Consider the following 282,821-nt stretch of genomic DNA (forward strand, 5'->3'; position numbering starts at 1 on the left):
AGTAGTGCAACTGCTGGGTCATGGGGTGGTTCTATTTTTGATTTTTTGAGGAACCTCCATCTGTTTTCCAGAGTGGCTACACCAGCTGATTCCCACACCCCTCTCTTTTCATATGAAAATGTTACCACCTCTGGAGACTCAGAGGAGGCTCTGTGGTCTTTTAAAAAAATTATTTATTTAAAAACATTATAGGGGCGCCTGGGTGGCGCAGTCGGTTAAGCGTCCGACTTCAGCCAGGTCACGATCTCGCGGTCCGGGAGTTCGAGCCCCGCGTCGGGCTCTGGGCTGATGGCTCAGAGCCTGGAGCCTGTTGCCGATTCTGTGTCTCCCTCTCTCTCTGCCCCTCCCCCGTTCATGCTCTGTCTCTCTCTGTCCCAAAAATAAATAAACGTTGAAAAAAAATTAAAAAAAAAACATTATAAAAGTGATACATATTCGCTAAAGAAAATAGAAAGGATAAACAAAAGTTATAAGATTCGCCTGGATGTACCCCACTAATGCAAGATGTTAATAATGTGGAAACTGCTGAGTTTGGGGTTGGGAGGGGTGGATATGGGATGGGTATAGGAAGCTCTTTCTGCTATCTGCTCCAATTTTCTGTAAATCTCAAACTACTAAATACATAGTGTATAAATTAAGTTACATTTTATTTTTTATTTTATTTTTTAAAATTTTTAGTTGTTTTTATTTTTTTATGTTTTTTTCAATATATGAAATTTATTGTCAAATTGGTTTCCAATATTTTTTTTAAAGATTATTATTATTATTATTATTTTTTTTTTTTGAGAGAAGGAGAGAGCACAAGCCGCGGAGGAAAAGAAAGAGAGTGGGAGAAGTCATGGCAGGTGCCACACTGTCAGTGCAGAGCCCAACGCAGGGGCTCGAACTCACGAACCATGAGATCATGGCCTGAGCCAAAATCAAGAGCTGGAGGTTTAACCGACTGAGCCACACAGGCACCCCTACACTATATTTTAAATATCTACCTAGGATCTTTTTTGTCCAGAGACGACTGGATGATCCCACTTTGCTCACTCTTTAATTAGGGGAAAATAAAAATATCCCTGGCAGTAGGGGGTGGAAGGATTGGAATGGCTGACCTTCTAGGAGTGTTAACCACGTGCTCGCATTGTGCTCTGTGCTTTATGCTCCCGTGACGCACTGAACTTTTCCAGCTCTGTAACAAGCCTCACAGAGCGCTTCCTCTGGGTAGCCGCTCTTCCGACTGTCTTGTACTCAGGACGAACTCATTTAATCCTTCCAACAATCCTATGAGGCTGGTACTTATCCCCGTTTTGCAGGAGGAAACTGAGGTCTGGCAGTTCGTAAGTGGTCTCAGCCTCTGCAGTGGGGAGGCGGTGAAAGTTATACAGGATCTCTGACGACGGTCACTCGGATGTTACTCGAGATTTTAGAAAGTGAGGGCACGGTCCGGTGATGGCGGCCACGCAAAGGTTCCACAAGAACCAGAGGAAGCTTGGAGAACGTTCGGAATCGGGGTAAATACCTACTAACTGGAAGGGTCATAACTGTGATTCAGCTGATCACAGGAGGCCCTTTGTCCGGCCTGCCAGAGCATGAAAAAGCAAGGCCCTGGAACCCAGCCTCGTTCCTTCCCTAACCGTGTTGCTCTGTGCGGGCCACTCTGAGCTTCAGTTTCCTCACCTGCAAAATGGGTTTGATTTAGGCCTAGCTGGCAGAACCGTGGGAGGATTAAATATGGAACTCCGTGCATGTTTTAGGCACAGGATGAAAACCAAAGCTCACGTGTATTGACCCCCCAGCTGTGTGTGGGGGGGACACCGGACTACAGGTGGTCACAATCCCTGGCCTTTTCTCTTAGTCTGTGTGGTAGTGGAGTGGAGAAGGGGGTCTGGGTGTGAACTGGGTGGGACTTGAGGCAGACTTCCCTTCCGGGGAGCATGCGGGAGGGGGTGGGGCCTACATTTCCTCCACTCAACAAGCGTTCGTTGATGGGGCGCCTGGGTGGCTTGGTGAAGCACCTGGCTTGATTTCGGCTCAGGTCGTGATCTCGCTGTTCCTGAGATGGAACCCCAAGTTGGGACAGCACAGGGCACGTTTGGGATTCTTTCCCTCTCTCTCTCTCTCTGCCCCTCCCACACTTGCACATTTGTGTGTGCGTGCCCTGTCTCTCTCTCTCTTTCTCTCAAAATAAACAAATAAGCTCAAAAACCCAAAAACCCCCAAGCGTTTGCTGACTGTTGATCGTGCTCTGTGTCACGTGCCCAGCACCGTTGTGGACGCAGGAGAAAGCAGGAAGCAAGGGAGACCAGGTCTGTTTGCCAAACCGTGCTATTCTCCCCGAGAAAGGTGCAATGCCGCAATTCTAAAGGCATGTTTCTTTTCATGAGGAGCTTCATGTGGCCCGAGGTAAGTCACACTTCTTAGTTGGGGATCTGCCCTTCCTCAGCCAGGGTCCCAGAAACACATATTTGGTGGCTCCACCCTTACAGCAGACATATGAAAAGGCACCCGTACTCCGCGTGAAATAGATTAGGTGTCACTACTTTAAACTTTGCTTTGGCTGCAGCAGGTTAGTTTATAGGGTTTTACGTTTTGAGGCTCTTCAATCACACACGGATTAAAAAAATTTTGTGCATTTATTTTTGAGAGAGAGAGAGCGCAAGCTGAGGAGGGGCAGAGAGAGAGAGGGAGACACAGAATCCGAAGCAGGCTCCAGGCTCTGAGCTGTCAGCACAGAGACCGACCCGGGGCCCCAACTTGAGAATCGTGAGATCATGACCTGAGCCGAAGTCGGACGCTTAACCGACTGAGCCACCGAGACGCCGCATTACCTACAGATTCTTAACCTACCCCAGCCTTCCCTCCTGTCCTTCCTCCCATCACCCCTACTCGTTTTCTTTCTGTTCCCAAAATTTAACAGGTCCTTGAAAGCTAATGGATCCTCGACACTGTGGGAGAGGGTATAAGTAAGTGTGGCCGTAGGTCTGGGTGGGAGGATTCGTGTGTGTGTGTGTGTGTGTGTGTGTGTGTGATTCTCAGCACGCTTGAATGTGTTGGAGCGACTGAGAGGACAAGTGTAAGCCCCAGAGGTAGTTGAGGGAATGTGAGAATGAGTGTGTGCACGTGTGTGTGATTGTGAATCCCAGGGATCCAGGGGGGCGGGTGAGGGTGGGTGGTGGTAAGGGATGGTGGGGGAGGGAGTCTGGAAGTGGAGTGAGGTGGGGGTGTATGTCCCTATGCCATTGTGATTCTGGGGCACAAACGTGTGAGGCCTAAGATTCAGGATTGGCCGACGAGGGGGAATAACGGGCGTTGAGTGTGGTAGGGTGTGCAGGTGTGCGATTGCGAATGTCGGATGCTGGGGAGTGAGGTGGCAGGGTGTGTGTGCAAGGCGTGCCCGTGTGATGGTGAATGTCAGGCAGTGAGGCGGGGGGTGTGCATTCGTGCGGTTGGGAATGGGCATGTTGCCGGGGAGCGAGCGGGTGAGAGTGCGCGCGTGTGTGTGCGGGGCTCGTGTGTGCAAGTGCATGCCAGTGCCGGCGTGAGCACGCGAGGAAGTGCCTGCGGTGGGGCGGGGGGAGCGCGGCCGGGGGTGCGCGTTTGCGGGTGAGGCGCGGCTGGCTGCTGGGGGGGGGCGGGGGGACGACGGGCGCGCGCGCGCACGGCGGGGCGTGGGCGGGGGGCGCGTGGCCGGGTGGGCGCGCGGCCGGGTGGGCGCGCGTGGGGGGCGCGCGGCGCGGGCGGGGGGCGGGGACACTGCGGCGGCGGCGGCGCGGACACAGCCGGCCGCCCCCCGTGGCAGGCGCGGGGCGAGCGGGCGCAGCGCGGAGCTCGGGCCCATGGTGCGCCCGTGTCCGTCGGTCGGGCCGCGCGGGCGGCTCCGCGCGTGGCCCGGCGCTCGCGAGCTCGCCCCCTCGCTGCGGGCCCGGCCCGCCCGCTGCCGCCGCCTCCTCCCCCGGGGCGGCGCGGCGCCGGCGGGCGGCGGCGCGGAGGCCGGACCGGGCGGCGGCCCAGGCGGCGCGGGGGGCGCGGCGGCCAAGGCGGGCGGCGCGGGCGACATGACGGACAACATCCCGCTGCAGCCGGTGCGCCAGAAGAAGCGGATGGACAGCAGGCCCCGCGCCGGGTGAGCGGGGCCCGGGGACGCCGGCCGCCTTTGTCCGCGCGGGCCGGGGCGGCCTGGCCGGGCCTGACAGCTTGGCCGCGCCCGGCGCCATGAGCTCGCGGCCGGCGGGGGAGGCGGGCGGGTCGTCGCGGCTGCAGCTCCGGCCCGGGCCCCCCCTGCGCGACCGCGTCCCCCTGGGGCCCGAGCGCGCGGCTGCCTCCGCCCCGGCCCAGCTCTCCTTGGAAGCCCCGGGAAGCCCGGCCCGCCCCAGCGCCGTGCCCCGCGCGCGGAACTGGGACCAGCCATGGCTTTCCACCGTTTTATTGTTTCCTGATTATCCTTGTTGTGATTACGCTTCGGTCCCCAGCAAACCCTGCTCCGCGCCTGGAACAGCCCTCGGGAGCCCGGATGTGCTGGGCTTACTGGGGCGGGGGAGACGCGGCCTTCGCCGCAGACCCGCGCCACGGGGGTCCCGCATCAGCGCCTCGGGGTCCCGGCCCCTGGTCGGCCGCCTTCCCCTCCCGGCCCCGGGTGGGTCAGAAACCGGCGGCCGCAGGAGGCCGGGCGGGGCTCCTCCTGGCCGACCGGAGAACCTCCGGCTCCCCACAGTTGGAGGGAAGGCGTCCCCTGGCCCGGGTGGGGGTTCCACCTGCTGTGGCCTTTCCCGCCCCGGCCGACCCCAAGGCCGCCTAGGCGTGGGTTTCCCTCCTGGAGAGCGAGCGGACGGGTTGCCGATTTCCGCCCAGCCGTCCTGTCTTGCTGAGGTTGTAAGGGACTCTGTGGCATCGCCCGCGACAGTTACCTGGGGGTAAGGGTTGGGGGGGGGGGGGCTGGTTAAATTGCACATTCTCTGGCCCCTCCCAGGCCCTCCGATCGGAGTTTGGGGGCGGGGGTGGGTGGGAGCTGGAAAGGTGCTTTTTCCCAGGCTGCCCAGGTGAGGCTGACGTCCCCTGAAGGCTGAGCCCGGCAGCTGGGCGGGGCTGCGGCCTTGGACCCGCCCTGCCCCCTAACATCCTGTCGGCTCTGGGCATTTCCTTGTGGCGGCGGCTTACTGCGGAGTCGGTTGCTTCGTGCCGGAGGTGGAGAGGGGGAACCCTTAGGGCTGCTTGCTTCCATCAGGTGTCCATGGAATTAAAAAAAAAAAAAAAAGTCATGATGCTAGCTGCCATTTTGTGCGGTCTTTGTCCCTGTCTTCCTTGAATGTTCCGGAGGCCCGGTTGATGTAAGACAGGAGGACCCGAGCGCAGTGAGGTTAAGGACTGCCGGGAAGACGCTGCAAAATGGAGATTGAAGTCGGGATCATTGGGCTCCCAGACAGTGCTCCCTCCCTTCCTTCCCTGTTCTCCCTCGTTATATTCCTGACTACTCAAGGCGCAAGAATGATCCTTGAGCTCTATGCCTGGATAGCGTATGCGTGCAGTATCCAGCCTCAGTAAATCATGAATTTGTGTATTCAGTGGACTCGAGTCCTCTAGATGTTCGCGTTTCAAGCAATTATGAGATGATTACAGTGTGCAGGGGCGGTGCCAGGCGACTGGGATACAAAGATGAATTAAATTAAACAAGCCATGTCTGACCCGTGCAGGCCTCCTGACCCTGGCTGTGTGCAGTCGCTCAGGGAGCTTAACAAACCACTGCCCCTGCCCTGTTTTAGACCTTTGAAATAATCTGGAGTGGGACCGGGGTATCTATTCTATTTTTTTTTTTTTTTAAGCTCCCAGATGATTTTGTCTGGGATGCTGTCATAGTTGAGAACTCCTGATGCAGTGCATGAGAGGAAAATGTAGATAATTCTTTAAAAGTGATAATTAACCATGATAGAAATATGCACTGTTAACGTGGGGGCTGACAGGGAGTGGTGCAGACAGTTAAAAATTTTTCTGTTTGGTATTTGAATGGAAGATCACACCCCCTTTTAGAATTTGCCACTTTGGAACTAATTTATTTCCTAAACAGTGACACAGATTCATATTCAAAGCATGTATCAGGAGAGCCAGGCAATTGTGTATATATATGTTCCTGTGTTTAATTTGCAGTTTTAGGAGTAGCTACCTCAAGGTGGGAAGCCGGGGTTTTGGAAACACTTTTGGAAGCAAAGTGATGGAGAGTCTCCCCGAAATATAATGGGGGAGAGGAGTTAAAGAAAGAAGAAACTAATATAGATGTTTCTTTACTTTCCAAGGGATTACATCCCGATAAACCTATTGTAAGTTGAAAATACCTTAAGGTGAAAATGTATTTACTACACCTAACCTACTCAACATCGTAGCATCGCTTAGCCTGCCGTAAACATACTCAGAACATTTACATTAGCCTACAGTTGGGCAAAATCATGTAGCATAAATAGCCTATTTGATAGTAAAGTGTTGATTATCTTATGTAATGTACTGACTACTGGACTGAAAGTAGAAGACAGAGTGGCTGTATGGGTGTGGGATGGTTGTCAGTGTATCAGTATTTACCCTCCTGATTTCCTGGCCGGCTGGGGCTCCTTGCTGGCCAGCATCACAGCAGAGGGTTGCACCTCCCGGAAGAGATTACAATTCAAACTACAGTTCACATGAAACGCATATTGATTTTGTACCATTGTAACAGTGAAAAATCTGAAGTGGAACATCAGAAGTCAGGAATTGTATGTGAATGGTCAGGCTCTCTGCTTGGGTACTTGACATAAATAGCCCTGTTTTATTTTTTTTAACTTTTTTTTTTTAATGTTTATTTATTTTGAGAGACAGAGAAAGGGAGAGCAAGCAGGGGAGGGGCAGAGAGAGAGAGAGAGAGAGAGAGAGAATTCCAAGCAGGGTCCCATGCAGGGCTCAAACTCACGAACTGTGAGATTGTGACCCCAGCCGAAATCAAGAGTCCATCGCTCAGCCGACTGAGCCACCCAGGTGCCCCTATTTATTAAAATTTTTTTAAAAAATTCTGTTTATTGATAGTGCAAGTGTGTGAGTGGGGGAGGGGCAGAGAGAGGGAGACACAGAATGTGAAGCAGGCTCCAGGCTCTGAGCTGTCAGCACAGAGCCCGATGCAGGCCTTGAAACCCACGAACCATGAGATCGTGACCTGAGCCGAAGTCAGACGCTTAACCGACTGAGCCAGCCAGGCGCCCCAAATGGTTGGTGATTTTTATGGTTAAACCCCAAAACGGGCACCAAGGTGGCACAGCCAGCTGAGTGTCAGACTCTTGATTTCTGCTCAGGTCAACATCTCAGGATTCAGGAGTTCAAGCCCTGCAGCAGGCTCTGTGTGGATGGCAAGGAGCCTGCTTGGGATTCTGTCTCTCCTTTTCTCTACACCCCCCCCCCCCCATAAAAAAAATTAAAAAAGAAAACAAAACCCCAAAACATAGATGCCATGAGCCCCAGGAGACAGTTTAATTAACGCTGGGGTTACTCAGGGTATGTTTCCAAGACATGCACTTTATTTGCTGAGGGCATCTTGTGGCCCCAGTGCTGTTTTCTCTCTCCCAAGAAAGTTACCGCATCCCGATGCTGAGAAAACCCTTGCGGGGGTTAGGAAACGCGGCCTGTGCGGCGCATTGCTGGAAGCCATAGTCTGACTTCACGCGCTTTGCTGCCAGCTGAACGTCCCCTTCTTGGTGAAACACCAGAGGTTGGTTGGTAGAAGCGTGGGTCCCAGAGGGGAAGAGCTTGGTTTGAGCTCAGGCTCCATCACAACTCGCGTTCGACTTTGGGAAAATTATCTTACCTCTCTGGGTCTCAGTGTTTTCATCTGTAAAGTGGGAGTGACAAGAATTATGGAGACCTCAGAGGGTTGTTTTAGAGATTTCATCCATGTAAAGTTTAGAACAGTAAGCACTTAGTACACCCTAGTATTTGCTGGGGCTGATGGTGATAAACAGGTCTTTGTAGGAGGTTTGCTACCGGGGGCTCTTGAGAATGCTCCTTTGATGGGGGGACATTTAAAAATACTATGAGGGCACCTGAGTGGCTCAGTTGCTTGAGTATCCGACTTCGGCTCAGGTCATGATCTCGCAGTCTGTGAGTTCAAGGCCCACGTCGGGCTCTGTGCTGACAGCTCGGAGTCTGGAGCCCGCTTCGGATTCTGTGTCTCCCTCTCTCTGCCCCTCCCCCACTCATGCTGTGTCTCTCTGTCTCTCTCAAATATAAATAAACATTAAACTTTTAACAAGTATTACGGATTTCATGACTCTGTTCTGATCAAATCTGGGGAAATGATTCTGCATAAACGTCCAACCAGGTATGTAAAGTCTCTGTTGTGCTGTGTAGGGCAGGGAGCAGGTGCTGTGGCTAAACTAAGACTTTGCCTTCAGGTTTTGTGACCAGACTGGAGGCGAATGCTTTCATTTTTGATGTATTTGGACTAGGAAGTTTTAGATGTGAACTGGGCTTAGAAAGAGCTGACTAGGTTCATATTCTGCCACATTTTTTTTAAAAACAACTTTGAGGCATACTTTACATAGCATAAAATATTTATATAGGAAATATACGGTTCATCGATTTTTTTCTTAAAGTTGCAGAGTTTGTGCAGCCCTCACCACAGTCCAGTTTTCAAACATTTCCATCCCCCCAAAGTCCCTCATGCCCATTTACGCTCAGTCCCACTGATCTTTCTGTTTCCGTAGGCTTGCATTTTTTGGAAATTTCATCTAAAAGGAATCATGCAGTATGTTGTCTTTGTGATTGGTTTCTTTCAGCACAACAGTTTTGAAGTTACTTTTTTATTGCTTAGTCAAATTCGTCTGTCTGGATATGCCACTTTTTGTTTATTTACCGAGGTGGACATTTGAGTTATTTCCAGTTTTTGCATATTATAAACAATACTGCAGTGAATATAAACGTGTCTGTGTGGACATATGCTTTCATTCCCCCTGTCTATCCTGAGACTGATTGATTGATTGATTGATTCTTGTTTTTTAAGTTTATTTATTTGAGAGAGAGAGAGAGATAGTGGGTGGGGGGTGGGAGAGAGAGAGAGAGAGAGAGAGAGAGAGAGAGAGAATATGAATGAATCCCAAGCAGGCTCCAAACTGTTAGCCTTATGTGGGGATCGATCCCATGAACTGTGAGATCATGACCTGAGCTAAAATCAAGAGTCAGACGCTTAACCGACTGAGCTACCCAGGCAGCCCTATTTATTTACTTACTTGTATTTTTTTAAATTTTTTTTAACATTTATTTTTGAGACAGAGAGAGACAGAGCATGAATGGGGGAGGGGCAGAGAGAGAGGGAGACACAGAATCGGAAGCAGGCTCCAGGCTCTGGGCCATCAGCCCAGAGCCCGACGAAGGGCTCGAACTCACGGACTGTGAGATTGTGACCTGAGCTGAAGTCGGATGCCTAACCGACTGAGCCACCCAGACGCCCCTACTTCTATTTTTAAAACTGTATTCAGGGACGCCTGGGTGGCGCAGTCGGTTGAGCATCCGACTTCAGCCAGGTCACGATCTCGCGGTCCGTGAGTTCGAGCCCCGCGTCGGGCTCTGGGCTGATGGCTCAGAGCCTGGAGCCTGTTTCCGATTCTGTGTCTCCCTCTCTCTCTGCCCCTCGCCCGTTCATGCTCTGTCTCTGTCCCAAAAATTAAAAAAAAAATTTTTTTTTAAATTAAAAAAAAAAAACTGTATTCAAAAACTGCCAACTTTTTTCCAAAGCAATTCTATTTTAGAATTAGGAATTGTAGGTACTCCATATTCTTGCCAGCAGTTGGTATAGTTTTTTTTTTTTCTTTTCAAATTTTTAATTTAAATTCTAGTTAGTTAGCACACAGTGCAATATTGCTTTCAGGAGTAGAGTAGAATTCAGTGATTGATCACTTACGCACGACACCGAGTGCTCATCACAAGTGCCCTCCTTGAGACCCATCACCATCTAGCCCCACCCACCTCTCTCCACCAACCTCGGTTTGTTCTCTGTCTTTGAGAGTCTCTTGGGTGGCTCAGTCAGTTAAGCATCTGACCTGATCAGCTCAGGTCGTGATCTCAGGGTCATGAGTTCAAGCCCCATGTTGGGCTCTGTGCTAGGGATGGAGCCTACTTAAAAGAGAAGAGTCTCTTATGGTTTGTTTCCCTCTCTTTTTTTCCCCTTCCCGTGTGCTCATCTGTTTTGTTTCTTAAATTCCACAGGAGTGAAATCATACGGTATTTGTCTTTATCCGACTGACTTAATTTGCTTAGCATAATACACGCTAGCTCCATCCACGTCATTGCAAATGGCAAGTTTTCATTCTTTTTGGTGGCTAATATTCCATTGTACATATATATATATACACCACGTCTTCTTTATCCATTCATCAGTTGGTGGACAGTTGGCCCTTCTCCATAGTTTGGCTACGGTACCCTGAGTTTTAGAGACACAGGTTGTCGGTGTTTCCTATATCCTCTGTGAGAGTCGGGTTCTCCTGCCCATCTTTGACCATTAAACGTTGCAGTTGCTCAAGATTTGGTCTTGGACCTCCTTGCCCTTAGAAGTTGGGTTGAGCTCAGTTGACACAGGACCTTTGCACCTCCTGTTCTCTGCCTGGAATGTCCCCTCCTCTCTTCATCTAGTCAAAGCTCAGTCTTCCATTAAGCCTTACTGGACGTCCTCAGGGGAGCCTTTCCTGATGTTCCTGACTAGAGATCAGATCCCACTTGGAGCGTCTCTGAGCACTGGCTCCTTTTCTTTCTCTCACAGTTGCCGCGTGACATGTGCTCATGTGATCATTCAGCTGGGAACACCCTGGGCCCCAGTTGGGGACAACTTAATCACCATCACCCAGAGCCTGGCACAGAGTAGGTGCCCAGTGAATCCTTTCTGAGAGAAGGGAATGCCTGAAGCTGATCTCCAATTTATGCTGTCCTGGGGGCGAGGAGAGGATGCCTTTTCTAGAAGGTCCAGGCAGGGAGAGGTCTATTGGACATTCCCAGATGGCTGCCTACTCATTCTTCTGATCTTCGTGGCTCAGAGATCTTCACTTGGTGGCACCAAGTCTTCAGCACGTGATTTGAGCGCGAGGGTGGGGAGTTTGGGGTGTGAGTAGCAGAAGGGAGCCGCAGGCAAAGAGAAGGCCTCCTGGGGCCCCTCTGCCTTGGTGTCGTTCCCTCCACTGAAGGGCAGCAGCTTAGGAGGTGCTCGGGCTTGGGAGGTGAGGTAGTTTTCATCTTTAAACACAAGGCGCATGATCGTGTGAAGAGTTTTTTTGGTGGATGATTTATGGGAAAACCTTGATATGCTATTAATGCAAGAAGTCAAGCATTTAATGGAAAAGAATAAAAGCATAGGAAATCTGGATTGTTCCAGAGGTTATGGCATGTAAGGTGTGGTGGGCAGAATAGTGGCCCCCCGGGACCTGTGAGCGTGTGACCTTTCATGGCAAAAGGAGCTTTGCCATTGGGATTCAGTTAATGATTTCGAGATGGGGAGACTGTCCTGGGTTAGCCAGGTGGCCCCGGTGTCATCATCACAAGGGTCCTTGAAAGAGAGGAGACTGAATCTGAGAGATGGCAAGGGAGGGTTTCCCAGAGCAGCGAGACAGGTGGCTGCAGGTGTTGGTCGGGTCAGCTCTGCCCCCTCGATGCGGTTTTCCCCAGTTATTTTTCCCTCTAGTAACACTGAATGATTTTTGTTTTTGCTTTTGCTTTTTGTTTTTTGCCACTGGCCGAGAATTGGGGAGAAATCAGAGAGAAATGTATATCACATTTTGAAAAGTGCCAGAAGAATAAAGATAATATTGTGGGCTGTACTTCAAATATTTTTTTATTTTTTACCTTTTCAATGTTTATTCGTTTTTGAGAAAGAGAATGCGAGCGGGGGGAGGGGCAGAGAGAGGGGGACAGAGGGTCTGAAGCATGATCGGAGCTGACAGCACAGAGCCCGATGTGGGGCTTGAACTCACGAACCGTGAGATCATGACCTGAGCCAGAAGTTGGACGCTCAACCGACTGAGTGTCAGTCAGGCACCCCTGTAGACGGACAGGCTGCTGGCCTTGTCGATTTGCAGTTAAGAGTCTGGATTCCAGGGTCACACAGACCAGTTTTGCCATTTTATTGCTTGTATTATTCCGGGCGACTGTCTTCTCCCCTCTGCGCTTCAGCTTCCTGTTTTGTAAGTTGGGGACCCAGGAAGGGCGCCTGGATGATGAGGCATCATGCGCACAGAGTAGCATCATGAGCATCAGAAAGTGTTCTTCTCCCAGAGCCTCATGGGGACGCTTGTACTGGCTGACATCACCTCCTCTTCCTTCTGGGTCTTGGTAGAAGGTCTTCTTGAGTGAGAACTCCAGCTGGAAAATGCCCGCAGGCCAGAGACTGGCCGCCGCTGGAAGCCATCTCAGACCTCGCATTACTTAGCCTAAAGACAGGGCTGTGGCTGGCCGAGTGCGTCTTTGCGGCGGTCCTCGGCATCGTGCCAGGACCAGATCCGTCAGTAACGTGGGTTTTTCACTGTTTATGTGAATGAAAACAATTAATGCCAATGTAGGGAGTTCTTGTTTTTTTTTTTAATTTTTTAAACGTTTATTCATTTTTGAGAGACGGAGACAGAGCGTGAGCGGTGGAGGGGCAGAGAGAGAGGGAGGGAGACACGGAATCCGAAGCAGGCTCCAGGCTCTGAGCTGTGAGCATAGAGCCCAACGCAGGGCTTGAACCCATGAAATGTGACATCATGACCTGAGCCGAAGTCAGATGCTTAGCCACCTTAGCCATCCAGGTGCCCCAGGAGGTCTTCTTATAGATACATTCACTGAGCTGGAAGGTCTGAAGCTGCCCCTTCTAATCTAATTTGCGGGGTTCCAGTGCCCTTTCTCTTTTGACATAATGGAGGGGGTATTAGGTTTATAGCTTAGTTGATTCTTGTTATTCACGGTGATTGTGTTTCAGAAAGTCATTCAGGGTTTCTGCCAACCCCGAATTAACGGGTACCGAATCATTGCTCCTAGGGGAGGTACAGGGTCAGTTTCCCGCAAGCCTCTGGTCACGGTTTACCTTGTGGTAAAGGGATATTTTGGTTTCCAGCCACTATTTAACATGCATTGTTGATTCATTAACGTTGAACTCCTGACCAACAGCACTGCAGCTCACAAGCTTCCTGTTGTCAGGGGACTGGACAGCAGGCCAGCCTTATGCTTGGGGGCCGTAGTGATGTCATGAACAAAAGGCTCCAGTACAGAAAGGAAAGCACTAAATAGGCCGTGAACAGGACACGTGCTTACAGTAGGAGAGCTGAGACAGGAAGGCAGCGGCGTTGCCTTGTTTGACCTCAGCTGGGGAAGCCGCGTGAGGTGATACAGGTGTTTTTACCACTCCGCACCTGTCCGTGAGTGACCACAGCGATGCTGCGAGTATTGACTTTGAGGTTATGACTTTCAGGCAGTAGGTGAATTTGCAAATACAGAAAGCACACATAACGAGGATCGAATGTACGTAGGCGCGTGTACGTGTTCAGGGTCCTTCTGACACGGCGGAGGTGGTGTTAGGTACACAGCGTATGGGGGTGTGTCAGGGGCAGGATGAGGACGAGGCTGTGCTGATCGGTGACATCCGCAGAGCTCCGCCCCTCCCCTCTCCATGGCGGAGTGGAGAGTTGCGTAAACAGCTCTTGGCCCCCTTGGATGCGAACAGTCAGAACAGGCCTTGGCAGCGGCCCATTGGAAAGCGCCCTCCGTGTCCTCCGCCAGCCAGCCCAGCTGCCCTAGTGCCATCCACTTCCTGTTACGGAGTCCCTGCCCGGGACCCGGTCAGGTGCCACCGCAGGCAGTAACACCAGGGGATGTGGAATCACGTACCCAGGCACGGATGCTGAAGGGTACGGGTGGATACCGGAGCCATGCTTTGGGCTGGGGTGGGGCGGTGGGGGGGCTTTCCTGAGACAGGCCGGCGACTGGAGGCCCTGCGTGCCAGCCAGTCCCAAGGAAGGAGCATGGCCATTTGACCTTGACCTAAGGCACCCATGCAACAAGTTGGAAGGGGGAGGTGAGGCACCGACCCATCTGTCGTTGGACTTGGGGTGGTTACTCCTCAGGATAGAACTTTCTTTTAGGATCGTAACCCAGATGCAAACGATGAAGGTTCTGACTTCGCTCTGGCCATATTTTGGGGCCACCTTTGGGAATGGACATGGCGTGTTGTCTCCAGCTTCACTTATGACAGCGAGTGGAATTTGGTTTAGTTTCCAAAGAAAAAGACTATTCGTCATGTTCTTATCGAGGCCTCTCACCTACAGAACTAGAACAGTGCTGATTTCTCAACGCTAATGTCTGTTTTCTTTCATTTGTGTGACTTGGAAAGATTGATGGAGAAACGTCGCCAAAGATCACTTTGGGTGGCTCGTGGCCAGAGACTCAAAGGCTAGCAATTATTTTCACGGTTCTTTCTCTTTGTGCCAAGTGATACTTGCTTTGTTTTTGCAGTTGGGATAGGGAGTTTCCTTTTGGAGTACGTTTACAAGAAAAAAGCAGAGAATTGGCTTTAAGAAAAGTATGAACTCAAAGTTCATGAGGTTTGTAGATGCGCCCCCCTCCCAGCCACGTCTGACCTTTAGGAATTGGCCGCCTATGCTAAAATCTTGCTTTTAGTCTAAAAATATATCGCTGTAAGGGGGAGGAGGTGGGATAATCTGATTTTGTTAAGAGATTGAGCTTTTTTTTTTTTTGCCATGTTACCCGTGAAAAACATGATTTCTTTCTTTAAAAACGTGATTTTTAAACCGCGGTTACTTTACCACATCGATTGGGGATCCCGTTGTTGCTTCTCTCATTGTACAAACAGTTTGAGGGGGTTATGGGAGAGGCAGTTGGAAGGGGTCCTGGGGAAGGAGAGGCTCCCTGTGGGAAGTGGAAGGGTGGCCGGGTGCTGTTGTCACCACAGCGAGATCTCTGTGGCATTTGCTGAAAGCCAGGAGGGGGAGGCTGCTGGCTGGCCGCCCTGAGGAGGGAGCAGTGTGGACGGGGACTGCGCTGTCCCCATACGACAGGGCCCGGCAGGGTCTCCCCCCCCCTCCACCGGGCCATCTGCTGTGACACAGGGTGAAGTCAGACCTGGCCAGGTTGGCCCTCAGGGGTTCTCAGCTCAGCACTACTGACGGTTGGGGTTGGCTAATTCTCTGCTGCGGGGGCTGTCCTGCTCCTCGTAAGAGTGTGACAGCAGTCCTGGCCTCGCCCGCTGGATGCCCGCAGCACCATCCACCCGGTTGTGACAACTGAAGATGTCTCCAGACGTTACCAAGTGTCCCTGTGTGCTGCGGGGGGCGGGGCGTGAGTGGGCAGAACCACACCTGTTAGGAGCCACTGGACTAATGGAATGAATATTCCCCGTGCATGGCCAGGTCCCTATTGTCCTTCAAAGGCTGCCTCCCTCTCTCTCTCTCTCTCTCTCTCTCTCTCTCTCTCAAGAAAAACCTGTTAGGCAAGAAGTTCGTGTTTGGACTGTCCTACTCCACTAGGAGTTCAGCTTTCTGATAGTGACTATGAAGCCTTGGGCGGTCGGAAGAGACTGGGAGGTGTTAGGGGCTGCGGTGCATCCCTTCACACAGTCCTATGCTGAGCCCTTAACCCCCAGTACCTCAGATCATGACCCCTCTCTTTGCAGATGGAGCCTTTAAAAAGACATCATGAAGTTAAGGCGAGAGGCCTTTAGGGTGGGCCCTATTCCGGTATGACTGGGTCCTTATGAGAAGCGGAGATCAGGACGCACAGAGAGAGGCCAGGGGGTGAGAGGAAGAGACGACTCGAGGACACAGGAGCAGGGCGGCCGTCGTCAAGCCGCGGGGAGAGGCCCCAGCAGAAACCAGAGCTGCCCACACCTTGACCTTGGACTTGTAGCCTCCAGAACCGTGAGAAAATAAATTTCTGCTTAAGCCACCCTGCCTGTGGTATTTTGTGATGGCCGCCCAAGCAGATTCATACAGGGAGCACCTCATTTATGGCCATCTTGGCAAGTGTGGTGTCAAGTACCTTGCTGTTAGTAATAAGCCTTCGTTCTAAATTGATGATGAGTTCGTGAGGAATTTCCTTTATAGAGTCCGGTCTCAAGAGCTCTGTATAAGCACATTGCAAAGTCACGTGGACCTGAGCTGACCTGACCCCCCCCCCCCCCCCCCCCGCCTCTTCCTTTTGCTTAAAAGAGTTCCCAGGAGCCTGTCACACACCCATGTTGTGCTTTGCGTGGTTTGTTGTTAGCTCATGTTGCATAGATTGTGCGAGATTAATTTGATGAGAGTTATAATAGTTGCTCACCACTACTCCGTGCTTATCAGGTGCCCGGCACTGTTCTAGAGCTTTAAGTGGATCATCCTCTTTCTCCGGACAACCCTACTTTACAGATGGGGAGACTGAGGAACGGAGGGTTTTTTCCTTTTAGAATGGTACCGGCTTAGAATGACAAAGACTTCCTTTCCGTGATTTTAAAAGGCTCATTTTAATTTGAACGTAGGCAGCAAATTGCAGCTTGTGACCCGTCTTGATGACTTCTGCTCTTTGACTTTTTCTGTAATACCTATTCTGAGCAGGTGATTATCGTTGAGGGGGAAAGGATTGCAGGTTTGTGAGACTTCAGTAATTTGGAGATGAGCGTGTGTGAATTCCACTGTTACTTGTGAAGGCTGGTTGCAGAGGAAAATTCTAGAAACTTCAAATTACCCCAATAGCTATGAATTCTTGAGAAACATAGTATCTGTTTCCAGAGTTACATGTTGATTCTTATTTTGTTTTTCTTTTTAATGTTTATGTATTTATTTGGGCGGGGGAAGGGGCAGAGGGAGATCGAGAATCCCAAGCAGGCTGGTAGCCCTGGGTATTGTCAGTGCAGAGTCCGACGTGGGGCTCGATCCCATGAACTGGGAGATCATGACCTGAGCCGGAATCAAGAGTCAGACGCCCAACCGATGGAGCCCCCCAGGCGCCCCTCTTATTTTCTTTCTTGCCCTCTCTGTATGAGACATGTTCGTGCTAATGGGGGGGGGGGGGAGAGTGCAGAATATCCATTTCTAAAATATCTACACTCACCCCGCAAAAGGAAATAATCCGATTCTGGATGCTTTTTAAAGCTTTTATATAGTCAGTCCCCATAAAAGTGCAACTGTAAAACGGGAGAACTCCCTCCTCCCTGCCACTATCCTCCCTCTCGTTCTTCTCCCCGAACTAGAGGCACCTGGGGGCTCTCATACAAGGAATGACACCCTCGTGTCCTGATAAATCACACAACCAGGTAGTAAACACGTAAGACGGCTTGTACTACCTGGCAGGGTTCTTTCCCCCCTAACTAAGCTGATTATGCATACTACATGCATAAAAATTATGCATAAATATGCATACATACATGCACATTAACACACAGAAAAGTGTGCAAATCATGCACAGCTCCGTGAATTTTCATAAAGTGAACACCCTCCTGTAGCCAGCCGGAGAACAGGCTGTCGCCACGGGAGCCCTCTCATGCTGCCTCCTCCCGCACCTTACCCTGTGTCCTGACTTCGTCGTGTAGGGATGGGTTTTCCCTGGCTTTGAACTTTCCGTAGATGCAGTCATGTGGCACATGCCCCCTCGTGCCTGGCTTCTCCTGCCCCATGCTCCATCATTCAACCACGTCGCACGCGTATTGTAATTTGTTCATCCCTGTTGCTCTGTATGTAGTCATTTGTGTGACTGTATCATGATCTCTCTATCCACCTCTTTTTATTTTTTTATTATTATTTAAAAAAAAATTTTTTTTTCAACATTTATTTATTTTTGGGACAGAGAGAGACAGAGCATGAACGGGGGAGGGGCAGAGAGAGAGGGAGACACAGAATCGAAAACAGGCTCCAGGCTCCGAGCCATCAGCCCAGAGCCTGACGCGGGGCTCGAACTCACGGGCCGCGAGATCGTGACCTGGCTGAAGTCGGACGCTTAACCGACTGCACCACCCAGGCGCCCCTATCCACCTCTTTTTAAAAAAAAAAATTATATTTATTTTTTGAGAGGGAGAGGGAATGCAAGTGGGGCGGGGGCAGAGAGAGAGGGGACGGAGGATCCAAAGCGGGCTCCGTGCTGACAGCAGCGAGCCAGCCAGTGTGGGGCTCGAGCCCTGGAACCACAAGATCGTGACCTGAGCCAAAGTCGGAGGCTCAACAGACTGAGCCACCCCGGCACCCGCTTCATCTCTTGATGACGTTTGGGTCATTTCCAGTTTTGCCTGTCGGGAATAGCGCTCAAACATACCTGTCGGTACATGTATTATGTGGCTTTGCTGGGCCCTAGGGTGTATTTGCGTGTAGTTTTCCAAAGTGTTTGTATTAATTTGGGCTTCTCCGGCCGGGAGAGTTCTGGGCGCTGGCACTGGTCCCGTCTGTCTCCTTCATTTCAGCCATCCTCGTGAGAGTAGTGCTGTCGCAAGAAGTGTGTCTTCTATGGTTCATCTGAGACGGGCCGCCTTTTCTCGATCCGAGGGTAAGCTGTAAACTTAGAGGTTAGCCAAGCCATGGTAACCCTGAGCCCAAACTTGGCAAAATGGTCCCCTCGTGGTGGCTTTCCTCTCCGACCAAACACCTTCTTAAGTGGTTTTAACGTTACAAGAGAAGGGTAAAAAATATATAAAATTTATTTTCTTTTAGAACAATTACAGGGGCGCTCGGGTGGCGCGGTCGGTTGGGCGTCCGACTTCGGCCGGGTCACGATCTCGCGGTCCGTGAGTTCGAGCCCCGCGTCGGGCTCTGGGCTGATGGCTCGGAGCCTGGAGCCTGTTTCCGATTCTGTGTCTCCCTCTCTCTCTGCCCCTTGCCTGTTCATGCTCTGTCTCTCTCTGTCCCAAAAATAAATAAACGTTGAAAAAAAATTTTTTTAAAGAACAATTACAGAGCAGAGAGGGGTAGAACACGGGTGTTGGCTTTCCCTTCAAAGACAACTGCCCATAACACCAACACCTACGATGCGCTGTTTTCTCCCTGCCTTGTTTCTGTGTGTACAGTGTTCTACGAATGATAACCCATGTTTTTGCTTCCTACTGTTTTTTTCTGTCTCAGGAGGTACTTTGTAAGTTACCTTTTTAATGGCAACATGCTGTTTCTTTGAGTAGCTGTGGCTAATTTGCTTTAACCAGCACCCTTTATTTTCACAAGTTGTTTCTTATTTTAGTTTCACTTTTTTAAAATACATTTTTAAAATTTTTTTGGGGGAGGGCGGCGGGAAGAAAGAGAATCTTAAGCAGGCTCCAAACTCAGCACAGAGCCAGAGGCAGGGCTGGATCCCATGACCCCGGGATCATGACCTGAGCTGAAATCAACAGACACTCCACCAACTGAACCACCCAGGCTCCCCTGGTGTTACTTTTTAAATGTTTTCATTCTGAATGCTGGCCCTTGAACCAGAGGCTCCCCAAAGACACATAAAGGGAAAGCTGTGGGAGGCACAGACCCCTGGGCTTGAGAAGTGACTTGTCTGGGTCGGGATGAGCTCAGTCTGCAAGGTGACTCTCAAAACAGCAGTGCTTACTGCCCCGGAGGAAAACCGGAAACTCAGCAGTGAGTTTTGCACATTTCAGAGGATTGCTGTTTGTTCACTGGGTATTTGTGAGCAGCTACTCTGCCCCAGGCACAGTTTCTGTTGTTGTTGTTCTTTTAATGTTTATTTATTTATTTGAGAGAGAGAGAAGCAGAGAGAGAGGGAGACAGAGAATCCCAAGTGGACTCTCACTGCAAAAGCCCAGTGCAGGCCTCGAACTCATGAACCAAGAGATCATGACCTGAGCTGAAATCAAGAGCTGGACCCTTAACGACTGAGCCACCCAGGTGCCCCTTAAAATAAATCAACTGAAAGAAAGAAAGAAAGAAAGAAAGAAAGAAAGAAAGAAAAAGAAAGAAGAAAGGAAGGAAGGAAGGAAGGAAGGAAGGAAGGAAGGAAGGAAGGAAGGAACAGAACATTTTAATAGGCTAGACTCTCCAGGTCACTGGGTTAAATGGAACATATGACCACATGTCCAGGGGCTGTAACTGTGTTTTACTAAGGGGTTTTCTGGAAGGGCTCTGCCATGTTGTGCCCTGTGAGAGCCAGAGTTGCCCTGTGTTCCAGGGTCGGGATCAGGTGATGGCCTTCTTCACCCACCACCGTTTTCATTTTGCCTTTTGTCCAGTGGGTGCCAGTGAGATTGGGAAGGTTTAAAAAAAGAAAGACAGGAGCTCGCGGCTTGCCCAGTTGGTTAAGTGTCTGGCTCTTGATTTCAGCTCAGGTCACGATCTCACGGGTCATGGGTTTGGGCCCCCCTTCCCGCTCTGTGCTGACAGCGTGAAGCCTGAATCGGATTCTCTCTCTGTCCCTCGCTCTGCACCTCCTTCACTCGTGTGTGCATGCACACTCTCTCTCAAAAAAAAAAAAAAAAAAGTGTCAAAAACTTTGAAAAAGTAATGAAAAAAATGAAACCACAGATTTACTGTTTATGTTTCTTGATGTGTGGGACGGGTGGGGGGCAGAAGCAGCCCCTGGGTGGTTGAGACGCTCCTCACACGCCAAGCCTCAGTTTGCTACCTTTGGGAGCACCGGGCACATTTTTGTTGAATACGAGAAACTCTTCCCGTGCGTACAGTGGCTCCGGGCAAAGCTGTGCGGAGACCCCGGGGCCAAGGGCAGGGACGTCTGGCTTCCCTGCAAAGAGCGGAGGGAGGTGTGCGGCACAGGCCTCTGGGGGCCCGGGCTGGCATCCCCCTGCCGCAGTAACGGAAAAGGCGTGGCCGCGCGCGCCACCGGGCGGGCGGGTGCCCTTCCCCACCTGGGCCGTCACTGTGCCCGACCCTCCGCCGCTCCGCCGCCTGCGGCCAGAGGCGACCTCCGGGTAGGGGGCCGGAGTGGTGCGCTCCGGCGGTTCGCGAGCCCGCGCCCTTGGCCGCCTCCCCCTGGCCTTCCCGGGGCTGCGGCAGCGCCAGAGCCACGCCCCAGGCGCGGCGGTGCCGTGGCTGCTCACGTCCCGCGGGAGCCGGGGCGGGGCCGGGAGCCAGAGTCCGGGAAGGAAAGGGGCCCCGGCCGAGGCGACAGCGGCCCGCGGGTTGGTTGCGCGGCATCCTGAGGGGTTGCGAGCGCGGATTCGAGCCGGGCTGTCCCGGTGCGGGTTCGGGCTCCCTCCCTGGCCCCATGGCCTTGGGCAAGTGAGTTCCCCTCCCGAAAGCGAGCGTGTGGGTAGGGCCGCGCGGTTTGGGGGTGGGGAGGGAGCCCGCGTCCCAAAGGGCGAGACCCCCCCCCTCCCCCTCCCGAGCGCCTGGCAGGTGGAAGGGCGAGGGGCGGGGCAGTGGCGGCCGCGGCGCAGGCTGAGCGAGCTCGGAGGGAGGAGCCAGGCGGCCGGGGCAGGCGCGGGGACCCTCGCAGGCTGAGCGAGCTCGGAGGGAGGAGCCAGGCGGCCGGGGCAGGCGCGGGGACCCTCGATGCGTGCTCCTGCTGTGTCCCCATCACGGGGCTCCTCCCCAGGGCGCTGTCGTCCCCCCGCTCCCCCCTCCTCCCCGTTCAGAGGCGGCGCTCAGATCCTACCGTGGGGCGAGATCCCCGGACGCCGGGGGGCTAGAGTGCTGGCTCGGAGGGCAGCTGCACCGGCGGCTGGGCCTGCCCTCATGGACTGCAGGGCTTGGGGCTGCGTTTCCTCCTCTCCCGCCCGGAGCCACCCTGGCGAGGCTCGAGGGACCGGGGCTGTGCTGGCGCCCCAGCCCCGTGGTAGAACCTGCGAGCAAATAGCCCGACAAAGTGCAGACGCAGGAGGTTAAGGCGGAAGGTCTCTGGGTGCTGAGGCCCAGGGGCCACCCCTCCCTGCATCCACGCAGAGGCCCTGAGCGCCTTCTGTGTACCAGGTCTGGGGTGTGAGAGGAGCACTGTCACCAGGGCTCTGGTGTCCGACCCCCGGGCTGCGGCCCAGATCCGAAGCTGCGGAGGGAGAGCTGCGTGCTGCGTGGGCCGCAGGGTGGGGTTTTTTGTACTGTTTGCAAATTAACTTCACCGTTTAAAAGGTACGGAAGTGTGTCCATTGCTGACTCAGTCTCCCTCCACCTTCCCCCGCCACTTTAGCCACCCTGTACCCCTCCTGAGGCACCCACTGTCCAATTTCTTCTGTGTCCTTCTAGAGAATCTTCAACCATTTCTCCCAAAAAGGCCCATGTGTTTTGCATTTATCTATTTACACACACACACACACACACACACACACACACACAGAGTTTTACCTTCTTTATGCAGCTGTTCGCATATGTTGCACAGTACGATGTATTTCTTCTACTTAACAGTACACACTGGGCCTGTTCCGTAGCAGGTGCATAAAAAGCTTTTTCCTTCCCTTTTTAAAGAAATGGCTCTAAAGGATTTCATTGAGCAGACTTACCACACTTTTTTTTTTTTTAACCAGTCTATCACTGGTGGACGTCTAGGTTATTTCTAATGGTTTGTTATTGCTAGAGCGTTATGGTGAATGGCGTTGAACATAAGGCTTTGTGGCCATGGTAGGACGTCTGGAATATCTCAAAGGAGAATCACTGAGTCAAAGAGAATGTAAATTTGTAATTTTGAGAGCTGTTGCTAGGTTACCCTCCCTCAAGGTTCTACTGATTTGGACCCACCCCCCTCCCCCAGCAGTAGAAGTGTCCATTTGCCCATCCTGACCAACACAGGTGTTATTAAGCTTTTTGATTTTAGTTATGCTAAGTAAAAACTGATACCTCTGTGTGGTTTTAGTTTTGCATAATATTTAAACATTGCATCAGTTACCAACGTTTAAAAACCGAGGGTTTGGGCTTCAAAATCTGTGCTTTTTGTCTTGGTTGTGAAGAATCTTACAGTCTGTCGTGTTAGGCTTGTGTGAGGGTGTATCTTGGTCAAGGTAGGATGGCCACTCCCTTCCCACACCTCATGGCTCTGCAGTGTGCCCTGTCCCACTGGACCCCGTGTTTATTTTTCTTCATTTATTACTGTATGTTGCCCGCTGGGCGTCTGTAGGTTTGAGTTTTCCAGGCAGGTGAAGCGTAAGGGAGAACAGAGCTGCTTTCTCTTCTCTCTGTGAAGAGCGCGGAGTTGGGTTTTGAAGGATACGTAGGAGGGGGAGAACGGGTTGCCCAAGGACATCTGATGTGAATGAGTCTTGCAGAGGGGTTGGAAGTTGGAGAGAAGTACAGCAGAGTTCTGAGCTCACTTGCTTTGGCTGTAGTCAGTGGCTTGATAACCGAGGACCTGGGATGAAAGGTGACAGGCTTGGACTTGAGTCCACGATGATTGACTCATGGTGGGGGCAGGATGCAGCATGAGTCACACTTTTGTGAGAGGTGTCCTGCACTCCTGAGCAGGAGGGCACCAGCAGGGAAAGACTTCCAGGGTCGGCGAACTAGGGACGGCGACAGATGCCCCCACCCGTGACTGCCCCCTTCTCCCAAGAGAGCCGGAGTCAGCAGGCTGGTGTGTGTGTGTGTGTGTGTGTGTGTGTGTGTGTGTGTGTATTTGTTTCTCAGTATTCTTTCCCCATTATATATTACTATGCTATTTTGATCAAAGTAAGGCATAATAAATTGCGTATCTTTTGCTGTAGGTTTTTTCCCCTCCCCTTCATCACTTGGGTCTTCCCTGGTCAGTGTGTGCATCAGCCTCACTCTTTGATTGTTGCCGGTCCATCGCACGGTGGTTCCTCTCTGATGGGCATTTGTTCATTTCCAGGGTTTTGCTTTCTTGCGGCTGTGAGCATCCTTGTGTCTTTCCTGATGTTCACCCATGCTAGAACCCCTATATGATACACCCCTCCAGGTGGGCTTGCTAGATCAGAGGATCTGTTTCTGTTTAGAGAGAAATTGCCACATTGACTTGGCCTTTTCCTTTGATACGACCCAATTTTTCCTCCAGCCGGTTTTCCTTCCTTTGATACGGCCATTGCTATGGTCAGAGATACAGTCAGGCTTCAGGGAACTAGCTTCCTTTTATGCATTCTTTCTGATTTAAGATTTTATTTTTATTTTTAGTTTTTAAAGATTTAATTTATTTAAAAATGTTTAACATTTATTTATTTTTGAGAGAGAGAGAGCGTGTGTGCGTGAGCGTGAGCGGGGGAGGGGCAGAGAGCGAGGGAGACACAGAATCCGGAGCAGGCTCCAGGCTCCCAGCTGTCGGCACAGGACTCAGTGTGGGGCTTGAACCCACAAGCTGTGAGATCATGACCCGAGCCGAAGTCGGATGCTCAACCGACTGAGCCACCCAGGCGCCCCAAGATTTTATTTTTTTTTAAGTAATCTCTACACCCAACATGGGGCTCAGACTCATCACACCGGATCAAGAGTCACATGCTTTACCAACTGAGCCAGCCAGGTATCCCTGACTTCAGAGTTTATATTGTCCTAGTTAAAAAAAAAAAAAAAAGCCTCCTAGATGTTTTTAGAACACAGAGCAAAAATTTCCCTCGTACCTTCCTTTCCATGCCTTCTAGCACCCACTCCCCAGGCATCTGTGCTTATTAACAGCTTGAGTTCCGTTCTTCCAGTCCTGTTGTCCAGCATGCTATGCACAGACCTATGTGGCTGTTTAAATTAATTAATGGAATAAACTGTAAACGTCACATTGTGAGCTCTCAACAGCCACATGTGGCTCGAGAGAACATTTCCACCATTGCAGAAATGTACCAGGCAGTGCTGCTCCAGGCCAGGGTTCTCAGACTCAGGACTATTGGCATTTGGGGCTGGGCGGTCCTCTGTGTGGGGCTGTCCTGTGCATTGTACCCGCTAGATGCCAGGAGTACCTCCCTGCACCTGCAGTTGTGACCAAACGGGTCTCCAGACATGGCCACGTGTCCCCCGGGCACGGGGCAAATCCCCACTCCTCCCACCCTGTGGAGAACCATCGCTGTAGACTGTTTTTTCCATACGGCTTTTATTTATTTATCTATTTTTAATGTAATTATTGTCAAGTTAGCCAACTCCGTATTGCTTTTAATCTTCTTTACATTCTTTTTTAAAAATCTTTTTAAAAATTTTATATAATTTTGAGAGAGAGCGAGCGAGCGAGACAGCGTGAACGGGGGACGGGCAGAGAGAGAGGGAGACACAGAATCCGAAACAGGCTCCAGGCTCTGAGCTGTCAGCACAGAGCCCGACGCGGGGCTCGAACCCACTAACTCGCAACATCGTGACCTGAGCTGGAGTCGGACGCCCAACTAACTGAGCTACCCAGGCGCCCCCTTCTTTACATTTTTCCGGGATCTTCCTGGTGTCAACACAGAGACTACAACTTCCCAGACTCTGGCTTTAGGAAAGTTCAGCAACACCGTGCAGGCAATTCAGCAAATATTTACTGAGTGCCCACGGATTGCGGTTACACCCAGAGCTGAGATGTTCATTTCTTCGGGTCGCAGCTCCTTGTTACAGTAGTTACTTTTCCAGAAACATTGTTCCCTTGGCGCTTCCCTCTGTGATCTTGGCTTTTCCCTTGCCTTTCGGCCAGATTGTGTGAAACCACCTGACGTCTGGTCAGCGGGCTGTCCTCCAGCAAGACCTCCGTCTGTTTTAGTCAGATCGTAAGAAAAATTTACTTTAGGTTTCCTTTGTTTAAATGGTCTAAGCTAAAAGCAGTGTGAACTAAACCATTTGTAGCCTTACATCTTAACCTAGTCGAATAGCTGTTGCTGCCAACAGGTAAAAACACTGTTTCACGTTTTCTTTTCTTTCTTTCTTTTTTAATCTGGAAAGGTAACTTAAGAGAAATAACATATATGTACCGTTAATGGAATGCCTGTCATGTGCTGGGTATTGTCCTATCCCTTTCATATATAAAGTCCTGAATCCTAGTAATTCAGCAAGGCAAGTCTTACTGTCATTTCATAGAGAGAAAGAGTGGGGATCACAGAAAATGAGGAGACCCAAGCCACACAGCCAGCGTGGAGCTGGGCTGGGCTGGGCTTTGCACCCAAGTCCGTCTGACTTCAAAGCTGCCGTTTCCTACTCTACCCCTTATGGGCCTGCTGTTTCCAAGCTGTGGCTCTCACCCGTTACTTCTTCTGTAGTCTCTCCAGTAATTTCTCATTCTTAATGAATCCTGTCTTGTAACCCCTCGCCCTAGGGACGTAGGAGTTACTTCGTCATGGCAAGTGACAGACAGCCTGGTTTGGTGTTAGGAAACAGTAGCAGCAATCCAGGACGCCAGGGTGGTGGCGGCCACAACCAGCACCAGGCAGCTGCCCCTCTGGGGCCTCCAGGGGACTGTGGTCCGTGCTCTAGACCGATGGGGTGTGGTGGCAGCCTCCAGGGGTAGTGAGAGTCACAGGTATAAACGCAGATGTTGAGAAGGAGCCTGGCTGCCATCTCTTCTGTTTGGAATGGGGTGGGGGTTGGGGGGCGGTGGGGATGTGGTGGCTTATAAATTTGCCACCAAGCCCAAAGCTTCTACCGTGGGACAGTAGTTCCCCAAATAAGGGCAGGCAGATACGTAGGTACAGCAGTGAAAAGGTCCACGCAATTCATGGACAGGAACTAAATCACGTTGAGACATGCAGTAGGGTACTTCCTTCCTTTTTCAGTTTTCCTTCAATGTTTCTAAGCCCGTGGGGGCCCACTTTTTAGGAGCCGGCACTTGCTTGTCTCTGCGTTATAACTGGGAGAAGTGGCTGGAGGCTCAGAGCCCCTGCATCCAGTTTGAATTTAGTAACATTGTTTGCTTTTCATTGTGTTGATATTTGATGTTTACCTTGTGTTTATGGGGAGTGATACTGGTTTTCCATTTATGATAATACTACAAAGTTATCTTTTACAGTTTACGTAGGGGCGCCTGGGTGGCTCTGTCTGGTAAGCCCAAGGGTCTTGATTTGGGCTCAGGTCATGGTCTCATGGTTCATGGGTTTGAGCCCCTGCGTCAGGCTCCACAGCTAGTGGTGCAGAGCCTGCTTGGGGTTCTCTCTGTCGCCCCCCTCGGTGCCCCTCCCCTGCTCACCGTGTCTCCGTCTGTCTCAAAACAAATGAACTGGGGCGCCTGGGTGGCGCAGTCGGTTAAGCGTCCGACTTCAGCCAGGTCACGATCTCCCGGTCCGTGAGTTCGAGCCCCGCGTCGGGCTCTGGGCTGATGGCTCGGAGCCTGGAGCCTGTTTCCGATTCTGTGTCTCCCTCTCTCTCTGCCCCTCCCCCGTTCATGCTCTGTCTCTCTCTGTCCCAAAAATAAAATAAAACGTTGAAAAAAAATTTTTTTTATAAAAAAAACAAATGAACTTATATACATAAAAAAAAAAAAGAAAATTCCCTTTAAAATTTATGTAAATAAAATCTAGAGCAGGAGTTCTCAACCCCTGGTGCTGCTGGCATTTGGGGTCAGACCATTCTCTGCTGGGGGGCTGCCCCGTGCACTGTAGGACGTTTAGCAGGACCCCCGACCCCCACCCCCACTGGACACCCCTTTCCCCAGTTGTGACGACCAAAAACGTCTCGACATCATCAAGTACTCCTGGGGTGGGACCAAAATTGACCCTAGTTTAAGGTAAGCAAGTTTAGCCTGTACCATGACGGTAGGAGGTAGGGATGGTTGGATATTGTAGGAAATACCACGTGTGTATGAAAATCTCTTAGCCTGATTTCTGTCAGTTGTGAGGTCCGCTGACCGATATTCCTGTGTGTGTCCTGGGCGCTGATACCGCATAAAGATGAGGCGGAAGGAGATGTCTAGAAAGGGATGCTCTAAGCAGCGCTGTCCAGTGTAACTTCCTGCCATGCCTGGAACGTTCTGAATCTGCACAGCCCAGTCCCTGGCTGTGGGCCACATGTGGCCATAGAGCACTCAGAATGTGGCTAGCGGGAATAGGGAATTGAATTCTTCGATTTTAATTAACTAATTTAAATTAAAAAAAATTTTTTTTAAGTAGGCTCCATGCCCAACGTGGGACTTGAACTCACGCCAGCCATGCAGCCCTCTTCCATTTTAATTAAATTTACACATAAATAGCCACATGCAGGAGAAGCTACCACATGGGACAGCGCTGCTGGAGAAGTCAGAGCAGTGAGGTCAGGGTAATAGGATGCAGGCTGGAAGGTGTTGACTGTACCCTTTAAAAGCTTAGAATTGGATGGAGCGCCTGGGTGGCTCAGTCGGTTGGGCGTCCGACTTCGGCTCAGGTCACGATCTCGCGGTCCGTGAGTTCGAGCCCCGCCTCCGGCTCTGGGCGGACGGCTCAGAGCCTGGAGCCTGCTTCCCATTCTGTGTCTCCCTCTCTCGCTGACCTTCCCCCATTCATGTTCTGTCTCTCTCTGTCTCAAAAATGAATAAATGTTAAAAGAAAAAAAAAAGCTTAGGATTGGAGGCACACAGAACCCATAGGATTGTGTCTGCAAGGACAGTGCAGCTCTGTGGTAGACAGGAGGTTTGAGGCAGTGGTTAACACAGACCCAGCTAAAACTGCCTTGAGCGAAACTAAAATGAAACCGACGAACTGCTTCCTAAGACGGAAAAGCCCAGGGCGTGGACAGACGGACCGACCTATGCCCGAAGGTGTCAGGAACCTGTTGTGGTCTTTGCCTTCCTCCTCGTGACTCTGTTCTCAGGCCGACTGTCCCCTAAAGAAGGACAAGGTGGCCACCTGCAGCCCCACACTTGTTTTCTGCCAACTCAGCAATGTCGCGGTGAAGGGCACTTCTTTCCTAGTATTTCCGGTGAGACTCTCAGCCGGGGTCTTGCTGCCCTTTGTTGAGTCCCTCGCCACGTCGGGGGCTCTGCTCGGCCACGCCTGGGTCCGTGTGCTCACCACACCTGGGGCTAGGGGGTGGGTCTGGCCCAGCTAACCCGGATGGAGAGATGGAGGGAATTGGCTTAATAAGTGATGATAAAGGATAATTGTAGAAGAAAACCCTGGGGTAGTGTAGGCTAAGGGAGTGGACCCAAGAAGGATGCATTTGGAAGGGGGCCCTTCCCCAAGGCTGGGGCCCAGATGTAGGTGGAGACGGGCGAGTGCAGGCTGCTGGAAGGCAGGGCAGGAGCTGCTCTGCAGGCACGGGGCAAGCAGAAAGCGACCCCCAGGGTGCACGTGGGGCGGCCGGCACAGCTGGTGGTTGACACGTTGGCTGGGCCGGGGGAATGGGACACTGGGGCTACAGTGACAGGAGGACCTCGGAAGACAAGCCTGGGGTGAAGGGATCAGGGTGCTGGTGCAGAGGAGACAGGATGTCCCTACTGTGAGGGCCCCGGGGAGGTCTCCACAAGGCCACGGCAGGGCCTGGAGGACTCCAAGGGACAGCACATCCTGGGCGCGGGGCTGGGCAGAGCGCCATTGGGTGGCCTCACGCCCGTGCCACTGATGCCCTGGGCCGCTGCCTGGGCAGCACAGGAGAGCCTGTCCTCCAGCGGTGTCCCTCCGGGGCCCTCTACGCGAAAGCTCAGCACTGTGCTCACTGTACGGGAGAGGCAGAAGGGACCTACGTCCGTCATCCCAGAGCAGGTATTGAAGGGTGGCTGTGCGTGGAGCCGAGAGGCGGAAAGTTCACAACAGGTGTGAAGGTGAGTGGCCGTGGGGCAGGCACGGCCCCGAGGAGCGCGCAGGCAGGCGGCCACGGCTCTCAGCCCCTACGGTGTCTTCCAACCTCAGGAGATGAAAGCCTAGGAAAACGCTGTGAAATAATTGTGCTGATCAGGCCATTAATGGCGGTGCAGGGGGCTCTCAGGCGCCGAGGATCTGGATCCCACAGGCCTGGGCTTAAGGCCAGCTTCCCCTGCTCAGGCGGAGCCAGCGAAGTGTAGATGTTGGGGAAATCACTGAGTCCCCTCGGGCTCAGTGTCTCCACTGTGAAAATGGAGGCAGGGGCGCCTGGGTGGTTCCGTCGGTTGGGCGTCCAGCTCTTGGTTTTTGCTCGGGTCGTGCTCTCGCAGTCCGTGGGTCTGAGCCCGGCATCGGGCTCTGTGCTGACAGTGTTGAGCCTGCTTGGGATTCTCTCTCTCTTTGCCCCTGCCCCACTTTCACTTTCTGCCCCTCCCCCGCTCGCTCGCTCGCTCGCTCTCTCTCTCAAGAATAGAAAAACTTAAAAAAAAAGAAAAAGAAAAAAATGGGGGCAATGCTCTTACACACCATGTAGGATTGCTGTGAACGGTACATGAAATAATGCATTTTTTTTTATGTCTGTTTAAAGAGGGTGCATTTCTACATCCGCGACATTTTGGAACTCTGTACCCGCTTGCGCCACTCGAGTCTGGGCGGCTGTCTCTGCTTGCCTGGATGACGGCAGTAGCTTGCTAAACAGTCCCCGTTTCCCCTTTTTGGGGGGTAAACACACAGCCTTATTAAGATACGGTTCACGTACCCTGCAGTTCACCTATGGAAAGTGTGCAATTAGCAGATTTAAGTATATTCACAGAGTTGCGTGACCGTCACCCCAATCAATATTCAAACACATCATGACCCCAAAAAGCAACCTCACAGCTATTACCTGTTCTTACTCTTGCCCACTGCAGGGTCTTCTCTGCTCAGCAGGCAGACAAGACCGTTCAATAATGTCAGTCGGATCAGGCCAGCCCCTGCCGGTGACCCTCAGTGATCCCCGCTGTGCATGGCGTAGACTCCAGACTCCCTGCCCCAGACAAGGCCCCGTGTCTTCTGGCTGCCCCTTCCTCCTCTGCCCTGCTCCCCTGGGGTTGGAGTATTCCAGCCACGCCAGTCTTTCCATGAGCGCGTGCACCAGGCTGCCTCCCACCTCTGGATCTTGGCTTTCCGTTCCAGTTTGTCCAGATTGTGCTTCCTTTGTACGGTTGCATGCAGCCGCTGCTTGTCCCCCGGCTCAGCCGTCACACCAGCCTCCCTGACCATCCAGTCTCCCTGAGCCACACGCCTCCACCCCCCCCCCCCCCGCCCTGCTTGCCCAGGCCTTATTTAATTTGGGTGGTTGTACCCTGTCTCCCTCCCTCCACTAGAGAATAAGCTCCAGAGGGGGAAGAGCCGTCTGTTTTGTTCAGTCCTGAATGCCCAGTGTCCAGGTGAGGGCCCGGCACGCCGAACACACAAGACGGAGTAAGTAGGTGAAGGAACAGGGGACCAAAGAGAAGCAGTGATTGCTGGTCTTATGTTATTGTTGCTGGTACGTGTCCAGTAAATGCTATTGACCTGAAAGTCGGGTTGATCATGTATTGAATGTGTGCGGGTTAGGTCCAGTGCAGGTGAAAGTGAATAAATGAGGTCAAGTTGGCTAAATGACATGGCCTCGGGGCTAACTGTGCTTGGCTCAGGTGACACAAAGTTTTTTGTTTTGTTTTTGGTTTTGCTTTTATTTATTTGTTTATTAAATTTACATCCAGGGGCGCCTGGGTGGCGCAGTCGGTTAAGCGTCCGACTTCAGCCAGGTCACGATCTCGCGGTCCGGGAGTTCGAGCCCCGCGTCAGGCTCTGGGCTGATGGCTCGGAGCCTGGAGCCTGTTTCCGGTTCTGTGTCTCCCTCTCTCTCTGCCCCTCCCCCGTTCATGCTCTGTCTCTCTCTGTCCCAAAAATAAATAAACGTTGAAAAAAAAAAATAAATAAATTTACATCCAAATTAGTTAGCATATAGTGCAACAGTGATTTCAGGAGTAGATTCCCCAGTGCCCCTTCCCCATTTAGCCCATCCCCCCCTCCCACCACCCCTCCAGCAACCCTCAGTTTGTTCTCCATATTTAGGAGTCTCTTCTGTTTTGTCCCCCTCCCTGTTTTTATGTTATTTTGTTTCCCTTCCCTTCTGTTCATCTGTTTTGTCTCTTAAAGTCCTCATATGAGTGAAGTCATATGACTTTTGTCTCTCTGACTAATTTCACTTAGCATAATACCCTCCAGTTCCATCCACATAGTTGCACATGGCAAGATTGCATTCTTTTTGATTGCTTAGTAATACTCCATTGTGTGTGTATGGATAGATAGACATAGATATATAGATATAGATATAGATATAGATATAGATATAGATATAGATATAGATATACATCACATCTTCTTTATCCATTCATCCATTGGTGGACATTTGGGCTCTTTCCATACTTTGGCCATTGTTGATGGTGCTGCTATAAACATGGGGGTGCGTGTGTCCCTTTCGAAACAACACACCTGTATCCCGTGGAGAAATGCCTAGTTGTGCGATTGGTGGGTCTAGGGTAGTTCTGTTTTTAGTTTTTTGAGGAACCTCCATACTGCTTTCCAGAGTGACTGCACCAGCTTGCACTCCCACAAAGTTTTTTATTTTAGCCTGTGCCGAACGCTCACCCCTGTTTTGTCGTGGGGCTGTGAGAAAGGAGCAAAGATGCTGCTCCAACATGCGGTTCCCGGACCAAATGGTCCTTCGTTCCAGCGGGACGCTCGATGAATGCTTACTGTTCTGAATTTCGCAGAGAATGAACCACACCGAGCCCCTCTCCCATCTTTTGCCACCACAGCGCATCCTGCGACGACCCTCCTGCTACTTTGTGCACATGCACACGTCTGTGGCTTACGTGACGAGCGGCCCGACCTTGCAGCTTGCTGTGCAGAACCTTCTGCTAAAACAAAACAGACAAAACTCATGTGAACAGCCGACCTGATGGTTTTGTTAAGGTCATTCTCTAGCTTTCGCTTAGAAACCCTCAACTGCGGGAGCCATCGTTACAGGATTATTACAGGATGGGGAGAGGGGTGCTGGTTCACACCACGGAGGGGTCAGTCATGACCGCGGTCTCCACTAACCCCGTCAAGTGATTCCCCCTCTTTCCTTCCTGCTTCCTGCCTTCAGTGTGCACTTAGCGAGTGTCCACCGATGGCCAGCACGGGTGCTGCTTATACACAGACAGCGGCGGTTTGGGTCCCTCTGGTCCAGGCCTGCGTGTGTCTCTGGCCTTCGGACAACCGAGAACAGGGCCAACGCAGATGAGTTACTAGGAGTAAAACCTGTCCTGATCACATATGCCCCACTCGAGCACCGATTTACTGGAATGAAGATGCTAGTTGTATTTCTTTGATTTTTTGTTAACTGTTTATTTCTGAGAGAGAGAGAGAGAGAGAGAGAGAGAGAGAGAGAGAGAGACAGACAGAGTGCGAGTAAGGTAGGGGGCAGAGAGAGAGCGAGACACAGAAGCAGAAGCAGGCTCCAGGCTCCGAGCTGTCAGCACAGAGTCTGATGCCGGGCTTGAACTCACGAACTGGGAAATCATGACCTGAGCCAGAGTCAGATGCTTAACCGACTGGGCCACCCAGGTGCCCCCAAAGATCCTATTTTTAAGGAAGAGCATTGTGTTTCGTCATGGGAATTTTGAGCATCTGGATAGGCAGCTTGCTGATGACCAGGGCGCTGAGTCTGCTCCGCTCTGTACCCCAGCACCCCACCAGGGCCTGCCTGGCACGTAGGAGGATGGGAAGAAGGGAGGACCGTGGTGGACCTGTAATTACATAAGTCACCATTTCCCTGTCTGCTTGGTTTCACTTCACTTGGCAACGTGGTGGGGGGGCCGGCCGGGCTGGGGTTTCTGCCTTGTGTTTGGGCTCTCCGGAAGGACAGGTGTCCTCAAGAGTGGCTTCATTCCCCCGGACATGGATGCCCTGCCTTGTGCGGGCCACCTGGGAGCAGGTGCACGAATGCGCCGACCTCGCAGGGCAGCCCGGGCAGCTGGGGGCTCAGTCGGCCCACAGTGGGCACGCCGGCCTGGCTCTGGGTGACACTGGGCCCCGAGCCCGGTGCTTGGAGGAGGCTGCTCGGAGGTGCTCGGAGGCTGGCTCCTCTGGGCTGTGGCTCAAAGGAGATCCGGGTGTGGAGAGATTCTTCCCCTTCTTTACCTGGTCATCTTGGTGCAGCCGGGCAGCGTGCTGGAAAGACACCAGGTTTTCTAGCAAGACGGAAGTCATTCAAGGACGGACTCTGTGGTTTCTCACATCTTGGCGCACTTGGTTGCTTTACTTTTTATTTTGTTTATTTTTAAGCAAATGGACATTTTTGGGGGTGATTAGAATTGCGATTTGAGAGACACAGATTGAGGTAGAAATCTGAATGGGATTCTCCGTGGGTGCTGTATTATAACTGCTGTGGGCTCTCCTCTCTCCTCAGCAAAATGTAAAGTAGAGGTAATGTGTTGCTCTGTATTTACTTTTTAACTTAAATCTCCTTTTAAAAATGAATCTTACACTTTGATGACGTAAGTAATCTGGGCTTGCGGACAAAGCATATTTTGGACCACAGCTTCTTAGAAGCCTTGGCTCTGTTTTCCCCTCTCATGATGATGAAGGCCCATTTGTGGCCGTTGTCCTGACCCAGTAAAGTTGCTCTAGAGGAACACGTTCGGAGAGAAGTGGACAGGTGTGGGCGTGGCCTTGACGGTGTGGCTGTGTCTTTCCCACAGGTGCTGTGAGTGGCTGAGATGCTGCGGCGGAGGGGAGCCCAGGCCCCGCACTGTGTGGTTGGGGCACCCCGAGAAGAGGGACCAGAGGTACCCTCGGAATGTCATCAACAATCAGAAGTACAACGTCTTCACCTTTCTTCCTGGGGTGCGTACGGGCAGAGGCCACAGCCTTTATTGTCTTCTCACACCGGATGTGGGTGGTGGTACCGGGTTTTAGAAGACCGAGGTCCCCGGGGTACCTGGGTGGCTCAGTCGGGTAGGCGGCCGACTCTTGGTTTTGGCTCAGGCCATGATCTCACGGTTGGTGAGTTCGAGACCCGAGTCTGCCAGCAGGGAGTCTGCTTGGGATTCTTTCTCTCTCTCTCTCTTGCCCCTTCCCCGCTCACACTCTTCCTGTCTCGCAAAAATAAGTAAATATTTTTTAAAAAGAGAAAAAAGACAAACGTCCCTGTGGCCGGATAACCTGGGTCTTTTCCAGGCTGCCTTCGCTGCTGCCTGTCCATCTCCCGTGTCCTGAGTACCTAGCGGTGGGGGGGGGGGGGGCTGCCTTCTGAGATTTCTGCTTTGAGACGCCACCTGATCCATTAGAATAACTTCACATTTAGTTGGTGTGTTAGGGGCAGGAGTGAACAAGATATTTTGGGGACCCAGCATTGTAACCAAAATACCAAAAAAAAATCTACAAAAACCAAAACCCCATCATTGCCTAAAGTATCCCTTCTGTCATCATGAAACGCGTATTCAGTGTAGGAAAGTCAGGAGATACAAGTATGGAGATGTTGTTTTTTTTTTTAAAGGTAAGTTTTAATCCTACCATCCAGAAGGAATTGCTGTTGGCATTTTTGCTAATGAATATTTTGGTTGTGCTTACTTGTTATTTTGTGCTCTGGAGTCCTGGTCCTAGCATTTCCACATTAGCTTAGGCCAATCTGTGGATTTCAGCTCTACAGACCTTCCCCCGCCTCCCAACATGTGCTTGAATTGAATGCCTATTTTTACCCGACACACACTGGCTGACTTTAGAAGCAGCAGCAGTGATCAGTTCCAGTGCTAGAAGGGGAAAGAAAAAAAAAAAATGAGTTTGATTTATTGAGAGAGGTTCCAGAAACACAAACGTGTAATGCTGTAGCTTACGGTCAATTTGAATGTTTTTTTAAGGGCAACTCTGACTGCCTTCACTGCTGCGTTCGACCCACATCTCCCCCCTCCCACCCCTCCCACCCCCCCCCAAATGTCAGCATCTTAAATCAAGAAAAATTTTATTTCTCCTTCATGGAAATTCTGGTGCCGAGCGGCCACACTCTCTTCCGTGTTGCGGCTACACCGTCTGGAACACGAGGCCTCCAGTATCTCCATGACTGAGCAAGAGTGAGTTGGCTGAAAAATGGCTCTTTACTGCCTCAGCCTCCAAGAGACACATCATTCCCGCTCAGCGCCCCAGGCAAGGCGTGTGGTGCCAGACCCCCCCCCCCCACCTCCCAGGGCACGTGGGAGCCACCGAGGCTCCCCCACAACCCGCCTCCACACAGGACAGGATTCCGCTCTATTTTATGGTGTTGAGATCGTATTGTGGAGATGAGAGGTTACCTCGTTTTCTTGATCAGCCTCACAGTAGAGACATTTCCCACTAAAACCTCTTCTGAGCATTTTGAGCGGCCTCCCTGTACTTACAAAACAGTTTTTAAGAAACAACTTGTCACAGATAAAGTCGAAGCCCCCGGCATGCCCTCCCCGGCCCCAGAGGCACCCACTCTCTTGAATTTGGTGTTAATAATTTCCATGTGTGTCATTGTTTGTTTCTTCATTTTTTTTTTTTTTTTGACTTTTACGAATTCTGTTTTGATTACCCACATGTGTTTTCCTAAACGATACGCAGGAGCGTTGAACCTCTACGTAAAAGGCATCATGGGAGTTGTGCTCGTCTGCAGGGCCGCTCTCAACTGTTAATCACCTCGGACTCGACCCCCCGCAGGTGCATCACTCGAGCTGTGACTGTCTCTCTCCTCTCTCTCCTCTCTCTTGTCATTCCAGGTGTTGTTCAACCAGTTCAAGTATTTTTTCAACCTCTATTTCTTGCTTCTTGCCTGCTCTCAGTTTGTTCCTGAAATGAGACTCGGTGCACTCTACACCTACTGGGTCCCGCTGGTGAGTAAGGGGCGTGGTTTGTTTGCTGACCGTGGGGTTTGGGAACAGACGCTTCTTTGTCTCTCTCACCCGGGCATCTGCAGCCTTTTACGCGACAGGACAGCCTCAAGCCTCCCCCCTTTCCCCCCCCCCCCCCAGGATTAAAAAAAATTTTTTAATGTTTATTTATTTTTGAAGGAGAGAGAGACAGAGCATGAGCGAGGGAGCGACAGGGAGAGAGGGAGACACAGAATCCCAAGCAAGCTCCAGGCTCTGAGCTGTCAGCACAGAGCCTGATGTGGGGCTCAAACCCACAAACCACGAGATCATGACTTGAGCTGAAGTCGGACACTTAACCGACTGAGCCGCCCAGGCGCCCCTATATTTTTTAATTAAAAAAAAATTTTTAATGTGTATTTATTTTTGAGAGAGAGAGAGCGCGCGCACAAGTGGGGGAGAGGCAGAGAGAGAGGGAGACACAGAATCCGAAGCAGGCTCCAGGCTCTGAGCTGTCAGCACAGAGCCTGACATGGGGCTTGAACCCATAAACTGTGAGATCATGACCTGAGCCAAAGTCGGACACCCAACTGACTGAGCCACCCAGGCGCCCCTAAAAAAATTTTTTTTTAATGTTTATTTTTGAGAGAGAGAGAGAGACAGAGAGACACAGCATAGGGCGGGAGGGGCAGAGAGAGAGGGAGGCACAGAATCTGAAACAGGCTCCAGGCTCCAAGCTGTCAGCCCAGAGCCCCATGCGGGGCTCAAACTCACAGACCGCGAGATCATGAGCTGAGCCGAAGTCGGACGCTCCACCGACTGAGCCCCCCAGGCGCCCCAAGCCCCCCCAGGATTTTAATGGTGAGGCTGCATTTTGTACACCACTGGGGCCGGACTGGTGAAGTGGTAAAGGCCGGGCCCTTCATTCGTTCTGTCCTTCAGCCAGTCAGTCAGTTTTTTCAGCAACTGTGCATTTCATGCTTACGGCCTGTCTCGCCTGTTTCTAGACTCTGGGGATGCAGTGTCAGGCCAGAAGGACAAGACTTCCATCTTTGTGGGTTGTGCTATTTGAATTGTTTTCTGAGATCCTGTTTTCTGTCCCTGTAGAGTCTGCCAGCAGGAGGGTTTGAAAAGTACCAGGTTTTGCGCTTTGTGTCTGAAGTGAGACAGAACTGACCAGAAGGCCCCTCCATTCCCTCCCTTGCCGCCTTTGGGCAAATGGTTATCGAGTAGCGACTGTGTGCCGGGTGGGGGGGAGGGGGCCTCTGCTATGTGCTGGGCGCACAGCGGTGAATGAAACATAAAAATTCCTGCCCCTGTCCAGTTGGTTTTCAGAGGAGACAGACAGTAAACATTTCAAATTGTGAAAAGTCCTGCAGAGGTTCTAAGAATAAGGCACGGGCCAGATAGGGTATCCCAGGCCCATTTAATATTTGTTGAATGGATGAGGTGGGGGTGGGGGATGTAGAGGGGCAGCCTTGGCCAGTGTGGCCATGGAAAACATCTCGAGGAGGGGATGGGCTGAATAGGAAGGCAGGAGTATCCCAGGTACAGAGAGCAGCAGTGCAAAGGCCCTGCGGTAGGCATTTGCCCAGAGCATTTGAAGAACAGAAGGAAGCCCAGTGTGACTGGGGTGTGGAGAGGGTGGAAGTGACATCTCTTTCTATCCAGGTAGAAGCTGTGTATTTCACATGAAGTGGGGCTTTATTTATGTGTTTATGTATGGTGGCAGGTGGGAGAGGATAAGGATTTGGTGCATTGACACGGATGGTGTAGGGAGCCAGTTGCTAAGAGACCCGTGAGTGGCCGGGTGGCCATAAACCTCGAGTGCCTCGTCATCAGACAGGTTAGGCCGGCAGCTCCAGCCCAGAGAAGGGAGAGGGGGGTGGGTTTTTCCACACGAACAGCAAAGGTGCTTTGGGGATGTGCAAACAGTTCTCCCCCGACCTGAGTCATTTGTGGGTGAGTTAGGACCCTGGGAGCGGGAGAAGGCTTTTGTCACGCATCCTTGCCTCGCGTAACAAACATTCCTGTCGGCGCGTTGCGTTCTCACCCACGAACGCTGCAGACTCAGAGGCCCGGCTGACACAAGCGGGCCTCGGGAGCACCGGGGAGCTCACGTCCCATGCAGAACGGAAGGGTCCGCTCCGTTCCAGCAGGTGCGAACGTGGTCCTGGAGTTGCCAGGCCCAAGAGTTAGAAGCTTTGGAGTTTTATGTGAAATACCCCAACGTCGTTGGAGGTTTTTAGTTCCACAGCTGCTAACTACATACCTATCTAGAGTCAAACCCTAGGTTACTTGTGTAAAAAAAGTTAGTCTCTAATGTATACAAAATGTAACTTATCACCTTGCCTTTTCCGGGGTGCCTTTTTAAAGTGTGGTTATTTGAAAGGTAAGACGTTCACATGATTCAAGAAACATAGGAATCGCCCCAGTGAAAATTTCCCTCTGGTCCAGTCCAGGTGGGCGGGAGCAAGTAGCCAGCACTGGGGTGCCCCTCCCACCCCCATTCCCCAGCTCCTGCCCACATCGCCTTGCTGAAATGATGCCAGGAGTTCCCAGAAGCCTGACCTTCCGTGCATGCAGTCAGAGTGGCCTCTGCCCCCCCCCCCCCGCCCCCGCTTTCCCTGGAACGGTGGCTGCAGGTGGGAAGCAGGCAGGGTGACAGCGGCCACTGGCGGTCCTGACATGTTCGACTCCGCATCTGGGTCTCTCTTACAGCCACATTTTCACTGTGAAGGTTTAGGATGTTGGTCTTACCGCCCTGCCTCTTCCCAGGGGCTACAGAGAAGAAGGTTTGGGCGTCGAAGAGAGACGAAGTGGATGGCATGTTTCTAGGGGACAAGAGCTGATGTCCCGTAGATTTTTGTGTGCAGAATCACTTTCCAGTTCTTGACCAGAATGCATTTTGAAATGTCTCCGACCACCCTGAAAGGCCTCTCGTTTCAGAGCCAGCTATGGATAAGGGCTGAGTGAGGGCTGCGGTGTGGTCCCTGGCTACACGTTGGGAAGTTGTGTAATTTGAACCTCAGTTTTCTCATCTGCAAAACAGGCGTGATCGTGTCCACTTGCTTGGCTCATTGGGAGGATTAAAAGGAAGCCCTGCAAATAAATTGCCTCCTTTTGCTCCCAATGGACAGGAAATTCTCAGGAAATACGCTCATTTGAATTTTAAATTTCTGGCACTGGTGTCATTGTTCCTTGTCTGGATTAAGGTTTAGCTTTTGATAACTTTTTTCTTGGTACTAATATGTTAGAGGGAGAAATTCCTCAATAGGTAGCTGAAATGATCCCTAAAATTGTTTGTATGAAGAGCTAGACTTTTTCGTTACTGAGATATAATCGGTGTACCATGAAATACACAGATAATACGTTGACATTTGTCAACACCGTGGAAACACCACCTCGGTCAAAATACAGAGCATTTCCACACCCTAGTCCCCGAGTGCCCCTTTCCAGTCAATCCCTCCTGAACCAGAGGGCACTGCTTTTCTGATTTCTAGCTCATAGATTGGTTTTGCTTCAGGAAATCTATTTTGATGTACAACTTTACAAAAGGAGGCTTAACACTTTCAGAATGGCCTGTCTGGGCACTGTCACTGCCTCTGAGTCCCTTTCCGAGCTCAGACAATCCCAGCCCTCTCTGTTAAAGCCTCTTTCTAAATATCCGTGGATCTTAAGGACCTCTGAAGTTGGATGGTTGGAATTTATTTCTGGACGACATTTGCATCTCTGAGCAAAAGCATTTTCTAGCCTAAGGGATGGCAGGTCCTTTGGGTTTAATGGGAACTGTGTGTTAGCGGGGCGGGGCAGGGGGAGTAGATGGGATAACTTAGGAGGCGGTATTTATTTGCAGCAGGGAGGTCACGGCTCCTGTCTTTGTATGAGTGCACACTTGCCATTAACATCAGGGGGATTTCGCTAGGCCCACGCAGCAGCAAGGGATAGGAACGGGAACATTTGCAAAAACAAACAGCAAACACCTGGGTTCTGGCCCGGAACAACGACCCGGCGGCGTGGGAGGGGCGGCCGTTCTGCAGACTGGGTCTGTGCCCTGCCACCACAGGCTTCCTCTCACCTCTGGCTCTAGAGCTCTCATTCTGGAATGTCCCAGTCTTGCTCTGGCTGCATCTTGATTGGAAACAGGAGCAATCCTTTGATTGGAAAGACAAACGAGCCCTTGGAGAAGTCCCACAAAGGAGCGCATCTCTGGCTAGATTTACATAAGAGATTTAAAGTCCTTTGAATGGAAGTTCATCTATTTCACAGGATAAACAATATAAAAATGAAATCCCCAAAGAATCACGGCTGCTAACCTTCAGGGCGATGGTGCTTTCTGTATTAAAAAAAAAGGCTTGAAAAGGAGAGATGACAAGGGTATTTTGTAAGAAAAATGAACGAATGCTCTTGCCTTTACTGACACAAGAGGAGGAATCTGGATGGAAATAGATTTCCTGTTACGGCTGACTCACACCCCAGCCCCCGCCAAATTTTGTATGAGTTGAGGTACCTGACCTGGGAAAGGTCGGGCAGTTTCAGTGTTCTTTTTATTAGCTGCTATTTATGCAATTAATACTTCGATGTGTTTTCTTTTTTTTTTTTTCAATATATGAAATTTATTATCAAATTGGTTTCCATACAACACCCAGTGCTCATCCCTCAATGTGTTGTCTTTAGAAGGATTGAAAGCGTTACAGAGAAGACTGGAGTCCCCTTCGGCCCTTCCCTCTCCCTCCCGTCTTTTCCTTGCGTAGGAATCTAGCCACTGGTTAAGGAAATTGGAAACTCTTTGCAGACTGTGGTCATTGCGGTTGGGGCTTGTATGCACGGGGTTACATTGTATGTGGTGAAGAGTTGATTTCCCTACTTGGGAGGTCAGTGCAAAAGTGATGGCTCTCACTCTTCTTAACTGGTCCGGGTGTGCTCTGTGTTGTTGGCGGATCTCCTTTCCACGTTTCTCTGGACGCAGAATGATGTGGCTGTTAAGGGCAAGGACTCCGGAGCCAGTGTCCTGCCTGTCACTTAGGAGCTTTGTGTCCTTGGCAAGATTACTCAACCTTTCTGTGCCTCAGAGCCCTCATGCCCGCAGTGGTAAGAGCAGGGTTGTTGTGGGGCCGTGACACCCCTCCAGTAACATCCGCTGGATGAGGTACAGATGTCACCAGGTACCATCGCTCGGCCACTGCCTGTGGACCGACCACCTTCTTGACTCTTAGAAACCCTGCCGTGGTGGTGGGTAGGGATGCCCCCGTCTGTGTGCGTCAGCCAGTGTTTCCCCAGGGTATGCGTGGAGGAAGGAGTCAGAGAAGTGGGCTTGCCGGGGCGGGTGCATTTGGGGCGGTTGGCAGGACCCGCCCTGCTGCTGTCCCGTGTGGCCTCTGGCCTTGTCTGTCCCCAGCGCCAGGAGAGGGAAGTCGCCTTCCGCGGGGCTCACCCTCTCTCCCCTGTCTCTGCAGGGCTTCGTGCTGGCCGTCACTGTCATCCGAGAGGCGGTGGAGGAGATCCGATGTTATGTACGCGACAGAGAAGTCAACTGCCAGATCTTCAGCCGGCTCACAGCCAGAGGTCAGCCTCCCGGCTCCCCCAGGGCCGCGGACAGTCAGGGAGCAGAGGTCAAGGCCAGGGGCCGGCGGGTGTGTGGACACCGCGTGGCGGGACAGTCACTCGGCTGCTGGCACCCGGGAGGCCAACGTGTGCCCGGGGCCTGGAGGGACTCAGGCTGCCCCCTGTAGGCTGCCACAGGTCACTCTTGCAGCCTGGCCTGTGGCTGACTTGTGCATCAGGCTGGATTTAAACCCCATTCGTTGGGCAGCCTCCTCTGGCTGACCCTGTCCCCCGGCTGGCTGGGGAGGGAGGGAGGGAGGGGCCCCTCTTGTCCTTGCTGAGGTTGCAGGTTGCGGAGGATAGGAGGCTCTCCTAAGTATTTCTGGGGAGCGCGGCTTTGAAAGATACTCTTTCAACATTACGAAACTAATGCCACGACTTTGCAACATTAGTTTTTTTAAGTGGGCGCCAGATTTATAGCTGCATCTCTGAGGATTCTGTTGAGGGGCATCTTATAAATCCTCCAACTTGGGGCACCTGGGTGGCTCAGTCGGTTGAGCCCCCAACCTCAGCCCAGGTCATGAGCTCATGGTTGGTGGGTTCAAGCCCCACGTTGGGCTCTGTGCTGACAGCCTCACAGCCTGGAGCCTGCTTTGGATTCTGTATCTCCCTCTCTCTCTGCTCTTCCCTGACTCGCTCTCTGTTTGTCTCTCACAAAAATGAATAAACATTAAAAAAATTAAAAAAAAAAATCCTACAACTTAAGGTGGAGAGTCTGACCAAAGAAGCAACTAGATAGCCCTTAAGCACTGAATCCCTTGCAAAGCACATGCGTTAAAAAAAATTTTTTTTTCTTAATGTTTATTTATTTTTGAGAGAGAGACAGAGCGTGAGCAGGGGAGGGGCAGAGAGAGAGGGAGACACAGAATCTGACACTGGATCCAGGCTCCGGGCTGTCAGCACAGGGCCAGTGGATCACCAGATCATGACCTCAGCTGAAGTCAGATGCTTAACCGACTGAGCCACCCAGGCGCCCGGAGCCACTTGCGTTTTAAATTGGCAGAATTAAAAACAAACAAACTCCTGAATATCCCCAATGAGAACCCACCTACCGATCCAGCCAGCGTTTAACTTGTGTTTCAACTACAGATTCTACAGGAGATAACCTGTAAGGCTGTGTTCAGAAATAAGAGGCTGTTGGGGCGCCTGGGTGGCACAGTCGGTTAAGCGTCCGACTTCAGCCAGGTCACGATCTCGCGGTCCGGGAGTTCGAGCCCCGCGTCAGGCTCTGGGCTGATGGCTCAGAGCCTGGAGCCTGTTTCCGATTCTGTGTCTCCCTCTCTCTCTGCCCCTCCCCCGTTCATGCTCTGTCTCTCTCTGTCCCAAAAATAAATAAACGTTGAAAAAAAAAATTAAAAAAAAAAAAAAGAAGAAGAAGAGGCTGTTACCTAAAGTCCCTGAAGATGACAGGCCATTCAGGGACTGATAATGTTTTAGGAGCAGCGGAGATAGATGAAAGCCGTGTTTAACCTTCAGGACGTCAAGAATTCTGAAAACCAGGAGGTAGATAGGTGTCTCAGGGAGGGTGAACTGCTTTTGATGCCTCAGTCTCCCCAAGGCGCTCACACACGGTTTCAGGGTTTTATTTTCTTTCTATTAATATTGATGGAGGAATATGTTTTGGGCTCAAAAAAAATTTTTTTAATCCCCTGAGGGCATGAAGGTATTTTGTTTTGGTGCATTTAAATAATTTTCAGAGTTGGTGGTCTTAACGTTTGGCAGAATGTCTCTGGGAGAAGTGGGGGGTGCAGCGTTGGCATGAAAATGCTTTATTATGGCTAAACTACTGTATTTAGGACATCTTGCTGCCTAAAGAAAGAAAACCCAGTGTCGTCTTTGCAAAGGCAGGTGGCTTGGGCTTTCCACGTGGGTAATCAGAAGACCCCTCCGCAGGGTGTTTTTTGTGGCCCGTGTATATTAAATCCTCCCTTAATAACATATTCTGACTATAACATTTAAAATGCTAGGCAACCGACAAAAGCCCCATTGGAGAGGGTGCTGTGGGTCTGTTTAGGTGGATTCCGTTCATTCATCTGTCCCAGCTCCAAACCTTCTTTGGTCCTTTCATATTGCAATTGTGTCTCCCGTGAATGATTTTTCTGCCCTCCCCTGCAGATCCCCTTCTCGCCTCCTCCTTTAGCTTCACTCACTTCTTGAAAAGATCCTTAGGAGAATTGGCAGATGGCTCCAGCATTAAACACTTGTCTTCCTTTGTCGGTCTCCTTTTGTGGCCCGTGGTTTCTGTTGTCATGCCAATGCAGCCATGGGGGAAACCGATCAGAGTTCTGAACACTGACCCAGCCCCTGCTTGGCCATTTGTTCTGAAAGCCCCCCCCCCCCCCCCAAAGCACTGAAGAAACTGTCAGCTCGGAAAGTGATGGAGGTGAGTATAGTTACTCCACAGGCTTTAGTGGGGAGGGGGGGAGCAGAGTGTGAAGGCCCAACTGGAAGATTTCAGAGAGAGGAAGAGAAAGAAAGCTTTCTTCACCTTCCTGTCTAGTTACTTACTGTTTTCTTGAGTGAGGCTTTTCACCAAGATCTTCGTTTAGTAAATTCAAAAGCAAAATGAAACAAGCGTTTGTGTGTGTGTGTGTCCATGCAGAGCTCTTTTCTTTTGTATCCCATGATCTCTTTAAAAATGTATTTTTCAACACCGTTTTTAGACTTGAGACACGGCTAGAAGCCAAAATATCAAGTCCTTGATCCCTGGATTATACGGGCCACGTCATTTACCTACATTCTGATATCACTTCCTGATTAACGATAGCAGTACTGGTGCTGATTGAGTTGAAAACATTTTTTGGGAACAATGTCTAATGAGAAACAAAGTTACAAAACTCCTGTGGTTGACGCCAATACCCTCCTCACTGCGCGTACATCAGTTGTTAACATTTTGCCATATTTGCCTTTTAATACTCTCGCTCTTAAGTCTTAGAGTTAAGTCACAGACATCATTCCCTTTACTCCTAAGTACTTCCGTGTTTAATTCCTAGCGGGGCATTTCTCTTACGTAACACAGTACAGTTGTCAAAATCAGGAAATTTAACAGTGGCGCATTACTATTAATCTACAGCCCTTACTCAAAATTTGCCATTTGTTCCTAAAATGTCCTGGTTCCCCCACCCCCCCCCGCCCCCGTCACCCCCCAGCATCTAAAATGCCCTGTTTTTAACAGCATTTTTTTTTTCTTCTGGTACAGAAACCAGTACAGAGTTGCCAGTGACATTTACTTGTCCTTGCTCCTTATCTCCTCTAGTCTGGCACGTATCCCGGGTTTTCTCTGATACAACATTCACATTTTTGAAAAGGCCCGGCCAGGGGCACCTGGGTGGTTTGGTCGGTTAAGCGTCCAACTTCCGCTCGGTCACGATCTCACTGTTCCCCTTTCCCGAGTTTGAGCCCCGCATCAGGCTCTGTGCTGACCGCTCGGAGCCTGGAGCCTGCTTCAGCTTCTGTGTCTCCCTCTCTCCCCGACCCTCTCCTCACACTCCGCCTTTCTCTCTCTCATATATAAATAGACATTAAAAAAAAATTTTTTTTTTTAAAAAGGACCGGCCTAGGGCGCCTGGGTGGCTCAGTCGGTTAAGCGGCCGACTTCGGCTCAGGTCATGATCTCGCGGTCCGTGAGTTTGAGCCCTGCGTAGGGCTCTGTGCTGACAGTGTGGAGCCTGCTTGGGATTCTCTCTCTCTCCCTCCCTCTCTCCCTCCCTCCCTCTCTCTCTCTCTATCTCTCTCAAAATAAATAAATAAACTTAAAAAATGCAACTAATAATTACACTTTAGGTGTGGGAGTGGGGTGGCCGTCAAGGAACGTCCCCTTTCTCCACCACAGCATTCCTGGTTCTGAGCACAATGTATGACAGTTGAAGAAAGTAGTGTTTCTGAGCCTGTGCTCTGCCTCGATCCAGGAGTCCTGCTTCCCCCTACACTCTGCTCCATGGGAACATCCTTAACCTGTCAGTACATCGGGGGTAATAACAGTGCCCTACCTTATCAGAGTTGCTCTAAATACAACTCCCGTACGAGAAGAATCTACCACCGTGCCCGGGATTTGGTGTGTGCTCAAGAAAGGCAGTGTTGATGGTACTGTGACAGAGGTCCGTTAAATGTTGGTGGGTGTGAATAAATAAATGGAAGTATGAGCCAGGGGCCACGGGAGGGCCCATCAGAGAGGAGGTGATAGGTGTTCTCAGAAGAGGTGACCTTCTGGGGCGCCTGGGTGGCGCAGTCGGTTAAGCGTCCGGCTTCAGCCAGGTCACGATCTCACGGTCCGGGAGTTCGAGCCCCGCGTCGGGCTCTGGGCTGATGGCTCGGAGCCTGGAGCCTGTTTCCGATTCTGTGTCTCCCTCTCTCTCTGCCCCTCCCCCGTTCATGCTCTGTCTCTCTCTGTCCCAAAAATAAATAAACGTTGAAAAAAAAAAATTTAAAAAAAAAAAAAAAAGAAGAGGTGACCTTCATCGTAAGTCTTACAGGGTGGAAGAGAGCGGGACTGGCTGCGTGATTTGTGGTGCATCGTGCAAAATGAACACATGGGGTCCTTGTTCAAAAATTTAAGAATTTAAGGGGGCGCCTGGGTAGCTCAGTTGGTTGAGCATCCAACCTTTTTTTTTTTTTTAATTTTTTTTTCAACGTTTATTTATTTATTTATTTTGGGACAGAGAGAGACAGAGCATGAACGGGGGAGGGGCAGAGAGAGGGGGAGACACAGAATCTGAAACAGGCTCCAGGCTCCGAGCCATCAGCCCAGAGCCCGACGTGGGGCTCGAACTCACGGACCGCGAGATCGTGACCTGGCTGAAGTCGGACGCTCAACCGACTGCGCCACCCAGGCGCCCCGAGCATCCAACTTTTGATTTCGTCTCAGGTCCTAATCTCACGGTTCTTGGGTTCGAGCCCTGCATCGGCCTCCGTGCTGACAGTGTAGAGCCTGCTTGGAACACTCTCTCTGTCTCTCTGTCTTTCTCAAAATAAGTAAAATAAACTTATAAAGGAAATTAAGAATTTCAAGATGGCAGCAGGTGAGCACGACACCAAGAACAGGACCCTTCTGAGCACGCGGCCCCGTGCTAGTTCCCAGATCACACAGGCACAGAGAGGCTGTGGTGAAGAGTCTTCCTTCCAAAGGCCACAGGTGAGATGTGGGTGGGATACATACCCCAGGTTCTGGCTGCATCTTGTCCATCTTGTTCTTCCCATTTAGGCTGTATTTCCTGAGTTTCCCTCCTGGGAAAACAGAGAAGATCATGTAGGCCAGTGAGGGCCTGGAAACTGTGGGAAAGCCCATCCTATGGTCTGGGAATCCACGGATAAGGCACGCTACAGGGAGAAGTTGGTGTTGGAAGTGTTTGAAAAATACTGTCCAGGGGCACCTGGGCAGGTCAGTTGGTTGAGCGTCTGACTCTTGGTTTCGGCTCAGGTCACGATCTCAGGATTGGTGGGTTCGAACCCCTGCGTCAGGCTCTGTGCTGCCGATGCGGAGCCTGCTTGGGATTCTCTCTCTCTTCCCTCACTCTCTCCCCCTCCCCAGTCTCACCCTCTCAAAAATAAACTTTAAAATTGCAACTCTTTACAAAAAAAGAAAAAAATACTGTTGACGTTGGAAAGCAGTAGAAACAAATGAGCAATGGCCCACCGAAAGCCAGCTACGTGTTAAAGCAGGTCTAGGGTGTAATTTCTTAGACAGCCAGGTGGCTTTTACAGATGGGAGCAGCAGCTAGTTAAGGGCAGGACTGTGACTTGAAGCCCGGCTTGTCTGAATGCACGTCCGTGGCCTGTGGGTCTAGGCACCTGCTGTGTGCCAGGAGCTGCGGGCAGCACCTTCACCCAGGGTATCTCAACCGTAGCTACGACATTCAGCCTTTATACATACGCTACAGAAGCGCTCTCAGATTTAAAGAATTTCAAAACACGTTTGTGAATCCAAAGGGACTTGTTACCCCAGCACCCTCATTCCAAGGTGGACGGACTCGTTAGACAAAGTTGGTGGAAACCCAGTACGGCTCACACTTTGGGATAGATAAGCATTTCTTCTCCTCCTTGAAATATGCATTTGCGGCGTGATCAGAGACTGGAGGGAGGTTCTTGTGAGTTGAGGGGGTCTCCTCTAACGGCATTCGGTGGCACTGTCATCCCAAAGCCAAAGAAGAAGGGGGCTTGAAGTGGTAGCCGACTCGGCAAAACTTCTTTCTGTTACTGGAAGGATGTGGGTTGGGTGGGGAGGGAATAATAAGTAAAGGGATTATTTCTTTTTCCTTGTGTCTTGCTCAAACCAAAAGTCGAAATCTGGGGGTGCAGTGCTTTGCCTGGATGATCCCAGGTGCTGAGGGCAGTGGATTTCTTTGCATTTTCATGAGATCTTCAACCAGGAATGTTTGCCCAGACTAACCTGTGATCAGGGGCTAAATGAGGCACACGGATAATTAGCTTTGAAAGAAAGTGCAAACAGAGGCACAATGAATACAGTTGCTGGATGCTTCTTTCCTGCTGGGGACATCTGGGCATGCCTCGAGCCAGAAGCCATAAGCTGGAAGTCTATGTGAAATGGAGAGAATCTGCCTTTCTTCAGTTCTGGGGTATACGTATGGTGTTAAAACCCAGCTGCTACCTTTCATCTTCCCCATTTCTTTCCAGATAGTTCTGGAAAGGGTCTCTTCACCCTTTCCTAGTGATAGAATAACCTCAGGGTCTCACTTCCGCTTAAGAGTGACATCTTTTTTTTTTTCCAATTTATTTCAGAATCCGCTTTGGACTGTTAGTTAGTATTGTGGTTCATGTGACTGAATTTTGAGGTCAAAGGATATACGTGTCTTTCTTTTTGGCATTTGTATTCCATTGAAGTTTATCAGGAGAAGGTACGACGATATAGGGAAGATGCATTCATTAATGGAGAGTTGTTTCGCTCGTGGGTAGTTAACTAAATGGGAACTTCGTGTTCCCAAACCCAAGTACTGTTCGTGTTTTTCATAGTATAAACTCTGTTCAGGCATGGGAGAACACTAAGCTATGTTTTATACTTTTAAAAAATTTTAATTGTATTTTCCTCAAGTTTCAGATATTGATTAATCCATGCAAACCCCAACACAATACACCAACATGCTTTCGTGCGTTTATAATGTTTATTTATTTTTGAGAGGGGGAGACAGAGTGTGAGCAGGGGAGGGGCACAGAGAGAGAGATACACACATACACAGAATCCAAGCAGGCTCCAGGCCTGAGCTGCTGGCACAGAGCCCCACATGGGGCTCGAACTCCTGAACCGTGAGATCATGACCTGAGCCGAGGTTGGACGCTTCACCGATTGATCCACCCAGGCACCCTGATTTTGTGCATTTAGAGGGGAAATATTTCCTGGGTAAGTGGAAAATTGTGTGGAGGGTTTCTGGGAGACCTCCCTTGTAAGCAGCTTTATAGCGAGACGTCTCATGTAGAAGTCTGGCCCTTCTCCAGTTTGCTGTAATGTGCAGTCACTGAGCAGAACCTTGTGTTGACCATTGGGACCCCGTTTCCCCCAGGGCTCTGGGTTACTCCTCCTATCCCTGCTGACATCTGGATTGAACAGTCCCAGGCACGAGACATACAGCACTGCCCTAATGCCTCCTGCTCCAGTAAATGCCAAGAGGGGGATCAAGTTCTGAGGCTTCTTGGCCTGACCGAGATCTGGTGGGACACAGCTGTGGCAGGGGCCAGAAGAAGAGCTCACATCCGCACGGCCTGGCGCTGAGTAGTCCCTGCACCCAGGATCAACAGACACCCGTTTTATACTTTTTTGAGAGAAGAGAATTACAGTGAATGGTCTTTTTGATAGTAACCACAGCAAAAGTACCACAAAAGTCCTTGACTGAGGATCTCAAATCCAGTTTGGGAAGCAGAGTATTCCCCTGCCCAAGCTTTCCTCATGAAGACCCAAAGCATTCGCTTTTACAAGTCTTACTTAAAACACATCTTGCCAGACACTTTTCTCACAGCATTCTCCGAGACATGCCAAGGTATTTCAGACCCGTGGGTTTCTTCGCTTTTTCAAAGCGCTCAACTTCTCTTTACTGCAAATCGTTGATGAACTCATCTGTTGTTTAATTAAAAAAGCCAATAAAAGGGGCGCCTGGGTGGCTCAGTCGGTTAAGCGTCCGACTTCAGCTCAGGTCATGATCTCACGGTTCGTGGGTTCGAGCCCCGCATCCGGCTCTGTGCTGACAGCTCAGAGCCTGGAGCCTGTTTCAGATTCTGTGTCTCCCTCTCTCTCTGCCCCTTCCCCACTCGTGCTCTGTCTCCCTCCGTCTCAAAAATAAATAAACGTTAAAAAAATTAAAAAAAAAAGCCAAACAAAATAAAACAAAACAAAAAACCTGAAAACAATCTCACATACACATTAAGGTGTTATCTTTCCCAAAAGATAATCCCCCTGATGCTGGGGTGTTGTTGTTCTGTTTCTTCATTATTGGGCACCAGAAGCAGGGAGGACCATTTATATATTTATTTTAAAAGCCTCTGTTGGGCATAAACTTGTTACATTTAAGCCTCAGCCTTTTTTTTTTTTTTTTAAGTTCCCGCTATTTTAGACGAAGGCCCTAGGAAGTGGCCATGGAATTTATAATAATGCTTTTCAACCCTTTGCCTGTTTTCAAATAACAGTCTTTTCTTAGGCTCTGGGGAATGCGGACAACTCTCTCGGATTATGAAAATTTCAGCTTTAAACCTGTGAACTCTGCCGGGTCTGCAGAGGCGTTTTAATGTCAACCCCAGGAAATTTACAACTCATCACTGTCACAGAGTGTGAGTTCAGGAGTAATACATTAACCGGGGTCGGTGTGTGGAGATGCGGCTACGAAAGCAATCCATATCCTGCATGCACAATGGAAAATCAAAGCAGGGCTGGAGGTGTTCGGGGTCAAAACATAGGCCCACACATGCTCGTGCCCCGGAATTTATTTTTAAGAAATTTCTTTTTTTTGCGGGCCGTTGTGCAGTTTGACTGAATTGTCATTTGCTTGTTTGGACTCCAGGGAAACATCTGGTTTCTCCCTGCAGTGTAGACAGACTGGTCTTATTCTGAAGCTGTCACCCATGAAAAGCACGGTTTGCGCTCAATAGCTTGGCTTATGAAAGGCTTGGGGTCCATCTCTACAGAAATAAACAGCTCTCGTAATTGGAATTTTGTTTCCTGTTATAAACTCTGGCCCAGAGGTGACTTGGGTAAAGTGTCGAAAGCTGAAAGGGATAAATTTACTTTACAGAAGGCATTTAATGATTTAGGATGTGGCCAGCAGACAGTTTCCCACTTAACCTTTGTAAAAATCTCTTACCCAACTTCTGTAAAGTTTCTGCAAATGTATCTAAAAATCCCAGAGGCTGGAGGTGGGAGGCTGGGTGTGAGGAGAACCAGAAGAGGAGAGCGGTCTGGGAAGGGGGAAGTTCTGGGCCTGCAGTTCTCAGAACGGGGCCAGGTTTTCCTGTACGCTGTGCACCAAAGAGGTTACTGGGTGTTTTTAGTTTTGTAGTTCGCTGCAGGAGTGGCTACGTTGTTTGTGGGAACCGGAGCAAAATGAAAATGCAGGACTCCTTGTTGAAAAGTTAAGAATTTTAACTTGATAACTGGTCTTTCATTCACTCAAGGGTTGGGATGGGGGCGCCTGTGTGAACACACGGGTCGCACGCCCCCGGGGCTGGCTCTCCTTCCGCCTTAGGAACCTCAGGGAAGATGAGAGAAAAAAAGGGAAGTACCTGTGTCTGCTAACTTCTCGGTGAGGTGTTGGGGAGGGTGTCTTCTTCCAGGCAGAGAAGGGGCGGTAGGAGCTGTCCTGCTGTCTTTGGAGACATGTAGTAATCCTTGGAGATGTGCCATTTGTATTTCCCATATTTATTTATTTATTTATTTATTTTTTTATTTAAAAAAAAATTTTTTTTTCCCCAGCGTTTTTATTTATTTTGGGGACAGAGAGAGACAGAGCATGAACGGGGGAGGGGCAGAGAGAGAAGGAGACACAGAATCGGAAACAGGCTCCAGGCTCCGAGCCATCAGCCCAGAGCCTGACGCGGGGCTCGAACTCACGGACCGCGAGATCGTGACCTGGCTGAAGTCGGACGCTTAACCGACTGCGCCACCCAGGCGCCCCTATTTTTATTTTTTAATGTTTATTCATTTTGGAGAGACAGAGAACATGAGTCAGGGAGGGGGAGAGAGAGGGAGACACAGAATCAGAAGCAGGCTCCAGGCTCTGAGCTGTCAGCACAGGGCCCGATGTGGGGCTCGAACTCATGATGAACCATGAGATCGTGACCTGAGCCAAAGTCAGACGCTTAACTGCATTCATCCATCCATCCTTCCTTCCTTCCTTCCTTCCTTCCTTCCTTCCTTCCTTCCTTCCTTCCTTCCTTTTCCTTCCATTTGTAGAAAACTCAAAATAGTTGTTAATGTAAGGTTAGGAATCATGTGTTTGGAGCCTTTTCCACGGTTTGAAGGTTTTTTTCATCGTGTGAGTTAATCCCAGCCCCCAGTGCCTGGCTAGTTGATCTCATTTTGTCCCCATTTCCCCCCTCATTTCCCTCCCCCGCCCCGGCCGTGGCAGCAGCAGCCGGGGCCACCTCGAGCTCCTTTTGTCCCTCCGCAGCCAGCTGTGGGGCGTGGCTGATGGAAAGCCCAGTAACCATTGGAACATACACACTGGTATCTGCTTTCCCTTCTCTTTTATTCCTGCCCCCTTTTCTCCTTTTGGTTTTATGTCTGTCCTCATTCAGAGTACACACCTGCCTAGACACACGCTAACCATGTGTCCTGCACGCAGGCCTGAACCGTGCCTTTTTGATGGCTAAAAAAAAAATGGCAGTATGGAAAGGGAAGTCCAAATTTATGGTCAAGACTGCATGATTAGCTCTAGAGAGTGGGAGGCTGAGGATAGCCCTTCGTTGAAGCTGCAAGGTTCCCCCCACCCCCCAATGCTGAAATGCTAATGAGGGAGCCACCTCGAAGGTCTCCAAGTGGCTTCCGCTGGTCCCTTCCCCAGACGGTGGATGACAGACAGAGTAGAAGAGCTTGTCTCAAGGATCTGCCGGCCGGCCTTAGGCAGAGACTCCTTGGCATGCACAGCGGATTAAAAGGGGTTTTTGTTGAGGTGGAGCAGATGGACGGGGAGAGGCAGGGTTCACATTAGCTGATCATAAATCAGGACTCCGTCATAGAAGGGAAAGATCTGGGTCTGGTCACTTAAAAGTTTGAGCTAATTGAATTTCTTCTTTTTTTTTCTTATTGGAAGAGCCCCTCCTGCTTATAAACAGACAAACAAAAAAATCACTGTGAAGAATTTAGAAAGCATACGTGCTGGAGAAAGGGATAAATTCCCTCTGTCTCCAGAAAGAATCACCATCCACCCTTCCAGCATAACCCTCCTGATTTTGTCCTCCGTCCTGCCGTCATCCACACATATACGTGTATAGTTATTATTTAATAAGACTTGAGATGCACGTTCCTCTTTGAGTTACACGCAAAAGAAGATTTGTAGCTAGGTCTCCAACTTTGGAACACGGGCTCCGTGATCGTTTGGGTCAGTCCGCCGGCTTAAATTTTAGTAATAAAACCAGAGACAATGTGTAAATTTATGTTTGGGAAAGCCGGGGCAAGCTCAGGTGAAGGAAAAGTTCATTGGCACAGAGGGCCATGTTGAATTTATGATCTTCCTTCCTTCAAGCAACGCCTTGGTAAACTCCCCAGGAAGAAAAGGGCGACTCTGCCTATTTTTTCCTGTTGCCCCCTGGTGGGACCAGAAGAAATGTTCAGGCAGGAAAAGAATTCTGCACTTTGGACTCTCTTTCCCCCCATTTCTAATGCTCTGACTCTTTGTGTGTGTTTTTAAATTCTTCTAATGTTGTGTTTATTTTTGAGAGAGAAAGAGACACACACGCACACACATACACACACACACACACACACACACACACACACACACAGTATGAGTGGGCCAGGGGCAGAGAGAGTGGGAGACCCAGAATCCGAAGCAGCCTCCAGGCTCCGAGCCGTCAGCACAGATTCCAACACGGGCAGGGCTCGACTCACAGCCTGTGAGATCATGACCTGAGCCAAAGTCAGACGCTTAACCCACTGAGCCACCCAGGCGCTCCTCTGACTCTTTGGATTTTGGTGGAAATCTTCTATTCCCTCTGCAGATGTCTCGACATAATGAATGCTTGAGGCTGTGGGTCTCTAGAGCTCCAGCGTGCTAGGGCTCAGGCCCACGAACTGAATTTAGGCCTGTGTTTTGAGAAAATGAGGCACATTAAACACTGATGTGAGATGAGTGAGATGCCCACGCTGGAAGAGTCTGGAAGGCCCTCAGAGCAACTGACGGCCCAGCTCATCGCCACTTGCTATGTTCTGTCTAGAAGTTGTTATTAGTGTTTGTATGCTTGCCTTTTTTAGTGCCGGTGCTGTTACCATGATGAAATTTAATTAAACACAAGAATTAATGAAAATGAAACCCTGTGGAACCTCCTTGAAAAAGTTGTTTCCATAGCGATAACTTGGAATGGTCTGGAAAGCCTTGATCGTGGTGGATAATTATTACAAAGACACGCTGAATTGTGTGAAAAGTAGAAAATGCTGTGAAAAACTGTAGAAGTCTCGAGTCGTACGCTTAGATGACCTCGTCAGTGTCTTTTAAGTTCTTCTCAAAACCAGCGGAGCTCAAACGAGTGAGCGAACGCGCCTCCTTCGTGAGCGCCGGGCGTTTGTTGAGTGAACAGGGAGGGAGTAACAGCCAGTGATTCCCCTTCAACTTTTGCTCTGGGTGCTGGGGAAAATGATACTTCCCTGCAGAGGACTGAGAGCCATTCCTGCCATTTCCTTTCTCGCTCGGCTGATCTGATCGTTTGTAAGTTAAATGGGCTTTTTACAAAAGGCCAAAGACTCGAAGATTTTAATGTGTGAGAATGTGCCCCGCCCCCAGAATCTAGGCCCGTCTCCTCTCCGGACTTGTTCTTAGGACCACCCGCCCCGACCAGCCCTTCAGCCTTTGTCTCTTGCCGGTCCCTGCCTCCCATGCGGCGCTTCTGGTCTCGCTGAAGGAGGTGCAGCCTGCCACTGCACGCGCGTGTGGGCAGCTGACACGCACACTCTCTCCAATCTCGTGCCTTCCGCTCCTGGGTTACTGGTCACCAGTGTCCTTCATCTGGCCATTTCCCTTCTCACCTCTCGTGCACCTCCCTGAGCCCCTCCCACCCGATTATTATTTGCCCATGCCTCCTTCCCTCCACTGGACCGTGAGTTCCGTGGATCCCCACCTGCGCATGACCTGGCATACAGCAGGCGTTCCATAAATGCTGCTGGAATGTTGAATGCATGATCAAGGGGCTTCTGTGTGCACACTGGGCTCCCCTGCATCATTTCACACACTAGTTAGCACTAACAGCATCTGTCTGACTCTCTTTCTCACCCGCTCATGGGTTTGCAAACTATAGCCCAGGGGCCAAATCCAGCCCCCCACCTTTTTTTTTTTTTTAATTTTTTTTTTAACGTTTATTTATTTTTGAGACAGAGAGCATGAACGGGGGAGGGTCAGAGAGAGGGAGACACAGAATCCGAAGCAGGCTCCAGGCTCCGAGCTGTCAGCACAGAGCCCGACGCGGGGCTCGAACCCACGAACCGCGAGATCATGACCCGAGCCGAAGTCGGACGCTTAACCGACTGAGCCACCCAGTCGCCCTTTTTTTTTTTTTTTTTTTTTTTTTTTTTTTTGTGGTATGGGCTGGGAGCTAAGAATGGTTTTTAGCCTTTGGTGGGGAACAGTCGTTGGCCCAGTGGGGAACCAAAACTGTTCACTGCCGTGGTCTCCACCAGCACATTTGTTGACTCCTGGAGACCAGGCTTTTTTTTTTTTCTAGGATAAGGGGACTGTCTTGCATCTTTGAATTCCCATAGCATAGCACTCAGTACATGTGTTTTGGGGGGGGGGGGGTTGAACTGAACTCACTTTTTTTTTTTTTGGTATTTTTTATTCACCCTCTGGAGTCAGATGGTGGTGTGAATCCTGGCTCTGACCTGTTCTCACCGTGAGACTAGGGGTTTCGGCATGGTGCGGGTCTGAGCCTTTTTTCCTCCTCTGAAAACTTCAGACAATAATCCCTGTTTCTGAGGGCTGTCGTGAGGGTCAAAGAAGCTGTCACTCTGTCAGCATCTGTACTGTGCTTAGCACAGGATTGGTGTTTAATGTGAGCTGTTACTGTTTATCCAGACATCCAGCGAAAGTTGTGTAGTCCGAACATCACATAAGCAAAATATCTAGCAATTGCAAATCTAAAAAAAACAATCGGTCATTTTCGGTTGGCCCCAAATTCTTTCTAGGGGTGTTGAAAATTAAGGGCTGACCTTCTGTCTGTGGATCCGACTCTTCATTTTCTTCCCCGTTTCTGTGCTGTTTTTTGTTTTGTTTTGGGGCCGAATGAATGTCACGGTGCCGACTTAGGAAAGCTTACATGGCACCGGTGAGGCAGAAGGCCTCAAGTGAGGGGTGAGTTATTCCGGGGCTCGAAGGGGTGGGGACTCACTCCTCGAGCAGCCCCCGCAGCAGGTGAATCTCTCCGAAGAGGGGCAGGCAGTGTTGGTGAGGTGGGCTGGGCAGGGGAGGCACATACTTCTGGGTGTATGACATTGACTTTGCAGGCTGGTGGGCACTCTGCAAAGGCGTGAGGAGTTGAAATGCATTCATACGTGATGTATCTTGGATGTCTTTCTTCGCAGGGACGGTGAAAGTGAAGAGCTCCAATATCCAGGTTGGAGACCTTATCATCGTTGAAAAGGTGGGTGGGGTCTCGCAGTTTGTGACCAGGCTCCCAGTGGGTTTGGTGGCAATGTGGGAAGTCATTGCCAGTTCACAAGCCCAACCATGTGGATTTGTGTATCTCATAGACTGACTGAATGCAGGCTTTGGGGGATTTTTCTCCTCTAGCTTTGCCTGGGGAGGAAAACGTTTTTCCCCATGAGACGTACGTATAAAATACTTTTTCAAGGTTTATGTGGTTGGTTAGCCAGAATTTCTTCTTATAAACTCAAGTACAAGTTGGTTTTTTTTTTATGTTGATCTATTTTTCAGAGAGAGAGTGTGAGTGGGGGAGGGGCAGAGAGAGAGGGAGACACAGAATCCAAAGCAGGCTCCAGGCCCTGAGCTGATGGCACAGAGCCCGACAAGGGGCTCGAACTCACGGACTACGGAGATCGTGACCTGAGCCAAAGTTGGACGCTTAACCGTCTGAGCCACCCAGGCTCCCCTAAGTTTTGATTTCCTATTTGCTGCATCTGTTTTTTTTGTTGTTGTTGTTTTTTAACTTACTACAAAATCTTTCCTAGAAGTCTGCTTGCTGAGTGAGCACGTAAAAATATTGGTCATTTACCATTTGAGCAGTTTTAGCTTGCATTTTGTGACATACGCATAGTACTTTTCTGTTGTTTTGTGGGGAGATGGGGTTAAGTGTAATATGAGAATGGTAAGGAGGCCAGAAAGCACATTTTTTAAAATAGCACCCTTAACAAATGTTTGTAACTTTGGCAAACATCTCTTTTTAAAAGCTGTCTTTTTGGAAGGGAAGGTAGCGGGTCTGGGGGTGGCCCTGGAGAGTCTTGGAATAATATTTGATCGGAATGGGATCGTACTGTAACTGGTTTCTGTAGGAAGTGAACTGTGCTCTTTTAAAAGGATTAAATCCAAGAACTCAAAGTCGATTTGAGGTAAAGTGAAGCTCTAGGGGATTAGGAAAGTAACAGCAGCGAGCGAGATTTTTCAGATTCAAAACCAAATAAATCCCCAAGTCTGTCTGGGACAAAGGCAGAAACTTCAATGAGGCTGTGGGTTTCTGGCCCCCTCCCCACCGAGAGGGGCGGGGGTGGGGGGGTGGGGGGTGGGGGGCGGAAACCCCACACGTGGGCATTCACAGTAACAGTCTTTCTTTTCATTACGCAGAACCAGCGGGTCCCTGCTGACATGATCTTCCTGAGGACATCGGAAAAAAACGGTAAGCATCTGGGATCAATTTTGAAAATAACCATTAACCTTTCAGTGGTAATTTGGCAAAATAATCATTTGAAAATGGAACAGAAGTAGATGATCGTTTTGGAGCCATGGAGGCAAATCAAAAACATCTCTTTTAATAGAGCAGTTTTTAAAAAAAAAAACAAAACAAAAAACCAAAACGTTCTTGGGGCTCACAGCTCAATAGATTTAGATCATCACAACGATACAATTAGTCGGGCCCACGCTGAGTCACAGCTGGTGAAGTCGCGCACGGTAGCCGTGATTTTCCTTTCTGGGCTGCTGTTAGGCTCAACTTCAGGGGTTGGCGGGATAAGGAAGTGTGTCCAACGTGCAGAAGCAAACAGAAATCCTCTCTCTTCGGAGGAAATGCCAGGAGAAGTGTGACGGTAGAGAAACGGGGGAGAGAGGTAGGTGGCCTTTCTGGCCCTTTGCTCATGAGTGGCGGGGCCGTGCCTCCCCTCACCCATCAGTTTATTTGTTATCACAGCCCACTTGGGCCTGAGGGAGCTGCTCCAGCCTCTTAAGGAGACCCCGCTGGGGGCAGTTCTTTCCCGGTGGGGCCGACACCACCATGGCCTGCCCACCCACCCACCCATCTGTTGACTCTAATCTCCTTCTTATTTTTTGTTATTTAAGCCATTGCGAGGAAACGTTGTGGCTGTTTTTCTCTTGCCTACAGGCACAATCAGATCTTTGAACGTCTGAAAAAAAAGGTCCCGTTATATTCCTTTGAGGTGGCTGCAGTCTATTTTATTATCAATCAAATAAAAGTATAGATGAAATTTTATACTAATAATATATTTAAAAAGCCCAGAGGTGGGGTAGAAGGCACTAGATTGAAAGTCTTTCTTTGAAATCTGCTGCTGTGTCCTCCGTTGGCTCTGACGTCCTTGTCAGTGAACATAGACCATTATGGGTTAGGGCCCCTGAAATGTATCCCCCCCCCCCACTCCCCGAAAAAGAAAAAATTAGGCGTGTTTTTTCTTTTTTCTTATTTGTCTTATTTTATTTTATTTTATTTTATTTTTTATTTTATTTTATTTCATTTCATTTCATTTCATTTTATTTTATTTTATTTTTGAGAGAGAGAGACAGGGAGAGACAGAGAGCAGGGGAGGGGCAGAGAGACACAGAGACAGATCCAAAGCAGCCTCCAGGCTCTGAGCTGTCAGCATAGAGCCCGATGTGGGGCTCAAACCCACCAACTATGAGATCATGACCTGAGCCAAGGTTAGACGCCTAACCGACTGAGCCACCCAGGTGCCCCCCCTTTTCTCTTTTTTTTAAAGTTTATTTATTTTGAGAGAGAGAGAGCATGAGTGGGGGAGGGACAGAGAAAGAGGGAAAGAGAGAGAATCCTAAGCAGGCTCTGTGCTGTCAGCGAAGAGCCTGACTTGGGGCTCGAACTCATGAACTGTAAGATCACGATCTGAGCCGAAACCAAGAGTTGGATGCTTAACCGACTGAGCCGCTCAGAGGCCCCTAGATGTGCTTCTCCTTAAGTGTCCAGAGGTGTTGGCCGCCACGTCCACGAATTCAGTGCATCCGGGGTCTGATGAATACACAGCTAACCCATTGGTGAGACTTGCACGCCAGACTGAAATAGGCGTTCACGGGCCAGTAGGAACCAGCACGGGTCCGCTCGTAGAGCCTTATGTGTTCCGAGCCATCTGGCAGGATCAGCTGTGAGTCTTCCTCATGTGAGGCTGCTGCTGCTGTGTCCATGTTCACCGTCAGGGAAACCGAGGCTTGGAGAGCCTCGGCGGCTTCCCAAGGGCATGCTGCTGGTACGTGGTGCCTCTGGTCTGGCTTCCAGGCAGCTGGCTCCTGATGAGTGTAGACGACTCTGCCTAGAGCGGCCCGAGGTGCCAGCTGTGTCATGCCAGCCACCATGCTGGGGGCGCGGTCACCCTCAGGTCTTTACAGCAACCTCCCGAGGTCTGCGTTTCTCCCCGTTTTCCAGACAGGGCCTGCCGGTGTTTATTTAGCAAGGTCAAGGAGCTGGCCCAGGTTCCTGCTTGGGGCGGATGGTGGAGTGAGGATTTGAACCCAGATCTCCGGACGCGAGAGCTTACAGGGGAAGTGGGAAACGGGGCGTTCGTCTTCCCTTTTGGTTGCTGGCCACTGGTGGGATTTTTACGAAGGCCAGAGCGGGAACTACGCAGAGCTGCCCGGGGTAGACGGCGCCCACCTTCTTCCACAGGGTCGTGCTTCCTGCGGACGGACCAGCTGGACGGCGAGACCGACTGGAAACTGCGGCTCCCCGTGGCCTGCGCGCAGAGGCTCCCCACCGCGGCCGTGAGTAGCTTTCCCGCAGAAACACAGCCTGGCAACCGTGTCCTTGCAGGGCCAGCCAGCGCGGGGGGTGGGGGGGGGGCGCACGTAGATCAGTGTGTGGGGTGTCACTTGTGAAGGAGGGGTGACAGGGTGGGGGCCGGGGGGGCCCCGAGCACCTGTTTTTTCGAGTTACGTGGCTGTGTGAAGCACAGTGGGGAGCTCTTTGGAGGGAAGCTCAGTCTTTTTTTTTTGAGTTTAGTTTCTTGAGAGAGAAAGAGAGAGTGGGGGAGGGGCAGAGAGAGAGAGGGAGGGAGGGAGGGAATCAGGGAATCCCAAGCAGGCTCCACACTGTCAGCGCAGAGCCCGACGCGGGGCTCGAGTTCGTGAACCGTGAGATCATGACCTGAGCCAAAATCAAGAGTCGGACACTTAACTGACTGAGCCGCCCAAGGGCCCCATAGCTCAGAATCTTAAGAAGCCCCGACAAGGTACTTAGCCTAAAACTAGAAGGGAAGGCAGGTGTATCATTTCTCTGCTCAGCGCCTCCAAAGGCTTCTCGTCTTATTGAGAACCCCTCCTCCAGCCCTCGCTGTTGTCCTCAGGCCCCATGTCCTCTGTCTCAGTGCCGGAGCCCCACCCTCGGCCTGGGTGCTCTGCCCGCCAGTGCCTTCTCCCTCCTGATCAGGCGTCCTCTGCCTCCGAGTGTTTGCCCTTGATGTTTCCTACACCGGGGGCAGTCAGACCCCACTGGCTGCCTGGGTGGCCATCTCCATTCTGTCTCTTGGGTTTTGTGCTCAGGTCTCCTTATCTGAGAGGCATTTTCTGACAGTTCTCTCCTTGCATTCCCACCCCACTCGCTTCAAGGCGGTATCTCCGGGAGCAGAGGTCTGCCCAGTACGTTCACTGCTGAACGTCCTGTGCGTGGAACAGTGTGAGGAACAGCACAGAGAACGGCCTGTTAGCCCCATTAGCCCCACGTCACTCATGCCACGATTTGTAAAGGGAGGGGGGACAGGGGGCCAAAGAGTAAGTTTAAACATAAGCCACATAGGTTGGATGTGGCCCAAGAATGAGGTTACAAAGTCACAAAACGTAATTGAAACACTCAGAGACCAACTGGTCCAAAAGGGTTAGGCAGAATGTGTAAGCTTTTCCCAGGCTAGCGGTCGTGTTCACTGTGTTCTGTGAGGAAGGAGCAGGCAGGATACAGTTCCGTGTTAACCTGCCAATAAACACGCCCACTGTGCTGATGATTTTTCATAGCCAGTAACGAGTAAAATAACACTGGTATTACTATTAATTTTTGAGCCAGGCATTCTAGAGTAGCGAGTTTCTAACCGTGGTTAGGAGCCCCTGGGAATCCTTAGAACGCACTCACCTGCCCCTGAGATGGTTCTGATTTTTCTGGGTGATGCATTTTAACTTCCTGCTGAGATTTCTGCAAAGAAAGCTTTCTGAGCCTCAAAATGATTTGAAGGAATCTCTTTAAGAGACAGCCTGGAAGAGCCTAAACTCATGAAGATACTTGACCGTCAGCTGCACAGAGTTGCATTTCTTGGTGTGTGCTTTGGATGTGTCAGTTTAATAAATGCTCATGTCCCCCCCACCCCCACTCCCGCCACCCCCGTCTGGCACAGGCCTGGGCTGGGATCCAGATGCTACTGGACCGAAGGGATCTGAATGGGGTGCAACAATTTAACAAAGTTGTAAGTTAGAAGAACCGTATGAAAAGATTACGTGGGCATTACGTGCCTATATTCTTGTGTAAAAAAAAATTAGGGGCGCCTGGGTGGCGCAGTCGGTTAAGCGTCCGACTTCAGCCAGGTCACGATCTCGCGGTCCGGGAGTTCGAGCCCCGCGTCAGGCTCTGGGCTGATGGCTCAGAGCCTGGAGCCTGTTTCAGATTTTGTGTCTCCCTCTCTCTCTGCCCCTCGCCCGTTCATGCTCTGTCTCTCTCTGTCCCAAAAATAAATAAACGTTGAAAAAAAAATTAAAAAAAAAAAATTAAGGGAGCCTGGGTGGCTCAGCCGGTTAAGCATCCAAGTCTTGATTTTGACTCAGGTCATGCTCTCACCATTCGTGAGTTCAAGCCCCGCATTGGGCTCCGTGTTGACAGCATGGAGCCTGCTTGGGATTCTCTGTCTCCCCTCTCTCTCTCTGCCCCTCCACTGCTCTCTCGCTCTCTGTCTGTCTCAAAATAAGTAAACATTAAAAAAATTAAAGCACGTGGAAAGCCCTGGAGGAAAAAGCAAACAGTGTCGTTCATGGCCTCTACCCCACACCTGACCCGCTTCCCCCGGGGATCACGCGAACTCCGTAGTGATCTTTGCAGACCGTGGTCAGCACCCTTTCCTACAGATGTACAGCTGCAAACTTGTTGGAAGGGGGAGCTTTTACAAAGAAGGGATCCTACTGTATTTGCAATTCCACACCTTTACCCGCGCACTTTGGGTGTGCCTCAGGGCCTTTTCTTACCGGTTCATAGGGGCCACAGAACAAACACGCCTGCATACGGGGCCTCCTAGTGAGTTAGTAGAGGGCTCAGGCCCCGCCGGAGGGGCCGGCCGGTAGCCTCCACCCCACTCCAGACCCCTGATGGCACGGGGTATTGTGGTCTGAAAACCTGTGCTATCAGGTCCTGACCACCTGATTGGAGATTTGTTTTCTAAATCTTTTACTGTAAAATACACACTAGGTTTACCATTTTATCATTTTAAAGTGTCCAGTTCGGTGGTGGTGAGCACTTTCACACTGTTGTGCAGCCGTCCCCACCATCCGTCCCCAGGTCTCTTCATCCTGCAAAACTAAGACTCCACGCCCGTGAAACAGAAATTCCCCATCGCCCAGACCCCGGCAGGCACACTTCTACTTGCTGTCTCTATGACTTTGCCCTAGGGACCTCTTGTAGGTGGAGGCCTACAGTATTTGTCCTTTTGCGACTGGCTTTGCTTCCCTTAGCGAAAGGTCCCGAAGCTCCACCCACGTGGCGGCCTGTGTCGGAACTTCCTGTTTAAGGCTGGGCAACGTTCCGTCCTGTGAACGCACCGCATTTCGTTCGTCCGCGTATCACGTATCCATTGATGGGCTCTTGGGTTTGTTGCCACCTTTTGGTAATTGTGAGTAATGATGCTATGGACGGGGCGCATGGTCTCTTCGAGACCCTGCTTTCGGTTCCCAGCAGGTGGCTTGCTATTCATGTGCTAATTCTGTGCCAGGGTTTCTGAGGACCTGCCATACTGCTTTCCACAGTGGCTGCACCATTTCACATTCCTACCAACGGTGCACAAGCTTCCAACGTCTCCGCATCCTCACCAACACTGTTTTCTGTTTGTTTGTTTTTGATGTTCGTTTATTTTTGAGAGAGCGAGAGACCGAGCAGGAGTGGAGGAGGAGTAGAGACAGAGAGCGAGAGACAGAGTCCGAAGCGGGCTCCAGGCTCCGAGCTGTCAGCACAGAGCCCGACGCGGGGCTCGAAGTCACGAGATCATGACCTGAGCCCAAATCAGACACTTAACCGGCTGAGCCACACGGGTGCCCCACTTTTTCTGTTTTTGAAGAGTAGCCCTCTTAATGGGTGTGAGGTGTTCTTTATTTGCTTTCACCCCTCCGTCTTTTCCAGGGCTTTACACAGAGCAGGTGCCCAGTAGCCCCTCGTTGACTGAGCAAGTATTTTCTTTGGTACCAACAGCTCTTGTAAAGCACAGTGTAGCAAGACCGGTGTGGGAAACCAGTTTGGGAAACACTGGGTGTCCACAGATAAACAGGCATCTTCACAGCAGACTCTGTCAGGGTGTCTTGGGATATGGCGACTCCTAAGCTTCTTTTTTTTTTTTTTTTTTAAATTTTTTTAATGTTTTATTTATTTTTGAGACAGAGAGAGACAAAGCATGAACAGGGGAGGGGCAGAGAGAGAGGGAGACACAGAATTGGAAGCAGGCTCCAGGCTCTGGGCCATCAGCCCAGAGCCCGACGCGGGGCTCGAACTCACGGACCGTGAGATCGTGACCTGAGCCGAAGTCGGCCGCCCAACCGACTGAGCCACCCAGGCGCCCCTTAAGCTTCTTGAATAGAAACATTTTCTTCCTTCTTCCACCTGCCCTGTAATTTTGAGAGCCTGTTTGCTGTCTGAGAGCAACAGCTGCTTTTGAAAACTAGTGGGTGCCTCCCGAAATCTTCTTTAATTACGAACTTTTCAAAAAAAAATTTTAATTTACATTTATTTATTTTTGAGAGACACCGAGCACAAGTGGGGGAGGGGCAGAGAGAGAAGGAGATAGACTCCGAAGTGGGCTCCAGGCTCTGAGCTGTCAGCACAGGGCCCGACGCGGGGCTCGAACTCACGGACCACGAGATCACGACCTGAGCCGAAGTCGGATGCTCAACCGACCGAGCCACCCAGGCGCCCCACGAACTTCGTTTTTAACTCCAAAATGTTACCTCTGTTGAACAGGACCTTCTTCAGATCCGATCCTATGTTTACGCAGAAGAACCCAATATCGACATTCACAACTTTGTGGGAACTTTTACCAGAGTAAGTAAGCCTCGCTCACCGAGGAATCCTGCCTTTATAGAGTTGTGCTGGTAACAGACCTGCAAAGAGGTGTTGACGGGTCTTTGTCAGGGAGCAGCTTTGCTCGGGGTGGGGGTGAAATTCCCTTAAGAAGCACCCCCCTTCCCCACCCTGGCCTTGAAAGCTGACATAGTGTTTCTCAGTGAGGTCGGCCCAGCTGGATTTTCTTCCAGCCTCTGACCAGCTAGAATTACCTGACAACTTAGAGCCGAGCATTGTTACGATTAATGTTAAAGCTCTGAAAGCACTCTTTCTGTCCCCTTCAGATGCATCCGTGACCCCTTCCACTCACACAAGCCCCGTCTGCCTCCGTTACAAGTTTTAAGCCACGTCCCAACTTTCTGTCCCCTTCAGATGCATCCGTGACCCCTTCCACTCACACAAGCCCCGTCTGCCTCCGTTACAAGTTTTAAGCCACGTCCCAACTTTTCAGAATAGAAATTAAATTTGGGCTGAAATGCTGTGAAGAATCTGGGACAGGAGATTTGTAGACTCCAAATTAAATCCATGGTCTCCTTCTGGAAGCTGTAGGGCTGGCCGGCAGAGGGCTGTTTCTGTTCGATTGGCTTCTGCATTCTATTTCGAGCCTTGTACGACATTTCTTCAGTGTTAGGAGCCTGTCCGGCTTCAGTCACAAGCCACCCTTTTCACCTATCACCGTGGGATGAAAACGCCCAGGAGGGTGGCTTGTGAGCTCGGCCCTTCTCTCCTGGCTGAGCTGCAGGCATCCGAATAGGGGTCCTCCTCACTTCCTGTCTTGGGAGGAGCCAGCTGGAAACAGCCTGTGGATTCTGCCCAAACCTTGGTAGATAAATGCGTGTCCATTGGCCTTTTCCAGGAGGACAGCGACCCTCCGATCAGCGAGAGCTTGAGCATAGAGAACACTCTCTGGGCCGGCACTGTCATCGCGTCGGGTAAGGGCGCCCTTGTTGAGGAATGTGTTAGCAATTTGAAAAGGAAAGAAAATCCTTTTGTATAATTAGAATAATCATCTGTCAGTTGGGAAAATTAGTCGTGGTCAGATGGTGTTTTCCACTTGCTCGCGCCCCTCCAGGGAATCAAACTGACGTCTAATTGGCCCTCGGACACTTGCGGACGTCTGTGAGAATCTGCCGTGCCAGCGGACTTCTCTGCAGCGTCCGCTCTGGGAATAGCCCTTAATTGCCTCCCGAGATTGACATTCTAATCTGTACCAGAAATTGGGGCAGCCTGGGCGTTCTGGCCGGAAGTTGTGTCCGTGGGGGCTGCGGGGCTGGCCCCGCCCGTCCAGGGGCCGTGGTGCCCAGGCAAAGGCCGTGGGCCTGAGTTGGAGCCTTGGTGTTGAAAACACCAAGATGCCGTGGAAATTGGTGCCTTTTAGTTTTGCGAACACTGGGATGAAACTGGGCAGAAGGGGCTCCAGGGGCCGAGGTGTCTGCGGTGGCCGCAGTTGACCTTAGTGGGGTGCCTCTGGTCTGTCGGGTACTTTGTTGAGCCCTTTATGTGCATTACACACTTCACTTAACCCTCCCAACGTTACCGTGAGGGAAGGTGCCGGTATCATTCCCATTCTGCAGATGAGGAAACCACGGCTCAGTGAGGTTAGTAATTTGCCCAAGGTCACACCGCAGGTAAAAGGCAAAGCGGAGGCTTGAACCCAGGCACTTTGCTCCAGAAGCAGAACTTACAGTGCAGCTGTCCTTAGTGTATTACGTATGTTACGTAATAGTATCCACTGTTATTAACGTATGATTATACTGCTGGCAACTTTCTGTCTTTGCTGTTTGCTGGAGTTTGGCTTTTTCCCTCTTCACGCACAAGGCCCTCCCGCCAGCCTGTTTTCTTCCCTTTGATGCTGCCTGTGGCTCTTCAGTACAGCAGATGCTTGGTCAGGGTCCTCTGCGACAAGGCCTGTGGATGACGAGCACAGACCAGCACAGAGTACACACGGGGCTGCTAGTTCACCCTCCGCAGGGGCTCCGCTTAACGCAAACGGGCAGAGTTGAGCGCTCCCTTGAGGTCCTCCGACCTTTTCCTTTTCCCCTGCCTGCCCGTATTGACGGCGTGATCCGGGATGTCTCAGATCCTCCTGGTGACTAACGAAGTGAGGAATGGGTCCCTGAGTTTCAGCGTGGCCACTGGGCACTGCCGGCCATACCTTGGCCAGGCCCGAAGCCACGCCCACACCCGAGGCCCCGCCTGCATCCCCGCCCACACCCATGGCCACGCCCACCAGGCCCTGCAGGAGCCCCTTCCCCTTCAGACTCTGCCCTCCGGCCTCTCCCCTTCCGCTTGTCCACCGCATCTCTCAGAACTGGTTTACTCTTCCTTCCCCGTTGTTCTCCACTTTGAAGTCACTTACTAACAAGTAATTATTTTTTATTTTAAAAGCTTAATTAATTTAATTAACTTTAGAGAGTGAGTGCGAGTGGGCGGGAGAGACAGAGGGGAGGGGGAGAGTGAGTCTTCAACAAGCTCCAGGCTCAGCCCAGAGCCCAACCCGGGGCTTGATCCCACGATCTGAGCTGAAATCAAGAGTTGGTCACTCAGTTGACTGAGCCACCCAGGCGCCCCTAACATTGTGGTAATAAATACACGTTCACACGTCTGTCTGGTTTTTATTCTGGTGATTTTCTTCTCTCCTTCCTGCTTTCCTTCTTTCCATGCAGGGAAAAAAAAAAAAAAAAAAAGCAAGCAGACTCCACGCTCTCCGTGTGAACCGCGAGATCATGACCTGAGCCAAAGTCAGATGCTTAATTGACTGAGCCACCCAGGCGCCCCTAAAGGATTTTTAAGATTTTATTAAAAAATTTTTTTTCCAACGTTTATTAGTTTTTTGGGGGACAGAGAGAGACAGAGCATGAACGGGGGAGGGGCAGAGAGAGAGGGAGACACAGAATCGGAAACAGGCTCTAGGCTCTGAGCCATCAGCCCAGAGCCTGACGCGGGGCTCGAACTCATGGACCGCGAGATCGTGACCTGGCTGAAGTCGGACGCTTAACCGACTGTGCCACCCAGGCGCCCCTAAGATTTTATTTTAAGTCCAGTCTCCTCCCCAACGTGGGGCTCGAACTCATGACCCCAAGATCAAGAGTCGCGTGCTCTATAACAACTGAGCCAGCCAGGCGCCCCCAAAAGGCTTTGATCACGCACCTCTATGTAATGCGGCCATGTTCTGTGCTGGTGCTGCGGTAGCATTCCAGAAGATTCTTGTCTCCACCCTTGTGGTGTTTCTAGTTTACTCTAAACTTCATACAGATTATGATTTTGAGGTGGAGGGTCTGAGGTGGAAAAGGCTTCTCAGCCTTAATCTCAGAGATGAGCAGCAATAAGTTTTACTTACCAGGCTCTTTTTATTTACAGAGTGTTTTGCTGTCATTCTCTTGTTTTGGTCTCACAGCATTAAATGAGGATTTAATGGAATGAAGAAGAATTGAGTCTCAGAGAGGCTAAGCAACTTGCCTAAGGTCACGCAGCCTAGGAGGTCATCTCCCGGAAGGCAGAGAGTGGAAAGCAAGTTGGGACCTTGAAGAGGGGAGAAAAAAATTTCAGACCGTTTGTGAGTGGTGCTGTAGGAACAGAGAGAGCAGTGATTTCAACGATCCGGTAGCAGCACCTGCCAAGCCCTTCACCGGGCGCAGGTTTTCGAGTGAGTCTGAGAAGCCGGACGTTTACCGTTTCTTTAGCTGGCCTCAGTTTCCCCTGCTTCTCAGTAGTAGTTCTCTGACTACGTTGTGGTTCTAATGCGACCGTGAGGTTACATACGAGCCACTTCCTTCCTGGTGCTCAACTCAAGAAACGGCCGTCCTTAATGACCTTGATTAGATGAGATTTTACTTCTCTGTTCTCTGTACAGTCTAACTCCTGTGTTTTGGTCACTCTGCTCTTATCACTTGAAAGTTTAAAAAAAAAGAAAACTTGCCAGGCAGCACGTAGGGTCCAGTGACATTGGTCGGCATCAATCTGTAGAGGATGCAGTTGCCACGGTAACTCGCCACCGGGCCGCTCGGCTGAGGAGTCACTGGGGTGAGACACGGAAGGGACGGCAGGGGGGAGGCCTGGGGCCTTGGCAGAGCAGGTGGCCCGGCTGTGTCATGGAGCCCGGTTCTTCCCAGACTCTCCAGTCCGTTGTGCCACTGCCTTCCCCGACCCCAGCCTGGCGGGTTGATCGTGGCCACTGTGCGACCCACATGCAGTCACGCCGCGTGCCCCTCGCCCCCAGGCTTGGCGGGACACGTCCTGTGGTCGCATGCTTGAATGTTTCAGCAGCATCTAACTGCCGTAGACGTTTCTGAAGGCTCGTGCTCAGGGGGTAGCATTTGTCCTGTCACAGATGGGGAACAAAGGGGTCACAGAGCAGCGCTGACCCCGGGACCGCGCTGTCGTGGAGAGTTAGGAAGAACTCCGAGTGAAAGCCGACCGCAGCGGTGTGACTTGGGGAAAGAAACCAGCTGGCCAAACGGGGACGCGTCTGACTCCGCAGACGGATGGCAGAGGGTGACAGTGTGGAGGGTCAGGAGAGCTGACAGCACAGGAAGTGGGGGTCGGGTTAGGGGGTGGAGGGGCTCTGGTCGGAAAGTCTTGAAGGGCTTGATTGGGCCCCGTGGGGACCAGGATGAGCCGAGGGCCTCCCTTGGCTGAAGCGAGTGCCTGTGCTTCACACCTGCTGGTAGTACAGTGGCAAACGCGGACCCAGTGTCACCGCATCTTCTGATGTTCCGCGAGAAGCCAGAATTCTTAATTTCTTTTTTTTTATGGTTTAAAAAAAAATTTTTTTTTTAACATTTATTTATTTTTGAGACAGAGAGAGACAGAGCATGAACGGGGGAGGGTCAGAGAGAGAGGGAGACACAGAATCCGAAACAGGCTCCAGGCTCCGAGCTGTCAGCACAGAGCCCGACGCGGGGCTCGAACTCATGGACCGCGAGATCATGATCTGAGCCAAAGTCGGCCGCTTAACCGACTGAGCCACCCAGGCGCCCCTCTTTTTTTTTATGTTTTTATTTATGTTTCAGAGAGAGAGAGAGAGAGAGAGGGAGAGAACGGATGGGGGAGGGGCAGAGAGAGAGGAGACAGAATCCGAAGTAGGCTCCAGGCCCCGAGCTGTCAGCACAGAGCCCGACACGGGGCTTGAACTCGTGAACCGCAAGAGCATGACCTGAGCTGAAGTCGGATGCTTAACTGACCGAGACACCCAGGCGCCCCTTAATTTTTTTTGCATGAAAACTCCTGTATTTCAAAGTTGGCAATGAATTCAGAACCTTTATTTATTTAGGTTTATTTGTTTGTTTTGAGAGAGATGGACAGGGAGGGGCAGAGAGAGAATCCCAAGCAGGCTCTGCGCTATCTGCGTGGAGCCCGAAGCAGGGCTCGAACTCCCGAACTGCAAGATCGTGACCTGAGCCGAAATCAACAGTCGGACGCTTACCCGACTGAGCCCCCAGGCGCCCCGAATCCAAAACCTTTAAAGTGCTGTACAGACCAGCAGAGGTCTGTGGTTTCTCTCTGGGTGACAGTGGCCGGCCTTTGGATCTTGTGGAGGTGGTTTTGGTCTTCAGCACAGGCGGAGGGTGGGTGGGGGGGAGGCCATTTTCAGCGGCCTTGGGAGGCACTGAGGTCGGCTGGCGCCAGCGGGGGACCTGTTCAGAGGCCCTAGTTGTGAGGACCCTCTCGGACCCTGGACGTCGGTGACTGAGACCCACCACCTCTGTGCAGGAGTGGGTGCGGTGGCTGCGTGGCCACCCCTAGTCTAATTGTCTCCGCGGCCGCAGGCCTGCGTCACTGGAGCCTGCCATCTGCCAGGGAGTCTCCAGGGAGCTCTCCCCGGCCTGCCATCTGCTGAGCCTTCCTGGAAGGGAACCGCATCGTGTGCATTAAGCTTGGAAGGGGGACTTTGGCGTCTCCTCCCAGGGCTTTGTCCGGGGGACACAGTCCCTGTGCTTCACCTGGGCTCGGGCCCTTCCACCAACTCTGTTTGAGGCTCTCTGAGGCTTTGCATGTCCCTCTGAGGGAGGAGAGTTCAGATGTTCCAGCAGAGACTAGGTTGCCTGTGCTCCTGGGAATCTTCCCTGAAGGTTTGGCAGGGCTGGCCCCTTCTCAGGGTTCGAGCTTCCGCTCAGGTGTCCTCAACTCAGAGACTGCTTTGCTGACCACCCGGCACAGACCGGCAGCCTTCTCCGGCCTTCTTTCCCGTTCTTCTGCCTGAACTTCACCATGGCACCTGCCGCTGTCCGTGACTACCTGTTCTCGTTTGCTCCCTCGCTGTCTGTCTTCCCCACCGTGTTGAGAGTTGTCACGGCATACCCTGAAAAGGGCAGACAGTGGTAAATTTTTAATCTTGCCAGTTTCACCCCAAAATAGGTTGTCCCAACGTACGCTCCAGCCAACCGCATGTGCGGCAGAACCCATTTCTCTGCCTCTCGGCTGACCCTGGATGTTCTCAAGCTGTGGAATTTCTGTTGCTGTGATAGGGATTGAAATGGCTTAGTTTGCATTTCTTTGATGATTTACAAAGTTGAGCATCTTTTCTAATGTCAGCTAGCCTTTGATATTCCTCCTATAAATTGTTGACTTCTAGAAAGCGCGGTATGGGGCGGGGTGAGAGGGAGCAGGGGAGTTCTTAGGAAGGAATTATCTTGTGGACAGACATTCCCCCCCGCCCCCCCCAGTAGTCTCCTTAAGACACAGTGTCTGAAAGGAATCGGACTCAGCGGGAAGAATATGCTCTAATAAGAAGAGTGTGTATTTGAACTTCCATAATTGTTTATGAAGATAGGAACGTTCTAGGCACCTCTGGAGACCTCTGAGGGCAGAGGCACAAAGGACAGACCTCCACTCCCCCCCAGGCTGCTGGGCCGCACAGACCAGCACTGAGCAGCGGACCTTATGGCAACGGTGCGAGTGCTCTGTATCTTTGCTGTGACTGTTGAGCACTTGAACCTGGCGAACGTGGAGTGAGAATGGGCAGCTGTATGTCACATACTACTTCCAATTGCATTTAAATCTAAATGGCTTCATGTGGCCACTGGTCACATGGCTACCATACTGGTCACTGTGGCCATAGATCATCGTCTTTGTTAACAGCCCTTTGCATTATGCTTTCCTGATTTTAGGTACCGTTGTGGGTGTTGTTCTGTACACGGGCAGAGAACTCCGGAGTGTCATGAATACCTCAAATCCTCGAAGTAAGGTGTGTATGTGGTCCTAAGATGCATCTCCTTGTCAGAACTTTTTGACTTGATGTATCTTGATGATTGGTGTTGGCTGGGTAAGGGGCTAGATTTTGGCTTTTTATGTTTATTTATTTTTGAGAGAGAGAAAGAGAGAGAGAGAGAGCGAGAGAGCGCATGAGCACGGGAGGTGGAGAGAGAGGGGGACAGAGGATCCAAAGCGGACCCCACTGTGACAGCAGAGAGCCTGATGCAGGGCTCAAACTCATGGTCTGTGAGACTGCGACCTGAGCTGAAGTCGGACGCTCAACTGACCGAGCCACCCAGGCGCCCCTGAGGAGCTAGATTTAAAGACAGTAGGGTCGCCTGGGTGGCTCGGTCAGTTGAGCGTCCGACTTCAGCTCAGGTCACGATCTCGTGGTTCGTGGGTTCGAGCCCCGCGTTGGGCTCTGTGCTGACAGCTCGGAGCCTGGAGCCCGCTTCCCATTCTGTGTCTCCCTCTCTCTCTGCTCCTCTCCTGCTCATGCTCTTTCTCTCTCAAAAATAAACAAACATTTAAAAAAATTAAAAATCAAGGTAGGAACACCTAACAGTGTTATTTCATTTATACAAACTTACCGTCTTTTCATATACGGGGGTGTGTGTGTGTGTGTGTGTGTGTGTGTGTGTTTATGTACCTACAGATGCGTTCATGTAACACATAAGCAGGTATGCGTACGTATGTATGTGAATTCATAAAAATGTTAAAGCTTGTAGGTTAAAAGTGTTGAGCACCCGTGTGCTGTGTGTTCTCCATCCTTCACCCGAATCCCACTTGACCCTCACCCCAGCCTCTGAGCCCAGGCACTTCCACGGGCTCATCTGAGCCGAGCGGTGGCCTTGAGAAGCACCGCGTTCGGCCGAGCCGCACAGCGAGGAGGGGGCAGCCTCGGGTTCCCCCACCCCGCTGACGGCCGGCTGTGGCAAACGCGGTCCACGGTGCCCTCTGCCTGGTGGCGGCCCCGTTGTCGCTTCTTTCGCACCGTGTCCTGCCCTCCCAGCCCGGCCCCTCCTCCAGTTTCGAGGAGCCAGAAAGTACAGAACGATTTCTTCTGTCGACACCATGAACGAATGCCACTCACCGTCATGACCGTCCTTACAGCCGGAAGGCCGTTTGTTTGATGTTTCAGCCTTACCCTGGGCCACGTTTCTGTGAAGTTCTGGCTTTGGTGTGCCAGTTACGTTTTTTTTTAACATACACGTTAACGTAAATACGTAATTGGTAAGATCCTCGTGTTCAGCAATACAGCCCTTAAACGTCAGGTGCTCCGGGTGTGTGTGCCCTGAACTCAGGCAGCGCTGGATCAGCGTGTGGTGCGGATCTGAGAGGTGGGGGCGGAGTCATTTTACGGCAGTGGCGGATGGCAGAGGTCATGCCACACAGAGCGCCACCAAACGCAGCGGCAACCTGCTTATATGTTTGCAAGTCCCCATCTTCCTTTTTTCTTTTTTAAGTTTATTTTTGAGAGAGAGAGAGAGAGAGAGAGAGAGAGAGAGTCTGTGCACGAGTGGGGGAGGGGCAGAGAGAGAGAGGGAGAGAGAGAATCCCAAGCAGGCTCTGAGCTGTCAGCGCAGAGCCCGACGCGGGGCTGGATCCCACAAACCGTGAGATCATGACCCAAGCCACAGTCAAGAGTCGGTTGCTTAACCGACTGAGCCACCCGGGTGCCCCAAGTCTAACTCTTCTTAATTGTTAAAAAAAAAAAAAAAATTGAAATCCAAATTCTTTGAGGTTCTTTGGATGTTTGTTAGGAAGTCCAGCCCACAGGGCCCGGTGTTCTCAACCAAAGGTTCCGGGGGCTGATGGGTCCTACCGACTCACCGGGGTGGAGGTGTTCTTGAGTGGAGGATCAGTTCTCCGGGTAGTGGACCAGCACCCACTAGCTCTCTTTTGTGCCTTGTCCTGCAGATTGGCCTGTTTGACCTGGAAGTGAATTGCCTCACCAAGATCCTCTTTGGTGCTTTGGTGGTGGTGTCGCTCGTCATGGTTGCCCTTCAGCACTTTGCCGGTCGTTGGTACCTACAGATCATCCGCTTCCTCCTCTTGTTCTCCAACATCATTCCCATCAGGTAAGCAGAGGACGAGCCATGACATTGTCTTCTCTTTCCTCGTGGTCCCTTTGAAGAACGATGACCGGGAACTGTCAGGGTCAAGGATGTGAGCCGCGCTCTGTGGCTGCAGCATCAGGAGGGAGGGCGCCTTCCTCCCTGAAGCATCCTTTCCTGAATCAGTCTCTGCTCGGAAGATCTTGCCTTGCCTGCTTTATGCCAGGGATACCGCTCAGAGTCCTATCTCCTCTGCCGGCTCAAGAGGTTGGGAGTGGCTGCTGGGAGTGCTGCGTTGAGACTGGTCCTGAGTCCGGGCTCAGAGGGGACCACAACAGGGATGAACCCTGAAGGCACTGTGCCGAGGAAAACCAGCCGCTCCCCAAAGGACAGATCTGTGCGATTCTCCTCCTGTGGGCTCCCTAGAGCAGTCAAATTCAGGGAGACGGAGAGTAGATGGGTGGGTTCCAGGGGCTGGAGGAAGGGGAGAACGGGGCGTTGTTTCATGGGTGTGGAATTACAGCTTGGGAAGATACAAAGTTCTGGAGACGGACGGTGGGTGACGGTGGTGCAACAGGCTGATCATACTTGATGCCGCTGAGCTGTGCATGGACTGGTTTCAGTAGTAAATCTGTTAACGTAGATTTTGCCACAAGTTAGAGCAGCACATTATCAAAATACGTTGGCTCAGAGGACCAGTAATTAGGAAAAAAAAAAAAAAAAAGGACTAAGACAACTACCGTTTCAGTATTTTAAAAGCATTTGAAGTTTTCAGTGTCTTATCTTAGTCCAAAATAGAAGCGCTTCACGAAAGTGAAACCTTGGGCGGTGAGTTATCTGAGAGCCGTGTTGACTCTTGTCAGATGTGGGGATTCAGCCGAAGACGCGCGTCTGTAGGCAGGGGTTCCAGATGTTGTGGCCCAGATGCGTGTTAAGAGTCCTCGCCATCTGCAGAGACCCTAGGAACCTCGCCGATGTGCTGTTATTAACCTGTTTGCTCTGGTCTTCTGACTAGTCTGCGTGTCAACCTGGACATGGGCAAGATCGTGTACAGCTGGGTGATTCGGAGGGACTCGAAAATCCCCGGGACCGTGGTTCGTTCCAGCACGATCCCCGAGCAGCTGGGGAGGATTTCCTACTTGCTCACAGACAAGACAGGTGAGCTGTTTCCTGGGCCTTCCGAGGCTTCTGGGTGAGGCGGGTGCCTGGATTCTCTTTCTGGAGGTGTTAGAGATGGTGCTCCTGGACCTTTGGATGAGGGCTGATTATTTGGTGACGGTGACCGTGATGGTCGTCACCATCGTCAAGCAGCAAAGCCTTACACGGTACTAATTACGCACGGGGCGCTCTTCTGGGTGTTCATTTATGCTTGTTTCGTTAATCCTCCGCCTAATCTTGTGGGCATTTTTAATCCCATTTTACAGACGAGGAAATGAGGCACAGGGAGGTTTCCCGCCTTGTCAGAAGCGCAGGACGACAGAGCAGGCAGTCTGGCTTCAGGCCCTCAGAACCACACCCCAAAATACTCCGCAGTTTAATATCAGAGTGACTACGAGCAAGGCCGGGGGCATGGCGATACCTGGGCTTAAGCTTCATCTCTACCATTTGGTGGCCGTGGGACAAAAGAGCGTCCGTTACAAAGGTCTGGGGTGGCTCACCAAATCAGAGAGAAATTAGGTTGCAGGAGGGAGCAGAACCAGAGAATTTCTGGGTACGTTAGCAGGAGGTCTCTGTAGGACTCCGTCACTGGGGTGAACTTGATTCTGTTCGTCTCCCGTCCAGGTATCTGTCTGCTCGAGGTTCAGACGCCTTCAGCATAGAATCTAGTGCACGTCCTGGGCCACCATCCTGGCCGATGGAATGAGTCAGACACCCCGACCAGCCCAGGGAGGGACGGTGGTCGTGTCCCCATGGAACCCCAGGATGCCGTTTCAAAAGAAAAGGAATTAGGTTCTGGGCAGGCCACATAACACAGAGGTCTGCCCGGCGGGGGCAGTGTGGAGGCCAGCGCAAACACCTAGCAGTAAACTCTCAGGAAACGGCAGCCGTGGTCACGGTGAACGACAGCCCCAGGATGTGGGCACAGTTACTCGATTTGTCTTGTGTTTCAGGAACGCTTACCCAGAATGAGATGGTTTTCAAACGGCTCCATCTGGGCACCGTGGCCTATGGCCTCGACTCCATGGACGAAGTACAGAGCCACATTTTTAGCATTTATACCCAGGTAAACCCTTCTGTTTTGACACTTGAAACGGTTCCTTTGCAGTTATTAACACTTGTGTTGAGCTATCGTTCGCAACACTGTTCAGTTCGCCCGTTTAGAGTGTGCCCTTCAGTGGTTTTCGTTTATTTATAGTTTCGTCTTCATCACCCAGGAGAGAAATCACATCCCTGTTTGCCATCATTCCCGCTCTCCCCCCCGCCCCCACCTCGTCTTCCAAACCCATGGTGACCTTCGTTCCTTTATGTTTTGGATGAAATTGCCGTTGAGGGGCACCTGGGTGGCTCAGTAGGTTGGCTGTCCGACTTCAGCTCAGGTCGTGATCTCACGGTGCGTGAGTTCGAGCCCCGTGTTGGGCTCTGTGCCGACAGCTCAGAGCCTGGATGGAGCCTGCTTCGGATTCTGTGTCTCCTTCTCTCTCTGCCCCTCCCCAGCTTCCACTCTGTCTCTCTCAAAAATAAATACATGTTAAAGAAAAATTAAAAAAAGAAAAAAAGAAATTGCAGTTGAGACTTCCCCCATCTACCTCCTTCCCCGAGTTAACCTGCTCTGTGGAAACACTTACGGCTCTTAGGAAAAACCTAAGAGAAACTTGTTTGCCCTTTACCGAGTGCCAGAAATAGCTTTGAGAGCCTCCTGGTTCGTGTCACTTCCTGTTCCTGGTCAGGAGCCAACGCAGCGGGAAGGAGCCACCTGCTCCTGAAACAGTGTCACCGATCAGCTTCCGTGTCAACCCGGCGACCGCGTGTGGGAGAGTAGCCTGTCAGAGATGGCCTTCCGCTCTGCTGCTGCTCCCACATTTTTTCCCACAGAGGTTTTCAAAATCGATCCTTTTTCACAGAAGGGTATTGCTAACATTCCTTAAAAGTCACACCAGTGGCTCTCACCTCGGCTCCTCGGAATTGCTGCTGACGTTTTAAATACAAAATGGAACAAAAGCAAGGAATACCCGAGAGATTCTGATGCGTTACGATTAGGGGAGGGCTGGGCTTCTGTGTGTGTGTGTGTGTGTGTGTGTGTGTGTGTGTGTTTAATTATTAAAAAAATTTTTTAATGTTTATTTTTGAGAGAAAGAGAGAGAGACTGAGTGGGGGAGGAGCAGAGAGAGGGAGACCCAGAATCCGAAGCAGGTTCCAGGCTCCGAGCTGTCAGCACAGAGCCCAACGCGGGCTCGAACCCACGGACCGTGAGATCATGACCTGAGCCGAAGTCAGACACCCAACCGACGGAGCCACCCGGGTGCCCCTGGGTTTCTGTGTTTTAATCTTAAAATGAGGGGGCGCCTGGCCGGCGCAGTCAGTTGAGCATCCGACTCTTGATTTTGGCTCAGGTCACGATCTCATGGTTCGTGGGTTCGAGCCCCGGGTTGGGCCCTGTGCTAACAGGGTGGATCCTGCTTGGGATTCTCTCTCTCTCTCCCCCTGTCTCTCTGCTTCTCCCCTGCTTGTGCTCACTCGCTCTCTCTCTCAAAAATAAATAAACTTAAAAAAAAAAAGATGACATACCAACAGATGCCTTGGTAATTCTGAGACACATCAGGGCTCAGTGTTTACCTGCGGGTACATGTTGTGGCTCTTGTTTGGAGAGGAGAAGAAAGAGGCCGTGTTTTACTTAAATTTGTCAAAATAGACGATGATTTTGTTGTCAGAAATCCAGTTAGAAATGTGCAGGAAGTATTTCTCTACAGGGGTTAAAGGTGGAATCCATGAGTACTGCCGGGCATTTAATTTTCCGGGACATTCGCTGGTAGGCACGCCTGGGTTTCCAGGTTATCTCCTAAAAACGGCAGAGCAGGAGACGCAGCTGGGAAGTGGGAGTGGGTTTTAAGTGGAGGACAGTTAATTGGATTTGTGTAACGTTCTCCTGTACAGTCAGTGGTGAAACTCCTGTAGTTTCTTCGAGGCTCCCCGTGTGGGCATTTGTGGCTTGTCTCCAGACAGATCCATGGACCATTTTCAAAGATGTACTTTAGGATTCCTGAAAAATCACGAGGACTCTGTTGGACAGGAAGGAAAGGCCACAGCCAACCCCCGTTCTGCCCCTCTCTGACCTGTCTTCCTCTGTGGCACCGGTGCCCCCAGGGCTCTGTCCCAGCTCCTGTACCTCCGTCCTAGGCGGTCCCTCCCCCCCCCCGGCTTCCGTTGCTCTGCAGATACTGGTGTTCCCCCTCGCTGTCTGCACCCCAGCCCTTCTCACTCGCTAGAGCGAAATTCCGCTCTCCCTTGTTCGGCTGTCTGCAGTCTCCCTCCCGACCCCCCCGCACGGTTTTCCTGCTTCTCCTCTTGCTCAGGGGTCCCCCTTGTACCGTCAGCTCCCTCTTGGGGCTGAGACTTGCACGTGGTCCAGGCGTGGCCTTCATGCCCCCCCTCCTCCCTCCCCCTCCCCCCCCCCCCCCAGGGCAGGGGAGCTGCCTCGGGAAGGACTCTTCCGTCTGAACCATCGGCCCCCAAATGCCTTCCGGGCCCCACCCGAGGGGGTCCACCGTGTGGGATCTCACGCTTACCAGCGCCTGGCCGGACACCCCTGCCTCTCCAGCCCCCTTCTCAGCACCGCTGGCCAGCTGATGATTACACTGCACAGCTTCACGGTCACGGTGCGTGTTCCCCGGCAGGAGACACAGCTTGGCGCATTTCGGTGGTGCTTTTATGAGCTTGTGGTATTTACAGAAACCATCCCTTCTCGGGAATATTTGCGTAGCTCAGCTTTTATGGTCCGTTTTCACCTTAGCACAGATAGCACTCATAGTAAAGTGTTAAAAGGCAGAAAACGACACGTCTTAACCATGAACTCTACCCCACACCCCTTCCTTAGCGGAAGCTCGTGAATTGATTTGCCCGTCCTGGCCTTGCATTTAAAATGCCTGGGTGTTATAGGGTTAGGTTGTCTGGAGACTGGAGTGAGCTCAGAATAGCAGTACCCGCCCACCTCAGCGAGGTGTGTCCTTTCTTTTCTCATGACATCTAAAAATCCTGCAGTGAGCACATAAATACTTTTGTGATGGGGTTATGGAGGCTTTCCTGGGTTTTTAAAACAGCCATAAAATTCAGCTATGTTGTGTCCCTTCAGTAACTTTGTTAGTAAGTTTACAGAGTTGTGGAACTATAACTAAATTAGATCACTACAACCCAGTTTTGGAATATACCCACCACCTGAAAAGATTCTCCTGAGCCCATTACAGTCACTCACTTAAATTTAGAGTTGGATAATGGGATTTTTGTGCCAGTGTTTCATGAAGCCCAACATTTGGAGCAACTGGGTCAGATCACTTGGGACAGAATCTCTCAACATAAAACTTGTAACAAGTGAGCCTTCCAAACAACAGCAGTGTTTGAAAATAGCTAGTATGAATCTGAAGTTTCCCCTTATTTTTCAGAACATCAGTGTCTAAATCCATGGGCTCTAAAACAGTTTGCAAGATGACCCGTGGAGTACTGGCAGAAAAATCACTCTTTATTTTCATCTTCAAAATTAAAGCGAAATTTATTTTTATTTTTATCTTTTTTTTTAAGTTTATTTTTGAGAGACAGAGACAGAGTGTGCGTGGGGGAGGGGCAGAGAGAGAGAGAGAGAGAGAGACCGACAGGCGGACAGACAGACAGAATCAGAAGCAGGCTCTAGGCTCTGAGCCGTTGGCAGAGTTCTACACAGGGCTCGAACTCATGAACGGCAAGATCATGACCTGAGCCGAAGAGTGACGCTTAACCAACTGAGCCACCCAGGCGCCCCTAGGATACATTTCGTTGCTGCAGAAGAAATAAAGAATGTAGATAGGCACGAAGAAAAAACATAGATTCACACTGCCAAACTGTTCCTCTGCTTTTGCATGTCTGGAGGGAGGTATGTTTTGTTTCTGTGTATGTTTCTTTTTCCTTCTCAACACGAAGCCGTCATACTTTCCTAATTCTTTTTAACTAGAGCGGAGCATCAGAATTGTGTGTAAGGTTTAGAAAATCTCTCTCTGTATCTGTATCTATGCTTGGGCCTTACTACTACATTCTTTAGGTATAGAAGGCCCAAACATATATATTTCTTAAAATCTTTATTGGTTATTCTGAGAAGCGTTTCCAGTTAAGAACCACTGTTAGAATACCACTATCAAACTTACTTTTCTTCACACGCACACGCACACACACGCACGCACGAGCCAACTTAACTTTTTTTTCACTCGTGTCAGTGATTATGATAATTTTAATGGTTTTCTAACAGGGCCAGGACTAGGGTAAGGAGACTGAGGTTTTCCCCCAAGGAGCAAAACTTAATGAGATGCTGGAAAAAACCCACAACAACCCCAAACACAGCGGTCAAGAGAGATCCTATGGTGATGCGATATTTAAAAAATTCAGGCAGAAGTCTGTGATGAACACAGTTCTGCAGTTTGGAATCGATGGGGTCCAGCTCTGGATTAGCGCGGTGAAGTCTCCCCTCCCGCACCCTAGTCCAGGCCCTGGCTTTGTACCCCGGTTCTCAGCCCTGGCACAGCGACGTTTCGGGCCGGATCGTTCTTCGTTGCGTGAGCTGCGCGTCGCGGGATGGTCAGCAGCGCCCTTGGCCTCTACCATCCAGGTGTCTGTAGCTGTGACAACCAAGAGTATCTCCGGACGCTGCCCCGTGACGGGGGGGGGGGGGGGGGGGAGGGGCGAAAGTGCCCACGTTGAGAACCCCGGTGTCCTGTGGGGTTCAGTTTCAACAAATTGAAAAGCGCTGCCTGTGTCATGCTGGAGGATGTCTGTTGAGCGGTAAACGTTGTGGTTATTCGGCCGCTTAATCATCCTGTGCCTCCGTGGACTCCTCTGGAAGTAGTGGGTGTGAGCCTGTCTCTGTGGGGGTGGCCCTTTGAGGTTAATGAGCTCTCAGCTTTGAGCTTTATTTGGGGAGCGAAGCAGGGCTGTCGAAACAGGAGTCCTTCCTCTTTGATGTGAGCGTATTTTTACCAGTGGCGGCCCATTCCTAGTATCCGTGAGTATGACGCATGCTCGTAAGTGGTGACGTTTTCATTGCATTTCAGAAAGAAAAGGGATGCTTGTGGTGACTCAGCATTGAGTTTTTGCATTAATCTCTCCTCCCGTACAGAGACTGGAGTTCTCGCTGGGGCGCGTCCCTGCCATGGATCGATAACGAGAAATGGAGGTCTATGGTTCATTTTCACCTCTGCGTCTCGTGTGTTGGCTGGGATATGTCGCATGACCTCGAAGCATTATGTGGTGCGAGGTTCCCACCCGAGGGCCGGGGCCAGGGGCCCTTGGACGTGGGGGTCTTGACTCCTCCTCTAGCTTCTGACCTCATGTGGAGCTGTGCTGTGCCCCTTCCACGAGAGGACCGGTGGTTTCTCCCCAGGGCGAAAAGAGCTGTAACCAGCCTCTGTGGATACCACATCTGTTTTTATTTTCCCCTGGTATTTTTTAAGTAAGGAGAAATGTGTGTGGGTTAAAGGGCCTGTGGGGAGGAGGCTGGAGATAAACACTGTACGACGTGAAACTCTTCCATATGGGCAACATGAGGGTGTTTGAAGACCGGGCCCTAATACGAATGGGGAAGCTGGCGGAGCCCCTGGGAATTCCCAGCACCTTAATGATCTACGTGGATTGCCATTCGGTGTGTGGATGAGCCTTTCCTTTGAGAATTAAAAGCCAGTTTCAGAATCGGCAATTCTAATTCCTCCTCCCTGAGACACCTTGGTTGGAAAGGGGGGTAACTGTTGGTTGGGGAGAGAGACAAACGAACGTGGGGACATTACACCAATCCCTGTGATGTTGGTTGGGGCCAATCAGCCTCGCCTTCTGACTTCTTGTCAGATGGTGCCCTGGTCTGGAAGCGAGGTCTTTGCAAAGACCTGAGCGGCCGTGTTTCTCTCTCTGCCTCGCTCTAGACTGGTTTCCCCTGGGATACAAACCCCAAAGCTCTGTGCCAGCCCACATTTGAAATACTGCTGGAAGTACGTGACGTCTGCAGATTTGACATCAGATTGCTCGTAAAATCCAGAGGTTTGCGAAGGATGCCCTTCGCTCGTCCTTTCGTTCAAACCCGCTATCCGCAAACCTTGCCGGCCAAAGCGATGGCTTGGTCAGAGGTCTTGCTGTTGCCCCTGATGTTAGATAATAATTTGGTCCAGGTGCTGAGGAATGTGGGCAAAATGAAGACACGCGTCTGTGGCTAGAACATAAATTACAGAGCTCGGAGAGAACGTTCTGGATTTGGTCTTTCCAGCGGAGAGGACCTTTCTGTAAATCTTCAGTCCTTGTTATAATTTTAGAGGTAAATTCTTTATAATTAAAAGCACTTGGCAAATAATGATTCATTTAAACTGGAGTTCTGATTCATTACCCTAATTATCGTAACCATGCAGTGCCCTTTGGCCTGGAAGTGAAACTCGTGTCCTCTTGGCACCAAAGGTTAACAGAGCAGGAAGCCGGAGCACTGTGTGTGCCTGTATGACCAGAATAATTTAGTAATTGTCTAATTACCTGAGGAGTCTAATGCCACTGCTAAAAATAGTATTAAAAAATTAAATGAAAGTCGTTTTCTTCTCATCTGTTCTCTATTTTGGGCAACCACATGTTCACGGGTAGAAGACGGGATTCATTCGAAAGGATCGGGTCCCTTCTCTTCTGCTGGATGAAATACGTTTCTAATGGACCGTGGGCTCCAGTCGCTCCCGAAACTTCTCTGACTTCCGGGGCTCAGCCGTGGAGCAAGACTATGTTGCAGGGGTTCTTTTCGTCCCAAACTGTGATGTAAAACCCAGAACTGATATCGGCCAATTTGATATTTATTTCTTCCTGGAAATAGAAAAAAAAAAAAAAAAATCCTGTCCGGGCAAGATGTGCCACCGTCGCCTTAGCAACACAAAGTTGTTCACTTGCTCCTCAAATACCGGTGCGTGCCAGGCGCTGCCGTGGGCCCTAGGATTGCGGTGACAGATAACACACACATGGACAAGTTCCGTTCTCACGGCTTAACGGGAGAGTCGTCAGGTCCACAAGTCGGTTTTAGCCGGAACACGACATCCCGCATTGCAGCGTGGAAGCATGACTTCTGGCCGGAAGATAAGCTGGGGCTCTTGCGGAGGGCCTCTCTGGGGATGCAGCATTTGAATCGAGACCTTCAGTGAGGAGATGGGGTGGGCCAGCCCTGCTGAGATCTGGGAAATGATGTGCCCGGCAGAGGGCAAGGCAGGTGCAAAGGCCCTGAGGCAGGAAGGAGCGTGGCAGTGTTCAGAGACCAGAAAGGCCAGTGTGGCTGGAGCAGAGAGGAGGACGAGGAACGTGGCAAGAAGGGAGGTTACAGAGGTGGGCAGGGGCTGACCAGGTAGGCTCCATGGACCATGGGAGGGCATCTGAGGTCTATAGAATACAGAGCACAGGACAGCCCCTGCAATAGAGAATCCTCCTCCCCACGTGTCGGTAGCGCCCAGCTTGAGAAGCCCTGGCCTCACCGGCCTTGCCTGCAGCGCAGCGGGGGCTTGGCTCTGTCAGAGGCCCTGACGCCACCGAAAGGAAGACGGATTCACTTGTTCACGGGTAGAATGACCCTCATCCCCTGAATTGTAATTTTTTCCTCCGTTTTGCTGTAAACAATTGGGCTCCTGAAAATTACTTGCCGTTGAGCGCAGTGTCACTGCAGATGTCGTCTGAGCGCTGTGCATCGAAGCCACGCAAAGAGAAGCAGTGTCTCCACGTGGTTGCTCTTCCACACATTCTAGACCCTTCTGTGTCTCCGGTCATCCTCCTTGTTCTTTTGTCTTTCCCGTAGCAATCCCAGGACCCGCCTGCTCAGAAGGGCCCCACGCTCACCACCAAGGTGCGGCGGACCATGAGTAGCCGTGTGCACGAGGCCGTGAAGGCCATCGCCCTCTGCCACAACGTGACTCCCGTGTACGAGTCCAACGGCGCGACCGACCAGGCCGAGGCTGAGAAGCGCTATGAAGACTCCTGCCGCGTGTACCAGGCCTCCAGCCCGGACGAGGTAAGCCGCCGGCAGGCGTGGCGAGGCGCCGAGAGACGCCGTGCGCCTCTGTTCCACACGCCGGGCGTGGGGTTCCCCGGGGAGCCACCCGTGAGCAGACACGAGCCAGGGTGGCGCGGCCCTGCCAGGGAAACGCACTTTCACACGCGTGCAGAACTTCCTTCCCCCTGGAGGAAACACTCTCGGACTTAAGATATGTCCCAAACGTGGGGCGCCCGGGGGCCTCGGTCGGTTGAGCGTCCGACTTCGGCTCAGGTCATGATCTCACAGTCCGTGAGTTCGAGCCCCACGACGGGCTCTGTGCTGACAGCTCAGAGCCTGGAGCCTGCTTCGGATTCTGGGTCTCCCTCTCTCTCTGCCCCTCCCCCACCCACCCCGTCTCTATCTATCTCAAAACTGAATAGACATTAAAAATTTTTTTTTAAAAATCAATGAGGATACTCAGAGTACTTCATTAAAAAAAAGAAGAAGAAGAAGAAAAAAAAAAAGATCCATTCCAAGTGCACAAATAGCAAAGAGGTGTTGTTTGTGATTCAGATGGCCAGCACATAAGGGTCCCGTTTAATCCACATCTTCCCTTTTTTAAAAACATCAGCCTTATTAAGATACAATCCACATGCCATACAATTACCCATTTAGCATTTAGTATCCTCGCGGCCTGAGGCCTCCGTTACACAATCAGGGGGAGAACGTTTTTATCACCCTTAAAGGAGGCACTCCATCCCATATCTTCTCCTGACTCCTGCCCCCCCCCCCCCGCCCCCCCAAGCTCGCTCTCTCTGGATTTGCGGAGTCTGGACGTTTCACACAAATGGAAACTTACAGTATGTGACACGTGTGTCTGGCTTCTCTCACTTAGCGTTTGTTTTCAAGACGCATCCATGCGATGGTACGTCTCAGCACTTCGTGCCTCTCTGTGCACGAATAATGTTCCATCGTGTGGATAGTACTACATTTTGTGTATCCGTTTGTCAGTCGATGGACTTTCGGGTTGCTTCTTTTTTTCTTTTCTTCTTTTGCCGCCGCGGACCTTTGTTTCACAAGCGTTTGGTGTATCTTTGGAGAATCTTCGTTTCTCTTGGCGTATCTTTAGGAGTAGGACTGCCGGGCCGTATGGTCAAGACTACAGGTTTGACCTTTTCGAAACTGCCACACTGCTCTCTCAAGTGCCTACGTTATTTTGCATCCCCACCAACCACGCGTAAGGGTTCCAGTTTCCCTCCTTCTTTGCCATCGTGTGTCCTTGTCGGGCCTTTTGATTCTGGCCATCCTAGGGAGCGTGAAGTGACATCTCCCTCGGGGTTTTCCTCTGCATTTCCTTGATGGCCGCTGAGGCTGAGCAGCCTTGCCTGTGCTTCTTGGCTACTTGTGTGTCTTCTCTCCAGTGTCCTTTGCCCCCTTTTACTTATGTGTCTTTTTGTTGTTGAGTTGAAAGAGGCTTTTTTTGTATATTCTAGACCAGAGTCTCTTATGGGATACATGATTCGCAAGCAATTTCTCCTATTACGAAGGCTGTCTTTGTACTTTCACGATGGCGTCCTTTGAAACACTAAAGCGTTCTGATGAAGTTTCGTCAGCCACGTCGTTGTTTATACGTAAGCACATTATTTTGCTAGGACCACAAGGACTCATCTGATTCCATGTTCAAGAGCAGAGAGTCTCGTAGCATGGCTGATCTTTATTTTTTGTAACCAGCCCCTAATTGCTTTTCCTCCCGGGGTCTCGTATGATGGGAGCACTCTGCATACGTGTAGCAGAGCACTTGGCCAGTATGAAAATAATCTATTCTTTGCCTTCCTGACGTGAGTATGATTCGGGCACAGGGAACATTCTGGTCTTTTTTCCTTCTCCCTCCTTCCCTTCCAGAAAACTTGTATTCTGATTACGAAAGCCATTACACTTCAGGATAGAAAATTTGGACACTTCAGACAGCTATAAGAAGAAACTGGGTCACTTGCAGTCTCGTTCTTAAAAGATGACGATAGGCAACTTTCCTTGAGCATCTGATACCCGTCAGATCACATTTGAAGTGCTTTCTGTGTATTATCTTAGTTAATCTTTCTAGCAACTAAGAGGTACTTTTATTATCTGCATTTTCAGAGGAGAAACATCCAGGACAGAGAGGTTGAACATTTAGCCTAAAGTCACGTGGATTTTTTTTTTTTTTTAACTTTTTATTCTGGAAATCATTTCAGACTTACAAAAAAAGTTGTAGTACTTAGAATTCCCCTTTTACCAAAACTTCACTCAGATTCCTCCAATGTTAGCCTTTTTCGACCTGTGCTTTATCAGTCTCTCTCACCTTCGAAGAGTCAGCTGCAGACATGATCCTTACTTGCCTTTTTTTTTAAGTTTATTTATTTTGAGAGAGAGAGCAGGGGAGGAGGGGGAGAGAGAGAGAGAGAGAGAGAGAGAGAGACTGACTCCCAAGCAGGTTCTGCACTGCAGTGTGGAGCCCAATGTGGGGCTTGAACCCACGAACCCTGAGATCATGACCTGAGCCGAAGTTAGACGCTTAACCAACTCGGCCACCCAGGCGCCCCCAATCTTTTTTGCTTTTAAGTGTTTTATTTTTTCTTGCTAAAAAACAAGGACATTCATCAGGGTCAGAAATTAACATTGCTACAGTACAATTCTCTGTCCTGCAGGGGTTATTGAAATGTCGTCAGTTGTCCCATGACTTAGCTTCTACTTACTTCACGAAAAAAAAAAAAAAAAAAAAAAGAATCCCCCTTCTCCCCCAACCCCCACCATCAGAATCCAACCCGGGAGCACAAACTGCATTCTGCTGTCACACCTCTTGTCTCCTTAAATCTGGAACAGCTCCTCGGCTTTCCTGGACTTTCATGGCCTTGACGCTTTTGAGCAATACAGGCGACTATCTTGTAGAACGTTCCTTAGTTTGGGTCTGACACTTAGTTACGGGGCAGGCTCCGTGTCTGTGTCGTTGCCGCTGTCCTCAGTGCGCGTTGTAAGGAGGCGCGTGCCGTTGGCCTGTCCTGCTCTCAGAGATGCTAACGCGGCCAAGTTTCCCTTCCCCTTGCTGATTCATCGTATTGCGGCAGCCCCGAGTGACAGGGCCAGGGTTTTCACCCAGGGGACGTCTTGTCAGAACCCGAACTCTTAGTCATTTTACTAAGTTATTTTCTACAGGCCACTAAGAAGTTTTTGATGTGTGATCTTCCAGTATCTTTTTTCTTTTCTTTTAAAAAAAAATTTTTTTTTTTCAACGTTTATTTATTTTTGGGACCGAGAGAGACAGAGCATGAACGGGGGAGGGGCAGAGAGAGAGGGAGACACAGAATCGGAAACCGGCTCCAGGCTCTGAGCCATCAGCCCAGAGCTTGATGCGGGGCTCGAACTCCCGGACCGCTAGATCGTGACCTGGCTGAAGTCGGACGCTTAACCGACTGTGCCACCCAGGCGCCCCTTTTTTCTTTTTTAATATTTTATTTCTGAGGGATCTCTGCATCCACGATGGGGCTCGAACTCACCACCCTGAGATTAAGAGTCGCATGCTTCACTGGCTGAGCCAGCTGGGCACCCCCAATATCTTTTCATATATTTTTAACTGAAAAGGGAATTTTAGCATAGAGTTTCATACCCTCTGTTTTAAACTTGATATTTCATCATCCCTCCTTCCCAAATTTTTGAATAGTCTAAAGACAGCTTTTTATAATTATGTGCATGTACCCCAGTACCTTTTTTTAAATGTTTTTATTTATTTATTTATTTTTATTAAAAAAAATTTTTTAACGTTTATTTTTGAGACAGAGAGAGACAGAGCATGAATGGGGGAGGGTCAGAGAGAGGGAGACACAGAATCGGAAACAGGCTCCAGGCTCTGAGCTGTCAGCACAGAGCCCGAGGCGGGGCTCGAACTCACGGACCGCGAGATCATGACCTGAGCTGAAGTCAGCAGCTTAACCGACTGAGCCACCCAGGCGCCCCAATGTTTTTATTTATTTTTGAGAGAGCGTGAGCCGGGGAGAGGCAGAGAGAGAGAGAGGGAGACACAGAATCAGAAGCAGGCTCCAGACTCTGAGGTGTCAGCACAGAGCCTGACGTGGGGCTCCAACTCACAAACTGCGAGATCATGACCCTAGCTGAAGTCAGATGCTTGACCGACTGAGCCACCCAAGCGTCTCCTAGAATCATTTTTAAACCATCTTACTCTTCCCTCAGCGTTACAAGGGCTTCTGGTTGTTTTTTGTTGTTCATTTTAGGGAGGGACGGGGCTTCTCTGGTAAATGAAGTGTTTCGAAGGTCCAGACTAATTGGAGAACATCGGTGAGCCTGGTGCTTGATGGCGTTTGGGCAGGGGCGGGGTTACCACAACGAGAACCTGTTCTGAACTTCAAAAATTAAAGGACTTTCGGATGTGGCTTTCCCTGTCCAGTAGCTTCTTTCTCCTTCTTGGGGGCACTGGATTGTGGCCCCTGGGGGATGACCCCTTGTCATCTGTCCTTCTTGGGGGCACTGGATTGTGGCTCCTGGAAGGCGACCCCTTGTGGTCTGCTTGGTGTTTATGGCACAGCACAACTGTGCACCCAGTTCATCCGTGACCACTGACATTTGAACCAGATTTCCAGGGGTGAAGGATGTTGCAACCCTTGGCCAGATTCTGAGCTGGGCCTTGCGTGTGAGCGAGGGACAGTGGGAGGAGGACGGATATGGATGATCCGACCCATTTCTTCAGACTTGTGCTGTAGTAGCCAAAAACTTCAGATCTGTCATCATCTCTCCAACGAATTTAGTCTATTTGATCTTGCTTTTCCATCTGGAACTGGGAGACACTATCCCTGAATAGATGTCTAAGAGGGCCAGATTCTGGGTAGTTATGGGCGGAGGACCAGTAGCTTGGAGGGGGTTTAACGGGATTGGCATTTGAACAAGTTTCGGAAATGACGATCTGATCAGTACCGCTCCCTGTGAGCTCCTAATTTTGGCTATTGATTGGCACGCATACGGGAGGCCTTCAACGCCTGTCTCAGGCTCCTGGTTCCCACCCAACTTTGATATATTTGGTTTAGGGCCAGGCAGAGTTTTTCCATGAGGGTTAATCTTTCACAGAATGCTTTGTGCTTCTCCGCTCCTGTTCATAAATTCCACTCAGATTCAGATTTCTCTTGGTTTTCTAAGATTCCGAGTAGTGATTGAAAAAAAAGAAAAAAAAGAGGTATTTTCTTTTGGTCTTTTGTGTCTCCACAGAGGTCAGTGTCCCCCCCCCCCCAGCTTTATTTATTATTGTATAGTTATTTCGCGTTTATGGCAGATTATGTGAAAATACAGATAAAGTAAAAAGCAAACTGTCATCCTACTAACTAAAGGTGTAACTGCTATTAATATTTCACTGACCTGCTTTCCAAACTATTTCAAAAGATGCAGTGTGTAGGGGCGTCTGGGTGGCGCAGTCGGTGAAGCGTCCGACTTCAGCCAGGTCACAATCTCGCGGTCCGTGAGTTCGAGCCCCGCGTCGGGCTCTGGGCTGATGGCTCGGAGCCTGGAGCCTGTTTCCGATTCTGTGTCTCCCTCTCTCTCTGCCCCTCCCCCGTTCATGCTCTGTCTCTCTCTGTCCCAAAAATAAATAAAAAACGTTGAAAAAAAAAATTAAAAAAAAAAAAAAGATGCAGTGTGCATCTTCTGAAAATACAAATCTCTGTGTATAAATACACCAGGTGGCAGAAAGGAGGCTAAATCTAGTTCCAGCAAAATCTTTCAGAAGGCTGTACTGTTTCTAAATCCCTGTAGGATTCCGCATCGACTTGGCTGCGTCTAGAATCCCACCTTTGAAATTCTATATCAATAAAACATTGCTGGTCCAGGCAAGGTCACGTGTACGGAATCCACACAGAGACCAGGACTCTTTTTACTTCGGAGGCTGCCTGAATAATTTCTACCAGTTGGGGTAGGATTCATTTCCTGTAACAGAAAGCAGGATTTCCTAGGTTTGTTTCCTGTGCGCATTCTGCTTTGGAAGGCTTGCCGTGTCTTTCTTTATTCAGCTATTGATTACAGCCCGAGGGGCGCTGCGCCCTGCCTGCCACCATGCAGTAACTCCCAGCGGAAATGAACTAGATCTAATCTGGCCAGAGAGAGGTGCTCCTGGGTGCCCGGCCCGGACAGCATTCCGTCACTTCCCAGGTGTTTGTCAGCGTCACGGGTGGGGTGCAGTGGGAGAGGGTGGAGGGGTCGTGGTCGTGATGCGGTTTTTTCTAACGAGTTCGTTTCTTGGCGTGAATGGTCAAGGAGGTGCTCTCCTAAGGCGGGTAGAATCAACCCTGCGATCCATTCGTTTGTCTTTTTCAGGAATTCTTTCATATGAAAAAACAAAATACAACTTTTTTTAGGCATGTGAAATCACAAGTACTTATGTCTTCATTACAGAAAAAGTAACAATGTAGATTCAAAAGAGAAGTTGATAAACATTAATTTTATCCACCACGTAGAGATTACACTTTACATGTTATAGATTTTCCCCAAGCACATGCGTCTCTATGTAGAAACATAATCGCATGTTTCTGTGGTACAGATTCATCCTGTAGCCCAGGGAAGGAAGGAGGGTGAAGTGAGTAAAGTCACATCCCTTACCAAATCCTACGGCTGTCACATTCCTGTTGGATTTCTGTCTGCAACAAGTGTGTGTGTGTGTGTGTGTGTGTTTATGTATCTGTGTTTGTGTTTATGTAGGGGTGCTTGTGTGTGCACACACATGTGCCCTGTGAGTACATGTGTGTGTGATGTGTGTTTTGATTGAAAGTTTCTCCATGCCTTGGCCATGCCTTGAATAGCTCACTAATTTCAGAGCGATTAATTACAAGTTCTCATCGCGTATAGGATGTTCTGCAAGCCTGCCCCATGCTCGTGTCATAGGATGAGAAGCGTGTCTCCTTCTTACCCTGAAACTTTCATCTTGCCCCCTCTACACAAGACCTCCCCCTCCTGGACATCTTTCTCTGAGACGCCCATTGTCACCAGTAACCGAGTAGTCATGCAGAGATCTTTCTTTGCATATATTAGAATTTTTTCTCGCCCCTTAATTATTGACACATTTTTAAAAATTTAAGAAGAGCACATTGGAGATTATAGATTCACTTTTGTACCTTGCTTTCAGTAGCTCTTGTTTTTAAAGCGTGTCAGTACTTGGAGCATCACTGAGGTGTAACATCAGTAGAGGCCTGAGGTTGACTAAAGCATTGGGTTGCCGTGGGTTCGTATCGTCTCTCGATGGCATTTCAAGACCCTCCTGTCTGCTGACTTTCATGGAAGGCGAGGGCATCACATTGGCCTCCTGAGACCCCCGATCGCAGCTGCTGGCTATGTTTAATTGCCACATTCTGACCTGATTACCGGGGGGATTTTATTTTTATTTTTATTTCTTTGGCGGGCGGTGGGGGGGGAAGGGGTGGAGCAGAGAGAGAGGGGGAGTGGGAGGGGGAGAGGGAGGGGGAGAGAGAATCCCAAATGGGTTCCATGTTCAGTGCAGAGCCCAGCGTGGGATTTGATCCCACAGCCTTGGGATCATGACGTGAGCCGAAACCAAGAGTCGGGTGTTTAACCGACGGAGCCACCTAGGCACCCCCATTTTACTTAGTTTTTGAATTAAAAAAAATTTTAATTTTAATTCCAGCATAGCTGACGTACAGTGTAATAGTAGTTTCAGGTGTACAATATAATGTTTCAGCAGTTTCAGACCCCACCCGGTGCTCATCCGAAGTGTACTCAATCCCCATCCCCCAACCCCCGTCCATCTGTCCTCCGGTAACCATCAGTGTGTTCTCTATAGAAGTCTGCTTCTTGGCTTGTTTCTCTCTCTTCCCACCCCCACCTTGCTCATTTGTTTTGTTTTAATTCCGCACCTAAGTGAAATCATATGATACTTCTCTTTCTCTGACTTATTTTGCTCAGCATTACACTTTCTCACTCCATCCCTGTGATTGCAAATGGCCAGATTGCATTCTTGTTTTAGGGCTGAATAATACTCCGTATTCCATACAGACACGCACACACAGTGGGATATTCTTTATAGATCATCTGTCACTTCTTTATCCATTCATCTGTCAGTGGACACTTGGACTGCTTCCATAGTTTGGCTGTTGTAAATAACAGGGGTGCGTATATTCTTTTGTTGTTTTATTTTGGGGGTAAATACCCAGTAGCGTGATTACTGGTTGTAGGCTAGTTCCGTTTAATTTTTCCGAGAGAGAGCGTGTGTGTGTGCGCGGGTGGGGGAGGGGCGAAAGGAAAGGCAGGGAGAGAATCTTGAACAGGCTTCACACCCGTCATGTGTGTGACATGACCTGACACAGGCAGGGCTCAGTCTCACGACCATGAGATCACGACCTGAGCCCAAACCAAGAGTTGACAAAAAAAAAAAAAAAAAAGAGTTGACACTTAACCGACTGAGCCACCCAGGTGCCCCGAGTAGTTCTATTTTTAACTTTTAATTTAACTTAATTTAATTTTATTTTTATTCTTTTTTAACTAATCTCTCTGCCCGATGGAGGGCTCGAACTCACGACCCCAAGACCAAGAGTTGCATGCTCTACCGACTGAGCCAGCCAGACGCCCCTACTTTTTAACTTTTCGAGGAGGCTTCATCCTGTTTTCCACAGTGGCTGCACCAGTGTGCATGCCCACCAGCAGTGCAAGAAGGTTCCTTAGTGGGGTGATTTGGGGCAAATCGTCAGTGAGCTGACGACAGAAAGACACGGCCACCTGCCGAGTTCCTGCTTGGTGTGCCAGGGGCACTGTGCTCTGGGCACCTCCTACGGCTCACGGGTACTGCGGTGGTGCCCGTTTAGCGGATGAGGCGTAGTGTGGCTGACGGGTGTCCCCAAGGCCACGTGGCTGGCGAGACGAAAACCAGGCAGCCCGCGTCCCGGGGCTGGTTCTGTGGCTGCGATACTGCTTCTCTGCCCGTGGGAGGAGGGCTCGCATGTGCTTTGTCGCTCACGAAACACTACTGAGTGCTGTGCACCTGTGTTGGGAGCTTCAGGCTGATGTTGGGTGAGCTTCCAGAGCGTCTGGTTGTTCTGGCCTGTTCTGAGCCAGCATTCGGGGTCTGTTTGCCTCCCAGGCTCCGTGAAATGTGTTTTTTTTTTGATCCCTTCCCTCTGTCTCATCTGGAGAAGCTAACACACTGGGTGCTAAGAAAACTTGTGGGAGCCCCCCGAGTGCCTTGTCTTCACCACCCATCTCTCCAGGGTCCTGTCCTTAGAAAGACAAACCAAAAGGGTATGTTTCTCCTCTCATCTCCGGTGACCTTGAAACAGCCCTCTTACAGACAGCACGAGAGATCAACAAAGAGCTGCGTGCACAGGTCCCCCCATCGATGGCAGAGTCTGCCAAGGAGGCCATTCCTGAGCCCGTGTCACCTTGCTGGGAGATAGAAAAATATGGTGAACCGGCGCCTGGCTGGCTCAGTCAGCGGAGCGGGCGACTCTTGATCTCGGGGTTGTGGGTTCAAGCCCCACATTGGGTGCAGAGATTACTTAAAAAAATAAAATCGTAAAAAAAAGTACAGTGAAGATACAGCTCAGCGAGAAGCACATTTTGTAAGTGTAACATAGGCTTGTTATAGAAAAGGTAAACAATTAGAGAAAAAAAACTATTTTGGTATTTTTCCCCTCTCTTCCATACCTATAATTTAAATGTTTAGTCATTCCACATTCTATCTTGATTTGTCCACCTGGTAATATATTGTCTTATCCCTGTCCAGTAGCCATCTGTGATAGGATTTTTATTTTATTAAAAAAATTTTTTTTAATGTTTATTGTTGAAAGAGGGAGAGAGACAGCAAGCAGGGGAGGGGCAGACAGAGAGGGAGAAACAAGAGTCTGTAGCAGGCTCCAGGCTCTGAGCCATCAGCACAGAGCCCAACATGGGGCTTGAACTCAAGGACTGTGAGATCATGACCTGAGCTAAGTCGGTTAAGACACTTAACCGACTGAGCCACCCAGGCGCCCCTGTGATAGGATTTTTAATGGCTACGCTCTTTCCTGCTGCTTAGGTACACCACAGATTATTTATTTTGTCTCCCGCTTCGTCCATCTTAAATTTTGATGTCCTGACATAGCCTGACGGGTTTAATCTCTGCACATCTCGGAGTGTGTGTGTGTGTGTGTGTGTGTGTGTGTGTGTGTAAAAGGCTCCAGGTGTCTCTTTTTGCATCTTTGTAACTGTGTTGCAGAGAGTGAGGATAAAAACCACCCCCGGGAAGGGCAAACCTGTGGCCTTGCTGGGGTCCTGCCTTCTCAGCCCTTGTGCGGACCTGAGGTTTTTCCCTCCAGGACCACATTCATCGCTCAGGGGTGCCCTTCCTTAAATGCCTCCTTGTACCTGTGCTCCGGGCTGTTGGACAATGACTGCATTCAGACGTGTGTGCAAATGAGGGAGAAAGATTTAGGAGGTGGGTGGGGCTTTGCCCTCCCGCTGGCTTGTTTTCGCCCCAGGGTGAGTTCAGAAAACAGAGGTCAGGAACTTAAGGAGAAAACACTGCGACAATGTTATTTATTAACCAGTGGGGTAAGAATCTTGAAATAGGGTGTTGGTTGCTCAGAAGAGAGGGGGTGTTGGGAATGGTTTAGGGACGCTGTAGAAAACTATCAAATGACTTATCCTTGGGATCAGCTGTGCGGTGGGCCGGTTCTGTCCCGTTTCTTGTTAGTGTTGGCCCGGAATGGACTTAAGGGCAAAGTTGTTTCTGAGTGGCTAAGATTTTATGGAGATGATGTCATTCTTTCTTTTCAAATCTAAATTTTCATCAGATTAAGTGATAGGAGCCTGAATTTCAAGTACAGGATCAAAGAAACTTGGATCAGGGAGTGGCCTTTTAACCACCATCTTGCCCAAAGATTCATAAATAAAACAGGGGCAGTGTTTTGTTTGCTCCGTGCTGTGTGTGGTAAAAAAAAAAAAAAAAATCTGCAGCAATATATATATATTTTTTAATCACTTAATGTTGTAGAAAAGTCAGCTTTTCTTGGGAAAGGTCAGATCTGGAAATGGTGGTCCCAGTTTCTCCTGGGCAGTGGCTGGCTGAACGGGGTGGCTCCTGCCTCAGTTTACCCCTGCCCCCATGGGGCCAGCCTTACTCCTGTCTGCTCCCTGTCCAGCCCCCTGGTAGTGCATTGTCCACTGAGCTTCCTAATTAAGAATACCTTCGGTCTCTGGATGCATTCATGGTCTTGAAAGGCTGGATCAGTGCGACCTGGCTAGTCTTTGCGAGTCTGGGTGTTGATCCTCTCGAAGGCCACCAGAGATACCAGATTCACGCACGCTCTGACGATGGCTGCGTATCCTACTCCTGACAAGAATTCAAGGCTTTTTAGCCTGACCTGGCGTATTTCCCAAGCACGCGTTTCCCAGGTACAAAGGGAAAATTATTAAGACTTGTCACAGGTGGTTTATTGCTGACCCACAAATGATGAAAAAGCCCTTTCATGGATCGTTCTGGCCTGAATTCTTCAGATGGGCATTTTGGGGAGGGAGCATAGCAGCCCGTCCTTTTGATTTCCTGGCCCAAACCAAAACACGCGGCCGACTCAGGAGCCCCCACTCCCCGGCCTTCCGCCCCCTTCTCCGTTTCCATTTGGTAGAGTTAATTTATTTGTTCATTCATTCACCTTAACGGGTTTCTTTTGCTGCTGCTGCTCTGACCTCTCGATATTCTGACCTGAAGTCTCAGAGCACCCCCTCCCCCCGACTTCTGGCTGTTGGGGACAATGAGACTCAAGACCCCCAAATCCTTTCTGATCGGACGATATGGAGTGATTCTCTTGAACGGAGGTTTGGATCCGTCAGGATAAGAAGTAACCTCATTTCATGTCCTCTTGTTTCGCAAAGACATGCATTGGTCTCTCCTGACCCCTGAAATGTGTGTTCCTGCTGCATTTGAGAAGGGTCGGGGACCAGTCTCTTCTCCGTAGGACCTTGGGGATTTCTGTTAGAAAGGAGCTTCAGATGAACGCTGTGGGCCAGTGGGTAGAAGGTGAGAATCAGTGACCCGCCCCCTTGGTAGGGCTCAGGTCCTGGGGGCACCAGTCCCCAGAGAGACGGGGGAGGTTTTAATGAGGAGGTTGGACCCAGGGTGGGGAGCAGCAAGCCTGGTGGTGGCTCGTTCCTTCGCTCCCCTGAGGGGTTCGCTGCAGAAGAAATCGAGGTTGGAAGATGTTTGCCTACAGGTGTATTTCACCCATCAGCGGCACTTGTCAGTGCTCACCATTTCGGAATTACAGACCGGCTGTCCCTCCAGTACAGCCCTGAGGGTCCCTGGCGAGGGGGCTGGGCTGGCCCAGGCGGGAACTGCCACGTGCTCTTGGAAGCCACTGCCAGGTTCCACATTCTTGCCATTGTAGTTAAGAGCAGGCTTTGGGGGAGTTAATGCATTTCCATGAAGCCCACTACCACTGGCCTTTCACCTCTGTTCAGAACAATGAAATGGGTTTTTGAGGGGCGGTGTAGCAGCAGCTTGAAAACTAGAATGAAAAAAACCCCTTTCACTGACAGTCACGGTTGAAGGCATCTCGAGAAGAATTTTTCTTTGTTACAGAATCGGTGTGTAAAAGAGGATGTAAACTTAGGGTTTTTTGGCTCGTGTGTACCTATGTATTTGTAATATGTTGTGTTGAGATATGTGTTTACTTAAAATTAAAAGAGGGGCACGCGGGTGGCTCAGTCGGTTCAGCGTCCAATTTTGGCTCAGGTCATGAGCTCATGGTTTCTGAGTTTGAGCCCCGCGTCGGGCTCTGTGCTCAGAGCTTGGAGCCTGGAGCCTGCTTTGGATTCTGTGTCTCCCTTTCTTTCTGCCCCTCCCCTGTTCATGCTCTGTCTCTCTCTGTCTCAAAAATAAATAAATGTTAAAAATTTTTTTTTAAAAAAAATGAAAAGAAATGCAGGTACATGAGGAAGATATCTCCGTGGTACACAGAGAGAGAGAAAGTAGGAGATAGAAGTATTGCCCATCACATGTGTCACCCTGTAAACAGTGTACGTGGAGATGCGATCATTTTGTGTGTGTCCAATCTTCACTGATCATTTTAGACTTGGAGAGATGATTGTTTGCAGGTAAGACAAGCCCTATGGAAAGAGTCATCGACTCAGACCAGTAAATGAATGGTTTTTTTCAAAGACTGATGCAGACTATTAGCAAACAAGACAAAAAACAGTCATTGCTAGACTAGCCCTTCCTTTGCAGATGGAGGTCAGTGTGACAGTATCTTCTGTCGGTCAGAGGGGAAAGCTAGTCCATGGGAATCCTGGTTGACTTGTTCTGACATAATTCGAGCAGAGTAGAGTTTCTTGAAGACAAACCTCTTGTTCCAGCATAAATCCAGTTAGTGGCCACAACAGAAAGCCAGTTAGGTATCTGAGCAGAACCCACTGAGGATGCATACACAGAATGTTTAGGGCTGGGACAGAAATGGAAAAGAAGCCACCTGGAGGGAGTGGGGACGGGGGGCAGAGCGGAGCTAGAACCCCGGTTTGATCTGTGCCCCCCCCGCCCCGCCCCTCCCCGCTCCAGGGAGTAGCAGGGCAGCCCAGGACAGCCTGGGGGTTCCCGAAACACGGAGTAGCAGGTGTCTGCCTGTGCAGAATCTCTTGGTAGAAGGAAGGGGGAGCTCCGGAAGCATCCTGGTGAGGCGGAAGCTTGGGCAACTGTGATCCCCCCGGGAAAGTGACTCTCGGTGCCCTCCACCCCTGCAGGGACACTGAAATACCGCACAGTTACTTACACAGTGATGGCCCCTTGTGACCCACCACCCAGCTGAAAGATAGTAAAGCATCTCAGAATGAGCACCTCCTGGGTACCCCGTCTCTGTCACCCTCTGTCACTCCCCAGGTCTGCTCTGTCCTAAAAGCTGCCTCCTTTTCCTTCCCTAAAAGTTACACTTTATAAGAAGAAAGGGGGAGGGCGTACCTTTTCTAGACTCCATCCTCTCGGGCTTGGTTTGGAATAAAATGGCGGCTTGTTGGGCATTAAAATTGGAAGCGTCTTGTGTGCGTTTCTTGTCGTTGGCTGTAGCAAATTGCTTCACTTCTGCTGTTTGGAAACACTACAGATTTATCACAGTGCTGTAGGTGAGAGGTCCGATCCAGGGCTCACCAGTCGGCCGGGGCGCCTCTGTTCCTCCCGGAGGCCCCAGGGGTGAATCTGTTGCCTTGCCTTTCCCAGCAGCTAGATGCTACCCTATTCCTTGGTTTATGTCCACCTCTCTCTTCAAAACCGATGCCATCTCCTCTCTCTGACTCTCCCTCTGCCCTCAACTTCCTCTCTGGCTGCGGCCAGGAAAGTGCTGCCTTTTGAGGACCCCTATGATTACATTGGGCCCACCTGCATAATCCAGGAGTGGCTCCTGATGGCCAGGTCCTTAACCTTCATCACCCCTGCCAAGGCCATTTGGGCGTGTAAGGTAACCTGTTCACAGGTCCCGGGATTAGGTTGTGGGCATCTTTGGGGGTCATTATTCTGCCTGCCTCACGTCTCAACTTTCTGCCGGTGACAGTGTGTCGGGTGGATGCCTGAGTGCGGCCAGGCACCACCGAGGATGCGCCGATGAACTTGTACCCCAGTCTAGGCCCCTGTGCTTGTAGGGCAGGCCTCCAGCTGATCTGGGGTTGGCCGTTTCCGTTAGACCCAGGATTAGACCCCATGTCAGGCTGTCGCTGCTTTCAGCCGGGAGCCTCCCACCTTGCTTGCTTCTCTGAGTCTGGTTTTTCATATCCACTCAGGTGGAGTGGGTCATTCTTAGCTCAGTGGGCTCTCTGCTGGGCATGCGGGGTGGCCCTGTCATTTAGGCTGTGTCTGTCAGGCACCCCGTGGGCTCTCCCCAGGCTCTTGTGCCTCCTTCCTGTGGCAGTGGGGGAGGGGGGAAGGGGAAGTCCGGGTGGGGACTCAACACTGTCCAGCCCCTCCCCAGCTCCCCTCTCTGTTGTTTTCCTTTTCTCCTTGTATTTCCTTCTCTTCCTGGAGGCCCCTGGCCAGGTTCACAGGCTTTTATTTTTATCACTATTTTTTAATGTTTATTTATTTGAGAAAGAGAGAGGGAGCACATGCATGAGCAGAGGAGGGGCAGAGAGAGAGGGAGAGAGAGAGAATCCCAAGCAGGCTCCGTCCGTGCTGTTCGTGTACAGCCCAGTGTGGGACTCGGTCCCATGAGCGGTGAGATCATGACGAGCCGAAATCAAGAGTCGAGGGCTTAACTGACTGAGCCACCCAGGCGCCCGCAGATTCACAGGCTTTTAAGACATGCAAAGTAATTGTTTATATTTAAAGGGAGATCTCAGGCACAGGTCCAGATTTCTGTTCTTTTCTCGAGGAACCAGAAGCTCTGGCCATCCGGGGCCGCGCCCCCTGGGGGGTAGCCTCCTCCATCAGTGCATCGTGGGGTCATGGGGTCGCTGCCCCTGTGGATGTGATGCGGGCGCGTCCCCACCCTGCCCTCTTCACTTTCTTGCATGACCAGTCCGGTCCCCGTCTTGGAGTTTGCGCGCCACCCCCCCCCCCCCCCCCCCCCCCCCCCCCCCGCTTTGACCTGAAGGGAAGCCAGTCTCGCTGAGGCTGCGAGAAGGTTCCAGGGGGCGACGGAAGCCACGCCCCCAGGAAGCGCAGTGCGCGCTGGGTGGGCTCGTGCGCCAGGCAGCTCCAGGTACCCCCCTGGCCTGGCAGCTGAATGAGTAGCTTCTTCCAGCACCTGTTTCCTCTTCCGTGTAGACCGGGGTCCTCATCCACGGGCAGGACTGTCTCCTGGGGCGGGGGTAAATCTCTGCTGTGTTGGGATGTCTAACAGCCCCTCACGGTGGAGGCCAGGAGGTGCGGGCACACGCCCCCTTCTCCAGCTGCGACCACCAGCCGTGTCCCTGGACGTGGCCGCACGTCCCCTCGGGGGCAGACCCGCCTGGCTGAGAAGGGCCGTGGACACCTACCGGGTTGCTTACTCGTGGGGCTGCCTGTTGCCGTGGGCTCCGTGCAGGTGTCGCAGACGCCGTCGCTCCCGACCCTCTGTGCGCTCCCTCTGCCACGGCCCTGGCATGCAGCCTGCCTCTGGGCCCGGAAGAGAAGGTGAGTTGTACCGCGCCGAGGGCAGCTGGGAGGTGGGCGCCCGCAGGCCCGGAGGAGCCGAGGCCGTCGCGGGCCGGCCCCGTCTCCGCTCCCAGTTCCATCCTTGTGTTCATTTGCTTGACCTGTGAGCCGGGGCCCTGGGCGGCGTGTCTGATTTCGACCCTGTGTCCCGTTTAGGTGGCCCTCGTACAGTGGACCGAAAGCGTGGGGCTGACCCTGGTGGGCCGGGACCAGTCTTCCATGCAGCTGAGGACCCCTGGCGACCAGATCCTGAACTTCACCATCTTACAGATCTTCCCTTTCACCTACGAAAGCAAGCGCATGGGCATCATCGTGCGGGTGAGTTACCCTCCTTCTGACTTCAAGTGAGTAAATAACTCAAGCGGGCTGGCTGCTTGTGCCCTGTAGCTCCGCGTCCTTTCTTAACCCTTTCCTACCCTCTTGATCGTGACGTCTGTTGTCCAGACTCAGAAGAGAATGTAATTGCCTGAGCAGAAACGATGTCAGTCCCTCAGGCGGACAAGACCTCGGAGAGCTGATCGGCTTCTGGTTAACCTCGTTCTAGAGGGAAAGGTCTGACGTTCTAGAGGGAAAGGTCTAATGTATGCAGATGGGGCGTTTCTTGGTAATAATACATTTCTCATTGTGTACGCTTTTGTTGAACCCAGCATACCTCTCTCGAGGTGAGGTTGACATCAGCGAACCATTTTGAAGTGAGTAACTCAGCGGCATTTAGGACTGCCGTCAAGTTTCAAAACATCTTCGTAAACCCTAAAAGGAACCCTCCTACCCATGAAGTAGCGGCCCCGCATTCTTCTAGTCCCGGAACCACCGCTCTGCTCTCCGTCTCTAGGGATTTACCTACGCCGGATGGTTCGTGTAACTGCATTCCTGTGACACATGACCCATTCGGCATAATGTTGTCCAGGTTCATTCACTTTGTAGTAGGCATCAGAACTCCATTCCTTTTTTTTTTTAATGTTTATTTATTTCTGAGACAGAGAGAGACAGCATGAGTGGGGGAGGGGCAGAGAAAGAGGGTCGAGATGCAGAATCTGAAGCAGGCTCCAGGCTCTGAGCTGTCAGCACAGAGCCCTGTGCGGGGCTCAAACCCACGAACTGCGAGATCATGACCTGAGCCGAAGTCGGACTCTCAACCGACTCAGCCACCCAGGCGCCCTGAACGCCATTCCTTTTTATGGCTGCATCTGTTGAAAGACACTTGGGTTGTTTTCACCTTTTGACTGTTGGGAATGGTGCTACTTTGAGCATTCGTGTACAAGGATTTGAAGATCTGTTTTCAGCATTTTGGGGTATATACTTAGGAGTGGAGTTCCTGGGTCCTGCTGGGTCCAATACCCACTTGCTGGATAATTCCATCTTTTAGCTTTATGAAGAACCTCCAAATGGCTTTCTGTCATCTTGCACCATTTTGCGTTCCGCCACCAATGTAGGAAGGTTCCGGTTTCTCCACATCCTCGTCAACGCTTTTTATTTTCCTTCTTCACTATTTTGATTAGAGCCATTTTTGTGGCAGCAAAGTGGTATCTCGCTGAGGTTGTGATTTGCATTAACTTTATGACTAACGATGTTGAGCATATTTTCATGTGCTTATTGGCCTATTTTATATCTTCTGTGGAGAAATGCGTATTCAAATCCTTTGCCCCCCTTTTAATTTGGTTTTCTTCATTGTTGAGTTGTAAGTGTTCTTTATATAGTGTGGCTATTAGACCCTTATCAGAGAGATGCTTTGCAAATATTTTCTCTCTCTCTAGGTTGTCTTTTTACTTTCTTTTTTTTTCATCTTTTCATTTTCTTTGATAAAATTTTTTTGATTCACAGAAGTTACTAATTTTGGTGAAGCCTAATTTATCTATTTTTTTCTTTTATTGCTCTTAGGTGTCATATCCAAGACTTTATTGTTAAATCCAAGCTCATGAAAATTTACTCCTATGTATCTTTTTAAGAGTTTTGTAGTTTTGGCTCTTTCAGTCATTGATCCCTTTTGGGTTAATTTTTGTATATGGTGTGAGGTAGGGGTTCAGCTTCATCCTCTCGCACGTGTGCAAACGTTGTTCCAGCACCATTTGGTGAAGGGACCGTTGTTTATCCACTGAGTGGCCTTGGCATCCTCGTTGTAATTCAGTATTTTCAATGGTTTTTCATTCGTACAGTCACTGAAGTTATCGGGAAAATACAGCGATCGTTCAGCAGCGTCATTTTGTCATATTTATTTCAAATTGTGTTGTTATACATTTTGAAACTTGCATTGCAGTACAACCTACACAGAGAACCGTGCAAACATCATAAGCGTGCAGCTCAGGTGTCTACAAAGTTAGCACACCCACGTCACCAGCATCCAGAGCAAAGATCAGAATCCCACCCATTGTTACCCCAGCAACTCCGTTGTGCCCCTTCCTGGTCACCTACATCCCTCTCTCTCCCCACAGGGATATGACCACTCTGTTGATTTCTACCACTGATTAATCTCTTTTTTGAGATTTTTTCTTTATAGAAATCATGCAGTAGTTTCCTTTTCATGTTTGAGTACATTTGCTCAAATTTATATTTGTAAGATTCATCCATGTTTTTGTGGGTATTGTAGTTTTAGAACGTTTTTATTTTTATTTATTTAAATTGTTTTAAATGTTTGTTTATTTTGAGAGAGAGAGAGAGACAGAGAGAGTGAGAGGGGAGGGGCAGAGAGAGAGGGAGACACAGAATCTGAAACAGGCTCCAGGCTCTGAGCTGTCAGCACAGAGCCTGACGCGGGGCTCGAACTCTCGGACTGTGGGATCGTGACCTGAGCTGAAGTCGGATGCTTAACCGACTGAGCCACCCAGGCGCTCCAAGGGAGCTTTAAAAGTGCAGATCACTTTCGTCCCATCTGGATCTGTTTTGGTCTTGGAATGGCTCCTTGGTATTTGTAAAGGTTTTTCACATTATTCGGCTTGATTGGGGTAAACCCTGCTCAATCCTGGGCAACTTCGGAATGTGACTCCTCTTTTTGGTTTGGTCTTTAAAAGAAAGGAGACTCCCCTCTACCTTGATGTACCCGAGTGTGTTATGCCTGAAAGATCAAAGAGCTGTAGGTTCTATTATAGTAAGTTGGTAACAGTAGTGTGAGTACTTAGCGATCAGGGTAATTAGGAGCAGAGGTGCCAGCGACAGTAGGGATGGTAACGGCTGTAGGAACAGCAATAACGTGACGACAGGTAGCGTTTAATGATGCTCGTTGTGTGCCAGCGGCTGTTCTAAAGGATTTCCAGAAACTCACTCATTAAGCCTTAGCATAAGCCAACAAGGTAGGTACCATTTTGATTGGCATTTGGCAAAGGAGAAAATGGAAGGGTAGGGGGGCTCAGGATTCTCCCCACGTTCACACAGCTGGATAATGGCGGAGCTGGGGCTGGACCCCAGGCGATATGGCCCCCAAGTCCAGGCTCTTTAACCACGACGACCTGGGAGTTTGGGTGTGGTGAGCGGGGCATCGAAAAGCTTGTGGAGTACCCCTAGTAATGCTGGAGTACTGTGTCGTGTGTTCTGCCTGGCAGATTTCCCCACACTTAGCGGTATAAAACGGTAGAAGGTAGTATCTCACGGGGTCTGTGGGCCAGGAATCTGGGTGCAGCTTCGCTGGGTCCTCTGGCCTGTGGTTTCTCACAGGCCGCTGTCGTCCGGGGTTCAGCCGGGGCAGGATCCAGCTGAAAACCAGATAAAATCAGTGCTGTGGGTGGGATTCGGCTCCTTGCGGTTGTTGGACGGAAGGCTTTAGTTCTCCGCTCTTTTGGTAGGAGGCCACCCTCGTTCACTGTTCCACCGGCCTCCCCGTAGGTCAGCTCCCTTGTCGGCGGGCTTCATCAGAGTGAGCAAGATGGAGGGCAGAGTCTTTGCAACCTGATGTCAGAACTGGCCTCCCATCGCTTCTGCCTTGCTTACTAGAAGCTGGTTACAGGGTCCAACCCCCACTCAGTGGGAGTGGGTCTCACCAGGGCATGGAGTATGAGGGAGTAGGGGTCATTGGAGGGGGTAGGGATCATTGGAGGGAGTAGGGGTCGTTAGAGGGAGTAGGGGTCATTGGAGAGGGTAGGGGTCATTGGAGGGAGTAGGGGTCATTGGAGGGAGTAGGGGTCACTGGAGGGGGCAGGAGTCACTGGAGGGGGTAGGGATCATTGGAGAGGACAGGGGTCTTTTGAGGGGGCAGGGGTCATTGGGGGGGGCAGGGGTCATTGGATGGGGTAGGGGCCATTGGAGGGGGTAGGGGTCTTTGGAGGGGGTAGGGGTCATTGGAGGGGGTGGGGGTCATTGGGGCGGGGGTCATTGGAGAGAGTAGGAGTCTTGGAGGGGGCAGGGGTCATTGGAGGGGGCAGGGGTCATTGGAGGGGGTAGGGGTCATTGGAGGGGGTGGGGGTCTTTGGAGGGGGTGGGGTTCATTGGAGAGGGTAGGGGTCTTTGGAGGAAGTAGGGGTCATGGGAGGGACTAGGGGTCATTGGGAGGAAGTAGGGGGTCATTGGGAGGAAGTAGGGGTCATTGGGAGCCACAGAAGAAACAGCTCCATGAGCTGCTGTTCTGATGACCCAGTGACATAGCCTGAATGTGCTTTGAATTTTTGTTAACATTTATTTACTTATTTTTTGAGAGAGAGAGAGAGACAGAGAGACAGAGCATGAGTGGGGGAGGGGCAGAGAGAAGAAGACACAGAATCCAAAGCAGGCTCCAAGTTCTGAGCTGTCAACACAGAGCCCGATGTGGGGCTCGAACCCATGGACTGTGAGATCATGACCTGAGCCAAAGTCGGACACCCAACCGACTGAGCCACCTAGGGGCCCCGAATGTGCTTTGAAAATGACACATTTTAAGGGATTTTTGTGTCCCTGATTCCAATTTTTGGGTGGGAGGGGAGCTTTTTCTCCCATGCTGCTGCTGCTTTTCTCACTGGCCCATACCTGGTCTGACCCATGGCTTCTAGACTGTATCTTGAGCACACATCTGATGTCAAGAACGTGGCCTGGCAGCTGCAGCACGGATCGTGCGTGTGGGTGTTTCCTGGGGAATCGGAGTCATTAATCGCCTCCGGAATCGCTTTTGTTCCAGCCTTTATTTTTTCAAGTTCTAGGACCGGGGTCTCCGCTGAAGTCATTCGAGGGTTGAATCATCATCAGATAGTACCCAGTATCAGCCGTTCTAGGATAAGTGAGCAATATATCCGCCCTTCCTTTAGCTGTGAAGGGCTTTCATTCCCAGATACACGTCCTATTTTATGACATGTGGGTCCACATCTTCTCACAGCAAGAACAGGGCCCTGTACCTTGAAGTAGGGGATACTTACTGGATGGGAAAAATCTATCATTAAACTTTTTTTTAAATGTTTACTTTTGAGAGAGAAAGAGACAGACAAAGCATGATTGGGGGAGGGGCAGAGAAACAGGGAGACCCAGAATCCGAAGCAGGCTCCAGGCTCCGAGCTGTCAGCACAGAACCCCATTCGGGACTCGGACTCATGACCCGTGAGATCATGACCTGAGCTGAAGTCGGATGCTTAACCGACTGAGCCACCCAGGCGCCCCTATATCTATCATTATTTTAAAATAGCACCACCCCCCTTCCAAGGTTATGGAAAACAAACCAACTCAACATTGAATTAAAGCATTCAGAACAGATACATACATCAAGAGCTCAAATTGTTCTTTGTTTTCACCACCAAAGACCAACCATTCATCCCTCTTCAGAGACTTTCCCTTTTAGTTTTTTTCTACGCGTATACGAGTGTAAATACCCACACGCATTTGTATGAACTTGGCATTGAGCGTCACATGAGGCTTTCTAAACTCTTCCCCCTGTTGAACAATATGGATGGTGGAAATTTTCTCATATTAGTAAAGTGTGATTTTTTATGATTTTAATGCATGCGTGGTGTTTTGTTGAAGAAATATACCATTATTTGATTAAATATTCTCAGATACTGCACATTTTTCATTTCTCACTACTAAAAGTCAGTCTGTGAGCATCTGTCTTTGTTAGGCTGGCTTTAATGACATGCGTATTTTTGCTAAGTTTTGTTTTCTGACCTGTCTCCCTCCTTATTCTTGCCTTTGACCCGTGGAAATCAGCCTTCGGGGCAAGTGGACAGGTTCTCCATTCTCCAGAAACCTCCCTAAACTCTTCTAATGCAGCCGTTCTCGCCCTGGGGCCATTTTGCCCCCAAGGGGACATTCGAAAAAGTTGGGAGACATTTTGGTCGTCCCAAGTCAGGGTTGACCTCCTCTCCTAGGTAGAGGCCAAGACGCCTCCTCACGAAGAATAACCCACCCCAAACGTTAATCGTGCCGGGGCCAGCAGCTTAGTTCTCATGCACCCAGATATCCTGTCTGGTTATTTGGAAATACCCGCCCAGTCACCTGAGGTGAGGGAATGTCAGCTCCGCTGTGACACATCTTGGTTTGGTGACCGTTGGCAGTTACGGGCTCACTCACCTCGCTCACCAGCCCTCCCGACGCGTGTGAGCGCTTGGATGGCACTTGGCAGGGACTTGCAGGCAAAGTCCTTCCCTGGCGTGCATCTCTGCCTTCTGGGGTTTCCTTGGGGGCTCGTGCGCTTGTGTCTCTGAAAGGAAGGCTGCCGTCGCCCGCCTTATTTCTGTTGCGTGTAGATGTTCCACTGCCCTCCCCCGGCCCGTCCCACGCGGAACGATGGAGGCCGATCGGTGCTGTAGATCAGACCCTTGTCATTGTTTGCATAGAAGAGGCCTTTGAACAGGGGCCAGGATGAGACCACAGTGGAAAAAGATGAGGCCCCAAAACAATGCCGCGCAACTGGCAGCTCTCAAACGTACAGCGTGATCTCGCCATCGTATGGGAGCGAGGTAACCTTGTGATGAACCGAGTGGGAGGAAGTGAGTAACGGGAGGAGACAGTCGGTGCAGTGTTTGAATTGGACGAGCCGTCCGCGCCCTCCAGAGCGCCCTTCGCAGTAGAGGAAACTGGGGAGGGGACGCTATTTCCTACGGCTCTGTTGTCAGGCACCGTTCGGGTTGAGGCAAGAGGGAAAAAAGCCCCGGGATGCTTCCGTGCTCAGACCCCACGGCTCTCTCTGGCCCGAGTCACAAGCAGGCGTGGGTGTGTGGGATCCGTCAGAGGTGAAGCATGGGCTGCTGCTGGCTTTAGAGACGCAGGTGCCTGTTCGTGGCCGGTGGGCGCTTTTGTGAGCAAGCATGTAGTTCTCAAAGATTATCAGCGATGAGAGGGCCCTGGAAAGCTGTTCTGAAGAAGGAGACGTGCACCACTAATTTGGCCCTGGGTATTTATTTCGTGTTTAGTTAACGCGTTCACAGGTGGGCTTTCGGGGCTTTCCCGGGGGAGGAAAATTGAGGGATGAGGTGGTAATGGCCATGCTCTGTTCCCTCACCCCTCTTCCCCCCCAGGCCCCCCACCCCCGTGGTGGGAGTTCCCGAGGAAGGAGTCACAGAGTAAGAACCAGGGCTCAGAGCCATTGTTCCTTGAAGCCAGGGCTCCTCAGCCTCCGTGCTGTTGACACTGGGGCCAGATGGTTCTTGGTTGTGGCTGTCCCGTGCACCCTGGGACTCTCAGCAGCATCCTTGGCCTCTATCCGCTGGATGCCAGGAGTAGTCACCCCCTCGTTATGACAACCAAAAAGGTCTCCAGATACTGCCCCATGCAAAATCCCCTCCATTGAGAACCACTGGGCGAGGCCTTGGTCCCCACACACAGTGCGGTTGAGGGACGCACAGAGTTACCGTCACCCTAGCGGGCTGATTACGCTGAGTGGGCGTTTTCTGGGTGTCTGGCCCTTGGCTGCGTGCTCTGTGTAGGTGACTTCGTTTAAGCCCCAACAGCCTGCGTGGTAAGAGTTGTTCCTGTTTTACAGATGAGAGAACTGAGGCTTAGAGAAAAGAAGCAGCATGTCCCGAGTGCACACAGCTGGAAGCTGGTGTCGGGTCTAAGCCTTCAACGCCTGGGCCATGGTGTTATCTACCCCCCCCCCCCCCTGAAAAGCTGGTCAGTGTGAACAAAAATCTGGGTCATTTGATGGCTTGCAAGTCCTCAAGTAGGGGGGTCTGGAATGATCGGGATTAGCAGTTCTCAGTGAAGGCAGTTTGCTCCCCAGGGGACATTTGTTTATGTCTGGAGATATTTGGGCTGTCCCCATGGGGGTGTGGCCGACCTCTAGTGGGGACAGGCCAGGGACACTGTAGAAGGTCCTGGAATGCACAGGCCAGCCCCCACGGCAAGGAATTCCCCAGCCCATATGTGAACAATGCCAAAACTGAGAACCCCGCTCTGGGATAAGTACCTTACTTCCCCATCTTTTTGGGTAGACCACAATTGGGTGATCCTAGCAGTCCTGTGTGTAAATTAAAGATGATCTTACGGGGGCGCCTGGGGGGCTCAGTCGGTTAAGCATCCGACTTCAGCTCAGGTCATGATCTCACGCTCCGTGAGTTCGAGTCCCGCGTCGGGCTGTGTGCCAACAGCTCGGAGCCCGGAGCCTGCTTCGGATTCTGTGTCTCCTCCTCTCTCTGCCCCTCCCCCGCTCACGCTCTGTCTCTGTCTCTCAAAACTGAATAAACATTTAAAAAAAAAAAAGATCTTACAGCGTGCGAGTCTGTTTCTGCTGAGATAGTAATAACTTTAAAAACAAACTTCTGAAATCCTTTTGATCTTTCTTTCCTCATTTAATGCTTTTCCAAACGCTTTGAGTTTTCTTCTATTTTCTGTGGCCTTTGCCCCCAAGTGAGCGCCACGCCCCCCTCCGCCCCCTTCTGGCTTTTTATCTTTGGCCAAGTGACAAAACATCAGCGTCCCCTGAGTTTGTACGCCATCTGTCATGGGAGGTGGGCACTGGAGCAGAAAGCGGGTGTTCCTTTTGGGTATTCATTCCACTGCCCCCCCCCCCCCCCCCCAGGACGAGTCAACGGGAGAGATCACGTTTTACATGAAGGGAGCGGATGTTGTCATGGCTGGGATCGTGCAGTACAATGACTGGCTGGAGGAAGAGGTACGTGGGGTGTGGGGAGCGAGAACCGCAGAGGCATGTCTTGGAGGCCTTGCGTGGTGTGGTAACACGGGTCTCTGTGCTCGTTGTCTGTGGCTATGTAACACATCACCCCCAAACGTAGCAGCTTAGAATGACGCAGTTTTATTTCTCATGGATTCTGTGGGCCAGGCATCTGTCCACAGCTTGGCCGGCCGTCCTTTGCAGGGTCTCTCAAGCAGTTGCTTGGGACTGAGGTCTCATCTGAAGGTTCAAGCGGGGCAAGGCCCACGTCCAGGCTCAAGAGTCCGCCCCTCACTGGTTTTTGGCTGGAGGCAGGTAGCAGGAGGGTGGGGATCCTTGAGGGTCCGCGTCACGGGCTGCCTATCTTGATTGGTTATGTGGAGAATTGGCCACAGCAAGGAGAGAAGAAACTCTTGGGTTTGTCGGGTCATTTTTCTTTTGTCTCTCAGCTCCAGGTCGGGGGGCGAGGGGGGGGAGGCACAGTTTCCATTCAGTAATGTTATATTTTCAGGTAGAGGGTTTGCAAACTCAAAGGAGGGGCTGGGCAGGTAAGTCAGATAAAACAGGCCGGGGGGGGGGGGAGTCTTTCCAACAGGGTCGCACTTTGTGTGTTAAGCCTATCAGAATATTCTTCACCTGACAGCTGTTTTCTGGGAATACGTAGAAGCAGCTGCTTTTCATCCATCATTGAATGGATGTGGTCTTTTGGGAGAGCATGCATGGTTGTGTCAGAGGTTTGGTTTTTTCCCAACAAGCCAGACATCCAGGTTTGTCTGTGAAGTCTTACAGTGTTGACTTAGCTTTTGAAACATGTACTGTGCCCGTCAAAGAAAACCTATGCGTAGACCATGGTTGGCCTGCAGGCTGCCATGTTGCAATCTCCCTTTCGAAGGTCTGCTTCAGGGAAGGTTGCTTTAGGGGAAAGCGATGTTTGGATTGGCCGGTTTGTCTCTGCCCCTGGTAGGGGCCTGTCCACATTAGCGTCCAGCCTTCCTCCACGAGAGTCAGGGGCTCGGAGGCAAGGCCCTGAGTGTGGCTCTCCACCGACTGCGGTCTGCTTTTCAGTGTGGAAACATGGCCCGAGAAGGACTGCGGGTTCTCGTGGTGGCGAAGAAGTCTCTAGCAGAGGAGCAATATCAAGACTTTGAGGTAAGTGGTCCTGTGATCTTTCCATTGTGTTTTGCAGTTTCCGTACGTCTTCCCCTCTCTGGCTCTATCTCCTCTTCGTCTGCCCCTCGCTCAGTCTGCTCTAGCCATGCCGATGTCCTTTCTGAGCACCCCAGGCTCACTTCTGTCCCAGGGCCTTTGCACTTGCTGTTCTCTCTGCCTGGAACTCCCTTCCTTCACAGACCTCCCTGGCCTGCTCCCTCGCTTCCTTTGGGTCTCTGCTCAAATGCCGCCTCCTCTGAGAAGTCTTCCCGGACTCCCCATCTAAGGCAGCCCCACCTCACCACTCGCCGTCCACCACCCCGCTTAGCTTTCTTCACTGCACTAATCACCATCTAGAATGGACTCGTTTATATGTTTACATCTAACATTCTTCTTAATACCTCCTTTCGGGAATAAAATCTTTTCTAGAGCAGAGGCGGTCAGTCGGGTTTGCTGTCACATCCTAACATTTAGGGTGGTCACTGGCGCATAGTTCACCCTCTGGAAAATTTGAAATGAATCACCCCCTTGGAGCCCTCAGTTTTTTGAGCTGTAAAAAGAGTTTAACTAGATCGTTGACTTTCACGGCTTAGGGGCTCCAGCATAAATATGCCTGGTTTATTGTCCTCTTGTCCCGCGGATTGCATGTTCCTTGAGGGGAAGGGCCCTTGTATCCCCAGGCCTGGCACAAAGCGAAGTGCATGCATGTGCGTAGGACCGAAAGGGAGAGACAGGTGTTTGGGGACAGGCTTCTGGGGTCCTTGTCATGCTTCACCCAGAGAAGCTGTGCTTGATGGTGTCTCTTCCATGTGCTTGAGTTCTTTGTAAAGTTTTCTTTAGCAAGAGTTCCGGCCCTGATAAATTCTACTGTCTTTTCATGTTTAAAGGCACGTGTTTGAATCAGCTCCTTAGGGGATTCTTGATTTTCTTCCATGTCTTTACCACCCTGGAAAGTGGCTAAACGGAAGGGTTGGGTCGGTGGTCTTTGGAGGTGGGACTTCGTCTTCAGAAAACCCAGTGATCAGGGATTCTTGGTCACAAAGTGCACGTTGTGTGTGGGAGATCTTGAGGGTACCAGTCCTTGTAACAACCCAGCGAGGTGGGGGCTGTTACTGCCGCTTTCTGGGTGAAAACAGCTAAGGCTCAGATAAGTCGAGCAACTTGCTGGAAGTTGCACAGCCAGGTAAGTGTCGAGGAAAGGGTGGAGTCAGGGCCCGTCCGAGGTCTGGGCTGATCAACTTGGAAGGAGGCTGGGAGCCTCGGTTCATCCCTTTGAGGTCCAGCCACGCGCCGGGGTCCCCCCTTGGTGTCCTACTCCTGACGGCGGTCAGCCCGGCCCCCTCCCCACCGCCAGCAGTGACCGTGTGTCCCCTGCCGTGTCCCAGGCCCGCTACGTCCAGGCCAAGCTGAGCGTGCACGACCGCTCCCTCAAAGTGGCCACGGTGATCGAGAGCCTGGAGATGGAAATGGGGTTGCTCTGTCTCACGGGGGTGGAGGACCAGCTGCAGGCGGACGTGAGGCCCACCCTGGAGACCCTGAGGAACGCGGGCATCAAGGTAGGGAGCACCTGCCCGGGACCCGGCCGCTGAAACGGCCGCCGCCTTGTGGGAGCGAGCTTCAGAATCATCCTGCCGCGGGTGTAGAGACGAGGAGGAGAGGGGGACGCGGGGAGCGAGGGAGGAACGAGGAGCAGAGTGCGTGGGCAGCGACCCAGAGCCCTGTCTCACCTGGACCGCTGCGTCCCTCCCGCTCCTCCAGCCCTGCCCTGAAGGCCACACCGGGCCCCCCGAAGGCGCGGCTGCGTGCAGCCCCGTATCCCTCAGGGCCAGGCTGTGTGTCCAGATGCTCGGGGTGTTCAGTACCTTCTCGCTGAGTGACCGGACGGCCAGCCGTCTGCTGCTGTTCTGGGTGAATGAGTGACCGCCCGCACCTCAAACTGCCCTATTTATTACGCTGTTTGGGGTCCAAAAGAGAAAGAAAAAAAAAAACCGACCCGACAATCCGGTAGTTTCATCCGGAGAGGCCAGTAGAGGGCGTCGGAGGAGCAGGCTACACCTCAGAGGACCCCAGCCGAGCAGCCTGACTGGCTGGAAGCTCCTGGAAACGTGTCATGTTTGCCCAGAAGCAGCTCTCCCTTGCGTCCCCCACCAGTACGCGGCACAGGCTCCTGTGAGCGGGGCCGCAGTAGGGGCCGAGCTCCGGCCACATGAGCGGGGAGGGCGCACGTTTCACCGTGAACCGGGTTCTGTCACGTGTCCTTGGCCCCCAGACCTGGTCCCTGGCGAGGGAGTTGTCAGCCACGTCCCAGTTTCGGAAGAGCCGTCCGAAGTCAGAAGGGCTGGTGCTTAATTAACTTTGTCACTGGCAACTTCTGAGGCCACTTCTCTCCGGGTCGTGGAATATTCTGGTTCCTGCTTCTGGCTTCATCCTCAGCTGCTCCTCCCCGAGGCCGCTGTCTCCAGAAGGAGGGGTGTTTTGTTCCCACTGTGGACTGGACTTCTCTTCCTGCTTTCCCTGGTCAGACGGGAGGGGGAAGGGAGCACAGGGGCGAGGCGTCCAGGGACTCTGTAGGTGCGGTCTAGCGGAAAGCTCTTTCACGGGCCGGAACGTGTCGGAACTTGGACAATGGCTACTTCAGCCCCTTCCCAGAGGCAGCAGGCGGGGCCAGGCGAGGCAGGAAGGTCCTAGGGCTCAGGCCTGGGCACTTACCCACACGTGCCCCCCTGTCGTCCCCACATGGGACATCAGTCATGTGGTGCACCAATGACTTTCCATGCGTTTCTAGAACTTGGGCCTCCCAGCTCCGTCCCCGGTGTTTGCTTTCGTACAGCAGACCCTGAAAACTGGCACCAAGCTGGGGTCGCTTAAAAGGATATTATCTTTATGGGCAGATGGGACGTTGAGAGGAGGGGCTGACAGCCACCAGGGGCCGGGCCAGGGGCAAGGGCCCCCAGAAGGGCCCGCCTGTCTCACTGCCTGGGTTGGAATCTGATTTCTCCGCCGACTGCCTCGGCGATCCTTGGCAAGTGGCTTCTCGGCGCTCCGTGTCCTGCCTTATAAAGTTACCGTGAAGGCCCCGTGTGCTAAACGTGGACAGTGTTTGATGGGTACCTAGCACGGTGAACTGCCAGCATGCGCTTTGTCCAGTGACTCTGGGAGAACACACGGCTGATGTGTGGACTTAGAGCAGGAAGCGCATTCCGCTTGCACTTGGAAGACCTGGATTCTGGGCCTGGTCGGGACCGGAACTAGCTGTGTGGCTTTGGGGCAAGCCGCTCCCCTCTCTGGGCTCACGGCGGCAAACTGCAGAACGACGTCTCAGGAGGTGTGGAGGAGCCTGGCGCATTGACCGTTGGCTTAACCGGCCGCGTAGAAAGACCGGATGCGACGTGAGAAATCAGTGTTTCCTGTAGGACCCGGAAGTGACCCCTCCCCCATACCGCCTTCCCCTTCTTTGAGATTATTTATTGCCTTAAGAGAGATTTCCGGAAGGGGGATTATGAGGTCAGAGGCCAAGCTTCGTGGTGTCTGTTGAAGCACGTGGCCAAGTGCTTCTCTGCAAGTATCGTACCAGCCTTTGCTGCCACCAGCAGTGGTCACTTGGGGGTCCTCGAGCCCCCCAAGTGGGGTATCCCCGTGGTTTGTGCTGGGGACACCGGGAGCCTCGAGGTACATGGAATGAATCAAGTTTAGCTCGGTGTTCTTGGGGACCGGGGCTGACACGGGCTCCGGGCTGGCCTTGACCACTTACCAAGAGGAGGCCCCCCTGTGCTGCGATTCCAGGTTTGGATGCTGACGGGGGACAAGCTGGAGACGGCCACATGCACAGCCAAGAATGCACATCTGGTGACCAGAAACCAAGACATCCACGTTTTCCGGCTGGTACGGTGCTCTCTGTGTTGGGGCCTCGTGGGGGTGACGCTGCAGTTTTGCCCTGTGACCTCATGACCTTGAGTGGGCCCCTAAAGTATAGAGGGGAAAACTTACAGCACTGGTTTGGGTGGGATTACTGAATGACCCAGGTGGGGCTACAGGATTCCTCCTGGGGGTGGCTCAGCAGCACCTCGTTACTGCTGTGTTCTTAACCTGGCGGGGGTCATGGTCCCTTTGAGAAGCTGTCAAAAAGCACAGTCAGGCCTGACCGGGTGGGGAGGTGAGCGCCACTCTGTAGGCGGGACACAGCAGTCCTGCTCCTGAGGTCGGAGCCCCCATACCCAGTGAGTGGAGAGGCTCCACGTGCGGTGGGAATGTCCCCTTGCCCCCCGCCTTTGGTCCCTGCCACGCAGAGCCTTCAGGAGACGCAGCCATTCTGGCAACAGCACAAACAGCATCGTGTGGAGGCACATATGGTCAGTCTCCATTATACGCGGACTCCATATTTGCAAATTCACCTACTTACTAAAATATATTGGTAACCCCAAAACCAGTGCTCAGGGTGCTTTCAGAGTCCTCTGTGGGCATGTGCAGAGCAGCGAGAAATTGTGGCTGCCAAATGTGCGCATCATTCCCAGCTGAGGTCAAACAAGGCGATCCCCTGCCTTCTCCGCTCTCGTGCTGCACAGAAGCCCAGTTCCCGATCGACTTAGTGCCGCCTTTTTTTTTTTTTTTTTTTTTGCATTTTTGTGTTAGTGACTTCATTGTTTAAGATGCCCCCCTCCCCATCACAGTGCTGGAGTGCCATCTAGCATTGCTGAGCTCGGGAAGGCTATGATGTGCCTTGTGGAGAGAGTATGTGTGTTGGATCACCTTCCTTTGGGCATGAGTTACGGTGCTGTTGGTTGTGAATTCAGTGTTAATGAATCAAAAAAAAAAAGTCTATTTTAAAAGATGTCTTTCAACGGAAACACATATAAAACAAGGTTATGTGTTGATTGACAAAAATACTGTGGCCAGAGGCTCACAGGAACCTGGCCCCGTATTCCCCCTACAGGAGCAACGAACAGATAGTTACTTGTTAAGTCGGTGTTCACAGCGACCTCATAGAGTGTAGCTACTGGAAATAACAAGGACAGACCGTGTGTTCTTTATATTCTGTATTCTATGCATTCTGTATAGTTAGGGGTTACAGGTGCCAACCCGTGTGACCGTCTGCTTTTGTAAATAAAGTTTTATTTACACACAGATATGCCCCTTTGTTTTCACCTATTGCCTCTGGCCGCTGTGATGCCATGGCAGCAGAGTTGAGTAGTTTGTTTTTTTTTTTTAATTTTTTTTTTTGACGTTTATTTATTTTTGAGACAGAGAGAGACAGAGCATGAACGGGGGAGGGTCAGAGAGAGAGGGAGACACAGAATCCGAAACAGGCTCCAGGCTCCGAGCCATCAGCCCAGAGCCCGATGCGGGGCTCGAACTCAGGGACCGCGAGATCGTGACCTGAGCCGAAGTCGGACGCTCAACCGACTGAGCCACCCAGGTGCCCCAAGAGTTGAGTAGTTTTGACAAACACGGTAGGGTCCACAGAGCCTGTCTGACATCTGGTCTAGTACAGAAAAGTTGGCCACCCTGCCAGATGCCTGGCTGCTGACGCCTGCCCCACGGCCCCCTGGGTGTGTGGCTTTAGAGGGGCTCACACAGCTCGCCACGCTTTCATTTCCTTACATGTGGAGTCCAGCCGTGGCCGTCGCGCACCTTGTAGGGTTGCTGGGCGAGGTCAGTGGGGACGATCCACGAAAAGTGCTTAGCGCGGTGCCTGGCACTCAATGAAAGTACGGTCATTTTTAGCTCCTGTTTTTATGCTGTGGGTCACAGCTGTCCTGGGGGAAATGCAAGGTGATCGTTGGTGCACAGGCCCTCCCGATTCCCCCAGAATCATAACAAACAGGATTGAATTTGGCTCTGGGTCTGCCGGCAGGGGAGGGGCAGGGGTCCTTGGCTGGGGTGGCCATTGTCTCCGGACCGGCTTCAGGAAGCCGCTGTTTGTTGTTCTTCCATCTCCGGAGAGCGGGGGCCCCCTCCACGCCTGTGTTCCCTTCCAGGTGACCAACCGGAGTGAGGCCCACCTCGAGCTGAACGCTTTCCGCAGGAAGCATGACTGCGCCCTGGTCATCTCGGGGGACTCCCTGGAGGTGGGTGCGGGGGCCCCGCCGGCCGGGCTCTCCCTGGGAGTGCGCGCCCCTCCCTGCTCTGGTGGGGGCCGCGGCCTTGGTTGATGCCCCCCCCCCCGCCTTCCCCTCCCAGATTTGCCTCAAGTACTACGAGTACGAGTTTATGGAGCTGGCCTGCCAGTGCCCGGCTGTCGTCTGCTGCCGCTGCACCCCCACCCAGAAGGCCCAGATCGTGCGCCTGCTGCAGGAACGCACGGGGAAGCTCACCTGTGCGGTAGGTAGGTGCCGCCCCCGCCCCCCACCGGCCCCGGCCCGCTGGCACGTGCATTCGCTTTGCAAGGGTAACGGGGACCCTGCTGCAACTCAGATCCCCCGGGCCATGTTCCTCGGGTCGTGATCCTTTCCCCCAGCCGACGCGGGCTCCGGAATTCATATGATTATGATTATGATTTTTTTTAGTATTTCCCTTTGGGTTGGAGTCGATAAGCGTGTTCTAGGGCTTTCCTCCATGGCTTGCTCCTCCTTTGCTAGTGATGCAGGAGGCAGCACAGCTGAGGGCTGGAGGCCACACGCCGTGGAGGGGACCCGGGTTCCCAGTCCCAGCTGGTTTTACTCGCTGGGCGTCCGTCCGAGCCTCGGTCTGCCCGTTGGTAGGATGGGGTAATAAGCACTCATCCAGTGGTGAGGGTGGAAAGGGGTGGATTCAGAAAGCGCTTACGACAGGGCACGGTGTGCGTTGAGCAAGTGCAGCGTGGGTCACTGCTGCTGATGTGATGTGGGGCCCACGCGCCCCACAGGCAGGGGTGTGGTGGTCGTAGACAGCGGTGAGGCGTGGACACGGCCCCCCCCCCCCCGCCACTGCCGCTCGGCGGCCGGACTCTGGCCAGTCACCCGCTGTCCCTCTGATGCTCAGCTCCTCCGCCCGTGAGACTGGGGGGCGTCGGAGCAATTATGTGGAGCCGTGCAGAAGGGACACTTAGCGAGCCCTTGGCGAAAGGCGAGACACGCGCGAGTCTTCAAAGTAAGAATGACGTGTCGGGGTCCCGCTTCTCACTTCCGCCCGATTTCCCGTCTTTTCTCTCCGGCCCGTGTGGCCGACAGGTGACGGAGGCAATGACGTCAGTATGATTCAGGAATCCGACTGCGGTGTGGGGGTCGAGGGGAAGGTGAGTGCGGGCTGTGGGGGGTGGGGTGCTGCTGGCCGTGGAGGGGTGGGTGCTGGGGGTGGGGCTGCCGTGCCGAGGGCTGCTCTGCCTCCCTCGCGGGAGTTTCTTTTTCCCTCGAGACACAGCTCTGACGCTTCTGAAAACTCGACATTAGAACGACGAAGCGTAAGGACCCACGTCACAGAATTGCCTGGCGTTATTACCTGGGGGTCGGAGGTCCGTTGTCACCGTATCTTACGGACGACGATGCTGGTTTTCCGCGTGTCAAAACTTGAATTAAAAACAAAAAAAAAGAGTGTTTTGCTGTGTTGTTAGGGCACAGTGAATGCACTTCAGGCTTTTGCGTGGTGGCTGCAGCGTCCGTAAAAGCATCGGTCGCCACGCCCCGTGCTAACGTCTGGGGGGTCATGGAGGGAGGTGACACAGTGTGTGGCTCAGAGGCCTCGGCAGCTGCAGTGTCTCACGGAGCTCGTGTGCTGTGACGCAGCTGTTGTTTCCTGCCCTTGTCACGCGTGTGCTTGTCCCGCAGAGTTGGCTCTGTCCTGAGTTGTGACCTCTAAATGGCTACGGGCAACATTGGTTACCAGGCTTGTTGGAACTGTGTGTGAAGTAAGAGTCCAGAGGCCCCGAGGGAGGGCCGGAGGCGCTGTCCTGTGCGTTCGGTCCCACAGCTTCACGGATTGGGCTGATGCACACGCTTTAAAATTTTTCTTCTCTCCACCCTTTCTGGTTTTGTGGTGCTCATCCAGTTGACAGTTATTCGAAGTTGCAGGATTCGGTGATCTTTGAGATGTTCCTGGAACGGGCCCTTTTAACGCAGGTGTGGCCCCTTAGTGGCATCCATCACGGGTCCTTTCCAATTAGAGAATTCCATTCCACGGTGGCACTTCTATGAATGTGCAAAGTTGTACGCTCAGGAATATTCCGTTTGGGATCGTTAGTAGCCTCAGCCCCCCACCCACCCCAGGCTTCCATTTCACTTCGAGGGTCTGAGTGCCTGTCTCTGAGGATTCTTTGCTTCTGATACACATTATGGGGTGGGCCTACCCCCCGGCCCCCAGAGGCTTAATACCAGATCCATTTGACCTCCGAATTATCACGATCTGTGATTCAGAATGTTTTTTATTTAAATACATTCCTCTTTTTAAATCAAATTTAGTCTTGGACCACCAACCGAGTGCAGCGTGAAACCAAAGAAGCTCTTTATCGAAGTTTTCCAAAGATCTCCTTACAACGTCTTGCTTTTTTCAATTAAAAGAGAAAAAAATGTGTTTGCCTTGACCTCTGGTGCTCCTGACGGTGCCCAATTTTATTGGATTTTAGGAAGGAAAACAGGCTTCCCTGGCTGCAGACTTCTCCATCACCCAGTTCAAGCACCTTGGCCGGTTGCTCATGGTGCACGGCCGGAACAGCTACAAGCGGTCAGCTGCCCTCAGCCAGTTCGTGATTCACAGAAGCCTCTGCATCAGCACCATGCAGGTGGGTGGGCGGTGGGACCTCCGCACGGGCCACGTGGCCGTCCTGGAGAAAGCCCGGGAACGAGGCTGTGCTTTGGAGCCGTTACCCCACCTGGCCGGTTTCTTTCTTTCTTGACTTAATTATTTTTCCCACCCGGCGAGTTTAAATCCCAAACCGGGTTGACCTTGGATTGTCACAGATCCTTCCCTTGATAGACAGTGCGGGCCATCCTTGCTGCGGGGGAGCGGATGCAGGCATTTAACACCAGTGCCTGCCCAGCGCTTGGCATAAAGGAGATGCGGTGTAAATGCCCAGAGGTGTTATGATCGGTTTGCCAGAGAGAAAAATGCAGAGAGGTCAGCGCTGGTCCCGGCTTTTCCAAATGCAAAAACAAGGGCCAGCAGAGAAGAACCACCGAAGAATAACTTGCTTTTCTTGAGCACTTCCTGTACCCTGGGCATCAGACTCAGTGTTCACCATGCAAGTGGCTCACGTGGTCCTCACAGTCGCCTGTGCCCATTTTACAGGTGGGGAGTCTGAGGCTAAGTGAGAGGGAGAAACGTGCTGCAGGGTCCCTCGGGGGTTTAGACTGCATTGGCGCAGGGATTCCAGAGCCCGTGTTCTTCATCACGGTGTCTCCTTGGGTGCCCTCGATACGGGGAGGCCGGTGCTGCCTCCGCTTGCAGGGGCTCCCAGGTGGGGCGGCGTGGCCCATGGCCCTGGGGGGTGTCTGATATCACAGTTCTGCCTCCCGCCATCCCAGGTGGGAGTGGAGCTTCGTTACCGCGATTGTTCATCTTCTTGGGAATAACGTCTCACGCCCATCTTTTTCTCACAAAAAGATTCTAGAGTATTTTCCCACCTCCTGTCTCCCCAGCTCCTTTAAACATCCGTCATCAGGCTGCAGCGATTAAGTGCATACTGAGAGGAAGGCCAAAGGGTGGGAAAGAAACTATTCTGGGTGTTGAAACACTATTGACTGATTCTCCTCCGTGGACACTTAGGTGGAAACACCCCCGTTAAGTGGAGAGAACATAGGGGCGATGTGTCTTGACACCTACCTCCCTTTCTGACCCCCCCACTGTGTGTCTCTGAGACTTTGAGCAAGTCACTTTCCCCCTCTGGGCCTCAGTCTTCCGTTTGTGACATGGGGATGGTAAGATGTGTCTTGCCTCTCGGCCAAGGCCACTTTGAGAAGCAGAGTTTTCTAAGGCATCGAGTGCCGAAGGCATCCTTACCGCTGTTAATCAAAACAAAACAGGGAGATGTGTACCGTAAGGGGACATTTTAAAATCTGTGGGAAAGGAGCTTAATCACAACATAAAAGGCATCCTGCCTTTCCAAGTAAGTGCACATGAGGCCTCCCCTCCCTCCTCTTTCTTTTTAAAAAACTTTTTGAATTTTTTAAATGTTTATTTTTGAGAGAGAGAGAGAGAGTGCATGAGCAGGGGAGGGGCAGAGAGAGAATCTGAATCGGGCTTTAGGCTCTGAGCCATCAGCACAGAGCCCGGTGTAGGGCTCGGACTCATGAACTGCGAGATGTGACCTGAGCCGAAGTCGGACACTGAACCAGCTGAGCCACCCAGGTGCCCCTGATTTTATGTTTTCAGTATCTGTTGCATTTGAGAGCATAGAAGCCTTCAAGTGATTTTTATCAACATGATCAAAATAGCTGTTATGATTCATCAGACCACATCTGTACTGTATTTTTTTTTTAAGTGTATTTATTTCTTTATTGAGAGAAAGAGTGCACGCACAGCCTGCAAACCAGGGAGGGGAGGAGAGAAAGGGAGAGAGAGAATCCCAAGCAGGTTCTGCACTGACAGCACGGAGCCCTGATGCGGGGCTCGAACCCATGAACCGTGAGATCATGACCTGAGCGCAAATCAAGAGTCGGACGCTTAGCTGCCGGACCCACCCAGGCGCCCCAGACCACATCTGTGCTTTTAATTTAGGTTAGCTCATGAATCACACTGGATATTACTATGATTTAATCACCGGAAGATTAACCAGCTTGTCCGTGGCCATGCACACAAGAGCTGGCCTGGATGAGCTGACTTCAGTAATGTCTGTATGTTACTATGAGCCTCAGTTTAGAAAAAAATTCCAGGATGAGAAATTGTTCTTTGTGCTGTGGGAAAATGCGTTCACCCCTGTCCACTGTGCTGAAAGTGATTGGCTAAGAGCAAGTCCCTGTTAGGACTGCACTTTGACGTCGTTCTCTTTGATAGATGTGGCCACAGTGGTTTATTTTCCCTAAAGTGTTCTCTCCAAGATGAAGAAGGCTTTTGGCCAGCCAGGCCCTTTTAGGGGAAGGAGGCTCTTGACCTTGATTTGCAAAACTACGCACCAGATTCTTGACTTTTTTACAAACATCCTTTCTGTGCCACGGCCCCGCCTGGGTGAGAAGTCATTTGAAAGGTGGCTTTCACCTTTCAGTTCTGAAATATGACCAGGGGGTGCAGCTGGGGCTGCCCAGGACCGCGGTCCCGGGTGGCACCTGCATTTGGAGCTCCGTGCCAGGTCAGCACCCAGAGCGGGTGCTGACGGGGAGATGCCTCCAGTGAGACACCCTTGCTGATGGCCAGCCTGCCTCCGCCTCTTGTACTTAGTCTTTGAAAAGCCTTCAGTTGTTGCCGGCCTCTTTTTGGTTTTCCGCTCACAGGAATTCGCTTTGAGGCCACTTTCCTTCTGTTAGCCTGTAGGTGTCCAGAGAAGGACCTAACAGAGCATCAAGTCAGATTTTATCTCCCCAGCCTGTTTTTCACTGCCAGTAGCTAATATTTTCCAAACCAGGAAGTAGACATTTCAGTAAAGGTTTGGAAATGCTGCTCTTGTCTAATTGCAAAGGTGTTCCTGGTTGTGGGCTCTTCATAAAAGTTTCCCAAAATTGTAAAAGGTGTCATGTGAGAAGGGAAGCCTTGTCTGTAACCCTGCCCTCCGGGGTAATGGGTGCCCATCCTCATGGCACAGGTGTCTCTGTCTGTTTCCATACCTCTGCTAACTTGTTTCTTGGGCGCATGCCCAGAGAGGCGGTGCTTCTGAGCTGTCAGGAGCGCAGGCTCTGGAGACAGAGCTGGGTTTAACCCTGCAGTGAAGTTTACCTGCTCAGATTCCCCGTCTGTGAAAGGCAGGCGATATTAGGACTTGATCTCATGGGTGGTTCTGGAGATTCACAGAGGTCACGGAGAGAGCGCCCCTGGGTGTAGCCTGTGTAACTCAGTCAGTGCTCACAAGGGGGCTGAGCGTGGTCTCTGGAGCTAAACTACCTGGGAACGACTCCTGGCTCTATCCCTCGTGAGCTGTGTGATTGTAGGTGAGTCACTTAACCTCTCTGTGCCTTACTCTTCTCCTCTGTAAATAGGGGTTGATGACAACAGTACCTGTCTCATGAGGTGCTTGTAATTGTTAAATGAGCTGATTTACTCAAAGCACTCACAACTGTGTCAGTAAAGCTTGCGGTACGTTAAGGGTGGGGTGTTGTCATTATATAAAGGTAGGGCCTTTGTCAGTGATTTTTGGTAACGTCTTCCTTTCCTTTCTCGTTGGCACAGGCTGTCTTTTCCTCTGTGTTTTACTTTGCATCGGTTCCTCTCTACCAAGGATTCCTCATCATTGGGTAAGGAAAGCTAGGCAGGGTTATTAACTTCTTATGAAACCTCCCTAAACATACCACAGAGGAGAGAAGAAACATTGTGTCTCGACTGTTCAGCCCCCGAGTTGCCCGGGATGCACTTGAGAACCTAACTTGGATTTTTATTTGTAATGTTTTTGGTTTTTTTTTTTTTTAATTTATTTTTGAGACAGAGAGAGACAGAGCATGAGCAGGGGAGGGGCAGAGAGAGAGGGAGACACAGAATCCGAAGCGGGCTCCAGGCTCCGAGCCGTCAGCACAGAGCCCCACACGGGGCTCAAACCCCCAAATGTGAGATCATGACCCGAGCCAAAGTTGGACGCCCAACCGACTGAGCCCCCCAGGTGCCCTGGATTTTTATTTTTGAATGGCTTAGCCTATACCCAGACTGAGAAAGTGGAGCTCGGTGAGCTTGTGGTTCACAGCGCTTGGCGGTTTGGACCTGGAGGGGGGAGAATGCTTGCCCATGAACGTCCGAGCTTATTGGTGATGGCGACCAAAGCAAGATCGAAGGTTCCCAGACTCAGTGATTTCATTGGGGTCTTAGAAAAAGGGGAAAGACGGGTCTGGAAAGTGCCCTCCCTGACGTGGACCCGGTAGAATGTCATGCTGCTGGGTCTCTCGGGCGGGCCAGAGCCTTGCTGTCCCGGGAGATGTCCCTAGCAGAGCCTGACTGCTGTGTGCCAGTGACCTGTCAGACAGGGGTCACGTGGACATTTGCTGCCATCGGCTCCGCCCCCATTCCTGACTTGGAACTCATGACGTTCCTTTTGATCCTTCAGAGAATGTTCTCAGTGTCTGAGTCACCCAGGTAGGTGGATTGGGTGACACGTGTCCTAGATAGAGACGTGTGTAGGGCACACGCCTGGTTGTGAGGAGGCAGGAAGCACAGAAAGGCTGGCTGGTCCCAGGGGAGAGTCTCACAAAGAATTCTGCCTGCTTCTTTTTTTTTTTTTTAATTTTAATTTAATTTTATTTTTTATTGAAAAAATTTTTTTAATGTCTATTTATTTTTGAGACAGAGAGAGACAGGGCATGAACGGGGGAGGGTCAGAGAGAGGGAGACACAGAATCCGAAACAGGCTCCAGGCTCTGAGCTGTCAGCACAGCTCGAACCCACGGACTCTGAGATCATGACCTGAGCCGAAGTCGGCCGCTTAACCAACTGAGCCACCCAGGCGCCCCATGCCTGCCTCTAACTGGAAAAGTGGACTGTCCTTTGTCAGGTCCCAGAAGAATGAAAGAACCTGCCAGAACGCAGGGGCTCCCCGAAATGTGTTCTGTGTGGCCTGCCACGGACCCCTCGCCCCCGTCAGTTCCCATCTCCTCTCTCCCCCTCACTCACTCAACTCCAGCTGTACTGGCTGCCTTGCTGTCCTTCAAACAGGTCCTCACCTCAGGACCTTAGCACGTGCTGTTCTCTCTGCCTGGGATGCTCTTCCCTTCATTTGGGCATGGCTGCCTCTCACCTTTTATGGGTGTTTACTCAGCTGTCACGTCCTTTGGGCACCCACTCTAAAAAATCATACCACCCCCATGGCTCTTTCCCTCTCCTCCCATTACAGTGGCCTTCCCAGCACTTACCTGCAACACACAGTGTAGTTTACCGACTTTGTTGGCTCACAGATGAGCAGGATAGCTCTCCGAGGGCAGGTGTTCTGTTTCTCATCTGTATCCCCAGTCCTTAAAACCAGCCCTGGCACGTAATGGGCACTTAGTGAGTAGTGCCTGAATAAATGCATGGGAATGGGGCTCCAGAGGCTGGAGAAGCAGACTGTTCCTTTTCCATCGGCTGGTCTGACTTGCGGTGACTTTTCTCCCCCAGGTACTCCACCATTTACACCATGTTTCCCGTATTTTCTCTGGTCCTGGACAAAGACGTCAAGTCAGAAGTTGCCATGCTGTATCCCGAGCTCTACAAGGATCTTCTCAAGGTTCAGTGAACTCCTCCTTCCCTTCCTCCTCCTTCCCCTTCTTCCTCCCTCTCTTCCTACTTCATTTCACACAGACCCTCCATTTCCGGTTTGAACACACGGATTTCAACGATTTGAACTGGTGGCGGCTTTCTTGAGAGGAAGGAGTGTGGTTTTACGTTATTTTTCCTTAAAAAAGCCATATGTGTGCTCCTAGAGAATATTAAACTGTACAGTAATATGTAAACTGAAAACTTAAACTAACCAACCAAAAACTTAAAAAAAAAAAAAAAAGAGCCCCTGACAGTTCCATTCTGCCACTGAGGCTCGTGTCTGCTCCTGGAAGCACTTTTGTGTATGCTTCTAAAAAGTGTGTGTGTGTGTGTGTGTGTGTGTGTGTGTGTGTGTGTGTATGATTTCGTTTATTTGTCTTCAAGGAGTTTTACTGAAGGGCAGATTTATTCCCACCGAATATCAATTGTCTTTTAAACGTGTAATTTCTCAAACATGTCCAGACATGTGCGAGACGCTTTTTTTTTTTTTTTTTTTTTGATGAAAACAGGCAGGTTGCCTTGCTGGTGGCAGGGAAGCGTGGGGCAGCTGACACCCTGGGTGAGCCACACACCATAACCTGCTCTTTCTTGTTCTCTCGTTTAGGGAAGACCGTTGTCCTACAAGACCTTCTTAATATGGGTTTTGATTAGCATCTATCAAGGTGAGAAAAGTCACACCAGCTGTGGGGTTACGCTGGGGGTTCTGTTGTCTGTAGAACACGAAGGAGCTGGAACCCTGAAACTGGGTTAAGGGGCGGGACGGTGCGCCCCAAGGGGGGCCCTACCCGGCATTTTGTAAGGACCAGAACATTCAGCACAGTGATAGATCTGTGAGGAGGTGCTGTCTGCTTCAGGAGACAGACTCAGAGAAAAATACAACGAACACCAATCACAACCTGCTGGGCTGTGCAAGCCACTGTAACAAAAAGCGGTTGCTTTCTGGAATGTTCTGATACTTTTTCTGAGGTCCTTATAGTTTTTGAGAAATGTGTCTGCTTCACTGGCCTCCAGGGAGGGTCTCTCAGACTGCAGAGAGACTTTGTAGGATGACTTTTAGGTGTAGGAGGAGAAAATACCAAAACCGCTGTTGGTGTTTATTTCTATTTTTATGCGTGTTTTATAATATATGTAATTGTGCAGTGGTCTTAATATCCATCTACATCTGCCCAGGTACAGACGTCTACTTTACAAATATACATTGTGTGTTGTGGGGGGTGGTCTTACGGATGGCATGTGCAACCAATAGGTGTAGATACTGTTAAAATTGTTGGCAGGAAGTTAAATTATCGGTAAAAAAAAAAGCGGGGGGAGGATTTTTAAGAAGTACGTCAAAGTATAATATACGCATTGATTTTTGCAGCCACCTTTTGTATGTAAAAGCTCATAAATCAGGAGCACTGAAGCCCCATTTCACCCCTTCATCCTGAACCCCTGGCACGATGGGCAGTCAGTCGCTTGAGTTTTGGGGTTGAGCATCTCCTGGCCCTGCCTCTGTGTAATATTCTTGTGCTGTCGGATATTTGAGCTGTGTGTGAGCACCATCCGTCTGCTTTTCTGCTGTACTAGAGAGACACGTATCTGTTCCCTCTCCCGCTTTCCTTTCTTGCCTCCTTATAGGTACAGGATGCTCTGAGTGTCTCTGGGTTACCTCTGGCATTGTGTGTGTGTGTGTGTGTGTGTGTGTGTGTGTGTGTGTGTGTGTGTGTGTGTTGTGGGCGTTAGGGCGTTTAAACTTACATCCAAGTTAGTTAGCATCTAGTGCAATGATGATTTCAGGAGTAGATTCCAGTGGTCCATCCTCTATGTATAACACCCGGTGCTCATCCCAAGTGTCTTTCTTAGTGCCCCTCACCCATTTAGCCCATCCCCCACCCACAACCCCTCCAGCAACCCTCGGTTTGTTCTCTGTGTTTAAGAATCTCTTATGGTTTGTCCCCCTCCCTGTTTTTATCTTATTTTTGCTTCCCTTCCCTTATGTTCATCTGTTTTGTATCTTAAATTCCACATATGAGTGAAATCATACGGTTTTTGTCTTTCTGTATTTCGCTTAGCACGATACCCTCCGGTTCCATCCACGTTGTTGCAAATGGCAAGATCGCCTCCTTTTTGATGGCCGAGTAATACTCCCCTGTATCCATATACCACATCCTCTTCATCCATTCATCTGCCAATACCGTCTTTTTAAGGGTACACTTTGCGAGTGCTCAGTATGTGCACGCGTGTGAATTACATTGCACATCTCTAGTATTATACTGTTGTAAGGAAAGATCTCCAGAACTTTTTCATCTTGCAAAACAGAAACTCTGTCCCCATTCCCCCTTCCCCACCACAACCCCTGGGAACCAGCATTATCCTTTCTGTCTCCATGAAAGGGACTAGTTTAGGTACCTCCTGGAAGCGGACTATGCCTTTTTGTGACTGCTTACCTCTGTTATTTTAAAGAGTGTATTTAAATTTAAATTTGTTTCTTGTCTCACCCACTCCAGATACTCTCTCCTGCCTCTCTTTTGTTTTTTTCCGCTTTCCATTTCTCCCCTTCCCTCCTTCCCTCTGTCTCTCCCTCTGTCTCTCTCTCTTTCTTCTCCCCTGCAATTATAGACTCCTTATGACGTAAGGTCCAAAGAGAAAATAGGAAATCAGAACGAGACACCTCTTTAAAGCCTCCATAGAGCACCACTCATCAACCTCATTTAGCAAGTGCCATCTTTCATGTCTAAACGGAAAATAAAGGAAAAGGAGCCCAGGCCGAGGGGGCTCTGGAGGGCAGCGGGAGGGGCGGCAGCTGCGGGCAGGCAGGGCTGTGCGGGGACACCGGCTCCGTCTGCCTTCGCAGGGAGCACCATCATGTACGGGGCCCTGCTGCTGTTCGAGTCCGAGTTCGTGCACATCGTGGCCATTTCCTTCACGTCGCTGATCCTCACGGAGCTGCTCATGGTGGCCCTCACCATCCAGACGTGGCACTGGCTCATGACCGTGGCCGAGCTGCTCAGTCTGGCCTGCTACATCGCCTCCCTGGTGTTCCTCCACGAGTTCATCGGTAAGACCCGCTCTGTGGCTGAAGCCCGGCAGTGAGGTCCAGGGGCCCCCTCCCCAGCGCTCATCCTGGGGTCTTTGTCCAGCTGGCCTTGGCACTCAGCTGCCCCCATTTTCTTACTGGTGTCCCCGTGGGACAGATAGCACCTGTGGATCAGCTTCCCGGAACAGAGGCTGGTGGGCACAATGTCAATGGAGTGTTTCCTTTTAAAAACACACTGCACTAAGTGACTTAGAAGGGGTTTCTGTTGAATTAGACAGAGACATGGTAGGTTTCTCGAGGGAGCCGGGCACAGTGCCGGGCTCTGGGGGGGGCGAATGCGATGTCGGACATCCAGGTTTTGTTCATGAATAAATGGTAAGTCCCGCAGGACTTGTCCTTATTGGTAGGTTAAGAAACTCCACCTTCCCCTGAAGGCGTCTCTGATCAGGTCTCGTGTTCATCAGCAAACGCTCCATAAGGTTTTGGTCAAGGTGAAAGGAACGTCCGGTTACTGAAGTCTTAGTTTCACACTTGTCCTGAGAGTCTCTCAGAATGCGTTTTTGTGAATACCTACTGTGTGCTCAGTGGCTTGGGGGTGGCGAGCTCTGCCCTCAGGAAGCTGTCACGGGCTGGCTGGACAGACGCACGGGTGGGACCGTGGCCCGTGCCAGCCACACGCTCCCCATCTGTGCCCCAGAAGTGGTGTCCACTCCACTACTGAGGAAGGCTGCGGGCTGTGCTCTGCTCTCTCAAAACCCTCCAGACCGCGGGCTCTCTGTCCTGCAGCGGAAGGGGGCGTCCGTCCCTCAGTGGAAGCCCCCTAGGCCACCCGGTTCCCGCTCTGCACCGCCCTCAGACCCGACCCGTCCTGGGCTTTGGTGACCATCCCGGAGGCGAGGGGAAAACACGTCTGGTGTCAGAGTGCCTTTCTGCTCTCGGGCGGCGGGGTTTGCAAAGAAAAGTGCCAGCTGTCAGATTCCAGATCAGAAACACCTGTAAGAATTGTTTCTGCCTGTAGTTTTCCTGGTGTTGGAAGTAGCATTTCAGTGACTGTCAGTGAAGGCACAGGTCAGAGAGAGGAGGGAGTGGGGAGAATCCCAGCCCTGGAGACGGAGCCCAGGAAAGGGGCCGGTGCCAGGAGGCCATGTGTCAGTGAGGAGAGGCAGCGCCCCCCCTCCCCCCGCCCAATAGCTATGCTGGCAGTTCCTGAGCTGCACAGGCCTTCTGGAACATTCCGTCCGCTCACCGCCGTCTTCCCTTTTGCTTGCATTGCAGATGTGTACTTCATCGCCACTTTGTCATTCTTGTGGAAGGTGTCCGTTATCACTCTGGTCAGCTGTCTCCCCCTGTACGTTCTCAAGTATCTGCGGAGACGGTTCTCCCCGCCCAGCTACTCGAAGCTCACCTCGTAGGCGTGCGCGGGCCGAGGGCACCGCGGCCTCTGCGCCCTCCCGGTGGACAGAGTTCAAGTTGCGTCTTTTTTAAGTGCCACCTGTGGATCTCGCGGCAATGGCTACCATGTGCCGTTTGGACGCGAAGCGGCTGAATGTGCAGAGTCCCGAGGCTGGTTCAACGGGGCAGGCTCCTGGGACGTGCCCGCGGGGGCCTGCTCGAGCCCCGGATGACTCGGCCTCAAGTGAATGTATATATGTGAAAGCTGGTGGCTCGGCTAACACATTTATACGTGGGTCACCGTGTGAGCTTCCGAGGACTGGGATTCTGGTGTCGTGTGATAGAAGTTTCTGTCCGGCTGCGGATTGTAGAAGGGTTTGTTTGTGTTTTTGTTTTAAACAGTCCTAATGTGTGTGTGCTCCCCGCGTCTTCCTCGCTCTGAAAAAACTGGCTGCGGAGAAGCGTCAAGCTCGCGGTCTACAGGTTTGCGGGAAAAGGCCATGACTCTGGTCAAAAGTGACCCAGACGGTAATCGCACGGCCGAAGTGCTACCCACCCCGCCCGAGGCCGCTCTGCTTGCCGAAGCCACGCTGCCTTCCCAGAGCGACACAGAGCGGACCAGGGCAGAGCGAGCGAGCCGTAAATCCCCTCTGTTCTCCTGCGTCAGATTCAGCTTCGACAGCGCCCGAGTTAGCGCCACCTGCCTCCTCGTAAAAGAATTTCAAAGGTGTTACCCTGCTGTGTTCGGACCTGGTAACAATTACAAAGCCTGTGGCCATCTGAGGACATCCCTCAGACATTTTCAGCAGTTGTTTTAGCAGGAAAGGTGCCACCGAACGGCTCCTAAATGTGTCGACAGGGTGATAAGAGACTCGGCTAATTCTTTAGACAATGTAGCATATGCGGCTCAGGCCTCCTGAGTCCAGAGTGCAAGGTCAGGGCTGGGGGCTCTCGGCTTCCACAGAAATCTGTTTCCCATTAGGAGGATGAAATGGCCAAGGCAGAGGCATCATAACCATGCCCTTCGTCGGCGGCAGCTTCGAGCAGAGAGTCCCTGGGAGGAGGAGGCCCAGGCTGCCGGCTCTGGGGTCGGGGCTCCGTTCCGCTGCCTCTCGAGATCTCCAGGGGGAGCTTGCTGGAAGGCCGCCAGCGGTAGAGACCCCTCCCCCACCGGGATGGCGTACCCGCACGTGTGTTTCTTATAAAGCTGTGGCTTCTCTTTTCCGAGGAGGGAAGGGAGTTTTCAAGCGCTGGGCGTGGCGGGGCAAGGCATTCTTGGGTTTTCGAGTCACTCGGTGCCACATATGTGTGCCATCAGGGTTAAGTCGGCGGATCTTCCAGTGACTGTTTGCGATCTCGGATCCGTGGTTAATTCCTTCAGCCCTTCAGCATGACGCTTCTTGTGCGTGCTTCAGAGACGTGAGCTCCAGCCTGGCCGCCGCGCCCACGGCCCTACGCTCAGCCTGCGGCTGGGGGGTTGGGGGCGGGAGGAGCGGGCACGTCGGTTCCTGGCCTTGGGAGCACTCTCCATATGCTCATGTACTTATGTTGCCCTTTTAAACCCTTATAAAATGATACTAAGTTTCAGGCACTGGGTAAACTGGCTCTTGGCATTGCTTCTGTTTTAAGATTCTGTATTTTTGCAGTATTTCGGCCGTTCTGTTCCAGCCATCTCTGCCACACCGGAAGGATCTGCAGGGAATATAGGTCGCCGTGAATGAATGGTTATTTAAGAATAGGACCTTTTAGCCGGAAAGATTGAGTGGGTCTGACTTCTGTCTGAGTGATGTTACATAGTTTCAAAGGTAGAGGAGGGAGCCTTGGGCTCAGGAGTTCATGCTTTGATCTTCTTAGAAGTCCGATTGTAAGTCTTAAGTTGTTCTGATCTGAGGTTGCAAACCCTGAACCTGGCCTTGTTCACAGACAGGTGATGGCTTCTGCAGGTAGGTCTTGCCAGAAGCGCTGTGAGGAAATTTTGGACTTTCCCAGCAGATACAGGGAGACGGTCTCTTGCTTTGTTTTTTTTCCCCCTCAAGTCCCAAGTTCGATCCAGGTGTGTGAGCTGACTTTTGAAGTCAACGCCTGAGATGCCACCTGACATCTCCCAGGAAGAGAGCTGCCGAAGAAGCCACGCCTGGAAGTGGAGGGGTGCTGGTCTGTGCCATTGCAAACCTTGTTCTCTCGTCCCAGCTGCACTCCGGCAGAGGCAGTTGGGGGCCAGAGGGACCTAAACCCCAAGCGGAGCCCCGACCCCCACGCTGTGGAACCACCCCATCAGTGGGCAGCCTGCTCCCTCCTCCTGCTGGGGGTCGTCGGGTGTCTAGGGATGCATGTCCTTCTCAAACTCTGGAGCCCCAAAGGGCAGGAGCCTCAAGTCGGTTGAGGGTACAGGATCCTTACCTGCACCTGTCAGAGCAGTCCCAGCAGAGGACCCGTGTGCACGCGGATTATCTCAGTTGCGGGGGAAGATAAAACAGGAACCTCCTGAGTTCGTAGAGCTTGAGCAGACGGATCCCGTTGACCTTTCTCTCGGTTTACCAATCTGGAAGGAATTTAGGAAGCACCACTGACCCCTGCCCCTCACCTTGGACCTCAGTGGGACCTAAGTCTCTGGCAGCCTATTTGATTTGAGGCCGGAGGCCCCACGGCACACAATCAGTGCTATTCAAACCTTTCTCCTCAAAGTAAAAATTAACCCCCCACCCCCACCCTCTGACACCACTAGGTATTTCTGTCCTGGTTAGCACTTTTGTTATCTTATGATTATTTTTGTTCTGTCTTTTGGTGATGGTTGTACGTGCATGAGGATGACGGGATCCATTCGGTTTCTCCTCCCCCCGCCCCTTCCTTCCTCTAAGAAAAGACCAGACAAGCTTCTCCATTTCAGTAATTTCTGAAGCCTGACAGTTTGGATCCTAATTTGGAGGGCGCACATGCTCACATGTGTGTTGCCCGTGGTGCTAGGGGGGTCTGGTTGCACCATCTCTGGCTGCTTGGGGCAGCGGACTTTGCCACAGAGCGAAGGAGGGGCGTCCCCGGGGGCATCTAGACATCGGAGCAAACCACCTTCGCAGCCACCTGGAGCCCGGAGACCGCGAGCTGGCATGTCTGTCCCATCCGGGCCCCAGGCCAGCTTCCCTCCCTAAGCCCTTTTGTGTGCAGTCGGCTTCGGTGCCCGTGTCTGCTCCCCTCTGCGTGCTCTCTGCTGAAAGCTTAGGTCACACTGACAACTTCTGAATGTATTTTGAGTTCTGTGCTCATCGGGAATGGACACAATAATGCCTCTTCTCCTTTTCCAGATTTTTGCTTTTATACTTTGTTTTGTTTTTACTGGGGTGGGGATGGGAAAGCCCTCATGCCTTTATGGGGCAGCATTTTAAACCTTTGCCAAAATCGCCAGTGGGACCTACACATGCTTCCGCGCCATCCTGTTGAAGACAAACACCTCTCAGCTGTTTTTATCTTTAATCTTTTGTGTGTGTGTTTAAGTGTGTGTGTGTGTGTGTGTGTGTGTGTGACCTGAGTTTTTGATGAGATACTTGATTTGCATCAAAATCCCGTTACTTCCAGCTTTGTTGTCATCAAAAAACATAAAAGGAGCTTGTAAATATAACAGATTTTACTTCTCCCCCCTTCCTTTCATGTAAAACCTTTTGCCGCGTACACTTATTGGAAAATATTTCCATTAATGATGTTCATGTCATCTTGGGAAAATAACGTCTTGTGTTTCGGAAGGGAACCGAGAGGCATTGCCACCGTGCGGGCGGCGTCCCCGAGACCTCGCGCTCCGCGACGTCTGCTCACGCCATGGCACTGTTCCTGCGGATCCGGCTTCTCCGTCACCGCGTGCTTGGGGGGTGCCGGCTGTTAACGTCACTGGGCAACGTCCGTGGATACTGCGTTTGGGGGGGGGGACTGCTGGGGGGACGCGGTATTAGCAAACAAAAATGGTGGCCACTCTATGATTTTGTTGCAGGGGGGCTAGCCGTAAACTCATCTAGGAGTCGGCGGCCTCCTCATTAGTAGATTCGTCCGTGTAATGCACATTGCACGTATCCACCAGGACAGCGTTCTTTCATTAGCGGGAAGCTCTGGTGCAGGATGCTTTAATTTAGCAGGAACTCCCAGATGATTTAAATCCTCGATCCCGTGATGATACACATGTGATCCTGCGTGTTTCTGACCGATTGTCCTTTCATTGTGTGCCAGCGTGGCTCATTGCTGCTGCCCAATAAAGCTTGTGTACTTTATGCCTTTGGGGATCATTTTAATTTGTGCGGAAACAGGAATTCTGGTGTCAAAATGAAGGCTTTTTATGATAACGCTCCTATTTTGTGTGTATCTCATGGTACAAAAAGGGAAGAACTGTTTCTCCAGTTATTTGGATTTTGGCAAAAAAAAAAAAAAATCCCATCCCAAACCCGTGCATTATTTATTATTCTGTACCGTTGTCTATTCCAGACATGTCAGAATTTCAAAAGGTGACCGATATAAATAGGAAAAAGGAGAAAAGTATTCTATAGGATTCAGATTTGATTGATACACATGTAGTCCTTGATCTGTTTGGACACCTTTTAAAAAAAATCAAATAATATAAGATTTAGGAATGCAGTCACCTAAGTTTCAGGGAGGAGAGGTTTCTAAGCTGTTGTGTAGGAAGCAGAGGACATATTTTATTAATCTCACCCAGTGATTCTCAGCTGGAGGGCTTTTGTCCACCACGGGACTTGGGGCAGTGTCAGAGGCTTTTTTGGTTGTCACAGTTGGGGTGGGGTGCTCAGGGGCCTGATGGGAGGCCAGCGATGCCGCAGGACAGCCCCCCCACCACGTGGAGTCATTCGACCCCAAATGTCGAAGGTACCGCGGTTGAGAACCCCCGATACGACCTGCACACGTCCGCTTTATCACTGCGGTGTGAACGCCCGTGTCTCGGGAAACCAGCTATGTACCAACGAGCCACATGTTTTAATTAGGAGCTATTTGTGGTGTGGGCTGCTGGTTTCCACATACTGGCTCCCGTTGAGAGGGCCACCCCCAGGGTATCGATCAGAAGGAGCGTTGTCAATGCGCTTGTCTCCATCAGTTGTGGCTCCTCCCAGCAAATCGGAGACGCATGCTCTCGGCTCTGGTGACCTGGACTCAAGAGGGGCGAACGGTACATTTCCTTAACCCTGTGGCCATCAAAGTGGTCTTCCCACCGCATTTGCCTGCTGTGAAATTCCATCCGGGTGTAGGCACCGCTCCATTCCCGCCGCTAGGGGGAGCTTGAGACTGAAAGACCTTTATGTTTCCTGTTTTCAACAACCAGGAAGGTCCAGTGAACCCAGCTGCTCTGTTCAAGACGCTGCTTTCATAGTTTCAGAATTTATTTCATGGCCAACGGCTCCGTTAAAAACAGACATTTCTTTTTATGTTGTTGACCAGACTATTTTGCTGGACTTAGCTTAAAACACACACACACACACACACACACTGGGGTTGGGTGGGGGAGGGAATGTGAGAGATGAATATTTATTTGATCTTGGATATTTGTATTTTTGAATATTTGGCCACTGGGAAGGCTTGCCCTACTCCTTATTCAGGCTAATAAGGTTTTGAGACGAAATGTACCAACGCCCCCAAGTACTTGAACTGTTTTTGTTATGAAACTTTTCAGGGTGACATGAAACCCTGCGGTATTTGTGAGGAGATCTATAAATGATGGATTTGCTCACCTCAAAATAGAACTGTAGTCGCTCCAAACTTTCCAGAAGTCGAGCACAGTAACAGAATTCATTCAGGACTTGCTAATTTCCTACTTGAAATGGGTTACATAATAGAACAGTCCCGCCTTCGAGCCTCTCAGAGCTACCCATGAAATGTATCATTAAAAGCTAGATGGTGAAATGTATCATTAAAAGCTAGAAATAGCTTTGCTAAACTCTGGGAAAAAGAGGAGTTTTATTTCTCCCCCCTGATACCTCCCCCCCTTTCTTCACCCAAACATTGCATAATGTTAAGAAAGTCAAATCTTTCCGTGGGATTTGATTTCATTCTCCATGTGGCTGTGGTCAGAGGGTAACTTCAGCACTTTGGGGGCCGGCGGATTTTTGGAGGATCACGCATCCCCGGATCAGTTTCCATCCAAAGACTTAGCAGACAAACACACCCGATGCTGGGGTTTATCCCTCTCCCTTCTCCCCCTTTGGTGGATGAGTTATCTGTAACGCAGCGTCTTTTCAGAGGGCCTGCCTTCTCGCAGGAATGTCAAAGCCAAGCCACCCCTCAGCCTTCCGTGTTGAGGTTTGGACTTTGAAATGGGTTCCCTCTAAGATTTGGGGTAGTTGAATCACATCGTGAAGTCACTAGCTCCACGGTCTGTGCTTGATGACCTAGCAGGTCCCGGTTCTTAGACCTCAGCCTGCAGGTTCTGTTTGCTCACACTAAGAGCTTTGCGTTCTGAACCTCTGCTGTCCCATTTTCAAGAGATTCAAGAGCACATTTTCTTTTCTTGGGTCCACCTAAGCCCAGGAATATTTTTAGATTTTCTTCAACAAAGAGTGCAATAGCCAGAAAGAGAAAGGGGGACCGGGGTTGGACGGAATATGCTGACTTCCGTTCATTCGTTCACCGAATATTTACTGAGCACCTACTGTGTGTTCGGTACTGCTCTTTGGGCCGGAGGATCGTGGAGAACAAGTGGACGGTCCCCACCTTCCTAGTGGTTACATCCATGTGTGTGTGGGAGAGACGAAAGACAGATACAGACTCTAATACCCTCCTAAGCCAAAAGGGGGTGAGGGGTGGGCAGAGGGTATTGATCAAGTAGGAGTAAGAGTGGAGAAAGTGATGGGGGTCAGGGAAGCACCCTTCGGGGATGGGCCCACTGAAGCAGAAAGATGAAGGATGAAGAGGTGGGGGTCATGGTAAGCTCCAGGACAGCGGCATTGATGCAGTGGAGAGTGCAAAGGCCCTGGGGCAGGAGAGGCTGGGCATGTTGGAGGAGCAGAAAGAGGGGCACGTGGCTGGTGTGCTAAGGCCAAGGGGGAGCATGGAGGAGGTGAGGGCAGGGACACAGGGCCTGCAGACCGTGGCGTTCGGGCTAAGGAGTCCTGTCTAAGAACCGAGCAGGCACTCTCGAAGTCTGCCTGCTGCACTTGAACTGTGTCTGAGAGGCCCTGTTTCACTGCCTTCTACTACGTATGCCTCACTGACCCGTCCCTGCCTGTTCTCGTTTCCACCTCCGTGGGCTACGAGGGCTCCGGTGAGACCCACCCCTCCCACTGGAATCAACCCACTCTCATCCCTGGTATTTCTTGTGATTTTATTGGCATAAACAGCGCTATTAAATAAAGGGGAGAAGACGCCGGTCCTTGGATGAAGTGCTTGCTTTTCCAGCGAATACTACCAAGGCCTTCTGTTCTGCCTGCGCAGCTGGTGGCTGGTCGTCCGCCAGTCCCGGAAAGCAGGTGAGTCTGGGGGAAGATATAGGTAGAGAAAACCGAACTGAGTCGTGTTCTTCGAAGCTGCCGCGTTTCCAGAATATGCCCGCTTGGGTCCGGTTTCGAGGAGGAAGCCTTTTGCAGTCATGAACTGCGTGCAGGGGCCCAGGCCGTGTTCAAATTCCTCCCAAAGAAAGAAAGAGTAACGAGAACAGTCTGTGGAAAAGAATGTAGTTAGTGTCTTAAAGATGGGCAAATATTCATTCTCATTTGTCCTTTTATGTGAAACAGATTTTTTTAAAAGGCAATTGGAGTAGCTAATGACATCCAGAGCCCTGCTGATTCAAGTAGAGCTGGGAAGGGGGGGTGGCTGAGGGCTCAAATTGGCCCAAACGACTAATGAGACCCAAAGAAAGAGGTGAGCTGCTCGGGAATTCTTCAGAGCCATGGCCAATAATTAGAGTGTAAGATGCTCTATGCACATAACTTAGCATAATTTTATTAGGCAGCTCATCACCACCAGAATTAGAGAAAATCAGCCCAGGGAAAAGCGCGCTAGCCAGGCCGGCTTGTGCAGACGTGGAGACTTTTGCTCCAAAACGGCTCCGTGCTTGAGGAAGACACCAGGAAAAAGCACTGCCTTTCTTCTGGGCCCTGATGGGGGGGGGGGGGGAGAAATGGATTCAATGCCATTTTAGGGGATGTGCTGGAATTTGGGGGCGGGCAGCACAGGGAAACGTGCCATGGACCCAGCTGGACGGGAGACAGACTTGAATAGCAGTTCCCATCCTTACTGAGTGACAGGGGGCCCATTCCCTGAGCTGGGGTTCCTCGCCTGTTATTAGGGGATCAGCGGCGAGGCCGGTGACTGTGCCTAGACCGAAATGGCAGCTGGACCATCATCGGGGACCTGTGGGTGAAGGGCGGGCTGCGCGCGGAGGGAGGCCTCATCTCTCTAGACCGGCACGCGTGTTTTCTTCAGACACGGAGCTCACCCCTCCGGACAGAGTTCCCAGATGATTTCAGATTTGGGGCAACGAGGGAAGGTCTCACCTTGAGTCTTTCCACTGGCCTTTACTGACCCCACAGACCGTCCACCTTCGAAGGCCCACCCTGGGTCCTGTTCTCCGAGCCGGTGCTGCGTGTGGGGAGCAAACCTGTGTGCATCACACTGGGCTGGCCTGGGCATCCCCACCCCTCTGGGGCTGGGGCTAGATGGGGCCAGAGGACAAAGGGGACTTCCCAAAGACTCCGTTGACTCAGTGATGTGGCGAATGAGAGGAAGTCATTGAGTGGCCAATCATTTAACACATTTCAAAAAAAATTTTTTTAATGTTTATTTTTTGAGAGAGAGACAGAGCATGAGTGGGGGAGGGGTAGAGAGAGAGGGAGACACAGAATCCGAAGCAGGCTCCAGGCCCTGAGCTGTCCGCACAGAGCCCGACGCGGGGCTCGAACTCACAAAATGTGAGATCGTGACCTGAGCTGAAGTCGGACGCTCAACTGACTGAGCCACCCGGGCGCCCCTCACATTTTTTTTTTTTTTAACGTGAAAGCAAATTCATTGATGCAATAGAATAGAAGGCAAAAACAGAGAGGGAGACAAACCATAAGAGCCTCTTAAATACAGAAAACAAACTGGGGGTTGCGGAAGGGGATGGGCCAGACGGGGGATGGGCATTAAGGAGGACACTTGTCGGAACAAGTGCCGGGTGTCTGTCGTGTGCAAGAGGTGAATCACTGGGTTCCACTCCTGAAACCAGTACTACGCGGTATGTTAACTAGCTTGAATTTAAACACTTAATAGTAAAAAAAAAAAAAAAAATAGACAAATTTTGCTTGAGTTTTCAAAAATAAACCACAAAGTCTGAGCGATGGGATGGGGGAAGGGCGGTGGGTGCCCGTGCTTGTCCATGGGCTCTGCTCCTCGGGCAGCCGAGGGCCATCCTGGGGGGCACCGCCTTCCGGTTCCATCCTTAGCCGGCCCGAGGCGGGCCCGTGGGTAGGGCCCCGTAACCACTGAGGGTTTTGTTTGTTTGTTTTGTTTTTGAATTCTTATCGTGGGAAAATATACACAACAAAATTTGCCATTCCAACCATTTTTGAATGTCTGACTCAGTGGCACTCAGTCACCGAGTTTTAAGAGTGGGTTCCGGAAGGTTCCAGAGCCTGACTGAAAAAAGCGGGCCTTGCCGTCTCATGCATTTGATAGCCGCGGAGTGCTTTCCCACCTACACCTCCTCGCCTGATCATCACAGGGAGGCTGAGAAGTGCATCAGGCCCGCACAGCAGCACCGTTCACAACGGCCAACGAATGGAAATGTCCTGCACTTGAGGAGTAAATAAACAGGACGTGGCAGAGCCGTACGATGGAATGGGGTCCCGCCACGAAACGGAGTGGGGGTCGCAGCGTGGCTGAATTAAACCGCGATGCTCGGTGGGAGAAGCCAGACATTACAGACCACCCGCTGTATGATTCCATTTCTATGCCGTGTCCGGAAGAGGCGACTCTGTAGAGACAGGGGGCAGGTTCATGGTTGCCTGGGGCTGGGGAAGATGAGGGGTAGAGGGGTGACTGCTCACGGTGGAAGGTTTCTTTTTTGGGTGGTGAAAATGTTCTAGAATTAGACACAGGGTTGTCCAACTATAAATACACTAAAACCCGTTCAACCTACGCTTGAAACGGGTGAATTGTGTAACATGAAACTTACATCTCAGCAAGTCTGTTTCAAAAAAAAAAAAAAAAAAAAAAACAACCTGCCGGTGTTTCGCCCCCAGGCTTGTATCATCTTTGTGGTTCACACCAGCCGCCGAGGGGCCCAGAGCGGCGCCCCCTCCTCGCCAGCACTTGTCCATCGTTTGGCTTCAGCCATCCGGGCAGATGCGCCTCTTCGCGGATTTCAGCGTGTGTTCCCAGTGGCTGATGACATTGACCGTCTTTGCAGGTGCTTGCTTGCCGCCCACGCAGCTCCCCTGGCGAGGTATTCGTGTCTTTTGTCCTGTTTAAAAAATTACGTTGTTTTCTTATTGTTGACTTCTGAGAGTTCTTTACATGTTCCGGATACAAGGATACACATACATCGTGGCTTGTGTGATCTGAAACTTTCCCCCCACCTGTCGCTCGTCATTTCATGCTCTTTGTCACCAGTGTTTCTAATTCTAGCCCCTTTGGTGGGTGAGTTGTGATGTCTCATTGTGGTTCGGATTTGCATAACATCATTTCTTAGTCTGGTTGGTGGAGTCTAGGGCCAACAGCATATCTGGCTCTGTACACACTGCTTTTATATACAGAATCTTTTTAAATAAATTTTTTAATGTTTTTTTTTTTGAGAGAGAGAGAGAGAGAGCGTAGTGGGGGAACGGCAGGGGCGGGGGGGCAGAGGATCCGAAGCGGCTTCTTTGCTGACGGGCTGACAGCAGCGAGCCTGATGCTGGGCTCGAACTCGAGGACCATGAGATCATGACCTGAGCTAAAGTCGGATGCTCAGCTGATACCAGATTCACCATTGGTATCTTTGGTACAAGCAAGGCTTTAAGAGACGGCTTAAGGTCTCACGGCTCCTAGGTGACAGTGGGCGGGGCCAGGATCAGAACCCAGCTCTGTCCTACAGCTGCCTCTCTTGAGCTGTGATCTGCTTCAACCCTCATCTTGAAGGCATCTGGTAAAAGCCAACACCTCCTCATCTCTCCAGCAAGCGGCATCCCTTTATGGCATGTCACAAGGGGGTGAGAAATGCCAACGAAGGGGACGAGCGAGAGATTGGGACCCTCCTCACCTCTGTTCCCTGACATGGCAGTTCCCAGGGAACAGCCACATTCTCTAGCTGCTGTCATTGTGGCTGTTCCCTCCTTCTAATTATGAGCAGAGTCAGCCCCGGCATGGGGCAGAGGCCTTGAGCCGTGAGTCATGGCCGGGATGTCGTCACCCGGGGGAAGAGAGGCCCTGAACTGTCTGGAGGCACCATTCGGCATCTATGTCTTGTGTGTTTATCAAGTGCCTCCTGGGTGCCAAGCAGCGTCTGGGCACTGCGGATGTGACATTCGTGACCCCTGCTCAGACGTCCCTTCTTAGCCCTTCCCTGACTGCCCCATCTAATGTTACAGCCCTGTCCCTCCCTAGCCTCTCCCCCAGCCATATTTGTCCTCAGATACTTAGGACTGTTGGAGCAGTGTTTTCAGTCTCAGCCACCCCCCGCCCCCCCCGGCCCCACCGCCGGAAATGTATGCTGTGTGAGGACAGGGCTTGGACTCACTTGCTGTTCTGGAAACCTAGAGAAAGGTGGCATAGTGGGTATCCAATAAAGGTGGGATGAACACATGAAGTAACTGAATAAGGTAACGGGGATGAATACCATCAGGAATTTAAATCAGGATGCCATTAGGGAGACTGGCCAGAGTGAGGTGGAGAGTGTGTGTGGCTATTTTACACTTGACCGAAGGTGTGTGTCCTTGCATAGGTGGATTTTGAGCTTCAGTCTGAAAGACAAAGGGAGCCAGCATCCATAGATGCAAGGAAAGGGTATTCAGGGCAGAGGAAATTGCATGTGCAAATGCCCTGTGGCAGAAAGGGTTCAGTGTATTGAGGGGCAGAAAGAAGAGTGATGGCAGCTGGTACTGATAAGTGGCAGGAAGTGAGTACTGTCTCGCAGGGAGGCATCTGTTTACCAACCCCCCCCCCCACCCCGGGCCTGTCTCCGTCATGCCAGAGCTCATTGTCATCTGACCTTTTCAGGTCAGCTTAGAGAGTGGACCCACTGTGTGTCATGTTGAGGGACTCCAGATCCCCGGCCTGTGGATTCCCATTGCCGGAGAGGCCAGGGAAGCGGCTCATACCCCAGACCACATTGCCCCGAGTATGATGATTTCTCTCTCCCACTCCAGGCCTGTGGCTTTTGGTAGCTGGATCAATCCATGAGAAAGCTCTCCTAAGTCTTGAGAGAATCCCCCTGGGGCTCAGGAAATACCTCTCAAAAGAGAGACTTCTGAGAGCCATGTGGCTTCCAAATGGGGGTATATGTGTGCCATGTTCTGGTCGCTTCCACTTACGTTAGCTTGTTGAGTCCTTGTTGTAACCGTGTGGGTTAAGTGCAAGTAAGCTCCTCTCACAGATAAGGAGAGCAGGAGACGGGTACATTCCAGCCCGGGCAGTTCGCTACCCACGGAAGGCCGGGCAGAAGTTGCAGTCAGAGTCTGAGACGTTACCTCTGGGACACACACACGGGCCTCTGTGTGTGTGTGTGTGTGTGTGTGTACCCCCCGCCCCCCGCCCCCCATCCCTAACTGGTAACACTTGTTGGGAGAAATGAATGTGACGAGTGGGAAACCCATGGCATGGCGCGTCAACACAGAAAGCCATTCTGAAGCGGTGACAGCTGTGTGCCTGCACACAGCTGAAGTCAGCACTGGCAAAGTGAGGCGGGAAAGAGGGAGGGGGGATTTATGGCCGGGATCAGGAGCGGCTTGCTCACTGGAACGTCAGCTCGAAACCCACAGGAACCAGGATGCAGTAGCAGGAACTAACCCACCTCCAGGCAGGTCACTGCCGCTGGTTTTATGGCTTCCAGCTGAACTGCCCCCCCCCCCCAGCCCCCCCCCCCCCCTCGCCTCACTCCAAAGTCAAAATCCTGGTGGGAGAATCTCATGAGCTCAGCTTGGTTCACACGGCCGAGGATTTGGGCCAACAGTTTCCCCAGACTGCCTGCCATGGGAGGAGGTCGTCCTCCAAAGGGACCGTGGCCTTGTTCCCAGGAAGAAAGGGCGAATGGAGGCTTGGGGGCCAGAGAAAAACTCACATCCACCACGGTAGTAATCAGGCTTTGCCTCGGAACCCCCTGTTGGAGGCCTCGCCTCTCCAGGCTTCTGTTCCTACTGGGCCAAATGAAGGCACTGAGTTCCACACCGGGGCGCCTCTCAGGATCTCTGGTGGAATTCTAGAAAAACACCAGGACCTCTCTTCTGGGCCATCTCTTTTGATCAGCTTGAAAAACCGGCCCAGCAATTCCCTCTTACGTCTCATTGGGCACGACTGGGATACACGCCCACCCGTGAACCAATCACTGGCAAGAGGCGGGGTGGATAAGGACCAATCAGATTTGACACCCCCCCCCCAACTCTTCCCAAAGCCAGGGGTCCCAGAGTGGCCTTCCAGGCTTTCTCTCTCTCTCTCTGGCTCTCTGTCTGTCTCTAGGGTCGTGGGTTCTGCCTGACAGAATTCTCTGAGACGGTAAAGCTTGAAAACGGGGTCAGGTGTCCTTTTCGGCCCAGAAGGTGTCTGTGAAGGTTGGTCGTGTCCCCACTGCGCCCCCCCCTCCCCCCCAGGGAGCTCAGCTGTCACAGATATTGAGCGTACCTCCAATGTGCCAAAGCCAGTGGCCAACGTGGGGAGGGAAGCAACACCAGGTGGGAGTATCTAATAAATAAGGATTGTGGCCGAACTGGAAAAAAAACACCATCTTGCCAGGCACCGGTGTTGACTTAAGGCAGGTTAGTTATGGCTTCAGGTAAGCCCTGCTCTGCCCGCTGGGGGCTGTCCCCAGCTCAGCTGTCAACTCCGCTTACCTTCCAGAGAGCTGACAATTACATGGTGGCTCTTTTTTACTCGCGTGTGACCTAACACAGCCACTCTTCTCAAAAGTTGCTAAGGAAATTGGAGGTGCTGAAAGAAAGTCTGCAATCGAAATAATGCTGTAGGGGACGTTTATATGCCTCGGAGTGAATTAGTGTCTTAAAAAAAAAAGAGCCCCTTCTCTGTGCACAAATATATACTTTTCACATTCCTTTTGAGGCACCAAGGACTTTAACAGTGGTGTAAATCAGATTTTACAGACCACATATTTCAAGTATGGAGTTCATTAAATGTGTGAAATTTGACATTTGCTTCGGGGCGTGGCTAGGGTCTCCAGTAATGAATCACAAATTGTGTTGGGCTTTCTGATCAAGTTCAATATGCTAAATACCCCTGCAGACTTGCACAAAGAGGCAGTTTCTTTCCCAGCCTCCCCAAACCCCGTTCTTCTAGGAACCCTTCTTCAAGGGACTAGGTACTAACAGGAGATGTGTTCCCACCATCTTTTTTTTTTTTAATGTGTATTTATTATTGAGAGAGAGAGAGAGAGAGAGAGCATGAGCAGGGTGGGGGGTGCAGCGCGAGAGAGGGACACAGAATCCAAAGCAGGCTCCAGGCTCTGAGCTCTCAGCACAGAGCCCGACGCGGGGCTCAAAGTCACCAACCGTGAGATCAGGACCTGAGCCGGAGTTGGATGCTTAACCAACTGAGCCACCCGGGTGTCCCCCCCACCCCCGTCCATCTTTATTTAAGTTGAGAAACATGTGAGACACACACAAATGTGTGTGTGTGTGTGTGTGTGTGTGTGTGTTTAAATAGGCTTCACCCCCAGCATAGAGCCCAACACAGGGTAACTATGAGCCACCCAGGTGCCCTGACATTGTCTTTTACTAGATTCCTGAGTGATGTCACTGCACTGATTGGAGCAGAGCCCGTTTACTGAGCCCTTACCGTGTGCCAGGCTCTGTGCTGGCTCTGAGAATACAGTGGCAGATGAGACAATGTCTGACCTGGTGGCGTTTGTAGTTTTTTTGGGGGGGAGGGGGGAGTCAGTCATAGAATGATCACTTTCACCAGCAATTAGGTGATGGCCTAAGAAGCGCTACACAGGAAAAGTCTGGGGCGTTGTGAGGCCCGGGGGAGCCTGGTTACTTTCTGGGTGCACCAAGAAAGGTCTTCCTGGGAGGCATAGTCAAGCTGAGACTCGAGGGATGGGCGGAGCTTGGCTGACAAGATGGGGTGACAGAGGCCTGGCAGGCCGAATGTCTGTCACAAAATCAAGGCTGCAGTGAGTGACTCTTGGGATGCTTTGCCAGGTGGCCACTTTACTGAGCTCCTGTTCTGTGTCCTTGTCATCTAAGTCCCTGTCTCTGAGAGGGGATGGGAAGTACACAAGTGACCAGGATTCAGGGCTGGGCAGTAGATAGACTCTTTGAGAGCACAAAAAGAGTCCATGAGAGGGGCAGAAAGCAAGGGGGTGACAGACGCGTGACTCTCATGGAGGAGATGCCCAACAGCAGGACCGAAGACACAGGGGCTGGAGCACGGGATTTATTCTGCGAACTGTTCATGAGGCAATTTTCTCAGGAGCGTAGAGACAGGCAGGAGAAAAGTGGGGACACAGCTAGCAAAGGAGGTTGGAACCATATTGCTGCGTTGCCAGTGACAGAAACTTGTGTCACACCAGTTCAGATCTAAAAAAAGACAGATCTACCTAGTGGCTGTTACGGCTTCAGGCACAGCTGTATCCAGGAACCTAAAGGTATTTTAAAGGCCCCTTCTTTCTTGGTCTCACAGGTCTGCTCTCCCCCTGTGGTGACAAGATGGCCCTTAGCAGCTCCTGGACTACGTCTTCTAAGCCTGGCAACACTGACCGGGAGGCAGAGAGAGACAGAGAGAGAGGGAGAGGCACATGTGATAGTTCCAGCCAGGACCCCGGGGTTGGTGTGGCTGGCCTGGCCAGGACCACATGGCCCGCCCCAAACCCACTCTTCTGTCTCCTGCTGGACCTGGGATGGAGGGCAGTCCCAAACCGCATGATTCAAAGGGGGAGATTGTGACCCCTCCCCCGACTCCCAGGAAAACAGACAGCAGAATTCCCGAAAGAAGAGAGAGAAGCTGGAAACCCAAAGCACCGACGCGCATCACGGGAAGGTTTAACGCTACAGTGAGGAAGCTGGTACTTATTTTGGGAGGCCATGGGAGCCAGCGAAGGTGGTGGGGCGAGGGGAGCGACATTATCATCCAAGCTGTTCTTTGGGAAGAGACCTTTGGGAGCGGTGGCGAGAGAGGTGAGGGAAGGTGATGGTGGGGGCCAGGAGGCTGGGGACCTGTCAGAGCCCAGGCAGCGACTGCAGAGATGGAAAGAGAGGGCTGGGCGGGAGGGAACTTGCTGGGGTAGGGGGTGTGCTGGGCGGTGGCAGGGCGGCCCCCGGCCTGCTGGCCGCTTGGTCAGGACAGGGGCCTGGGAGCCACCCTCAGGAGATGGCGGTGATTTTGGGAGGACGCGACCCCAGGCGACGACAGGGCTTTGGTCGGAGAACAGAGGGGCCTGTGTCTCTCCTCTGAGAGCATTTGGGGGCCGGTTGCGAATCCCATGGGCATTTGCGCTCTGACTCCGAGGAGGGTGGGTCCTCAGAGCGTGATGCCATTTTCCACAAAGCTTTCCAGATGTTTGCTTTGTTGGTTTGCTTTATTTATTTATTTTTTTAAGTGGTAACAACAGAGAGAGAGAGAGAGAGGGAGAAAGGCAGAACCGAAGTTGAAAGTGAGGGGCCCTTGAGCACAGGGGCCCGAAAGGTGGGGGCAGAACACGCTGGAAGCTGGGGGCGTGGCTCTTGCCCCCTGTGGTCCCCTGCCCATCCGAGGACGGCTCGTTTGGTGTCCTTCCCCTCTCTCTGCGCCCAGGGCCCCGACATCCCACAGGAAAGGAGCCCTCTAGGTTTTCTGCTGATCCCAGCCCCGGTGACTCAGACGTCCCCGGGCCTCCCGCTCCCATCCAGAGGGCGGCCGCAAGGGCTTCCGTTGAAGGATCCCTGGGGAGCAGCTCCTTCCCTCGTCGCCCCAGCTTGGCAGCGTGGTTCCTGGAACCTGGGCTTGGTACGAAACACGGCTCTACCACTTACTGGCTGCGTGACCCCGTGAGAATCACCCAAACTGTGAGCCTCAGTTTACGTGTTGGTAAAGCGAGGGCTGTAGGTTGCCGGGCTGGTAGCCTGGACGGCTTTCAATATCTGGCAGGCATTTCCAAATGGGAGGTTGGTGATGGGTCTTTTTTTTTTTTAATTTTTTAAAGTTTATTTATTTTGAGAGAGGGAGAGAGAGCACAGGTGGGGGAGGAACAGAGAGAGAGAGAGAGGGAGAGGGAGAGAATCTCAAGTAGGCTCCACACGGTCCTCGAAGAGCCCGGAGTGGGGCTCGAACCCACGAACCGTGAGATCGTGACCTGAGTCAAAATCAAGGATCAGATGCTTAGCTGACTGAGCCACTCAGGCGCCCCTTGGGGATGGGTCTTTGCTTCACAGGTGGTGTCGTTGCCAGCAGGGGGAATCACGGTGTGAAGGAATGTAGTGGGGTTACAGGGTGAACTCCTGCCATTGGGCCTTGGGGCTGGCCTGTCGGGGGAGGCAGGCCAGGGGGCATCTCTGAGGTCTTTATCGAAGGGCATGTGCTGGGCGTCAGTTAAAGCCCGGCTTACCTCTTGGGTTCAACTAACCTGGTCCAAACCAGGATTGCCAGCTCAAACACGGGACACTGAATCAAATTTGAAGTTCAGATAAACAATAAATAAAAAGAATTTTTTAGCATAAGTATGCCCCCCAAACTGCATGGGATATACTTACGCTACAAAAAATGAATTCATTGTGTACCTGAAACCCAAAGTTCCCCTGGGCCCTGAGCAACCTTACAGACTGACCGAAGCCAAAGGAGGGAGCTTATTATTGATGGGTCCAGACTTCAGACTTAGATGGATAAAGGGGTTCAAACAGTGGGACTCAGATTTGGCTTCTCTCTCTCTCTCTCTCTCTCTGTCTCTTGGCTCTGCTTTTGCTGCCCTGACTCCACCCAGGCTCGCCCCTCCTGTTGCCATGGTGGCCACATCCTTCCACCTTCCTTTCCGGCCAGAAGGAGCACGACCGTCCAGGGCCCAGCGCAAGTGTGACACTGGCCCGGACTGGCTCACGTGCTTGTCCCCGGGCCGGTCCCAGGGGCCGGGGGAGTTCTGTGTGCTGACCACCGTAGGCCTTGGTCACCTAGCGCCTCCCTCTGCCCCCTCTTCTGTTTGTTTACCGAAGGACGTTTTATTATTTCGCCGTGGAACGTGGCCGTGACTACAGCAGGTGCATTTTTCTTTTTTTTCCCGGACAACACACGTCCTCTGGTTCCCGAGAACCTTCTATCACCTGTCGTTTGGGGAATCTAGTTCCCGACGACGTCGGTGAGACTGTCCCCGGTGGTGCTTAGCGGTCAAGAGCGGGCTCGTTCTGTCGTGGGTTCTTGCTCAAGGCGCTCGCCTCCCCCTCGGCTTCCAGCCCGCAGGCACGACGCGTGTCTTCGTTATCACGCGCAGGATGGGGCGGGGGGGGGGGGACAGGTGTCGCACGTGCATGTGGAGCGTGGGGACGTCTCCTTTGCAGACGGTAAGGCGGGCGCTACTTTGCAATGACGCTTACCTGGAAGAGAGGATTGTGTCGCCTGAGGGCGAAAGGGGGGTATGAAGTCCCCTCTGGGCTTGGAGACAAACGTCTCAAGGTCGTTCTCGTTGGCATCGCTGTGGGGAATCCAGATGCCTGTCGGGTGGCCTGGAGAAAAGGAGGCATCTCCTTCCTCCGCGTGATCCGGGGCACCGTTTCTAGGTTTCAAGCTCCGGTGGATAAAAGAGGAGAGAGAATGTTACAGGTGACAGAAAACCTAAGTCAGCGAGGCTTACGTGAAAGAGAGGCGTCCGCGGATAAGTGAGAAGCGAATCAACTCTCCTCTGGCTTCGGGTACGGCTGGGTTCGGGGCTCACATTTGCCAGCAGCACTTAATCTCTTTCAGTCCCTTGGCCTCGCTCTGGGTCGCCCACGTTCTCGGGCATCTTGCTCTGTAGGGTGTGGAGCGTCGAGACGGCTGATGACGATTCCAGGCAAATGTCCTTATATCTCAGAAGGAAAGACGGAATGGACGTGTGAGTGAGATTCTCTCTTCTAACAGTTCAGACTCTAAAGTCCTGGACCTGGACCTCACTGGCCTGAGCCCATCACTCTGAATGCTGATTGCCTGTCCCAGGAGCTGGGGATAGAGCCAGCCTCTCCTGACCGCATGAGCTGAGAGTCAGAAAGGTTTGATCCCAAATTAAGGGTTGGATTACTTGTTCCAGAAGAGGGCAGGGACGTTAGGGGCTGGCGGCAAAGCCGATGAGTGTTCAGAGGGACCTTCCTGCAGGAGGGTCCCCAGTCGGCCATGGCATAAGGTCCCTTCCCCCCCAGGCTCCTCCAGTTGAGGGTTTGGGACTGTTTCGGGTTGGCACCTTGAGATTGCCTGTCTCCGGTGTCCCGTGCTCAGACTTCAGGTGGGGGGAGAGAGGCCAGCGGTAGGCAGGCCCTCCCCGCAGCCTTTTGCTCACAGCTCCCATTTTGGTTTTGATGACTTTTACTCTTATGGTTGATTACAGTGCAATTTTATACTGCCTGCCCGAGTCCAGGTTGAGTCGGAGCCATGAAAAAGAATCACGCCGAGAGACTCTGGCCCATGTAGCCACTTCTGCAGACTGAAGTGTCTTTGCAAAAGGAGGGAAGGAGGGAGGGAAGGAAGAAAGGAAGGAAGGAAGAAAGAAAGGAAGGAAGGAGGGAAGGAAGGAAGAAAGGAAGGAGGGGAGGAGGGAAGGAAGGAGGGAAGGAGGGAAGGACATAGATAAACATAATTTACGGAGTATAAAGCCCCCCAAGCAGGGCCAGTCCTGCTACTTCGTCCTGCTGCGTCGGGCCAGGTTGTGTGTAAGGACCTCCCGATTGACCAGCTCAAGCTCCCAGACACTAAAGCCTGGGCTGCAGAAGGCGCTTCTAAAGAAATGGCAAATGGTTCCCAAATGGGGCAAATTAAGAGACCGTCCAGAGGACTTGGATCTTCCCCCATCTGCCTGCCATTTTGGGGAGAAGTGGCCACGCACACACGTGAGCTGGGACTGTAGCAGCTTTCGGATGAAAAGTCTGGGAAGTCGGGCGCATTCGGTCGTGAAAACGGATGCATCTAAGGTAGTAGTAAGCTCCTGGCTTTTCTCTAGAGCTGGGTTAGCAAACTTTGTGAGGGGCCAGAAAGAAGATGTTTCCAGCTCTGCAGGCCATTTGGTTTCTGTTGCCGGTCGGTTGCACCATTCTGCCACTTTATCATGAAAACAGCCATAGACAACCCGTAAACAAATGTGCCTGTCTGCATCCCGATAAAACTTTATTTATAAAACCAGGCCACGGGCCACATTTGGTGATAGTTTGTCAACCCCTGACTTAGACCAAAGAAATTGTACAATCAGCAGAATAGCTTTCTGAGCCAGAAAGCTGGTATTTTTTTTTTAAGGTCGGCTTTACTAAATTATAATTTATATGCAATGAAATACATGTTTTACGCGTGCCGTTCAATCAGTCAATACAGAAGATCTCCTTTGCCTTTTGCAGTTGGCTGTCCCCTGGCCCCCGTCCCCTGCCCGGCCAACTGTTGGTCTGATCGCCATCCTACAGATTAGTTTGGAACGTGCCAGCATCTCATAGAAATAGACGCGGCACGCCTTGCACTAGGGGCGCCCTGCCCCTGCTCCAGGGTGAGGCTCTGTCCTCCCTACAGAGGCGGACAGCCCCGGAGCCTGCTCTCCCCGGACCGGATCACGGCTCGGAAGGCAGAGAGCCCCAGAATCAGAACAAGGGCTCCTCTACTCAGGGGCCCGGAGCCACCAGCCAGGGCTGGGATGAGCTGTGTTTACCTTGGAAGGCCCAACCTCTTTTGTAACACTCACTCATTGTTGCCAGGAGCCCAAAAATACTTTTATTAATGGAAAAACAGGGATGGCTCCACAAAGAAATATTTTGACAAGCCCGGAGGAGCCAGCGGGAAGGTTCAGAGCACATCCTCAGGAAGCTTGGGTTTCTTATCTTCTAGGGAGCCCGCCGGGGGGAGAGTGCAGCACACTTCTCCCGGCAGGGAGCCTGCCCCATTTCCGCAAGAGGCTCTCAGGCACGGCTTCCTGGGCTGGATCGGGCTGGGCTGATTTTCTGCAACGTGGCCCGGTCCACACCCCACCCTGCATACAGCTCCCGGAGCGGCCAGGGGGGGTGGCGGCGGGGGGGGGGGGGGGGACAGTGGCATCACTCCTGGTTACGGCCCCATCCAGGTGTTCTCCCTTGTGGCGCCTTTCCTTTGACTGCAAACGAAGCTTGGAGCTGGCTCCAGACATCTCTCTGGGCTCCCAGGTACCTACCAGCGCCCGCTAGGCGAGGCAAGTTGCCACACGCTTTCTTAGCTCTCCTCGAACCAGCTCTCTTGGACCTTAAGCCTCCCTCAGTGGTGCCTGGTGCTATTTTAAACACCCTCCATGTGCTGACTCCTCAGAGCAGTTCTCCAGTTGGGCGGTCCCCCCCCTTCCTGTGCGGATGAGGAAATCGGGGTACAGAGCAGTTAAGTAACTCGCTTAAGGTTGCAAAGTCATGGAGAGGCAGTGCTGGGATTTGCGCCTAGGCCAGCTGGCTCTGGAGCGTGACTCTTCTTTTTGAAGGTGCATATGTGATCCCATTCCTCAGTGTCTCTGTACTTGATGTCTTTGGACTCTTAAGATAAAATCCATGTCGGTCAGGACAAGTTTAGTTGTTATACTGAAGATCCCCAAATCGCAGTGGCCTAAACAAGTTAGATATTTATTTTTCTCTTACAAAAGAAACTGGTTAGGAGATCCAGGGTTGCTGTGGAGGCCCCATGATGCTTAGGGACCCGAGCTCCTTCTAGCTGGCAGCTTTGTCTTCGTTAACTCCGTTTCTGCCTCATGGCCCCAAAATGGCTGCTTGAGCTCCTACCATCAAGTCCCCATTTTAGCAGGAAGGGAAGAAGGGAAGTGGAGAGTATGTCCTGTCTCTTTAAGGGTTTGGGGCGCCTGGGGTGGGCCCAGTCGGTTGAGCGGTTGAGCGGTTGAGCTTCCGACTTCAGCTCAGGTCGCGATCTCACGGGTTCGTGAGTTCGAGCCTCGCGTCCGGCTCTGTGCTGACGGCTCAGAGCCTGGACCCTGCTTCGGATTCCGTGTCTCCCTCTCTCTCTGCCCTTCCCCCACTTGCACTCTGTCTCTGTCTCTCTTTCAAAAATAAATAAACATTAAAAAAATTGTTTAAATATTAAAAAAACCTTAAGGGTCTGATTCCAGGCCCTCCCACCATGTGGCCTAGGGTAAGTCATTTAACCCCGTTTGAAAAGGGAAAGTAGTCCAACTTCTTTCAAAGGTTATAAGGATTAGGTAAGTTAATTCGTGTCAAACACTCGGAAAAGAGCAAAGTATCCAGTAAGACAGTTTAGTGATTGTTAATACTGACACCATTTAGATGACACTGTTCATGAAGGGGACTAGGCCTAGGTTATGTGGCTCTCCCACGAGTTTCGTGGCTCCCCAGGCCTTTCCTGTAGCAGCACTAGCACCCTGCTTTGTAATGTGCGTTGACCTCTCTTGCCCCCACTGGGTGGAGAGCTCCCTGAAGATACGCGCTGTCCGTCTTGTTCTCCCACTGTGTCTCCAGCAGCAAGTTCAGGGTCACGTGGGAGGTACCCGGAAATCTTGGCAACTGCGTGAAGGAATGAGTATTTCCGGTGACAGGAGGCTCACTCCCGTAGAGGATACTGCCTCAGGGCCTTTGCACATGCCGTTCCCTCTGTTTTCAGTGTGCTTCCCCAGCTGTCTGCATAACCACTTCTCCTGTTTCACTCCGCTCCGTGCCACCTGGTCGGTGGAGCCTTCCCTGACCATCCTGGCTAAAACCGCCCCCTTCCCCCGTCTCTGTCTTCCTGTTCCGCTCTGTTTTTTTTCCTGGCACGTATCGCCACTCAGCGGGGTCGTCTGTGTTCACGCGTCCCCTCTCTCCCACTGGACTGTAAGCTCCACCGAGGCAGCATCTGTATCCGTGTTGCTCACAGCTGCATTTGCAATGCCCAGAATGTTGCAGGTATGTGACGATATTTGTTGAGTAAAGCAAGCAAGCGACAAGATAGCCCATTTGCTTCTTAAAGCCCGAGGAGAAAAATTCTCGGTATATGCACCTCAGTCCTTTTGGCAAACGGAAGGCCCGCTCAGCTCTCGGAAAAGTGCAAACGAGATAAACCTTTCCTCCTCCTTCTCTGTGTCTCCTGCCCGCAGAAGGAGAGAGGCGAGCCAAGCCGATTCTCTCTCACTCCACGTCAGCTCTCCAGCTTCTAGGAAAATCTTCCCCGTCCCCGAGGGCCCGGGGCATTCCGAGGGCCGCCTTTGGCCTCCTGCCGCATCCCGGCTCAGCGATCCTGGAGCGGTGGAGGGAGCCCCGCAGAGGGGGCAGGCTCTCCCTGGAAACTTGCTGTCAGCAGCCTGATGAGCTGGCAGGGAACGTCCGGGGTTCTCTCCAAATGCCTTGGAAACCTCCCTGTTGGGTCGCATTCCGGCTTGGGGGACCCTGGGATTACCAGGGCTCTCGGCGGCGGCCAGCGGCTGAGGGGGAGATGGCGAGATTCGGCACTTCTGAGTTGGAAAAAGTGGTGCTGGGTATTATTATTTTGAGAACAGTCGGTCATGAGAACCTCCAAGAGGGGGATCGGGGAGGCTATTAAAAGCAAGACAATGTATTTTGAAACGAACCAGGCTGGGGAGACACCTTGCTCTCTGCCACGACCACAGAACGGGGAGTTCTTTCCAGATGAGGTGAACCTTTCCATCCCTTGGAAACGGGGAAAGCCTCTCCAGCTGTCCCGCCACCGCCCCGTTCCTTCTCCCCTGCCAGCCCCGGTGGAGAATCCCATGCACCTCCTCGGCCACGTGATGGGGTGAGGGGCCTCCCGAGCCAGCTGAGAAGGTGGCCGGGGCAGGCGTGCCTCCCTGCCGTTCACTGGAAAGCTTTGAGAGGGGGCCCGAGGCACGGTTCGGGGCCGACAGCCGCGGCCCAAGTTCGCGCTCTGCCCGCCGCTTACCGGCGGGTGACCTGGGGTCTCTGTGCCTCAGTTTCCTCGCCCGCAAAACGAGGATGGTAGTCTGCATCCCACGGAGTTCTTGCCGGGGCAACGCGTCAGGACACGTGGAGGGCTCGGCGAGGGCCCGTCCCGTCGACCTCGCTCGGCTGACGCGAGATGGGACCGTGGCCCGAGCAGCCACCGCTGGAGGACCTCAGCCCGAGCCGCCCATACGACGGGCATGCGGAGATGACTCGTAACCACGCAGACAAGCCGATGAGATAATGTCACGCTCTGTCCCTCACTCAGCCAGCCTTTCTGAGGTCCGACGGTGTGCGGTATGGAGGTACAGCGAGCAAAACAAATGGGAGAATTTCTAGTTTAGGTGGGAGGCAGGGGAGACCTATAATACGTCGTTAAGGGTACAGTCTGTGTGTGGTAAGTGGTAAATCCTGTACAGAAATACGATAGGGCGTTGAGGTTGAGATCGACGGGGTGGGGTTGAACTTCGGGGCAGAGCTGCCGGGTTTGGAGATGAGGGTCAAGGAAGGATGCGTTCATAGGGTGACGTTAGAACCGGGACAAAGAGGACGGCAGAAGCCCGCCGTGAGCGGTCGGGGGACACGGGGTTCTGGGCAGAGGGGAAGGCAGCACAAAGGCCGCGAGGTGGGGCCAGGCCAGGGGAGGACGGGGAGGCCGGGATGGGACGGCGAGGGAGATGAGATCAGACAGATGGGTCTTGGAGGCCATTGTGTTAGGGCCTCTGTTCCCTCCAAACTTAGTGGCTTAAAAGAAAACCAGTGTTGGGGCGCCTGGGTGGCTCAGTCGGTTAAGCAGTCGACTTCGGCTCAGGTCACGATCTCGCGGTCCGTGAGTTCGAGCCCCGCGTCGGGCTCTGTGCGGACAGCTCAGAGCCTGGAGCCTGCTTCAGAGTCTGCGTCTCCCTCTCTCTGACCTTCCCCTGTTCATGCTCTGTCTCTCTCTGTCTCAAAAATAAATACACATTAAAAAAAAATTAAAAAAAAAAAAGAAAACCAGTGTGAATGATCTCACAGTGTCTATGGGTCGGGAGCACATCATTAAGGGGGGTGATGTGGCCCCATCATCTGAAGACGCGGCTGTTGGCAGGAGGCCTTCGTTCCTCACCCTGGGGACCTCTCCAGAGGGCTGCTTGAGTGTCCTTCCAACATGGCAGTGGGCTCCCGCAGAGGGAGGGCCCCGAGAACGCAAGGCAGAAGCCACAGACCCGGCCACCGAAGCCACACACTCAATACCCCAGCGTGGCACAGAGCAGGGCCCCCTGGGACCCTGCGGGAGGCTGGCCGGGACAGGCCGCAGTGGGGGCTGGGGAGCCTCTGCAATGGCATTTACGCCTGATCCGGGAGCTTGTATAACTGCTGTCTGCAGCGGCAAGACGGTGGTCATTTTCGCACAATAACCGAGTGCTTATGTCACCAGGCCTTTGCACTTGGAAGACGCAATGTTTTCAGACCCTCACATCTCCTGGCGAGTAAGTACAGCTCCAGGGCGGGCCCCGGTGGAATTCCCCGGGTGGAGAGAGGAACGGGGACGGGAGAGGAGAGAGCAGCGTGGTTGGTGGAAGGCCCTGCAGTGGGGACGGACGCAGAGGCTGTGCGGCTCTGAGCATTTGGGGGGCACTTCAAGGGGGTAACAGGGGAGCACTGAGGCTGGGGGGGGGGCGGGGAAGATTTTACGGGTCTGTAAGCCTCACACGGCATTCTGGACTCTCTCCTGAAGGTGATTAGATCCCAGTGGGGGGCTTTAAGCAGGGGAGAATGCCATGATGGGACGTCCCCTTCAGATTCTGAACTTTCGGGAAGATCGTGCAGGACAGAGCGAGGGGGCCGCCATGGGGGTGCCCCGGCGGGGAAGTGTGGGGGGGCGGGAAGAGAGGTGGATGGAGTCAAGAGCTTTTTAGGAGGGACAGTGTGGCAGCGGAGGGAGGGACAGAGTTAAGGGTGACAGCCACCAGTTTCCTGGCTGAGGCAGCTGGGCAGTAGGGGCCCCTGGTCTAAGCTCCCCAGCCCCACCGGCCACCCTCGGTGAGGTCTCTCGAATTCATGGTCCCCGCGGACAGTTCTCTGCTGCTAGAGTTCACCGCTGCCCGCTCGGCACTGCGGGGCCTTACCGAGGACAAGGCGAGGCCCACGTCCCCAGTTGTGTCCCCACCCCTTTCCCACCACTTAGCCAGTGTCAGGTGCATGGGATCATGCTGGTAGGCGAACGGGTATTTGGTGGGGAGTTTCTCAAAGCAAACGAGAGGCAGTGGAGCCTAGCGGGTAAGAACACGGGCTCTAGGGAGGGCCCGGGTGGCTCAGTCGGTTACATGTCCGACTTCGGTTCAGGTGACGATCTCAGGGTTCGTGGGTTTGAGCTCCGAGTCAGGCTCAGCACGGAGCCTGCTTGGGATTCTCTCTCCCTCTCTCTCTGCCCCTTCCACGCTTTCTCTCTCTCTCTCTCTCTCTCTCAAGAATACATAAGTTAACATCAAAAAAAATGTAATGCAGCAGGAGGGCCGGTTGGGGTGCCCTCAGGGAAAATCCTTCTAGATACGACTGGTGTCGAATCAGTGGTTGAGGCAGCACCAGTAAGTGGTGTCTCAGCAGAAATACCTATGTTTCTTATTTATGAGGCTGTTGGGGGGGAAGAGAGTCTAATAAAAGGCTTCCCCGGTGATTCAAGGTCTCCTGCAGCCCAGATGTCTTACAGTCTCTCCCCAGGCCTTTCTCCCCATGGCCACCTGGACTCCTTCTATTTGCTTTGATTCAGCTTCTTTTTCGCTTTTTCCTCCTATGCTGGCCCGTTCCCACCCCAGCTGAGAGCTTCTATTTTGGGAGTTTTCGTGGATAATTTAGTGGGCGGAAGCTCCCCACCCACCCCCCTCGGAGCATCCCTTAAAAAAAGGGAGAGTGCTCGAGAGAAGTGAAAAACAGTGGGTGGTTCAGTTCAAAAGGACAAAATATTTCTTGCCCTGGCACTGGGAGAGGAAAGAAATTGTCTGAGGAACCGAATAGCTAAACTAAGAAGCCGAAAGCTGCAGCCCATAAGGGCAAATTAGGTGACTCAGCCGCGACTCCCCCAGCTCCAATCCTCGCAGTATTAAAGAGCTTTAAAAGGGAAAAATGCTTCACTGTGACAAAGAGTGGGCTCCATAAAAATGTGGCTAATGCGATTCTACCGAGCTCCAAAAGGCGGCCCCCTCTCGGCCGTGCTGGGCACCTGTGGACATCGGGACTCGCCTCCGAGGCCTGAGCCTGGGTGGGACTGAGTCTAAAATTATCCCCGATAATGAGCCTTGCAGAAGAGGACCCAGTGTGTGCTACCTTCCCGCCTTGCTTCTGGCCTCTAGGACCTCGGCTCCCAGGGAGGCCTCTGGGAGCAGGGGCCGCGGTGCCAAGAACGCGGGCTTTGTCGCCAGAGTTGGGTTCAGGTCCAGGCTGGTTGTAGGAACGTCAACTCGGCGAGCCTCAGTTTGCCCATCTGTGAATGGGGCTCACAGCCCCAAGCCGGGCGGGAAGGTGAAACGAACGAGATCCTGCAAAGAGCCTCTCGCGTGGCCTGGAGAGCACAGCTGTTTCATAAACGGAGGCTTTTGGAGGTGGGGGGCACGGACTGCAGGGTCAAACAGGGTCAGTCCTGGCTTAAGCACTACTCGCGACTTGACCGTGGGAAGGTTTGTTTTAGTATATATTTTCGGCACTTATTATATGGCTTCGTTGTTCTTAGCATCACGTTCTTATGTCAACTCTGGGCAAGGCATCAATGGTGGCCCCGTTTGACAGAGTGGGTAAGTGAGTGTAGCAGAACCAATCTGCCCTCGATCCTGCCTCTCGGGTCATCCAACCCAGTGCTGCCCGCTAGAACTTTCTACAGTTAGATGGAAATGCTCTGTTCTGCACTGTCCCAACTTGGTGGCAAATGGCCACATGTGGCTTTTGAGCACCTGGAATGTGGCTCAGGCACCAAAGGACTGGTGTTTATGTTTTATTTAACTGTTAATTATTCTGAATTTTAACAGCTACACGTGGCTAGGGGCTACCAGCTCACACAGCACAGGGCCAGCCCCTCCGGTGTCAGGGTATCACTTTGCAGAGTCGAGAGCAGGAATCCACAGAGGACTCTAACTCCGGGCCGGGCACACAGTCGGTGACGGATTTGGGGCCGGCTAGTCCTAGGATTTCTAAGTAGAGCGATCATCCTCGGAAGACAGTGGTTCACCATCTTGCCTGCTGTCTGGACGGCAAAAGGAAGCGGAGTCCCGACTTTTATTCGTGCCTAGGAGACCACCTGGAGCCAGCTCGCCCAAGGCTTTCCCAGTTTTAAGAGTGAAAGATCTGCGTCCCGGGAAGCCCCTCAGTCCTCGCAAACCAGGGTGGCCGATCGCCCTGTTCTTGCCTCAGACCAGGGGGTGCAGAGTCCTCAGGGTTGGCCGGGGCGGGGCAGGGGGGGAGCTTCCTCCGTAGGCTCACTGCAAAGAACCTTCTCCCTGGCCTCACAGGCTGCAGCCCAATATTTGCCACATCGAGCAACGGGCAACTCATCTGCCCTCTGTGCACCTCAGTTTCCCCTTTGGAAAGTCGGGGAGAGGATCCCCCACTTGCAAGGTGTCTGCAAGGAATTCAGCATAAGGTGGTACAGGGCCCGGGGCACAAGTAGCAGGTGGACGGATGTGGCTGCTCTTGGGGGGGGGGGGGCGCAGGCTCGCTTAGATCCTGCCGCTGGAGGCCATGCTGGTCAATGTCGGCTTCCAGGCGAGGTGGGGGGTGGGGTGGGGGTGGGGGTGAGGGGGGCTTTCCACGGTTGCTCTTTGAGGAACAGCATCTGCAACAGAAGTGGTCACGTCTGGGAGCTCAGCGAGGCTGTCGTGGGTCGAGGCCCGGAAACAGAGTGGTCCCGCCGATGGAGCCAGCTCCCTCCAGTGCCTCTCCAAGTTCCAGCCGATCCGGGACGGGGTGGGGGTGCTGATGAGTCACCAGCCCCGGTGCTACCCACAGTTTTATCAACAGGGTCTGAGATGGCCATTTGCAAAGCTGGCTTCATCTGTGGGCCCGGGGTTTCCCACCCTGCGTGCAGGTAGAGGCAGAGCTGGGCCGTGCGGACCGAGAGCGTCTCGACGGCGGCACCCCTCCCCCACCCCCACCGGCCTTCTGGGGTCCGTGGCCTCTTGATGGGAGCCACGCGTGGCATCCCGCGGACCTTCTTCGGGACACTGTGCAAAGTTCATGACATCCCTTCCCTTTATTTTCCTGTTTATTCAGAGCATGTGTAAACACATGGGTTGCCTGGTTCCCGCGTCTCTTTGGCCATTTCATTATTGCTGGAGCCTCTGAACATCACTGGAAACCTTGGGTTTTCTAAATGAATCTAAAAATAAACTCTTTGAAAAAAAAAATCTTGGAGTTGGCGAGTTGACACAAGGCACCGTTATTTATTTCTTTTCCCTCCTCCTCCCCTCCCCCTCCTCCCCCTCCTCCCCACCATCCCTGCAAAACAAAACAAAAAAAAAAAAGGAAAAAAATGGGGGCGGCCAGAGGCCTGCAGGGACCTGGAGGGGCCCCCGGGTCAGTGTCCAGGGGGCCTTGACCCCCTGGGGTGTGGGTATGAGCCCGGGGCAGCTTGCTCGGGGAGAGAGGCCCCCTTGCAAAACGGGGGGCTTAGGCGTGTGGGGCACGGGTTGCTGAGCGCCGCGGCGGGCGAGGGGAGGCGGCGGCCCGGGCGATGCTTGCAGACGGCCGCGGAGCTCCTGCAAGGCCGACTTGGACGCCGCGCGCCCCCACCCTTCTCCTCGCCGTCGCCCGCCTCTGCTCCCTCTCCCCGACTTCTCTCCCGAACAATCAGGGACTTGTGCTGGCGGCCGAGGGAGCCACGGAGCTGGCTGGCCGCGGAGGAGGCGACGTCATGGATTCCTGAGTGTGAAGTTTGCAGGAAAGCCCTTAGTTTTGGAGATGGCCGGGATCCAGCGGTTTCCATGGCGCTGGATAAACAGGAGGAAACAGTGAGGGAATCCCGTTATTTTACTGCATTGAAAGCCTATAAACACGGAGCGCGGGGAAGGAAGTCGCGTTCCCTCTCGAGTAAGCCCGAGCGCCCAGCCGCGCCGGGAGCGGGAGCGGGAGCCGGGGGCCGGGAGCCGGGAGCCGGGAGCCCGGAGGTGGGAGCCGGGAGCCGCAGCCGGAGCGCGAGCCGGGAGCCGGGAGCCCGAGCCCGGAGGCAGGAAGCGGGAGCCGGGAGCCCGAGCCCGGAGGCGGGAGCCGGGAGCCGGGAGCCGGGAGCCGGGAGCCCGAGCCCGGAGGCGGCAGGCGCGCAGCTCCCGGGCCGCTCGCAGGCTCCTGGGCCAGCCCGGCGAGCATGCTTTAGGGAGGACGGGCCCCGCGGCTCTCCCTCTCCCACGGCGCGCCGAGCCCCCGTCCGCCCCCCGATGCAGAGAGAGGCTGCGTTCAGACCGGGGCACTGCCAACCCCTCCGCATCATGGGGTCTGTGGACCAAGGTAAGCGAGCGATCGCCTCCTGCTTCGGTCTCTTCCTCCTCCCGCCCTCCAGCCCTGTCCCTTTCGCTCCTCTTGGGCAGCGCTTTCGGCCCCGGGCTCGGGTCGCGGGGAGGCCCGGGGACCGCGGTCTCCTGGGGTGCGCGCGCAGGTAGAGGGGCCAGGAGGAGAGGTGCCCTCGCCCCTGGCCCAGGAGGGGAGACCGGGGGCGGGGGGAGCCAACGTCAGGCCACTTGGCAGGGGGGCAGTGAAGGGTCCCGAGGCCGGGATTCCCTGGGCAAGTCCGTCGTGAGGACTGTCCCCTCGGTGGGACAGTGGGAGAGGTTCTTGCTACTAACCCGCGAGCTGCTTAACCATTTCAGCACCGGGCTTTTGACAGGGGATGCCTTTCAGTTTCATCATCATCATCATCATCGTCATCCTCGTCTAGCTTTTTTTTCTTCCTTTAGGAGAACACGCTTGGCATTTTGCTGTATCATAGATACAGTAAGGAGGGTTTTGCTTTTCAACAGTTAGAGCGGCACATGCCCTGGGACATTTAAACAACTTTCTTTCCCCCCGTTTGATGTGCCTGGTGGATATGGTCCTCCGCTCCCCTTTTAAGTGCAATGTACCATCAGTTTGTTTGGCGATCTGATTACACTCCCCTTTCTGGGTTTCTGTCTTTCCCCGTCCTCTTGGAGTCAGCCCCGGAATCATACTATTTGGACCTTACAGGAGGGGCTTAGCCTATAAGAATATGATATGAAAATAGCCATCCGGTTGGGACAGCGAGGGCTCTCGGCCGGACGCTAACGACGCGGGCGTTCAGAGTGGGAACCAGGCAGCGTGATGTGTTTTTCAGAGGCCAGCCGGGCGCATAGCGGGGGGACACTGCCAGAGGGCAGGACTGCAAGAGTTAAGTGAAATAAATATGCGTAGGAGGAGTTAGGCTCGTGTCATAAAATCGGAGTTGAATGTAGGTTTTGTGCTCTGTGTGGCTGATTAAAGTTCTGGGGCAAAAGAAATGACAATTTCACTAAATAAACCTGAAGGGCTTTTTTTTCTTTCTTTTTTCTTTCTTTCTTTCTTTTTTTTTTAAACCAGAATGAGGCCAAATGCCTTGGGTTAGGTAAATGGTGTGCTTTCCACAGCAGACCTCAGTGACATGTATTTTTAGCCGAGCTGCACTTTTGAAAGCAAGCCCTGCCAGTGCTTTGAACCTTTTTACTGGTACCAGTTTATCTTGTTCTCTGCTAGTGGTCAAGCATGTGACAATGGTGGCCAAAACACATTACTAACATCGCATCATCTGTAAGAATGATACTCTCGGCCGGCTGACAGATCTATTATGGACACGAGCCGGCTTTTATTGTCATACAAACCGAAAAGTGGTGTTTGATGTTACGACGGTGGGGGTGGCGGTGGGGGACAGACGAATGCCACATTCAGCTGTATTCAGAGAGAGAGAGAGAGAGAGAGAGAGCGAGCGAGCCTGGAGGAGAAGTTGGGCTTCTGTTTTACTGTGTGATCCAACAAGCCTCACATTTTATTGAGGCGGTTACACCCCTGCTCTGGGTTTATGAACTCGCTCTTCTCTCAGGGTCTCGAAGGATGTGTATTTTGGGCGTGCACATGCATTGCGACCCTCCCTGGCCCGAACTCTTGTGTGCAGGGATTGTGAGTGCGTGCGTGCCACTGTGAGTGCACGCATGTGGGAGACAGGGCCCCGCATTGTTCCCGGCAATCCACATTTAGCATGCCAAGGCAACTGGGCACACAGAATGCAATCCCAGGCATCAAAGACAGCTGGCGTGAGTCGTTTCCCCCATGTCCTGCCCAGGGGTCTCCCGAGGGAAAATCTCACGCCCTTTTAAACTCAGCGCCACCGCGCTCCTAGGAATAGACCTGTCGTGTGCATGCCGATGGGTGGGGTCAGCAATAGTGAATAGAAATATTTGCATGGTAAGAAAATACTGGCCTTGCCGGGCGGCGTTGGGTCAGCGTTCTGGGAAAGACTGAAGATCTGGAAGAGGTGTGTGCAGGTTCATCTAAAGTGGGAAGATGGAAAGTATTTTAGGAATAAACAACCCCAGGGCGAACTCTGCCCAACCCCGGACCCAAACTCCCCGTCTTCTGCTTGGATTAGAATTTCTGCTTTGCCACATTGCAGCTGGGTGATCTGGGGCAAGTGACTTAACCTCTCTGTGGCTAAGTTTCCACATCTGTGAAATGGAGCCAGTAACAGCGTCTCCCTTACAAGTTGTTGCGAGCTTCGGCGAGGTGACACAGGTAGGGCACCTGGTAAACGTTGGCTGCAATTCCTTTCACCTTGAAGATGCAAAACAGTGACATCTCGATATGGAGACTGGATTTCACAGCGAAAACTCTTTGAAGGGATGCGGTGCTTTAAATCTCTCAAGGTACCCTTTTACCTTACCGGAGCTTCCCAGTGGCGCAGATGGGGCTGAGATCACGGCTTGTAAAGCGTTGTTTCCTCACCTGCAAGAGGGGATAAGGATCGTGGTGACCCGGTGGGGCCATCATGAGCATCCACGTGAAATCAGGCACACGAAATGCTTCCCTCTGTGCTTCACCGGAGGTTAACACACACTAAGTGCTACGATTGCCTGACGGTCGAGGACCACGAGGGCTGTCGTGCCTCGGGTCACACAGCAAGTTAGTAGCGTGATGCCTGGCACGTGACGGTGGCGAGGGCAGACACACACGGGCACTGGCTGGGTATTTTAGAAGTATGAAGTCATTTCATCTTCAGGGCAACTGTATATGCGTGGTAAGTACGCAATTTTTGTCTCCTTCACGGAGGAGGGGAGTGAGGCACAGAGACGTGCTGTGACTGGCCAAGTGTCACCCAGCGGGGACGTGATGGAGCTGTAATTTGAATCCAGCCTCTCTACCATTTGCTCTGTTGTCTCTGGAACTCATTAATATATATATTTTTAAATTTAGTGTTTATTTATTTTTGAGAGGGGGAGGGGCAGAGAGAGAGGGAGGCACAGAATCGAATCAGGCTCCAGGCTCCGAGCTGTCAGCACCAAGCCCGACGTGGGGCTCAAACCCATGGACCGTGAGATCATGACCTGAGCCGAAGTCGGACGCTTAGCTGGCTGAGCCACCCAGGCGCCCCTGGGACTCATTAATATTATTATAGTTTGACAGATGAGGAAAGCGAGGCAGACCTGACCCTGGTCCCGGGATCTTTTCCCAGTACCACATTGCTCCTTGACATATCCCGGGAGGGAAACAGAGAAGTGTGGGAGGATGGGGAGGGAACAGGCATCATCGTTAGAGACAGGGAAACTGAGGCAGCAGCTGACTTGTTTCAGTTGTAGGGTGAGTCAGGGAGAGCTTTTTGCCCATGAAATCACAATGTTTCCACTTCCACTCGAGGGAGACAGTCCCACGATGGCCAGGAGGCTCTTAAGTCGGCACTGCCTCCTGCCTGTACTGGACAGAGACCTCTCCAAGGCCCCTCCTCCTGGCTCAGCCCTTCCATTCCTACTCCATCGCCCCGCCCCCACCCCCTGACCCCCGCGAGACCTGTGGGTCTCTCCCTCTTTCCCCAGAACTTCAGACAGCAGCGGTCATTTTTTCCAGATGCTCCTCCGACTACCTTCATTAAGAACTTTCCTTAACTGGATTGTAAGCCCCCTTAGGACAGGGGCCAGGTCTATTCCTGTGACTACAGTGGGGCCCCGGTGACATTTCTACACTGGAGAGAGGTCAGTCGCTTGGGATCCGAGTGACCTGAGGTCACATCCTGCCTCTGCCACTTGTTAGCTGCATGACCTTGTGCAGGTAGCTTCACTTTCCTGTGTCTCAATTACCCCACATTGAAAAGGATGACGGTAATAATACGTAGAGTAATAGCTGATACATTTAACATCTGAGCATCAGCCGGTGGGAACAGCAGAAGCAGTTCCCAACAGACTCCCCCGCTGGGTCAGGCTTCAACCCTTTATTTGCTGAGTTGCAAGGAAGGTCCCCAGGGAGCAGAGACCCTTGGAGGGGATGAGGGCAATTATTTATTCATCTATGGAGAGTTTCAATCTTTTAATAAACAATATGACCCTCAAAGTGCCCACTTCAAGATAATTGCTGTCATTATTACTGTGTAACTCATTAGCTCAATATTTACTCTCCACCCCTCCCCCCCCAAAAAAGAATCCAAAGTAAAAAAAAACAATTGCCAGGTGCTTCCTCGTGGATTTTCTTGTTGGAGACGTCTCCCTTACTACATGCACGACTGATTGAGTATTTCACGTCTTACCTGGAAGAAGCCAGGCAGGTTTCTGTTTTTGTTCCTTTGTTAGAACAGGGATTTAAGACTCTGACTGCCCAGACGGGACTGGATGCCCCCGCCCTGTGCTGGTCACACGGGGGGTAACTGTCCATGCTTCCCTCCTGTCTTCTTTCCGACTTCGACTCCAGGAAGTAGAAGCCGCAGCTGTCTTGTTCACTCCTGTGGCCCCAGTGCCTTGAGCAGTGCCTAGCACTTAGTAAGTGCTCGGTACTTTTTTGTATTAAGTGGGTGGACAGATGAATGAAGGGATGGATGGATGAAGGGATGGATGGATGGATGGATGATACACAGGATGGGTGATGTGACTTGTTAGGGCCCCGGAGCTAAGATAAACTCTGGAGCAGGGTGTCATCTGTTTGGTTCACTCTCGTTGGCGTCCTTTTCATAACAGTGGTGGACTTTGACTTTTGCATTTCCCCCCCAAGGCTGGTGACCGAAGCAAGTTTCCTCCTGGGCCATCCAACAGGCACATGCTCCCACGTTGTCTGCAATGAGTCAGTCTCAAAGAGCACGGCAGCTAATGCTACTTGCCGACTGCCGGCTATGGGCCAGGACCCCTCCTGGCACCACCCCAGTAACCTCACACCGGCCTGAGAGCTATCATGCCCTTCTTGCACAAAGAGGTCCAGTCACCCCCCAGGGTCACAGAGGCTGGGTGCCGCCCGCTCCACCCCGTTGCTCCCTGTTAGGTTGAGTGATCGTAACAATAAGGTGACCTGTGTTCTGTTTCATACACATTCTGTGCGGCCAAGCACTTTACCCGTATTATCTCAGTGGCTTCTCGCAAAACCCCCAGGAGGCTGGTATGGAATATGATCCCCGTTTAGGGACGAGGAAACTGAGACGGGGAGCAGTCAAGGCATTTTGAGGGCAGGCCCAGACCCTGTTGATGCCCAGAGCTTGGCGTCTAATGGCCCACGGTCCTGTCCCCGCTGCTTCCTGCAGCGGGACCACCCCGTGAGACGGTGAGCGCGAGAGGGGGCCACGCCCCCCTGCGGGACCCTCCACAATATTTGGAGCGGGGCTGGGGGCCGGGGACTTCTCCCGCCTTCCACCTTGACTTTCTGGGCCACCCAGTAACTTCGGGCAGCCCCCATGCCCTCCCTGTCTGATCTTCTCCAGCATGACGGACCTGTCCAGGGGCCCAAAGCCTCTCTCGGCAGCCAGGGCTCCGCTGGCACTTCTTCGGTGACTCAAGTGCTCCCATCGCTGGCACTGCTGCTGCCCCCGGAGCCAGTCTCTGCCTATTCCACTCACTCCTTTTGCACACGCGCCCCTCAGGCCTTCCCTCTGCCCGGGCCAGCCTGTTCACCTGCTGTCCCCTCCTTCCACACCTTTCCTCAAGGCCCAGCTCATTCTCACCTCTTCTAAGAAAGCTCCCTTGACCATCGAACTCATTTTCATCAACAATTTTGGAGCATTTACTATGTGCCGGTTACCATCCCAGATGCTGGGGAAGGAGTAGGGAATGAGACGGTCTGCCTCCGTGAGACAAGCGGCAAGCAAGTGGACCCGGGAATATCCAAGATAGTTTCAAATGGGGTCAAATGCTAGAGACCAAAGTAGGAGAATAGAGCTGGGAATGACTTGGTATCAGCACGTATGCACGTATGTGTGCATGTGTGTATGCGTGTGTGCATACGTACGTGCACCAACACACGTGCGCATGCATGCATGCATGTATGTGCATGCATGTGTATGTGCATGCATGTGCATATATGTGTATATGTGTACGCACGTGTGCATGTATGCGCACGTGCATGCATGCGCGTATGTGTGTGTAGGCATGTGTATATATGTGTGTGTGCATGCACATGTGCGTGTATTCATGTGTATATACGTGTATGCATGTGTATGTGTATATGTGTGTGGGCATATGTCTATATGCATATATACGTGCATGCGTGTATGCATGTACTCATGCATGCATGTATTGTGTGTATAGATGCATGCATATGTATATGCATGTGTGCGTGTTTATATGTATATGTGTATGCACGTGTGCGTGTGTGTGCAAGCATGCATGCGTACATGTGTGCACACACGTGTGCATACGTATGCACATATGCACATATATGTGTGCATGTATATGTGTATACGTGTACGTGTACATGCATGGGTGGTGGGTGGGAGTATTCGTTTCCTATGGCTGCCCTCACAAGTTACCACAAACTGGGTGGCTGAAAACAACAGAAATCTATTTTCTCACAGTTTCGGGGACTAAAAGTTTAAAATCGAGGTGTGGGCAGGGCCGTGTTCTCTCTGAAGGCTCTAGGGGAGGACCCCTCCTCGTCTCTTCCGGCTTCTGGTGGCTCCTGGCAGTCCTTGCTTGTAGATACATCTCTCTGGTCTCTCCATCTGCCCTCACGTGGCCTTCCTTGTGTATGTGTGTGTCCCTCCTTTTTTTCCATAAGGATACCAGGCATTGGATTTGAGCCTTTAGTTCTAAAGAGCTCACCCTAACTTGATTACATCTGCAAAGACCCTATTTCCAAGTAAGACCACATTTCCAGGTACCTGGGGTTAGGAACTGAACATGATTTGGGGAAGACACACAGCGTGACCCGCACGGTAGAGATTGCTCATTCAGACTGAATGGCCCCCTTTCTCTTCGAAGAGGTGTCTTTTTCACTGACTGCTGAGTGGCCTGGGGTTCGCCTATGAAACGTTTGGGAGAAGAGCATCCAGGCAGAAGGAAGAGGTCCCGAGAAGAGAGATGTTCTTGGAACATTCAGTGAGCAGCGAGAAAGCCTGTACGGCTGGACCCGAGAGGGCCGGGGAGTGTGATAGGGGACGAGATCATGGAGGAAAGCCAGGGAAGGAGCAGCTTGAGGTTCACTCTCCGGGTCATGGGGAGGCGTTAGGGGAATTTTAAGCAGCAGAGGGTGTGGTCTCGTTAATCTTGTAAAAGCCCATACTGACCATTAAGTGCAGACGGTCTCTGGCGGGCAAGAGTACATGCTCCGAATGCACCTGGGAGGCCGTCGGGGTGGCCTGGGTGGCAGTTACTGGTGGCTGGGACCGGCGTGGGGCAGACGAGGTGGGGAGAGGTGGTACTTTCCAGTCCATAGGGTGTGAGGCTTCGTGGTTCCCGAACTGTGTTCCCTCGGGGTCCTGGGGTCCCGCAAGGAATGGTCCCTGTTTTTCGACGGGAGTAGATGCCACTAATTTTGCGAATAATACAAACCACTTCAGACACATCTTGCCCTCGGTCTAGTCGAGACGCCCCAATTCAGCCCCTCCTTCGTCCTCTGCTATCACTGGGAGTCATAAGACTTTTTTTTCAGCGTTTCATCTTGGTCCAAAATGTCCCTTAGCAAATCCGCCCTTAGCTAATAACCGAGGAACAGTGTGACTCAGTAATGAATATCAGACTTGTGTGGGACAAAACCATTTCCGTGGTGGCTTGTGTGACTTTAGAAGTGACATCACGACCTACTCTGGGCCTAGTTTCCTTAACTGAAAAGTGGATAATAGGAATCCTTCCACATGGGGAGGGGGTGCTTGGAGGTTTAAAGATCATGTCTGCGATGCTCTCAGCGTAGATAGAAATGGTCAGTTCAGGGGCGCCTGGGTGGCTCAGTCGGTTAAGTGTCCGACTTCAGCTCAGGTCACGATCTCACGGTCTGTGAGTTCGAGCCCCGCGTCGGGCCCTGTGCTGACGGCTCAGAGCCTGAAGCCCGCTTCGGATTCTGTGTCTCCCTCTCTCTCTGCCCCTCCGCTGCTCATGCTCTGTCTCTCTCTCTCTGTCTCAAAAATAAACAAGAACAAAAAAGTGGTCCGTTCACATTAGCTGCTGTGTTATTGTTTTAAATTCAAGTTCGTACTTTCAAGGCTGTCCTAAAGGGGATAAACCCATTGTCTGCCAGATCTCCGGGGTCTTTTCTGTGGGTTCTGGATGACCTACCTCATTCACGCACCCCGTGAGCTCAGAGGTGTGTATGAAGGGTCTGCCAGATGCAAGGTAACAGCTAGGCCTTATGGAGAAAGTCCAAGGTATAGAAGACATGCCCGTTTGCTTCTGAAAGTCAGGGAAAGATTTTTCCTTTTGTAAAGTCGGGGAGACAATCCTACATGAAGCCATTTACCTGCTAAGCCCCGGTCCCCCAACCTGCCAGCCCTTCGTCGCCGTCAACAGCAGCAGATGAAGCTCCCCGCCGCCCATGGCACCCGCTGCTTAATTAAAGGCAAGGACAGCGGGTTTACGGGGAAGGTGAGTTTGCCCCCACGCTCCCCTGCTAAGGATCAGTTTCGGAAGGCAGAGGGGAACTTCCGGGAAGCAAGGCGTCAAGAGGAGAAACACAGTCGGGATGTGCTGGGTGAGCAGGGACCAGGCAGGAGGAGTCAAGAACCCGGAAGCTGGGGTCTCAAGCTCACAGGCTCACGGGGACAAGGGACAGCTGTGGGGGGTTGGGGGGCTACTTTTTCAGTAGAACCTCGCTCCCTCAGAGCAATCCCCTCTTGGAGATTGGTTTTCTCACAGCGGAGAAGTCCTGTGCAGACTTCAAAAGACGATGTAGGTGGCAGAGTGGAGTAGAAGTCGGGTCTCAAACCGGTCTTGCTGTTCCCCCCATTCATAAGGAGCTCGTTCCTGAAAATGGCTTTTGCGGGGAGGGGGGGAGGGGAGGGAGGCGAAACATAAGGAAACCCCAGAAGGCTCCATAATCGAGATGAGTAATATTTTAAAAATCAAAATTGATGTCAAAAATCCATGCTAAACCAAAGATAAAAACAAAAAATTTAAATCAAGACAGGATCAGTATTGCTCATTTTTCCTTTAGCCTCAGGCTCTGGAATAGTTTGCTTGCCATGGATTTTTTTTTTTTTCACATTCATTTTGATTTCTGTGTTTTTTAACTAAAGAAATTTTTTAATGTTTATTTATTTTTGAGAGAGAGAAAGACAGAGAGAGACAAAGCGTGAGCAGGGGAGGGGCAGAGAGAGGGAGACACAGAATCTGAAGCAGGTTCCAGGCTGTGAGCTGTCAGCACAGAGCCCGACACGGGGCTCGAACTCACAGACTGAGATCATGACCTGAGCCGAAGTCGGGCGCTCAACCGACTGAGCCACCCAGGCGCCCCTTTAATTTTTTTTAATGTTTATTTTTGAGAGAGAGAGAGAGAGAGAGAGACCTAGCATGAGTGGCGGGAGGGAGACACAGAATCCGAAGCAGGCTCCAGGCTCCTAGCTGTCAGGACAGAGCCCGATGCGGGGTTTGAACTCACAAGCGGTGAGATCATGGCCCGAGTTGAAGTAGAATGCTCAACCGACTGAGCCACCCAGGCACCTCATTCATTTTGATTTTTAAAAACATTTTATGGAAATACCATTTATTTGATGGCTGAGATGTTGACATTGCTTGAATCTAGCCTCATTTGGCTTATCCGAGTTCCAGGCCCAGGGGAGTCCAACGCATCCATCTATAAATTATAATATTAACATCTAGGGTGAGAATCCCAGGATGTGCTTGATGTCGAGGCGGGATTGTTTCTGGAATCTGGTGAAGAATCTTCCTACTTTTTGGATTAGACTTAAAAAGAAAGGTTTCAGTGCCTACATTTTGTAGTCAAGCTTTTATTACCACGGGCGTTGTCAAGATGTGGAGTTCGTGATGAGAATCGTGACTTGCTCGTTGAATTCTGCCATCGTGCCCGGCTGCCTCATTTTGCGGGTCCCGGTGGAAAGGGAAAGGGTGCAGTCCCATGTTCAAAAATTAAGAATCTTAAGACGGTGACGGCAGAGCCAACTAAGCGTAGGGTCCTTCTGCGCACGGGGTCCCGTGTGACTTCACAGGTTGTATCCCATGAAGATGGCCCTGGCTGCCACCCGGGTGAGCGTCAGAGAATCCTGGAATATTAGAGCCAGAACCGGGGCTCAGGTATTATCCAGTTCACTCCCCCCCCCCATCTTACAGATGGAGAGACTGAGGCACAGTAAGCCCAGGTGGCTTGCTTGAAAGTTGCAGAGTGAGTTAGAGGAAGAACTTGGATTGGATCCTGGGCCTCCCAGCTCTGGGACATTCCTTATTATACCAGAAGGTCCCCCCCCACCAACCTTGGCCAAACATTTATGTTTTCAGGACTGTGGGTGCCATTGACCATCAGGGAGGTCAGTGGGGGTGGGGGCAGTGGTGACTGGATTCCGATGTACCAGTCTTATTTTTTTTTTTTTTAGAGCGAGAAAAAGAGAGAGAGCCTGCATGCAAGCAGGAGAGAGGGGCAGAGGGGGAGAGAGAGAATCTGAAGCAGGTTCCACGCTCAGCACAGAGCCCAATGTGGGGCTCGACCCCATGACCCTGGGATCATGACCTGAGCCAAAATCAGGAGTTGGATGCCCAACCGACTGAGCCACACAGGTGCTCCCCCCCACCCAGTCTTGCTATAATAACCCCAAGCGCATATTTTCTATAACAGGACATATTTCTAGAAGTATTTTTTTCTTTCTCACCAAAAAACATGTACGGGCAGAATTTCCCTGAAACCACTGAGTCAGATGAGATGTCTCTCTTATAAAAATGATTACAGGTGTCATAACCACTCTAGAGGTTGGGCCGCTGATTGTGCAAAACACAATTTAAGTCCCATTAAACTGAGGAAAGCGGGGACCCAGGTGCCCCTGCTGAAGCAAGCTCATGTGTGGACTGATCTCTCAGGAGAAGCTATGATGGGCACTGTTCTTTCATCTCTTCCTTCCTTCAGCTGCCTTTTAGTGACTGCCTGCCATGTGCTGGGCACTATTCTAGGATCTGGAGATACAGCTGGAGTACTGGATGCCCAGGTAACTCTGAGTTTCAAACAATGAATCATATTTAGTTTAAATAGGTCCCAGGTAGGGGCGCCTGGGTGGCTCAGTTGGTTAAGCGTCTGACTCTTGGTTTCGGCTCAGGTTCATGATCTCACGGTTCACAGGATTGAGCCCCGCAGCAGCATGGAGCCTGCCTGGGATTCTCTCTCTCTCCCTCTCTCTCTGCCCCTCCCCGACTCGTGCTGTCTCTTTCAAAATAAAGAAATAAACTTAGGGGCGCCTGGGTGGCGCAGTCGGTTAAGCGTCCGACTTCAGCCAGGTCACGATCTCGCTGTCTGTGAGTTCGAGCCCCGCATCGGGCTCTGGGCTGATGGCTCAGAGCCTGGAGCCTGTTTCCGATTCTGTGTCTCCCTCTCTCTCTGCCCCTCGCCTGTTCATGCTCTGTCTCTCTCTGTCCCAAAAATAAATAAACGTTGAAAAAAAAATTAAAAAAAAATAAATAAACTTAAAATAAATTATGTCCCATATAATATATGGAACATACTTACACTAAAAAAAAAAAATTTGTCGTGTGTCTAAAATTTAGATTTAACTGGGTGTTGTGTATTTTTAATCTGCTAAATCTGACAACCCCAGATAAACCAGTGAACAAAGCAGACCCACATCCTTGCCCCTGTGGGGCTTACATTCCAGTGACAAGAACAGGCAATAAACAGGTGAGGAAATATACAGATGAGTACCATATACTGTAGAGATGAAGGCTTGGAGGAACACGGGTGCAGGGCCAGAGAATGCTAGGGGGGGTTATTTTTATTGGGATGGTCATGGAAGGTCTCTCTGAGGGACGTTTGAGCTGAGGGATGGACAAGGTGAGGGAGTGGCCTGACAAATATCGACAGCAGTAGTTGGTGCAAAGGCCCTGAGGTGACGCCACGATTGGCACGGTCGAGGAACAGGTGGACAATCAGGGTGGCAGAAGCGAGTCAGAGAAGGGGAGAGTGGCAAGAGATGATATCCAAAGAGAGCTGGGGCTTGGGGCAGCTTCTCCAGGGCCTTGTAGGTCAAGGTGTTTGTATTTGATCTTAAACGTAAGGGGAAGCCACAGGAGGATTCCTCGGATCTGTATTTTGAAAGGATCGCCCGGGCTGCTCTGGGTAAAGCAAAAGTGGAAGTGGCCAGACCGGGGAGGAGGCTACTCCTGCAGTCGTGCCGGGAAGTGGGTTACTGGGGAAGGAGGAAGAGGTCTTAGGTTGGCCAGAAACGGTCGGGCCTAGATTCCATTTTGAGGCTAGAGATGCCCAGCTCTGCTGTGGGTTTGCCTGTGGGTGTGAGAAAACAAGACGGGTCCAGAACTACCACTTGGATTTGGGTCAGAGAACCGGGTGAATCGGGGAGGGGGTGATATTTGAGCTGGGAATAGCAGGAGCGGAGAGGTCTGGACACGTTCGGCTGGAGATGCCTGTTGGACGCCCACAGGGAGTGCTGGGTTGGCAGCTGGGCCTACGACCCCAGATTTAAGGGGAGAGGTCCGGGCTGCAGATAAACAGGGGCTTTAGACCAGGAGGGACAAAGGAGGGAGCTGTGAGCAGTGAGTGGGTCCCTCCAGGGCCAACCTGAATGGGCCTCAGGACTCGGGGCCCAGTGCCCCTCGCATACTTGTATTCAGGTGGAATCAAATTTGTGCTGCGTTTTAAGAGGAAGCCTAGAAGGGGGAAGGATGGACCCAGGACGAGGGTACATATGTGTGTCTGTTATGTGCTGTCTCCGTTTCCATCTTCGCTGCTGTGGCTGCAGCTCACGCTCCCGGTACCCCTTGCCTGCATGGTTATAGGCACTTCCTAATTGGTCTTCTGCTGCAACCCTTTACCCTGCAGTTTCTTCACACAGAACCCAAGCAATTGTTCAAAAACTCGACTATGATCTTGTTGCACACCGCCTGATCCTGCTTGGTTGCTCCCCATTGCTCTTAGGTCCAGAATTCTCCACGTTGTCCCAGGGCCCCCACTTACCTCCCAGCCTTACCTTACACCTTCTTCAGGTTCCTGAGCACCTGCCACTCCAGTCTTCCTTTCCGTCCCGCCAACACTTCATACTTCCTCCTGCCTCGGGGCCTTTGCACATACTGTGCGGGCTGGCTGTTAGTTCTTCCCCTCACTGTCCCCTGGCGACTTTCTGGTCTCTGGGGAAACATCACCTCCTAAGGAAGCCTTCCCTGAACTCCCCATCTACGTCAGGTTTCCTTGATCTAAGCCCTGTAGCACCTTCTTTTCTTCGTGGCACTTACCTCAGTGTGCAGTTACACATTAGGGTCAACGCTCGTTGAATTGAGCCGAATTCCTGGCCCGGGGCCAGAGCAGTACAGTGTGTGACTAGAAGTTTCGAGCTCTCAGGGGCCTCACTGGCTTCCCCTGGCACTTGTGTTGGAAGGGCTGGAGGAAAACTAAGGCTAGGGTTCTGCAAGGAGGTCAGTGGCAGGTCAGAGAGGAGGTTGACAGAGTTGCAATGTCAAGGCCTCCGCCCCACCCCCGCCCCCTGGGATGGCCCCTGAATGCATAAAGGTCACGCGTTCTGCTCCCCGTTCCTGCTCCTAAGAGCACAAATTATTTATTTTGGAGTTGAAACTGTGTCTTCCCCCTCAACCCCAACCCCCACCCTTCAAGGTGGCCCTTAGAGGAGGAACACCTGTCACCTCCCACTGTGCCAGCAGAGACTGGGGGCGGGGTCTGGTCTGAACCTCTTCCCTTGAAAGAATTCGGATCGTGTGGGTGCAGATTCCAAACCTTAGAAGCTTTTAAAATATATCCTCTGTTCAGAGGAACAAAGGCCGAAGGGTTTGTAGCACTTGGTCAGTTGTCGTGTGCTCTTCCCTTCATTATCTCATCTTGCTGGGTATCTCGAGAGGACGTTGTTCGGGCAACGATTGAGGCTCTTGCACTAACAACTGTGTGGCCAGAGTAACCCTCAGGGTGGAGGAGCCTTAAAAAACCTAAGGAACTTATTCACACGGGAGAGTTAAACTCTCTTTGTCCATCCATCCCTCCATCCCTCCAGCCAAACGTCCACTTTAAAAAAAAATTTTTTTTAACGTTTATTTATTTTTGAGACAGAGAGAGACAGAGCATGAACAAGGGAGGGGCAGAGAGAGAGGGAGACACGGAATCTGAAACAGGCTCCAGGCTCTGAGCTGCCATCACAGAGCCCGATGCGGGGCTCGAACTCACGGACCGTGAGATCATGACCTGAGCCGAAGTCGGACGCTTAACTGACCAAGCCACCCAGGCGCCCCGAAACATCCACTTTTCTATTGAGCCATTGACTGATCCATCTACTATCATCCAAATATCTACTCTTCCATCAATTGATCAATGCACCCATTGATTAATCCATCCACCCATCCATGCATCCATCCCCCCACCCATCCATGCATCCATCCATCCACCCATACACCCATCCATCCATCCATGCATCCATCCACCCATCCACCCATGCATGCATGCATCCATCCATGAATCCATCCACCCATCCGTGCATCCATCCACCCATCCATGCATCTATCCATGCATCCATGCATCCATCCGTCCATCCATGCATCCATCAATCCATGCACCCAACCCATCCACCCATCTGTGCATCCATCCACCTATCTGTGCATCCATCCACCTATCCATGCATCCATCCATTGATCCATCCACCCATCCATGGATCCATGCATCCATCCATGCATTCGTCCACCCATCCATCCATGCATGCATCCATCCATCCATGCATGCATCCATCCATCCATGCATCTATCCATCCATCCATGCACCCACCCACCCATCCATGCATCCATCCACCCATCCATGCATCCATGCATGCATCCACCCATGCATCCATGCATGCATCCACCCATGCATCCATCCATCCATCCATCCACCCATCCATGCATCTATCCATCCATGCATCCATCCATCCACCCATACACCCATCCATCCATCCATGGACCCGTGCATCCATCCATGCATCCATCCACCCATCCACGCATGCATGCATGCATGCATGCATCCATGCATCCATCCACTCATCCATCCACCCATCCATGCATCCATCCATCCATCCACCCATCCATGCATCTATCCATCCATGCATCCATCCATCCACCCATCCACCCATCCACCCATCCATGGATCCATGCATCCATCCATGCATCCATCCACCCATGCATGCATGCATGCATGCATCAATCCATCCATCCATGCATCCACCCACTCATCCATCCACCCATCCACCCATCCATGCATCCATCCACCCATCCACACATCCATCCATGCATCCATCCACCCATCCATGCATCTATCCATCCATGCATCCATCCATCCACGCATACACCCATCCATGCATCCATCCACCCATCCACCCATCTGTGCATCCATCCATGCATCCATCCACCCATCCATGCATGCATCCATCCACCCACCCATCCATGCACGCATGCATCCATCCATGCACGCATGCATCCATCCATGCACGCATGCATCCATCCATGCACGCATGCATCCATGCATGCACGCATGCATCCATCCATCCACCTATCCATGCATCCATCCATGCATCCATCCACCCATCCATGCATCCATCCATGCATGCATCCATGGATCCATGCATCCATCCATCCAAACACCCACTCTTCCATTCGTCCATCTATCCATCCACACATCCACTGGACATAAAGCCGTGTATGAATGAGGCAGTCATACCCCCTGCCTCAGTAGGTCTCATAGGCTAGAGGAGATAAAATTCTCTGGTCAAGCCTGGGTCATTCATCTACTTTTTTTTGCCAGTGGAGGAGGGGACAAGTTTTACCAAAATTGTGTCAAGAGTAGTTTCCCAAAGGAACGCCCTGGGATGCTGTTATCAGAAGCAGGGAACGATTCCAAGTAGGAAAAATCAACAGATGCCTACCTGATTAGAGGATGGGGAATGAGAAAGGACACATGAGGGTGACAGCAGCCCTTATTTTTTTCCTATTTAAGGGTAGGCTGGTTCCTTTGTTTATCCCTGACCACACCTCAGGGTCCTGTCCTAAGGACCCCAGAGCACCCACCTCCTTCTAGATACTTGGCTCTAAGTGTCCCAGTCTGGGTCATCACTCTCCCCTCCTCCATCTACATTTATCAGATGCCCTAAGATGTGTGTTGGGATACATCCAGTGTAGCTGTCCTTACGGTTAGGAACCAATGAACAGGATCATTTTCTGCTCTGACAACCAGAAACTCTGGTTTCTGGAACCCTGGAAGTTGGCAAGTCCTGAGCCCAGCGTGGGTCCCTGAAATGAGAGTCTAAACCAGTGCTACTCATCCCTGACCACACACTGGAAGCATCTGGGGGGAGGTTTTACAAAACCTTGATGCCCAGGCCCTGTGTTCTAGCATTCTGATTATAACTGGTCTCCGGTGGGGCCCAGCCATTGCATTTTTAAACAGCTCTCCAGGTGATTCTAATGCACAGCTTGGGTTAAGAACCACTGGTCTCAGTGCCATTTGGAACCCCCTATTCATTGCTGTGTCTCTTTGCTTCCAGGATACACGCATGATGAGGGTAGAGATGCCGTCCTGTTGATGGCTGCATCCCTGAGATCTGTAGCAGCTCAGGTACCTGGCAGGTGCTCAGTGAATCGTTGTGGAATGAATGACAATCGCTAGCTTTGCACAAATGCCTTCATGGAGCAGAGCGGTGAGAATGTGAAGGATGCACATTCTCAGTTCTTTCTGGCACAGGGGGAAGGATTTGAGTCATTCCCCATGTGAGGTCAAGTTGTGGCTCTCTGGGAATCTTTGAACCTCCCCCATCTAATCTTCTGATGCAGAGATTTTCAACACTGCATGCACTTTAGATTCGTCTGAGGTCATTGGGGAAAAACAAACGGACAAACAAAAAACTTTGGATGTTCTGGTTCCGTGGGCCCGGAGTGAAGCCTAGGCACATTTAACAAGTGTTCCCGGTGATTCTAACATGCTGTACGGGTCGAAGACCACTGTTTACTCTCCCTTTCTGCTCCCATGAGTCTATTTTCTGACATCAGCTAACTTGGTCCGAGACCCCTGGAACTGTTTTATGGGGGTGGGGGTGGGGGTGGGGTGGGCGTGGTACTGGATTCCTATGTAGCGTTCCCCAAATGTACCTGTTCATGACAGTCACATCGGGTGCTTATTTAAAAATACACATTCCTGGGGCGCCTGGGTGGCTCAGTCGGTTAAGCATCTGACTTCAGCTCCGGTCATGATCTCACGGTTCGTGAGTTCGAGCCCTGCGTTGGGCTCTGTGCTGATATGATAGTCGGGAGCCTGGAGCCTGCTTCAGATTCTGTGTCTCTCCCTCTCTCTCTGCCCCTCCCCTGCTTGCGCTCTGTCTCTCTCAAAAATAAATAAACATAGAAAAACACACACTCCTGAGCCTCTGCTCCAGACTTACGGAATCAGAATCCGAAGCTCCACGGAGAGGCCTGGGATCTGTCTTTATTTTATTATTTAAAAAAAAAATTTTTTTTTCAACGTTTATTTATTTTTGGGACAGAGAGAGACAGAGCATGAACGGGGGAGGGTCAGAGAGAGGGAGACACAGAATCCGAAACAGGCTCCAGGCTCCGAGCCGTCAGCCCAGAGCCCGACGCGGGGTTCGAACTCGTGGACCACGAGATCGTGACCTGGCTGAAGTCGGACGCTTAACCGACTGCGCCACCCAGGCGCCCCATGGGATCTGTCTTTATAACAAGCGTCCAGGAGACTTGTTACCTGCCCACCTCTCTGAATGCACTGCCCCCTTTTCCTTGGCAACACAGCCAGCCCCTTCTTGCTTTAGGATTCATTCCTTTGGTTCCTGCTGCCCGAACACTCTTTCCCCAGATCAGTTAGGTTCATCCAAATGTCCCCTCCCAGAGAGGCCCTATGGGACCACCCAAGAGAATAAGGCCTCTCCAATAGCCAGCCCTTACCCCAGAGCCCTGGCGATTCCCTCCGGACACTGTTCAAGATGATCTTTGTCCTTTCGTTTATCACCTTCATGCCCGCCCCTACCCCCACCTTGAACGTCCCAGGTCGTTAGTGTCTGGGTCACGCTGGGTCCCTGGCACCAGGCACACGGTAGGTGGCCAACGAGGTATAGACGTAAGAGTGAGGCTTGTGCTCTCAGAGTACCTCGCGTTCTTTCTCAGGTCCTGGGAACCTGCGGTCAGGGGTACACAAGTGACTGTAGGTCAATATCATGCCACAGCTGTGGGCACCCAGAGGCACCTGGAGACTCAGTCTGCCATAGAAGGGATTGGTTCCCCCCCTCCCCCGCTTAGAGGAGAAAGGAGGGAAAAGATTGGGAGCAGCTGGGCAACACTACAGGTGGCAGAGGCTTTGGCGTTGGGTCTTGGGTCCCCGCAGAGCGCGCAGCCTCGCCCGCGGGGAGTGGGGGAAGGAGGAGGCCCCCAGCTCGGCCCGGCCGGTGGCTAAACGCGGTGCCGAGGCGGTGCGGCCGCAGCCGGGGGAGGGGGGGGCGGTCTCCTTCCTCCCGGGCGCCGGCCGGCCAGCCCCTCCCCCCCCTCGCGCCCTCCCCCGAGTCCCCGGTGGCGGCCCCGCCCCCGCCGGCCCGGCCGCCCTGTCCCCGCCTCCCCCGCCGCGGGCCGCAACAGGTGCCTCCCGGAGCAGGAAGCTCGCGCCGCAGCCGCCTCCGCCGCCGCTCAGCTCCCCGGGCGCGTCCAGCAGCCGCTGCGCCAGCGCGCCATCCCCGGGCCCGCGTGCGTCCCCGCGAGGACAGCGACCCCGCCGCTGCCGCCGCCTCTCGGGCCCGCTTCCTGCCCCCTTCGCACCCCCGGGCGAGGGTGCCCAGGAGCAGGCCGAGGCCGCGCTCGCCCCCGGCCCCGCCACCCTCCCGCCGCTTTGCGCGCCATGGACGCCCCGGAGCCGCAGCCCGACCCCGACGGCGGGGACGCCCCAGGCCACGAGCCCGGGGGCAGCCCCCAAGACGAGTTCGACTTCTCCATCCTCTTCGACTATGACTATTTGAATCCTATCGAAGGTCGGTGGAGGCTCCCCCGGCCTGGCCCCCTGAGCCCGGGCGGGGGCTCGGGCCTGCGGAGTGGACACAGGACCCCTCTGTGCTCCCAATGTCACACTTCCCGGGGCAGGGGGGTGGGGTGGGGAGGGAGGGGTGCGTCTCCCCAGGTGAGAGGGAGGGCACGAGGCATCTGGGACTGCTGCCACCCACCCTTAGGGGGCGGTAGGCTCACTCTTGCCCAGTGGGGCGTCAGTCTGCAGTTACTCGGCTCTCCTCCCTGGGGGTCGCCGGTAGCCGAGCAAAAGGTGGCAAGAGGCTCAGCTGGCCAGGGGCTCAGCTGGCCCCCAGCTGCAGGGTCGTCGGAGGGGAAAGGAAGTGATTTGCCTCTGGACGGAGGCGGTGGGGAAGCCAGAGAATGGAGTTAGCAGGGAGGGAACCGGGGCACAGAGAGGTGGCAACTGATTCTCCTCTGTGAACAGCGCCTGGGAGCCGAGTTTGTTGGGAACTTTGTGCTGAAACTAATGAAGAGGTTGTCTGCGCCTTCAGACACAGGAGGTTCAGATGCTGGAGGTTGGCGCGGCTTCACTGTTAGGAAGCCTTCCCGTTTCCTCCCTGGTTTCGGCCGCCAGCTTTTGCGGGTCCCCCTAAAGGGATCAGTTTGAGCTTTGTTAAACAGTGATCCCTTGCCCCGCTGTCCTAATGGATGTGGGGTTCGGGGAAAGGCTGGCCTGCGGATTGGATTCAGGCAGAAGCCTATTCCTGCCTAAACTAGCTGTCAGTGTATGTGCCGAAGGGCCCTCTGTGGCTGGGGACTTCCCCAGGCTGGGCCGGCGCTCTTGCTTACCAGGAGCATTCGTCAGAAGGAAAAGGAGGTCGCATGCGGAACCTCGCTGTATTTTTCTGGTTAGCAGGTTGTCTTGGAAAAAAACAACAAAAAAAACCCACCCAACTGGGCTTCCTGATTTTGACAGCCCAGCCCAGGGCTTGTCAAAGCCTCCGGGGCAGGCCTGTTGGTAACTTCCAGATGCACAGGGGCTTGGCCGCATCCGGAGGGCAGGAAGGGGTTGTGTAGGAGGACTTCTCACAGACATTTGGGGGCTTGGCGTTTCCCAGAGATGCTGGGCTAGGCAGGCGAATGAGAACTTTTCACTTTCCTTCCTTCTCTGTCTTCACTGACCACCTTAGGTGAGGGGCTTTTGCTTTGACTTGGATACCAAGTGAAGGTAGTAGTTGGTAATCGTTCTGAGTTTTGGCTGGAGATGGAAATAATTAGCAAGCAAAAGAGACCAGTCTTCTCGAGTTGCAATCTGGAGGCCATCCTTTGCTTTGAAAAGATACGATTAAGAATCTGCAAGTGATCCCTTTAAGGTCCCTTTAACATCCGTGGTCTTTGTTTGGTAAGATTAAAGTCATGTTTTGCAGGGAACTAATACACCCCTCCCAGATTCACAATCAGCTAACTATTTTTTTTTTTTTTTTTTGCACGGGGGAGATTTCCGGGGAAATAGTTTCCAAGCCAAATCTGATGGGAGGTGCTTTTTATAGTTTTTTTTTGGCAAGTGGTGCTTGGTGGCCGCCAGATGGGTGTCTAAATGGCCACAGTGGAAGCCCTGGAATCATTTAAAAAAACCAACAAACTTTATTTTTTTGGTAACCGTTTTGGATTCACAGAAAAGTTGTCAAGACAGTACAGGGAGTTCCCATATACTGAGCACCCGGGGCCCCGTTTTATTAACATCTTATATCACTTTGGGTATATTTGTTATCATTCATGATCCACTATTGATGCGTCATGATGAACTAAAGTCCATACTTTATTCAGATTCAAGGGGTCTGTGTTATTTTTTTTTATCTTTTTGGGAACTTGAGTTTTGAGGAGCACCGGTTAGATATACCGTAGAATTGTGCCCGACTTAGGGTCTTTCTGATGTTTCTCTCCTGGAAGGACTTGGGGCTATGGGTTTTAGAGAGGAGGACCACGCAGGTGAAGTGACTGTTTGTTTCCATCGCATCGTATCAAGGGTACATAGTATCGGCTTGATTGATCAGTGTTGATAATCGACCTTGATCAACTTGGCCACAGTAGTGCTTGTCAGGTTTCTCTGTCGTAAAGTTACTCCTTTCTAAACTTGGCTCTTGGGAAAGAATTTCCTATGTGCGCCACCCCGCCCCCCTTACGGAGTGGGGAGTTTGCTCTGGAATCTGTAAATAATGATTCCTTGCTGGGAGCACAGAAGCATCATGGCCGAAGAACAGAGTGGGTGTGAGCCTTGAGAGGCTAAGCGAGCTCTTCCAGATGTGGGCCTGGCTCTGGCTTACCCGGATGTTCATGGGGTCACCTCTCTGCTTCTGAACGGCCGCGCTCTCCAAGGGCTGCCACTAGCCTTTAGCTTGCTCCTGGGCTTTGTCCCAGGCGACAATATATTGGCGATGCATGTGAGGGCTACCCTTAACTCTGGTGCATGAATGAGCTTGGCAAGAGTCCAGGGAGGAAGGAGCCTGCTAATGGGACCGACGTTGTCAGAACTGGATGACAGGACTTACGGATTTTGGGAAATTTGGATGCTTGTTTTATGGAACTGTAACATTGTAGCAGAGGCCTTTTAGCTCCTGTAATGACCCGCCAACCCTAGCTGGTGGGCCCTGTGGTCACCCTCTTTTTACAGAGGAGGCACTGAGGCACAGAACGGTGGAGGAATCTTCCCAAGAGAGCAGAGCCGGCAAATGGCCAAGTTGAACCCTGAACCTGGCCGTCTTGCTTCAGAGCCAGCATTTGGAACCACTGTGTGAGGGTTCACTATTCCTTTATCTGATGAGAGTTACGTAGAGCCGTTTGTAAAGGGCCTGGCACTTTGGCAAGACTGGAGTTGAAAACATTTACCACCAGAGTGACCCTGGGCGAGTCATTTAACCTCTCCGGACCTTGGTTTGCTTATCTGTCGAAAGCTGAAATACTACTACCCTCACAGGATTATTTGCCTTGAATGGCTTGACCTATTTAAATCAATACAGAGTGTGATTTGTTGTGAGCATTTTATTAAACCCTTGGCTTTGTTAATGGAGGTGCTCAGTTAACGTGAGCCGTTATTCGTTTACTCCTCCAGCTGACTATTGAGCACCTATTGTGCCGACCCTATCAGGAATACCTCGTGTGTCATCTTCAGGATCAAAGTGTCTGTATTTTAATATGTAAAGGAAGTATCCACCCATTCCTGTTTTCTTGAGAGTTTTGAAGAGGAATGAGAGTTGAATTATGTCATAGACGTCTTAGGGTCTGTGGAAGAATATGGTTTTATTCTTCTTAGATCTCTTATGCTCACTTACATGAGACTTCCTAATATTGAAACATTACTGCCTTAAACCCTACTTGGTCACTGTGTATTATTTTCTTCTAGTGGTGGGGCTGGTGTCTGATAAAATCTAAGATTCCTGTCAGTGGTATTCATGAGCGATACTTGTCTGTAATGTCCTTTTTGGTGTGTGGTTTGGATTTCTTTACTTTTCTATGCTCAGGAACAATGGATGTGTTGTTGGGACTGTCGCATTTCTAAAGTTGGGATAGAATTCCCCCATGAAGCCATCCGGGCCTGGTGCCTTTTTACAGGGCTGGGCTAGGATTGCTTCCTCTATTGTGTGTGTGGGAATTAGTCGGCTTGCACTTTGTCTGCTGGACTCCATTTTGGTACACCGTATCTTTCTAAGAAATCATCCACTTCATTTATCTAGGTTTTCAAATCTGCTTTAGAGGCAGGCAAAGTAGACTCTTCCTATATTTCACTGTCTCCCTCGGTTGAAAAAAGTAACAGAAGGAATGGGGACCACGCTGTGGGAGCCCTGACCTCTGCTACTAACCTCATCATGGAGGGGAGAGACCCGTACGCGTTGTCAGTGGACAGATGGGAAGCTTCATTCCTTAGTGTGTGCTTGTGAATTCAAGTGAAATGAATTATTCTCCCAATGTGTAAAACCCCGGGAGGGCTGGATGGCCGCTGGGAGTCCCCGTCTCCTCCAGGGTGCCACACATCTCCTCCGGACCATCAGGGACTGACTCCTTGGGAGCGATCACTTCTGGGAGGCCTCAGTGGGTCTCATGTGTCCCTGCTTCGCTTCCTCGGAAGCGAATGCAAATGGCACCAACCTTGACCCTTCGGAAAGGCAAATAGACTCCTGGACGTTGCTTGTAGAGTCTGTTCCGGTGGTCCTCAAACTTGCTGGGTCACAGCCCTTGGAAAAGCGGACAAAAGCCACCCATCCTACATGCACCTGCTGTAGGAGTGCGTGTGCACAGGTATCCTATGTGTGCATGCCGCACGTGAGCATAACCCCTGCACGCCCCCTTCTGCCCTCCACGTGCCCTTTAGACCATTTTCAGGTTCCCTCGTGTCACCTGCCCTTCCACCCAGGAACACCTGCTCTTACCCCATTCACAGGGGACAATTAAAACCCGATTCCTTCAGCAAATACTCCCTGAATGCTGGTTTTGTGCCAGGCCCTGTGGGGGTGTAGAGACCATCAGATGTGGTCCTGCCCTTGCCTGGCCCCGGGGCCGATGTGGGACAGGGCCTGGTAAACACATAGGGACAAATGAGGTGCTGGGCTATGGTATCATGAGGTGTTTTTGGTGCTTACTAAAAATAGAGTTCTACCCTAAGCAAGCAGTCTCGCGAAACACATGTGACATTCAGAGACATTGCCGTCTGCGTCGAATTAGGGACAGGCCTTATTAAGCCTGCTTTGTACAAATAGCGTCTCCAGGTGCAGCTGGAAAGGTGGAATGCAGGCGAGGACTGAGCGGTGGCCTTGTCAGGGAGGCGAGGGAAATGGGGAGAAAGTTGCCCTCATCATTCTTCACGATTGAACACCTGTCATCCACGCTTCCAAATTAAAGGCCCTCTGTTCTTGAGGCGACCGGGGAGGGAGGCTCTTCAAACCTTGGAGCAGTGTTATTTGGGTTGGTTCCCAAGGCCTTCTAATCCTGTAAGGGGATGAGGTTGAATATATTTGAAAAAGGCAGCATTGTGGCCCGTGGGTCTCAATCCTGGCTGCACTTGGGACCAGTGAAGTCAGACTCTTTTCGGGGGGGGGGGGGTGTCCGTTGCCTTTACTGAGTCATGCAGCGGTAAATGGCAGGGCAGGCCTTGAACCCAAGCAGTTGGGGTCCCGAGTCCCTGCTGTCAGCACTACAACTCAGCCAGAATGTCACGGACTCCGGCTCTGAGGGGTCCCATGTATGGCAGGCAGCACGGGGTGCGTTCAGTCCTTATATTTGGTATTTATAGCATTGTCAACGTGGCTGCTGTCCCAAGGGGATTATACCTGTGCGGCAAAAATAAGAATGGTAAAGGACAGGAATTAAATGGGCCTTGTGCTGTTGTTCAATTGCTTTCTGCATCCGGTGGATTATTGGGCATGCCTCCCGGGGTGCCCGTTCCTCCAGCTCCGAAGGCGCAGCGAGTCAGACCGCCAGATCTGAAATCAGAAAACCCTGACTTGAAATTCTGACGTTGTGGCCTCCTGCCTGCGTGACCTTGGCCAGTAGAAGTACCTGGCGTTAGTAAGTGCCCAATCAGTAATTTCCAAATGAATGGATGAGAAGTTGAATACTTCCTTGATGATGGTCCACCTACGGGCGTGCGATTCTGCTTCTCGGGGTTTGTGTTTTCTCACCTGTGCGGGGGGGGGGGGGGGTGGGGATGGTGGTGGCAAAGCTCACCTGCTGGACCAGATGTGCGGCTGCCAGGAGACGGGCTGTGCGCAGATGGGCTGGTGCCGGCAGTGGTGATGGGCTTTGAGGGAGCGTCCAGCTCTCCTGACTTCCCGAGGGCCTTGGCTCCTTGGAAGGGACAACCTTCACCTTGGGTGAATTCTGAGCCTTAAGGGAAGGGAGGAAGAGTCCGGTCCTTGGCGAGGAGCCCCTGGCTGTCGGGCTTGAGTGGGCGTTATAGCAAGGTGTCTTACTGAAGGCACCTTCCATTCTGACTCGAAAGACTCTCGTCTGGCTCCTGTCTCAGCTCTAGAACTTGGCCGTCTGCGAAAACTTTCTCAAGTGTCCAGTCTCCAGGGCTTGGATTTGTCCTGTGGCTGCCTCCCTTGGGGAGGCAGGGTTTCCCCAGGTGCCCTGCCCTGGCCCCCTGGGGCCCTTGAGCCAGGGCCAGGAAGGAGCAGCCCTGGAGTGTGCAGTATGATGGATTCTTGTGGCTTCCCCCCCGTGAAGGGACTTCCTCCTGCTCTCCTCCCCAGCACAGGAAATAGCCGCAGCAGCCTTCGCAGAGCTCCAGCCAAACTTAGCTTCCTCAGGCTGGCGTGAGGTTTTTTTTTTTTTTTTTTTTTTTTTTTTTTTTTTCTGATTGTTCAAACTGAGCTCAGGGAAGGAGGCAAGATGTGACCCGGGGGCTCTTCCTGGGAAGGGTCTGGGGCCGTCTGCTTCTCTACCTGGAGCAGAGCCCCCTGTGGGTTCCCCCAAAACAAGAAGATTTTGTCCTGCACTTGAGTGATGAACTTTTCCCACAAGAGGGAAACAGAGATAATGATAATTGACTCTCACGTTCCCATCACCCAGCTTCGAGAATTACCAGCATCAGGCTACCCTTCTCTCACCCCTCTCCACCCTGGACGTATTCTCTACACTGGGGGTGCGGGCCCCCCACTACTTGAAACCAAATTCCAGATGGATTAATATTTTGTTAATAACTAGAGTAGTCAGTAGCTCTCAAAGACAAGGACTCAGGGACAAGTCAGACGACATCATCAGACCCAAAACAGCACAATAATGGCTTAATTTCAGATAGCTAGTTTCAGATTTCCTGCTTGTGTCGCAAGTATCTCTTTGCCGTGAACTCGTTTGAACCAAGATCCAGACGAGATCTCCGCGTTGTATCTGGTTGAGGGGACCGTGGCGTCTCTTTTATTCTAGGAAAGTCCCCATCAGTCTGTTTTCTTGCTATTTGTTAAAGAAGCAGGGTCGGTTCTCTACATGCCGGACTCTCTTAACAGGTTCCTCTGTCCTTTGCATTTCTTATAAACCGGAATTCAGATGGAAAGCCCCCTGCCTTGGACTTTACTGCCTTCCCCCAACATCTCCCCCCGCCCCCGCCCTGCCCCATGTCGGGGAGGGGATATAGCCTTCCAGGGCAGACTAAGCTGTGAACAGAAGCAAGAGATGGCTTTTTCTCCGAGTTGGCATTTGGGACTCTCCCTGCCTCCTCCTCCAAAGTTTGGGGAGAGAACCCGTTTTCTCCCCTGGGCCTGTTTGAGTTTAAATGCATTTCTAGGGGCGCCTGGGTGGCACAGTCGGTTAAGCATCCGACTTCAGCCAGGTCACGATCTCGCGGTCCGTGAGTTCGAGCCCCGCGTCAGGCTCTGGGCTGATGGCTCGGAGCCTGGAGCCTGTTTCCGATTCTGTGTCTCCCTCTCTCTCTGCCCCTCCCCCGTTCATGCTCTGTCTCTCTCTGTCCCAAAAAAGTAAATAAACGTTGAAAAAAAAAATGCATTTCTAAAAGCCAGCCCTTCCCATGTGAATTTTAATTGAGCCGTGGCTGGGGGAGCTTTCTGAAGGGAAGAAAGTCGCCTGCAAAGCTCAGAATTTATAAAGGTCCTTATCAAAACAAACCTGCTTGGGCATGCCTGCAAAAGGGGGGACGTGGAATGAAGAGGGGAAGAACTTGGTCTGCAGCGCCTGTAACCGTGTCTGTAAAGACTACAGAAAGGGGCTGTTTACCTGTGTGATGGGAGGAAGGTGGGCTGCAGGTCTGAGGCCCGCGGTGGGGGACCACCCCTCCGTTGCCACGGAGGAAGGAGGAATGTCCCGAATGGCTGGGGTTGGCAGGGCCACTGATCAAGTGTGCCTGCCTCTGGGAGCGTGGCACCAACATGAAAACTGGGGGGAAAGTGTACATAAAGCACCTGTCAGTCCATCAGCTTTTCATTTTAAATCTCTGCCCCTGGCCCAGTTCAGGGGCCCCCGCTGTTCTCCAGGGGAAGTTTCCACCTGGATTTCAGGTTGGCTCGAGGAAAGGTGGCCATCGGCTTTTCAGGCAGTGCCAGGGGCTTGGGACTCAAATAGGGGTGTGGCTCTGAGGGGCCGGCATGAAGGTGAGGGGTCTTTGCTGGGCTGGTTAGAATGTGTGACCCCCCCCCCCCCCGCACCAACCCCCCCTCCCCGTGCAGGCCTTTGACGGAGAGGTGGGTTAGCCCCAGCGAGCCTTGTTTCTGAGGCAGGATTATCTGAAGTCTATTTCTGGTTCTGACCGGATCTTTCCTTCTCGTTTTGGTGAGGAAGCTGTCGGAGCCTTGCTCTCGGTCACGCACCACATGACAAGTGTGGAGGGACGGACTCTCCTGTTAGAAAGGGACCTCATCGAAGTCAAGTTCGATGTCAAATGGCGGTCTTCTGTGTTGTTTTTATTTCTTTAAAATTTTTAACGTTTATTTATTTTTGAGAGGCAGAGAGAGAGAGAGAGAGAGAGACAGAGCACAAGTGGGGGAGGGGCAGAGAGAGAAGGAGACACGGAATCCGAAGCAGCTCCAGGCTCCCAGCTGTCAGCACACAGAGCCCGACGCGGGGCTCGAACTCACCGACTGTGAGATCATGAGCTGAGCCAAAGTCGGACGCTCAACCGACCGAGCCACCCAGGCGCCCCACAAATGGTGGTCTTCTTTAAAAATGGAGGCAGTACAGTCGGCTGACTGGATAAATAAATTACGGTGTCGTCATACGGGGGAATGCTGCAAGGGGTTAAAAAAGAAACCGTGACTGCCTCTTAGCACCTAGTCTCTGAGAGAAGTCAGGCTGGGTGAGTCCTTCCGCCTGGGTTAGGGTTGCTGGCTGGGTAGGGCCACAGGGGAACCCTCGGGCAGAATGGAAATGTTCTAGATCTTGAGTGGTGGGCATAACCAGCTACAGACACGTATGCAAAAAAGGCATGAGATGTACGTTTCATGCTTGTGCGTTTTACTGCACCTGAATGATGTCTCAGTTTGAAGTCCAGCTCTGCCCCTGATGATCTTGTGACTTTGGGTGAATCTCTGCATCCTGAAGCCTCAGTTTCTCTGTAACGCAGAGCACTTGATAACACCTGCCTCCTGGCTGGGCGGGGAGGGGCGGGGGAGGGTCGTAAGCTGCGGAGAAGGAGGTAGTACACGTGAAAGCTTGCGGCCCAGTGAAGATCAGCTATCCAATGAATAAAAATAGGAAGGTCTCTGAACTTCTCGAAAGCGGCAGGGGCCCTTGGGATGACTAAACTAGCAGGAGGTGGTTCTTTGCACCCCAAGTTGAGAATGGAGATGACTCACGTCGGCTCGATGTCCGGGCTCTGCTGCCTCCGTCCAAAAGCTGACCTTATGCATGCGGGCTGCAGATTCCTTACACCTCTCTACCCCTCTCCAAAAGGAGTAGGTGCCCGCCTGTGGGTGCATGGGGGTTTGCAAACAGACATGCCCGCAGCCAGTCTGTAAGGCTTGCAAGTCGTCCTGGGTCTTGTGTCCTGGGCGCCTGGCCTCCTGGCAGCCTGCCTGGGAAGCAGGACGGAGCCCTCTCTTCTGTCCCGTCTGGTGAAGGCAGACAGCTGTCTTAGCTGGGGACAAGGTCAGCAAAGAGCATAGCGTTCAAAGTGGCTTTTTCCGGTGGTTCCACGTTGACGAGACAGGACGGTAAACTGCCTTTCTTCCCTTGCTGGCGTTTCTGGACCTGACTTATCTGGATGGAATTTCTCGCCTTTCGTGCCCTGCGTCTGTGTGTGTCATTTCTCGAGTGACGAATGCGACAACCTGGTTCTCTGGCATTAGAATACACACGATTCATTGATGGGGCATCCAACCCCTGTGCGCGAGTGTGCGTCTGGTGGGCGTGGCAGGGGCCTGGGGGGCTTTTGGGAAAGTTTGCTGGGCACTGAACTTCTTACTTGAAGGCAGCCTCTAGCTTTTCAAAGGTCTTTGCTACAGGCGCTGCAGGCCGCCAGACGACAAAGCTTCCCCTTCCTGCTCCTTTGGGTGATTGCTCACAGCACCCCCCCACCCCCGCCCTCGGAGGTTAGGAGAGTCGTGGGGTGGCGGGAGGTAGGGCTCATTCCCTCCACCTTCTCCCCTTCCCTCCGCCTGTACTATGTGGTGCCTGGTTGTGGCATCCCGAGTGCTGCCATGGCAACAGACTGTGTGACTCAAACCCAGGGCCTGCGACTCGCAACACCTTGGGGTGTGAGCTCATCAAGTGGTGGGCCTGCCGCCTCAGACAGGGATGGCCCGCAGCCCCGGGGCCCCATTGCCAGGCCGAGGGGCGTCTGGCTTTCTGGGCCGTGACCTGACTCCTTGCCCCCAGGTCCTTCAGGCCTGAGAGCGCTGGTTCTCCTCGTCCCCCTCCCCCCGGGCCTCCCCTCCCCCGAAGGACAGACCCTGTGTAGGTTCCCTAGTGGGGTTTCTATTTTGATCATTCTATTCTGCTTCCTGAAAATTCCACCCGCCCGTAGTTCTAGGTGGAGAAGATGTTCTCTTGCTGTTCCTTTTTTTTTTTTTTTTTTTTTCAAAAGCGATCTGTTGGCTGGTGGGTTGGCACTGAACAGCTGCCTCAGACTTGGCCGTGTGTCCCCGAGGGTGAGCAACAGGCCCGAAAGAGGTTGGAGGAGGAGAGGCCCTGGCAGAGACCACAGTGTGGCCTGACGGTGATTTTAAAATAAATCGTTGACTCAATCCTGGGGCAAATGGAGGGATTGTGGATATTTCAGAAGAAAGGAATTCATGTCCTTGGTTGTCAGTTGCCTCCTGATGGGACCCCTTAGAGCATCTCCAATTCTTTTAGAAGGAAATTAAAAAAAAAATTATTTAGAGAGACAGAGTGAGTAGGGGTGGGGCAGAGAGAGGGAGAGAGAGAATCCCAAGCAGGCGCCACACTCTCAGTGCGACGTGGGGCTCGAACTCATGAACTGTGAGATCGTGACCTAAGCTGAGACCAAGAGTCGGACACTTAACCGACCGAGCCACCCAGGCGCCCCAGAGCAGCTCCAATTCTTGGGGTACCTCATCTCCCCAGTTGGATACCTCATAACCCCCGTGTTGGGGCTAAGGTATCACCGTCCAAGAAATAGCCCCTTTCATCAGTAGCAGGCTAGAGTAATGGTTATGAAGGAGAGGAGCAGACTGCCACTTAGAAGCTGTGTGACCTTGGGAACGTGAGTCCCCCTCTCTGAGCCTCACTTCCCCATCGGTAAAGTTGCTTCATAGGGTTCTTGGGAGACCAACGTTTAACGCACACACAGCGGTTCTTGGTGTAGAGTAAGTGGTATAGACACATTAGCTGACAGGTTAGACATTGTTTTCGTTACTGCCGGCAGCTTCCTGGGTCACCAACGCTTCTGTGAGGTTTGGTTGATCGGCTCCCAGATGGCCCGGGGGGGGAAGAGTAACAGCATAAAACAAGAGGGGGTGTTGGAAGCCTCCTGGACCCCCTCCACATATTTTCTGAAGGTCAGCAGAAAAAAAGACTCCCAAGTACAGTAAAACCTTGGTTTGCGAGCATAATTTGGCCCGGAAACATGCTTGCAACCCAAAGCACTGTGTATCAAAGCGAATTTCGAGACCCACTGGCTCACGTGGGATTATGTGACGTTGGGCGTCACGTACGACTCATATTGCAAGATACTGCTTGTTTATCAGGTTATGATTTGTTAAAAATGGTTGCTTATCTTGCAGAACACTGGCAGAACAAGTTACTCACAATCCAAGGTTTTACTGTACTGACTAATCCATTTATTTTCATAAAACATTCTTAACTTTTTTTTTTTAATGTTTATTTATGAGGGGAGGGAGGGGCAGAGAGAGAGAGGGGGACCTAGAATCTGAAGCAGGCTCCAGGCTCCCAGCTGTCAGCACAGAGCCCGACGCGGGGCTCCAACCCACGGACCGCGAGATCATGACCTGAGCCGAAGTCAGACCCTCAACTGACTGAGCTACCCAGGTGCCCTTTACTTTCTTTCTTTTTTCTTTTTTTTATAATTTTTTTTTTAACGTTTATTTATTTTTGAGACAGAGAGAGACAGAGCATGAACGGGGGAGGGTCAGAGAGAGGGAGACACAGAATCTGAAACAGGCTCCAGGCTCTGAGCTGTCAGCACAGAGCCCGACGCGGGGCTCGAACTCACGGACCGCGAGATAATGACCTGAGCCAAAGTCGGCCGCTTAACCAACTGAGCCACCCAGGCGCGCCCCCCCCCCCCCCCCCCCCCCCCCCCCCCCCCCCCCCCCCCCCCCCCCCCCCCCCCCCCCCCCCCCCCCCCCCCCCCCCCCCCCCCCCCCCCCCCCCCCCCCCCCCCCCCCCCCCCCCCCCCCCCCCCCCCCCCCGTTACTTTCTTTTAAGTAGGCCCTACACCCAGTGTGGGCTTGAACTCGTGAGCCAGGCTGCCCTTTTCTTTTTTTCTTTTCTTTTCTCTTCTTTTCTTTCTTAAATGCTTTTGAAGCATTGGGGGCTAGTGTGTGTCACAGTGGCAAGTTGTAAAATAAAGCAGTGAACGCAGAGAAAGGGCGGGGTTCTCATTTAAAAAGTCATTCTTTCCATAATAATAATGATCCACTCAGACCCAGTTTATTGAGTGCTTACTGTGTGTGCTTTGGGCTTCATGTGGATGAGGTGAACTATCGGCTTGGTACTGTCACTGGCTTCACCGTGTGACCCATGAGGACTCGGGGGTCCCCCTGGTCACAGGGCCCAGGGGTGGGGCAGTGGAGCGGGGGTCCCCTGACCCTATGCCGAGCGAGGCCCGGATCTCCGCGCAGATGCCTTGCTGAGGTGGGGCCGGAGTGGCGTCCCCGGCACCCTCCTCCTGCAGCCTCCGATGGTGGCCGGAGACCTCCCCCAGCCTTCACGGAGCCTGGATGCTGGGGTGAGCCCCCGGGAAGCCAAGGAGGGAGGGCGCTGACAATTAGGACTTGCAGTGTGATTTACTTGCTGGAGCTGACGGTGGGCAGATGTCTCGTTTCTGAAGCATTTTGGGTTGGAGGGCCTGACTCCCGGATTACTGCTCGCATTGCTCTCTTGGGCCTCTGGTGTGAGCGGGGCACGCACGGGACACCAGCACCGTATGCGGCCGTGGTTCTCAGCTGGGGGGCGGGGAGCGGGTGTTCCGACTGCGGGACGAACTTGGCCACGTACCTGGAGATGTTTGTGGTAGTCACAGCTGGGAGCACGGTAGGGATGTCACCGGCATCTAGTGGTTAGAGGCCAGGCGTGCTGCTCAGCACCCCCCAGCGCCCCCCCACTTCCCCCAGCAGAAGAATCCTCTAGCCCTGAATGCCACTAGCTCCGAGGTGAGGAGCCCCGGCCTGGTGATTGATGGTGCTCTGCAGTCTGCGTGGGTTCGAGCGTGGGCCCTCCGGCACGTCCGCTCCTTGTGTCTCCGTTTCCTCATCTGTAAAAAGGGAATACCCAGTGCCCGCCTCATAGCGGGTTGTGAGGATAGAATAACCAGGTGGAGTGTGCTTACCACGGTGCCTGGCAGGGAAGTTCTCAATAAACGTTAGCTGCTTTCCCTGTTGATTATTATGGACTGACGATCCCTGACTGCCTTCAAAAAGCTCACAGCCCCGTAGGGAGACAATTGATAGACTTCATTACACGATTCTGCAGGTTTTCTGGGAACACAGAAGAAGAGCTTTCCGATCCAGACTAGGGAATCAGGGAGGGCCTTCAGGAGGAGGTGGCCCGGGTGTAATCTTGATGGGCAAATAATGGCTTGCTAGGAGAAGTGAGGATAGGGGGTCTGGAAGGGAGTTCCAGGCAAGGGGAACAGCAGGTACAAAGGCATAGAGGCACAGAGGACTTTGGGCAGCAGCCTCCAAACCCCCATCACGGCTTCCACCTTCTTCCTCTCTCTGAGTATGGATGCCTCAGGGTGGGCTAGGTGACCCATGGCAGGTGAAGGGGTTTTATGGGCTCCCCTGGTGAGGGCATCACATGTAATGAGCGCCATTTTTTCTTGCAGCGCTACGTGGCTTTGAACTCGTCCCAGGTAGAGTCTGTTAGGTGCTCCCGTATCTTTCTAGCAGAACTCGTCCCAGGTAGAGTCTGTTAGGTGCTCCCGTATCTTTCTAGCACTTGCCATTTCCTCCCTGCCCCCCCTCCAGCCTTAAAAAAGGCAGGCCTCCTGGGGTTGTGGAAATGTCCTACAGCTTTATTGTGGTTGTGGTTACAAGAGTCTATAACATTTGGCAACACTCCTCAAACTCTACATACTCAAAATCTTCATACATACATACTATCTCCGTAAAAAGGGAGCATTCAGGGGCAGAGAAAGGGTGGGCCTCAGGGTAGAGCCTTTGGCCGGCCACAGTGTCTCGAATCTTGAATTGAGTAACTTTTATTTTTATTGTGTTTTTACCCTACCTTCTATTTATGGAGGTGACACAGATTTTCCATTTGTGGTAGTGGTATAAAGTTTCCTTTTAAAAGAAAAAAAAATTAAAGTACTGTGTGAGTGAATTTAAATAGAAATATTAAGTAAATAATATTTACTGGTAGTACGTGGATATAGCAAAGATTATGCAAGTGGTTAAGAAAGAAAAAAAAAGGATTTTTGGAACCCTTTCTGAGAAAATCTGGTGGCTCCGAGATGAAACTAACTTTGTCCGGTTGCTGTGTGGGCACAGCCGTGACCCCGAGGGGCTGGCTGTGAGGGGGGCAGTTGTGTAAGGAGAAATAGAGGAGCCCAGCTGCTTAAAGAAACGTGTTCGCCCTGAGCCGTGCGTCTGGGATGCTTACTGTTAAATACCCAGAAGACTGAGAATGGAACAGTGATAAATTACCTTCACGTTCCCTGCTTGCTGTGAAGCTTTCAGAATCTTGAGAGGAAAAAGAAAGACGGAAAAACTCAGCTGCTCGGATTAATTAAAACCAGTGTAAATGCTCTGGATGCTTTTGCTCAGCAAGCCGGCCTTTCTGTTCTGCACAGCCTGCCAGCGAGGGTGAGTGATGTGTGTTTTCAGGGCCGAGTTTCTGCGACTGTTCGCATCAGCCCTGAAGCGGGGTGTTTCTGATGAGATGTGATGCGGCCCTTTCTGATAAGGCCAGAATTTTTGCTAAGAGACGTTTTGTGGTTTGTTTTTGCTGGTTCGGAGGGCAGTGGATTATCAGGATGTCGCGGGACCCGGGTTTGATGTTGATCTCTTGCTAGAAGAAAAATCTGCGCTCCGTTACCTGCCAGGAAGGTGTCCGTGTGTGTGTTGTTGTTGACTGGGAACGTGAGAACCTACAGACGCTAGCTAGAAAAATCCCAGCCAGAAGTGACCAAGGAAACGGATCTGGTTTAGTGCTGTCCTGTTATGAATGGGCAGGTTGAGACCTGGAGTCGGGGTGAGGGTCTCTTCCAAGGTCACATAGCTGGTTGGTGGCAGCATAGGGCTAGGTTTCAGTTTCCTGCTTCTTAAACCAAGGTGTCATCGCCGTGTATCCTATTAGGCCCCATCACCTTTAAAATAAAATAAAAACCTGATTCTTTTGGGAACTGTGTTTCTTTTCTCAGGGTAATACAGGAAACAGAATCTCTTTTGGGCGTGCCTCTCCTGCCTGATGACTTAGTTCCTTTCCCTGGAAGAAGTCCCTGTTACCTATAACTTGCAGAGAGAGGCCGAACACCCAGCAGCTGTGTGTGTGTGTGTGTGTGTGTGTGTGTGTGTGTACATTCTCTTATCCTCTGTTTTTGTACTGTGCATACTGTAGGTACCTTGCTTTTCTTTGACCCTGTGTCTTGTGGTCATTTCATATCAAGGCTGAAAGAACTTTTTAAACCCTTTATATAGCAGCATTGTTTTTTGTTTTAAACGTTTACACTTGCTGTAAACTGTACCTCATAGCAGCTCACAACCTTTTTAAGTTTATTTTTGAGAGAGAGTTTGAGTGCATGAGCAGGTGAGAAGCAGCGCGCGCGCGCGAGAGAGAGAGGGACAGAGGGACAGAGGGAGAGAATCCCAAGCAGGTTCCACACCGTCAGTGCAGAGCCTGACATAGGGCTCGGACCCACAAACTGTGAGATCCTGACCTGAGCTGAAATCAGGAGTTGATTGCTTAACTGACTGAGCCACCCAGGTGCCCCTGTTTTTGCTTTTTTAAAGTTTGTTTATTTTGAGAGAGCCAGCATGAGTGGGGGAGGGGCAGAGAGAGAGGGAGACAGAGGATCCCAAGCAGGCTCCGCGCTGTCAGTACAGAGCCCGATGTGGGGCTCGAACCTACGAACCGTGATATCATGACCTGAGCCAAAACCAAGAGTCAGATGCTTCACTGGCTGCGCCCCCGTATAGCCCATTGTTGGAACAAACTGGAATTCAACCCATCCCCAACTGATGGACATTAGATTGCTTCCCGTCTTTTGGGATTACCGACAGGGCAGTATTAACTAATCTTCCACACACTTCATTTTGCACATATGAGGGTTTATCACAGAATAAATTTTAAGTTTTATCTACCTTTGGGAGGGAGAGAGCTCGTGCATGCACACGCAAGTGGGGGAAGGGCAGAGAGAAGAGAGGGAGAGAATCCCAAGCAGGCTCCGCACTGTCAGTGTGGAGCCTGATGACGGGCTCGAACCCACAAACCGTGAGATCATGCCCTAAACCAAAGTCAGATGCTTAATTGAGCCACCCGGTGCCCCTGCAAGATAAATTCTAAAGCTACATTGCTTGGGTCCAAAGATAGGTATGTTGGAATTTTGGTAGATGTTAACGAATTGCCCTCTCTTGAGGTTAGATCTTTCCACCGTTTGGGTTGGATATTAGCATCTTTGAGTAGTAGTTGAAATATTTCACATTGACTTTTCTGAACTCCCCCTCCCCCCCCCCTTTTTTAAAATTCAGCCAACCAACACATATTTTGGGTGGGGCTGTTCAGGTGCTAGGATACCCTAAGGGGTGAGAGAGCCCTTATGGAATTTCCTGTTGGTAGGGGTGGAGCTGGAGGTTGGAAGAGAGGCAGGCAATAAACAACTTCACAATTTCTTAATTGGAATTTCGGGAAGTGTATGGACAGAACAGAGAAACGTGAGTGGTCTCTGATCTAGCCAAGGAGATCAGGAAGCCTTCCCCAGCACACGACACTTTAGCTGGAAGGAATGAGCGGCTTTAGTTATGTAGAGAAGGGGCCTGGGTGGGGTGGAGGAGGAGCAGTTGTGGCAGAGGGCACCGCAAGTGCAAAGGTCCTGAGGCAGAAAGAAGGCAGGTGCTTTCTAAGAACAGAAAGACAGTTTGGCTGGCGTCCAAGGGAGAGTAGAGAGAGGTGAGGCTAGAGGTGGCAGGCAGGGCCTGGCCTGGCTGGCCTAGTTGAGATCGTTTATCTTTATCCTAAGACCTGTGAGAAGCCGTTTCGGGGCTCTCACCTGGGGAGGGGGTACCCTCTGGACCCCGTGAGATCAGCTCAGCTAAACCAGGCAGCATTTACTCCACGATGGTCCAGAAAGGACACCGAGGAGGCAGGGGATCACCCGTGCAGCTATCTTGGCTCCCCAGGGTAAGGGCCAGGCATCCAACTTGAGGAAGAGGTCCCATTTCTGGCTACATGAACCTTGGACAGGATTCTTCCATTGTTTGCTCACTCAGCAAATGTTAACCTTGATAGATACGGTTCCGGCACCCGTGGAGCATAGAGTCCAGCACCTGGGTCACAATCTTCTATAAAGGGCCAGATAACATTTTAGGCTTTGTGGGCCATAGAGTGTTGATTGCAACTATCAACGTGGCTATTGTTTTTAAAATTTTTTAATGTTTATTTTTGAGAGAGAGAGGAGCACAAGTAGGGCAGAGAGAGGGAGACACAGAATCTGCAGCAGGCTCCAGGCTCTGAGCTGTCAGCCCAGGGCCAGACGCGGGGCTTGAACTCACAAACCGTGAGATCATGACCTGAGCCCAAGTCGGATGCTCAACCGACTGAGCCACCCGGGCGCCCCCATCAACTGCCGCTGTAGTACAAAAACAAGCCACAGACCGTATGTAAACAAACAGGAATGGGTGCTTTCCAATAAAACTTTATTTACAAACACAGTCCGTTTGCCTGCCCCTGATCTATCAGGATGAGACTCCCTAAACAGATAACATCTGATGTGTCAGCTGGCAACGGGTGTTAGGGAAAAGGGGTGGAGAGCGACAGGTGGCGATGGAGGGGGTCTTTCTGATGGGCCAATCTAAGGAAGCGTTGGCTGAACAGACACATGAAGGAATTCAGGGAAGCGGCCACGTGAAGATCTCGGGGGGAGGGTTTCCAGCAGAATGAACGGCACTTGAACTTGAAGGCGGGAGATATCTGAAGAAGAGGTCAGCGGGGCCGTTGCTGAGTCAGGCTGGGAAAATGGGCAGGTACGAATAGTGAGACAGACCGGGGCTCAGGGGCTTCAGATCACATTTGGGAAAGCCTTTAAAGTTTTGCAGGCGGGCATGTCAAGGGGCTACTGCGTGGCGAACAGACTGGAGGGGGTGAGGACAGAGGTGGGGAGCCCAGGGAGGAGGTGACTGAAGTCCAGGCGAGAGAGGACGGGCCGGCGTCTTAGGTCAGGGGGGTTGTGGTGCAAATGTGGCTTCTGTTTTGACAGTAGGGTCGTTAGGACCCGCTATGGTTTGGGTGTAGGAAGGCGTGTTAGAGGGGTCAGGTTGAACCAAGCCCCCACAGGGAGGTGGGAGGGGCCTCTACTGAGAGGGGGAGCTCCCCCAGGGTCAGGGTGCTGGGCAGAACAGCTCCTTCCCTCCCTAAATCCACTCTCCAGAGTCCGTCCTTTGAGGTGGCAGCAGAAACCTAAGACAGAAGGCCACTACTAAAGAAAAATCCGGTCCTTCTGCATCCGCTGTTTTTTTTTTTTTATAGTTTGGGACACCGTTTAGCCGTGGCTCTGCCTTTTGAGGACCAAGGGGCTGGGCTGTGGGATTTCTCATCCTGCTAACTCTGTGCCTCTGGGTGAATCCCTTCCCCTCCCTGGGCCCCAGTTTCCTCATCTGTAAAATGGCCCAAGATGAGATGCGACTCAGGGGTCCTGGTTTTAAACGAAGCCACTAGTCACCCTTGGGCGTGAGCGGCTGGGGTCTGAACCCACAGCTCCTGGGACTCAGAGCCGGTGCAGTCTGCCTGTGCGTCCCGTGGCTGTGCAAAAATGTTGAAACGAGCCTGCGTCCGTGGTTTTCAGACCGTGGGTCCTGACCCACTGGTGGGCCAGGAAATCTGTTCAGTGACTTGTGACCAGCACTTAAACCAAATAACCCCAGACAAGGGGAAAGGTGAGGGTAAGTACTGTTTTTGCGAAGCTTCGTTTCAGGCTCCAGTAGAGAGGGCGTGAACTGAGTCGTGGAGTAAAAACGCGTTTCTTCCCAGGGTCCCCCTGAACCAAAAGTTGGGACATCATTGGCCCGGGGCGTCTTGCCGGGCCTCTGGCTAGGGCAGCGTGGCTTGGAGGAGCTGTGCTCTGTGCACCTGCACTAAAATCTTTCCGCTTCCATCTCTGTCTTCAAGGAATCGGGGATGAAGTGGCCTCACTTTCCTCTGGTGAGGGAAGGAGGTTCCAGCTCGGGGTTTGGCACGGGCGGCGGGGGGCGGGGCGGGGGGGGGATTATTAAGAAAACAAAGAAGAAAAACAGGAGCCAAAACCCGATCTGGGATTGTTCTGCCCGGGAGTTCTGTTTTAGAGGCTTAAAAAGACCCCTCCCTCCCCCCCTTCTCTTTCCAGAAGAACCGAATGCACATAAGGTCGCCAGCCCACCCTCCGGACTCGCATACCCCGATGATGTCCTGGACTATGGCCTCAAGCCATACAGCCCCCTCCCCAGTCTCCCTGGCGAGCCCCCCGGCCGATTCGGAGAGCCGGATAGGGTAGGGCCGCAGAACTTTCTGAGCGCGGCCCAGCCAGCCGGGGCCTCGGGCCTGAGCCCTCGGATCGAGATCACTCCATCTCACGAACTGATGCAGGCAGGGGGCCCCCTCCGCGGGAGAGACGCTGGCCTGCTGGGGGAGCAGCCGGCCCTGGCCGGGGCGGCCGCCAGCCCGCGGTTCACGCTGCCCGTGCCCGGCTTCGAGGGCTACCGCGAGCCGCTTTGCTTGAGCCCGGCTAGCAGCGGCTCCTCTGCCAGCTTCGTTTCCGACACCTTCTCCCCCTACACCTCGCCCTGCGTCTCGCCCAATAACGGCGGGCCCGACGACCTGTGCCCCCAGTTTCAAAACATCCCTGCTCATTATTCCCCCAGAACCTCGCCAATAATGTCACCTCGAACCGGCCTCGCTGAGGACAGCTGCCTGGGCCGCCGCTCGCCCGCGCCCCGTCCGGCCTCCCGCTCCTCGTCGCCTGGCGCCAAGCGGAGGCATTCGTGTGCCGGGGCCCCGGTCGCCCCGCTGCCCGGAGCCTCGCCCCAGCGCTCCCGGAGCCCCTCGCCGCAGCCCCGGGACGACGGCGCCCCCGCCGGCTACCCCGCCGCGGCCGGCTCCGCCGTCCTCATGGACGCCCTGAACAGCCTCGCCGCCGACTCGCCCTGCGGCATCCCCCCCAAGATGTGGAAGACCAGCCCCGAGCCGGCGCCCGTGTCCGCCGCCCCGCCCAAGGCCGGCCTGCCCCGCCACCTGTACCCGGCCGCCGTGGAATTTCTGGGCCCCTGCGAGCAGGAGGAGAGGAGGAACTCGGCCCCCGAGTCCATCCTGCTGATGCCGCCCACGTGGCCCAAGCAGCTGGTGCCCGCCCTTCCCCTCTGCAGGTGAGCGGGGCTCCGAGGGGACCGGTTTCCCCGGGGGTGGGGGTGGGGGTGGGGGGGGTCGTGGTGCTTTAGCGTCTGGGACAGGCCGCGTCCGCACCCAGGCCCTCCCGCCTCCTGGCTGCCAGACCTTGGTGGAGCTGGGGGGGTTCAGTTCTCCCAGCTGTGGTTTCTCCGTGGGCCCCCGTAACTCCCCAGGTGGTCGGGAGCATGCCTGCGATGGCCCCTGGCCGGTTCGCGCATTCATTCGGGCGACAGGGTTTTATCAGGCGCCTACTGTGTGCCAGGCGGGCACTGTTGTGGGTGTTGGGGAGGCCGTGGTGAACAAACCGGGCAGAAATTTCTGCCTCCGTGGAGGGGACGTTCTGGGAAGCACAGAGCAAGCCTTTATACGGGGCATTTACCAGCCTCTGCTAAGAGGAACTGGTGGGTTTTCGCATCTGCTGTCCTCGAGGAGCTTGAAATCGTGGGAAGCCGAAGCGCTGCGTGTAGCTGGCGGTGTGTAGGCTTTGGGGTCTCCAGGGACCGGGTTTGAGTCCTGGTTCCACCCCTCGGGGGCTGTGTGATCGTGGGCATGTCTGGTGCTGCCCTCCTGCTGTGTCCGTGACAGGCATCGCTAGTCGTGCAGGACGGCTTTCTCATCCAGCATCTTTGGGATGCCGTGCCCAAGGCAGACATTGCTAATCAATCAGGATCCCCTTTCTCACTGAGCACCTTACTAAACCTTGGCTCATTCCCTGTGGGTTAGTCCCCACCTCATTGTTTTTTCGTTCGTTTTTTGTTTTTTTGCAAGGTGTGAGGATATATATCAAATTCTTGGCACGAAGCCTGCACAAAGTAAGAGTGAAGAGAAAGGGGCAGCTGCTGTGTTTTAGAGGGGAATCTTCTTATCAGGGAGGCACTTTAGAAAGTACTTTCTCCTGGATGAGCCTTGTCCTAGAAGATTGAGCTCCCAAAGGTTGTTAGAGGAATGACGGTGACCATAATAATCACCAGCATTTGAGGATGCTTGCTATGTGCTAGGCACAACTCTAAGTATTGCCCACGGATCATTTTATTCTCCAGTAAATCTAGTTGGTATTATTTTTATCTTCATTCGGATGCTAAGAAAAATGAGGCGCCCAGAGGTTAGAAGCACATGACGTTCCATGAAAGCGAAGCTAAAAATCATCCTGACACTTTGAAAACCATACGGTAATAGGATGAGGCCGTTGATTCTTCAGAGTGTTTGCTTTTAGCAAATGGGAAACTGTTTTTTTTTAATGCAAATACTAAATTGAACACCAAAATAGATCTTGGTGGGGCTGTTGTGATTGATGAGGTGAGTGTAGTCAAGGGCTCTGTCCCCCGGGCCTTGCTTATCCCACACCAGACCAGAGGGGACCACAGGGGCCTTCCAGTCTGGCCCTTCTTCCCGAGCGGTTCTGACAACACCGGTGCCATCACAGGTCGATGGGTGTTCCTTAGAAAAGGAGATTCTGAGCTTAACAGAGTTAAACAGATATCTTTATGCAGGGGCCACTCCCAGCTGTGGACAGAACGCGCAGTAATCTCAAAGGCCGTTTGGCCACGGGGCTCTGAGTTCTGTGACCAAAGTCGTATGGAGCCACCATAGGAAATGCCGATCAAGGCCAGCGCCTGTTGCAGGTTGAGAAGCCTGGGCTTGGTGAGGCGAGTGGACGTGGCCACGGTCACCCAGCTAGTCAGTGACAGAATTGGAAACGTAGAATCTCAAATTCTTGACTCCTTATTCTTTCTGCTACAGACCAGTCTGTGAAACGTGGTTTACTTAATGGTTGAGATGGGGGAGGAACATGAATATAAAATATGATTGTGCTGCATTTGTCTGAGACTTGATGAAGACTTTATCGTTTGTCCTTCCTTCTCTACTCGTGGTCCAAACGATACTGACCACTTTAGTCCCTACGAGGGCCAATTTGTGCCAGCTGATGAGATGTTTGTGACAGTCTTCTGTAAGATTGAGAAGATAGGACGTTCAGGGAAGTCTCATGATAACATTTGTCTCCGGGTGTGTGGGGCTGAGGGCTGGAATTCAAATGCAGAATTTCACATTGGCTCTGATGGTCTAATTCTTAAGATTGTATTGTAGTCGTCAAAGACTTGTTCCGGAACCAAACAAAATTTGAAGCTGATACTCGGAGATAGCCCACTGGGTCTTCTCCTCTCTGAATATTTTTGATACTTCAAAAGATATTAGAACAGGGGTGAAGTGATATTTTTATGAGCCTTATTTTGCAAATTAAAAAAAATTAACCCGCATGATGAGAGTGTGAGTGTGTAAGACACATGGCCCCTTGGCTGCAGGCAGAAGCTAGAAGGCATGTTGGGACCGAAACTGAGGTGGACGCTCTAAGACTTCAGGGCAAGGGGGGGCTTCAGGAGGTGATCCAGTTGCAAAGAAGAGATGGAGATTTGCTTGCATTGTGACGACATAATTTGAAGTTGGACTGCATGTTCGAGTTGGACTCCAGCACTGATGGGGTTTATGGGATCCCACGGCATTGCCCCTGGTACTGCTATGATGGAGAAGGAATGGAATTGGTTTCGTTGCAAGTGCTTCCCTAAGTCCAGTTGATAAGGGTAGCTTTTAGAAGCTCCGGGCTTAGTGGAAAAGAATATCCTGATTGGATTAATGATTGGTGCCACATGTACAAAATCAGGACATAGTGACACAAATCCATGCGTTTCCAACTTTGGAGCTACTTTGAATATATGGGGCTTCTTTGGAATAAGACTGCTCACTCACTTATTCATTCATTTAGCCATCCAGCCATCTACCCACCCACCCACTGACTACTGACCGAGAACCCATCAAATATCGAGTATTGTTCCAGAGCCATTCTATAAGTGAGATATTTTCTTGGCCGTATTTTAAATAAATCAGTAAGATAAGAAGTAGCATATCTCTAGTAGCATGGAGACGTGCATGGAGCACTGGACTGAGAGTCAAGAGACATAAGTTGGAGCCTTGTAATCTTGGGAAAATATCTGTGTTCCCTAAGACTCTGAAGGGGAATGGTCTAGGTAGATCATTAAGACCTCAGCCAACTCTTTAATTACATGATTCTAACCATGTGTCAAGTACCTGTTGGGTGTGCTGGGTAGGGTTAAGATTCTATAAGAAAATGAAACTTAATGGCTGTCATTACAACTTCAGATGTAAAGGCCTATATATCTAATACTATAACCACAAGTAAATTAGAGTATAGGAGATAACTTTGAAATATGGAGTGTATATACAGGGAAACATGATTATAGCCTGATATTTATTGAGTAGTTATTGTGCTAAGCTCTTCATGTGATCTCCGTAGCTCCATTTCACAATGGAGGAAACTTAAGGCCCAGGGAAACTTAATAGAGGCATCTGCTCAAAGTAGCTAGAGGTGGAGCTTGGACTTAAACACGGGTGGGTAACTCCAGTCATGTTCTTGACTTCTCCTCTTCCTTTACATTTAGGGGTCCGGGTGGTTTGACTCATCCATACCAAAATCAGACACTTCTCTATGGTTAGATGTTCTTTACTGGTCCTGAGAGCCAATGGCTGTGACTAGAAATGGTCTCTTCTTAAAAGCAGCTTTTAATTGAGAGCATCAGACTTGGAAATAAGAACTGAAACAACTCTCAGGTGCCATCTGGTCCATTTGATATGTTATTATAAGACACTGGAGATAAAAGAGGTGAGGTTACTTGCCTAAGGTCACATTGCACATCTGTGACACACATGGGCTGCTGATTTCCACTTCAGGTAATTTCTCCCACACTTACTCCTTTGGAAAGGGAGAACATTCTGGGTAAGGGGTGATTTTTAGAGGAAGGAAATGGTACTCCTCAAAATTCCCAGAGGACAAGGAGTGGTAACATTTAGAAATATGCTAGAACTCACGTGTAATGAAATTAGCTTCACAAACTGAGATGTCAGTCACACTGTTTTCATCAAAGGTGGAAGAGAAAACAAAGACAAAGAACTCTCACTTGAGTAGAATCCTACCTATCCTGTCTGAGAAATATGTGCTTTCCAACACCCAGTACTTTACTCCTGTACCCTCTGACATGATTTTTCAGAAAAGGGACCATTTACGTTTATTGTACAGGCCGACTGGTTCTGATTTCTTGTACACACGACTGATTCTGTTTCCTCCTTCAGTATTCCAGTGACCGCATCCCTCCCTCCGCTTGAGTGGCCACTCTCCCACCAGTCGGGGTCCTATGAGCTGCGGATTGAGGTGCAGCCCAAGCCACATCACCGGGCCCACTATGAGACAGAAGGCAGCCGAGGGGCTGTCAAAGCTCCAACTGGTGGCCACCCTGTCGTTCAGGTATGGACTTGAATTCTTTTCCTTTTTGTGTCCTTCATTTCTATTAAGTGATCGATTTTTGCTCAGCCACTGCCTATTATTTGTTGGGTTGTGGTATGTGTCTCAGCCTCCATCGTCTAACAGATGGGAAATTTGAGATGGAATTAGTAGGATCAGAAACTAGTCCAGCTACTCAGAGACCAGAGAAGAAAGTCTTCCTGAGCTGGATAAGGATAGAAATGATATTCTTAAGTTATTTCTTCTCTTCTCTTTCTAGATTGAAAAATTGCTAGAGTTTTGCAGGGGTTTGTGTGTTGACAGAAGGTTTCGGAAGCCATTATTTTGTGTTTAAATTTCAGAGGAGAGTCCACTGGGGGAATCCATATACTCTTGTGAAGTATAGAAAAACAGGGGAAAATTAAAATTAAACATAACAGAAATACTATTAGCATTTTGACCTATTTCTTGTTGCCTTTTTTTCTGTTCGCAAACATGGCAATGTCTATTCATATACATTTAAATGTTTGATATTATAGTAGCTGGTTTTCTGATTTTTAAAATATTACACCATGAACGTTTCCTCCAGTTTTTTCTTCTTAATCATTATCTTTTACGTCTGTGGCTTTTGATTTAACCTCAGTTTTTCTTTCAGTCAAAATAAGTAGAGAAGTGTGCGTTTTTCTGCAAAATAATTCAAGTTGAAATTATCTTTCTTAGTTGTGTAATCTGTTCAACCAGGGAGTGCTGATTGGTGCCCACCAACCAACTCGATTAAGCAGAACCTTCAATACGTATAAATTTAACTTTTATTTGCATTTGCCTTAAGGTGGATGTATTCTATGATAAGAATCTGATGTAGTATGCATGAGAGCCTCTAGAGAGGTTGTGAAAAAGGCAGATTCCTAAGCATCCCCTGAAACTACTCAATGAGACATTGCATAACATGAGTAGAGCTGAGACCAGCAAACAAACAAAAATCCAAAATCTCTGAAATCTCCATAGGCGCTTTGGGTGTATACCCCTGGTTAAGGACTTTTGTGATAATAATAGGAACTTCCACGTCCTGGCAGTTGCTTTTTCTGGAGTTGCCATCACAGCGATTTTGCCATTTGTGTTTATTCATTGCTTCTTTTCCTTGACCGTGAGCCGCACCTTCCTTTCTCTTTGCATGTTTAGTAATTGTTGACTATATTCTAATATTGTGATGATGATATATTTACTGGACAGAGAGACTCTGGATTTTGTTATCTTCCTTTAAAGGCGATGCAGCAGCTGACTGGCCACTTTATACTTGCGTAGACTTGATTTCACATTTTGTTATGGCGGATCTGTGGCAAGTCCAAGGTGTTTCCCATGCTGCGTCAATAACGTTTTTGGGTGCTTGGTGGACGTGACTCCGCGCCGGTGGTGTGGAAGCTGTCCTCAGGCAGGGAGCTGGAGGGGACCTGGGCTCCTGTGTTTCCTTTCCCTCAGTGGCCACAGTCTTAGGCTGCCTGCTGTCCAATGCCTGAAAGTTGTTGACTTCTAGATGTTTGTCCCGATTTATAGTTGTTTACGGTGGGAGGGCTGGTCTGGTACCATTCACTCTGGCATGCATGAAAATTGTTTTCTGGGAAGGGAAGTCTTCGTGTCATTATCGGTCTAGGCTTATCTATTCTAGGAGGGGGCTTCCTGGCTCAGAGGGTGGTGTTACTCTGTGTGTTGGAGTCAAAGTGCGTCTGTGTTGTTTAGCAGTGGCAGGGAAACTCACTCATGGCACATTAGAAGAGGGGGATTGTGGGGCGCCTGGGTGGCGCAGTCGGTTAAGCGTCCGACTTCAGCCAGGTCACGATCTCGCAGTCCGGGAGTTCGAGCCCCGCGTCGGGCTCTGGGCTGATGGCTCGGAGCCTGGAGCCTGTTTCCGATTCTGTGTCTCCCTCTCTCTCTGCCCCTCCCCCGTTCATGCTCTGTCTTTCTCTGTCCCAAAAATAAATAAACGTTGAAAAAAAAAAAAAAAAAGGAAGAGGGGGATTGTATGAGGAGGCTACGACTGCAAAGCCAGGCTAGGAGACTCAACTCAGAAAGAAGCCAGACTTGAGACCGGTCCCCAATTTACTTCTTTGTTCAGTCAACCCATTCGGCAGGTGGATTCATTCCCTCCGCAAGTGTGTGTTGAGCACCGACTTTTTGCCATATACTGTGCTCGCTACGAAAATACAGTGAAGCATAAAAAAGAAGCTATGAGCTCTTTCTTCCTGGAGCTCACGGTCTAGGAGCCAGAGTCGTCGGCTAAATCGTCACACACAAATGATAGAAGTACACACGGTGGCAAGGCGCACACAGGAAGCGAGTGTGAGGCTCTGGGCGTGTAAAACGGAGGAGCCAGTGGCAACGAGGGAAAAACACATGCTAAGATTTCCCTCGGGCTGGGGCTGAGCAGGCGGGGGGAGCGGCAGGTGCAGGTGCCTGGAGGCAGAAGGAAGTAGAGGGAATCACGTTAGAGGAGCAAAGGAGGCCAAATATAACTGGAGCATGAAGGACCAGAAGGAAGGGGAGGGAGGGAGGGAGGCAGGGGCCAGAGTGTGCAGGGCCTGGGGTAGCCAGTGGGGAGAGTTTGGCTTTATCCTGAGACGTGAAAAGCAGGAAGGAAGCGTGATCTGACTTGGGGCTTGGACGAGACCCGGCCGGATCGCCCTGTTGGAGCAGGAGCTGGGATCAGGAGAAAAGTTAGCAGGCTCTGTCCGGGGTCTCTGTCCTCCCAGGGCTGGGTGGTATCTTCATGGCCCGATCACTCAACAAACACTGGTTGAGCACTCCTGTGTACCAGGCACAGCTCTAGGCTCTGGGCTGGGGTGTGTACAAAACAGCGACAAATTCTCAGCCTCGTGAGCTTAGGGTTGCGCCGAATGATCATAATAGCTACTGTGCAGCGTGCATTTACTGTGTATCAGACCTGTTCCAATGCCGTGTGTGTTAATTTATTTAATCCTTAAAGGAGCCCTAAAAGCAGGTCGCAGTTAGGTCAAGGAGATGTCAAGGAACTTGTTCAAGGTCAGAGCTGTCGAATGGGCCTGGGATTTGGACCCACGGGCCTGGCCGTCTCTGTGTTACAGTGTTCCTGATTTTTCCCGTCTCTCTTCAGACCATCTTCCCCCGACTCCACACTCTTACCAGGCAGAGAAAGCCTGGGGGGAAAAATGCGCACACCTCCTGCCTGGCGATTTTATGTGCTGTCCCCGCACGGCCTTTTTGGGGCCCGAATTGTGATTTCTCAGGGAGATTCTAATTGGCCTGGTTGGGAAGGCCCACTGGCCCAGTTGGCTTGGCCAGAGAGGTTGGACCACGGGCGGTGGGCTAAGCTCTGCTTACCCATTCGTTTAAGGCTGGGGCCGTGGAACGTTCCAGAGAAGGGAACGGGCTGGATGTGCAGTTCAAAAGACCTCTGCTGAGCCGTGTTGAAGTTCATGCCCCTCTTCTGACAGCCCCCAAGGAGCCATCCCTCTTCTCGCTCATAACTTTGAAAACCCAGTGCATGACTTCAAGGTTTGCGGCCACATTCTCTAAAGATACGAAGTGGAGTCTTTTTTTTTTTTTTTTTTAATTATTTGAATAGATTGTGTTCTCTTCAAAATGCAATGTGCTAACCACTGATTTTTAGCATAATAAGTCGGTTTTTAAAAACCTTCTTTGAAAATTGGAGAGGAGACTTGGGACAAGTGCTCTTACCCTGTAGGTAGGAATGAAAACCCCTTTCGAAATTTGGAGGGTTGCCCTTTCGTTCCCAGAAGAGCAGCGTAGCCCTGTGTTGTACTTTGCCTAGATGCTTCTGCTGGTTTCTCTCTTGATCTGTCTCTTATCTCTACATCTGTTTCTATTTCTGTACTGTACCACGGCTCCTTTCCCCCTCCATGATTGGTCCCCACCCTTCTCTTTTTTATTTACTGCACCATAAAACTTCACTTTTTTTGCACGCCTAGTGGTTTTATGCTCCTCTTTATAAGAAAATAAAATGAGTACAAGACCCCTTCACTTCTTTACATATAAAATTTAAAATCTTAAGCATATGCCATGTTTGGCGTTGTGTTTTTCCCCCCCCCCTCTCGAATGTCACCTGGTCTTGGAAGGAAGTCTGTTCTAAACCTTAAATGCTTTCAGATCTCCTGACTCCTTCATTTGGCAGCTATTTTCTTGAGGACCTGCTGTGTGCCAGGCACTGCGCTAAGTGCTGATAATATCATGATGGGCGGGATGAATACAGTTTCTGCCCTGATGGAGCTCTGGGGGCGCTGGAGGTGCAAAGTAGGCCAGAATGGCTTGGCGTGACCGTTGCTGAGCTGTGAGTGGCTCAGGGAGGCAGATGAGGGCAATCTGGAATGGCACCTGGACTCTAGGGCAAGACATGCTGAGCGGTGGGGAAGCCCATCTGTTGGATTTACAACATAAATTTATGACTTACAACTTCCACCAAAGCAGCCATGCCAAGAGAATACTTCTATCTGCTGCAGAAGGGAGTCTTGCTGAGGATGTGACTTACCACCTGTGACCTAGAGCAGGTGACAGAGCCGGTGAAGTGAGGAATGATGCCCTTCTTCTCTCTGTTTCTTGGTCTCTCTGGGTAGTGGTGGGAGAGTGTTCCTGGCCTAAGGTACAGTGTGTGCAAAGGTCCTGAGGCAGGGAGGAACTTGGTGTGTCTGAGGAGCTAACGGAGGGCCAGTGCCACTTGAGTTTAGCTTGGGGGCTGATGGGTTGGCGGGGCCACACTGTGCAGGACTCATAAGCCAAGGTGCGGAGCTTGGGTTTTATTCCAGGGGAAGGGAGTAACGAATTTTAAGTACGGGAGGAAGGTGATGCTGATTTACTGTTTGTAGGATCCTTCCGGCTTCTTTCTCGGGTGTGGGTTAGAAGGGATAAGGAAGGGAGCAGGGCGATGAATTTGATGGGCTATGGTGGTACCAGGTGAAGACGGAGGTGCTGGGGACAAGGCAGCAGTGGGAGGGGCGGGGAGGGGAGGGATTCTACAGTGTCATCTTCAGGACTCCGTTCTGGCCTAGATGTGGGAGGTGAAGGGGCCCCTGGGTGGTGTCCTATGTCAAGTGGGAAGACTTGGGGGAGGAATCATTTTCTTAGGAGAAGATTATGAATTCAGTTCGGGGCGTAGGAAGTCGGGAGGGCTTGTGAGGTGTCTAGGTAAAGATGTCAACAGGCGGTTGGACTTGGGGGCCCAGAGCTCGGAAGCAAAGTGCTCGGCTTGCTCACCCTCAGGCCTGCGGAACGGCACAGGGCCACACGTGCCACCACTAGGGGGCCTAGCGTGGAGCCGCGTGCAAGGGTTTATTTCCCACCCCCGGATAGGACCCTGCATCTCTCCAGAAGCAATGGACTTAAGGAGGGAACCAAAGAAGAGATGGGAGAAACAGTATCACCAACTGACAAGCTGGTGGGGGCCAGGCGACGAGAAGACATGGCTGAATTGGCCAATGGCCAATGCCAGGGACCAGTAGGGAGTGGTGGGGAGTAGGGCACAGCAGAACGTGCACCTCATCTCGAGGAGGCAGCCGCTAGTCAGCCCTCGCTGGGTGTACCGTGTGGGAACGTGGGTCCAGCATTGCCAGGGTTTATAGGTTCTTTTCGGGAGAAGCTCAGACTCTGAATTTTCATGGGAAGTTTCTGGTTGTTAAGTTTTGGCTGCAAAACTCAAACCTTGTGTGAGATTTGGCTCAGGGCAGATGTCCTCTGGGGCAAATGAGGCCCTGAGCTGCTTCAAGGTTTATCAAATAGACAGGGAGATAAGAGGGAGGCTATATTTGTACGATTTCTAAGAATTGTCTGGTTAGGGAAGGGGTAGTGTTCGCAGCCAGGCTCACGTTGTTTCCTTTATAAAGCTTTCAACCCCTTTGAAATCGAACAAGCTTATGGTGCTTTCTGAGGAACCAGGGAATCTCAATTCTGTGGCCTGACTTTTGACCTGCAAGGATCAGATGAGGAAGGGAACCACCTGACTCACCTTGAAAGAGCCCCGTGCCCACTGGCAGAATCGGGCTATCGTTTCCTCGTTCTGTTTCAGGGCGGGATGCCGGGGTCCTTTGGTGGACAAACCTTCCGTGCACAGGCTGCTGTGCAAAGTTGGGCCTTCCAGCATTTACACAGCTCTGCAGCTTGTGGGATCTAATCACACCCCGGTCGATAGTGGCCTGTGTAATGCCACTGCCGTGGAATCCTGTCCCGGCCCGCTTCCGGACCCTTTCGCCATATATCTGCATGGAAGAGGACACTTTGTCGTATTCCTTATCTATCCTTGTGCTGGGGCTTTCAAAACACGCTGTTCTTCCCACTCTCTGGGACTTGTTTTCAGCTGAAAGAATGACTGGAAAGGCATCCTTTCAGTTAGAAAGTAAGCAAATGAGAGTGTTTAACCTGGGCACACATCTCCAAAGACCATTCTTGCAAACAGATGTTCAGACATATGGGAAAAACATGGGTGGTTCCTTTAGGAGAAAGCCCTTACCGATGCAGAAACCCGATCTCTGTTTCACGAGGGGGAACCCCGACCAGCTTCGAGCTCCGCGGGGTGGGGAGCAGAGGCCAGGGGCGCACCTGTTCAGGTTACCCCTCCCCTCGCCTCCATCCGGAGGAGGCCAGCCAGGTCTCCAAGCTTTCATCTGTTGCGAGGCTGTGCTTTTCATCCTGTTGGATTTTAGCCTTTAGACTCTCCACGACTCACTTTGAATTATGTCTCAGAAAGGGCAGAAAGAAGCCAGGTGGAGTTTTCTCCTTACGGGGCAAAGCTGCCGTCGTCACAGTGAGCAGTCTCCTTTGGCAAGGGGCTGTGCACGTGGGCTTCTAGGCAGATAACCCAATTTTGTGCTTGGTGAGCCCCCCCCCCCGTCCCCTCCCCCCACTTTTAAGATAAGAAACAGGAAGCCGGTCTTACAGATGCTAATTTGTCTAGAAGCTACTGTGTTTGGTCCTCCCGGAGGGTTCAGTCTGGCCTTCCTGGAGAGGGAAAGGAAAGCCAGGTGGCTCGAGCTTCTGAGACCCTAGAGGTTCCTTTACTCATTCATCCGTTTGTTTGAAATATTTACCAAGCACCTTCCATGCGCTAGGCACCGTTCCAGGCGCTGGGAATGTGGCTGTGAACAAAACAGACAGAAATTCCTGCCCCCGTGGAGCTGACGTTCTGGCTGCGGGGAGATAAACAATAAATCTACTAAGTAGGAAAGTTAAATAGTATGTTGGAAGGTGATAAGTACCATGGGAAAATGACCAGGCCAAGGGGAATTGGGGTATTGGGAGGGGTCAGATCGGCCTTCCTGAGAAGGTGGCATCCGAGCAAAGGAGGAGAGAAAGGAGGAAAAGGCAGGTGCAGGGGGCTGGGGGGTGAGTGCTCCCGGCTGAGGGGCCATCTGGGCCCAGCGTGCATGGGCTGGGGACGCAGAGGACTTTCATTCTGGGTGAGGTGGGAGCTGGGAGGGACGGGGTGTGACTTTGGTTTTCTGGGCATCTCTGTGGCTGCTGTGTGGGTGAGAACTGATGACGGGCCTGTGGAAGAAGTGGGAGGAGGGGATGGGTGCTGCCTCGGTCCAGGTGAGAAGGGAGTGTGGCTGGGCCAGGGTTCGGGGCGGAGGGCACCAGAAGAGGTTGGATTCTGGGTGTATCTTGAAAGCCGGGCTAACTGGTTTATTTGAGAGATTGGCTGTGGTCGGGAGGCATGGGTGTGGTTGTAGTCTTGGGAAAGGCCTGAGTCCCCAGGGCTGAGCCACCCTGCCCGTCCCCACGGAGACTTCGCCTCCCTTCAGAGGGAAGACGGCCTGACCCAGCCTTGTGAAGAGGGGGATGGGCAGGGTGGGGACGCTGACGCCAGCTTTTAGAGGGGCCACCCTTACCAGCTTCTCTTTGGCCCTGCTAGCCTCTCGACGGTAACACTGGCCATTAATTAAAAAACCCTGAAGAGCGCGGAGCAAACCCAGTGCGTCTGTGGAGCAGATGTGGCCTCCTGTGTGCGACCTCGAGTGGGCAGGGAGGCTTTGTGGAGGACCAGAGACCGGAGCTGGCCTCCAGGGCTGAGCCGGGCGGAGGCGAGTGGGTGTCTAGGGCAGGGCGGTGTCCCGGTGTGGGTGATGAGCAGGTGCGAGGCTGGATCATACCGGGCTCGCAGAGTCCACATCAGAAGGTAAACTGTCACAAGTCAGTGAGACCTGGCCCCCAGAGGTAGGGAGAAAACAGACAGCTTCCAGAATCTTGGAGACACAGTCGCTCCAAAGAGAGTGATTAAGTCGGAGGCTTGCCCTATGTCTGGCAACCAGTGGGAACATATAGAGTAAACTTGATTTGTCCCACAGACGACTTTTTGGGTCCCTCCTACAGGCCGGGCACTAGATGTAACAACGAGAGCTACACTTATAGAGCACTTACTGTATACTTTCCTTAGAGTGACCTACTTAATCTTTGTAGTTACGGCTCTCGGTTTACAGACAAGGGAACTGGGACACAGGTTAAACAACCTGCCTGATGTCACCCAGCTGGTGAGCAGTGGCATTGATCTGGACAGAGGAGGCCCGAAGCCGGAGCCTCCATTTAACCGCCTGCCTCTTGGAAGAAGAAAAAGCAGGTGGCTTAGAGCAAGGCAGTCCTAGCGTTCATTGGCTTTGGGACTCCGGGTAACTGGCTGGGTGGCATTTTCTTCCGTTGTAAAGGGGTGAAGACCTGTGTCTTTCAGACTGTTTGGCTGCGTTCTGAGTCGTTAGGATGCTCAACAGAAGCGTCCAGCGTGATCCTTGGCACAGAGCGGGCATTTGATCTGTTCTTTGGTTGAGTAACGTAGCGATTGGATCTGGGATCTTCTGAGCTGTGCTGGCCGAAGATTAGATGCTGGTGCCTGTTCAGGCTTTCTCTGGCTGAGTTGGCCGAATCTGAGACTCATCTAGGGTGCTGTGAGCCCTCTGAGGGTCGTTTATTGCTACGTTGTTCGTTACATGTACGATCTTCATCCTTGCAAACACAGACTGAGGTGGGGCTGTAATTCCCATAGTACAGGTGGATAGGGAGGCACAGGAGAAGTTGACCGACATCATTCGGCTAAAGGCAATTAATGTGTTGCCCTGACCTTGGCTTTTAGCTTCTGGGTTCGAATCTTTCCACTTACCTATTCATTCATCCGTCACCTGCTCCCAGCTGGCCCTGCACGACGCCCCAGCACAGAGCACTGCAGCTGGGGTTAATGCCAGGATAAAATGCGACGGGGCTGAGCAAAGGCTCCTCATAGCAGCTCTGGGCGGCCGGTGCCCGGCTGGGTGTGACTGGAGCCCCGGGCCCAGTGTTCCGCATCCAGGTCCCACCCTTGTCCCCACCTTCTCTCCCGCGGGACCCCAAGCGAGGCAAAAATTTTCTCTGGCCCTGTGAGAAAGGACGTATCTGCTGGAGGTGGATTTTTGAGCACCTCTCGGCTCCAACGTGCCAGGAGAGAGAGGGGGAGGTGATGGCTTCTCACCAGGGCCTTCTTCCCTCTGTGACAGCAGCAAAGCCATTCTCCAGATCCTGGGAGATAGTGGGGGAGGTTAAAGTCGCTTGTTCTGAGCCTCCGGGAAGACTGTGTGCTGACTGCCCATGAGCATGTCTGTTTATTGAGCACTTACTGTGTGACAGGCATGTCACATGGACTGGCTTAGGCAGGACTGCTGTCCTTGCTCTCTGCATGGAGAAACAGGCTCAGAGGCATTGAGTGCCTTCTCCAAGGAGCACATGGTCACTAGTGACCTTGACTGAGCTTTCCCTGTGTGCCTATTGCAGCAGGTCGTGGTGCTATTGTTAACCTCATTTACAGATGAGGAAACTGAGGTTCAAGGTCACACAGCTCATCAGAAGGGATAATAGCCATGCCTACCTCCTAGTGTCTTTGCAAAGAGTAAATGACTTACTGCAGGGAAGTGCATGGAACAGGGCCCTGCACGCCGCAGGTGCTCAGCGTGTGCTCCTTGTTACTGTTTCCGATTATTGTCGATTTTCTCTGCACTGTCCTGTTAGGATAGCAAAGGGGGCATTGATTCTTCCGTGGAAGTTTTGATTTCATGCCACGGTTCTGGAGCCAGGATGGACACGGGTTCAATGCCGATGGCACGGGTGACATCGGTACCCATCGTGTGCCCATCGCGCTCCATGCGCGGTCAGAGGACTTGCTCACGGGCCTGGGGTCTGGATAAGGTGGACCAGAATTTAAAGGCACATCTGTTGAGCTTCTTGGCCAAACCATTTCCCCTGTTCTATGTCATCCTCAGGCCTACATTAGGTTTGAAAAGGTGTGTGTGTGGGGGGGCACCCCACTCCTGCCCTCCTTACGCGGTCCAGTCTGTATCAGGTTATTGGGATGACCCCAGGGGGAGAATAGCACCTATCAAGATCTGCGTTAGACCGCGAATTACTTTCCATCTGTAAGTGGGTATAATGCTATCATTGTTTCTAGGTAGTACTTGGAGGCACAGCGAGGTTGAGTAACTTGCCTGAGGTCACATAGGAAGTGAGCGAGGTGCAGACTGAATCTAGGTGGTCTGGCTCCAAAGGAAAAATAGGAACCTTTAATGGCCTTGGGATAATTTACCAGGTCGTTCCTTGGGGACTCTTGTTGTTACTTAAGTATTTTGAAAAATTCAGGAGATAAATCCAGTTTGGTTGAGCATCCAGGCAGATTTTTGGCTCCTGCCTCCCATCGTGTCTCGCGGGCCACCTGGCTTCTTCCCTCCTGTTCACTGCAGCCAACAGCCCCCCCCCCCCCGCCCCCGCCCCAGGTGCGGAGAAACAGCTGGCTTGTGTGTGGGTGGTGCTGTCTCCTGGGGTGTGGACTTCAGTGGACACACCCCACGTGTCCTGATGGAAGGGCCTGGAAGCCCAGAGGCCTGCAGGTTACATTCCCTGCATGGCCCCTTAAGGCATTTGAATTTAACTCTCGATTGCAAGAAAGGCATTTCTGCTGATTTAAAAGCATCCCTACCCCATTACTTCGTTTTTATGGATGGCGTAGCCTGCACTTGGGACTTGAGATGTTAGCATCTCTGGGGAGTAGGGGGCTGGGGGCCAGCCCCCCACGGCAAACCTGAACGATCAAACCTGTGTCAGCTGGCCGTGGGACCTACCTGTTGGCTCTTCAGCCTGGATTCTTCTCACCGCACCAGTGGTGTGGTTGTGAAGGATAATCGGACTGCCTGAAGCCTCAGTTTCCCCAGTAGCAAGCTGGACAAAATGTTGCTTAGAGGATTTCTGTGGGAGGATTTCTCTAAGACGATCAGCACAGTGCTAGGTGTAGACTTCCCTGGTTTCTCTTCTGAATTAAGTTTGAAGGCAGGAGATGCATTCAAATTAAGTTTGAAGGCAGGAGATGGTTTCTCTTCTGAATTAAGTTTGAAGGCAGGAGATGCATTTCCGTGCGCTTCCCCGGAAAACGTAGGTTTCTGTGAAGGGACTCCCACCTCCCAAGTGTCCTGAGTTGGCATTTCCTATGAAACCGATTCTAATGAGTATCATTTTGAAACGTGCGTCAGGTGAACGTCAAGCGGTGGCTTTCCCTGTCCCCAGGCTTGCATCGCATACATGGGCCGTGTAACACCTCTGTGCACGCGGATCCTTTCTCCCTCCATCGGAAAATGATACGTTGAAGAGAAAAGCGAGGGGAGCCGCCCATGGTTTAAAAGCAGCCAGAAAAGTGTTGAATAGGATCATGAGTGTTTTTCGGCTTATCTCTTAATGACTTAACAAACAGGGGCGCCTGGGTGGCTCAGTCGGTGAAGCGGCCGACTTCGGCTCGGGTCATGATCTCGCGGTTCGTGAGTTCGAGCCCCATGTCGGGCTCTGTGCTGACGGCTCGGAGCCTGGAGCCTGCTTCGGATTCTGTGTCTCCCTCTCTCTCTGCCCCTCCCCCATTCATGCTCTGTCTCTCTGTGTCTCTCAAAAATGAATAAATGTTAAATTAAAAACAAAAAACACATAGTGATCGGGCCCCCGCCACATGGCCAGCACTGTGCAAGGTGCTCCCACCGTTTGGTCCACGGGCCGGCAGCGCAGACATCCCCTGGGAGCTTTGCTAACGGTGCAGAATTTCAGGGTCCCCCACACTTGCTGAGTCAGAATCTGCCTTTTTACAAGATCCCCAGGGGATTCGTGTGCATATTGGAGTCCAAAGGAAGCACATTCTTCCAGGATCGGAATTGTCAAACTAAGCCAGCCCAAACCGGCCTGGCACTGCTTTCTAAATAAAGTTTTATTGGAAGATAGCCACGCCCCTTTATTTACATGGTTTATTTACCCTCGAGGGCAGAGTGGAGTCCCTGCCACGGAGACCATATGGCCTACAAAGCCTAAAATGTTTACTGCTTAGCCTTTACAGAAGATGTTTGCTGCTCGGAATCGGGGTCGGAGCAGTGAACAGAACGGAAACTCCAGCTGTGTTGGAGCTGATGTTCTGCTGGAGGTAGACATACAGCAAACCAAAAATTCGCCGATCGGTCAGATAGTCAAAACGCAATAAGGGGGCACCTGGGTGGCTCCATCAGTTGGGCGTCCGACTTCGGCTCGGGTCATGTTCTCATGGTTCGTGGTTCGAGCCCTGTGTCGGGCTCTGTGCTGACAGCTCAGAGCCTGGAGCCCGCTTCGGGTTCTGTGTCTCCCTCTCTCTGGCCCTCCCCCACTCATGCTCTGTCTCTCTGTCTCTCTCTCAAAAATAAAATAAAAAAAAAAAACACTCAAAAATTAAAAAAAAAAAAAAAAAGGAGTAAGAAAACTGGGTCAGGAGAGGGTGGAAGATGATCCTGAACGGGCAAGGGTGCTATTTAGAAAAGAACTTTTTGAAGGGTTGCACTTAAACTTTTTGAAGAGTGCGGTGAGAGAGTAAGTGCGTTGGCTGTCTTGGGGGAAAGTGTTGTAGGAGAGGGAACAGCCAGTACAAAGGCTCCAAGGCAAGAGTTTTCTTGGTGTCCACCCTGTGCCTCAGGACGGAGGCGGGAGCTAGCCAGGTCTGATTTAGAAGTGAAGTGTCGACAGTGAACGCGGGTTTTGGTTTTCAGTTTCCACATGACCTTTGCTATGGCATTTTAGTGCCTTTTTGGAAATGTAGACAGAGGTCCCCATCTCCCAGCACGGGGAAGGCTTCTGTATGTCCCTGGGTACGGTTGCACACGCTGTGCACTGCAAAGGGCACTGCATGGCAGGAGGGCACTTTTCACATTTGCGTATTTATGAAGACAGTGTCCTGACACATGCCTGCTAAGGGTGCAGAGGAGGAGGTGTCTCTTGCTGAGCAGCATAAAAGTGCCAGGCAACCTAGCAGTGGCCCTCGTGGTATAATTCTTAAAAAGAGAAAAAAAAAATCTGAGTGTCAATGTCTTTAGGTTACAGACGCTCATCATCGGTGCCTGCGCTGGTTGCTCAGCTCCCTTACGTTCCCTGCAGGGCCCCTGAAGGCATCTGAATTTAACTCTTAACTAGCACTTCTACTGGTTTAAAAGACATCCCTGCCCCATGGATGTCTTAGAAGCAATGGAAACCCCATTGCTTGCTTTTCCCCACCGTCTATCGGGCCAGACCGCCTGGGACGGCAGGTGGGGAGTCTTGTCCTTTTCCACCTTGGCCTGTGTGCGCTGTGCGACTTCAGCTCACACACTTCTCCTCTCTGAGCTGTGGGAGCCTTGGCTCTGCAAAGAGGGGGTAGTGCTCTGTAAGCTTCCTCCCACCTCTGCGTTCACAGGAGCCTGTGACTCACATTATTAGCAGGTACCACCTGAGCCGAAATGCCTGCATTTAGTTTTGTTGCCTTTGAGGTGGGAGCTCCAACCTCTCTTCAACCTGGCCTGCCTTGACTTGCACGGTTTCCTAGCTCCCAAGTTGACTCATTCCGGGACTTGAAACTGGGGTTTTTTTTGTTTTGTTTTCTTAGAATTTGGGGATGAGTGAGCTAGAAGGAGACTTAGAAATCATCGAGTTGAGTGGCTGGTATCTCTGATTCATGTGTCATTTCACTGAGGGCTTCAGCTACCATTTTGTTGAGGGCTTTGGTTACCATTTAACTGAGGGCTTCTGACGTGTCAGGCCTTTTGCCAAGCTAACGCTGTGTCATTCAGTCGCACACTGAGTACTTGAGCTAGGTACCATCACGATTGGTTTGCAGATGACCAGCTGGAGGCTCAGAGGGGTGGTCAGAATTATGAAGATTACACAGTGACTGAGGCAGAGCCACCACTCAGACTGTTACAAGCAGAGGTTAGGAATATATTATTTATTGAGCATGTACAATATGCTAGACATTGTCTGAGCACCAGCTGGCATCACCCATTGTAACCTTACCAATTAAGTCCTGTTCTTTTACAAGGGAGAAAACTGAGCCCCAAAGAAATCTGTGACTTACCCAGGATAAGGCTTACGCCGGTAGTAAGAGGAACCATTTCAGATTTCTGGTCTCTTTCTCCTTCTCATGCCCTTCTCTTTGCTGTGCGAACTCTTAGTGCATCCTGTTTACCTGTTGGCATCTGTGCCTTTGGTGGCCACTGGCTTAACCATTTCTTACCACCTTCTCTCTGCTCCCTGGGGCCAAGCCATCGTCATCCGTTGTCTGGGTGACACCTAGGGTTTCCCCACTGGTTTCCCTGCCTCCACTGGTGCCCTTTGTCCTGTCTGCTCCCCACACAACAGCCAGAGGCATCCGTCTGAAATGCAAATCAGTCCACACCCCTCTGTTCTGGATCCTGTGCCTCCCCATCTCAGTAAACACCAACTCCTTGCCATGGATTGCAAGGCCCTGTGTCACCTGGTCCCTGCCCCTCTCTGTGCTCTTCCTCACTCACTCCACCCCTGCCTTCCTGGCCTTTTGCTATTCCTCAAACACTCCGAGAGGGTTCCTGCCTCAGGGCCTTTACATGTGCTATTCCCCCTCTCCTGGATAGCCACCTGACTCTCTTCTAGACTTCACTCAGGTCTCACTTCAATTGTCACCTCCTCAAAGAAGCTCTCCCTGATTGCTCTGTCAAAATAGCTACCTCTTCCCCTGCCACCCTCTTTCCCTGTACTTGTGATGTTTTTATTCCTAGCCTGACGCATTCTTCCTTTCTTCTTTCCTTCCTCCCTCCCTCCCTCCCTCCCACCCATCTATCCATCATTTCCCCCCCACCCCTCATCACTGCTCCGGCCCCAACCCCAAGCGCATTGCCTGTCACACGGCAGGCGCTCAGTCTGCTGTACGAACCACTGTTCCTTTGAGGCATCGGCGAGCCCCACTTTGCCTGGGCCCCTCAGACAAGCGGGGAGTTCGGGTGATGGATGTGCTGACACAGGCAGTTCCTCGGTGGCTTTCCTGTGCTAAAGGAAGTGCAGGAAGGAAATGACAATAATTAAGGAGAACCAATTCAGTGCCCGGGGACGAGCCCAGGCTTCCTCTGCCCCTCGTCTCTTTGCCCAACGTGACTTTGGGCTCGCCTGAGGCAAACAGAAGCGTGACTTGATGGAATAGGCATAAGTTAGTTTTATAATGATTAAGAAGAAGAAAAAAAACCCCTTATTTTTCACTTTCCTTTTTTAATCAGTAAGTATGCTGTGGGTGTTCCCTGTGGTTTTTCAGTCAAAGAGAGGATTGTTGTTGAGCTCCGAGTTCCCCTGGGGCTTCAGCTGTGTGTGTGTGTGTCTAACTTTAACTTTGAACTAGTGCTTTTAGGGCTCTGCTCGGACGGGGGTCCCGAGGTCCGTCTCGGAACAAGGCAACAAGCTTGGTGATTGTGCCCAGATCTCGCCCCATCCTTGTTCTGTTCCGGTTATAGCCCCTCGCAGCCCCGTCCGGCCCCACGGGCGGAGGGGACCACGTGGTGGAAGGCAGGGGGCTGCAGAAACCGGCCCCCGAGGGGGGGGTCCTTTGCGTGGGGACAACACAAGTGGCTCGTGTGCAGTTGTGACACGGAGGGCGGTTTAGCGCTCAGTCGGGGTCTCCAGCAAGTGCCGCCAGGGGGGGAGAAACGATGCGGAAAAGGGTTGCGCGAACACGGGATCGTATTCGGCCGTGTCCGCAAAGCAGCGCGTGGCGCTTACCTGGGGATGCGGTGATCTTGCCCGCCCGCACCCCCCTCTGTGCCCCTGCTCTCACACGCTCTTTCTTTCTGTGCTTATTTTCCTGTGCGTGTTTTTTCCTGGCCAGGGGAGCCGGAGCACTGACTCCTTGACTTTAGACCCCGGGTCGTCGGGGATGTCAGGCGCCTTGCGGCCCTCTCCTCGGCCAGCGGTGCGCCTCGGAAAGCGCGTGGCCGGGTGGGAGGTGGGCTTCGGGAAGCTCTGACTTGCGGGGGACCTGGGCGTGTGAGTCCTCCCTCGTGGGCAGCCCCAAGCTCCACCGTGGGCACTGGGGAGGGAATTCGTCTCCCTCCCCCGTCCCCACGTTGAATCACTGAGAGGCTGCGTTCCGTCTGAGCCGAACGTTAGGGTCCCGCTCGAATCCCTGTAAGAAAGGAGGCTTCGGGGCTAGCTGGGATTCTCGCCCCACGGAGTTGGGTCGGGCCTTATTTTGCCCATTGCCCATCTGGAGGTCACTGCTAACAGCCCGATGCCCGTGGAGTGGCCGGGTGTCCATTGAGGGCCCCCGCGGGCCTGCGTTCCACGTGTGGGGGACTCGGGGGCGGGCACACCCGGTACAGGATGTGGCCGGCCTCTCGAAAGCCGTCGGTCCCCGTTACCAGAGGGCTTCGGAGTTTGGGCGGCCCAGGCCTCGCTCATCCTTAAGGAGCTAGAGTGAGCTTTTCCTTTTTACCACAGACTTCATTTCCCTTTCCTTCGAAAAGTTCTTCTTGGCAGAACTGTGGCTTCTCCGCCTCTGAGCTCCCTGCCGCAGGAGGCGAGCACATCTCCCTTGCTGGGGAACGAGCCGGTGGGGGCCACATTCCCGCCCCACAAACCTCGCAGGTCCCGAATCCCGGGACCCGGACGGAGTCCCGGGAGAGACGCTTGGCCCGGATCGGTTGCTGACGATGGAATGAAAAGCTACCGACAGCGGTAGCAAAGGGAGAGGGTGTGGGGTCGTTAAATAAAGGGCAGGGGGAGCCGCCGGCCTCTCAGGAGTGAAGCGCAAGTGAATCGCTGATGTGCGCTGCGTTCCCACTGGACGGTAAAGGGAGCATTTTTTTTTTTTTTAATTTTTTTTTTTCAACGTTTATTTATTTTTGGGACAGAGAGAGACAGAGCATGAATGGGGGAGGGGCAGAGAGAGAGGGAGACACAGAATCGGAAACAGGCTCCAGGCTCCGAGCCGTCAGCCCAGAGCCGACGGGGGGCTCGAACTCACGCGAGATCACTCGAGATCTCGCGAGATCGTGAACTCCCGGACCGCGAGATCGTGACCTGGCTGAAGTCGGACGCCCAACCGACTGCGCCACCCAGGCGCCCCAAAGGGAGCATTTTTAAGCAAAGAGGAAATAGAGGGAGGGCGTGTAACAGAAGAGCCACGGGCCGGGGAAGCGTCTGGATTTGCCTCTGATTCCCAGCTGTACCCTTCCTGAGCTGGGTGCCTGAGGCCGCTCACTCAGCCTCTCTGAGCTAACGTAGGAAGCGCTGTCCCTGAGGCAGGGCTCAGCGGGGAGGTGGGCAGGGCGGGCCCCGACCTTCCTGTGACCCTCCTTCGGATAAATCAGCTAATGATGCCGTGGAGCTGCCTTAGAGAAAGGTCTGAAATGAAAGACGATGACGGCGATGGTGATGATGGTAACTGCTGATATTTATTGAGCACTTACTGAGTGCCTGGCACTGTTCTCAGCTCTTTGCGTGTGTTATATCATTGACTGCTCACCGCAGCCACCGGAGGAGTATCTACGATTAGGGGCCAGTGCCGGAAAGCCCCGATGAAGGTTAGCTCTCAGAGGCCGATGGGGCCCGAGGAAGCTGGTGGTCACAGCCCCCAGGTCTGGGTCGGGCTCTTTGCTAGTGTTTTCTACCCATCCCGGTGGGAGAGCGTCATGCCTGGGGCCTCGGTGCCGACGTTGGCACGGAAGGTGGGGGGAAGCACGCGTGGACTGACCGCGCCCGGTCCCCTGTGCCAGCACAGCCGGCCCGTCCTGTGGGGACGGCCAGGTTGCTGCTGCTTCAGAGCCACCTGAGGTGGGGAGCTGGCCGGTGTCCAGGGCCTGGCGAGTGAGAATCAGGCTTGGGGCTGAAAGATGCCGGCACACTGAGTGGCTCTCTCCCTCGAGAGGGCGGTGGGCTCACCGCGTCCGTCTGAGACGTTCACCCAGGAGAGGCGAGCAGGGTCACCTCTGAGACCAAAACGATTTCTCTGGTCTGTCGTTGATGTCACGTCCTTCAAATGTGACGCACCACGGAGTCCCCTTCTGTGTCTGCAACGGCCCCGCGAGGGCGTGATGAGAAGGAGAGCAGCGGAGATGATGGATGACGTCTGCCGAGCACCTGCTGTGTGCCGCCCCTGTTCTGAGACCCCGTTCGTCCTCCCGAGTCTGGGAAGTAGATCAGAGGGACACCGTTTCTCTTTCACCCGTGTGGAAGCATTTTCGGGGGCGGGGGGGTGATCCGAGTGACTTTCCCGAGGTCAGCAGCCCGCAAGATCGGCGGCTCCGACTTGGGCTGGGGTCCGCCAACTCCCAAGCCCCCGGTTCTACTGCTCTGAAACCTCTTCTTCGGGCTTCCTGGTGGCAAAACCAGGCCCTGGGTGGCTTTGGTGGCTGGGCAGATGCCACGTGGCTCACCGGAGGCCCAGGCTCGGAGGCACATTGTCGCATCCCCAGGCCGTGAGCCCCAGCGCCCTGCCGCGATTCCGTGAGCCCGCGGACACCCGGATGACCCGGGACGCAGGGCGACATGAAAGGAACACGCTTGGCCTTGATGGGGCCCAGCCCCCGGCTCGCTGGAGGCAGTTGAAAGGAAAGCTCCCGATAAGGAGACACTTTATCATGCCTCTTGACAGGCTGTGCTTCCTCCCCTCTGTGGCCCCAGCCTTAAACCCCTTCCAAGTCCCTGGCGTGGAGCCTCGGCCACCCCGTGCTCTGGTGGGGCCGCGAGCGGGTGGGAGTGGGCCCGGGGGGGGGGGGGGGGGGGATGGATGCCAACCCTTTGAAACCACCCAGAGGGCCCCACGTGGCTCTTATCTTGGCCCGTGGTCGTTTCTGGGCCGGAAAAGGGAAGCACAGAGAGGAAAGCCTTTCTCCTGTGGCTTTTGTGTTTGGTTCGCATTAATCGAGGCGGGCCCGGGACTTTTGTTGTCTGTTTTCCCACTTTTCAGCGCCAGGATGATGGATGACTCTCGGGGGCTGGCAGGCCACACGCCATGCCACGCTCACGCACGCTCACGGCCGGCCTGATGTTCAGTCTGCCGTGCGGCTCCCGGACCAGGCGAGCGCTGTGCCAAGTCTGAGCGGGGTCCTCCGGCCCCCCAGGGCTGCCCCGGGGAGCGCGGCCGTGCCAGGGAGTGGAGGGCTGTGAATTCATTCACTCCGGGGCCCTGGCAGCCGGTGGCCTTGTCTAGACAGGAAGATGTGTGTGATCGGATTCGAAGACGGGGCTGTGTAGTTCCTGCTGCGGTGAGCAGCAGCCTGGAGCCCTGGGGCCGGGGGCGGGGAGGGGTGGGGGGAGCCCAGGCTGGTGGAGGCAGGGGTGTTTGTGCCCCCACAGGAGGCACAGAGGCCAGGAAGGGCAGAAGTGATACAAGGATGGGCCATGGAGAGAGGGGACCGGACCAGGACAGGAGTGGGGAGCGGGGCTGGGGGCGTGTGTGCGCCTGCTCTCAGAGGGAACAGAGTGACAAATGGGTGTGCGAGTTGTCCAGTGGGTATTCCCACGCACAGATGTGCTTAGAGATGTCCCCACCCGCGGGGCTGTGCCCAAGCCGGTTTGTACTGGTTCACGGGAGCCGATGGTTAAGTTTTCAGGAATTCTCCCACGTTTTACTATATAATCTGTGCCCCCGTAGCCACAGGGTGGGAAGAGCGTCTAATGCTGAGCTCCTGGACGGCTCTTCCCAGCTCCGTGTTCCCTGACGTCATGCCCGTGGCTTGAAATCAGCCACGGTGGGAGCATTTCCACCCTGGAAATTAGCGAGCACTACAAATCCAGCCCTTTGCCTCGGAGAACCGGTTGTCACACACGTACCAGCCCCCTGCTGTACAGCCCGCAGGCACACACACACACACAGAATGAGGAAGACAGACGGACACACGGGCCGGCAGCTGCTTGAACAGATGCCGCTTTTGTTTCAGGAGAACGCATCAAACTTTTATACATGGGGTGATTTTTTTTTTTTTTCTTTTTGTCTGTTCCCTTCTCTGCATGCAGGACCCTTCTAGCATCCAGGCAGGGCAATGGTGTGTTTTCCTCTTGCAGTGAAGTCTAGAGCAGGACTTCTTGGCCCCCTGAGCAGAGGTTTGCTGAGCCTCTCCTGTGTCTGGGCACCGAACCCAGGTAGTTTTGTAACTCGTCCCTTGCCCCCCATCACCCAGGCTGGGTTGTGTTTTTCCCTAGCCCCTTCTGTGATCTACTCTGTATGTCAGTCCGTATCCTGCAAACTGGGGTGCCCTGGGAGATGAATTCTTAATCGGCATTTTAGAAAGCACTTCTGTAACTATTTTTTTGGCCCCTTTGTTTTGTCGTGCGTTTATGTGCACCTTTGATTTCTGACTGGTGATCCTGGTTTCCTGTTTATGGTGGTGACGTAAAGATCGTCCATACATTTCTATAAGTAAAAATAGGAGTTAATTTTAATTCTTTTTTTTTAACGTTTATTTTTGAGAGAGAGAAAGGGAGACAGAGTGCGAGCAGGGGAGGGCCAGAGAGAGGGAGTCACAGAATCCCAAGCTGACTCTAGGCTCCTTAGCTGTCAGCACAGAGCCTGACGTGGGTTCGAACTCACGAACTGCGAGATCGTGACGTGAGCCGAAGTCGGATGCTTCACCCACCGAGTCACCCAGGCTCCCCGGAAGTTAATTTTAAAGAGAAAGGTTCAGTAACCAAGAGTGCAGTAAAAGCTCAGGAACATGGTTGGAGAATGGCTGAGGTTTGGGGAGCACTGTTGTGGCCCCTGTTGTGTGCTGTCCCCTGCCTCCCAAAGTAATAGGCACAGAATATCAGTGAGTGGTCAAGAGAATGGGCCTTGGAGCTAGACCTGCCAAGGGTGGAACCCTGGCTTCTCCTTGCCTGGCTGTGTGACCTTAAGCAAATTGCCTACCCTCTCTGTGTCTCACTTCCCCGTATGAAATCGCAGCACCTGCCTCACGAGGTCGGCCTGAGGATTGGATGCGTTGGTAGATACCAGCACTTAGAACAATGCCCAACATTTAGCAAGCACTCAAGACGTTATGAGCTGCTGCTGTCTTTGCAGTTGGTATTATTACGATTAATTATAGCGTTCTCCTGTGATACCAATTTTCCTTAGCATGGCTTTTTTTTTTTTTTTGGTGGGGGGGGTGGAATAGACAGTGTTCAACAAATATTTGTTGACTTGACTTGAATTTTAGATTTTTAGAAAGCTGCCAGGCCTGGCACCTTTCGACCAGGAAAAAGCAATTGGGAAACCAGACAGAAAGTAAGCAGCAATTTTATTTCTAGCAAAAGCCCCATCGTTACTCCTGTGTGCGTCAGACAGCCGTCTGTTCCCCCATGCCACCACCCCCCTCCCGGGAATACCTTTCTAGACGCTCACTCAGATTGCGCACGGGAGGGCGGGGAGCCTCCTGGATTGACTTGGGTGTCGTCACCCGATTTCTGAGCGGTTGGATTGCTTGACTTTTTGTTTAGGGCAGTTTCTTTCAGATTCACTTTCAGCACTGGCTCTTCAGAGAAATCATTTTTTGGGGGGGAAGACACCTATACATCAGACATGTGCTCTGATCTGTGGATCTGCTGTTTGCACCTTGAGTTTTTGGTTTTTTTTTTTTTTTTTTTTTTTAATTGCGGTTCACCTAACACGGTTGTCTTCTTTCCACTGAGGTACAGTCAAGGGGAACATGGAGGCATGGAGAAAATTCCATTATGGTGGCGGGAGGATGGGCCTTTCAGTTAGGCCTAGAGCTGTATCTAATAGAAATCCAAAATCACAGTTCCTTAAACACTCAAACATTGATTCTCTTATGTGCAAAGTCTAGAGATGAATGATTCAGAGCGCTAGGAAGCCATCAGGAATCCAGGCTCCTTCTCTCTTCCTCTTCCACTCAAGGTTGCCTCGTGGTCCAAAATGATTGCGGGAGCTGCCACCATCGCATCCATGTTCTGAGCAGAGAAATCCCAAGGAGGAAAGAAGACAGGGCAAAAGGGGCCCGCTCCCCAGTTGGGTTAGCTTCCTCCTGGGAACCTGTTTGCAAGTTCTCACCACACTTCTGTTTGCATCTCATCGACTCAACCCCAGTAATGTAGCCACATTGATCTGCACAGGGGGCTGGGAAGTAGAAACTCTTAGCCAGGCTCATTGTCACCGGAGACAATTGGGATCCTGTTACTGAGGAAGGGAAAATGAGTAACGGATAGAGGGCATCTGTTGACCTTGAAGAAGAAAGATACTGTAACACCATTTTTATCATACAAGCTTAACGTTTGGAGAGATGGGGTACTTCGTTTCTTACCTGATTGTCTATTGCTTGTGGTCTCAGGAGGTGAATGTTCAAGCTGGAGACGTGGCAGGGCTTTGGGAGAGGTCCATACAGGATGCCACCAGAGAGGAGGGCAGGAAGGGTTTCCTGTGATGGCGGATGGTCCCTGGGGACATTTGAGATTCTCTCTTGAGGACCCGTGTGCCAAAGTCAAAACCCCCAGCCCTCCCTCCCGCTAGTCCTATCGTTTTCAGTGCTGAGTTGCCGGCATCTAGAACTGTGTGAGGCACATCGGAGGCACTTTGTCCATAGTCCGTAAAAGAATAAGGGAACCTGAGCCTTTTTTGCCTCATCTATAAAACCCGGATGAGGGCCTGCCTCCTTCTGGCCTTTATACATGGAGCATGTCCTAAGGAGCCATGGGGACAGCAGGCGCCATAGTCCTTTATAAAAGTCAGTGCTCAAAATTCTGGGCAAGGTGCAGCTCTTACTTTTTAAAAAGTTCTTTTTTCTTGTAACTAAGGTAATATATGCTCATCGTGCAATGTTTAGAGTATACAGATTACTCATTAATTATTAGGTACCTACTGCATGCCAGGCTCTGAGTCCAGGTGAAACATGAGGTGTTCATTCCATTGAGGAAACAGACATTGAACAGGTTAAACAATCAATAGGATCGTTTCAGGTTGTATTATTTATTTATTTGTTGGTTTATTCTTTAAATGTTTATTTTATTTTGAGAGAGAGAGAGAGAGAGAGAGAGACAGAGCATGAGTGGGGGAGGGGCAGAGAGAGAGGGAGACCCAGAATCCGAAGCAGGCTCCAGGCTCTGAGCTGTCAGCACAGAGCCCGACGCGGGGCTCGAACTCACGGAGTGTGAGATCATGACCTGAGCTGAAGTCGGACGCTTAACCGACTGAGCCACCCAGGCGCCCCTGTGATAAAGAGTTTTAAAGAGAAAAAGTAGGTAATGGGAGAGAATGCCTGGGGAGGAGGTTTACTTTATGTTGGGGTAGTCAGGGGATTCCTCTCCAGGGATGGATTCATTTAAGTTGATTTTTGAATGACAATAAGGAACCAGGCACTTGAGAATCAGTGAACAGTCCAGACAGAGGGAACAGCAAGTGCAAAGGCCCTGAGGCAGGAGAGCTCAGATATTTGAATGATGAAGAGGCCTGTATGGCTGCCTGCAGTGACCGAGGGAAGGAACCGTAGGAGATAAAGCTGGACAGAGAAGAAAGAATCTGATCATGCAGGACCTTTGCAGGGCATGGAATTTGAATTTAATTTTTTATGCACTGGGAAGCCATTGGTGGGTTTCAAGAAGAAGAATGATGTTACCTGATTTACAGAGATCTCTCTGGCTGCTTGTAGAGGCTATTTGGAATGGGGTGGGGCTGAGAGAGAAGCAGGGAGATAATCAAGGGGGTGGGTGCAGTGGTCTAGACCAGAGGTGGCGGCCGTGGGACCCCGGGGAGGCACAGGAGCAGGTGAGAAGTGACGGGCTGGCAGTTCGGCCAGTTTGATGGACAAGGGGTGGGATTTCAGTACAGGATTCCTGCAGAAAAAGCGTAATTGAAGAGCGGTTCTCACGGGGGTGATTTTTGTCTCCCAGGGGATGTTTGACGGTGTCCAGAGACGTTTCTGATCCTCACGGCTGGGTTGCAGGGGTGGGGGGTGGGGGGAAGCAGGTTACCGGCATCTAGTGGAGAGGCCAGAGATGCTGTTGAACATCCTACGATGCGCAGGGCGGCCCCTGCAACAGGTAATGAGTGATCCGGCCCCCAGATCAATAGTCGCCTTTGGTCAGTCCGCCAAGGCTGAGAAATCCTGACTCGCTTGTTGTTGTTATTGTTGTTGTTGTTTTTTAACGTTTATTTATTTTTGGGACAGAGAGAGACAGAACATGAATGGGGGAGGGGCAGAGAGAGAGGGAGACACAGAATGGGAAGCAGGCTCCAGGCTCCGAGCCATCAGCCCAGAGCCCGACGCGGGGCTCGAACTCACGGACCGTGAGATCGTGACCTGAGCCGAAGTCGGACGCCCAACCGACTGAGCCACCCAGGCGCCCCTCGTTGTTGTTTTTTAAACCCCGTATCTTAAATAAATGATGGGGGAACCCTGATAATCCCAAATGTTCCCATCTATCCAGAGAGGTCCCTGTGCTGAGCGGTAATTGTTCGGTAGGACACAGCTCTCTGCTTGACGGCCTTTCCCCGAGAGGCCCTCTGCTCAGTGAAGGAATGAATGAATGAGTGAGTGAGTGAGTGAGTGAGTGAGTGCGGGAGCCGCCTTCATAAAGAGGTGAGTCAGAGCGGATCGGCCCCCAGTCTTCCATCATGTTACGAAAGCCAGGCCCCGTGCGGCCGCACACAAGAACGGGCTCCTTGTTCCTGTATGATGTGATTTGTTCATCTGCCAGCGCGCCCCGCCTCTCCCCAGGTCACCGGCCGCGGCCGGCTTCCCGCCGTCTCGCCGTGCGCAGGGCCCAAGAGCTGTGCGGGGGCCCTCCAAAAACCCACCCTTTGAAATGAAAGAAACTGGATCTTAAAATCCCAAAATAGAGTACGGAAAGGTACACCTCACGTCTGCCTTCCCCTTTTCCCCCTCGTGGCAAAAGTGACTCAGAGCTCTTGGTCTGGATCCAGAGAGACCTGCGCGGCCCTGGGGCTGGGGGCGGGGGTGTGATTGTGTTGGGGACGGTTCTCACCTTTTCGAGGGCCCTCTTGCATTTCTGGAGTCCGCCTTCCCCCACCCCGCCATCCCGGGGAGCTTGCTCAGCTTTTGGCTGCCGTGAAAAAGGAGGGGCCGGAGTGTATGTTTCGCCCAGATGTCCCTGTCTTTGGTGGAACGTTTATGTAAAGCTGAACCGCGGTTTCTTGGCGGAGTTTTTATCAGCGTTCTCGTGGGGCTGCCGTCAGGGCGGGCAAGGTAGAATTCTTGCCCCAGCGTCCTTGGGGTGTCCGCATGCTGCCGGGTCGGGTACCACTAGATCGGTGGGTGCACGGACGGGCCGAGAGCTGCCTTGGGTCCTCAGCTGCCCCCCTGCGGGGCACTCGGTCCTCTCCCCCTTCCCCGCTTCTCCCAGAGCCCAGGCCCCTGGCAGACAGTGTATCTCCTATTCGTCAATATCAGGCCAGAGCCTGGAATGGGACTCCGGGAGAAACGTTTTTGAAGTGTGCTGTCCCTTCTTGTGGGGTCTTCGGGTGAACACGCAGGCGGGCTCGGGGGGCATCGCCCGGGCCTCGCTTTTCCCTCACCGTCTCCATGAGGCTGCCAAGTCACTGCACTTGCGACTCTGTCGCTGCCTGGAGAAGAGATTGTCAACTTCATTTTTCCAGCCCGGGTTTGTCTCTTCTCTGACTTCCAATGGACTTGGCTTCGTATAATATGTCTCTTTCACGGTGAGACACATTCCTGCAGACTGGCTCAAATGGTAGTGAGTTTAGGCGGACTCCACATGTGGGGATTCTCTTCCAGACATGAATAAGCCTCCTCTTTCAGGGTCACTGGAGGATGAATCACTCGGCAATATGTTGAGCCACATAGGAGCCTGAGAATCAATCTGTTCATTTATTTACTCAGCAAATATTTATTGAATGTCTACTACATGCCAGGTAGTGCTCAAGGTGCTGGGCCACAGTAATGAACAAATTTTCATTCTAGCGGCAGCAGGAGGTGGGGGGGCAGACAATAAGCACAAGCCTGAGGGGACACTTAGCACCATCAAGAAGGAAATCAACAGGAAGCTATAATGGGGGCGACAGTCGGGTGAGGGTGGGGGTTCTACTCCAGCCAGGCCGCTCAGAGAAGGCCTTGAATTTAGGCTAAGGTCTGATGAATTGGGAAGAACCGGCCACGGGCAGACGTGGGGGGAGGGTGTTCGAGGCTGAGGGAACAGCCAGTGCAAAGGCCCTGAGGTAGGAGCAAACTCAGCCTGTTGAAGGACCGTCACGGAGGTCCAGGTGGCTGGACCAAAGTTGGGGCGCTGAAGCTGGTGACGTGGGCAAAGACCAGATCATACAGGGTTTTGTAGGCGGGGATGAGGCGCTTGGATTTTAGTCTAAACATACCTGAGGATCGTTACATTTTAGGGCGGAGGGACCACCTTCAAGATGATCTCTTCCAAGAACCGAAACTAGAGAAGAGGAATTTGCCAAAAGTCACCCAGCCATTGGTGGGAGAATATTAATAAAAGCTGATATATATTGAATGCTCGCTGCATGCTTTGGACGTAACTCACTCAATCCTTCCAACAGCCCGGTGAGGTGCGTCACGTCCTTAGTCCCATTTACGGATGAAGAAACTGAGGCCCGGAGAGCTCCCTAACTTCCCTTCCATGACCAAGGGAGTGCCAGGGCCAGGATGTAACCCCAGACAGTCTGGCTCCAGGGCTTACGGCCCTGTGTCACAGTGACCCCACTCGAGGAACAGCACAGAAAGACGACCTGAAAAGCACTCGTTTGGCTTAAAACAAAAACAAAAAACAAAACAAAACAAAAACACCAAAAAACCCCCAAACGCTGACTCAAAGAAGGCTTGCATGTTTTAATCCAGGACTTCCAGACTCCTCTCTTGTATGACTCAGTCACTCCTTGGCCAGAGAGAGAGGTGGTCTGGATGGGGGGGTGCAGATGGGGAGCCACAGCTGAGCTGACATTTCTGTCGGGTTGGACCAGAGGCTGGGGGTTCAGGGCGGAGGGGGGCGAGTGAGACCCGAGAAGGGAAAGCTGGTGTCTGTAGCCCCTGACGAGGGGAGGGGGCTTTGTGTCTTTGTTCGAAGACTAGGGGTGGGAGGTGAGGAGGGGAGAGGAGAAGAGGGTGTGGCTCTGGGTCCGGAATCCCGCTTGCTAACGTACCTCGCCTCTGATCTCTCCATGGCTTCCTCGGGGTTCCCGGTGTGGACATGGTAATTGGAGACAAATTTAGCGTGTTTCGGGCCATCAGGCCTCTCTTCAGGCAGCGTGCTTGCTGTGCGGTAGATAGGTCTGTTTTTAATTTCCAGTGATGCGAGAAATACAGAATGACTTGCTTCTTAATTTAGAATCCTGAGAGGCACTGTCTTGTTTTGTTTTCGAGCCTGTGCCACATGTCTAATTCTCCCTCTCTGGGCTCACCATGTGATTCCACAACGTGGCCCCGTCCGTGGGTGTCCGCGGCGTGCCGGGCACAGAAGGTCTCCTGTCCGGCTGGGGGCGCCCCAGCTTGGGTCGGAAAGAGAGACGTGGGGCTCCTGTTCCGTCACACGCTGGAGATGCCGTCCCCTCTGTTTGGGACGGGGCGGTCCAGGTACCGGTGGTCCGACCAGCTGAGCCCTCCCCGCGCTGAGCAGGACGCAGCGGTCGCTCCGGGCCAGGGAGGTGATTTGAGCTGGAGCGGAGGCGGTGTGGACAGCAGAGCATCTTGGTCAGGGGGATGGGGATGGTCTGGAGAAGCTGCAGCCACTCAACCCCCTCCCGTGGGGCTTATCCGTCGAGCAACAGCATGGCATCATCGTAGGCGCTATAGGTGGCTCAGTGAACAAGACAGACAGGTTGCTGATGATGTAGTTGGAGGAGGCAGAAAAAAGCAAATAAATACACCGTGCGAGGTCAGTTAGCGGTAAGTGGCTGACGTAACGTAAAGCGGTGTGGGTGAACGAAGAGTGTGAAGGGGGTGGGCCGTCGGGATGAGGAGAGGCTTGAACGAAGTGAGGTGCGGGCCCTGTGGGTCTGGGGGAAGAACCTTCCAGACAAAGGCCACAGTAAGTGTTGCGACCCTGAGGCAGAAGGGCTCGTTGGAACACAGCAAGGCCAGTGTGGCCGGAGCGGAGGGAATAAGGAGGGTGGGCTGGGGATGGTGAAGACGGGACCAGATCATCCAGGATCTTCTGAGTCCCAGGAGAGACATCGGCTTGTTGATCTGAGTAAGACGTTTGCCGTCGGCGGGGAGCCGGGGAAAGGGGGGTGGGGGTGGTGTTGAGCCGGGGAACAGGATCTCTAACTTAAGATTTTAAAGATCGTTCTGGCTGGCGTGTGGAGATGACACGGGGGGAGGGGGAGGGGAGGGAGGGCGGGGATGGATGGAAGCAGGAAGGAGGCTACTGCACCAGTCCAGGCAGGAGACCGTAGAAGCCGAGACCGGGGAGCGGTGGTGACAGGGCTGGTGAGAAGCAGTTAGATTTCGGGTGGATTTTGAGCGTTGAGTCACCAAGACTCGTTACTCGCCTGGATGTGGCGTGTGGTTCGCTTCTCTCTTGGTTTGTAGGCCCCATACCCCGAACCCCAAGGGAACCTGCTGGTGCTTGGGCCTTCCTCTTCCTTCGCTGAAGGGTCCCACCTTGGACTCCTACCCCCGAGGTTCCCGTGGGTGGGTCCTGGGTCTTTACTTGGCATGCAGGACGGGATGGGGCGTGCCTCTGTGCCTTGACGGCTTCAGGGTTTCTTCCTTGTGGCCTTTAAAAGAAAGGTCAAGATTCACAAAGAGAAAAGTGGAGGGGGGGGTCTTCTTTCTTTGAAAGAATGTTTTGGCCTTATTTAAAAAAGTTTTTTTTAGCGTTTATTCGTTTTTGAGAGAGAGACAGAGGGTGAGCAGGGCGGGGCAGAGAGAGAGGGGGACACAGAATCCGAAGCGGGCTCCATCCAGGCTCTGAGCTGTCAGCACGGAGCCCGATGCAGGGCTCGAACTCACGGACTGCGAGATCATGACCTGGGCCAAAGTCAGACGCCCCAACTGACTGAGCCAGCCAGGTGCCCTGGCCTTATTTTTTTTACATTATACACTCCGAAGATAATTTTTCTGTTGAGTCGTAATCATTGTAATAGGTTCAGGGGAGCTACAACCACGGGCTCCTGGGACAATAGAACTTCTCCCTGGGAATGATCAAAATCCAGTGGATATTTTAAAAAATAGCGTCTGATTCTATTTTATTTTAAATTTTATTTTGGATACACACACACACACACACACACACACACACACACACAGAGTCCCCACCCTCACACCTTCCTAACAGAAATGATGGTACATTTTGGAGATGATTTTATATCTGGATATGAAGCGCTTCCTTAGAGTTGCCCAGGTTGTGCACTGTACAATGCCAACGGATGCCCTTCATAGTCACTGTCGTGCCGGTTCCTAGGATACTCATTCTTCACGGTAACAGCCTTATACTGCGTAACATATTACTACCAACCTAACCAGCCCTCTTTTGATTGGGCCCAGTCTTTTGCTATTTTAAAGAGTGCTGCGTTGAATAACCCTGTCCTTTGTTTTTTTCCTGCACGTCTGCCAGGGTATCCTCCGGCCAGCCCACTCACTAGCAGTAGAATTACATCTTTAATTTTGGAAGATAACCGCAAAATCGTCTGCCACGGATTTGTCGGCACCCCATTTCTGCGGGCTGTGTTCTTAGGTTTATGTATTTCAAGCAGGGTCACCACCTGGGCGGCGCCCTTGTTCTGTCTGTGGTGTCAGGGCACGTAGAGCAGATGAAGGAGGCCAGACCCGGATCCGAATCCCTGCTCTGCTGCCCGCGTGCCGGGGAGGGGGCTGCTCACGTCTCTGAGTTTAGCTTCCTCGTCTGTAAAAGGGCAACTGCATAGTTCATGGAACTTTACAGGGACAGAAGCGGGGAGACAAGCAGCGATTGATGGGGCAACGAATTCTATCCGGTACTGGTGGCAAACGCAGCAAAGGAGGTGGTTGCTGAGGGGCCCCGCCCCACCTGGGGAGCAAGGAAAGACTTCTGTGGGAGTTAAGATTGGAGCCACACTCTGCAGTGTGACCAGGAGTTAACTAGGACAGAGGTGGGGGTGGGGGGAGATCGTGCCCGACGATCAGACGCAGGGAAGATCCTGTAAGGGGCCGGGGCGCACGGCGGGGAGGGGCCGGGCCACGCGCGGCATCGCGGCCAGTGGGAGCGGGAGAGACTGATGGCCAACTGAAGCGTCTAAAAGGTCATCCTGGCCGCAGGACGGTGGGCGATGGTGGGTGGGGACTGGAGGGGAAGGTGGGCGTTGGGACGAGGGAGGAGGCGATGGAGGGAGAGAGTGCACTTTAGGCAATGGAATTGACAGGACTTTGAGGTGGAGCCTGTAAGAGGGAGAGGGATTAGGATTTAGGGCCAGGATTAGAAACCTGGGAATTAGCATTTCTAGCGAAGTTAATGTGTGCTCCCTAGATGGGTACAGAGGGCTTGTTGGGTTGCCTGAGGCGAGAGCAAAACCATGGTCTGGTTTGCCTGGTGTGTGTGTGTGTGTGTGTGTGTGTGTGTGTGTGTGTGTAGGTCTGGGGGGGGGGTCTGTGTCTGGGGGAGGGGGCTGGGGGGCAGGCAAGTTCCACACTCTTCGCATCCCAAAATAAAGGCGGAATTTGGGATGCGTGCACATCTGTAAAGATCTTCTCCCCACATGCCTGTGGCAGAGTTGGGAATCGCAAGAAAACACCCTTAGGCGCTTTTCTCTTCTTTCAGAGTGAAGTCTTTGAGGACGGTACCAATTTCCTAATATTCCAAATTCAACAACAAAAAAAGCTACTTAACATTGTTAAAGTTTGATTTTGGTAAAATTCAAAACAGTTTCTTTGGCCGGTTGCCATGTTGAAAATCAGTCCCACGTTTTGGACGCGGTGGCAGTTGTCCATCTGAGAGTGTTTAAAAAGCTCTGAGCGGAGTCGATAGAAAAAATCGTTTTCAAGGAAATGTCCTCTCCGAGCGCTCGCTGCGGGCGTTCATAGCAGGGGAGAGTTAGAGCGAGCTCATTGCCCAGCTCGGGGGGGGGGGGGGGGGGGGGGGGGTGGGGGTGGGGAGGTCAAAGCTGTGGCCTGGAATAGGACGGAAACGCCAGGGCGAGGCAGGTGGGGCGGGGGTGGGGGCAGAGTTTAAGGCCGCACTCTCTCCCGGGCGCCTGCCTCGCATTTAGACAGTCCTCAGAACCAGGCCTTCCTTAAATCACGTGACCCTGTGCCCAGGCCCCTGACCCGGTCGTGCTAGTCTGAGCCCTGGATACCGTGCGGCCCTTTGAGATCGCCTCATTAGACAAGATTCAGTGACGAGTGACGAGGGGACATGGTCACCCTGTATTGTTAAGTGGAAATAGCATGTAAGATAGAACCCCAGATATGTGGGCCTAGAGGAAACGTCTGGAAGGAATACATTTCCTTTATACCTTACGCAGTTTTCGTATGGTCTGTTTCTCCGACCATGAATGAGCTGTCACTCACTTTTCCTTTGTCTTGTTGTAAGGTTAATATCAACAAAGATCGGTGCCCTTTTATCTGTGCACCGGGGCAGTTAAACTGCTGTTGGGAGCGGGAAGAACTTGAATTGGGGGGGGGGGGGGGGGGGGGTGGGAGGCAGGGTCTGATGAGCCCTCCCTGTGAACATGTGCGCCTCTGAGGAGTGGAAACCGATGTTCCCCTCTGGGTCCTTTTTGCTGAGCTGGGGGGGTGCCCCAGCCTGTCTTGAAATGCCTCCTCCGGGTTCCGGGAGAGTTGGCCTTTTTCTGAGTTAAGAGGCAGGTATGACACAGAGGAAGCCGATAAGGCCACATCCCTGGGGTTCCACCCGGTGGCTCTGGGGCTGTAGGGTTTTGAGGAGGTCCCTCAATCCCGCCGAGCCTCAGCTTTCTCATCCAAAAAAGGAGGAACCCTGCTTTCCTGCTGTGCGATTCCACCAGCTATGCCACTCCCTACCCGCGTCTCAAACCTCACGATGTGCCCTAGAGACATCCCTTCTTCCTGGAACCCTGTCAGCCGCCTGGGAAATGACAAGAAGCAGAACTTTCGCTCTCCCCTCGGCTGCAGGAAACGGAGCCTCTTGTGCTTTGGAGACCGGCTGACCTTGAGCTTCTAGGTTGCAGCAGGTGTCTGCTAAGGCCGGAAGGTGATTTCTGCTTGCCCGGGCCCCTGGGAAGACCTTACCTTTGGAGAAGCCTGGAAAGAGGCCTCGTGACCGAAGTCTCCCTAAAATGGGGACCACAGGGTGCAGGGGGCCTTAGGGGCCGATCATGCCATCCCAAGACACGAAGCGCTCTTGGCGAGACCCAAATCGCTCAGTTTTTTGGAGAAGCAAGTAAATGGCTACGCGCCCTTCTTACCAAACCTCCAGATTGCTGGCAGGACTGTCCCGAATGAGCACGCGGGGCCCTGGGCACCTGCTGGTCCTTCTCGGGGAGGGGAGGGCGGAGGTCCGAGGGTGGAGGGGAAGCGTTCTTCTCATTTCATGCGAGGTGGCGAGCTTTCTTCCCTGGGCCCTGCCTCCTTCCAGCTCCCACGTCAGAGGGGCTGTTAGCCCGCAGAGAAGACTGGAATTAATGCCCGGGTTTACCACCCACAAGCATGTTTCGGGTTGTTTTCCACTTTACCGGGCTTTCGCAGACAACCTTTACCTTTCCATTCAGTTCTGTAGTACCACCTTTGTGTTCTGAGTCATCCTCCTCGGGTGACCAGGAAGATTCTCGGTTCACGGGCACCCTACAGAAGTCATCTTACTTTGTCTTTGAAAGAGCCCTGGGGAGTGGGAGGTGGTGTCCCTGTTTGACGGGAGCATTTGAAACTCAGAGGGGCGGAGCCACTGCTCCAAAGTCACACAGCTTTTCAGAAACCGAGGCAGGATTGAAATTCAGCTGTGACTGGCCGAGGGTGAAATCCTTTCTTCTTTCTCCCGAGTCCAGAGCCCTCTCCGGTGTCACCTGGGAGAGGGGGCCTCTCAGTGAGGTGGGCGCCCATCTGTTTGCACCGCAGTAGCTGGTCCGACCCAACCAGGGGGAGCTCTGGAATGCAGAGACGTCCTTCTTGAAGGAGTGGGTTTCTTCCTCCACAAAGGAGAAACATTGTTTGTGCTGAATTTTCTGATGCCCTTCTTTCTCCCCTTCCATCCCCCTCTTGCTCCCCCAACACCCTTGATCTCACAGTTGAGCCCTTACTTGTGTTTCCTGACGTGCATTTCTGCCCTGTAGTCCTAGACCCCAGAGCAGCTGTAGACCCAGGTGGCAAGGACACGGAGCATGTGTCGGTTAAGGGGGTGGCCTGAGAGCCTGGAATCCACATCCTAACCCCGTCCTATGCTAGCTGTGTTAACTGGGACAGATCGCTGGTCTTGCACAAGCCTCGGTGGGTCCAGCCTACACAGAGCTGTGACGCACGTAAATCATCGAGCTCGGTGCTGGGCTTGTGGGAAGTATGCACTGAGCTGACGCGTCGTTGTTGACGGTGACCACGAATCCAGTATGTTTACTGATCACGCTGAACACGGTAAACAAAGTTCCTGCTACCAAGATGCATGGACCTCGTGTTTCGGTGGGGGAGAGAGATACTAAGCAAACAACTAACAAAACAAGAAAACCTCAGGTGGTAATGAAGTCATTGTGCCAGTGGTGTGGTAGTGAACCTTGAACATCCAATTCTCTGGGGGAAAAAAGAAAAAAGAGCCTCGATTTGTAGCATTTGCCAGTTTTGGGGGTATCGGTATCCCTACTGTGGGGGACTTCAAGTGACCAAAGTGGCACCCACTGACTCTTAAAATTCCTAAAAATTTAACAAGTGGGTCTTGTAAGGCCCCCAGACCTGGCTCCAGCCTTGGGTGTAAGTGCATAATGTGGTTCGGGAAGGATCTGAAGAGCTCTGAAGATGAACTGTACCAGCAGAAGGGTGTTCTAGGCAGAGGAGGGCTGTGCAAAAGCCCTGAGGTTGGAGAGAGCTGGGTGTGCTCCAGGAGCAGAAGGTGGTTGGTTTTGGCAGGACTCAGTGGGGTGGAGGGAGAAGTGACAGGTTGGGCCGGCGGAAGCCTCATAGACCACGTTTGGATTTTATTCTAAGGCCACAGGAAGTCTTTGGAGAGTTGTAAGCGGGGGAGTGTCTGTGTCTGATTTGCACTTTTTTTTTTTTTAAAGGCTCTTGGGCTATTCTGTGAAAGGCCAGCAAGAGACCAGTTAGGGGAAGTGGTTGTCATCCCAGGGAGACGCATGGATGCTGGGACTGGTGTGGCTGGATTCAGGTAGAACTGTAGGGATGTGGCACAATTTTTTAAAAGTATATTTACTTTTATTTATTTTGAGAGACAGAGAGAGAGAGAGAGAGAGAGAGAGAGAGAGAGAGCACGCACATGCACAAGAGGGGCAGAGAGAGGATGAGAGAGAGAATCCCAAGCAGGTTTCACACTGCCAGCGCAGAGCCCTATGCAGGGCTGGAACTCACGAACCCGTGAGATCATGACCTGAGCCGAAACCAAGAGTTGGACGCTGAACCGACTGAGCCAGCCAGGTGCCCCCAGGGGTGGGACAGGTTTTATCTTCAGGGCTGTTTACCATGAAAACACCCAGGCTGCTGCAATTTCTGTTCTGTCCTGGGGAGGAGGAAGGGACTGAGACCATCAAGGCTCACTCTCTGTCCTACCTACTTTCCTTCTCCACCCTGCAGGATGCTGTGTTTACCGCCTCCTGATCAATCCAGGAGAGGAGGTGAGGAAATCTGTTTATCTTGGGTCCAAATGTAAAGCAAAACCAACAAAAACAAATCTCTTCTCAACTCGGACCTCCTTCCTTTGATTTGTGCAGAACAGGACCCTGTTCTGCAGTTGGCATGGGGGAGAAAGACGAGAGGTTCTGACTTGGATTTCCATCTTTGCCCTTGGGCAACTCTTGGGTGTGTATGACACACGGAAATGCTGTGGGTGTCGGCCTGGCGGCTTATGAAAAAAGATGTCACCTGGCTCTGCTCCACTCCCAGCCTGTCCCTGTATGGTTTTTAGAAGGACACGAGAGGACTCCCGTCTTTCCGTAACCGTGCCGTCCAGTAGGACTTTTCTTGACGACGGACGTGTTCTGTATCTGTGCCGTCCATCGCCGTGGCCACTAGCCATCTGTGGCCACCGAGCACTGGAAATGGGGCCAGCATGACTGAGAAACTGAATTTTCCATTTTATTTAATTTTTGTATTTATTGTGTTGGACACCGTAATTCTGGACCATATGTCGTCCTCCATTGCCTTGGAGACTTTGTTTTTTGGCAGTTGATTGGAGGTCCTAGTTGTTTTTTTTTTTAATTATTTTAAGTTTATTTATGTTAAGAGAGAGACAGAGTGAGCTGGGAAGGGACAGAGCGAGAGAAGGAGAGAGAATCCCAATCTGACAGCACAGAGCCCGACGCGGGGCTCGAACCCGTGAACCATGAGCTCGTGACCTGAGCCAAAGTTGGACGCTTAACCAACTGAGCCACTCAGGCACCCCTAGCCTGGACAATTTATATTACTCAGAAGCCTATTGCTGTAATTAATTGTTTATATTTCATTTGTTTTAGTAAACATTTTTGAGCATGACTCCTGACCGCACGATTTTTTTTCTAGGGTACGTAGTGAGAAATGGAATTACCAGGTCATAGGGCATATGTGGTTTTAATTTTTAATTGAAATAGTTATACCAGGTTATGTTCCCGTCAGCTGCGTGAGAGAGTGCCTGTGTGCCGTCTGTAAAACACGTGATTGTATCAAATACCAACATGCATGCCATTCTAATGGGCAAAAAAATGGTATCCCAAGGTAATTTGCACTTTGCCGTTTACAAGTCAAATCGAACGTCTTGTCCAAGCTAATGACCATTTGTTTTTCGGTGAGTTGCCTGTTCAAATTTCTTGCTCATTTTTCTGTTGGATAGTTTTGTCAATTCATTCAGCAAATGCGTACTGGAATACCTGCCATGTGCCAAGCCTTATTCTGGGTGCTAGGGATGTTGTGGCCAGTAAAATAAACAGACACACCTGCCCTCAGAGAGGTGATAGTCCAGTTGTGGGAGAAGGACCTAAGCAAAAGGAATTGAGGAGCTATGTAATAATGTTAGATGGGATAAAAAGAAGGAAAAGCAGATAGAGAAGAAGGAAGGAGATAGTCCTACCCACTGGGGGTAAGACTCGGTTTTAAACAGGATGGCCAGGAATCTTGTCCTTTACTTATTCATTTGTAGGCATTCTTTATGTATTCTGTGTACTAATCCTTTGCCCGTTCTGTGTCGCACACATTTTCCTCCAGTCTTCAATTTTCTTTTGACTCAGATGATGGCACTTTAGCCTTGCTCTTTATCGTTTTTTTAATTAAAAAAAAAATCTAACTTGTCGGTTAGAATATATTCATGTAAAAAGCATACGTTTTTTTCTTCTGATCTTCCCAAGCAACCCGTGTCAAGAGCTCTGGTTTATCTTTCCTGATTATTTTTTTGTCCTCACCACCATGTGACACTCTCCCCACCACCCTGCAGGCAGCTGAGCACTGGCAGTTTCCGGCTGTTTCTCCGAAAATACAGTTCTGATCTCCTACCTTCTCACGGTCGCAAAGGCTCCATTTTGGAGAGGATCTCCGTAATTCATTGTTTGAGTAGCCCTCCTGGCGGGACGCCAGGGTTCCTCCTGGTTCTCCTTTCCTCCAGGTGGTGGGGCAGTCCTGCACTCCTTCTGCGGCCCGGGAGCTTCTCAGATTTTTGAGGGACTGTACCCACCAGCACCCTGCATGCTGGAGGTGTGTCATATTTTGATTTTGTGTTCTCCCCCCCAGCTCCACGGCTACATGGAAAACAAGCCCCTCGGGCTTCAGATCTTCATTGGGACAGCCGACGAGCGGATCCTTAAGCCCCACGCCTTCTATCAGGTGCACCGCATCACGGGAAAAACTGTCACCACCACCAGCTACGAGAAGATCGTAGGCAACACCAAAGTCCTGGAGATCCCTCTGGAGCCAAAGAACAACATGAGGGCGACGTAAGGGCTTGGGGGCCGAGGGTGGTGGGTCTTGATGGGGAAGTGGCGGGGGGGGGGGGACCCAGGGGCAGGGATTTGGTGGCGGGGACTCTCTGGAGTTGAGTCGGTGGCAGGAGTCGTGGATGGTGGTTCCCACTCTGCGATGGGCCCATAGAGATTTGTTTGAAAAGTCTCTATTTCAAAAGCTTTATGTCTAAATACTTTTCTTGTGTGCTGGGAGAAAGACTACCTATGCGTCTTTGGATTAGGTTCCTTGGGATGAGGCTAAGTTGATTTACGTGTCAGAATGTATCCGGCCTAAAGAAAATTTTTAAAGACGCAGATAGGTTGACACTCACAAAGGAATAGGCGTGTAGCTCAAATTTGGGAAACGTTGCACCCGTGCACTGGAGTTAAAAAAAAAAAAAATCTCTTTATTAGAAAATAACCTTAACTTCCAAACGGTGAGAATTTTACAGAGGACCCTGTCTGCTGTTCGCTCAGCTTTGCCGACTGTGAACGTTTTCCACGTTTGCTTTATCACTTCCTTTGCTCCTCGGTTTTTCCTGAACTGTTAGACACGGTGACTCTTTACCTTTACATAGTTGAGCGTGAATTTCCTCAGGACCAGAACGCCTAGGTTCTTTGGTGACCACAGTACCTTTGTCAAATTAAAGATGTTTAATGCCGATCTACCCCTCTTACCTATCGAAGAGTCTCCAATCAGTTTTGCCAGTCGCATACTTGAGTTTGTCAGACGCTTTTGAGAGTAGAGAAACTGGCATGAAAAGGTTCCCTAGGGAGGTACTTTCCACCGGGGAATTTCTCCAGTGACTTTGTGAGTGTTTGACCCCCATCTGGGCAGTCCGTTCCTGGCTGGAATCCTGATCGGCGGATTGTAATCCGCTCTCCCCGCCCCCGCCCACCTCCCCGTCTGTGGCTGGCGGTGGAACCGTTTCGCTTAACTGACTTAGGTGCTTTTGTGGGTGATCTTGCCTGTTCACTGAGATGGTCAGTTCTAAGTGGGGTTCTCGACCTCCTCGCAGCATTGATTGTGCGGGGATCCTGAAGCTGAGGAACGCGGACATCGAGCTGCGGAAAGGCGAGACGGACATCGGCAGGAAGAACACGCGGGTGCGGCTGGTTTTCCGGGTGCACATTCCAGAGGCCGGCGGGAGGATCATCTCCCTGCAGACTGCATCCAACCCCATCGAATGCTGTAAGTCGGGCGCTGGGCAGCGTCGGCCTTCGCCGCGTATACCGAACGTGACCTTCCGCCCCGGGCAAGGTGCTCAGCAAGAATGCGCAGGACCCGCAGGGGTCGACAGGGGGCCCGAGATGACCAGAGGGCCCAGACCCGGAGCCCTTTGAACGACTTCTCCCCGCTCTCGTTTGCTTGTGGAAGGTTTTGTGGCCTCGGAGGAAATGAAAAAATAATACAGCTAACGAGTAGCCTCCGCCTTTGTTTAGAGGATTCGAAAACGTACAGATGTTTTGGTCGTAAAAAAGGTAGATGCAGTTGGAGTGAGTGTACGGTACCCAGTGTCCTCTTTTCCTTTCCCTTAGCCTCTCAGTGGCTCTCGCTGGCCGAGCGGTGACTCTGCTGGTCAAGATGCTGAACGCCCAGCAGTCAGTAGCTCCTTGAATATTACGGAGGTTCTAGGCCACAGCTGATGCCTGTTTCACAGAAGAGGAGGGGGAGAGATGAGGGGTTGGCCACCCCGGGCCAGCAGGGCTGGGATTGGGACAGGAGCTTTGGCACGCACGACCGTGCCCCGCCCCGCCCCCCCCCCCCCCCCCCAGCCCCTGCCGTCACCCTCGGCCCATCCGTGCCTATCCACTGAGAATCTGCCCACTGTGCCCAAACCAAAATGCAGAGGAACTTCAGAATCTCGTGTGCAGTGGCCGAGATCTGCCGTGTGGAAGGGCTCTGAGCAGAAACGCGGCTCAGTTCTCATCAGGCTTTGAAAGGAGAAGGCGCTTTGGGCTCATTCACGGGTACTTGAGGCAAGGCGCATGATTGGTTTTTGCAGTTAGACCTGGCAGCGCTTCTCGTTGGCTCAGTGTTTGCGAGTTTAGAAATCATGCGTCCAAGCACAGAGAAGAAAACAGTGAACGTTGTTGCAGAAACAAAAGCCGTTTCTGTTATTTCTGTGTTCTTCGAAGAGTAGTTTTTATGGTGTTCCGATCACGTTCCGTATGCAATTACGTTTCGGGCTTCTGTTTCCTTTTTACTGGGCACTTTACCCTAACTGTGTGCCACAAAACTCAGTTGCCTAGAGAGGCCGGGGAGGTCACACGGGTAAGTGGAGATGCAGCCAGCAGAGAGTGGTGGGGACCAGGGACCAGGAAGGCACATTCCCCACCTGAATGGGCCTGCCTTCTACAACTCCAGCCGGCATTTCCATGTGGGCATGGAGACTCGGAGGTGGCCGGATCCTCTGGCTTTTTAAGATAAACCCCCAATGTCCTGATTTTTAAAAAGCAGCAACAAATCCAAAATACCGTGTGGATTAGAGAAAATCTTCATGTGGCTCTGATTAATCAGAGGGAGTCTTAATCAGACACTAATGAGTAAAGGAAAAGCATGAATATCTTAGGCAGAAAGGGTTGGGGAAGACTGGCCCTCAGGATTTCATTTATTGATTAAAATTTTTTTTTCACGTTTATTTATTTTTGAGAGAGAGAGAGAGAGAGAGAACGCGCAGAGGAGGGGCAGAGAGAGAGGGGGACCCAGAATCTGAAGCAGGCTCCGGACTCTGAGCTGGCAACACGGAGCCCGATGTGGGGATTGAATTCACGAGCTGTGAGATCCTGACCTGAGCCAAAGTCGGACGGTGAACCGACTGAGCCACCCAGGCGCCCCTGGCCCTCGGGGTTAAAAGCCAGTGAGGAGAGACTGTGGGCCCTCTTGGGGGGAGAAGCCAGAACTTGGTCTTGGTCGGTCTTTGGAAAAAAGATGAAGGGGCCCTAGGATTTCCTCCAGCCGCGGGAGTCACGGTGTGGATCGGGCCGCACACGGTGCTGAGTCTCTGCTCTGACGTTAGAAGAGAAAGACCCAACAGCACACGACAAGGGAAAACAAGTGTTGAAAACTATGTCAGAAACATGGGAGTTCCCCTCCTCTACCCAGCAGACCCCACCCCTGTCCCCTGAGCGCTGGGCACAGCGGCTGCCTCACTACGGTGTTGGTTTTGAACATCTCGAGATGTTTTGGGAAGGAAACCCGGGCTCTTCCTCAGTAATTTGGGGGATTTTGAGAAGATAAGGTCTCCTTTTTCTGGAAGGTGACTCACTCGACAGGATGGGGCTGTGGTTTGTAGCAAGGTGGGGAGCAGGCGGCCTCAGGAGGGGCCACACGCCAGAGTCCCTGTTCCTCTCCGTCTCGGGGTCCCTCGGGTCAGTGTATCTCATGTTGATCTGAGAGTTGAAGGATCAGCGCTGAACCACCAGCAAGATCTTCAGGGTGTCATGAAGTCATTTGAACCTTGAACATGGGCTTTTTTTTTTTTTTCTCTATATTTGGCTGATTCAACTACCTCCTTTTGACAGATAAGGAAACAGGCTTTCTTGGTAAAGTGATTCACTCACTTTTTTACTCAGTAGAGCTAGGGTCTCCAGCTTTCTGGTTCTGTGAAATACCTTCTTCTGGTTTCCAGAACACCTCCGTTTCTTGCAGGGCCAGACTGAACTACCAGCTGGCCACACGCTCTCTCACCCAGAATCTTCTGTCCTTTTTATTGCCACCTCTGTTCTCTTTTCCAAGACTGGTGCCTGATCGTTAATATAAATATCTATTGACTAACGGGCTTACTGTTAGAGATTCAGTAAATATTGACGACTAGTCCGTAGCACATGGTGATGATCCTTCGGGAGATATTCAATGAATATTTATCGACTAGTTGACTTTTGTATATGCCCCCTGGGGAGGGTGAGCTGGTAAGAAAAACATTCAGTGGACTCATTGGCAAGGCTACCTTACTTTGGAGGTGCTGATTATATAACGTCTTGGGGAATCAAGGATGCGTTCTCAGATTCTAGCGAAAACAGGACAAACCCTGGAGGCCACTCTTGGGAAAGTAGCCAATTTGCTAGACTTGTAGATTCCTTACGTCGATGCATAGCACGCCGGAGGTCAAACCTCACCTTTGCGTAGACGGGTGCTCTGTGTGTTTCTCTTTCCACGAGACCTTCAGTATTGCCAAGGAGATGCTCTCAGTCCCCTCCCTGATTGTCAGCAGAGCCGATTTTGAGGCTTCTCCAGTCCGCCTGGCTCTGGGTGCCGTCCCCACCCCTTCCCAGTCCTGACGGATAACCGGGTCTCCCCGGCTTCTCTGGGAACGTGGGAGAGTTCAGGAGGGAACACGCTTGTCTTCCCCGACGACAGACATCTAACTCTGCTCTCAGGGTTCTGGAGGCCAGAGCCCAGAACCCAGGTGACCGTCAGATTGTTCCTAGTGGAGACTCTGAAGCGGGGACGTTCCAGGCCCCTCTCCTAGCGACTGGCAACGGCCGGCACTCTTGACTCTCCTTGGCTTGTGGGTCCGTGACTCCAGTCTCTGCCTCCTGTTCACGCGACCCTGTTGTCTGTGTGTCCCTCTCTGTCTCTTATGAGGACACTGTCACTGGGCTCAGGGCCCCTGCTAATCCTGCACAATCCAGCCTCCAGTTTTACCTTATTTGTGCCTTCAGAGATCGTATTTCCAAATACAGCCACGTTCGGGGTTCTGGGTGCCCGGGGCTTTGTTCAGTCCATGACCCCTCCTCCTCAGCTACATTTCTTGACGTCTCAGTCGCCTCTGGCCCTCAGTTCCCAAATCCACTGGGCTCTTTCTCTGTCCTCTCTCTTGGCTTTTGCCCACACTGTCACCTCCATCCAGAACGCTGGTTCTCAAACTTGGTCGCACGCTGGCGCCACCTGGGGAGTTTTTAAAAAACAGAACAGAAAACCCCCCAATGTGTTGCCCGAATCCCACCCTGAAGATGGCAAGTCCCTTGGTCTGTGGTGGGGTCTGTGCATGGAGAGATTTTGGAGGTCATCCGGTGATTCTGATGTGCTGGGAAGCACGGGGCCCGCTCACCTTGCCCCCTCCGGTCCCTCGGTTGGCTCCTCCTTATCCAAGGTTGCTGTGTCCATGGCCCCTCAGGGAGGACGCACGCCCCCGACCCCACAAGGTACAGGTCCCCCGCTCTGTGCTGACAACCCGATTTACTCCTTGGTCTCTCTCCTGTAAGGACAGAGACCAGAAGGCGTCAGCCAGGGCCTGGCACATAGCACCTATCTCTAAAATGTTTGTTTAAAACAAAAATGGTGAACGCCAGCCTCTCCAGGCTGCCCAGCGCAAGAAGGTGACGAGGAAGCAGAGGGGGGCCGTCGGCAGGTGCGAAGGCCTTGTCCCATGAGCGTCTCTCTGGGAATCTCCTCCCTGCCCCTCTCTGTTCTTCGAGAGAACACCCAAGGCGGTTTTCCACCAAGTCCTGCCCACTCCCGGCACAGAATAGGAATCTACTTTGCTCCTTGGGTAGGCACTGGGGCGTGGGTGCATGGTGTAGACCAGAAAGTGGGTTTTCTCACATGCTCTTTTCAGCGCCTCCCTTCTCGTGACATAACTGTGTGTCACCGAGCTCTAATTGAGATACAACAAATGACACAGAGCGTGCGTCTTCAGTTCAGTGATTTTCAACAATTCAACGGACCTGCGTAACCACCGCTCACGGGAGACGCGGGACATTTCCTTCCCTCCAGGAAGGGCCCTCACACCCCATCAGCCGGTGCCGCCTCCCCATCCCCACACACAGGCAACCACCGTTCTGATTTCTATCGCCAGAGATTAGCTTTCCCTGTTCTAGAACCTCACGCCATGGCATTGGACAGCGTGTACTTTGTGTCTGGCTGGTTTCGCCCAGCATCAGCTCGGTGCTTTTGAGAGCCATTGCTCTTACCACGTGATTCTGGCTGCTGTGAACCTTCTGATCCAAATGCTTTCACTGCCCTTGGGTGAACACCCGGGAATGGAATGGCCGGTTCACGGGGAAAGGTTATGCTCCAGTCTATGTATTTTCCAAACCATAAAATGATTTACTCTGAGCCAGAGTGCACGAGAGGTCCATCTGCCCCACGTCCTTACTGGTGTTGGCTCCTGCCCGTCTTTTCTACTGGGAGCCACTCCGGGAGCGGAAAGTGGACCTCCTCGTGCATGATTTGCATTTCCCCAGTGGCTCACGATGCTGAGTGCTGGCGTGTGCACCTGCTGGCTGTCCCGGTGTCTTCTTTGCTGAACTGTCTGTGCACAGCTTTTGCCCTCTTGCGATGGGGTCACTCCTCTTGTTATTATTAATACACGTCAGTTGTTCATGCGTCCTGGGTAGGAGCCTTTTGTCCGATGTGTGTAGGATGAATATTTTCCCCGGTCCACGCTTGGGCGTCAATATTTTATTTTGACTAAATCCCGATGTATCATTTTCTTTTCTTTTGGGATTAGTGCTCTTTGCATTCCCCCAACAAATTTCTACCGGTCCGAAGGAAGCAAAGGTATCCTTTTACGTTTTCTTCTAGAAGCTTTTTGATGCTGGGTTTTAGGTTTAGGGATGCACTCCATCTCGGGCTAATTTTGGTGTCTGGGGTGAGTAGGGTCGGGGTCCATCATTCACCACCCCCAGATTGGCCCACCTCGGATGCCCTTTCCTGGAAGCAAGCACTTGGACAACCCGACCGTGTTCCCCTCCCTCGCCAGCTTTCCTTCTCTGCCCCACTTGACTCTTGTAGGTCTGGCTTGGGAGACGGGCGATCACACGGCACTGCTTCGTGAAAATCTTAGAAGCAGCGGGACCAGACTGGCATATTGCCTCCTTTCTCGTGAAGCAGGCTGCTTACCTCGTTCACCTGCTTCTGCCAGAGGCCAAGAGGACCTCCATAATTCTTGTGGGTGTCTTAACGTGGATTCTTCCACTGAAAACGCATCTGGAGCGCATGATACGCTGTTCTAGGCGCTGGGGATAAGATAAAACAGTGGTCAAGACAAAAGTCCCGGTCCTCGTGCAGGCCACATTCTAGCGAGGAAAACCCACCCTAAATAATGAAAACCATCATTTTCAACAGTGAAGTGTGATGACGAAAATAACCAGGACTATGCGTTGGTGACTTGGGGGGAGGGCTGAGCAGCAGCAGCCTTGGGTGTGCTGAGCAGGGGAGACTTCCTGGAGGAGGTGGCATATTAATCTGAACCTGAGCGGTAGGGGAGCATGGCCCAGCTGGAGGATCCAGTAAGTGCAAGGGCCCTGAGGCAGAGATAAGTTCCACATCTTCAGGGAAAAAAAGGGCAGCTGGGGAGGCTATGTGGAGTGAATACGGATCAGAAGTCTGAGATGAAGCTGGGGACTTGGACTTTGTTCAAAGCGACCTGGGAAGGCTTGAGTTCTAAGTAGGGGGCTGACACAATGGGATGCATATTCCAAAACTTGCTTAGCGCGGTCCCTGGCACATAGTAGATGCTCATACATGCTTGAAGACCAAATGAAGGAAGGAAGGAGACCACAGGGACCCGGCAGGGAAGAGGTGAAGGAAGAGGAACAGTGACCACAGTCAGCTGCTGTGCGTCAGGCACCTTCTGTGTTGCCCCCGAATCATCATAAAAACACTGAGCTCGGGGCGCCTGGGTGGCGCAGTCGGTTAAGCGTCCGACTTCAGCCAGGTCACGATCTCGCGGTCCGTGAGTTCGAGCCCCGCGTCGGGCTCTGGGCTGATGGCTCAGAGCCTGGAGCCTGTTTCCGATTCTGTGTCTCCCTCTCTCTCTGCCCCTCCCCCGTTCATGCTCTGTCTCTCTCTGTCTCAAAAATAAATAAAAAATGTTGAAAAAAAATTAAAAAAAAAACAACAACAACAACAAAAAAACACTGAGCTCAATGGCCGGGAAGTTGCCCGGGGTCACACAGCTAGTAAGGGACCAAACCAGCCGTGACCTCCGCATCGTGCTGGATCTCGGGATGCCCAAGGTTGAGGTAGGTCACGAGTGACAGATTAATTGGGGCTGGAACCGAAAGTTTGGCCTCGTGTCGTGCAAGCCAGAGACCAGCCCGGCGACCCTCCGAGGGCTGCGCGTGCCTTCCCCGCGGCGCTGTAGCAGTAAATCGTGGGCGACATTCGGGCATCGGGCGGAGGGTGGCTAGGCCAGGCCTTTGTCAGCCCCCTGCCCTCCAAGGAGACTTTTGAGCGACGACTGAGAAGCCACGTTTCCGGCCACGTTGAAGCCTGTGTGACGGGGAGAAGCCGGCTAGGGTAGTGCTGAGGTGTGGGCCTGGGTTCAAGGAAATGCCTCTGCCACTTACGGGCTCTTTGGTCCCAGGAAGTCACTTACCACTCTGTGCCTCAGCTTCCTCATCTGTAAATGGGGACCGTAACACTGGGTGTCTCTCGGCTCTCGTCGGGGCCAGACGAACGCGTGTACACACGGCAGGTGCCAGCCGAGGTCACCACAGGCCCACCCAGCGCCTGTCTCGTGGGGTGTCTCACACCTGCTGGCTGCCCTCCCCACCGCTTTACAGAGCGGCCTTGCCTGGGCCTCTCACGGCCGCTCTGTGCCTGCCAAGGTTAACAAACACCAATTGTTTCAGGCGTGCCGGCCCCAAGCACACGCCCTGCTGCTGAGACGGGACCTGGAAAGTGACCTGGCCGGGGGAGCGCGTGGGCCAGGGGGTGCGTGCAGGAGAGCTGGGCGCGGGGGTGGGAACGCAGGAGCCGGGTGGCTTCTCCGCTGATTGAAGACAGAGCGTCCAGCCCTTAACCGGGCCGGTCACACAGGTGCAGGGAAGGCATCACCGCCCCGACCGGAGGCCTGTGGCGCCCCTGACCCTCGCGTGTCGGAACTTGGCTCCACGGTGAGGCTCGCCTCGCGGACTGGCTCGGCTGGTGCACTCAGTAACATTGCTGGATTGGCACCTGCCAGCAAGTGTCGGGGGCCCAGAACGCCCCCCTCGTGGAGCTCCTGTTCTCGGGGGTTGAGGTTCGGAAGAGTTTTGGGGTTTGCTGCGGCCGCGCGGCTGGCAAGGAGAAGGGCAGAGCTGGGGGTGACACCCGTGTCCTTTCCCCCGTCCAGGCCACCTGGGTCCTTCGGTGACCGGGACACTCGTCCAGCTCACGGAGAGGCCTGCAGCTCTCGGGGAGGGTCTTGTATGGAGACACCCGGGAATGTCCCCGCTAGCGCATTGGAAAGGGATAGTAATTGAACAAGAAAGTAGCTCCCGCGATGGCCCACGAGCTTTGTGGGTTCGATGAGCTGAGATACACCGGCCCTTCAGGGCACACGTTACTGTCCCATACTCCAGGTGAGAAAGCTGAGGCCCCCTGAGGTCTGGAGTTAGAAGGTGGTCACATGCACGGCGGACCCCATGTATTCGTGCCCACGGTACCCCACTCCTGTGGTGTGAGTGCCGACAGGACCCTCACAGAGGTGGACCCCACACGCAGGGAGCATTGGGGTCTGCTGTCCCACCTCCCACTTCCCAGGGAAGACCGGGGAACATCCGGGGCAGGGGCCGAGGGGCCTGAGGGGCCGGTCTCCGGCCAGGTCTGAGTCAGCACCTTATTCTGAGCCGGGCCGGAATACATCAGCCAACGACGGCAACCTGATGGAGACACAGAAGGGTGTGCAGCAGCCGGAGCACTGTGGCCAGGGGTGGTCAGGGCTTCCGCCAGGACGAGGCTTCCGGGAGGCCCCTCCTTGCCTGGGCTGGCTGGCGGCTTTCCCACGGGGAAGCCTTTACTGAAAAGGGGGCCTCTCAGGGTAGTGGAATTCCACAGTCTAGCTTGCATTCGTGTAACTCATTTAATCTGCAAACAGCCCCATGAGGCTGGTACTCTGATTATGCCCATTTTATAGATGAGAAAAGAGAGACACAGATTACGGGACTTGCCCACGGTCCCAAAGCTCGGAGGTCACCGAGCTGGGCTTTGGACTTAGGCAGCAGCCTTTTACCCGCGGCCCCAAATTGCCTCCTCACGTGTGTTATAATATAAACAAAAATGTATACGTGAAGTGCTTGGAAACCCAGGCGCTCTCTATGGCAGCTGTAATTATTCGCTATTATTTAGCAGAATCCACCTACTTGGCGGCATCAGATTTCTCTGTCCAGCCTCTCCTGCCTGTCTCCTGAGGTTTTTCGGGCAGATCGTAATTCTTGGCCACACACTTCAGTGACGGGGCGGATCCTAGACAGGCAGGCAGAAATGTTCCGTTTCCAGGCTGACTCGGGCAGACCCCGCAGGACCCCACGCCGGTGAGAATTTCCCCTCACCGCTTTGCCGCTCCCCATCAGCCACTGTTGCCGGTAAAAGCAAACACCCAAACTGGTTAAACCAACAGTGCCCTGTTGATTCAGAGCTCGTAAAACACAGGAGCCCCGAGCCCCTTTATGACGTGCCAGAATCTGGGGGCAGGAGGGAGGCCTGGGGAAGTCTCTTGGTGAGGGCCACCTAGAAGCTTAAGCTGGAACAGGGGGCCTAGACTTCACCCACAGGCGAGAGCGGGGCCCTCGGGATGGCTTTAAAATGGCGGCCCCTGGTCTGGGGGGAGAACAGTGCAGGGTAACCGGTTTGGGTGGTTTAGATTCTCTAACGGTGGAAAGGCTGAAGGAGAGCCAGGGGGCTGCTGATGGGGGCTGGTGTGGGCCCGGGCTTCCTGAGAGCCCTCCCACAGGTCCTGGGTGGTGTCGGTCCAATTAGCAGCCATAGGTGTGAGAAGTTGCATCAGAGAGAGAGGAAGAAGCGGACCCCAGGAGGGTAATTTTGGTTGCTGTTTGCCTCTCTTCAGTTCCTCTTTCGGAGGCTAATTGGCTTTGTTTGCTTTGCTTCTGGGCTCTCTGAGGATGCAGGGGCATTCCCTGGAGGAGGTCCCCTTGCCCGGATGTGGCCTCTTCAGAGTCAAAGTTGGCTCTTAACCAAATGTGGGCAACAAGTCACCTGGAAAGATTGTTCACATGCAAATTCTAGGAGCTCCGGGTTGAGGGGTGGCTTGCGTAGCTGCATGTTGATTAAGCACCTCCTCCAACCAGGTGACCTGGGGACCTTACTTGGAGACACTCTGGCAGTGAAGGTTGGGAAATCCTAGCTAATGGTTCAGGATCCACCAAGACCAGCGGCGCCCAGAGCACACGGGCCGTGTAAACACACGGGACGTGGTCGGCACACATTTGGCGAAATACTGACTGTAAGGCGGCCACACTTAGCCGGTGCCTGGCGCGTGGGACGTACTCGAGACACTTCAGGCTTTAGCGTCGGTGACCTTGCTGGCTGAAATTTACCGAGGCAGAGACGCTTCGTGTGCATTCTTCCATGGATGCCTCGGGACGGCCTGGGAGGGGGGTCTGGGAACAGTTGCACTTTACAGGTGGGGAGCCAGGTTTGGAGAAGCCCACGCGAGGGTCACTCGAGCGAGGACCGAGGACCGCCCAACGCTCTAGCCCGCACCCAAGCTGGGGCCGCCCCTGGATGGAGCTGAGTAGCCTAGGATTTGTTTCTCAGTCCCTCAAGTGTCGTGAACAGTGCCTCCCTCGGTGCTCCAGCAGGGCCGTCATTTAAGGGTCTGTTACGATAACAGATGAGAAAATATTTTGAAAACGGCTGGGCAAGAAAGAGCGGCAGTTTGGAAGTTAACAGTGTTAAAGAATAGTTTCTCGAATGGTTACTGTGCGCTAGGCCCTGGCTGAGAGCTTTTGTTTTATACTCGATAATCTTGTGTTTGTCCTGTTTTGTCCTGTTTTGTTGTGGTAAAATACACCTAACACAGTTTACCATTGAGCCTGCCATAAGGACTACAGTTCTGGGGTGTGGGGGGACACTCACGAGGTGGCGTTACCACCAGCCGTATGGGTATGGAGCCTGTCCACCACCCCAAAAAGAAACCCCAGACTCCTGGGCTCCCCCGTCCGTTTTCCTTCTCAATGGATGCCCTTATTCTGAGCGTTGTGAATATGGAGCCTAGAACAGTTGTCCTTTGGTGTCGGGCCCTTCATTTGGCATAACGTTTTCAAGGTTCGTCTGTGGTGTAGCCTGTATTCCTTCTCATGGCTGAATCGTCCTTCCATGGGTATACCACACGTCGGCCATCCATCCGTCCATGGACGGATATCTGGGTTATGGACATTAGCCATTTTCCCAGGTCTGTCCTGACTGCGTCCATGTTGACATGTAGTATGTTGTCTTGTACTGTTTGTAGCAGACCTGTGAGGGCATGTACTCTTAGGCGGCATCTGCGACCCAGAGAGGTGAAGTCACTTGCCCAGGGATGCATAGAATGGAGGTGACAGGAGGTAAACCCTTGAAACCAGGGCTTTCTGACCCCAGAGCCCAAGCAGCAGGAAACCAGAATTCCCCTTTGGTTCCCAGGGTCCTGCATCATCCTGCCATGATGGTGCTGCAGATCAGACCTTGTGGGGCCCATTGGAAGCCTTAAGGATTTAAAAAAAAAAAAAATGTAGGCTGGGGTCCTCCCCTCCGACCATTGGAGTCCGTGGTTCTCATCCAAGGGTGATTTGGGGCCCCTCCTTCCCAGGGGCCATCCAGCTCTATATCTAGGGGTAATTCCGTGTGTCAACTGGGAGGGGTGCAGCTGGCATCCAGTGGAGGCCAGGGACGCCGCTAAACATCCCGCAGTGCACAGGACAGCCCCACAGCAAACACGGGTCCAGCCCACAGGTCAGTAGTGCCCAGGCTGAGAACCCCTGCTCTACAATCAGGGCCTGGGTGTCCGTACTTTCTAAACTTCCTGGCTCGTTCTAACGTGCCCCCAGAGCTAAGAGTGCCTCTTGGTCAGTGCACAACGATCACATGGATTCCTTATTACACTGAGCCCTTCCTTGGGTTCAGGAGGTCTGGGGTGGGGCCCATAGCCCTGCGTTCCTAACAAGCTCACGGTGACTCTTGGGGTTCCCACTTGGGGTTCAGGACTGGAGAGGAGGCAAAAGAAAGTACAGGGAGCTGGGCTCACTCTCGTCATCCTCTCTCTTTAAACTTCTGTTTGAAAAGAGTGTTTTCCTTCAGATAAGGAGAAGGGGTGGGAAATACAAATGCCGCAGAGGGAGAAAAAGTTGGTTGGTCAAAACCGCAAGGCTTTGCAGGAGAAGCAGTCCGTTGTGTTCACAGCAGTGCTCAGTGATTCACAGAGCAGCCGTCCGGGCCAGCTTCCCACCCAGCGCCGAGAGTCACGGCCATGGCCAGTCTCCGGCCCGGCTGGCTGCGAGCCCTTGGCTGGCTTGCCCAGGAGTGATGACTCAGGCTTTCCACCTGCAGAATGGGAGGGATGGCTCTTGCCCCCCATTCCTGGTGGGGGGGGCACCCATTCCTGGGGCCCGAAGCCCCCAGCTGCCCCCCAGACTCATCGGAGGCAGATCTTAAAAGTCAGGACCTGCTTTTCCAGGCGAAGCAACTGGTGTCTTCACTGCTCATAAATCTCCGTTTGTGGCAGCTCAATTAGGAAGTCCTACAAAACTCCTATACTGAAAGAAGGGATTAATGACCCAGCCCATGTGGGAGAAATTAGCAGCTTCTGCAGAGAGGCCTTTTAAATGTATGCTCTGAACCGGCAGCCCCTGGGCTCAGCACTGGCTGGCTGGTCCCTGGGCTGAGCCAGGGATGGGGTGAAACCGACAGGGGATCATTGTGAGTCATTGGGTTGCACTTTCAAGGTGAAGTGTCTGGGAGCATCTGGCGGGTCCACCGTAGACTCCTGAAATGTTGCCAGTTGCACGGTTGCTCCTGAAGGAGCGGGTTTCGTGATGGAGGGAGGGGCGTGCTCGCCACCTGGAGGTCCAGGCCGGCCAGGAGGGAAGGGTTAGGTTTGGGCCCCCAGGCCTCATGCGTCTGCTGCCCGCCCCAGCTCCCGGATGGGGAGGTCCTCGGGCCCCTGGCACGGAAAGGGCTGGCCCTCCGCCCGGTTCTTGGGCTTGGGAGGAACGCCAGGAGCTCAGGCTGACTCATAAGGAGAGGGCCGGCCTCGTCAGCCCACGCTGCTAAGGCGAGGCCCGAGCAGATGAGTCCCTCTCGCTGACTGGGATGTGTTTCTCACCCTGTGCAGGGAAGGGGGCTGGAGAGGGTCTTCGTTCTTTCCTGCAGCCTGCGTTCCAGAACAATCAGTGGCCGGCTGCAGTGACTAAGGACTGGGGCCTCTGGAGCTGGACAAACCATCTTCTGAGGATTCAGACCTCAGCTTAACCCTGACCTGACTTCTCTTAGCTTTAGTTTTCTCCCCAGGCAAATGTGAATAATTTTAATACTTCCTTCCTCAGAAAGTTTCTGTGAGCATATATCGTTGTGACTCAACACTCAGCATAGACCTGTTCTATTTCTTCATCTTTCATTCATTATAGATCCAGATGAGGATCTAGATATAGAGAGACTTCCGTGTACGTACATATTAAGATATATTGAGATATATCCATATCTGTGTCCTTCCATCCATTCATCCATCCTTCCATTTGTCCGTTCATCCATCCATCCATCCATCCATCCATCTGTCCATCCATCCATTCATCCTTCCATCTGTCCATTTGTCCGTCCATCTATCCATTCATCCATCCATCCATCCATCCATCCACCCATCCATCCATTCATCCTTCCATCTGTCCATTTGTCCATCCATCTATCCATTCATCTATCCATCCATCCATCCATCCATCTGTCCACCCATCCATTCATCCTTCCATCTGTCCATTTGTCCATCCATCTATCCATTCATCTATCCATCCATCCATCCATCCATCCATCCATCCATCCATCTGTCCACCCATCCATTCATCCTTCCATCTGTCCATTTGTCCATCCATCTATCCATTCATCTATCCATCCATCCATCCATCCATCCATCCATCCATCCGTCCTTCTGTCCATTCATCCCTAGCAACTCCTACTAAATCCAAGAAGACACTGTTCCTGGCCTTGGGCTTATAGCAGTACAGAGCTCCGTCCTGGGGCTTACATTCTAGTGTGGGGAGATTTGAAAGACAGGTGACCCACTAAAACAGGGTCATGCAAGATAAAGGGGAAGGGGGAGGGGAGAGACACAGACAGACGGGGTGTGTACTGCTGTTTTACCTTCAAGGTAGGAGGATGGAAGGGTAGGGGTAGGGAAGCCTCCCTGAGGAGGGGGCGCCTGAGGAGAAACCTGCAAGAAGTGAGGAAGGAAACCACGTAGATCATCAGGAAGAACTTTCCAGAGAGGGAGGGACTAGAAAGTACAAGTGTGCAAAAATAGGAGTTGGGGAGTGTGTTTGAGGGACATTGAGAACATTCTAGAAGCATGGCTAGAACACAGTGAGCAAGGAGGGGGATCCTAGAAAGTGAGGTCAGAGAGGTGATGGGGCAAGATGATGTTGTTTTGAAGACTGAGTTCAGGATTGCCAGGGAGTTGCCAAGCGACTATGTCTGAACTCTGCAGGAACTGGGTCCTAGTGTCAGCATGGATGGTCCCTTCAAGCGTTTGCTAACATCGGGGGCACAAGGAGAGAGTACTCTCTGGCAAAGGGGTGCTCTCATGAAAAAGTTGACTTGCCCTTTTTTGTAAAATAAAGATCAAATCTCACTCGCCTTTCCTCCCCGTTGGGAGAACAGACACCTGTCCCTTGATTTGTGAAAACAACATGCGTTGTTGGAAGAAGACTAGCCCTAACGACCTAGGGCACTAAGACAGGAACATGTTTCCGGGGTCAGCCGTTGCGGGGGCTGATGGCTCCACGTTTGTGATGACAGCAGGTGACAAAGGTGGGCGGGACGTGCCGTGAAATCAGCCTCTTTTGAGCAGACTTCTTCTGCCATTGCAATGACTTCTTTTCCCCTCGCCCTCAGCCCAGCGATCCGCCCACGAGCTGCCCATGGTGGAAAGACAGGACATCGACAGCTGCCTGGTCTACGGGGGCCAGCAGATGATCCTCACGGGACAGAACTTCACAGCCGAGTCCAAAGTCGTGTTTACTGAGAAGACCACAGGTCAGGGGGCTTGTTGAGCTCTTTCCTTGTCCTCCAGCACCATATAAAACTCCCGTCTCTTTCTTCCCGACAGCACTGGTTTGGGGAATGGGTCCTGTGGGCAGGGTCTTAGTTTCTTTTCTTCTCACTCTCCACGGGAAGCTTCCCAGGCCTCCAGCCGTGGATGTCAACACAGTTCACTGCTGCGTGGATGTGCCACGGTGTTTCGGCTGCTCCCGGGCTCTCTCGTTGGACGATAACCTCATGACTCTTTTTAAATTTTTAAAAAAATGTTTATTGTTTAGAGACAGAGAAATAGAGTGTGAGTTGGGGAGGGGCAGAAAGGGAGACACAGAATCCGAAGCAGGCTCCAGGCTCTGAGCGGTCAGCAGGGAGCCCGACACGGAGCTTGAACTCACAAACTGTGAGATCATGACCTGAGCCAAGTCAGATGCTTCACTGGCTGAGCCACCCAGGCGCCCTTCTTTTTTTTTTTTCTTTCTTTCTTTCTTTTTTTTTTTTTAACTATTTTTTCACACAGAGAGCCAAACCTTCTCAACCTTATGCTATTATCAGAAAAGGAGGCCATTCCACAGGGCGAATAAGTTTGCATGCTGTGGCCCTGGATATCCTGGGTTCAGATGCTGACTTTGCTACTTGTTCTGTGATCTCAGGCAAATGATCTCCCCTTCCAGTGCCTTCGTCTCCTTTTATATACAACGATAATAACAAGGGTTCTTATTGCCACAGGGTTGTCAGGAAGGCTAAAGAGGTTAATACATGTCGAGTAATCATAACAGCTCCAGGTTTATTGTAAGCTATAAACATAAGCTACATGTATTTTTTTTATTACGAATAGTGTTGCAATGAATCTTTTAATACTTGTAGGACAGTTAATTGGTCTTTGATACGTGAGTGTTTGTCTGTCTTTGTGCATGTACGGTTTATTCCTAGAGTGGAATTTTGCATAGTTGTTTTGAGAGCTTTAAATACATATTGCTAAATTAACTTCCAGAAATGTACAAATTGAAACTTCCATCAATACTATGCCAGTAATGGTTTCACCCCATCCCAGACGTGCCATTTTTAAAATTGTTTGTTTATTCTTGAGAGATAGAGACAGAGCATGAGCAGGGGAGAGGCAGAGAGAGGGAGACACAGAATCCGAAGCAGGCTCCAGGCTCTGAGCTGTCAGCACAGGGCCTGACGCGGGGCTCGAACCCACAGACTGTGAGATCGTGACCTGAGCTGAAGTTGGACGCCTAATCAACTGAGCCACCCAGGCGCCCCAGAAGTGCTATTAAAAAAAAAAAAAGTTGGAGAGCAAGCAGGGGAGAGAGCATGAGTGGAGGTGGGACAGAGAGAGAGGGAGAGAGAGAATCCCAAGCAGGCTCCACACTGTCAGCACAGAGCCCAATGTGGGGCTTGAACTCACGAAGCATGAGATCATGACCTGAGCTGAAACCAAGAGTCGGATGCTTAACCGACTGAGCCCCCCAGGTGTCCCGCCATTTTTAAATTTTTTTTAGTTAAAAAATATTTGCTGAATTGGTACTTCTCTTTACTTCACATTACTTTGCCATGCGAGGTTTAATATTTTTGTTTTTGCTCACGTGTATTCTTTTTTTCCACATATCGTCTGTTAATATCTCTTGCCAATGAGGTCATGGTAAAAAGAGAATGATAAATCTCAAGTTACACAGTTATTTGAGAGTTATGGATACTAGATCAATTTTTTCCTCTAATGGACACGATTTCACTAAAAGGGGGTGTATTAGTATTTGTTTACCGCCCTGAGGATGATACAGAGACCATCGTAGGCAGAGTTGTCCTGTTGTGAGGACTGTGCACTGCACAAGGGCACCTCTCCTCTGGGGGCTGCTCTTCAAATGGAATGCATCATCAATCTGTGTATTACTAAGACCACTGCTAGCAGGAGGAAGCAGGCGGTCTTGGGGGAGGGGTGTTTTTTCCCAGTTCACATAAAGCCTCCTCTTGGGGTGGGCTGGCTCTGTGACCAGGCATGACATAAATAAGCCTACGGCAGTGGGGGGCTGGAAAGGCCTGGGTGGGCTTGGAAGTGGTTTAGAGGGTACGTGGTCGGTCATTGTGGTTCGAGGGGCAGTGGTGGTGCAGTGAGGGGTTAGGGACGCAGACATTTCCACGGATGCTTCGCCTTCTGTCCTGTGTTTGTCCAGGACTTTATTCAACTATCTCCTTTTATCGGGCCTGAGGCTGCTTCCCGCTCTGTGCTATTATAAGTGACTCAGCAACGAACATCCTTTATATTCCTTTGGTCAGTTAGGCAAGAGCTCACGCTCCTAAGCCCAAACCCAGCTCCACCATTTTCTAGCTGTGTGACCTTGGGCAGGTTACTTATCTTCTCTGGGTAACAGTTTCCTCATCTATACGATACGATGACACTCCTGCCTCGTAGGGTGGTTTAAGGATCAAGGATTTCTACACGGTAAGCACTCATAAAGTGCTCGGCACGTAGTAAGTGCTCAATACACATTAACAATCACTATTTGTTACTGTTCTTTCCTAGGGTTAAGGCCTGTATATGGCGTAGTGGATTCATGGGGGCTCGCACGTTTCTCGGCATCTTGGGGGAGGCTTACTTTTCAGATGGTGGAAGGGTGTGATACTCTCTCCTGCAGGAATTTGCTAGGCTTTTGTAAATCGGAGAGCAAACCAGCGTGGCTGGAATGTGTTGCCAAACAGGCAGAGGCCAGCACAAGTTTCCCAGTACCGGGTAGAGACACGGCCTTGGTATGGTCTGCACGTGGGGGAGCTAAGAGGGAGTCACGGAGAGTTCTTCAGCAGGAGAGTGGCCTGAGATGTACATGACCAAGCACACGTTAGGTGCTGCGGGTTTGACACACCTTCCGTGCGAGCCGACTATCCTGCGGGCCTTCTGCTGACTTTCGCAAGAAGCCTGTGGCCTCACAGCACCTTCCCGGCAGAGGGGAAAATGCTGGTAATCTGCAGATGTCTCGTTCTCCATGCCCAGGTCTGCGTGGGGGTGGCTTGGAGGCCGGGTCCTTCCTGGTCCCTTGCAGAGTGGGGAACCAGTCAGCCTGCGTTGTCCGGGGAGTTCACGCACTTGAGATGCTGCTCAGATGCCCCGGTTAAGTGTTTGTTGAGGGAACGAATCGACGGCGTTTATTCTGTCGCTTGCTTTCTCTTGGTTTCAAAAGAAGTTTCACAGTTGACCTCGTGGAGGCAAGAAAACTCGGTCTGTTTCACCTTTGAAAAGTTGTGTATGAATAAGGAGAATAATCAGAGCAGCTTCCTGGGATCTTTGTCCGCGACCGTCCACGTACTGTCTCGTCTAAGCCGCTGCCTGCGGGAGGCGCTCCGCTAGGCGTGCAGTGGGGGGACTCCCCCACCGATAGTGCCCGGCATGATCCTGATGTCCAGCCTCCCTGGGCCTCCGTTACCTGCTCTGTAAATTGAGGTACTGATGCTCCCCGCCCCCCGCAGGAGCCCAGTGCGGACACGGTCAGTGCACGCGTAATGTGCACGGAGCGCTTGCCGAACGCTCGCTGCTGTTTTTACGGTCACAATTCTCCTTGCTCAGCCCATAGACAGCATTGACTGGACGGTGACGAGCACAGGGCCTGAGGTCAGAAGGCCTGGGTTCGAATCCCTGACCTGCATTGAGTGGCTTCGGCATCCTGGATAAGTCACGTCACCTCTCCGAGCCGGCGTTTAACCCTTCCGTAAAATACAGACGATTTCCTTCTCCGGAGAGAAGAAAAGCTGAAATGAGTTAGATGGTGGCACACATTAGGCTCGTGGCATAGCTGGTAGCACATGGTAAATGCTCACTGAATGTTAGCTTTTGTTGTTATCATTATATTTAGGCTGTGGAAAGAACAGAGATGAATAAAAATCTATCTCATGGAGCCAAGGGGCATTGAAAGACAACAAAAAGTAGTCATAATGAGCTAGATGCCGGGCCTCTGAGCACTTTATATGTATTAACGAATCTCATTCCTCACGACAGCCCTACCAGACAGCTACCATTGTCCTGATTTTCCTAACGAGGAGCTGAGCCCAGAGAGGTTAAGTGACTCGGGGAAGATCACACAGCTAGTAACATGGCAGGGGTAGGTTCGACCCCAGGCAGCCTGGCTTAAGAGTCTGCCCCCTTGGCCGTTAGCTCTTCTAGTTTGAAGAAGCTTAGAACAAGGTTAATTTGCCTGAAGACCCTTCAGCTGCTTTGAAGCACTGCCTGGAACCATTTTGTGGTGAGATAGACCCTCGGATTCTGCAATGGGTCCCGGGCTCGAAAGAATCCGTGCAGAACGCTTTCACGCCTAGCCTAAAGAATCCCGGGTGAAGGCGGCTTCTGGATCAGTGCCAACAGGCCAGCAGGGGTCTCGGGGACGCCCCTGAGCCCCCAGGACGCGGTGGGCCTTCCCTCGTGGGATGTCGGGCTCCTCGGGGCTCTGACAGACAGGGGGCTTGCCGTGCTCTTTTGACCCCAAGTACTCGCCTCCTAGCCCGGGACTGCCTTCTGCAGGGGGACTCCCTGTTGCTCAACTTCGTTTTTCCAAAACGCATCCCGTTCCCATCTCCATGGACAGCTTGGCCGGCAAGGGCGCAGCGGGGCGGGGCGGAGTGGAACAGCTGAAGTTTTCCAAGGAAGGGGAACCCCAGCTGGTTCTCACATTAAGGAAAGGTGACAGCCTCCTGGGCTAATCTTAGCCCCCGTGTTGGGTCATCGGCACCACTAGGTCCAATGTTCTTTTTATAGCTGTCGACTAAAATGGAATTGGCAGCTTCTACTCCAGCGGGATGACAAATTGGAGACTGTCGGAAAAACAGTAGGAGAGGGGCAGCATGGTGTTTCTTAAGTTAGAAAAGCTTGGTGTTTTGGAAAATGGCATCTTATTTATAGCAGCAGTAATAATAATGATTATGATATTATTTTTATTACTGTTTTTCATTATTTTCATGACTTCCAGGAGCCGGTATGACCTGGCCCTTGCCCATCCCTCTGAATTCAGCTTTTTGGACTCTCTCCTTGTTCACTTGGCTGTAGCTACACCTGTCTTCGGTCTGTCCTCAGACACCCCCTGCTCGTTTCTGCCTCAGGACCTTTGCTTTGGCTATTCCCTCTTAGGATGTCCTTCCACCATTTCTTTGTACCAGGCTGGGTCCTCCTCTGCCTTCAAGGCTCAGCACAGAGGTGACTTTCTCAACGAGCCCTTCCTTGACCGTCTGCTCTGAAGTTGTTCAGCGTGCCCCATGACCCTGTCCCCTTCTGTCCCACTGTCCTGCTTTGTTTTCTTGGTGGCCCCAGGTATCGCTGCGGAAGTTGTCTTGCCTGTTTGCTTATTCGTCTGGTATCTGGCCTCCCACATCTTAGCTCCTTGAGGACAGAGACCTGCTGTTTGCTGCTGTATCCACAGCATCTAGAACGATCCCTAGCACATAGTAGGTGCTCACACATACTGTGGACTGGGTGTCGTCTCCTTCGGTTGTCACACCAGCCCCAAGGGGCAGGTGACATTGTCCCCATTTATAGTTTAGGGAACTGAGGCTCGTAGGGGTCAAGACACAAGTCCCGGGTCAGCCCACAGCTGGCGACAGAGCCGGAATCCCTAGTGCAGTTGGACGTGACACCCCCCTCCCGCCCCGCCCCTCCCCGGGGAAGCCCTCCTCTCATGTCCCTGAGGACAGAGAGAGAAACTGAACAGGATGATGAGGATCTTTCCTATTTACCGTGCTCGGCAATGGCCCCAAAGCCTCCATATAGTCTCTGAAATTTAAAAAATGTGTAATAACCTTCCAGGCGAAGTTCACGTGGAGAAGTCCAGGCTGTTCCTGACCTTCAGCTGGTAACCCTGGCCCCCGGCCACCCGGGCCTCAGGCGGAGTTGGGGGTCCCAGCAAAACATTGCAAAACAGGAAAAAATCTAAGGACACAAAAATAAAAGTGATGTGGCAGCAGAAACAGGGTTGCCATGGCTCTGAGCGACTGGCCACTTCTGGGCGGGATCCAATGTTTTGGAAGGTTCCCCCACATGACACAGGGTTTTGGAATTTTTCAGCTGGTAAATCTTTCTGAATTCAGGCCCCTGGCCCCAGCCAAGGAGCTCCCTGGCTCTCTGTGTCCTGCGGGGGTGTCTCTTGGAACCCTGCCTGCATCGGATTACTCAGCTTTGAGACTTAAATTGTTTGAAGAGAATTTTGTGTTTTGTTTTGCTGGACGATGTTCTTGGAACAGTCTGATGGCAGAGGCTCCCATCACCTGTTGAGAGGGCAAATTGATTTTTTAGAAAGGAGGCGTGGGTGGTGGGGCTCCCTCTTCCCCCACTGAGTCATCACATCCTAATATGAGTCACTTTATTACTTGGAGGTTCCCGAAGGTTGTATTTTGAGCTTTGTTTAATAAATATAAATGCACATGCTTAAAATAAAATTCTTCTGCTAAATTAAGCATCTTTCCACGAATTAGTATCCTAGAAACATTGGAACCACCTTAAAGCAGGCCTCTCCTCCTGCCACCTGTTTTTCTCCACGGGTTTGGTTTTGCCCAGTGTAGCCACTTTCTGAAACAATAGACCTGGTGTGGGAGTCTCTCTAGCTCGGGCTTCCCTCTGGGAAAGGTCAGACTCCAGGCTGGGCTGGGGCATGACTAAGTCTCTGCGGACCTTTGCCCTCGGTGACTCACGTCCACAGTGGCCTCGGCCCCCTGGGCTGGATCCCACCGCTTAGGCACAGCTGGCCGGGACGCAAAACTTGCCTCCAAAGCCAGAGGCCGGGTCGCTGCCCCAAAGCCCCGCTAGAGACCGAGCAAACAGTCTCGCTTTCGGTCCCTTGCATGTCAGGACAGGCTTTGGGGTGAAAGCATCCCGTATCCTGCAGTTCATTCGGTGGAAGCCTTTGAAAGACGACACAGACAAGGGAGTTTTCTAGCTCCCTTGGGTCCAAGCTTTTCCACCATCAGAAATGGTCCTCGATGCCAGGAGACCTGTGTGTGAATTGCAGTCAGCAGGCTGGAGTCTCCCCCTGCACCCCGACCCCTGCCCCCCCTGCAAGAAAGTTCACGGTATCTTGTGGTAATTAACACCCTTTCGTATTTTTTTTTTCTACATTTTTGGTTTCATGCTCTTCTTACAAAATAAAAATTGTTTATGTTTAAAGTCTAGGCAGGCCAGATCTTGGATCTTCCAGCGGACTTGGCCCGAAGCCTGGATAGGCCCCATATTTTGTGCTTGGGACTCAGTTTCCCCATCTTTAAAATGGGGTTTGTGTCAGGTCTTTCAGCAGCGAAAGGAGATCAAGGATCTCCAAGTGTCAGGCACATAGCAGGTGCTCAGAAAGCGTCACCTGTCCTTGCACGTGCCCCCTGGGAGCTCAACTGACTGCACATGGAGCCAGGACGGCAGGGCTGTGTTGGTTTCTCGTCTTGAGAGTAAGAGTCGTTGGGGGGCACAGGTTGAGTTTCTCCTCTTGCCCCCCAGGCCATCCGACACCTGCTGTCGTGGCCTCACGGAGGAGCTGGGGGGAGCTTGACTGATGGCCGCTCCCTGCCCCCGTCTGCCAGAGCTCGTGGGTGGGGGGCTGAGTCCCAGACCCCCACTTCCTGGTTCCCAGGGCACGGGGCTGGATACAGCTCATCACTGAGGAGAGGCGCCCTGCAGTCCAGCCTCTGTGGCAAGCGACCCAGCAGTGCCCTTTCAGCCTCGCCACTCCCCAGGTATTTACCAAACACCCTACTGTGCGCAGGTTCTGCGCCAGCCCTGGGGATGCACGACAGATGAGGTCCCTGCTCTCAGGGGGCGGACAGTCCCAAACTTGTTTATGAGGGGGGGAAAGTGCTCCGAAGACAGCGCCACCAGGCCATAGGAGCGAGGCGGAGGGCTCAGACGGGGATACATGGAGGAGGCTCAGTTAAATTCAGATCTCAGTCAACACATTTCTTTAGTATGAGCATGTCCCCTGCAGTGGCACAGGGCTTGGCAATACTTGTAGTAAAAAAGCATCAGCTGTCTGCTGGAAATCGAATTGAACCGGACGTCCTACATTTTTATCTGTTAAATCTGGGAACCCTGGGGGGTGTGATCAGGGAAGGCTTCCCTGAGGAGGTGGCTTCGAGCAGAGGCCTCGAGCAGAAAAGAGGGAGCTACAGTGACCTATTGGAAGAGGGTCTCAGGCAGAAATAGCCGCCCAGTGCCGTAGTCCCAGCCTGGGGATGAGCCTGGGGTGTTTGAGGAAATGAAAGCAGGCCAGGCCGCGGGTGCAGCCTGAGAGCAGGGGGGAGTCTGACACCGACCGAGCCTGGAGAGGTCTCTGGGGCGGGGCGGGTGGGGGGAGACGTGGTTAGATCATGCCAGGGTTTGTAGGCATGGAGGAGGATTTTGGATTTTATTACAACATAAAAACCGGTAGCTCTTGTCCTAAGCAGGGGAGGGACGTGATCTAATTTAGCTCGTTAAGATGGTTCTGGCAATCTGGAAGAATGCATGGACTCAGGGGTTGGGGGTTGCAAGCAGAAGGTGCTGCGAGTCCCCACTGAAGTTGTCCGGGGCGGGGGCGGGGGACGGAGGGGCTGAGCCCGCCGAAAAGGTGATGGGACATCAGGAGAAGCAGGATGCTGGGAATCAACGCATTTCCTCTCCACCCCCCCGCAGATGCATTTGGGCAGCCGCACCATTGCGGGTGGGCGACATCCTAAGCTGTGGGACACTCCTGATCCCCAGCCCCCATCTGCTCGGCTCGTTCAGCCCCCACACCCAGGGAGCACACATTTTTCTGCTCGTTCGCAGTCGTGAAAAGAGCAGACTGGAATGACTTCAGCCATCTTCATTTAGCTAATTTTTAAAACGCAGGGCCAGGACCGGGAAGCATCACGCAGGGTTTCCTAACACAAACTGACACTTTGATTTCCTCCACATTTGCCTCGAGCCCAGTGGCGTGCTCACAGCCTGAGTGAGGACGGATTCGCTTTTTTCCTTCTGAAAGCTCCCTTCTTTCTCCTTCGAGTGCTGACAGGAGCCCGTGGCTCATCCGGGCTGACTGCTAAGACGCCGGCCCGGACCCGATGCCAGCCGTCCAGCTTCCTGGCACTTTGGGCCCGGGAGCCATCTGCAAAGCGGACAGTAAACCACCTGCAGGGTAGTGGCCGCCGGTCCACGGATGCGCTGGCTACCGGGGCCTGTGCCTCTGGCCCAAGGGCCCGCCTACCGCACAGGCTGACCCGTCGATTGAACCAGGCACCCCCTTCACCCCGTGTTTGTTTAGTTCTTGCAGAGTCCTGCTAAGTCTTCTTTAGGCCTAGCCCCTTTGCCCAAAGAACCTGGCTCTCTTTGCTCTTCCCCTCTGAGTAAGACTTGGAAGGGCCCTTTTCATGCTGGCTGCCAGTCCCTGTTAATTTAGGACGGGGAAGTTTGCCCAGACATCTGCGCAAGGGACCGGAGTCCTCACTTCGTCTCGGCCCGGAGCAGCAGAAGCGACCTTGGTCATCTCGGGCCTCTTCTGTTCTGGGCAGGGTTTCCCAGGGTCCCAGACCTGGGGTCTGGGTCGGGGGGGTGGATTGGAGAGCATCTGGTGTCTCCTAGGTCTGACTCTGGGGACAAAGAATTGGCCGATCATCTTGACCCGAGTGCTCTGGTTGTGTGGGATTCCGTGTCTACGCTGTTATTCCGGGTGCCTCCCCCCCACCACTCAGTTCCCGAAAAGGATTCTTCGCAAAGGGCTTGGCGATCGCTTTGGGGGGTCTTTTCGCTGGAGAGGCCAGCGGTGTGTCTGTGGGCCAAGCCCTAGGGAATCCTGAGATCGCTCTGTGCATTTATTCCACTGGTGTTTACCGAGCACTCATGGCGGGCCGGACGTGGCAGTGCTGGGACAGAGCAGAGAACAAGACAGGTGCGTGGTACCCCTCCCGGAAGCCCACGGCCTAGCAGGGAAGAGAGAGAGAACCAACAGGCTGAGAAAATGAGGTCAGAGGATGGGAGGCGGGAGCAGAAAATGAAAGAGGGTGGGGACAGGTCCAGGGGGAGCTCCTGAGCGGGGCCGGAAAGCTGGGAAGAACTGGTCTGAGTGAGGCCCGCAGGAGAGCGAGTGTGGTTGTTGCGGGGGGCCGGGGGGGTGGGGGGGATGGAGAAGGCCAGTGGGCCTGGAGGGAAGCTGAGGAAGGGGGCAGGGTCCCTGTCCCAGGAGAGGTGAAGAACCATGGGTCCTCCCTTCTGAGCTCTCGTGGGCCTATGGGGAGCAAGGAGGCATGCGTGGCTCATGTCCCGGTCCCAGCAACCTGCTCAGGGCCTGCCCCGCGGTAGGAGCTCGCTCATTGTTAGTGGTCCATGCCTGGCTTCCGTCTGAGACCGTGGCCCCAGAGGGCTCCTGGGAGACAGGCTGGTCAACATACAGTTGCCATATCCTTGTCCATAAGAGAAAAGCTCTATCTTAAGAAATACTGAAAAATGCACGCAGTGTATTTCCACCCTGTTCTTTGAATGGCGTTCTAGAAGATGTGCGTGTCTCAGCTTGTCCATCCGGTCTGGTATCAGGGGTGTAACCTCGTGGGCAGTGTGGGGCACACATTCTCTGGTCTCTAGTACTTAACGATTCCTGCTTTTTAACGTAACAGGGGCACGCTTCCAGGGCAGAGGATATGATCATGCTTATTCTGAGTGCCACCCGGTGTTCCTATACCTAATCTACCCGATACCCCCCCGCCCCCAGGATGGAGGGCCCATAATTGCTTCAGCCCCCTATCAACGAATACTTTCTGTGGCCATTTTATTTCTTCACAATGAGAGTTGTGATGCAATACTATGACACAACGAACCGGGACACCCACCAGAACCCTTGGGTCAAGATCATCAGCCGATTCTTTCTCCCCAGGGTCAGACCTAGGAGACACCAAATTCTAAAATAATAATGATGGCAATCCTCACTATGGGCTGAGCATTTTGCTAAGGACTTTACATAGAATCTGTTTGAATTTTTGCCAAGTCTTTGAAGCTGGTAAATGAGCTTTCCCTGTGCTTAGGAGGACACTGAGGCACAGAGAGGTCAAGCTACCACTCCAGAGGCCACGCAGCGAGGAAATAGCAATGATTGAACTTGAACCTGGAGAGAGTGAGCTCAGGCCGAGAGAGCCCTGCCAGCATTTACTGTGTGTTCCTCTGCCTCCTGGGAGCTCAATTCAGAGGATGGGATTAGAGTGTCCTCTTGGTGAAACCTCAGGACTTGTGTGCTAGGGGACTCAGGGGCGGGGGGAAGGAAAGATGAGCCCAGGGAAGTGGTCTTGAGGTGTTTTGCAAATCACACCCTTCCCGTAGAGACCAGCTCCCTTGAGCGTGCCTTCTACGTGCTACCTAAAATTGAGGACAGCAGGGTCAGCTTCCAGTTCCAGACGTGTTGGGGACACGTCTGTTCAGAGCCCAGGGTAGATCCCACTTGAGATGCACAACCAGGCTGGACTCCCGAAGCTGCCCTCTGATGCCCAAAAGGAAGAGGCCAGGCCCCTGGGTTTGGCTCATGATTCAGGTTTTGGTTTCTCACTTCTGGGAGCTCTCTGCCCTTTTAAAATTTAGGTAATGGTGAAAAGACCCATCTGAGAGTCAAGAAGTCAGGCATCACGCACACCTGCTTTCTGTAACAGGCACTTTGTGAATTCCCTCCACCCATGCCCACAGGCAAGAATATTTATAATTTATAATGACAAGCCGAGAAATGTCTATTATTTTCTGGTTAAAATACGCTTGTGGTTCCCCCCCCCAATAATACATCGTGTAGAACATATGCACGCAGTGACAAGACAGTATTTAAATAATACGTTGCCACCGGCCATAATAATCATGCTCACCAATGTCTGTTGAGCACTTATTCTGTGCTGTGTGTCTGTCTAGGAACAAACCAATGAGGTATAGGTACTGTGATTGTCCCCATATTTTGGTAAGAGGCAGAGAGAGGTAGAGTGTCTTATCCAAGCCCACATAGCTAATTGGGCCACTGGGCCTGCAGGGTATTAGGTTAAAAAACCTCTAATTAGGTGCTGCCACATCAAAAGGAGATTTCCCCTGCAGAAGCCTCCAAGGGCAAGTGCTGCCTGGCGGGTCCTGTTTGCCCTGGCCGGAGCGCAGGAAGGTGGCTGGAAGGACAGAGGGTTTTTGAGCGAGTGGCCATATAGGGACATCCCTCCGCGGCCCAGCTTGTGGACACACAGGGGCTCTCCTGGACACGTGGTTGTGATTCTGAAGAGAAGAGAAAGTCAAGTCCTTGGAGCAAGGGGCCTGGGGCCCGGGGGAGGGAAAGCCAGGTGTTTTCCTGTCCTGACAGCCAGGGGGGCCCTTGCTCTGGGTGGGTGAGGGGGTACGGCAGCAGAGAAAGACACTGACCTATCTTGGGCGATGGTGTTTTCTGGACAAAATGTGCAGTCTTGGGGGAGAACCTCAGATACAGCGCAGTGGAGGGGCTTCTGCAGAAAGCTGACCGTCCTCCTCCCCATGGTGTGGGAGGCGGCTCCTGTCCCTCTCAGAGGCCCTCAGGGTGGGGGCATAGAAGGTAAAGGAGAGGTGGGGGGTGGGGAGCCGGGAGGAGGCCCTGTCTGAAGAGGCCAAACCCTGCGTGGGTGCCCAGGACGCCCAGGATGGTCAGATCTTCTGAATTTTTTTTTTTTTTACAAGAGCAAAGTCTGCATTTTTAGGTGAAATCTCATTTTGAATTTTTTCTTAACGTTCGTTTATTTTTGAGAGAGAGAAAGAGACAGGGCGATCTGGGGAGGGGCAGAGAGAGAGAGAAGAAGACAGAATTGGAAGCAGGCTCCAGGCTCTGAGTTGTCAGCACTGAGCCCGACGCGGGGCTCGAACTCACGGACCGCAAAACCATGACCTGAGCTGCAGTCGGATGCTCAACCACCTGAGCTACCCAGGCGCCCCTGAGGTCTCATTTTGAAATGGCAGCAGCTAATTAAAAAAACTCGAAGCCACCGGACAGGTCGCAAAACAGGCCTGGTCTCTAGGGTGAGGCCAACGATCCTTTAAAAAATACAGAAATTGTGGTAAAATGTGTGTTATCCTAATATTGATGATTGTAGCCATTTGTAAGCATAGAATTCAGTGGCATTAAATACGTTCAGTATATTGTACCATCACCACTCACGGTCACCACTACCAATTTTCAGAACATTCTGGAATTTCGAAACAGAAACTCTGTACCCGTTAAGTAATAACCGCCCCTTCCCCCTGAGCCTCTGGAGACCTGCCTTCTGCTCTCTGTCTCTGTGAATCTGCCTATTCTGTGTACTTGGTGCAAGTGGGATTATATCATTTGTCCTTCTGGGTTGGGCCTGTGTCACTTAGCATTATGTGTCCGGGGTCTGTCCGCGTCATTGCGTGTGCCGGAATTCGCTTCCTTTCCGAGGCTGGGTGCCGTTCCGCTGGACGTATATACCCCATCCCGTTCAGCCATGCATCTGTCGAGGGGCCTCTGCCTTCTCGGAAGAGGCGTTCTGCCCCAGCACATACGGGATAGCGATTGTAATTTATGGCACCTCTCTTAATTCTGGCTGTGCTGACAGATGGCTGAGCACGGGGGTATGGGATGAGGAGGGCGCGACATCTGAGGTTGTCCTGGAGAGAGAATGGGGGAGGCAGGTGCACGGCCTCATGGTGACAGAGAGGGTGAGGGTTGCCTGGGGTGCCATGGGGGCTGTGGCTTGGCTTTCCTGGGAGGGACTGTAGCCGATTCTGGAAACATGAGCCCCCTGGCATGCCTGCCCAGTGTCCTTCACTGTCCTGGCAGAGAAGTTGCTTGGGCACAGGGATCTGAAACCACACCACGTCGACGGGGTAAGGAGCACGGGTTCTAAGGGTCAGCTGCTTGGGCTCAAATCTGGCTTCCCCAACCGGTAGCTGTGCCTCCTTGGGCCACTGCTTTTGCCTCTCTGTGCCTGGTGTCCTCACCTATCAAAACCCCAGACCTGCGGCATGGGGTTGCTGTATGCGTTAGACAAGTCCATACCCGCGAGGTGTTTTGAGGGGGTGCTTTGCATATAGATTGTGCTCCTAACCAATAGCTGCCACTTCTCCTGGGGGCGGGGTGGTCAAAGTGGTGCCTGGAGAGGCCGAAGCAGGTTGTGCAGGACCCTCAAGGCTGCTGCGCTTGCTCAGACCGTATCTGGAGGCCCAGGGGGAGCAGAGGGGGGCAGGGTTTGAGAAGATGGGCCTGAACCTTTGTGGTGGACGTGACCCTAGAAAGATCTTACCTACATAGGACCCTCCGTCGGCCTCCCAGGAAGCTGGTCACCCTGTCTCGCTTGATAACCTGGGGCTTTTCTACTCGACCGCATCTCTCTCATTGCACTGCCCCTGTTGCTTGAAGACTGTGATTAGTGACTGCCCACCTCCTGCCTTTGGACAAACCCCCGTTCCTTCCCTGGGCCTCACTTTCCCCATCTGATGGTGTGGGGCTGGCTAATTTCTAAGGGTAGTTCCAAGCACCTGCGCCCTGGAGCGGAGCCTGGGTGGCTCAGTCGGCCGAGCGTCCAACTCCGGCTCACGCGATGATCCCACGGTTCGTGAGTTCGAGCCCCACGTCGGGATCTGTGCTGACAGCTCGGAGCCCGGAGGCTGCTTCGGATTCTGTGTCTCCCTCTCCCTGCGTCCCTCCCCTGCTCATGCTCCATCTCTGTCTCTCAAGAATGAATAAATGTTAAGGAAAAAAAAAAGACTTAAAAAAAAAACCAGCCAACCAAGTACCTGTGCACTGGAATTCTATGGCTGTTAGTTGGTGGAGTTGTACTTATTAGGTATACCCACCAGAGATGGGGGAAAGGCTCCCTCTTGTTCCTCTTGGGTCCCTGGCCCAGGAGAAGAGACCCGACGAGAACCCCCTGCCTGGTGACGTGCTTTCACTGCACTGCCATTTTGTGCTTTGCCCTTCACTTGCTGGCGTGAGTGGGGAAGAGAGCTGGCTTGCCAGGCCCAGCTTGGTGCATCCTGATCACTTTTCCAACTACTTCTCCCTTTCCTCCCAATTATGAGACTCCTGAAAATGGTCCTTCCTTTTCAAAGTGGGTCAGAGTCACACAGGGAAATGAGATTATCGGTGATAGAACTCAACTCAGCCAACGAGAGGCTAGAGCATCAACACATTATTGTTCGTTTCCTCCGTTAGTTTATTACTTAATCTTCTGACTTTGAGCTCACATTGCAGTTAGTAAACAAGAACGTTCTTTTTGTAAAAATGTTTGTTTATTTTTGAAAGCGAGGGAGAGAGAGAGAGAGGGAGAGAGAGGGGGGAGAGAATCCCAAGCAGGCTTTGTGCTGTCGGCTCAGAGCCCCACACAGGGCTCAATCTCACAAACGGTGGGATCGTGACCTGATCCTAAATCAAGAGTCGGGCGCTTAACTGACTGAGCCCCCCGGGCGCCCCAAGAATGCACTTTTGACAAGGACCATGCCCCATTTATAACCACCGCTGGGAGGGATATAGTTCTCTGGCGGATGATCTTTGACTTGTCTTTGCTAAAGGGATAAGAATGTTTTTCTGTCTAGTCCTCTCCCGGGCTTTTCCCCAGGAAAGTGCCCTGTCTTGATGACCTAACTTCAAATTCCTTGACATCTGTCCATCTGTCCTTTCTTGCTTTCTTTTGAGCGGTGGCTGTTGCTAGCTGCCGCCACTTCGGAATGCTCAGACATGAGATGTTCATGGGCACTGCGATGTCTCGGGTGTTGGGGAGACGGCAGCAACTCTAACTTGGTCCCTCCCGTCATGGTGGGAGTTGGTACGTTGATTGCCTCTTCCTGTTCCCTTTTTGACATAAACCCATGTCTCCCTTAATCATTTCAGGAGTTGCATCTTCTAGAACCGTAAGGTCAAGACTTGCAGACTTCATGGTTACAGAAGGTTCCAGCTAGTTCGTTGTCTACATGTTGTTAAGATCATCTACATTGCGTCGGCTTTGGTAGCAATCACAGGACCTTATTAATTAGTATTTTGGGAAATATGTTCTGTACGAGGAAGTTCAAATAATGCTTAGAAACCACATTTCTTTGGGCAAACCTTGAGAGCCGAGACATTATGGATTCAAATCTAACCTGTCACAGAAGATGTTAACAGGTGTGCTTAAAACAGGGGAGAGGGCTTCGGTGGCCAAATGTCGGGACGTGGTACTTACTCCAGCCCACCTTGGAGAGTTACACTGCACACGAGCAGATTAAAGGCTCTGAGAAGTCCTGCAGTAAAGAAACCCATTTGACATTGACTCAGCATTTTCCAAATGCTTATTAGCTTTAGAATTTGTTTCTGGTCCTCATAAACCCATTTAATATTCTTCAGAGCCAGCGTTCCACAAAACACCCTGGAAACACTTGTGGAAATGATTTGTTTCCGTCGAAAACTGCCCAATGGCCAATGTAGGTGGTCAGAAAAAGAAATCTGTTATTTGCGAATGCAGAGTTTTGTTTGGCCCAAGTTGTTGGCCCCAAACTGGGGAGCTAGTCTTCTTCTCCAGGGAAAGAGAGCTCACTCCTGAGAAAGACCTCTCATCGATGATTATGATGAGTCACGTTGAAATGTAGGCTGTTGACTGCAGAGTGTGTGTGTGGGGGGGGCGGGGGGGGGTGGGTTGGGCTCCTGTCCCCCCTGTCCAAGGTTTCTCAAGCCAGGACATTGTTTGAGACAGAATAGGCAAGCCACCTGTGTTCCCAGACGATCAAGAAGGCATGTCTGGGGCAGTCAGTGTTCTGTAATGGGGCCCCTGTGACAGTCTTGGCATGTGGGACATTTTGGAAATAGCCTGTGGTTGCACAAAGCATACGGTACAGGATAATGTATAACAGCACTATCTCTGTTTTAAAGAAAGATATATAGACGTTCAAACACAGGGAAAATAATAGCACTGGGATGATGGGCGATTTCTGTTCTTTTCCTTGTTTTCTACTGTTGCCCAGTTTTCTACCGTCAGCATGCATTCCATTTGGAAAAAGAAACATACGCACATGTACGTAAGCCACGTATGTTCAAATAGACATGCCTACCGCAAACACACGGATGTCCCTTGCTGAAACGATATGACACGTAAACCAAGATAAATATACGGCGTGATGAGTTTTGGTCTTAAATCTTTGGCTTCTGGTAGTTCCTTCAAAGTGTGTCTTTTTGAACTCTTTCCAGATGGGCAGCAAATTTGGGAAATGGAAGCCACGGTGGATAAAGACAAGAGCCAGCCTGTAAGCACATGGACGAGACGACTGAACACCCTGTGTTCCCTCCCGCCTCCCCCGTGCTCTCTTTCCTTCTTTCTCTTCCCCCTCCTTCATCAAAGTCCCAGTGCTTTGGACCTAACGGGCACTCAGTAGGTACTGAATTGAGAAACAAATCGAGCAATTTATCGCGCACCAGACCCCCTGATTTGTAACTGTGACATCATAATGCACTTGGATACAGTAAGTGGCAACCCTTCCTTTGCTGCAGCTAAAGAGTCCAGTTCCCCTTAAATAGCGTTTCGCCTGCAAACGTACAGAGTGTCTTGACTCCTGTAAGATGGGCTGGCTTGATGTGCTTGGGGCCTTGTGTAGGAATTTAGACACTGTTGCAGTTAACGGTGGCTCCTTCCTTCCAGAACATGCTCTTTGTTGAGATCCCTGAATATCGAAACAAGCACATCCGTGCATCGGTGAAGGTCAACTTCTACGTCATCAATGGGAAAAGAAAACGGAGTCAACCTCAGCACTTTACTTACCACCCAGGTAAGGAATCTTCTCCGAAGGCCCCTTTGGTGGTGAAAGGCAGCACGGGCATGCGGTAAGGACACACGAGGTCTGCTTTCAGCTGGTTGACCTTGGGCAGGTGGCTCAACCTCTCTGAGCCTCCATTTCCTCATCTGTCAAGTGGCACCTTCCTTATAAGATTTACAGAAGTCAAATGCACGTGAAGCGCTCAGCACGGCGCACGGTAAGCGGGTATGAATGACCTTAACAAATGTTACTGTGAATATTTTTCTTCGGGAGGGCAGCGTAGGAGAGAGGCACGTGGGGACTTGTTCAACAGAAGGGTGCAAAGCTGGCGCCCCCTGTCCGTGTCTTAGATCTGATCATGATTAGGTAAGCGAACGTGGCCGGAAACCTGCAGACTCTTGACAGTAGGTGGTCACCCGTGGCCACCTAGACTCCTGGGTGGACAGCCGGCCAGGACGTCTCATTCCCACAAAGCACCACTGTCAGAAGACGAGTGACAAGGGCCATGTTGCATTCATTCATTTGTCCAGAAAATATCCAAGGGCCCCACACTGTGGTTGGCTTGGAGACACCGTCGTGAACAAAATGTAAAAATCCCCACCCTCGTTGGAGCTCGTGTTCAAATGGGGGATTCCGATAAAGGATAATACTGATCACAGGAGATTCAGAGAGTGGGTCATATGGATATTATTGACACGGCAGATTATAACCAGGGCTGCAGAAATGGCCTGCATGCCTCCAGACCTATTAGCCACCTTTCCGGGATTGGGAGTGTGTAATCTGAGACTGTCGCCCAGGGTATAACTTCCATCCTGTGGCAGTTTCACACGGAGCCTCTGGGCTGCTGGAAGCATCAGACCAAGGGGGCTGTCCCAGCAGCCCAGGCTTGGCGGGGCTTGGCTTCGGTGGAGCGTGTCCACCGGTTTCCATGGCCCCTTTGGCCATTGGACCGTCCCAGGACTGACTTGACATGCAGCCAGTGGTGGTGGCCTTCAGGGCCCCCAAACTGGGGGGGGGGGGGGAATCTCTGGGGAGGTTCTAGACCTCAGTTCAATGATCCTTGTTGGCAGAGAGGTTTTCCGTTGTGTTCTGCGGCCTTCCCACCTCGTGCTTGTGGTCAGGAGGCCTCCCTGGGCCTGGCGTTGGCACCCGCCTGTCCGAGCATGGCCTGAGCGAGAATTCAGTCCCCCAGGTCGGCCAGGGGCTGAAGCGCACGTCTTCGAAGGGCACCTTGGGAGACGATTCCTGGTTTGCTGCCGTTTGCTCTAGCTCCAGAACCTCCTTGCTGCCCTGCTTCCTGACACCTGGCGGGTCCCCCCCTTGATGACAGTCCTGTCACCACTTCATTCGATCCAGGGAGGGGACTGGTTCCTCAGCTCCTGGGGCTGGCAGTGCTTTAGTAAAGGATTCTGGAGAAGCACAAGTTCCGGTGACCGCCCTAGGGAGGGAGAGGGACAGGAACTGCCACAATACCAATGGTGGTAAGACGATAATAGTGACAACAGTAAGCCTTGAGCACCTACTGTATACCGGCCACTGTGCTAAGTACTTTCCACACGTCTCAGTTCACCTTCCCCACAACCCCATGGCGTAGGTATGCTGGTTACTGTGACCGATGGGGAAACTGAGGCTCAGGCCAGCAGGTTTCCTTTCCCCCAGAATACTACAGAACTGAGGAGGTGGACCCCACCCCACTGTCCAGTCATTCCTGTTTCCAGAAAATATCTGAGTGTCGGTGGAGTGCAAGGCATCGTTTTCGGTGCTAGGGACGCAGCACTGAACAAAGCAGACCAAAAAAATCCTCCGTTTGGGGAGCTGACAGTCTGGAGCGGGGGTGGTTCAGCTAACGATGGCACATGAAAGACACAGAGTATTCCGGGTGATACACGTTTCCGAGGACGACAAGCAGGGAAAGGCGGTGTGAACTGCGAGAGAAGGTGGAGGAGGGGGCTGGAGGGGACTGTAACGTTAAGCCTTCGTCCCTGAGCTCTGCCCCGGGGAAGAGCCTGCAAACACCCCGGGGCTGAGACGCACCTGCCAGCCGCCTTGCGACTCTCATCGCTCAGGGTAAAATTTCGGGCTTCTGAGACAGGTACACAGGGAGGCTCTTGTCCGAGGCTGATAAATGGCAGAGCCCAAGGGTCTGCTCCCACCTACGTGGCCGCCCAAGGCCACGTCCCCAGCCGCAGTCCACTAACCCCCCCCCCGCCCCCATGCACCCCTGTGGCTCACTAAGAAGGCCCGCCCCCTGTGCTTCTCTCTCGCCCAGTCCCAGCCATCAAGACGGAGCCCACCGACGAATACGACCCCACCTTGATCTGCAGCCCGGCCCACGGGGGCCTGGGGAGCCAGCCTTACTACCCGCAGCACCCGATGGTGGCTGAGTCCCCCTCCTGCCTCGTGGCCACCATGGCGCCCTGCCAACAGTTCCGCTCGGGGCTCTCGTCCCCCGACGCCCGCTACCGGCAGCAGAACCCAGCGGCCGTCCTCTACCAGCGGAGCAAGAGCCTGAGCCCCAGCCTGCTGGGCTACCAGCAGCCGGCCCTCATGGCCGCCCCCCTGTCCCTGGCGGACGCCCACCGCTCCGTGCTGGTGCATGCCGGCTCCCAGGGCCAGAGCTCCAGCCTGCTGCACTCCTCTCCGGGCAACCAGCAGGCCTCGCCGGTGATCCACTACTCGCCCACCGGCCAGCAGCTGCGCTGCGGTGGCCACCAGGAATTCCAGCACATCATGTACTGCGAGAATTTCGCGCCCGGCACCGCCAGGCCCGGCCCGCCCCCCGCCAGTCAAGGTCAGAGGCTGAGCCCGGGGTCCTACCCCACGGTCATTCAGCAGCAGAATGCCACCAGCCAAAGAGCCGCCAAAAACGGACCCCCGGTCAGTGACCAAAAGGAAGTATTACCCGCAGGAGTGACAATTAAGCAGGAGCAGAATTTGGACCAGACCTACTTGGACGACGGTAAGATGCTTTGTTTTTCTCGTCGCCCGTAAGGACGGGGCCCCAGAGCATCCCCCACGCCCAGCAAGTTCTCTGTGTGGTCTGGGTATCTTCCTTCACCCCTTCGGGCCTCCGTGTCCTCTTCCGTTGAAGGGGGTTGAGTAAGATAACCTTCAATGCCTCGCTCACCTGTGTGCAGGAATCCTTTCCCAGCAGGACTTCTGGGGTGGCTGCTTGGCGTTTTAGATGTTTCGCTACAACCACTGCAACAGAAAGAGCAAATGAGGGCAATTCTGGCCGAAGGAGCGTCCCCTGGGTCATGAACTGGGGTAGCTTGACCGCTTCCACTCTCTTTCCATTGCCGGGTTTAGGCCAAGAATAGACAAGCAGAAAGGAAGGAAGGCTAACCTTTTATTCCCTTGGAGAAAAAAAAAAGTCCTGCTTTATAGCCCTCTTTTGTGTATTTGGGGGAGGGGAGCGGGGAAAGGGAGGGAGCGAGCTCCCTGAAAAGTGGAACATGAATGGGGGGCTTGCAGGCAGGCTCCGGGCACATCTGTGCCATGTGCCAGAGAAACAGAGACGCGCATTGACAGGAGGGAAACAGTGGGCTTCCGTTGTGGTAGCCGGGCTGCTGGGGTGGTTGGGCCAAAGGGAAAGAGGCAGGGAGGCTTTGTGTGAGTCTGTAGGTGTCCAAGTTTGTTGGGGGGGGGGTGTGCGGGCGGTGGGCACAGCTGGAGGGTAGTCACGGCAGAGTGGCCGAGTGTGTGTGATGGTGATCTGTGATCTCAGGGACGAGGGGCTGGTTGTGCTAGGGACTCACCTGGGATCAGGACAGAGAGGGCGGGGCTGGCGCACAGCCTGGGGGGGGGGGCGGGGCGCCAGAGGAAAGAAGACGGGCGGTGTGAGTTTCTTAGTAGAAAGAAAACCTATACCCCTGGCCGCCATCCACATCCCCTGATATACCCCGAAGCCTCAATTATTTAGGAAAATTTACTCTCAGGAACGCAGCCAAGCTGTAGGAAATAAGGCAGAAAGCTTCAAAATGGCCACCACGGTTATCATAAAAACCAGGTAGTAAGTATCAGCCTCTTCCTTGGCAGGAATTCTCTGGTGCTTACTCAGAGACTGTTGGCTTTTATTTTATGCAAAGCTTCGACAGTCTGGGGGATCTGGGGGATCTGATTCTGGGACTTCTTATAGTTTCTACGTCCTCTCTCTAGTAACACTATTGATCAAGAACTTCCCCCCCAAACACATCAAGCAAAGATGTCCAGGGCCACTTAGTGTAAAGCCACGTGCCTGGCAAGGCTGACCTCAGGGTGTTGCTGTGTTAATAATTGATCTGTCTAATCCTGAATAATCAAACACAGGTTGAGTTAGAGTCACTGTGCTCGGTTTTCAAAAGGAGACCCATGTGCAATCTGTCCTTGAACAGTTTACACCCCAAGTGGTTAAGATAAAATTCGGTTGCTTATTTGAAAGGGGTTTATCACATAGAAAACCCAGTTCATGCAGAATGCCTAATGCGAGCGGGTAAGTGAAAGCTGTAACCAGACCTCTCTCCACGCATGCGCTTGGGGTGTGTATCAGGGGTGAGGTGCTTTATAAATAAATGATGCCTGAGCAGGCACAGGTAACTTTCCCCAACTGACTCTGTCTGGTGTAGGTTTAGTCTCCCAGAGCTAGGAATGTGCCGGCCCCTCCCATCTGCCCATCATCCCACGTTACAGACGAACCATGACGATCTCTGTTAGAGACCGTGAGTTAGTCCGTGGCCTGGCTCTTGGGGACCTATCAGTGTCAGGGTGGTCATGATTCCCCTTCAAGGGTCCGTCGTGGCCCCAGACCCACACAGATGCTTCCTGCTTTCACAGAAGCCTGTGTTACAGACAAAGCAGCTGAGAGCAGAGACCCTTGAGGGCCTCCTAAGTGCCTTTCTGAACACAGGCAGGTTCAAAGTCATGGTGAAAGTGAGCTCTTGGCAGGTTAGTAACATGAGTCAGCTTTAAGGATATCTCAGAGAGCTGAGTGTGCTGAAATTGCTTCTCCTGATGGAGACTTTTCTTAAGTACTTTCTGCACAAGCCCAATCCCATAGGATTTTAGGAGATATTCTCTGAAATGAGGATTCTGAGGCTTAAAAAGTTGAAAAAATTCTGTAAAGCCAGGTTTTTTTTGTTTAACTTGTCTACTGCAGGACTTCACAGAGCCTTTACTGCACTGATGGACATTGTAAATCTCTAAGGCAAAGGTACTTCCCAGAGTTTCTCACAGATAAGAGAGCGAGCAACCCCAGGGGGTGCTGTTCGTATTACATTTTATTATACTCTCTGTGACTGGAATGTCTGGAGTTGTGCAACATGGCAGGCCTGGGACCCCATCCCCCGACATTCTGGGAAAATAACATGAAGGAATTTCAGAGTTCAGAAGCTCAGCACTGCTCCATCCCATATGCCTGCATTCATGCTTCTGAATTCTTTGGCTTGGTGTGGGATCAGAGCATGACAGGGCAATAGAATAATTTCTACCTGGGTGGCTCCCAAAAGGCCGCCAGGTGGCTGCTGGTGAGATGTTCAGTGCTTGAGCGGCATTGTCCCAAAGGCTGTGTGGAACCCACAGCCAGCCCTCCAGGGCGGAGGCCCCCGTGTGGCCAGTTGTGCCCAGTGTCAGCCCCAAACAGCCCCACCGCTGTGGCTCCCAGGAAGAACTGCGTGCCGTTTTGTCTCCTAACCAGTTGAGACTTCAGACCCCTCCAACAGATCATTCCGGGCTCCACGGTTGGCTTTGTGGGTGTGGGACTCAGACTTCTCCGTTGATTTTGCGTTTATTTCTGACAGGCGGACCGGAACCCCTGGGTCATTTCTTTAGTCCGGTTGGGAGACATCCTAGGTTTGGAAGGTCCTTTTCTGTCCTTGTCGCCGATGACTCAAAGGGTCACCTTCCCCCCAAACACATACCTGGCTGCACGCACCGTGATGGCATGTGCTCCCGGGATTTCTCACGTGCCTCTCATTTGCCTTGGGGTTTTGGTGGAGCACACTTTCCTTGGAAACTTGGTGAGAGCTGGAGTTCAGTGCTTTGAGGGTCAGGGCAGGGTTCCTCAAGGTAGAGAAGGACTCGGGTCCAAAGGCAGAGGGGTCGTCTTTGAAGCCGGCCACGCCCCTGGAAGCCCCGGCGTGGGGTTACCTTCGCCTGACCCTCCGTGAATGACCCCGAGCGTCATGTCGTGTCCTCTTTTCACCCCTCCCCTTCTCGCGCTGCATTCCTGCGCATAGACAGTCTGTCTGGCCCCCCCCCCTTTTCTTGGAACTCCGAAACGCGGCTCCTTGCTTTCCCCACTCCGAGCACTTGAGACCTTTTCAAAAAGTCTCATTTTGAACTGGCAAAAGAAGTGAAATCCCAGGGCAACACGCACCCGTGCTCCTCCCTCTCCCTGTGCTCCTCCCCCCGAACCGGGCGCTTTCTCTCAGTTCGTTCTGAAATGGATGCTTTGCACACACCCTCGCTTGTTTTTTCTCTGTCGTCTTGTTGCTTCCGTACCCAGTTCCTTGTCGGGAAGTCCCTGGTTTTACCTGGAAAACCACAGCAGCGAATGAATTCTTCCCTCCTATCTCCTCCCAGCCCTCCCTGCCTGTAAGCCTCCCTCCTTCCCAAGGTCCCCGCCATCCTGACCCTCCTGCCCTCCCTGCCCCCGTGGGTATTGACTGGCCTGGAACTTGGTTACACAGGTAAAGTCCTTGCTCGCGTGGGGTAACTTTTGGGTAAAGGAGAGAGACATTAGCAGGTGAGGGAATAAGCATATCTCAGATGGTGATAAAAGGCCATGGAGGAAATTGCACGAGGTTAGGAGTAGGAATGCGGCTGGATGGCGGTGGTGTTGGCCCTCAGACGGAGAGAGCAGAGAGGCTGCTCTGGGGAGGTGGGAACAGCAGGTGGCAGCGGCTGTGAGGTCAGAGGAGTGGGCCAGCATCGGCGGGATTTTGGCAACGTGCCGTGTGATCTGATCTACCTTTTGGAAAGATCACTCTGGCTGCGTTTGAAAACCGGACCGCAGGGAGGCGAGAGGCGGCGAACAAGGGGCTTGCTTCATTTCCGACAAAGCCAGGTGGGAAGAGCGAGAATCCCACACAGCAGGCGGGTTATGGAGGGGTGGCGCATTCGACAGGAGGTCGCCTTCGGTGTCCTTTCGTCGTGCGACTCCTTAACATCTACCTGGAATTGTCAAAACGTGATGAGTTCACCAGTAGTTGCTGCCCCGCCGCTGGCTGGAATGAAGGGTGGGCGGCTGTACCTTGTAAGCCGCCAGCAGGTGGGGAGGGTTTGTGCTGGGCGGGCCAGGCGAGGGGAGCTGTGCCACCGACGGCACGGTCCCCGCAGAACCGGGGGCTCTCAGGTCATCGGGCCATCTCACCGCAGGCTCCGGGGTGGCGACCCTGTGCCATCAGCCTTGACATTCAGCCACAGACGAGAGGACTGAGGGACGGGGGGAGGCTCGGGACTCCAAGGAGATCCTCGATCCCATTCGGGAAGGTCTTGGGGAGAAGGGACGTGGTCTCGGTGACCCTGGAGCCCCTGTCCGTGACTTGAGGGAACGACAGGTGATGTTGCGTTCACGTTTGTGTTTCTCTCCGTAGAAAGAGCACAGGCCAGTCTGGTTTTGAATCTACCTCTCCGTTCTTCACGTGAACTGTTTTCAAAAATCATTTATTGAAATACATTGAATGGATTGGAGTATCTCTCTACATGTTTACCAATTGACATATAGGCATGTGCGGAAATCAGTAGCGTACTTTGAACGTCACCAGCTGGGCCACCCACGTGACTACCACCCGGACCATGCCTGGCATGGAATCATGTTAGCACCCCAGAAGCCCCCGGGTGTCGCCCTCCTGTGTCCCCTCCACCTCCTATGTCCTGTCCTGCCTCCTAACCCCAGAGACTGGTTTTGACTTTCTGTGTAAAAAGAAGTCACACAGTGGTGCCCCTTTGTGCCTGGCTTCTTTGCATCAGCCACCGGCCCGTGAGATCCAGAGCTGCTGTTGGGGGTAGGTGGGGCTCATCCGTGTCATTGTCGTGGACTATTGAGGGGACGTTGGACGTTGAGGGAACGTCCTG

At 52.3% G+C, this 282,821-nt stretch overlaps 2 protein-coding genes across 6 annotated transcripts in view; both read left to right on the forward strand.

The window, feature by feature from the left end:
• Positions 1–3,981: 3,981 nt before the first annotated feature.
• ATP9A (ATPase phospholipid transporting 9A (putative)) lies at positions 3,982–133,454 on the forward strand. Of its 2 annotated transcripts, none has more exons than XM_043553659.1 (28): positions 3,982–4,111; positions 34,303–34,447; positions 36,334–36,447; positions 41,880–41,988; positions 56,750–56,808; positions 57,966–58,017; positions 60,241–60,335; positions 64,765–64,845; positions 65,723–65,798; positions 71,976–72,052; positions 73,981–74,141; positions 75,133–75,275; positions 76,229–76,341; positions 84,088–84,300; positions 100,541–100,702; positions 109,287–109,379; positions 110,445–110,528; positions 111,914–112,084; positions 114,312–114,410; positions 116,504–116,593; positions 116,706–116,850; positions 117,674–117,738; positions 119,062–119,217; positions 122,751–122,815; positions 124,656–124,764; positions 125,401–125,458; positions 127,630–127,833; positions 129,088–133,454. In XM_043553659.1, exons 1-28 carry the CDS (start codon positions 4,044–4,046, stop codon positions 129,222–129,224), a joined length of 3,144 nt encoding a protein of 1,047 aa, XP_043409594.1. In that variant the 5' UTR covers positions 3,982–4,043; the 3' UTR covers positions 129,225–133,454. The 2 variants fall into 2 exon arrangements, with proteins under 2 accessions (XP_043409594.1, XP_043409595.1); XM_043553660.1 differs by lacking the exon at positions 3,982–4,111 and adding an exon at positions 20,801–21,158.
• A 26,144-nt stretch (positions 133,455–159,598) lies between these two features.
• The window catches only part of NFATC2 (nuclear factor of activated T cells 2), a 160,006-nt gene continuing 36,783 nt past the window's right edge, over positions 159,599–282,821 (forward strand). For 2 of the 4 annotated variants that reach the window (XM_043553662.1, XM_043553664.1), the window contains exons 1-9: positions 178,596–178,923; positions 198,576–199,590; positions 203,753–203,924; positions 240,932–241,134; positions 242,160–242,332; positions 256,946–257,086; positions 274,207–274,262; positions 274,655–274,781; positions 277,039–277,728. In XM_043553662.1, the coding sequence (XP_043409597.1) occupies positions 178,794–178,923; positions 198,576–199,590; positions 203,753–203,924; positions 240,932–241,134; positions 242,160–242,332; positions 256,946–257,086; positions 274,207–274,262; positions 274,655–274,781; positions 277,039–277,728 (2,707 nt within the window). In that variant the 5' untranslated portion in view covers positions 178,596–178,793. Of the gene's footprint in view, positions 159,840–178,595; positions 178,924–198,575; positions 199,591–203,752; positions 203,925–240,931; positions 241,135–242,159; positions 242,333–256,945; positions 257,087–274,206; positions 274,263–274,654; positions 274,782–277,038; positions 277,729–282,821 lie in introns of those variants that run through there. The other 2 variants (XM_043553665.1, XM_043553661.1) reach the window with 2 other exon arrangements.

This window comes from Prionailurus bengalensis, chromosome A3, assembly GCF_016509475.1.
Source record: "Prionailurus bengalensis isolate Pbe53 chromosome A3, Fcat_Pben_1.1_paternal_pri, whole genome shotgun sequence".
Lineage (NCBI taxonomy): Eukaryota > Metazoa > Chordata > Mammalia > Carnivora > Felidae > Prionailurus > Prionailurus bengalensis.

Coding starts and splice junctions, on each gene's coding strand:
- ATP9A (XM_043553659.1), top strand. CDS start 4,044: ATGACGGACAACATCCCGCTGCAGCCGGTGCGCCAGAAGAAGCGGATG. Junction 64,846..65,722: donor TTGTGGGAACTTTTACCAGA/GTAAGTAAGCCT, acceptor GGCCTTTTCCAG/GAGGACAGCGACCCTCCGAT. Junction 112,085..114,311: donor TGAGGAACGCGGGCATCAAG/GTAGGGAGCACC, acceptor CTGCGATTCCAG/GTTTGGATGCTGACGGGGGA.